The following is a 262,300-nucleotide window of genomic DNA, read 5'->3' as shown; positions in this document are numbered from 1 at the left end:
CTAACCCCTTCCTAAACACAAGTCAGTTCAGTACGTACGTATATGTGTGATATAAGCAAGCGTTGTTGGAAAAGCAACAGCAGCAACATTTATGGCATGGTTCTTGTGCATTAGGCTAAATGACTCACATGCATGATTCCATTTCCTTCTCATCACTACACTGTGAGGCGGCAGCTGCCACTCCAGTTTCACAGACTAGAAACCCTAGACACAAACAGCAACTTGCCTGAGCGAAGTTCTGTAATTAGGAAGAGTGAAACCAGAATGCAAACTTGGTCAGTGTGGTCAAACCTGCACTTGGACATGAACGTGAGCAGTGCTTCCATAACCTTACAGCCAAGAGAAGGTAGAAGTCCAAGGACTGCCATACAGAAGACAAGAAGGCACTGACTAATGCAAAGACCACAACCGGGAGGGACAAGAAAGAAACCGAAGGCATGGATAGAAGGGAGTGAACAGGGAAGAAGGAAAGACATTTTGAGCCAAGGGATCAGCCTACGCAAGCCTCAGAGGTTAGAGAGAATGGGATCGGTCTTAGAAACGGCAGTGAAAAGATAGAGACGGGAAAGACGGTTGTGGGAAAGCCAGGGACACTATTGGCAGAGCACACTGGAGTCCCATCGTGGAGTCCCACCCTAGCCTGTTCCCAACAGGGAACCATCACAGATAAGAAACTGCCCAGAGCAGTCATAAGTGTGAAATCCATTTCTGAGCTCTCTGCCCAGGACTCAAAATGCTGGCTTATCTGTCCCTCTACTACCTTCGTCAGGATATTTGGTCTCCCCACAGCTCCATGCAGAGCAAGTACCTCTCAGTAGGGAATTCTGGACGCTCTACAAGTGGCCTGTCCATTGGAGTGGCACACTGAAGGCCACCCTGAGATCTCCAGGGTCATGCCCTAAAGATCAAGAGAGCAGTGAGTCATCTCGCCAGGACTGACGAGAACATCTGCTGACCTGCCCTAAACAACGCTTCATTCTGGCTTCCATTCTAGACCCCCAAATAGTCACAGCCTCTTCTTCAGGATAAATCTCAAGCTCTTCTTTCTCCTTAAAGCCACTTTACCATTCTTGATCCTACCATTCCAGTATTTTTTTTTTTTTCATCATTCACCAAAAAGCTTAGCCCACTGCTGTTTCTGCATATTTGGTGCAGATTCCACCAGAAATGTCTCTGTCCCCTGTCTTCCTACATGAACCTCTTTCATTGCAAAGCCAAGTTTAAACTCACTTCGCCATGAAATTTCTCTAACTCGATTCATGTGGATGCTTCCCCTTTTCTCAGCTACTAAAGCAACAATACTTTCAAGAAGATAGGGTTCCACTAGATGTATATACCCCAAAGAGTTCCGAGCAGTGCTAGCCACTCATCAGAGTCCCTGCTGGCTGACTTCCCTCAGAGGCTCCAGCAGAGCCAGACCCAGGTGAGGAGCTCAGAGGAGTTGGCTGAGCACCGGTGTGTGTCTCCACCCTCCTAGCACCAAACGCATTGTCAGATTTCCACTGATGGGAAGAAAATTCTATAGAACAGAAAATACACACCTGCTTGCATTTTACTGGCAGTAGACTAGGGGTGGATAAGATAACGCTGACAGTGTCCCTGTAGCTTACTACTCTGAAACAGTAGAAAACAATGTTGGAGAGTGAAATAAGTCAAGCCGAGAGTCAATTATCATATGGTTTCACTTATTTGTGGAGCATAACAAATAGCATGAAGGACAAGGGGAGATGGAGAGGAGAAGGGAGTTGAGGGAAATTGGAAGGGGAGGTGAATCATGAGAGACTATGGACTCTGAAAAACAATCTGAGGGTTTTGAAGGGGCGGGGGGGGTGGGGGGGTGGGGGTACCAGGTGATGGGTATTATAGAGGGCACGGATTGCATGGAGCACTGGGTGTGGTGAAAAAATAATGAATACTGCTTTTCTGAAAATAAATAAATTGAAAAAAAATTAAAATTAAAATTAAAAATAAAAAAATTAAAGAAAAAAAAGAAAAGTCATCTCTTGGAGATGTGTTTTCATGCGAAATCTTCAAACGGTGGTTTAATGACCCCCATCTGGTGTCACAGAAAGAGCATGAGGTTGGAATCCAACTAGCCTGTCCTTGAATATCAGAGTTTCTGCTTACTTGCTACAGACTTGGGCAGTCATTTAAACTTTCTCAACTTAGTTGCCTTTTCTATAAATTAAAGATGATGATGTGCACATCAGAATATTATTTTGAGCTTGAGCCACGATGATACATGACTGACATCCAGGGTCAGTTTTCCAGTCTCTCCCTAAGTGGTCTTTTCTGAAAATAAAGTCAAGTAAAATCCAGCAAGATTTTACTAATCCTAATAGAACTCTTCCTTCAGTTCATCAACCACCAGGAGGAGCCTCACGGGGCAGGGGGCGGAAGCAGTGGGCTCTCTCCTCCACGGACCACTGACAGACAACAGAGACCAGTGCACATCTGCCACACCAAACTGGTTCCCCAGACCAGTGGGGGAAAGCCAGTCCTGGCCCAGAGTTTTGTTCTGCAAGACGATCCCCTCCCCTGCACGCACACAAGCGCACACGCACTCTGAGGCACTCACACTCACAGGCGACATGCCATCTCCACGCTTCCTATCACAAATCACCTCTCGAGCTCACCACAACCCACAAACTTTAAGTTGTACCTCCTTCTTCTTACTGCAGCTGAGCTGGTTTTCCTTCTTTTGTTCCAAGTATAAGCTCTTGGAGAGGCTACCTGGAAAGGAGAAAGAGGAGTTGTGTGGGGTAGGAGTAATTTCTCTGCCCAGAAGGGTTCAGAGGAAAGGTGGTGGGGAGTACGGGCAACCCGTACTGAGCATTACAGCATTTCCTTCCCTTGGGAAATACCTATTAGTCAGCAGTCTGGTCCCGGCTGGCGTCCCTACCTACCTCTTACCCCTGCAGACAGAAACACGTGCACACACAGGTGTGAGTCCGGGAGAGCGCTGTCAAGAATAATACATTACCTAGTGTTCACGTGTCAGTCCTCAAGCATCAATTGTACCATCCTTGTAGCTCCCAGAGCACTTTAACCTGTGCTATTTCTTTAATTGCATGTCATAAAGCAGGTATTTTATCCCCATGTAAAAATGAGGAAACAAACCAAGAAGGATGACTTGCGAAAGGTCCCTTGAATTGTGGCAGCCTGGAGCTCACAGACATTTCAATAGAGCATTCTGGATGTTCACGGAGTCTGAAGTCGGTAAATAATTCAGTAAATACAGAGTTTCTCTTCCAGCCGAAATAGTCACTCATTCAGTCAGCCAATTCCAAATTCACTCTCTACCACATCTCCCGAAGTGGACACTCCCAGACCCCATCCGTTACCGACCTCTGCCACTCCCCCCTCACAGCTAGCCCCTTCTCTTTCAGCCCACGACTGAACTAGAGAGTCCCATGGGCTCCCCCACAGCTTTCCTGCCCGTGCCTGGAGAACCCCTGCCCACTCCTATAAGGGAGTCCGGCATAGCCCTGACCGACGGGTCCCAGCCGACTGAGCCAATCTCATTCCCTCTGATTCTCTCTCCCAGAGATTAGGATTTGAGACACCGAGTCTGAATCACATTGCACTGGCCGCTATGTCTGTGTGGTCATGTCATGTTCCTGGGAGAGAAAAATTAAAGTTTTGCTGAACATACTTGTTTACTGAAATGAGGAGGGAAAAGGCACGTAGGAAGTAGCAGAAATGAGAGACTGCTCAGATCCAAAGAAGGAACAGCAGAGACTCGCTGCCAGTATTTTTCCTCTTTCTGTGAAGACCAAGGTGCAACTGAATGTCATCTGATCCTCTGGCACCTCCACCAAGATACTCTCCCTATTATTACCACCACTGTTATGCTGAAAAAATAAAAAATAAAAAAATTAAAGAAAAAAAAAGAAAAGTCATCTCTTGGAGATGGGTTTTCATGCGAAATCTTCAGACGGTGGTTTAATGACCCCCATCTGGTGTCACAGAAAGAGCATGAGGTTGGAATCCAACTAGCCTGTCCTTGAATATCAGAGTTTCTGCTTACTTGCTACAGACTTGGGCAGTCATTTAAACTTTCTCAACTTAGTTGCCTTTTCTATAAATTAAAGATGATGATGTGCACATCAGAATATTATTTTGATCTTGAGCCACGATGGTAAATGACTGACATCCAGGATTTAATATCTTCTCTAAGTGGTCTTTTCTGAAAATAAAGTCAAGTAAAACCATGCAATCCGTGCATGGTTTTCTTCTCTTCTACGACTAACCAGCGCGGCCGCGGCCGCCACCATCATCCTTTCTTCCAGATAGTTTCTGTGCATGTCCATGCCTGGCAACCGGTCTCTGCTACCACAGGCTCTTAGTTTTCTCCCTTTGTTCAAAGTAAATATCTTCACCAAAAATCTCTCGACACTCCCCTCGAACATATCCTCCTGCTGTGTTTTGCTGGTTTTTACAACCACTTGTAATAATCGTGGGACCTTCAAATCCCCACAGAGTCCCTCTGGATCGTTTGGCATTCCCAGAGAAGTGTACTTTTAAGATCGGGATATATATAACCCAGGGTTATGTGGTGACCTGCTGAGAGGAACACCACACATTTTCTGGGAAATTCCATTTTGGTCTAAGATCATTGGAGAAGGAGTACTTGGGATCAATATTTTGAATGATGAAAAATGTGACGGCATAAAGTAATAGCGTGCAAATGTACACGCTACTTTTCAACATGAAATACTAAGTTTTACAGAAATTTTCACCTGTGATGAGATGCTAGTGAGTGTGCTTCCCCCTTGGCCCCCATCCCAGGGCAAAAACAAGTGAAAAGAATGCCACAGAAAACATAACAAATAGCATGGAGGACACGGGGAGTTCGGGAGGAGAAGGGAGTTGGGGGACATTGGAAGGGGAGGTGAACCATGAGAGACTACGGACTCTGAAAAACAATCTGAGGGTTTTGAAGGGGCGGGGGGTGGGAGGTCGGGGTACCAGGTGGTGGGTATCAGAGAGGGCACGCATTGCATGGAGCATTGGGTGTGGTGCAAAAATAATGAATACTGTTATGCTGAAAATAAAAAATAAATTAAAAAAAAAAAAAAAAGAAAGGCACTGACAATGCCTTAGAGCCATGCATAGACTCTCTCTCTCACCGCTGCCCTCTGTCTGGCGCAGCCTCTCTCCCTACGTGCTTCCCTCTCCATTCCGCTCTCTGGGAATCAGCATGTCCACGGGATCTCCCTGTCTCGGCTGGATACGAATCCTCACAGTGCCAAGGCTGCCCAGTGTTCTCCTACTTTATTGTGTCAGAGAAACAGAACAGGACTGGTTCTCATCTAATGTCTTACAGCTCTATCGGCTTTTACTGAAAACCTCCTCTTTCTTAATTCATTTTAGTGGACAAAATGAAGCCTAAGAAGGGGCCCAGAGATCCCTCTAAAGGAATCCCTTTCCACAGCTCCCTGCTGAAGGAAGTGATCTTATCCTTGAGTCGCCGGATCCCATGCCTTCACCAGGGATGAGCCCCTAACCCCAAGACAGCAAGTCCTTACTTCGACCAGCCTCTCACGAAGTAGCTTGCTGTGTGTTCACAAGACAACTTAGATTCTCTGAGTGTGAGACACAGAGAGAATTTGCAGCAGGGTCAGTTAGTAGAAAGAGTAAAATGTACAGAGAGAGAATCAGAAATAAGAGCTGTCGTTAGACAATCTTGAACTTCCTCTCTCCATACCAGTACCGCTCTTCCCACATCCTTTTGACAGTCGTGAGTGGACAAAATAGGCTTTAAAACGCAGGAAGTGGAGACACCCTTCCTTTGATCTCTTCTCTTGCACTTCCTGTTTTCTGCCTCTCTGTGACAAGCACACCTAGACAGAGGCCAGGCGGTCCTTGCCTCCGTTCCACTTCCGTGCTTAGACAAAATAGATTCCCAGGGCCCTTCTTGTGGGCAAGAGTAATGGTGGCCCACGCCTTTTGACTTAAAACCATAAGGAGACGACCGTTCTCACGGAAGGAGAAGCCTGGAGCAGAGTAATTGCTGGTGTGGCTTTAAGTACTCAAAAAATTCAGGGTGAGGCCTTTGCAATTCTCTTGGCTTTCCCCTCATGCTCAGAGCTCCACCTGTAACATGAACCTGCCAGCACAGAAGGAATAAAAGGTAACAAGCATCTCTAAAATAGTCTACTTAATAACGTCTTCATGTGTTCCAAATGCTGCTCCTATCTATATGAAAGATAGGAATGCAGTTTACTTTTAGATGGAATATTGACAACCCAATATCACAGGAGTTCTGCTGGTAATGAAGAGTGTAGGTAATTAGCAATATCCACCATGAGCAGAGCAGTAAGTTGGATATGCAGACGTTGCCTATGTCAACTGTGTGCTCCAAATCAACTTGTACTATACAAAGCTCTGCCCTCAGACTCTTCAGGTGCTGGTCTAGCTTTTAATAAACCAATATATACCCTACACCCCCATTCTACTGCTGTTCTCATGTAATAGGGGTGACTGGCAGAGCTGGGATTGGGAGCTCTTGGCTATGTGCCATCTGAAAGTATTAACAAGTCTTATCTTCTTTTTTCGGGGGGGGTGTATTTTATTTTTTTTTTATTAAGTTCTGTTAGTCACCACACAGTACATCATTAATTTTTGATGTAGTGTTCCATGATTCATTGTTTGTGTATAACAGCCAGTGATCCATGCCATACATCCCCTCCTTAATACTTCTTCTTTTTTTTTTAATATTTTATTTTTACTTATTTGTCAAAGAGCACACAGGCAGGCAGAGTGGCAGGCAAAGGCAGAGGGAGAAGCGGGCTCTCTGCTGTGCAGGGAGCCCAATGTGGGACTCGATCCCAGGACACCAGGATCATGACCCGAGCCAAAGGCAGCCGCCCAACTGACTGAGCCACCCAGGGGCCCCCATACTTGTAATGACAGTCTGAATCTCACTATGTATGAGCCATCAAGTGAATGGCAATTAAGTCTTCCTGCTAAGATGATGTGGATTCTGAGTCGAGTTCAGTTCATTCCCCGGACTGAGGTGTTGTTACTGCTGGGATCCTGGAAATCCCTAATGCCCTTTTATCTCGGGGGTTAAATGTTAGTGTACATTGGCATTTTGAATGGCTTTGTCAAAACACAGACCACTGGGCTCCACCTTCAAAGATTTTGGTTCAATGGTTCTAAGGGAGGCCCAAGAGTTTGCATCTCCCACAAGTTCTCTGCTGAGACTGATCTCCCTGATCTCGTCTAACTTATAATAAACTTGCATTATTGGAGATCTCCCAAATAACTCTTCACTCCTTGCAGCCAAAAGAAGCTGCTTAATATATCCTTTGGACTCAGACAGAAGCCCATTGGACCAGATCGAGAACAAGATCTAATGACAAACACCGTATCTATCAGAACCCTGTCTATGCTCTGGTGGCTCCAGTTGTTACCAGGTCAAATTTCACTGCCTAATTCTTTCTACCTTTAAGATGTGTGCTTTCCTAAATGGCTACCCGGCGGGTAATGAGATACTTACAGCCTTTAATCTTTAGCACGGAAAACACATGTGAATTCATCTACATTCAAGTGGGGCCTATGTACTTCATTCATAAGAAAGCCCAAGGGATCATATCACTGCCTTGGATTTAAAGCGAATGACTAAATAAATGAACAAAAATCTAGTAGTATGTCATATACCATGAGGAGCAAAGAATGAATAATATATAATCGCTGCTTTTGAGTAACTCAGTGTAAGTGGGGATACGCACTTGTAAACCAATACGTATTTTGATCGATATGGTAAGTGCCTCGATAGTGTTATGGACAAAATCACCATTTTGTAGCAAAGAAGATGAGGGAAGTCTATGGGAAGGAATCAAAGAAGGCCTCAACCCAGATCTACTCAAACAAATTCTGAGGAATTTCACTTATATTTATTCAGTGCTAATCGCTATGTTAACCTCCTGGGTAGATAGACATTTTCTTTCAGTCTTCTTAACCAAGCCTACAGAGATCCCTCCACCTCTTTCCCTGCCAGAATAGTGGTTTCCTGAGATATGAACCCACCAGATCCAACTTTTCTACCTTTCCTGAGAATGGGATGATCGTTCATCCCTCCCTCAACCTCTACCTCTACCCTGAGGTAGTTCACAAGGACTCAACTGCCATTCCCCAAAATAAACCCATTCAAATAGGAATCAGGTTGGAAACAATGTCACCAGGCCTTTTGCCCAAATAAGGATATCCATTTCGCCCCAGTCTAGATCCGTAGCTAGACTTAGAGGAAAGAACATCAAACATGAAGTCAGAATATTAGAATTAGAATTTGAATTAGAAACGCAACTTCTCACTTAGCCCTTCAGTTCCTCTGGCAGAGATACTGAACTATCTCACCTTCTTGAAACTCCTCTCTGTCAATGAAATGGAAGTAGCATTCTGGTCTTTAGAGGGCAACTGTGAGCTTAAGGGATACTCATCCTACTCTAAAGTAGTGAGTGGAATCTACAATTTCAATTCTGTAGAATATGGGGCCACATTTTCCTGAGATTAAGTAAATGACTGGGCTGAACCTGCTGGGTAAATGGACCAGGAATTCCAGGTCTCACAGTGATCTGGCGCCCTCTGGTGGGGGCTATTGAGTAATGATAGGAGGATTCTGGGTCCTAAACTGGTTTGAACATTTGGGAAAATGCCAATGATTATAGGACTTTCCCAGTTTGTTGGGCCCCATTTCTTTGTCCAATTATCCGGGGACACTGGAGACATGGGGACTCATCCTCAGCCTCCACGCTTCCTGAGAGTAAGTTACCCCCTGACCAGCACCTCCCCATCACCCCCTCCACCACACACCTAATAACCACCGTTCGACTCTCAGCTTCCATGAATTCAACTCTTCCAGATTCCGTATATAAGTGGGATCATGAAGTATTTTTCTTGCTGTGACTGGTTTCTTTCACTTCACATAATGTCCTCCAGTTTCATCCATATTGTTGCAAATGGCAGGATCTCATTTTTTAAGGCTGAATGATACTCCATTGTATCTATATGTCACAATTTCTTTATCCATTCATCCGTGACAAAGGCTTGGGTTGTCTCCATATCTCAGCTATTGGGAATAATGCCGCCATGATATGGGAGCACAGATACCTCCTCGAGGTACTGGCTTCATTTCCATTGGCTACATATCTAGAAGAGAGAGTGCTAAGATGATGCAGTGGTCCTATAATTCACATTCAGATGTCATGCACCAAGCACAACACCGATCATGCTGTATGTGTCAGTTCGGGTGAGCTTCCCAATCCTTCAAAGTAGGAGTTATTTTGATGGTCATCTCCATTTCATATGAGATAAATATAGAAGATTCAATCATTTGCCAAGGTCACACAGAGAAGTGGCGGAGCCAGGCCTCAACCCTAGAGACCCTGGTTCCAAAGGCTCCTGATTCCAGAGACTCTCAACGCAGAGCACCCTTCCTCTAGGTGCTTTAGGGAACTGAGAACTCGCTCCCTGGGCATACTGCCCAAAGAAAGACTGTGAAACATTAGCAAAAATGGCCAATGAGGCAGGAGGCTGAGCAAGCAGAGGTGCAGAGGTGGAAAGCTCCACGTCTTAGAGGAAATGTTACCATATGACAGATTGCAAACCAACCACTCAACTTCTCCTTTCCTTTTCCCCATCGTTCACCCCACAGAATGAGTGAGTGGCTGGATGAAGCATGAAGGACAACAATAAAAAAACTGGAAAAGTTTAAACATTTTTAAGAGTGGGGGAAAAAAAGCATCAGGCAGAAATGTTATAAAACAACATCTGGTCTCTAAATGATCGACTCTCCAAATCTCCATTGAGTAGCTAGCCTGAATTTTTACAAAGCTTGGAGAAGGGATTCTAAAATCAGCTCAAACTCCTTTAGAGATGAAGGAGAATTAGAGATGCCAAGAAGCCCAAGCACATCAGATATTCGGAACTGTTTAAGAGAGAGCTAGACTTCAAAATTACAGCCTAGTATGTTAGAGTATGTCATGTTTAGGATATAATCCCTTATACCAGATCATCATCATGCTCTGGTCAGGCAGGAACACAGAATGGGGTAACCGTGCTCACTAGCATCTGAGATGTGGATATGGGGTACCATTCTTAGCATGATCAGGAAGATCCCTCTGATAAAGTGACTTTGGAGAAGAAAGTGAGATACCAGGGTATGTGTGGGAAAAGCAATTTGGGCAATGGGAAGGGCAAGCACAGCAGCCCTGAGGTGGGACTATGCGTGGGAAGTTCACAGAACATGAAAGAGGCCCATATGGCTGGTATGGAACGAAGGAGGAAGCAAGTATCACGGACGATATCTGAGAAGGGACAGACGACCTGATTAGGCATGCAGGACCCATACACAGGCCACCATAAGGACTTTGTTTTTATGGTGAGAGAAATAAGAGGCCCTGAAAGCCCTGAACAGAGCAATGACATGACCTTAGTTGTATTTTAGCAGGATCACTACCGTTGCTTTGTAGGAAAATGGGGTAAGGAAGTGGGGAGTGGAAAGCAGAGTGAGCAGTTAAAAGGCCTCTGCAATAATCTGGGCCAGACCACCCCCTACCCACTCCCTTCGTGGCAGGTGCTGGCCTCATTCATAGTAATGCTTCTCATTCCAGCACAGTGCTTGGCATAACGATGATGCTTGAATGAAATCTTTAGCAACGGCAGTCTTAACTAATGTGTGCTGATGCCAGGAGAGGAACTATACATTCATCGACACGAAAAACAAAGTCTATGATAAGAGTCATGCCTCAGAGGTGATAGAAGAAGGCAGGTCAATGGAAAGAGGCACCATTTCAAACCTTAGCTCATTAAGAAGATGTGTTTTGCCTGTTGCCAGTTCCCTTCAAACCCATAAGCAAATCCCGCTCCCTTCTCCCATGCAGGTCCCGATGGGCATGCAAAACCAGACTTGGAAAACTGAGACCCTGTCTTGTTTGCATCCCTGATGCTGTGCCAGAGCCCTGTGAGAAGACTGTTGTGTGAACACACCCAGGTTTATTAAAAGCTTCTGCATCACCCAAAAGAAAGAACCATCAGTCCTCTGCTCTTACAATGAGCCCTTGTGTGTGTCCAAGAGAAATTCCAAAACAGCGATATATCCCTCTTCTAAGTTTGCTGTCAGAAATGTTTATGTCCTCACTTTGGGAAAGATCCAGGGCAAGAGCCTGATGCCTTGTGAAGGAGAGGCCCTGGCTTATAACGTACACTGACGCTTCTCTGCCGGGTGGTATGTTGAGCCTTAGATTAACCAAGTAAGAAGAGGCATCATGTTGACTCTGACTCCTGTCATAACTGTGTCCTATGAAGTCAAGAGTGCATTTCTATTCCTTTCAGCCCTGGAGTTTGCAGTGGGGATTCTGACCAATACCTTCATTTTCTCGGTGAATTTTTGGGACGTGGTGAGGAGGCAGCCACTGAGCAACTGTGATCTTATCCTTCTGAGTCTCAGCCTCACCCGGCTTTTCCTGCATGCGCTGCTGTTCCTGGATGCCATCCAGCTTATATACTTCCAGCGCATGAAGGACCCACTGAGCCTCAGCTACCAGATCATCGTCATGCTCTGGATGGTCACAAACCAAGCTGGTCTGTGGCTCACTACCTGTCTCAGCCTTCTCTACTGCTCCAAGATTGCCCGTTTCTCTCACACCCTCCTGCTCTGCTTGGCAAGCTGGGTCTCCAGGAAGGTCCCCCAGATGCTCCTGGGCGCCATGGTTTTCTCTTCCATCTGCACTCTCATCTGTTTGGGGGATTTTTTTAGTAGATCAGGCTTCGGGTTCACAACTATGCTCTTCATGAATAATACAGAACTCAATTTGCAAATTACAAAACTCAATTTCTATCATTCCTTCATCTTCTGCACCTTGGGGTCCATCCCTCCTTTCTTGCTTTTTCTGGTTTCTTCTGGGGTGCTGATTGTCTCTCTGGGGAGGCACATGAGGACAATGAAGGCCAAAACTAAGGACTCCCATGACCCCAGCCTGGAGGCCCATATCAAAGCACTCAGATCTCTCGTCTCCTTTCTCTGCCTCTACGTGGTGTCCTTCTGTGCGGCCCTCATTTCAGTGCCTTTACTGATGCTGTGGCGCAACAAGATCGGGGTAATGATATGTGTGGGGATCCTAGCAGCCTGTCCCTCGATACATGCAGCAATCCTAATCTCGGGCAATGCCAAGCTAAGGAGAGCTGTGGAAACCATTCTACTCTGGATTCAGAGCAGCCTAAAGGTAAGGGCAGACCACAGGGCAGATCCCAGGACTCCAGATCTATGCTGAGAGCAGGCACGAAATGGGCTCTTCATGCATATGCTTTTGATTGTTCATAAAACCTTCAGAAACCTATTCCAGTTTCTTCTGTAGGCATAAGTGAGAGTCTCTCCAGTTTATGTCAATGAACCCATCCATAGTAGAATAAAATAATTAAAGCTCTATCTGTGGCCTAGGCAAGAATGACGTGCATGGGTTCTTCAAGTTTGTTTTGAAAAAGAATGAAATAGAGAGGTGAGGTACTCAGTGTAAATGCTTCGTATACTACAGATTATTTGTGCTTGGTATGAACCAAACCATGACAAATCACCTCTTACCAAATACTATATAAACCCCAGGACAACATGATTGGCTTTCCACATGATTTCTAAACCTGTTTCTTAAAACAGGCATTAGCTTAATATTAGAAAATATTCACTACTATGACAATCACATAACCCTCTTCAAGCTCCACAATTTTCATGGAAATGTAAGATATGAAAAGACAGTCTTGAAAGATCAAGTGTCATCACTTCAACTTCAAGAGGTACTCCATTAAAACTCCTACACAAGCCAGAGACTAGAGGTCATCCTGTCTGAAAATACACGGATTCAGAAATGTACACTCAACCTGCTTTGCAATAGGAGGAAAGAGAGGTAGACATTTGCTCAGTGGGTACTCAGCATACCGGCGCTGGTGTGTGCCTTCTGGCTCTGCTCTATTTGCCCTTGAACACCACGGTTTGCCCGGTATCAAGCATTGGAACCTGCCAAAATAGCCTCACTGAAAAGCCTGTTTGTAGTGATTTGGTATTCTCGACCTGCCAGGAAGGCTCTTCTCAAATCAGATCCGACAACACTCTGGAAAGGAAAAGATATACAAGACATATAAATCTTGACAGACTTCAAATCACGGCAGGGCATGCACAGAGGCTCGTAGCTTGGCCAGCTGTGGGAACCGCTCAACAACTGCTTCCTGCTCTCCGGCAGAGTTGTCCAAAACTTATCCCCAGTTGTCCAAAACCAGCTAACCTTCTGTCACCTCTGAACTGGCTACACAATTCGTAACTTCATATGGTTTCCTTTCTTGGTGGCCACTAAAGTCGCCCTAGGTTTCCCTCCAAGGCAGGGGTCCCCACTCTTGTCTGCACACTGAAATCATCTGGGTAGCTTTTAAAAATCTCAGGGCCCAGGCCACATAGCAGGCCACTTCTATCAGATCTCTAGAGGTAGAACCCAGGAATCATTTTAAAGCTCCCCAGGTGATTCCAGGGTACAGTCAGTGTTGAGAAACACTGTTCCAGATGCCCTTTTTCTTGAGCTGGATGATGTCAGACCCTCCTGTGGAACTGTATTGTGCCCTTAAAATATATATATATATATATATTTTATATATATATATTTGTGCATATATATATATATATTTATTTACTTGTTTAAGAGATAGAGAGAGAGGGGTGCCTGGGTGGCTCAGTCGTTGAGCCTCTGCCTTCAACTCAGGTCATGATCCCAGAGTCGTGGGATCAAGCCCCGCATCAGGCTCCCCTACCCACTGGGAAGCCTGCTTCTCCCTCTCCCGCTCCCCCTGCTTGCATTCCCTCTCTCACTGTGTCTCTCTCTGTCAAAGAGATAAATAAAATCTTTGAAATAAAATTAAAAAGAGAGATAGAGCTTGCGTGAGCAGGAAGAGGGAGGAAGGGGGAGGGAAAGGGACAAGCCAACGCCTAACTAACAAGGAGCCCAACATGGGGGTCGATCTCATGACCCTGAGATCATGGCCTGAGCCAAAATCAAGAAGCTTAACCTACTGAGCCACCCAGGCACCCTGTATTGTGCCCTTTTTTCCACTTTCTCCTAGAGTACTTGGAGGAATATGACCATAAGAAAGCATTTTGCTGGGGTGCCTGGGTGGCTCAGTGGATTAAGTCTCTGCCTTCAGCTCAGGTCATGATCCCAGGGTCCTGGGATCGAGCCCCACATCGGGCTCTCTGCTCAGCAGGGAGCCTGCTTCCCTTCCTCTCTCTTCCTGCCTCTCTATTTGTGATCTCTCTCTGTCAAATAAATAAATAAAAATCTTATTTAAAAAAAAAAAGAAAGGAAAAAAAAGCGCATTTTGCTTTCTTTCTTTTTGCATAAATTCTCTATGAACTAGTCTTCATTACCTCTTGCTTCTCTCCATGGCTTTGTTTTAAACAAATTTGTTTTTAACAAATTTATCAAATTATATTTTGATAAAATTTCAAATTTATAGTTGCCAGAATTCCCATATATCTTTACTAACACTCACTCATTATTTATGTTTTGCCCCATTTCTCTCTCCACTCCCCCACACAGATACCTCCAGTTCCAATCCAAAAATAAACGGTTCACTTTAGTTTTCCTTTTTACACATTTGTAACTCCCTTGTAACCATGAGAAATATATTCCACTTACGCTTAATATATTTGCTCATTTGCTGACACCTAGTATACAGAGAATGTGGTTTTGAAATTGCCATCCTACAGCACTGCAAAAGGCAAAAAAAGGACTAACTAGAATTCACTATTTGTTCATAGTATTACTTGTGTTTAGGTAAAATTTACATACAGCAAAACACACAGATGCTAAATGTACAACAATGCACAATGTGAAGTTTGATAAATGTACACTTGTGTGTAACCAACACCCCAAATAAGACGTACAATATTTCATCAGCACAGAAAGACCAAGTACTCTCTTCCAGTCAATCCCCATCCCCTACGGGCAACCACTATACTAATTTCTTCCCATAGATTTTTTTTTTTACCTGTTCTTGTATAAATTCTGTAAATACTCTTTTGTTTCTGTTACTTCTGCTCAACATGATGTCTTTGAGATCCATCCTTAACAGTGTATGAGCCACAGCTTCTTTTTCCACTCACCATTGATGAACATGTGCATTGGTCATAGTTTGGGGCTATAATGAATTTTTTTAAAGATTTATTTATTTATTTTAGAGAGAGAAAGAGAGCATGAGTGGGGGAGGGGACAGAGGGAGACTGAAAGAGAGAGAGAGAAACTCCAGAGGATTCCCTGGGCAGGGGTGGAGCCGGTCACCTGTGGGATCGGTCACTCAATCATGGGATCGGTCACTTGATCCCATGACATTGAGATCTTGACCCAGGCTGAAACTAAGAGTCAGAGAGATGACTTAGCCAACTGAGCCACTCAGGTGCCCCACGAATGAAGTTTTTAATCAATGTTCTTAAATCCATCTTTTCATTTCTTTTAGATAAACACCTAGGAGTAGAAATACTTGTCATTAAGTTGATGTATATTTAACTTCATAAGAAAACTACAAAGAGGTTTTCCAAAGCTATTCTAGCATTTTATGCTCCCAACAAAAATGTAAGAGTTGTTCCATATTCTTACCAGCATTTGGCATTTCCAGTCTTTAGAAATTTTGGCTGTTTTAATGGAGTGAATGTTGTCTCGTTATGGTTTTACCTTGCATTTCCCTCATAACTAGTGATATGGAGCACATGTGCTCTTGGCCATTTGTATATCTTCTATTGTAAAGTAACTTTGATTTGTGACTGACTGTGAACAATCAAAAAATGTATCATTTAAGTATATTTGATGCCCTTCTTATATTGAGTTGTTTTTTATTAATTTCTAGGAGCTTGGTAGCATTTGAGTGTGAGTGAGTGTGTGTGTGTGTGTGTGTGTATAAATTATATATATATATATATGGCTTTATATATATAGCTTTTGATTTTTTGTATACAGGTCCTTTGTCTGATACATGTATTGTGACTATTTTAACCCAGACTATGGTTTCCCTTTCATTTTCTTAATGGTATCTTTTGATGATCAGAAATTTTGGATTTTGGAAAAATCAAATTTATATTTTTTCCTTTAACACTTAGTGCTTTTTGTGTCCTCTATAAGAAATATGTGCCTGCCTCTAAAATGCAAAATTGGTCTACTATGCTTTCCTCTATTATTTCACTTCTATATTTAGAGCTATAATTCATCCTGAATTAACTTTTGTATCTAATGTTAAGCAGGGATGAACTTTATTTTTCCCATATGTCTATTCAGGTACTCCATTACTATTTGTTGAAGTCTTCCCTCCCTTCATTGGATTAACGTCTTTGTCAGAAAACATAGGACTATATATTCATGGATCTCTTTCTGGTTTTCTGGTTTTATTGTATCCCATTGATCTATCTGTCTATCCTTTCATCAAAACCTCACTTCTTTATTATAGATATTCTTTATTATAGATATATTATATATATATATTCTTCTTTATTATAGATATTCTTTATTATAGATATATTATATATATTATAGATATTCTTTATTATAGATTAATAGTAAATTCTGAAACCAAATATTGTGATTCTTTAGAGTTCATTTTTCTTTTGCAGATTTGTTTAAGCTAATCTAAAATGACACATTTGGGGCTTATTCATTTATTTCTAAAAATGAAAAAGAAAAGCCTCTTTGAATTCTAATTATGTTAAATCTAGACATCAATTTGGGGAGAAATGTCTCTTAAAAATACTGTCTGATAATCTATGAATATGATATATACATTTATCTTTAATTTATCTCAGCAATGTTTTATAGCATTTAGTACAGAGGTCTTGCATATCTATTGATACAATTATCCCTAAGTACTTAACATTTTATAACCTTATAATATACAGAATTTATTTTAAAGTTTCATTTTATAATTATTTGCTGCTAGTATATAAAAATATAATTGATTCTTGTGTACTAACCATGTATCTTGAGACTCTCCTTAATTATTAGTTCTAGTAGTTGTAAACTATTTGAAATTTTATACTTAAACAATCACGTCATGAGAGGCGCCTGGGTGGCTCAGTCATTAAGCATCTGTCTTCGGCTCAGGTCACCATCTCAGGGTCCAAGGATCCAGCCCCACATCAGGCTCTCTGCTCAGCAGACCCTGCTTCTCCTTCTCCCACTCCCGCTGCTTGTGTTTTCTCTCTCACTGCCCCTCGTTCTCTCTCTGTCAAATAAATAAATAAAATCTAAACAAAAAATCATGTCATGAGAAAAAAGAGACAGTTTTACTTCTTCCTTCACAATCTTTATGTCCTTTATATTATTTATTACCTTTATTATATTATGTATTACCTTATTTCATTGGCTGAGATCTTTAGTCAATATTGATTGGTACTGATGTGAATATACGAACTGACTTATTACTGATCTTAGGGAGGAAACATTCAGTAATTTTGTCATTAAGTACAATGTTAGTTATAGATCTCTTATAGATCTGTTTTATTAGATTAAGAAAAGCTGTTTTTATTCCTAGTGCAGTAGGAATTTTTATTACCAATGGGGGCTGAATTTTATCAGAAGATTTCTCTGTATTTATTGAGATGATTATGTAATTTCTTTCCTCTATTTTGTTAACATAAAAATGTACATTGAAAATTTTTAAATGTTAAATCAATCTTATATCCCTGGGGTAAGCACTCACTTACTCGTGATGTATCATTATTTTATATATTGCTCTATTTGATGTCCTAATACACTGCTAAGAATTTTTGCATCTATGTTCATGAAGAATACTAACCTCTCTGTATATTTGTAATACCTTTTTCAAATTTGGTACCAGGGTTATTCTGACATAACACAAGTTGGGAAATGTTTCTTCCATCTTAATTTTATTTAAGACTTTGTATAAAATTGGTATTATCTTTCCCTAAATATTTGATAACATTAATCAGAAATCTTATGGGACTGGGGAGCCTGGGTGGCTCAGTGGGTTAAGCCTCTGCCTTCGGCTTGGGTCGTGATCTCAGGGTCCTGGGATTGAGCCCCGCATCAGGCTCTCTGCTCAGCAAGGAGCCTGCTTCCCCCTCTCTCTCTGCCTGCCTCTCTTCCTATTTGTGATCTCTGTCCAATAAATAAAATCTTAAAAAAAAAAAAAAAGAAATCTTATGGGACTGAAATTTCCTATTCAGGGAGGTTTTCAAATTATTATAGTTACAATTTACTTAATAGATATAGTATTATCAAGTTATTTTAGTGACTAGCTATCCCAATCCTTTATTTATTTATTTATTTTAAAAATTCAATTAGCCAAGGTAAAGTAGTACATTATTAGTTTTTTATATAGTGCCCAATGATTCATTAGTCCAGTATACTTTCTTCTTGTATCTATTTTGGTAAGTTGTATTTTTCAAAGAATTTTTCTATTTTATCTAAGTTTTTAATGTATTGACATAAATTTGATCATAATATTCCTTTATTATTATTTTAATGTCTATAGCACTTGTCTTGCTATCTTTCATTCCCAAGTTTGATAAATTCTGTTCTCTTTTTAATTCATCTAGGTAGAGATTTATCAATTTACTGATATATCCAAGAAATAAACTTCTTGTTTCATTTGATTTTTCTCTACTTCTTGTATTTTTATTGATTATTTTCTATTATTTATTATTTCCTTTCTTCTACTTTTGTAGGTTTAATCTCACAAAGAAATCTGATTTAGTTTCTTAAGGCAGAGAATTAGATCATTGATTTTAAATCTTTTTTTTCTGCTTTAACACAAATATTAAAAGTTTTAAGCTTTCCACTAAACATGTTTTTGTCATATCTCACAAATTTCATTCCCTCCCAGCTTTATTGATATAACTGACATAACATTTATAATAATAAGGTGTACAATGTGATGATTTGATATGCATACATATTGCAAAATGTTTACTGAAATAAAGTTTGTTAACACATGCTCCATCTCACATAATTACTATTTTGTTGCTGTTCCTGGTTATGGTGAAAATATTCAATTATTACTGCCTTGAAACTTTCAAGTATATTATGTAGCACTGTTAACTATAGTCACCATGTTGTACTTTAGATATCCAGAATTTATTTATCTTATAACTGAAAGTCTATAGCCTTTGGCCAACACTTTCCCCATTTCTCTCCCCCCAACCCAGCCCTTGGCAACCACCATTGTCCTCTGTTTCTATGAGTCCAGTTATTTTAGATCTTAAAAAGAAGTGAGATCATACAACATTTGTCTTCGTCGGACTCATTTTACTTAGTATAAGGCCCTGAAGATCCAACCATTTTGTGACAAATTGCAAGGTTTCCTTTTTTTATGGCTGAATAAACACATCACATTTTCTTTGTCCATTCATCCATCAATAGATACTTGGGTTGTTTCCATGCCTTGGTTATTGTGAATAATGCTACAATAAACATGGGAAGGTAGATATCTCTTTGATATTCTGTTTTTATTTTCTTTAAACGTATACCCAGAAATGGGATTGCTGGATCATACGATAGTTCTACTTTTGACTTTTGGAGGATCCCCCATACTATTTTCCACAGTGGCTGTACCAATTTACATTGCCACCAACAGTGCACAAATTTTCCACATCTTCACCAGTATTTGTTAGCTCTTGCCTTTTTGATAGTAGTTATCCTGACAGGTGTGAACTGGTATTTGACTATGGTTTTGATTTGCATTTCCTGATGATTAGTGATACTAGGAAACTTTTCATGTACTTGTTAACTAGTTGTATGTCTTCTTTGGAAAAATGTCTATTCAAGTCCTCCTGCCCATTTTTAATCATTTTGCTTTTGAGTTGTATGAGCTCCTTTGTTATATTTTGGATATTGAACCCTTATCACACATTTAATTTATAAATATCTTCTCACAGACTCAAAAGTTGAGACTTGTTCATGTTAATGGTTATGAAAGAAACTTAAATAAGGAAGTGATATGATTAGAGCAGTAGTTTTATAAAGATTTGTCTAATATTGGTTTGAAGAGGAGGAGGAAAGGGGTTTCAACCATTTAAACTTCAACTGCAGTGAAAGATTTGGACTAGAATTAGGTAGTAGGAATGAAGAAGATGGAATAAATATGAGAAAGATTTGAAAATCATCAACTAGCATCTTGATAGGTGCTTGACAGGAAGAATTGAGGAGGTTTCCAGCATGTGAGTATGTTGTAACATGATGTAATAACTAACAAAAATAAAGAAGTTGAGAAGAGAAGTGGGGGTGAGTTTAAGGAAAATGGTATGTGTGGTTTGGAATTTCCTGCAACTGGGTTGGTTTCAGGTTATCTATTTGGAAAACACCAGCATATTTTTGGAAATGAGGAAGTGAAATTCAGATTAGAAGACAGAACCATAGACTTGAGGCCATCAAAAGAGAAGCTATCCTGAAAAATGCAAATCTTCACTTGGGTCATATAGGTAGAGAAAAAAATACTGGCAAGTTTGGAGGACATAAAGTTATGGGAGGAGCAAGCTGATAAAAAGTAGTGAGGATGATTTGAATGGACCGTATTTTTATTTATTGCCTTCCTAGCACCTTCTTTCCTCCCTCCACCTAATGGACTAATGGCTTGGATACTTCTTTGCTGGGACATTCATGTGTAGATACACAATTGTAGAAATCAGATTCACTCTTGCTTACACAAAGCCTGATTTCGGGAAGCATATTTAATACTAAATAATATAGCCTATTTTCTTTCTTTTCTATTTTCTATGCCAAAATTTTTCAGAAGTGAAACACATGACATGGAATAAATTTCTAAATTTAAAAAAGATTATTTTCCAATATATATCCTCTGATTTCAAAATTGTTTGGCAAACATTCTATTCATATTTGTAAAAATCTGTACTTGAGAACAACTACTTTTCATTATGAAGCAGAATGCAATTAAATATTGCTTCTAGTCAAAATCTCAATGCACAATATTATATCTCAATGCACAATATTACATCTCAATGCACAATACTAATCTAAAACTGTAATGTGCAAAAGGAGAAGTATTAGGTCTAGTTCCAAATCAAAAACATTATAAAATTATGAGAATATAATCTAAAAATTAACATTTCTAATTCTCAATTTGTATTTTCAATTTGTCTCTGATATCCTACATCTGCGTTTTTGTTTTTTTGTTTTTTGGGTTTTTTTAAAGATTTTATTTATTTATTTATTTATTTGACAGGCAGAGATTACAAGTAGGCTGAGAGGCAGACAGAGAGAGAGAAAGAGGAAACAGGCTCCCCGCTGAGCAGAGAGCCCGATGCGGGGCTCGATCCCAGGACCCTGGGATCATGACTTGAGCTGAAGGCAGAGGCGGTGGCTCAGTGGGTTAAAGCACCCCAAAGATTTATTTATTCATTTATTTGTTTGACAGACAGAGATCACAAGCAGGCAGAGAGAGGGAAAGCAGGCTCCCTGCTGAGCAAAGAGCCTGATGTGGGGCTCCATCCCAGGACCCTGGGACCATGACCTGAGCCGAAGGCAGAGGCTTTAACCCACTCAGCCACCCAGACGCCTCCTACATCTGCATTTTATGTTTGGTTTATTACAAAAGCTTTTTTTCAGTGCCACAGATAAATATAGCTATTGCTTGGAATTATTTTGAATATGTTTGCTTTTATCAGCTACAATTATGAAATATCACACGTAGAGAACAAACTGAGGGTTGACGGATGGAAGGCTGGGCTAGATGGGTGACGGACATTAAGGAGGATGCTTGTTGGGATGAGCACTGGTGTTACATGGAAGTGAGGAATCACTAAATTCTACTCCCAAAACCAATACTGCACTATATATTAACTAACTTGAATTTAAACTTTAAAAAAATCTAAAACCCGAAACCACATTTAGCCTTTTGAACATGTCCAATTAGAATGATGTCTGATGGCAGTTGAATGACTTCGAAAGTAAATTGCTTATAGTAGCTTAAAAATAATAAAATAAAATATCATAGATTCTTTCATTCTTCTCTAGAAAATTCTCTGCCATCTTCAGTATTCTGAACACCACAGTATTTTTAGCTATCATGCATTCATGAGGTTTGATTCTGTTGAAGTCATATAAATTCTCCTTCACTCCACAGACAGTCTTTCAGAAATGCACTGTAAAAGATGTTACGCCTGGGTGGCTCAGTGGGTTGGGCCGCTGCGTTTGGCTCGGGTCGTGATCTCGGGGTCCTGGGATCGAGTCCCGCATCGGGCTCTCTGCTCAGCAGGGAGCCTGCTTCCTCCTCTCTCTCTCTGCCTGCCTCTCTGCCTACTTGTGATCTCTGTCTGTCAAATAAATAAATAAAATCTTTAAAAAAAAAAAAAAAAAAAGATGTTATGGCCCCTTTTTATCAAAAGCATTACCTATTCTATTTGCATTCAGAAATTAATCCTATGGAAATTCTGGTTCTTTCTTTCAGTTAACTAAATTTTCATCAGATATCTTTTCCATATAGCAATTGTTCTAATTTGTTTTATACTGGCATCTTAAAAATTTTTTTAAAGATTCTATTTATTTATTTCACACAGAGAGAGATCACAAGTAGGCAGAGAGGCAGCCAGAGAGGGGGGGAAGCAGGCTCCCCGCTGAGCAGAGAGCCCGATGTGGGGCTCGATCCCAGGACCCTGAGGTCATGACCTGAGCCGAAGGCAGAGGCTTAACCCACTGAGCCACCCAGGCGCCACTTAAATTTTATTTCTTGGCTAAGACATACTTTGAATTTTAAGTACATAAAATATTGTTTACTTTTCACATAGAAATGCACTCTCTCACATTTTTCTGGAAGCATATGGCCTCATTCTGTTTTTCCTCTTTCAGTAGAGGCCTGACTTTAAACTCTTGCTCTATTCTAAGGGGGGAAAAAACCAGCCTCGCAAGCATGACACTAGCTACCAACTGGGTTCCTTCCACCGAGGAGTCACTGGAGATAGACCTGGTGACTCCTGCCCCCTGCTCTAGCTTCCAGCCCACACTGTTCCTTGTGGGACTGTGTTTTCAGCAGTGTTAGAACTTCTAGATAACTTGACATCTGTTAAAAGCTCCAAAATTTCAAAATGTTGACTCAAATTTCTTAAAACACTGAACAGATCAAACAAAATATAGCTGCATGCTGGATGCAAGTTCAAATTAAACTCTGTCGTATATTTTACTTATTAGTTCCTCCACGTCTCCATCAAAACTCTAGACATTGACTTGTCTTCTGGGACTTACAATTTCTAAACAAAAATCTGAAACAAACCTAGTATTTACTTTCATCATAGATTTTTCTACCCAGAGCCCTCTAGAATATGTTTTCTTTTTATTCTTTTTTAAATTTTTATTTATTTTTTTTAATTTCTTTTCAGTGTTCCAGAGTTCATTGTGTATGCACCACACCCAGTGCTCCATGCGATACTTTTTATTCTTTTTTAAACAAATCACCAGTTTATGTAGGTTTGGACCTTTTTCATTGATTTTGCCTAAACTTCAGCTTTTTTTCACATATACTTTTACTTATAATTTATTTGACTATTGCAGCTCTTATATTTATTCAGTTTTGTGTTCTCTCCTCTGCAAAGTGCAGTGTATGTAAAAGTTCTGCTGGATCTAGCATCATATTCCCTTCTACCTCTTTCTTTTGTCCTTTTTCTGTGAATTATGAATTGACATTTTAGTGATATCTTCAAATATTCTCGTTCTTTTTCTGCGGTATCTTATCTGCTATTCAGAACCCTTCATGTCACAAACTGTCTCAAACATCAGCAGCTACATCTCAAAGCATTTGTTTGTCCATTTCATGATATGAGGACACATTCTTCTTACAGGGTCAGTCAGTGTTCTCTAAAATCTCAGTGAAAATAAAATTTTCTAGCACCTTCTGTGTCTGATAGTGATTTTATGTCACAAACATGGCCTGCTTTATTCACAATGTTCACCTTATTTTGAGTGATTGCATTCTCACATGTCCACTGATCTCTTTTCCTCTGTGTTAAACCTAGAAGTGGGAGATTAGGGAGTCTCCCCCACATTCAAGGTCACAAGGGACCATTAGATTTTAAAAGTGTCAGATCTTCTAGGATATGGTGAAAGAACATGGGGAGAGTTTTTCCATCCTCTGGTTCTGTTTTGCCCAACCAGAGACAACCTGAGCAGGAAGTCTGACTACTGACCATAGTGGGGTTTTTTTGCCCTGATGCTGCAGCAGCTGCTACAAATACAGTAATGTCCTCATTACCCAAGTGGATGACTGTCCCCCGCAGCATGACGTCTCATTTATTCAGTGAGTCACTGCATGAAGTGGAAGCCAACTGTGTGTTTCCATGCTGCTTCTGGTAGGTAGGCTCCAGAACCTGACACCCTAAATCCAGAAACTGACACTCTAAATCTTCCCCTCTCCAGGCTCCACAGCCATGCCTCACCTCATCTCCTGACTTTTCAGGTTAGGATATTCATCATACAGTTCTAATGGAGGGTTCTCCTAGTTGCTCCCAAAGCAGGTTTATTCTGCACATTCTATGAATTCTGGATTGTCACCTTGCCTGAGTGGCAGTTTACTTTAACATGACACAGTATTAGTATCATATATATGAACATAAATTAACTCTATATAAACTAGGAGGTGGTTAGGTATCATCTGAAGTACTGTAGCCACAGTCCATACTTCAGGGTGGTTATTTAAGAAAGATATGAAGATATTCCTAATCAGGAATCAACACCTTTAGAGATGCTCTAGCTCTTAAATTATCCTTATTGAAAACTACTTAATTCACACAAAGCATAATACACAAATTTTTAATTAATTGGAAGTATTTTGAAGGCCTTTCCACACTCTCATGAGTAAATTATAAAAATCCAACAAGCCTAGAAGCCTAATGCCATTGTGCAGTGTTGCAAACACGGTTGATGGGCCTTCATGATGACATAGCATCTAGCAGGGGAAGTAAACAAGTACATTATCACACATTTCCCTTAGCCCTCAGAGAAAAAGCACATGATATCATGAGCCCACAGATAAAGGGTGCCTAATCCCAATTGGAGTAAAGAACGAGAATCAGGAAAGTTTTCCTGAAAGAAGTGACATTTAACCTGAGACTCAAAGAATGAGTCAAAATTATATAGTTAAAGAGAGTATATAGGGATCTATAGATACATGCCTGGGAGAAAGGAGGTAGATTACTGCTTTATACATATCATGTGCTCAATAAGTATATGTCAGGACTTGGATCAAAAAGACTGTATAAAGAGCTAAAAGTTTAATGTTCCTGGCAGAACACAGGTAGATGTGGTATCCTGAGATATACAGAAAAACCAGAACATATATCCCAACTGCCTAGAAGAGTATCTGGCACATGGCAAGCACTCAGCAACATTTGCTAAAGGAATGAACGTGTAAAGACTCATAGACCACACTGAGGAATCCAAACCTTATTGTAATAGCAATGAAAAGTTACTCAAATATTTCATCACAGGAATGATGCAATCAAGTCTGCATTTTAGAAAGATCATTCTGACTACAGAGTGAAGCAAGATTATAGCAAGAACAGTTTCTTTGGAAACTGTTGAGAAGATGGAGGAGAGAGTCAGTGAGAGAGCAAGAGGTAAATGTGAGAAAGGGGAAAAGAACCCAGATTGGACAGACTTGAGGAGACAGAATCATCATGGCATGGCGTCTGATTGGAAGAGAAGACAAGAGGAAAGGAAAGGAAAGGAGAGGAGAGGAATAGAGAGGAGACTAAGGGAGGGGAGGGAAAGTGGAAGGGGAGGAAAGGGAAGGGAGAAGGAAAAGGGGAAGGGAAGGGAGAAGGGAAGGGAAGGAAAGGGAAGGAAAAGACCCACATTTTATGATTTGGGCAACTGAAGAGGTAGTCTTCACATTCTGAAAGAGAGAGCATAAGAGGATGAACATGTTTTAGCAGAGGATAGTAATTAATACATTTAGGAACATGTTGACTCCAGGTTGTCTGTAGAGCATCTCAGTGAAAAGTGAAACAGTCAGAAAATATACAGATCTAAAACTCAGAGTAAAGATTTAAGAATCATCTTCTTGAGCATGGTCTTGAAACCACGAGACTCAGAAGAGAAGAGGGATAAGTATACAATCTGAGGAATAGGCAGAGGAGAAGAAAGCAAAAGGAGAGACTAGAAAGAAAGATGAGAAACCAGCAGAACGTAGACTTATGGAGGCCAAGAAAAAGTATACACCATAAAATGATGTGGGCCCTTGTTCAAGATCAGTAAATATGAAGACTAAACTGTACGCATTTAATTACTGAGTTGGAGTCATTATCTCATGATGTAGTCATGGTGGGATTCCCATCAGAGAGAGCTGAGGAGAAAGTGGGAGGGGAGGGAGAGGAGGCAGTAAAACTGACAATCCTTTCAAGAACTGTGACTGTAAAGATGAGAGGAAACATCAGATTTCTTTCAATTGCCAAGTTTTCTCATTAGGCTACTTGAAAGAATTCCTGCAATATATAGTGAAGGAAGTACTTCCTATATACTATATAGTACTTCCTATATACACTATATATATATATATACATTTAAATGTACATGTGCCTAATAATAATTCTCAAGAGATAGTATTTTTCTCTGTGTGAAGTATAAAGTATAGTCATTTTGGTAGACTGATACCACTCCAAAACACCAAGCAATGGGTTATAGCTCAGGGGTAGAGCATTTGACTGTAAAACACCAAGCAATGAATCATAGGAGCCCTTTCTTCTAGATCTCCTTCCCAGATACCCCCCGCCCCCGCCTATGATACCCATGGCTGCTTATCAATCCAAAGGCAACAATCACACAGTTCCTACTGTCACTGGTATTTTTTGCTGCCATTGTCACCACAGGGTATAGATTCTGAAAACAGGCAGCCCATCTCTTTGGTGCCATAGTTTGCCAGCTTTAATAGTTGATCCTGGAAGCTGAGGGAAGGGAAACTCCATGGCCCCTATTATTGCTCTTCCTTGGAAGAGTTCTTAATGACCATCCATTTCAATTCGATCAGTCTCTCTCTCTCTCTTTCTCTCTCTCTCTCTCTCACACACACACACACACACACACACACACACACACATGCTGTTTTCTCCCAAAACAAATCCACAGTACACCCAGGAGACTTGTTTAGCTATATATTGTGTCCCCTTCAAATTTCTTCCCAGAACAGGTATGGGCATGGTTTTCTATCTCCCTAAATCCTTTGCTAATTACAATTTAGAGCAGATTCCATTGTCTTAGTAAGATAATTGTTATATTGCAAAATACACTTGCTAAAGACTGTATTTACATCTTAATATCATGTGAGGATTACCAAAGTTAAATCTCAGTTTTTCTCTCTTTTTTTTTTCAATTTTTTTATTGTGGTAGAATATACATAAAATTTTCCATCCTGACCATTTGTAAATGCAGAATCTATATTCTAACATGGAAGGATATTTATATAGCGCTAGCTTAATCTATAGTGTATATACTACAAAACAATATATACAATATGATCCCATTTTTCTAAGTAAACCAGTATCTAGCATCTAGCTAGCTATCACCTATCTATCTATCATCTAACCTTTTACTACCTAGTCATCTAAAAAGGATATATACCCAGAGATGTTAACAGTGACTATAGCTAAATATGTGAACTTATATGGACTTTTTTTGTTTTTCCAATTTTCCCTGCAAATATTTTCTAGCCATTTTTTGTAATGAGCACACGTAGCTTTTATATTAGGGGAAATATAATAAAAGGAAAACTTCAAATTAAATATGTAGTACAAATTCCTTGATAATAAGACTTTAGTTATTCACCCTCACTACACTTCCTGTATTGAGCGGAGGCCATGCTCAAGAAATACTGAATGGTCCCTAGTCTCACATGGCACATGATCTGGAAGGTAAGCTGTTGGAGTCAGGGAGGAGTAGTCCATGACAAAGGGTACTGTGCAGAGCTGTATGACAGTGAATGGAGCAGATGGGGTACAGGAGGACCTGCTCACTAACACTAGTGACTTCAGGTGGATTTCTTTTGTTAAAATTTCTATTTTGACATAATTTCAGATATGCAGAAATGTTGCAAGGGAAGTACAAATAATTTCCAGATATCCTACACCCAAATTCTCTATTTGTTAACATTTTACTACCTTTCCTTCCCACTGTATTTCATGGAGACTTAGACACATAGAAAGGGTCAGTCTGTAGCAAGGTGGTTTTCCAAATTCTCCTAAAAAGGTTCCCCTGCAGGGGTACCTGGGTAGGTTAGTGGTTAAGCATTGAATCCTTGATTTTGGTTCAGGTCATGATCTCAGGGTCCTGGAATGGAGCCCCGTAGTGGGCTCCATGCTTAGCAGAGAGTCTCCTTGAAGATTCTCTCTCTTCCTCTGCTTACACACACACACACACACACTTTCTCTCTCTCTCTCTCTCGCTTTCTCTCTCTCTGTCACTCTCTAAAATAAATAAATAAATCTTAAAAAAAAAAAAAAAGTCCCACTGTATTAGAAACCCTCTGGCAGGAAGCTTCCTCTTGCAAAAGCTATAAACTCCCTTCCCTTCCTTGCCCCACCCACTCCCATTGCCAAGAACAGGAAGTGTTTGCTCAGGGATGCTGTGAAGATAGAAAGACCAAGTAAAGAAGGAAGGAGGGTGCTTGAGCAGAAGAAGCATATTCTCTGAAGGTGCCTCTGCCCACCACACCAAGCATAAGGCCACAAGGAAGATCCCCACCTGCCTACCAGGCCAGCCTTCCCCAGAGAGAGCAGGTGAGTCTGTCTGTTAGCCCTCTCTGCACAGATTGTTGGTCCTTCCCCAATGCCAAGAGCTTCGGGGACACTGTCTTGTCTGTCAGAGTCCTGGCATAGTCTTTTGAGAGTGAGACTTCTGACAGTTGAAATCAGTATGGCCAAGACCACAGAGAAGGTTCCAGAGCTAAGAGTTCTCAAAGTCTAGGAGATTTATTTCATTAGATGGAGTTTAGGAGGCAACTGATAAACAGAGCTAAAGTCTAGAGCTAAGGTATGGGTGAAGGAGAGGCACCATGCCAACTTCCAAGGCTCCCAATCACTACAAGATTCTATGCATTTTCTGGACATGGGCTGTATCTTATTCTTGTACCTAGCTGTCATTGGCACACCTACCTTTCAAGCCCCCCAAGGTTGCTCTGAGAAAGAAGCATGTGTCCTGCTGGAAAGAAGCCGTGCTCCCAGATGTTTAAAGTGATCCTGTGCTCTAATTCCCACAGGTCTCCTCATTGCCTTCAACATGAACTGGCACATGGTCATCTCCGTGCTTTTCATAGTGGTGCTTAAAATTGTTGGAATGACCTTATTTCTGCTTTATTGTGAGTATCTGAGCAACCTCCTACTCCCACCTCATACTGTCTTTTTCTCTGACTTTCCTCTCAGAACACAAAGTTGAATATAAAGGCTGCACACCTAAGTCTTTTCACCTGAGGGCAATGACCAGTGTAGGGGCAACTGACAATGCTGACTCGCTCCCCAGCACACACAATGAGCCAGGTCCCTCGGTCTGCCTTGCAGATACAGAACTGACTAGTGTCTGACAGTTAGAAGACCACACAAATCTTTTCCCACTACAGTGGTAGATGGACAGTCTGAAGTGAAATACTTACTAGCGCTTGTTATTGTTCCTCAGACTTGAAAATTGGCGCCAGTTCAACTCAGTGATGAGGCTGAGATAAGAGCTCCAAAATGAGATAATGGGATTTTACTGGGGGTGAAATTTCCCTCTATGTTCACAGAAGCTTTCATCCAGATGCTTAGAAGAAGCCTGGTATCAAAGGGTTTCACTGCCACTGTGAGAATCTACTCCAGCCCCAGAAACCAGTAGGGAATGTAAATGAGGAAGGAGACATGAGTAAAAGCCAGCAATTGGGTAAGCGTTGTCTTCCCTTTGAGCCAAACTGAAGGTGCAGTTCCTATCATGTAAGAGAGCAGGAAGAAAATACGAATAAGTAAACACATTCACAAAAACAACCTACACATCCTCATTGACCTGAGTCCGAGAACTCCGGATCTCACAGTAATAATCAAGGTCCCCAGCAGCCCCAGATGATGTTGGTTTGTTATATTCATGCTGCAGCTCCCTGTGGGGCTGCGCCAACAGCTGCTTTTCTTTGTAGTCCCACAGATTTTGGGCGGAAATCAAGTCAACTTCCTTCCCACAGAGAGCTATGGAACAGGTAAGGTACACGGCAGTGATTTCCTCCCAGCCTCCAGGTTTTTGTGTGTTGACTTCTTATAGTCCTTTCTCCAGGCCTCCTCTCCTAAGAAATTCTTTCCAGGGAGGATCCACAAAGATATGCTAATTGTACAGGAGGAATAAGTTCTGGGGATTTAATGCACAGCGTGGTGACTATAGTTAACAATACCATGTTAGGGGTGCCTAGATGGCTCAGTCAGTTGGGTGTCTGCCTTCGGCTCGGGGAGCCCACATCAGCTTCCTGCTCAGCAGGGAGTCTGCTTCTCCTTCTCCCGACTGGCTGTGCTCTCACTCTCTCTCACAAATACATAAAATCTTAAAAAAAAACAAAAACAAACAAACAAAAAAAAACTACTGTATTATACACTACTAGAAAGTTGCTAAGAGAGTAGATCTTAAATGTTCTCTCTCAAAAAAAAAAAAAGGTAATTATGTGAGGTGTTGGAGGTGTTAACGAACCTTACTGTGGTAAATAATATTGCAACATATACATGAATCAAATCATCACCTTGTATGCTTAAATAATGTCAATTGTATCTCAATAAAGTGGGAAAAATAAATGCAACACACCCAGGAAATAAAGATCTTTTTTAAAATTTATTTTGAGAGAGAGAGAATTAACAAGAGAGTATGAACAAAGGGGAGGGGTCAAGGGAGAGAGAGAGAGGGGAAGAAGCAGACTCCCTGCTGAGCAGGGAACCCACCACAGGGTTTAGTCCTAGGACCCTGGGATCCTAACCTGAGCCAGAGGCAGACACTTAACCAACTGAGCCACCCAGATGCCCCCAAAAAAGATATTCTAATTCACTCCCTGTTTTTATAGATGGGAAACCCAGACTATAAGCTGATCAAAATTTGTGATCCTCAGTTTTCCTCCTGAGTATGAGGATAATTTGTATATAATCGCTGTAATGTTGTGGGAAAGGACTTTATAAACTCTGACATGTTGTACACCTAAAGGAATTGTTATACAAAAAAATAGTCAAAACCTACATCAGTACTTTCTGTTTGCCAATCACTCTGCTAGACCAACAACAGAAGAAGAAGAAGAGGGGCGCCTGGGTGGCTCAGTGGGTTAAGCCTCTGCCTTCGACTCGGGTCATGATCTCATGGTCCTGGGATGGAGTCTCACAACAGGCTCTCTGCTGGGTGGGGAGCCTGTTTCCCCCTCTCTGCCTGCTTGTGATCTCTCTGTCAAATAAATAGTAAAAAAATAATAAATAATTAAATAATTAAAAATTTTAAAAAAGAAGAAGAAGAAGAATAGGAGCTATTGGCCAGCTCTTCTCGATAAAGCAAAAGGCCCCATGTTAGAAGCTAAGGGGCATAAAGAGATGAATGAGACATGACCGTCCTGATCAAACCCTTCCACGCTTAAAGCTTTTCAAAGGACCTCCTTCTCACTTCCTCTTAAAACATCTATTACTACACACATCTTGAGGAGAAAGTTAATTGTTTGTTCATATTTGTATCAACTGCTGTTATTAGTACAGTGAGCTGTATGGAAGCAACATGCATCAACTATTTATGGAGTTCTGTGAAGTTATAATCCCCAAACAGTTTCTCCTGAAAACCAGGTTATTTTATAATACAAAGAGCCTTTGAACTGGGAACTGAAATAAAAAGTGAATACTAACTGATATCATTCATTCATATCATTGGAAGTAGCCGATGTGTTGTCTGGGTAAACTACAGGGGTCTTGAGCCACACAGAACAAGTAACTGGGCAGATGCAGAGAGGTTTGACCAGCCTCCAAAGCCACTACACTGTCTGCTTGGCAAGCCAGGGTTCCCAGGAAGAAATGAGGCTTCTTAGAGGCCTACCAATTCCCCTATTTATACTTAAAGAAATAAATGGACTCTTCTCTACCTACAGGAAATCTCTGGAATGTTCACCTGACTCCACGTCTGCCAATATCCCTGGTCCTGAAACTATTTTCCATTAGCCTCAATTCTTAGATCCTGCAGGTGCTGATGAGAGGGGAGCCAAGAGCCGCCCATGGGAGAAGAGTGGGGCTAGGGACACCAGAGATGGGGAGAACAGCACAGATGCTGTGCGCAGCCAGGAAGGGAAGCGCTCCAAACAGCACTGGGTGGGAGAGGAGGGGGCAACACCATCAGAAGCATATATGGAAAGGAATGAGAGATTTCCTTTCTGGTACTAAATTCACCCGTTCCTCTTCCTTTCTCCTCTTCTATTTCTCAACATTTCACTCCGACTCCCCCCTTCAAAAAGGATATGAAGTACAACATGGGGTGTGGGGCATGACTAAGGAAGGTAGTAGTTAGATGGAAAGTTCAAAGAAAGAAAATGAAAACTTCTAGCCAAGGGTGGCCAAGGGTGCCTTGTCATCGCCACTGTCCAGACACAAAGAGTTGCCGGGACCAAACAGCTGATCTGATGTTTGTGTTGTACTCATAACACGGTTAAACCTTCAGGTTTTCTTTTTATTTCAGTTCCACAAACTATGGGGAACAGTAATGTCACCTTAGTTCCCACAGAGAGCCCCGGAACAGGTACAGTGTGTCACAATAATCTCTCCTCTATCCCAGCTTCTTATGTGATGATTTCTTACACACTTTTCCCATTGCCTCCTTGCTTGTGGAAATTTCTTGCTCAAAGGAGCCATAAAGAGCTTCTAATCCACCTTCTTCATGTTGTCCACAGGGAAATTCAGACTAGACTGCAAGAGATTTCTTCAGGGTTTGAGGATGATTTGCAATGATATAACTGCTATAAAGAAACTTATGCCCCACTATGTTCTGACTCAGTTCCAGGGTTCACACTCCAAACCACTAATCCTATATTCTTTTCTTGGATTTCTTTAGTCTGCCCCAGAAGGTGGTATTTTTATCAAAGAAGATGCTTTTTGTTGTCCCCTTTTGAACTGTCCTGGAACAAAAGCAAGGACTTTTGCAAGACAGAAGGATCCACTTTGACCATTGTTGACACACCAGAGAAATTGGTGAGAATATTAGGATGGTACAGTAAATGGCTCACCCTACAGCTGCCTCGGGAAGTGGAGATGAGGGGGCAATTTGGTTGGTGCAACATGGGCTGGGTGGAGGAGAGGAAGGGAGAGGTGGCTGGCTGAGACCCCAAGCCCCTTGCTCTGAATCTGGAGGTGAGAGACTCTTCTCAGTAGCAATGGGGTGTTCTCCTTGGATCATTTGAGCTACAGAAATCCACACTCTATGATCTCTCCCATGAGGCTTAGCAGTGCACTGGTATCCTGGGGATGGGCCAGGATATTTAAAGTGCAGGGAATGACCAAATGTGTTTAAAAGTTGTTTAAAAACTATAGAATACTTCATATATGTGAGCTCTTAATGTATCACCCAAGTCGGCCTCAAAAATAAGGAAGATGCAACTTAACAAAATTAGCCATATGAAAAACAAAGGATCAGGTCATAGAATTGGGTTGCAGTGTATAATTATGACAATAAAGATGGCTAACACAATGCAAAAATCTTTATTTTACTATCTCTCTTTATCCTCCTAACAATTCCAAGGAGGTATTATCATTATCCATGTCTCAAATATAAGGAGGCTAGGGCACAGAAAAATAATTTGACCTAGGTCATACACCTCCTAAGTGATAGGACAGGATTGGATTGAGATCTCACTAACTCTAAAACCCACACTCTATATCAATTTTAGATCATAAGTATTTTAGTTTATAGTTGCCTCTCCTTCAAATCCTAAGAACCTGCTGGGTGCTAGGCATGTGAGAGATATTATATGCCTGCTTCTCTGCCCTTCACCTTTCAACCTTCCTCTATAAAGTCCTCCTGTGGTTGAGGAGAATTCATAAGAGGGCCCTCTCTGAATTTTGGTAACAGGTGCCCAACAAAGAGCAGGGGTCAGGATGCTAGCTCTGAGGCTAAGTGTACAGGTGGAAAGGGAAAATGTCTTATGGAAGAAAGCCAGGAGTAGTATAGGGTGGGGGTGGGGGCAGGAGAAAAAAAGAGAAGAGAAGAATAGGGATTGAGAGAGGAAGTTTACATCCTCTTCCTCTACTCAACCCTCAAATTCCGGTGCAACTCAATTATCATCCTTGGCATTCCCCAGAAAAAGCTCATCACGCCAAAGATTTGCTAGTGATCTCAAGTCTGTATCCCCAGCTAGTTGTCTCTGGACCAGACAGTATATCGAAATCCACGCTGATGTTTTAAACACACCACAAATGCACCATGTCCAAAACTGAGTCAAATTATATTTTGCCTCACCTGGTTTCTCTTTTTGTGTTTCAAGTATTGGCAAGCAGTCATGTATTCCAACATTGAATGCTGATGGTTTTCTGAGACTTCACCTCTTCTCTTCTCCCCTTATTTACAAAAGCCGGCTAACCTGCTGGTTGTACTTTGCCAACCCTTGTCTTAGATCATAATTTCTTTAAGGAGAAACCAATTTGTTTCCATATTCCTCAGCCTTGTTCAATGGTTCACTGGACACTCAAGAAATCTTTGTTAAATGAGGAAGTATGGTAACTAATTTTAAAGAATAATGAAATGAGATATTTCAGGGAAGGAGAATAAAGAAAAGGAGGAATAAAGTTAATAGCCCTGGGGATGGAGGGAATATCCAAGTGAACTTGGATATCCACTGATTACAGGAGGTATGTGAAGAGTACAGGAAAGAGCCCAGGGACTCCCCAACTTCTAACTGGGGTGATTTGTGATTCATTAGCTTAATAAAGAAACTATTATATCATGGATTGATATCAATTTAGCAAATACTTAAAAAAAAAAACACATTTTTTTCTCAACACACTTTTTTTTAAAGTAGTTAGGGAGATTTTTTTAAATCTCCCTAACTATATTCCCTTGCTGTGTACTCAAGAGATTCACTTGATCCAACGTCATTTGGAATGTAAAATTTCTGGCAATGAAATAAGCCTATGCAGAGAGGCATTCCAAATTTAAAAAAAAAAAAAAGAAGAAGTATTCAAAAACACGCTCTTTTAGATCATATAGTACCCTTCCTCTTCATTTTCAAAGTGTGATCCCTGAAAAGCAGCATCCGCCTTACCTGGAGATTTGTTGGGAATGTAAATTCTTAGTCCCCTACGCCAGACCTACTGAACCAGAAGCCCAGTAAACTGTTTTAACAAGCCCTCCCAGTGATCCTGATGCTCTGTGCCTACTGAAAACTACTCTAGGGGTTATGGTGAGTGCCAGCTATAGCCAGCCCCAGAGTCCTTTACCAGCCTTCCATGTTCCCAGAATCAGATATAATCAGGGCCTGCTATCAAAGGGAGACAGCAGCAAAAAAACAAAAAAACAAAAACAAAAAAAAACCTTTTTGTTGAACTACTTTTTTAAACTTCTAGAAATTTCTCCAGGACAAAACTGGTGCTGAGAAGTATTTTATTGGCTTATACCAGCAAGCAAAGAACAGATGGCATTGGATTGACAACTCCATATTTAATGGCAAGTATGTGAATATTTCACATTTTTCTAAGGATCTTAGTTCACCTTAAGAAACCTGACCTGAGATTCAGTGGGTTTGTCCTGGAATAGCACAAAGGTTGAGACTTGGTTTTTTGTTTTATTCCTCTCCTTTCTTCCAACTCATCTATTTCCAGAGACACGTTTTTTTGGTAAACTTATAAAGAAAGACGTCAAACATTTTTAAGTAGAGAAAAGAGTATTCACATGAGTTATTTTGATCAAATCAAGATCTAAACAAATCCATATACATGCTATTTGTTTGATATATCTCTGAAGTGTCTTTTAACCCACAGACCATACTTTATCATTAAGTTTTTATAAATTCCCCAGAAGAGGCTTCTTTATGTAAAACACTGGTGGTGAACATGACATTCCTGGTGTACATATGAAGGTGTTGAGTCAGACAGAAAGCAAGTCCGTTCCCCAGCCTAAACCTGGGCTTCTCACAGGAAGAAGGAAATTAAGATTCATTCAAAGTCTACTAAATGCCAGGCACTTGCTAAGCACTTAACTCACGTCATTTCGTACAGTGCTCACAAAGATGTTGTACAAAAGATTTTACTGATCCTCATTTAGTAGTCGAATTGAGGCTTAAAAATGGACTGAATATGAATGCTGTTTTTCTGAAAATAAATGAATTGAAAAAAAAAAATGGACTGAATATCACCCAGCTGGGAAACAGTAGAGCCACAATCTAATCACACATCCACTTGACTCCAAAACTCATGACCTTTTCATGAAACCAAACTCTTTCCAGTAAGATTCATTGACAGAAAAAGAGGTGGGAGAAGGTCAACACACTTTGTCCTAAAGCCAGTCGGGGCCTACGAAAGGAGGAGCAACTTCTTTTCTCTGCCTCTCAGTCCTCCTGCTGTGAACTTAGCCTATGCAGTATTAAAACATTATTTCTTTTTTTTTTTATTATGTTATGTTAGTCACCATACAATACATCATTAGTTTCGATGTAGTGTTCCAGGATTCATTGTTTATGTATAACACTATTTCTGAGAGGAGAAGACAGATGAGATGTTTCTAACCAACCACAAGAATGAGTTAATCCAAGACTGTGAGTCCACAAATGCTCACAGGAGAGCTCACAGGAAAGGGCGGGTGTGGAGCTGGGATGGGGGTGGGGGAGACTGGAATCAGTAAAAGGCATGGCTGAAACGATGCGCCTTTACCACACTTTCTCTCCCATTCAGCATTAGCAATCAGCATGAGAATTTCAACTGTGTGACTATAGGTCTAACAAAGACATACGATGCTGCACCGTGTGACATCAACTTCCGCTGGATCTGTGAGAAGGAAGCCAAATGATTGCCATTCTCTGTGGCCTCTGATAGTAATGACAAATACACTTTTGGAAAAAGCAAAAAGAATATAATGGGGATTGATTCAGGAAATGCAGAATATCAAATTATTCTATCAGTCTTCCACAGGTCACTGACAGAGGTCCTAACAAATCCTCAGGGCTTGGGCTCCGCAACCCCTCCATAATTACATAATTACACTTGCAAAGGCACAAGAGAGCTAAACTCCTCATTCTGGGCCCGCAACATCCCCAAGACTCCACTTCCTGTGGGTGTCACACCGTTGACTCTTTTTAGATCTGCACCAGGCATCTAGTCAGTGATCCCCTACTCCATCTATCTATCTGAGAGGTCTCTGCCTATGTAGGGAAATGATCTTCTGGTTTGGGGGACTGGGTGAAAGCCATCTCGAGAAGATGGGGTCATTTTATGGAAACAACTTAGCTGATATAGTGACAAAGTCTATTTCCACAGAACTGAGCATTTCTGACTGATCAACAGGCTGTTCTGACTGTTGCCAGGCTCTGTTTTATCCTCAGAACACATGCCCGTACGACCAAGGAGAAACTGCAGACTGAGCAGGTGAAGACACTATTTAGAGAGTAGCAAGGGTGGAAGAGAAGATTAGAAGAAAAAGAAACTCGGATTCCTGACCTCTGTTCCCAAGAGACCCTCATTCTCATGGGTCAAGAGTCCCATGTTCCCCCTAAACCCCAGGTGGGATAGCAGAGGCCCTCCTCAGTCTGAATTGAGGCCAGGCCTAGGGAAGGGTTCCTGGAACCAACCTTGGAGCAAAGAAAGCATTGTTCACAGGAATGGACAGTGGTCTGGCCAGGGCAGGAATTTCCCAGGGAATCCTTTTGAAAATAACCAGACAGCCAAGATGACCAACCAAACTAATCAATGTTTTCAACAAAGCCCTGAAGAGACACTCAGGCTTAAATTCTCCTGGTCTTGACCTGAATCTCCATTTTAGTTTATCTTTATTACCTGACCATGCTTTTTGAGTATATTCTAAGAATTATAATAGTCTCCTGGTCTCCGGTGGTCATAGCATCTCCGGTGTCTGCCATTTAGAGAAACCCTGCTACCAGGTACAACCTCATGACCCAAAGATGTCACACCCTTAAACTAATTGGCATCACACCAACCTAGAACTGGTTGAGCAAGGAGTAAAAAACAGGGGGACTATTCAAGGAAACATAGTGTATAGGCAAGAAGTAGGCATATAGTAGAGAGGGAACACCAGGGACAAATGGAAATCATATGCAGGAGAAATGGAGTTAATTTAGCCATACTGGAATAAAGGCAAGATAAAGACAACAAAGTCTTCAGGCATCCTGACTATTCTCTGCATTTGCAACAAAACATCAGCCACATACTCTCCTCAGTAAATGGAAAGGAAAAAAGAGACACCTGTGTGTTTGGAGTAATAAGAATTAAGCCATAAGGGAAGACTGTATTAAACTAATCGAAATTACAGTCACCTAAGTAAATTGTTCATCATTTGTTTCTCATAACAACATACCAAAATTACTGTGTATATCATCAGATGTATGTCAAAGAAAATTATTGTTTTATTGTTTATTACAAAACTAAGTTCTGTTCTTATATTCCTGGGCCTCATAATTTTTGTCCAATTATCATGGCCACTTATAATTTTTAAAAAATGAGAAAATACATTTAAGTGTTAGAAGTTCCTTGAAGTAATTAAAAATAGAGCTTCCCTATGACCCTGCAATTGCACTACTGGGTATTTACCCCAAAGATACAGATGGAGTGAAAAGAAGGGCCAATCTGTACCCCAATAGTTATAGCAGCAATGGCCACGGTCGCCAAACTGTGGAAAGAACCAAGATGCCCTTCAATGGACGAATGGATAAGGAAGATGTGGTCCATATACACTATGGAGTATTATGCCTCCATCAGAAAGGATGAATACCCAACTTTTGTGGCAACATGGACGGGACTGGAAGAGATTATGCTGAGTGAAATAAGTCAAGCAGAGAGAGTCAATTATCATATGGTTTCACTTATTTGTGGAGCATAACATATAACATGGAGGACATGGGAAGATGAGAGGAGAAGGGAGTTGAGGGAAATTGGAAGGGGAAGTGAACCATGAGAGACTATGGACTCTGAAAAACAACCTGAGGGTTCTGAAGGGGCAGGGGGTGGGAGGTTGGGGGAGCCAGGTGGTGGGTATCAAGGGGGGCACATACTGCATGGAGCACTCGGTGTGGTACAAAAACAATGAATACTGTTACGCTGAAAAGAAATAAAAATAAATAAATAAATAAAATTAAAAAAAAAAAAAAAAAAGAAGAAGTTGCTTGAAGGAGGTTACCAGAAATAATTTGTGTTTGGGGTAGAGTGGATGTGGTGTTAGCAAAGAATAAATGTTGCAGTTGAGGTGAGTATTAGGGGGAGAGGCTGAGTCTACGGTAGATAAAGAAAACAGAATTCTACAACAAAGGAAGCCCCAGAATCCAAACAACAGAAAGAAAACCACAAACCTTCTGTTTTGAGAAGGGAGAAGTGTGTTGCCACACTTCCTGTTTTATGACAGAATACAATTCAGACTTCCATAGTCAGGAAATGTAGATATCTAGTAATTCCCCTAGTAGCCTAAATTTCCTCCAAGATGAAGACACACTTCTGTGAAAGTTCTAAAAGAGGCCCAGTGGGCTGGGGTGGGAGTAGGGAGCGTATAGGGAATATGGACCCTTTGGTTTTAAATTCATTATTGGGGGCTACAAGGGTTGCTGGATCCTTAAGAGGGTAGATAAATGTGATCTTATTGGACAGCAGTGGTATGTATGAGGGCTTTTTTAAAGCAATGGAAATTTAGTAAACCCCTTGATTAGAGGTTTTTGGTTTTTTTTTAAAGGTTTTATTTATTTATTTGACAGAGAGAGATCACAAGCAGGCAGAGAGGCAGGCAGAGTGAGAGGATAGAAGCAGGCTCCCCGCTGAGCAGAGAGCCTGATGTGGGGCTCGATCCCAGGACCCTGGGATCATAACCTGAGCCGAAGGCAGAGGCTTTAACCCATTGAGCCACCCAGGCGCCCCTTGATTAGAGTTTTTGACTTTGCTTCCAATATGCAATGTGAATCTGTATAGATTTCTTACTCTTTCTGTCCCTTCCTTTTTTTATTTATAAAATGAGGCAGTAATACTCATAAAATTCATGTGTATATTAAATAAAATGCCCACTATGTACTTCAATGGCAATAAACATAGGGGAAGTACTTTGTGGAAGATTTGAAGCTGAGATTTTTTTCCAAGAAGTACTCTTCCATTTCCTAAAAGCTGAATGTAGGAGAGCCACTTAATTTCTCAGAATTTCTCTTCACGCATTTATAATATCTGAATAAAACTGTGTCCAAGTCAGGAAAAGGTGCATCAAAAATTCTGTGACTGTCAAGACCATACTTTCCATGTCTCTGGCTTACATTCACATAACCCATCCTGTCTGTGTGAGCTGCTATTCCCATGCCAAAGTCATTGACCCCCATCCTCAGATGTTGACAGATCAGGACCGATTCATGACTAAAAACATCAGGTAGAGGTAACCTTTGCCTATTCTCCCTGCTATTGCCAACTCCCACCCTCAGAAGCCATATCCTTTGGTGACCCTTGCCCTCTGAATAGTCCTGCTTTACTTCCTGAGTCTCCCTTACCACAGGTTGAGCAATAATGCAGTAAAAGTCTTACCCTCCACTCTTACCTACTGTATACTCTCATAGGGACTATAACTCCTGCAGGGGGTCCTCACTAGTGGCCAGTGAGTCTTGTAGCAGAGGTATTTGAGTATCTCTCAAGCCACAATCTTAATCAAAACCCTTCATTCGTAGGACATTCCCATAATTGACACATGCCAATGGGTCTTTTTTATGCATTTGTTTTGTGATATATATATATATATGAATAGTTATATATATACACACATATGCATACATACTTATGTATATACATACATATACATACATATACATATATAAAAAACACCCATAGATAACCATACATATTACATACAGGTAATAATACCCATGAAACTGTGCAACATGAAAACTAGAATCTTGTTTTTTTTCTTTTCTTTTTTTTTTTTTTAAAGAACACATGTGAGCAGGGTTGAGGAAGGGGAAGAGGGGGAGAAAGAATCTTAAGTAGACACAGAGCTCAATCTCACAACCCTGAGATCATGACCTGAACCAAAACCAGGAGTCAGACACTTTATATAAACTATATTTGCTTCACGCAAATATCTTGGATAATTCCATCTGGTGGAAAGAGCATACAAGGTCCTGGAACAAGAATGCACTTAGTGTGTTCAAGAACTACCAGGAGGCTAGTATGTTTGTAACAGAATGAAGGAGAAATAGAGTGGTAGGTGAAGGCAACCAGCATTAGCTAACAGTAGAAGTATAGAAAATGATGGTGATCTAGATACAAAATCTTCAAAAAAATTAGTTAAAATGGTCCAAAGGTTTGCAGATAACTGCAACAAGCCAAAAACAAAACAAAACAAAACAAAACAAAACAAAACAAAAAAAAAAAAAACCAAATAAATAAGTGGGTAGAGCAACAGTTTCAAAGCTAGACCAAACTTAAAGCAGGGAAGCGGGGGAATGCATAATGGTTATGAGCAAGTAATAACAAATAAGAAAGACATCTAACCCACATTCAGTGAAAAAAAGTCATGACATCAGAGGTTCTGTGAGGCCCTTAGGGGATGTATGTTTCAAATAAAGCATGAGGATCAGCAAAACATTCAGAAGTTGAGGATATAAAAGATTTGGACAATGTTCCCTGAGTTCCAGACTGACAGAAAAAGTGTTTCACACAAGAATTTCTCTTGTGAGGTCATTGCATTGTTAATCCAAGTCATCAATAACCTACAAAGAGCTAAATCCATGGGTCAATTATTAGGTGTACCTTAGGTTGATCAGCAGGGTGAGCACACTGAGCTACTCCTGAGCCTGAAAAAGATGCAGGAAAAGAATTTGCCATTATAAGTGTTCTAAAGTAAATAATCTAAGAAAAGGGATATCAAGGTCTAGACTCAAGAAGAAGCCTGCTGAAAATTCAGACAGCAAAGGGAAGTCTGTCTTGGTCAATCCTTTCTTTCCCCCATGTCCTCAAGTACAGTACTTCTCCATACATTGATTCTGGATTCTTCCATGTAACTGACTTTGACAAATAGAATGAGACTAAAACTTCAGTGTGCTAGTTCTGAGCCCAGACCTTAGGAGGTCTTTGGTGTTTCCATCTGTGTTTTCCGTGTTCTGCCACTGTCATAGCAAGAAGGGCTCAGGCAAACCTGCTGGTGCCAGGAAGAGGAGAGATATCCCACTTGAGACATCAGTGTGAGCCCAACCTAGGTCAACCAATTGCCATCCAATCCTAGACTTGGACACAAGCCCACCTTAGATTAGCAGAGCCTCCAGCTGAGCCTAGCCTAGATAAAAAGAAATCATAATGCATTAAAAATAAAAGTTCATTGTTGTATAGCCCTGGAGTTTATGCTTGGCTCTTCTATGGCAGAAGCTAACTGATATAACCTCCTAAGTGGTCTCCTTCCTTCTCTCTTACTGTTCTCTAATCAACTGTCTTATGTAGCACTCAGAATAATCTTGTTAATACATTAGACAGATTCTGTCACTCTTTTCAACATCCTGCAATAGTTTCCAACTCACTCTTGGAATAGGCGAAGTCTATAAAAAGTTTACAAGGCTTTACAGGATCTAAATCCTGATTACCTCTCTGATTTCATTTTCTCTTACACTCCCCTTCACTCACTCCATTCCAGCATCTTTGCTTATGCCTTCCCTGGGACCTCTCCATTTGTTGTTCGCTATGCCTGGAATGTTCTGCAAAAGGTAGTCAAATGCCTCAGAGCTACAATCTCTCAAGCTTTCCCTGACAAACTTACTTGAAATTTCAGGACTCCCTCAACAGATGGTCTTGTACACTCCTAGTTCACTTTTCTTCAAAGAACTTTTTCACCATCTCACATACTATTTTTTAACAACTTTTTCAAGACATAATTCACATACCACAAAATTCCTCCATTTAAAGTTCACAATTCAACAGTTTTGGGTATATTCACATATATTTGCAACCATCACCTGAAAAAGAAAGCCTGCACCCTTTAGCTATCACCGACCTATCGCTGCATCCCCCCAGCCCAAGCAACCACTAGTCTATTGTCTGTCTCTCTATAGTTTTCTATTCTGGACTTTCATATGAATGAATCATATAATATTGGTCTTTTGTGACTGGATTCTTATACTTAACATGCTTGTAAGGTTCATCCCTGTTGTAGCATTGTATCAGTTATTCTTTCGTATGGCTGAAAAAAATTCCATTATTTATTTATTTATTCATTCATCAGCTAATAGGCATGTAGGTTGTTGCCATTTTGGGGCTATTATGAATAATGCTACTATAAACATTCATGAACAACTTTTTGTGTGGATGCATGTTTTTACTTCTCTTGGGTATACACCTAGGAGTGCAACTGTTGGATCATAAGATAACTCTATGTTTAATCGTTTGAGGAACCTTAAGTTTTTCCAAAGTGGCTGTACTACAACACCTTCCCAAAAGTAATGTATATGGGATTCTCACTAACACTGGTTATTTTCCAAACTTTTGTTGCCAGCAATCCTACTGTGTGTGCAATGGTATCTCATGGAGGTTTTGATTTGTATTTCTGTAATCATAAATGATGTGAAGCACCTTTTCATGTGGTTATTCATCATTTGTATATCTTCCCTGAAGAAATGTCTATTCAGATTATTTCCCCACTTTTAAATTGGATTGCTTGTCTTTTATTGTTGAGTTGTAAGTGTTCTTTATGTATCCTGGACTCAAGTCCTCTATCAGATATATAATTTGCAAACATTTTCTCCCATCTGTAGGCTGCCTTTTCACTCTCTTGATAGTATCCTTTGATGCACAAAAGATTTTAATTTTCATGAGGTCCAATTTCTCAAATTTTCCTCTTGTTGCCTGTGCTTTTGGTGTCATATCCATGAAGTCAGTGCCAAATCCAATGTCAGGAAAATTTTCCCTGTGTTTTCTCCTCTAAGAGTTTTATACTTTTAGCTGTTACGTGTAGGTCTTTGTTCTATTTTGAGTTAATTTTTGTATGTGCTGTGAGGTAAGAGATCAAAATCATTCTTTTGCATGTAGATGTCCAGATCCCCCTGAGTGGTGCGTTTTTAAACATTTAGGATCGAAAATAATGTTCTGTGAGATTTTTTTCCCTTCTTTAAACTACTTATAAGTATATATCTAGATTATGGAGGAAAAAGACTATAATAAAGAAAATAACAACATATAATGCTACGTTTTTCAGATATATATAATTTTATAGTTCTGGATTGAAATTAGGCATTCCTGGAGCACCTGGGTGGCTTGGTGGGTTAAACCTCTGCCTTTGGCTCAGGTCATGATCTCAGGGTCCTGGGATTGAGCCCCACCTCAGGCTCTCTGCTCAGCGGAGAGCCTGCTTCCCCCTCTCTCTGCCTGCCTCTCTGCCTACTTGTGATCCCTTTCTCTGTGTCAAATAAATAAAAATTTTAAAAATCTAAAAAAAAAAAAAAGCAATTAGGCATTCCTACTGACAGCAGGCTTGGCCTTCTAACTTACTTAGGTGAGTGAAATCTGACCATGACTTACCATAATCTTTCCCCACTATCTCAGGACCAGCCAAATCCCAGTTAGAGACTATCCCATTAGTCTAAACTATAATAAATATGATAAGGAGCAGAGGAGCAACTGACCCATAGCAGACAAATAATTAGAACAAAAATAAACATTTGTTGTTATGGGATACAACGATTTTGAGATTACTTCTTATCATGATGTAACTTAAACTATCCTGATTGATACAAGAATAATTAACAAGTAGGTCAGATAAAGATACACATAGCATTTCGTAATTCAGCAGTGTAGTCTATCCAGCAGAGTGGTTAAGAGAAGAAACAGAAGCCAGACCACCCAGGTTTAGATCCTGGGCCTTCACAATGTGGCCTTGGATGAGTCACTTACTATCTCTGTGCCAGAGTTCCTTGGGTCATAATAGTAGTTACCATAGGGAGTTCTTTTATGATTTAAATGAGTTCTTCTTTGTTTAGTTATAAGAATTAAGTGCCAGAGTTAAGCAGTATTTCTTAGCTTGGGTTCCTCAGGAGGCCGAGGACTTATGAGTTTTTCACTGGGGAATACAGTCCTTCAGGACAGGTATGACTGACAAAAGATATAAAAAATGGAAGGCTGTGGGGCGCCTGGGTGGCTCAGTGGGTTAAAGCCTCTGCCTTCGGCCCAGGTCATGATCCCGGGGTTCTGGGATCGAGCCCCACATCAGGCTCTCTGCTCCGCGGGGAGCCTGCTTCCTCCTCTCTCTCTGCCTGCCTCTCTGCCTACTTGTGATCTCTGTCTGTCCAATAAATAAAATCTTAAAAAAAAATGGAAGGCTATAAAACCAATAAAAGAATGTTTTATCAAGTTTGCTACCATTAAGTGCAATGAATTGCTTGATCTTTGGAACAACTCATCTTAGAAGGTGTATAAACTGTATCTCATGAAAGTAGAAACTGGTAGATAATTTTTCCTCTTTTTCCGTCTGATGGACCCGTTTCCTCTTGCATCGGTCAGTTGCACTCAATCGGGACCAACTCCTCAGAACCTCTGGGTTGTCCACGTATGGACTTGGATGCCACATAGGTCCGTCTGGTGAAATCAACAGGGAGCCCCTAAGGCTAGATGTGAAAGGTGCTCCTGACATCCATAATGTGAAATACTGGCTATCATAAGGTAAATTTTTAGTAACAACCGAACATGTTAAAAACCACGGCCATAATTTAAAAGGCTTTTGTTGCACACACATTATTTGATGGTGACTAAGATGCAGCTAAAAGATAAGTAAGTACTTATCAGAGCATTCTAGAATTCATAGCAATACTTAAGACAAGATTAGATACTAAATTGTTGACAGCATCTTTTCACTCCATCCCGAAGGGCTTCTATTACTTTGTCATTTCGGAGGGTGAAGATGAAAGGGTTGAGGAAAGGAGTAACCACCGAAACCATCAACGAAACTACCCTATTGTAATCCGCAGCCTGTGTTTGCTTGGGTTTCACATAGAGGAACAAGCAACTGCCATAGCCAATAATGACACAAGTGAAGTGAGATGCACAAGTAGAGAAGGCCTTCCTCCGCCCAGAGGCTGAGGGGATCTTGAGGATGGTGGAGATGATGTACGTGTAGGAGATGATTGTAGGGATCAAAGAACCAAAAAGAACAAAAATAGCCATTAAGAATAGGATAAACTCTATGAAAAGGGTATTATTGCAGGATAGTTTCAGCAATTGCCCTCGGTCACAGAAGAAATTGTTCACCACATGTGATTTGCAGAAGGTGAGCTGAAATGTGGCATACACTGGCCAGATTTGAAAAAGGAACCCAAACACCCATGACACAATGACCACCCAGATGCAGGTTCGGTTGTTCATAATGATGTTGTATCTCAAAGGGTTACAGACAGCCACATAACGGTCCACAGCCATTGCTCCCAGCAATGCAAACTCTGTGGTTCCCACAGCAAGATACAGGAAGAGCTGGGTGACACATGCAGCCAGAGAGATTGTCTGCAATCCAGGGAGAAGCAATCCCCAAAGCATCACAGGCACGATAATAGTAGTAACCAAGATCTCCAAGGCAGAGAGATGACCAAGGAAGAAATACATGGGGGACTGCAGACGTTTATCAACACACACCATCACAATAATGACGGTGTTTCCCATTAATGTCACTAAGTAGAAGAAGAAGAAGGTAGCAAAGAGAAGATGGTGTAGTTCTCTGGAGCCAGGGAAGCCAAGGAGATAAAATTCAGTGGCACTAGAATGATTCACCAACATGTAGTTCTGAGCTCTTGTTCCTTGTGAAATCTAAAGAGCAAAGGAGAGAAAACAGGCTTTTGATTGCAAAAAGATAAAGGATGACTCCAATTGAGGAAATATCAGCCACACCTAGACTCTACAACATACTACTACTACTTTCTATACAAACTTGGTGTTAAATGTTTTATGTAGGACATGAATAAATTTGAAAGTAAATTAAAAGCCCAAGAAGATGAGCAATAGCCACCAACATCACACCCTAGGCATGAAAACACACCCACCCCTGTCTACCCTTGTACACCTTGTCTACCCTAACCACACCCACCCTCTACCCTTATCTCTCAGTTCACTGGCCATCTTCCCTTGAACTCTGGTCTGATATGCCACCCTGTCCTTTCCTGATCACAATTATACCACCAACACTACCATCTCAAATTCCCTAAAGTGTTTTTCCTGACTCCTTTATCTATTTCTGCAAAATCCTGCTAATTTCAACAGTTATTAGAATAGCAAATCCCACTATTAGCCAATCACATGCAGATGTGGTTATTTTGTATCTTCTAACATAGAGGATGCTGCATTACATTCATGCTAAGTTCTGCCTCGATTATATTATAAACTTTGCTGTGTTGTGAGGAAGTGGGAACTCTCTAGAATATTGTCATAAGAAAAAACTATTTTGAGACAAAACATTGAGTCTTTCCCTGACTTCTGGAGAGCTGGCTCCCTGGAGGGGATTATCCACTTCTTCCTCCTTATTCTCATGATAAAAGCCTTCCTCCATTTCTCATTTCAGTGAATGTATATCCTCCAAGCAGAAAAAGCCTCCCCAGCTCTCCATTAGTGACCTCTAACTCATATCTTGATTCCCCTGGTCAGTAATTGACACCAGGGAGGGAAGGGTCCTTAAGTAACTTCTATCAGTACTCCAATATCCAACCTAGAACCAGAAGACAAGAAAACACCTGTGATATAGAGGCAAAATCCTCCTTATTCTCCAGGTCTCAAATCTCTACTTCCAGCAGGGACACAAGAACTCAAATGGGCAGCCCATCCCTCTAACCAAACTGCCATGGGGTCAGTCCCTTTGAGCAACTTGGAAAATTCCAAAGAGCACATCTACTTATATGACCTTCCATATTCTCCAGAGCCCTAGGGTATGCAAAAATGATAGAAGACACTGATATAGATTATACACATTTCCTCAGGAGAACTGGGCTTTTTCCCTCTCCACATGCAGATTTTTGCTCAAAAATATCCTCTCCACAGACGCTTCCCCCCCATACTCTCCAAAACAACACATGCATAGTTTTACTCTCTAAACTTTTTAGGCTGTATTTTTCTTTCTGTTGGCTTGCATCAATACCTCAAATCATAGTATGCATTTGTTTCTTACTTTATCATCACAACCCCACATTAGAATGAAGTACCTTGAAGCAACTTCTTTGCATTTCTTGTGTTACCACCTGTGACAAGAACAGACTCTGACAAAGTATATATTCTATAAATATTTTTGAATAAATATATCAATTACTAAATCGAAGAAGAAACAAAAAGTATCCAATTTATCTTTCCCTCCATTCGCTCCATTCACTCTTCTCCAAAGCACCACCCAGTCAGTCTGCATTCTGTCTTCCAGGAGATCCCCAACAAGATGGCAAGCAGATATAAGGAAGACAGAATGAAAAATGAAAGAACACAGACTTGGGTGATGCCACAGAGTATGCCCATTGCCAGTACTGGGTACCATCAACCTGCCCTTTACTACAGAGCGATGATCTGATGGAGAGTCATCTACTCTGCAGCTCCCTTACTCCACTCTTCAGACTCTAGGTGTCCTTGTTCTTTCTGTATGGCAACAGAGCCTAGACCCTCTCATGATAATGCTCTTCTACTCTGTCCTTCACTGAAGGGAATACCTGGAAGACACTCACCTCCAGAGATGGGGACTGGACTGGAAAGTTCTACTGCTCTTCAGGCATCAACCCAGACTACCATGGCTAGTAAAGAGCCGTGCTTAGGAGGCAGACACAGCTCCTGCTGTCTCCACTCATGGCAAAGAACACCATCCACACAGAGGAGCTTAGGAAAAGTCCAGAAGTCGTGCTGAGAGGAATCCACCTATCTTCCCCTCCCTCATTCTCTCTGCCTCTTTCTTTCTCTACCTTTTCTGTCCCCAAGGATAGTTATACACTAAGGAATCATTTGCACAGGCTTAGAAACACACTAGGGGATGCAGTCAAGGAAAAGCTGAAGAAACTTTCACTCTTCCCTCTGAGGATAATCAAGTTTTACTTTTTTTTTTAAGATTTTATTTACTTATTTATTTGAGAGAGAGAAAGCATGAGCAGGGAGGAGGAGTGGAGGGAAAGGAAGAAGCAGACTCCCCACTGAGCAGGGAGCCCAATGTGGGACTCGATCCCAGGACCCTGGGATCATGACCTGAGCCAAAGGCAGCCAGTTAACTGACTGATCTGGTGCCCAGATAGTCAAGTTTTACCTTCTGAAAAAAATATGTGCATTGAGCAAACTTAAAAACTGCCTGTCAGAAATTTCTCAATGTCCAGGCTGCCTTCCTCCCAGACCCTTACTCATCACAACAACCAAGCTGTGACTGGTCAGCCCCCTGATCTGTTCTGTGCTTCTCCCTGATTCCATTTATCCCTGCAGAGCCTAAGCTACCCCCAAGCTGATGAGTCCCCTAATCCCTTAAAAGACACACACCAAAACCTAGGGGTCACTAAATCTTCTTCATCACCAAGGTTTCATGAAGCACGTCTTTCCCTGAGGATCTCTGCACGCTCTCTACCACATACCCTCTGCCTGGTAAGAGCCTGGGAAGAGAAAGAAGACTTGTCACCTACACCAAATTCACATTCTGTTAAGTCCACAGCCCATTCTAGGCCCTCCAACATTTATCCAGTTATGGTTGTTCAGCCATACATTTCCCTTCTCAATTGTCAGATGCTCTCAGGTCACTTCCTGTGTTGCTTGAATTGAGGGGTGAAAGTGAAGAAACAATATTCAGAATCAACAGCAACAACAACAAAATACTACATAAAAACGAGGATGGCTGGGATGCTGAATAAATCAGCAAAAGCACATTTAAAATATTCACTTTTACAATTTAAGAAATATGGCATTTTTCATAAAAGTAGCACAGGGCATAATTTAAAAATCAAATGGAAGGATATAAGGTAAAGCGTAAATATCTCTCTCCCCATTTGTTTGACTCTCCTGGCCCATCTCCTTGAACTAAATATGATAATAAATTATTATTATAAATTTCTAATGCATTCATACAGTACTTTACTCTGTGTTTACAAGAGTATCTGTATATATTCTTTTAAAGTAAATGATATTTTAATAAATATGACTATGGACTCTGAAAAACAGTCTGAGGGGTTTGAAGTGGCGGGGGGGTGGGAGGTTGGGGTACCAGGTGGTGGGTATTATAGAGGGCACGGCTTGCATGGAGCACTGGGTGTGGTGAAAAAACAATGAATACTGTTTTTCTGAAAATAAATAAATTGGAAAAAAAAAAGAAATATGGCATTTTTCATAAAAGTAGCACAGGGCATAATTTAAAAATCAAATGGAAGGATATAAGGTAAAGTGTAAATATCTCTCTCCCCATTTGTTTGACTCTCCTGGCCCATCTCCTTGAACTAAATATGATAATAAATTATTATTATAAATTTCTAATGCATTCATACAGTATTTTACTCTGTGTTTACAAGAGTATCTGTATATATTCTTTTAAAGTAAATGATATTTTAATAAATATACTGTCCTGCTACCTTCTTCTTCTTATGTGCATGCGTGCGTGTGTGTGTGTGTGTGTATGAATGCTTGTGCAGCTATTAAACTTTTCCACATTAGCAATGATCTGTTGGGTACCTGGGTGGCTCATTTGGTTGAGCGACTGCCTTCAGCTCAGGTCATGATCCTGGACTCCCAGGATGGAGACCTGCATCAGACTTCCAGCTCCATGGAGAGTCTGCTTCTCCCTCTGACCTTCTGCCCTCTCATGCTCTCACACTCTCTCTCTCAAATAATTAAAAATCTTTTTTAAAAAAATGATCTGTCAATCACATTTTAAGTGATGGCTTACTATTCACTTATGAAAATACTGATCAATATTTAATGAACATGCTGATGAATGTCTCATTTTCTCCAATTTTTCAGGTCTACATTGCTTTTGCAATAAATATTCTCATATCTGAAAAGTTGTCCAACTTTTTAAAATTTTTTAATTTTTTTAAATTCCTTTTCAGTGTTCCAGAATTCATTGTTTATGTACCACACCCAGTGAACACCCAGTGTTCTATGCAATACGTGCCCTCCATAATACCCATCACCAGGCTCATCCAAACTCACCCAACCACCAAACCTACCCAACCACCAACCCCACCCTCAGATTGTTTTTCAGAGTCCATAGGCTCTCATGGTTCATCTCCCCCTTCAATTTCTCTTAATTGTATTAAATTCTTAGCTGTTATCAAATCACTCTCAAAAAGTTGCATTAATTTATAATCTCTTGTTTTTGAGTTTTTATTTAATTACCACTTACTTAACATAGAGTGTAATACTGGTTTCAGGTGTGCAATATAGTGACTCAACACTTCCATACATCACCCAGTGATCGTCACAACATCACAACTCCTTAATCCCCATAACCAACTTCACCCATACCCCCCCACAGACCAATCTAGCTGTTGAGTTCAGGTGTTTTGACAGTCTGTTCTCATAGTTAAGCATCTGTTTCTTGGTTTGCCTCTCTCTCTCTCTCTCTTTTATCTGCCCTCATTATCTATAGAAAGTTTTCAGTCATTATTCTAATTGTTTGTTCATCCTCATATCCCCATGACACATAAGATATGACTTTTGTAATTATTCCAAAACTCTTAGATACTCTGTTTTATTTTTTTCATTCATTCTTCCCTTTACATTTTAATTCTGGAAGTTTCTAATGACATATCGTAAAGCTCACTAATTTTTTCCTCAACTATGTACCTGTTTGCTGAGTTCATTAAAACCATTTTTAATTTTTCTTTACATTTTTTTAGCACTTCATTTTTATTCTTTCTCATAGATTCCATTGCTCTGCAGATATTACCCATTGGCTCCTACATTTTGTCTGCTCTTCTACTAGAGTCCTTAGTTTCTTAAACATACAGTTATTTTATTTATTAATTATTTATTTTTATTAAGTGCATTAGCCAACATATAGTACATCATTAGTTTTTATGTACTATTCAAATATACACTTATTTTAGAATCCCAGTCTGATCATTTCAACACTTCTACCATATATGAGTCTGGTTCTCACATGTGCCCTGTCTCTTCATGCTCTGTGTTCTTCCGTTTGTTTGTTTGTTTTACTATGCTTTGTAATGTTTCAGTGGAAGCTGGACATTACAGAATGGACAAAAAGAACTGAGGAAAACAGGTCTTCTATGTGAGGTTTTATTTTTATCTGCAAATGAATTCGACTGTGTTTACTGTTTACTATAGCTATAGGTGTCACAGATGAATTAAATCTCTTGTTCTTATTTTTGTCTCACCTGTTGTCTTTGAGTTTCCCTAGAACCTCCATCCTTTTTTTGTTTTTGTTTTTATTAAATTCCACCTAGTTAACATATAGTATAATATTAGTTTCAGTTCTACAACTCAGTGATTCAGTACTTACATACAACACCCCATGTCCATCACAACAACTGCATCCTTAAAACCCATCACCTATTTAACCCATTCCCCCCATCCACATCCCATCTGATAGCAAACAGTTTTTTCTCTATAATTAAGAGTCCGTTTCTTGGTTTATCCTTCTTTTTGTCCAATATAATTGTTAATTTTGTTAGAATCTCCTTGTTAAATAAAGTCTTAGACTCACAGTTCTTTCTGTTATAAACCTCTATTATTATAAGGGAGCCCCACCAAAGTGGTGGTAAGGAGTAGATGGAGTGAATCATTTAGCATTCTACAATCTTATGATTCAGTCTCAGTCTTTTAGTGAGCCTGTGCCCCTGGCTTGTACCTTTGGAGAGACATCCCTGTACCTTTGGTCAGACAAAAAGGCAAAGAGGCTGGACTTGGGTATTTCCTATCCCCTAGATCTACCTGCCCCACTGCAGTCACTGTCTTTGCAATAATCACTTCACTGCATTTCTCAATGGTTTTATCACTTAAATTTATATACAGTGCTATGCCTTAGTCTTGCCCATTTCTTAAAATTTCATGTATTATTTTAGTCCTTTTAATCTGCAGATGCCTTCAGCATCCCTTTCTTTTCCTTACAATCTATCTGTTGAATTCATAAGGTGTTTTGACAGTAGCTTCCCATAATCTGGATTTTGGCGATTGTATCCTCACATTATAGTTAAATGTATCTTTCTGTTCTTCACATATTTTCCTATAAATTGGCAGTTGAATTCAGAGGCTTGATCAGACTAAGCTCCACCAGTTTTCATAAAATGAAGGAATTTTAAGGATACCTGAGGGGCTCAGGGAGTTAACTGTCCAATTCTTGATTTTGGCTCAGCACATGATCTCAGGGTTATGAGATTGAGCTCCTTCAAGGCCTCTGCATTGAGTGTGGAGCCTGCTTAAGATTTTGTTTCTCCCTCTCCCTCCACCTTTCCCCACCCTTTCTTAGCAAAGAAAGGAAAAAAAAAAGGAGGAAAAAAAAAAAGAAGAAAAAGAAGAAAGAAAAAAATTGAAGGATTGTTACAGTTTTTCACCAAAAGACACATAAGATCTAGTTTTCTCTTATCCATGATATTAGAAACAGTTGATGCATGACTTCTAAACCTAGTATTTCATTGAGGGTAGCTGAATGGTGATATTCTAATTCTAACATTTTTTATAAGTATCTAGAATGCTTTGATATTTTCATTTACTATACATTTACTCAAAATAATTACTTGGATATTTCCATTTATCAGATCTCAAAATAATGCATAAGGTTCCTTAATCACTTTTGAAAGTTAACAACTTGTAAGTATCATTATGAACCCATAAATCTTACTATCTTCAATGGGTTTAAAATGATTGTAATTAATGTATTTTTAAACTACATCTTGTCTTATACTGGATAGAGAAAGCCCCTTTAGTTTGGATGCTGAATTCTTTTTTTTTTAATAAACATATAATATATTTTTTTGTTTTGTTTTGTTTTTTTAAATTATTATTTATTTATTTATTTTCAGAAAAACAGTATTCATTATTTTTTCACCACACCCAGTGCTCCATGCAAGCCGTGCCCTCTATAATACCCACCACCTGGTACCCCAACCTCCCACCCCCCCCGCCACTTCAAACCCCTCAGACTGTTTTTCAGAGTCCATAGTCTCTCATGGCTCACCTCCCCTTCCAATATATTTTTATCCCCAGGGGTACAGGTCTGTGAATCGCCAGGTTTACACACTTCACAGCACTCACTAAAGCACATACCCTCCCCAATGTCCATAACCCCACCCCCCTTCTCCCAACCCGCCTCCCCCCCAGCAACCCTCAGTTTGTTTTGTGAGATTAAGAGTCACTTATGGTTTGTCTCCCTCCCAATCCCATCTTGTTTCATTCCATTTGTGACAACATGAATGGAACTAGAGCGTATCATGCTTAGTGAAATAAGTCAAGCGGAGAAAGACAACTATCATATGATCTCCCTGATATGAGGAAGAATGAATGCTGAATCTTTTTTAAATGTCCCTAGAGGAACCCTCCTATACTGTTGGTGGGAATGCAGGCTGGTGCAGCCACTCTAGAAAACAGTATGGGGGTTCCTCAGAAAGTTGAAAATAGAGTTACCCTACAACCCAGCAATCACACTACTGGGTATTTACCCTAAAGAACAACTGTAGTGATCCAAAGAGGCACATGCATCAAAATGTTTATAGCAGCAATGTCCACAATAGCCAAACTATGGAAAGAACCTAGATGTCCATCAACAGATGAACAGATAAAGAAGATGTGATATATATATATATATCATATATTCCACCGCATGCATATATATGCATGTGGTGGAATATAATGCAGCCGTCAAAAAAACCCCAAAATCTTGCCATTTGCAATAACATGAATGGAACTGGAGGGTATTTATGCTAGGTGAAATAAGTCAACCAGAGAAAGACAATTATCATATGATCTCTCTGATATGAGGAATTTGAGAGGCAGGGCAGGGGGTTATGGGGGTTAGGGAGGGAATAAATGAAACAAGATGGGACCAGGGAGGGAGACAAACATTAAGAGACTCTTCATCTCAGGAAACTATCTGAGGGTTGCTGGGGGATGGAGGGGGATGGGGTGGGCTGGTTATGGACATTGGGGAGGGTATCGCTATGGTGAGTGCTGTGAATTGCTATGGTGGTGTGTGTGTAAGACTGATGATTCACAAACCTGTACTCCTAAAAGAAAATAATATATTATATGCTAATAAATAAATGAATAAAGTCCCTAGTAATCTTTGTTATCGGGTATGACAAAACTTTTCAAGCTCACCCAATTGATTTCCTTCCTCAGACCTGGAATCAGACATTTCTTCAAAAACATTTGTTTCTTATGGTTTAATAACTTAGGATCATGATCTCGGCCCAAAGGGCATGCTCATTGTTATGGGTTGGTTACTGAACTAGCACACTGAAAAACACATAGAAAATACATACACACACACACACGGAGTGGGATGGGAGAGAGTCAAGGGGAGAGATTCATAATGATAAATCTAATTCAAATTTAGCAATAAAGAGATTTGGATAACCACACACACTAATCTGACTACACCGCAGCAGTGAGAAGGTGAGAAGGGGGCAAACACCTAGTCTGACTGCAGGCCACACATACCAACAAAAGTTTCTCAAGGAACAAAAGAGGGAAAGTCCCTTGCAGTTTGGTGTTACCACTATTTGGGCAAATGAGTGATCTCACTCAACTTAAGCTCAAGAGAGCCCCAGATTGGCCCAGTAACTAAAAAGGGATCAAACCCTCCTGCAAATGACTCTCCAAAGAGAGTAGATGAACAGACTGAAGGCAAAAGCAGCTCAGCCACAACAGTAAGGTGTACCTAATACCATAGAAGACACCCCTGAAGTGCCGGGTTCTGATGAAGAAGACACATTGCCATACAGGGCAGTACAGGACCTCTTCTTCATAAGGCCAGAACTTCAAGAACAGGAGATATAGAATAAATAAATAAATCTTAAAACAAACAAAATAGAACAGGAAACTTAGTGGACCCTCCTAATACAAGGAAAGGCAGAAGAGTTAGACAAAGGAAACAGGAATGTGTCCCAAATGAAAGGACAGGAGAAAATCACAGCAAGAGAGCTAAATGAAACACAGGTAAGTAATATGTATGATAGAGAATTTGAAGTGAAAGTCATAAAGATCCTCACTGAACTTGAGTAAAGAGTAGAGGACCTCCATGAGACTCTTAACAAAGAGATGAAAAATATAAAAATAACTGATCAGTGATGAAGAACTCAATAGTTGAAAGAATATATGGATGCAATAAAAAGCAGACCAGGGGAAGCAGAAAGACAGACCAGTGACCTGGAGGACAAAGTAATGGAAAACAATCAAGCTGAACTGAAGAAAATAATAATAATAATAAATAAATACAGACTGAGGGAACTCAGCAACATGATGAAGTATAATAAGATTCTCATTATAGGGATCACAAAAGAAGAAGAGAGAGAAAAAGAATAAAAAATTTCTTTGAATAAATAATAGCTGAAAACTTCCTGAATCTGGGAAGGAAACAGAAACCTAGACTGAGTAGGCACACGAGCCCCCAACATAATCATCCCAAAGAGGTCCACACCCATACATGTGGTGTTTAAAATGGCAAAAAGTAGTGATAAAGAGAGAATTTTAAAAGCAGCAAGTGAAAAGAAAACAATTACATAAAGGGGAAACCCCACAAGGCTATCTGCTGATTTTTCAACAGAAACATTGAAGACCTGAAAGAAATGTCATGATATATTCAAAATGCTGAAAGAAAAAAGCCTGCAACCAAGAATACTCGATCCAGCAAGGCTATCATTCAGAATAATAGAAGGGATAAAGTGTTTCCCAGATAAACAAAAGTTAAAGGAATTCATGACCACTAAACCAGACCTACAAGAAATGTGAAAGGGAACTCTTTGATTAGGAAAGAAAGACCATAAACAGGAGTTAAAAGGTAGGAAGCACAAAAGCAGTAAAATTAAGTATATCTACAAAAAGTAGTCAAGGGATTCTCAAAATAAAAAGATGTAAAATATGACACCATATACCTAAAATGGAGGGGAATGGGGATAAGAATAAAGCATGGGTTCAAACTTAAGCAACCACAACTTACCACAGGTTGCTATATGTCTAATAGGTTATATATAAACCTAATGGTAATGACAATTCAATAATCAGTAATAGATATGCAAAAAATAAAGAGAAAGGAATCCAAGCATATCATTATGGAAAGCCAGTAAACCATATGTGAAGACAGCAAGAGAAGAAAGAAACAGAGAAAACTGCAAACACAAAACAAGTAACAAAATGGCAGTAAGTACATACCCATCAATAATTAGTCCATTTAGAATGTAAATGGACTAAATGCTCTAATCCAAAGACATAGGATGATGGAATGGATAAAAAAAGCAAGACTCATCTGTATGCTGCTTCAAGAAACTTATTTCAGACCCAAAGACACATGCAGGTAGAAAATGAACGATAGAAAAGCACTGCTCATGCAAAATGAAGTGAAACGAAACCAGAGTAGTAATAATTTTATCAGACACAATAGACTTTATATTTTTAGAAAACCCTCCTTTTTTATTTAAATTCAATTAGCCAAGTTATAGTACATCATTAGTTTTTGATATAATGTTCAATGAATCATAGTTCATAGTTCATATCAAATCAAAATGGACTTTAAAACAAAGACTGTAACAAGAGACAAAGGAGGACAATATATAATCATTAAGGGAACAATCCAACAAGAAGATATAACAGTTGTAAACATTTATGCATCCAACATAGGAGCACCCAATATAATCAGCAGCTATTAACAAAAATACAGGAAGCATTTGATAATAATACAATAATAGTAGGGAACTTTAACATCTCACTTACATCAATGGATAGAACATCCAAACAGAAAATCAACAAGGAAATAGTGACTTTGAATGACACATTAGACACATTAGAAAATCAACAAGGAAATAGTGACTTTGAATGACACATTAGACTAGATAAATTAGATAGATAAACAGATATATTCAGAACATTCCATCCAAAAACAGCAAAATACACATTCGTTTAAAGCTCATATAGAGGGGTACCTGGATTGCTCAGTTAGTTAAGCATCTGACTCTTGATTTCACCTCAGATCATAATCTTAGGGTCATGAAATTGAGCCCTGCTTTGGGCTCCATGCTCAACGGGGGGTCTGCTTGAGATTCTCTCTGTTCCTCTCCATCTCCATCTGCCTCTCCCTTGTTCTCCCTCTCTCTCTCTCATCTATCTATCAAATACATTTTTAAAAACCTTGAAATGCATATGGAACATTCTCCAGAATGGATCACATGAGGCCACACAACAAGTCTCAAAAGAATGAAGTCATACCATGCATCTTTTCTGACCACAATACTATGAAACTAGTAATCAATCACAAGAAAAAATCAGAAAGGGCACAAATACATGGGGTTAAATAAATGGGTCAAGAAAAGAATCAAAGAACAAATTAAAAAATACATGGACACAAATGAAAATAAAAACACAACAGTCCAACTTTTGTAGCAACATGGACGGGACTGGAAGAGATTATGCTGAGTGAAATAAGTCAAGCAGAGAGAGTGAATTATCATATGGTTTCACTTATTTGTGGAGCATAACAAATAGCATGGAGGACAAGGGGCGTTAGAGAGGAGTAGGGAATTTGGGTAAATTGGAAGGGGAGGTGAACCATGAGAGACTATGGACTCTGAAAAACAGTCTGAGGGGTTTGAAGTGGCGGGGGTGTGGGAGGTTGGGGTACCAGGTGGTGGGTATTATAGAGGGCACGGCTTGCATGGAGCACTGGGTGTGGTGAAAAAACAATGAATACTGTTTTTCTGAAAATAAATAAATTGGAAAAAAAAAAACAAAAAAAAAAAAACACAACAGTCCAAAAATCTCTGGGAAGCAGCAAAGACTATTCTAAGAACCCAGTTAGTAGCAATACAGTTTTACCTCAAAAAGCAAGAAAAATCTCAAACAACCTAACTTTACACCTAAAAGAGCTAGAAAATGAAGACCAAATAAAGTAAAAATCGGGAGGAAGAAAGGAAGGAAGGAAGGAAGGGAGGGAGGAAGGAAGGGAGGAAGAGGGAAGAAGGAAGGAAAAGAAAGAAAGATTAGAATAGAAATAAATGAAATATAAACTAAACAATCATAGAACAGATCAATGAAACCACAAGCTGATCCTTTGACTAGATCAACAAAATTGATAAATCTTTACCAAGACCAATTGAAAAAGAGAAAGAGTGGGAAGGAGGAACAGGTGGAGAGAAAGAGAGAGAGAGAACTCAAATAAAATCAAAAATGAAAGAAGAGAAATAACCAACAGCACAGAAATACAAAGCATTAGAAGAGAATATTATGAAAATTATATGTCGACAAATTGGACCCCCTAGAAGAAATGATAAATACCTAGAACATAACCACCCAAAACTGAATTAAGAAGAAATAGAAAATTTGAACAGACTGATTACCAGCAATGAAATTGAATCAGCAATCAAAAAAGTCCCAACAAACAAAAACCCAGGACCAGAGAGTTTCACAAGTGAATTTTAACAAACATTTAAAGCAAGATAAGAATCTATGCTTCTCAAAATATTCTAAAAAATTGAAGCCAAAGGAAACCTTCAAAATGCATTCTATGAGGCCAGCATTTCCATGATACCAAAACAGACAAAGACACTACAAAAAAAGAGAGAACTACAGGCCAATATCTCTGATGAACATAGGCTCAAAAATCCTCAGCAAAATATTAGCAAATGAAATCTCACATTATCTTAAAAACAAAACTCACCATGATCAAGTGGGATTTACTCCTAGGATCCAAAGTGGTTGAATCTTTGCAAATCCATCAACGTAATACATCACTTCTACATGAGAAAAGACAAAAACTATACAGTCATTTCAAAAGATACAGAAAAGGCATTTGACAAAGTACAACTACCATTCATGATAAAAACCCTCAATACAGTAGGTTTAGAGAGAATGTATCTCCATATAATAAAGGCCATATGTGAAAGAACCACAACTCACATCAGACTTAATGGTGGAAAACTGAGAATTTACTCCAAAGGTCAGGAACAAGACAACAACGTCCACACTCACCACCTTTATTCAACATAGTACTGAAAGTTCTAGCTACAGCAATCAGATAAGAAAAGAAATAAAAAGCATCCAAACTGGTCAGAAAGAAGTTAAACTTTCACTATTTGCAGATGACATGATACTAAATATACAAACCCCTAAAGACCCCCCCAAAACTAGCAACTGATAAACGAATTCAGTAAGATTGCAAGATACATCGATATACAGAAATTCATTGCATTTCTAGACATCATAATCAAGTAGAAGAGACAAATTAAGAAAACAATTCCATTTACATTTGCACCAAAAATATTAATACCTGGGAAAAAACTTAACCCAGGAGGTCAAAGGCCTGTACTCTGAAAACTCTAAAACATTGATGAAAGTAATTGATGAGGACATAAACAAATGGAATGATATTCCATGCTCATGGGTTGAAAGAACAAATATTAGAATGTCCATACTACCCAAAGCCATCTACAGATTGACTGCAATCCCAGTTAAAAAAACAAACAACAACAACAAAAAAAACCAGTATGTTTCAGAGAACTAAAACAAATAATCCAGATTTTGTATGGAACCACAAAAGACCCTGAACAGGCAAAGCAATCTTGAAAAAGAAGAACAAAAGTAGGAGAATCACAATCCCAGGTTTCAAGGGATACTATAAAGCTATAGTAATCAAAACAGTACAGTACTGGTACAAAACTAGACTCATAGATGAAAAGAACAGAATAAGGACCTAATAAACCCACACTTACTATGCAAAGGGAGAGACACTATCTTCAACAAATGGTGTTGGGAAAACTGGACAGCAACATGTGAAAGAATGTAGGAAACTGGACCACTTTCATACACCATATATTAAAATAAACTCAAAATGGGTTAAAGACACAAATGCAAAACCTAAAACCATAAAAATCCTAGAAGAAAGCATAGACAGTCATTTCTCTGACATCAACTGTAACAACAGTTTTCTAGATATGTCTCCTGAGGCAAGGGAAACAAAAACAAAAATACACTACTGGAACAACAACAAAATAAAAAGTGTCTGCACAGCAAAGGAAACAGGCAATAAAACTAAAAGTTAACATACTCAATGGGAGACTATATTAGCAAGTTACATATCCTACAAAGTGTGGGTTTCCAATATGTACAAAGAATTTTAAAACTAAATAAATTGGGAAAAAAAAAAAAAAGAATTTTAAAACTCAACACCCAAAGAACAAATAATCCAATTAAAAATGGGCAGAAGAATTAACAAGATAGGAAACAACAAATGTTGGCGAGGGTATGGAGAAAGTGGAAACCTCTTACACTGCTGGTGGGAATGCAAGCTGGTACAGCAACCCTGGAAAACAGTATGGAGGTTCCTCAAAAAGTTAAAAATAGAGTTACCCTACTACCCAGCAATTGCACTGCCAGGTATTTACCCCCAAAGATACAGATATAGTGAAAAGAAGGGGCACAGGCCTCCCAGTGTTCATAGCAGAAATGTCCACAATAGCCAAACCATGCAATGAGCCAAGAAGTGCCTCAACAGATGAATGGATAAAGAAGATGTGGTTCATATATATAATGGAATATTACCAGCCATCAGAAGGGATGAATACCTATCCATTGCCTTGACACGGATGGAACTGGAGGGGATTATGTTAAGTGAAATAAACCAAAGAAAGAAAGACAACTATAATATGGTTTCACTCATATGTGAAACATAAGGAATAGTGTGGAGGACCATATGGGAAGGGAGAGAAAAATGGGAAGAAATCAGAGAGGAACACAAACCATGAGAGACTCTGGATTCTGGGAAACAAACCAAGGGTTACACAAGGGAGGTGGGTGGTGGGATGGGGTAGCCAGTTGATGGGTATTAAGGAGGGTAGGTGTTGTGATATAACACCCAGATGAGCGCTGGGTGTTATAGGCAATTAATGAATCATTGAGTACTACATCAAAGACTAATGATGTATTATAGGTTGGCTAATTGAACAGAATAATAAAAAAGTAAAAAATAAAAAATGGACAGAAGACTTGAACAGACATTTCTCCAAAGAAAATATACAGATGGTCAACAGACATATGAAAAGATGTTCAGCATCACTCATATCAGGGAAATAGAAATCAATCTACAAGGAGATATCACCTCACACTTGTCAGAATGGCTAAAATAAGAAACAAGAAAAAACAAGTGTTGGTGAGGATGTGGAGGAAAAGGAAACTTCTGGCAATGTTGGTGGGAATGCAAACTGATGCAGCCACTGTGGAAAATAGTATGGAGGTTCCTCAAAAAAATTAAAGATAAAATTACCATATGACCCAGTAATTTCACTACTATGTATTAACCTAAAGAAAACTAAAACACTAATTCAAAAAGATATATGCACACCTACATTTATTATAGTATTATTTACAACAGCCAAATTTTGGAAGCAGCCTATGTGTCTATCCATAAATGAAGAGATAAAAAAGAAGCATATATACATTATAGAGAGAGGGAGATAAAGATATCTGTATACAAAGAAGCATATATGCACATACATCTATATATACTTATATAGATATATATGTGCAGAAGCATATATATATATACATATATAATGGAATATACTGTCATAAAAAGAATGAAATCTTGCCATGTGCATGAGCATGTATGGATCTAGAGAGTAAAATGCTGCATGAAATAAGTCAAGTAAAGAATAATACCATATGATTTCACTTATATTTGGAATTTAAGAAAGAAAACAAAGAAAAAATACAAACCAACAAGTGGACTCTTAACTAGAGAAAGAAAACTGGTAGGGGGATGAGTGAAATAGGTGGAGGGGATCGTGAGTACACTTGTGATGAGCCCTGAGAAATGTACAGAAGCACTGAATCACTATATTGTACACCTGAAACTAATATAGCACTGTGTGTTAACTATACTGGAATTAAAATTTTTAAAAGCCTTTTAAAAAAATAAAAAACAAAACTAGACTGATAAAAGATATTTCCAACATGCATATAAGATTGGATAAGTCCTCTCAATATCTAAAGAATCCCTGTATGTCATCAGAAAGGAACCGAAGACACAGGTAGAAAAATGTGAAACTCCATAACCCCTCCCCTATTTTTATCCCATTTTCTACATTCACCTAAACAGAAATTTTATAGAGTATTTGGAATTAAGTAAATACTCATCTGCTAAAAATAATGAGATATTTGCATAGGCAATCAAACCTTCCAGGCACTTAAAAGGAGGAGTTTAGTTAACCCTAAGACACTGGGAAAATAGAGTATTTTTACTTCCTTTATTTTTAAATTGATAATACATAATTTCATTCCCAATACATTCTCAAGAAGCACATACCAAAACAATAGAAAACACTATGCAATAGGGGAGCCTGAGTGGCTCAGTCACTTAAGCACCCAACTCCTGGTTTTGGCTCAGGTAGTCCTGAGATGAGCTCCACATCTGGCTCCATGCTCAGTACAGAGTCCACTTTTCCCTCTCCCTCTGCTCCGTCCCTGGCTCGCTCGCTCTTTCTCTCTCTCTCTCTTTCATACATAAACAAATCCTTGGGGGGGAAAAAACCCTATGCAATAAAAAATACTTCTCCCACTCCTACTCCTAACAACCCGGTTAGCAATGTTACCTACATTGCCTTCCAGATTTTTCTCTGTGCAATTATGAAAACATGAATAATTTGATGCACATGTACCCTGTGAATTGATTTCCATAATAAAATAGTTAACACATCCAAGTCCTCACGTAATTACTTTTTATTTTGTAATGAGAATATTTAAGATCTATTCTATTAGCAACTTTCAAGTATACAATGCCATGTAGTTTACCATAGTCGCCAAGCTGTACATTGGATCCCAGTCTTCAAGCATCTTGGAACAAGGGATTTGTACCCTTTGACCATCATCTCCAAATTTCCCCATTCCCCAGCCCCTGACTACTACCAGTCTATTCTATATTCCATGAGTTTGGCTTTTTAAATTCCAAGTGTAGGTGAGATTGTACAGTATTTGTCTTTCTCTGTCTGACTCATTTCACTTGGAATAATGTCCTCAAGGTTTATCCATGTCACTATCTTGTTATTTATGTTGCTGAAAAACGATGAGATTCCCTTTTTTATGGTGGAATAATATTTCATTTCTCACTCATGGATTAATGGATTAGATAAATGACTGACTGACATCAGGAAAAAAAGACCTTCTAGCAGCCCAGCTAGTGATTCCAAGTGATTCTAGTGATTCAGAGGCTTTTCAGAACTTGTATGGATACACTTTCTTCTTGAGTCCTCTTTGGCCAAATGCTTAAGCTTGTTTGTCTTCTAAACTATGCACTGCACCACACAAGGTGCTAACAACCTCCCTTTTGCTTTCCCAAAGGAAGAAACTGATGCCCAAGTTTGTGGATTCTCTTTGGCCTGCAGCTTTGGGCTGAGTCTCCATTCATGTTCACTAGCCTTCGGCCACAGCTCAGTCAAACTGCACTGATTCTGGAGACCAGGGTAAGATATACTGAGTACTGGGGGGTCCCCGTGGGATAGTTATGGAGACCTGCAGGAAAAGCAACCCCAGAGGCTGGTGTGGAGGTGTTTTTATCTGGCCAAAGTGACAATAAAGTGTGATGTTGGAATAAAAACATCCAAAATAGCATACCTCAGATGAGTTCTCTGTTAAAGGGATGCTGAAGAGTTTGCCTCATCCAAACTTGGAAGCAAACCAAGTAAGAAGGCCTACAGAGCATAAAAAACAAGGAATAATTTATTGTTAGGTTTATGATATCAGTAAAGACATACAAGCAGGAAAAAAGGAGAGACCACTGAAGCAGATTTCAAAATAAGGCAATTATTAACTAAAGGAAAAACTACTTGATAAGCCAAGAAATAGCTGTATTTGTTGTTGTTGTTTATAATGCAACTGGAAGAAGATAATTACTGAATTTTAACGTAAAGATTCTAACTGTTCCAGTGGTTTGAAGAATGGAGAGGCAGATGCAACTGAACATGCAGCAATGGCCTGAGACCCAGAAGGCTGCAAAGAAGCGTCAGATCTAGTCTTTGGACTCAGAAAGCCAACAGTGTAATTAGTCAGACAGGACATATTTTTTCCCCCATTATTATTTTTTTAATTTAAATTCAATTAATTAACATATGATGTATTATTGGTTTCAGAGGTAGAGTCAGTCATTCATGAGTCTTGTATAATACTCAGTGTTCATTACATCATGTCCTCTCCTTAATGTCAATCACCCAGTTACTCCATCCCCCGTTCCCCTCCAGCAAGCCTCAGTTTGTTTCCTATGACTAAGAGTCTCTTGTGGTTTGTCTCCCTAATTTCATCTGTTCTATTTTTTCCTCTCTTCCTCTATGACCTTCTGTTTTGATTCTTAAATTCCATTTATGAGTGAGATCATATAATTAATTGCCTTTCTCTGATTGACTTATTTCGAGTAGCATAATCCACTCCAGTTCCATCCACATCATTGCAAATAGTAAGATTTCATTCTTTTGATGCCTGAATAATATATATGTACACCACATATTCTTTATCCATTCATCTGTTGAAGGACCTCTTGGCACTTTCCATAGTTTGGCTACTGTGGACATTGCTGCTATAAACATTGGGTGCAGGTGCCCCTTTGGATCACTACATTTGTATATTTGGCATAAATACCTAGTAGTGCAATTGCTGAGTCATAGTGTAACTCTATTGTTAACATCCTGAGGAACTTCCATGCTGTTTCCCAGGGTGGCTAGACAAGCTTGCATTTCTACCAACAATGTAATAGAGTTCCTCTTTCTCTACATCCTCACCAACAATTGTTTCCTGCATTGTTAATTTTTGCTATTCCAACTGGCGTTAATTTTTGCATTCCAACTGGTGTAAGGTGATATCTCACTGTGGTTTTGATTTGTATTTCCCTGACAGCTAGTGGTACATATATACAATGGAATATTATTCAGCCATCAGAAAGGATGAATACCCATTTGCATTAACATGGATGCAGCTGGGGGGAATTATGCTAAGTGAAATAAGTCAAAAAGAGAAAACCAATTATCATATGGTTTCACTCTTATATGGAACATAAGGAACAGAATGGGGGACCATCAGGGAAGGGAGGGAAAACTGAAGGGGAAGAAATCAGAGGGGGAGACAAATGATGAGAGACTCAGGACTCCGGGAAACAAACTGAGGATTACAGAAGGGAGGGGAGGTGGGGGGATACAATCACCAGTTGATGGGTATTAAGGAGGGTATATGTTTTGATGAGCACAGGGTATTATACACAACTAAAAATCGTTGAACACTACCTCAAAACCTAATGATGTACTATTTGTTGGCTAACTGAACATGAAATTTTATATATATATATATATATATATAATATGTGTAATTTTATAGGAGATATATATGTGTGTGTATATATAAAATATATATATTATAAAAAAATATATATAATAGATAGATAGATAGATAGATATAATCCCCTGTAATGCTCATTTGGTGATCACAAATTCTTTTAGTTTCTGTTTGTCCTGGAAGATTTTTATCTCTCCTCTGTTTTGAATGACATCCTAGCTGGAAACAATATTCTTGGCAGCGTATTTTTTCTTTTAGCACCCTGAAGATATCATGCCAGGTCTCTGTAGACCTGATAGGTCTACTGTCAGTCTAATGTTTCTACCCTTGTAGGTTATGGACCTCTCATCCTGAGCTGCTTTCAGGATTTTCTCTTTGTCTCTGAGATTTGAAAGTTTCATTATTTATATTTAGGTGTTGACTTATTTTTATTGATTTTGAAGGGGTTTCTCTGTGCCTCCTAGACTTGGATACCTGTTTTCTCCCCCCAGATTAGGGAAGCTCTCTACTATAATTTGCTTCAACATACCTTCTTCCCCTCTCTCCCTTTCCTCCTCCTCTGGGATCCCAATCATTCTAATATTGTTTCACTTTATGGTATCACTTATCTCTCATATTCTCCCCTCGTGATCCAGTAGTTGATTATCTTTTTCTCAGCTTCTTTATTCTCCTTCATTTTGTCTTCTATATCACTAACTCTCTCTTTTGCATCTTTTATCCTAGCAGGTAGAGCCTCAATTTTTTATTGCATCTCATTAATAGCTTTTTAAATTTTGACTTGATTAGATTTTAGTTCTTTTATTTCCCCATAAAGGGGTTTTCTAGGTTTTTTCAAGACCAGCGAGTATGTTTTTAATCGTTATTCTGAACTCCAGTTCCCACATCTTACTTATGTCCATATTGGTTAGTTCCCTAGCAGTCAGTACTGCCTCTTGTTTTCTTTTTTGAGGTCAGATTTTTCCATCTTGTCATTCCATCCAGAGAAGAATAGATGAACAAGAGAACAAAATGGCAACAATGACCCCAGAGAAATGTACACTAAAAAAACAGGAGAGACCCAAACCCAGAAAAAAAATTAAAAAATAGTTGCTGTTGTTTTTTAAAAGAGCGAGAACATATAATCAGACAAGTGAACAGAATAGAGCAATACACTGGATCATGAGTGTATTTAGGTCTGTTTGTTAGAAAACCAGATCCCAAAATTGCAAAGAAAGAAAATCTTATATATGTACAAAAATAAAATTGAATACAATGAAAGGGTAGAATATAATTGCAAAAATCAAATTTAATATTAAAAGATAAAAAGAGAGAGAGAGAAAAAAGGAGATATAAACAAACAGGTGAACAGAATAGAGCATTACACTATATCCTGATTGTATTTTGATTAGTGTCTTAGAAGAAACAACATCTCAAATTTGTTAAGAAAAAAATATATACATACCAAAACAAAATTAAATACATTGAAGGGATACAATATGGGGTGCCTCAGTGGCTCAGTGGGTTAAGTCTCTGCCTTCAGCTCAGGTCATGATCTCAGGGTCTTGGGATTGAGCCCTGATTTGGGCTCTCCATTTAGCAGAGAGCTTGTTTCCCCCTCTATCTTTGCCTGCCTCTCTGCCTACTTGTGATCTCTCTTTCTGTGTCAAATAAATAAATAAAATCATCTTTTAAAAAAGGATACAGTGTAACTGTAAAGATAAAAACTTTAAATAATGTTAACAAAAAAATATAGAGAGAGAATATGATCAGACAGGTGAAGAGAACAAAGCTATACAATAGATTCTGGTGTATTCTGGTCAGTTAGAAGAAACTCCATCCCACAACTATAAAGAAAGAAAAACTTATATATATACAAAAATAAAATTAAATACAATGAAAGGATAGAGTATAACTGTAAAAATAAATATTAGAAAAGATTTTTTAAAAGAGTTGATAAAATAAGAAATTGGTTGAAAATGGAAAGAGAAAAAAAATTAAAATTGAAAGACTAAAGAATCATCGGGGGGGTGAATTTTATTTACTGTTTGCCCCTAGCGTTTGAGTTTTATAGTTCTCAGTGAACAGTAAACTTCGTCTTGGGTGGATGTTCTTGCTGATTTTCTGGGGGAGAGGTTCTGTCACTTTGATTCTCAAGTGTATTTGCCTCAAGCAGAATTGCACCACCCTTGGGCACCTGGGTGGCTCAGTCATTAAGCATCTGCCTTTGGCTCCAGTCATGATCCCAGAGTCCCGGGATTGAGTCCTGCATCGGGCTCCCTGCTCAGCAGGGAGCCTGCTTCTCCCTCTCCCTCTCTCCCTGCTTGTGTTCCCTCTCTCACTGTCTGTTAATACAAATAAAAAATCTTAAAAAAAAGAAAAAGAATTGCACTGCCCTTGCCATAGGGCCAGGCTAACTCAGTGGCTCCAGATTGCTCTTTGTAGCTTTTGTTCGCTGAAGGCTTTATGTGTAGAAACTTTAGAGGAAGAGAATGACAATGGCAGCCTCCCCAACTGCAGCCCCAGAGCAGAGAGCTCAGGGCCCCACTCCTCAGTGCACCCTCAGGGAAAAGCAGTCATTCACTCCTGTCTCCTCCTTACTCCATGCTAACCCAGCCTGTGACTGAGCATTTCTATCTCAGGCATGTGACTCTGTTTCAAATCTCCAAACCCTGCAGAACCCTCTGGTGTGCTCCAGTGCTGCTCCTCCTAGGGGAGGAAGAGAGGTCTCCCCAGTTCTGCCATTTGTTGGGCCCCAGCTCAGAGAACAGTCACCCTACTGTGCCACAATTCATGGTTTATGCCAATCACAAGCTAAGCATCTGCTCCTGGGCTTCCTGATTGCAGCCAGCTTCTCCACTCCCATGCCTGGGAACTGTCATACTCAGGTACCCTGGTCTTCCTGTGACCCCAAGGATACTGAGACCACACTGTCCCAGCTAGGATTCTGCCCCCATTTTACCCCCTGAGCACCTTTCAGGCAGGGACTTCCTTCACTGGAGCAGTCGTCTACATTCCAATTTTGCACTCTGCTACTATATAGCTTTCCAGTAGCCGGCTTACAGAGGTTCCCTCCCTGCTGTGGTTTATCTTCCCACAGGTTGCCTCAGATTCACTTCTCCAAACCTTGTAACTTGCAGAAAGTGGTCGCTTCTCCATCTGTAGAGTTGCAAACATTCTTTTCTTAGATCTCCAGTTGAGTTCCCAGCTATTCAGAATGGTCTGATAGCTACCTAGCTGAATTCGTGAGACCAGAGGAAATTAAGGTCTCCTATTCCTCTGCCATCCCGGACTCTCCAGCCTTGTTTTTAAATGTATAGTAGCAGAAGAAACAGTTAAACAGAGTTATCCCTGAAGAGTATGAAGAGCACCATGGATCAGAAGGGGAAGAGCAACAGTCTGATGATTCACTATACAAATCATTTAAAATTATTTGATAGTTTTTCTTCTTTGTTGTGGTAAAAAATACACAACACATATTTACCACTTTTAACCATTTTAAATATGCAATTCAGTAGCATTAGGTACATTCACGTTGTTGTGCCACTGTCACCACTATTGGTCTCCAGAACATTTTACCATCCTAAGCTGAAACTCAGTACCCATTAATTACTTCCTCCTATTTTCCCCCTCCCCAAGCTCCTGCTACTCACTATTCTACTTTCTGTCTCTATCAACTTCACTATTCTGGGTATCTTGCATAAATGGAACCACCCTATATTTGTTCTCTTTTTTCTGGCTTATTTCACTTGGCAATGTTTTCAAGGATCATGTATGTTAAAGCATGTGCCTATGAAATTCTTTTCATTGCTTTTTCTGTCTGAATAAACTTCCTTTGTATGTCTACACCATTTTTTTTATGTATTCATCTGTTCATACACTCAGAGTCATTTCTCCTTCTTTATAACTATGAATAATGCTGCTATGATTATCAATAAAGTTTCTGTCCCTTTTTTTAATTCTTAAGAGTTATTAATAGTGAATTATATGAATATTTTGGTATAAGAGTAACTGTTCAGATATGGCATGTGAATAGGGAAATCTCCAGGGTTGGGTCAACTCCTCTGATTCACAGCCAATAATATACAGCACACAGTTGCTAACTACTGCTGATGTACCCGAGAGCAACACATGACATCAGGCACAGTGTCCAAACACAGTATTGGCAATCATATTGGAAGGGTTGAGGAATGCAAGAAAAATGGATGAGGACTCTAAAACACTAGAATGGCCTGATAAAAGTATATGGCATCTGAGGGATTGTAAAGTTCTATACAATGGTATCATGATAATATAAAGGTATAAAATGTGAAGGAAAACCCACTGGTGCATGTAGATGGAAGACTCAGGAGCAAGCCTAGTGCCACAGAGGAAAGACAAATATGCCTACATTTGAAATGAGACCTAAAGAAAGAGTATCAAAGACAGAAGAAAGAACAGGGATTGACCTCCTATCTTCAAAGAATCCCTACCTACCTCATGGTGAGGCAGAAAATTTATAATCATGCATAAATGTAGGGAGTCTTACATTGTAGAGCTTTAATAACTTAAGTATACATTCAACACAGTCTCAATCAATATCCCAGCAAGCTTTCTTGAGTTTTGGACAAACTGACTCTAAAATTTATATGGAAAGAGAATGGTAATAGACAAGCCAAAATATTTTTGAAAAAGAAGAGTCACTTCTTTTTTTTTTTCATATTTCTTTTTTTTTTAATTTTTTATAAACATATATTTTTATCCCCAGGGGTACAGGTCTGTGAATCGCCAGGTTTACACACTTCACAGCACTCACCAAAGCACATACCCTCCCCAATGTCCATAACCCCACCCCCCTTCGCCCAACCCCCCTCCCCCCAGCAACCCTCAGTTTGTTTTGTGAGATTAAGAGTCACTTATGGTTTGTCTCCTTCCCAATCCCATCTTGTTTCATTTATTCTTCTCCTACCCACTTAAGCCCCCATGTTGCATCACCACTTCCTCATATCAGGGAGATCATATGATAGTTGTCTTTCTCCGCTTGACTTATTTCACTGAGCATGATACGCTCTAGTTCCATCCATGTTGTCGCAAATGGCAAGATTTCATTTCTTTTGATGGAGCCATCAGAAGAGTCACTTCTTATACCATTTATTTATATCACACATTAATTGATCCACATTTATATCTATATATATTTATCTAAATATGCATACATACAGATGCTCCAACATGAATCCAGTACCATATGCCCGATTTGCCTTCTCTTGCTTCTCTGTAACTCACCTATCCACAGTGACAGACCCAGTTCCCACTACTTGTTTTACTTCATTCATTCCTCTGTACTACACATGTACAGATTTCAGAAATGTTAACTCATACCCCCAGTTGGAAACATTATTAGCAATACAACTACGATTGTGCATGGTTCCCTTGGTTAACATAGTCTTACACATTCCAGCCAAAACATTATTTCTCAGTTATGTAGATCACATCTCTTTTTCCCCAACCTCTTCGGTGAGGTCGTGACATACATGTATTGGGAAGGTAATCTCATGTGCACAGTCTTTTGACCCCTGCTTGGCCACATGAGGGTGGAAAACATTTTGACAATCATGGTGTAACAGGAAAGGGCCGAGAGGAGACAATATACGAACTGAGATGTGGATTAGGAAGCTCCACATAAAGCTGCAATACAGCTTGGTAAACTTGGTCGCTGTGGGGCAGGGAAGGGAAGGGAAAACAGAAATGTAGCTGAGGAGAACTGAAATCAAATGCCCTGCGTCAGGATTGAAGATGAGGACTGCGGGGAGAAGGGCCAGGGACTGCCACTTTTCTACCCTCCCTGCACTCCTGCCTCAGCCCAGGGACACAGCAAGACCAGCTTGCCCTTGTCAGTTCAGGTCCCAGAACTCAGCCCATTGCCCTCCCACATTTGGAGCTGGCGTGATAATGGGAGTCATGCCAGATAAGAAAATGCCTCTTTCCAAGACCCTCGCTCCTCACCCCGAGAAAGTCTACCAATGAGAGACATGTCTGGATTAACACACATCTGGCCCTGAGGCTGAGAAGGAGGCAAAGTTGTGGAGTTTGTTCTCACAACTGCCAGTCAGGAAGATCTACAGGGAGATAGTATCCCTGTAGGACCTGGGGACAGGAATCTCAAGTAAAGGTTGGAATCTGAGGCAGGACGTGGGGTCACTCACAAAAGAAATAGATGGTGCTTTAAGCATTGAAAAAATCATGAATGCACAGGACAGCATATGGGAAGATGACTCAGCACCTAGAAACAAAACATAGGTCAACCACAGAATGAATTACAGTTTTCCTGATTTCCCACTCAAAAAGCTGAGTGTTCTGGAAAAAAAAATCACACATATTTTGTATATCTACACCTACAAAATTTATACTGTAAGATGTAAGATTATATTGTAAGATGTAAGATTATAACTACAGAAGAGTGTATAGACATATATATCCAGTTAAAAATAGTGAGATCTCCCATGTAGGAAATCATCTGATTATAAATTGGAACACTGCCAGTGTTTTAAAATTCCCTTGAAGAATTTTGTAGAATTCCCTTGTATATTACAAACCACTTGGTGATGAAATGGATCACTTCAGTTTGAATTAGTGTTTTCAGATTACTCAGGTGCATGATAATGAGTCCATGATTATCCTCAGGACACAGCTATCCCTTGAGGAGTTGACAGCAGCGTTTCATGACATCTCGAAAGGCCTCCATGAATTTATCATTCCGGAGGGTGAAGATGAATGGGTTCAGAAAAGGGGTCACCACTAAAACCATCAGTGATGCTACCCTGTTGTAATCAGCTGCCTGTGTTTGCTTGGGTTTCACATACAGGAATAAGCAGGTGCCATAGCCGATCACAACACAAGTAAAGTGGGATGCACAGGTAGAGAAGGCTTTCCTCCGACCAGAGGCTGAAGGGATCCTGAGGATGGTGGAGATGATGTAGGTGTAGGAGATGATTGTAGGGATCAAAGAACCAAAAAGAACAAAAATAGCCATTAAGAATAGGATAAACTCTATGAAAAGGGTATTATTGCAGGATAGTTTCAGCAATTGCCCTCGGTCACAGAAGAAATTGTTCACCACATGTGATTTACAGAAGGTGAGCTGAAATGTGGCATACACTGGCCAGATTTCAAAAAGGAACCCAAACACCCATGACACAACGACCACCCAGATGCAGGTTCGGTTGTTCATAATGATGTTGTATCTCAAAGGGTTACAGACAGCTACATAACGGTCCACAGCCATCGCTCCCAGCAATGCAAACTCTGAGGTCCCCAGAGAAAGGTACAGGAAGAGCTGGGTGACACATGCAGCCAGAGAGATTGTCTGCAATCCAGGGAGAAGCAATCCCCAAAGCATCATAGGCACGATGATACTAGTAACCAAGATCTCCAAGGCAGAGAGATGACCAAGGAAGAAATACATGGGGGACTGCAGACGTTTATCAACACACACCATCACAATAATGACCGTGTTTCCCATTAATGTCACTAAGTAGAAGAAAAAGAAGGTAGCAAAGAGAAGATGGTGTAGTTCTCTGGAACCAGGGAAGCCAAGGAGATAAAATTCAGTGGCACTAGAGTGATTCATCAACATTTAGTTCTGAGCTCTTGTTCCTTATGAAATCTAAAGAGCAAAGGAGAGAAAACAGGCTTTTGATTGCAAAAAGATTAAGGACAATTCCAACTTGAGCAAGTATATCCTATTCCTAGAATCCACAACACACTGGTATTATTTTCAATACAAGATCGGTGCTTCAGCGGATGAATGGATAAAGAAGATGTGGTTCATATATATAATGGAATGTTACTCAGCCATCAGAAAGACGAGTAGCTACCATTTACACCAACATGGATAGAAATGGAGGGTATTATGCTAAGTGAAATAAGTCAATCAAAGAAACACAATTATCATATGGTTTCATTCATATGTGGAACATAAGGAATAGTGCAGAGGGCCACAGGGGTCAGGAGATAACTGAATGGGAAGAAATCAGAGAGGGAGACAAACCATATGAGACTATTGGCTCTGGGAAACAAACTGAGGGTTGAGGGAAGAGAGGTGGGTGAGGGGATGGAGTAACTGGGTGGGCATTAAGGAGGTCATCTGATTTGATGAGCGACAGGTATCATAATGAGCTGATGAATCATTGTACATTATATCTAAAAACCAATGTATACCTTGGATAATTGAATCTAAATTTATAAAAAAAGATCAGTGCTAAATGTTTTATGAGGGACATGTATAATGTATGAGTGTAAATATATATGCCAAAGTAAATCAGCAATACCTACCAACGCCACACCCTACGCATGAAAACTCATGCACCTCTGTCTCTACCCTTGTCTCTCAATTCACCAGGCATCCTGCCTCCAACTATGCTCTCACCTATCACCAGGTCTACTTCCCTGGCCACAGCGTGTTCATTTATAACACCAACTCTTCCATCTTGAATGCCCTATAGTGTCTTCTCTGCCTCTTATATCGGTGTCCTGAAAAAATCCTGCTACACTTCAACATTATAAATGTAGCTGATCCTAATCTTGGCGAATCACAGCCAGACAGGTTAACTCCTCCATATCCTCTAAACATAGGCTCCATTTGCATATATTCAGGTTAAGTTTCCCCCTCAATTATACTGTCAACTTTGTGGTATTGTTAGCAAGTGGGAACTCTCTAGGACATTGTAATAAGAAAGAACTATTTTGAGACAAAATATTGAGTCTTTCCCTGACTTCTGGAGAGCTGGCTCCCTGGAGGGGATTATCCACTTCTTCCTCCTTATTCTCATGATAAAAGCCTTCCTCCATTTCTCATTTCAGTGAATGTATATCCTCCAAGCAGAAAAAGCCTCCCCAGCTCTCCATTAGTGACCTCTAATATCTTGACCTCTTATATCTTGATTCCCCTGGTTAGTAATTGACATCAGGGAGGGAAGGGTCTTGAAATATCTCCTATCTGTACTCCAGTATCCAATCTAGAACCAGAAGACAAGAAAACAACTGTGATATAGACGCAAAATCCTCCTTATTCTCCAGGTCTCAAATCTCTACTTCCAGCAGGGACACAAGAACTCAAAATGGGCAGCCCACCCCTCTAACCAAACTGCCATGGGGTCAGTCCCTTTGAGCAACTTGGAAAATTCCAAAGAACACATCCACTTATCTAGGACCTTCCGTTTTCTCCAGAGCCCTAGGGTCTGCAAAAATGATAGAAGTCACCGATATAGATCATACTCAGTTCCTCAGGAGAACTGGGCTCCTTCCCTCTCCACATGCAGATTTTTGCCTAAAGATATCCACAGACCCTTCCCCCCTATCCTCTCCAAACAACACATGCACAGTTTCACTCTTGAACCTGTTTAGGCTGTATTTTTCTTTCTGTTGGCTCGCATCAATACCTCAAATATAGGATGCACTTGCTTCTTACTTTATCATCAAAACCCCACATAAAAATAAAGTACCTTGAAGCAACCTCTTTGCATTTCTTGTATTACCACCTGTGACAAGAACAGACTCTGACAAAGTATAAGTATATATTCTATAAATATTTTTGAATAAATATATCAATTAATAGATCGAAGAAGAAACAAAAAGTATCCAATCTATCTTTCCCTCCATTTGCTCTTCTCCAAAGCACCACCCAGTCAGTCTGCATTCTGTCTTCCAGGAGATCCCCAACAAGATGGCAAGCAGATATAAGGAAGACAGAATGAAAAATGAAAGAACACAGACTTGGATGATGCCACAGAGTATGCCCATTGCCAGTACTGGGTACCATCAACCTGCCCTTTACTACAGAGCAATGATCTGATGGAGAGTCATCTACTCTGCAGCTCCCTTACTCCACTCTTCAGACTCTAGGTGTCCTTGTTCTTTCTGTATGGCAACAGAGCCTAGACCCTCTCATGATAATGCTCTTCTACTCTGTCCTTCATTGAAGGGAATACCTGGAAGACACTCACCTCCAGAGATGGGGACTGGACTGGAAAGTTCTACTGCTCTTCAGGCATCAACCTAGACTACCCATGGTTAGTAAAGAGCCGTGCTTAGGAGGCAGACACATCCCCTGCTGTCTCCACTCATGGCAAAGAACACCGTCCACACAGAGGAGCTTAGGAAAAGTCCAGAAGTAGTGCTCAGAGGAACCCACCTATCTTCACCTCCCTCATTCTCTTTGCCTCTTTCTTTCTCTAACTTTTCTGTCCCCAAGGATAATTATACACTGAGGAATCATTTGCACAGGCTCAGATACACACTAGGGATGTAGTCAAGGAAAAGCTGAAGAAACTTTCACTCTTCCCTCTGAGGATAATCAAGTTTTACTTTTTTTTTTCTTAAGATTTTATTTATTTATTTGGGGGAGAGAGAGAGAGAGAGCACAAGCAGGGAGGAGGAGAAGAGGGAAAGAGAGAAGCAGGCTCTCACTGAGCAGGGAGCCTGATGTGGGACTCGATCCCAGGACCCTGGGATCATGACCTGAGCCAAAGGCAGCCAGTTAACTGACTGAGACACCCAGGTGCCCAGATAATCAAGTTTTACCCCCTGGAAAAGTTATGTGCATCGAGCAAACTTAAAAACTGCTTGTCGGAAATTTCTCAATGTCCAAGCTGCCTTCCTCCTAGACCCTTACTCATCACAAAAACCAAGCTCTGACTGGTCAGCCCCCTCATCAGCTCTGTGCTTCTCCCTGACTCCATTTATCCCTGCAGAGCCTAAGCTACCCCCAAGTTGATGAGTCCCCTAATCCCTACAAAAGACACACATAAAAACCCAGAGTCCACTTAATCTTCTTCATCATCTCCAAGTTTTCATGAAACATGTATTTCCCAGAGGATCTGCACACTCTCCACCACATACCCTTTGTCCAGTTATGACAGCATGTGAGAGAGAGAGAGGACCTGCCACCTACTCCAAATTTACATTCTGTTAAGTCTACAGCCCATTCCAGGCCCTCCAACATTTATCCAACTGTGGTTGTTCAGCCATACATGTCCCTTCTCAATCTTCAAATGCTCTCAGGTCACCTCCCTATGCTACTTGAATTGAGGGGTGAAAGTGAAGATATTCAGAATCAACAACAACAAAATACTAAGTGAGGATGGCTTGGATTTAGGTAAAGTAGCAAAATCACATTTAAAATATCTCTTCTTAAACTTTGTAAAACAAATTTCATTTTTCATAAAATTAGTCAGATCTTAATTTTAAGTTCAAATGAAAGGATATAATGTAAACTGCAAATATCCATCTCCCTATCTGCTTGATTATCTTGAGAATCCATCTGCTAGAGATAAATATTATAAATTATTATTATACATTTCTACTGTATTCACAGATAAGTATTCTGTGTGTTTATAAGAACATTTGTACGTACCATTTTAAAGTAAATGATATTTTAATAAATATACTGTCTGTGCTGGAGGGGAAGGGGTTGAGAGGGTGAGAAGGTGGCTGGGTGATAGACATTGGGGAGTGCTGTGAATTGTGTAAGACTGACAAATTACAGACCTGTACCCCTGAAACAAATAATACATTATATGTTAAAACAAAATAAAAGTTAAAAAATAAATAAATAAATACACTGTCTGGCTACTTTTTCATATATATGTGTGTGCATGTATGCTTGTCTTGTATTAAACTTTTCCTAACAATGAATCTTGGAACATTGAAAAAATAAAATTATATTAAAAAATATTAAAAAATAAAAATATAAAATATAAAAAATAAATAATAAATGATATATAAATAAATATATAATATATAAATAATATATATTATATATAATATATAAATAATATATAAAATATATTATATATAATATATAAATAATATATAATAATATAAATAAATAATATAAGATATAAAAAATAAATTAAATAATAAATAAATAAATTTTCCTTACTAACGATGATATGTGAATCACATTTTAAGTGAGAGCTTTACAAATATTCACTTACAAAAACACTGATGGTTACTTAATATGCTGATGAATATTTCATTTTCTACAATTTTTCATGTCTATATTGCTGTTGCAATAAATATTATCATGTCTGAAAGGTCGTACAAGCAAACCTTTTTTTAAAGATTCCTTTATTTATTTTACACAGAGAGAGAGCGCATGAGTAGGAGAGGCAGAGGGAGAGAGAGAGAATGTGAAGCAGACTCCACAGAGAGAGAGAGAGAGAGAGAGCAGAGCCTGATGCAGGGCTCAATCTCTAAACCCAGAGATCACAATCTGAGCCAAAACTAAAAGTCAGACATTTATCTGCCCAGGCACTCCTATAACTTTGTAATTGTATTAAATTATTAGCTGTTATCAAGTCACCATCAAAAAGTTACATTAACTTATAATCTCTTTTTAATTTTTTATTTAAATTCCAATGAGTTAACATGCAGTGTAATATTAGTTTCTGGTGTACAATATAGTGATTCCACACTTCCATACATGATGCAGTGCTCAACACGACAAGGGCACTACTTAATCCCCATCACCTAGTTCACCCATCCCCCCACCACCTCACCTCTGGAAACCATCAGTTTTTCTCTGCAGTTGAGTATGATTCTTGGTTTGCCTCTCTCTCTCCTTTTTTCCCCCTTTGCTCATTTGTTTTGTTTCTTAAATGAGATTGTATTGGGCCTATGCCCAGATCCTCTGGTCAGAGTATTTCTATTTTAGTGTTGTTACCCCATGCAGATTCTAGAATGCCACTAACAAAACAGGAACCACCAATCATACTGTGAAGTAGAGACCCATCCCCTCAGGGCCTCACCCCCACGGGAACTGTGCTGACAGCTGCCTGTGACACCTCTGTCCCACTATGTGCCTGTCAGCCTCTGAGTGGCCATGTGGGGTCATGTGATGACTGCTGGGGAACAGTGAAGGAGGGCTGCTGCCAAATGAGGAAATCTGAGGAGGATGGAGGGTACGCTCTGTGTCAGAACCTTCATTAAACAATCAACTTTCTTAATTCCAGGCAAGGTTCCATTTCTCTAGATATCTTTCCAGTATGATCAACTAGACATTGGCAGAGTAGAAATGGAGAAGGAGAAAGGAATATAAAGGAATAAAACTCCTTTGGAAAAAGTTTCATTTCTTATAAACTTAAATATATATATATCTCCCTATGGTCTATCAATTCTCTTTGTAGGTAGTTGCTGAAAATAAATCAAAATGTATGTCTTCTCCAATACTTCAGTTACAGTGTTCATCATGCCGTTAATCATTATAACTAATTGTGTGACAGAAAACAAATATCCATCAACAAGGGACTGTTATAGTCATACAAGGAAATACTACTCAGCAATGAAAAGTAACAAAATGCTGATAGGACACAATGTGGATGAATTCATGTACTTTATAATAAATGAAAAATTTAGATATGAAAAAAATTGCATATGGTGAGATGCCATACATTCTAGAATAGATAAAAAATAATCTGTAGTTAAAGAAACCCCACCACCTGGTACCCCAACTTCCCACCCCCCCCACCACTTCAATAGTGACTGCCTCAGTGCCGAAGAGAAAGATTAGGAGGGAATACTGAGGTATGTGGGCTATACTTTTTAAGTTATTGGGTTACATTGATTAGCTTTTTAATTCAGGATTTTGGCCTCTCTATTAATGAGAGATATTGACCTATAATTTTCTTTTAGGTAAGGTCCATGTCAGGTTTTGGCATCAAAGTAATTTTGGTTATCATAAAATGAGTTGGAAAATAAGCCCTCCTTTCCTATTTTATGGGGAAATGTTTGTATTATTTCCTCCTAAATTGTTTGGAAAAATCCATCAATGAGGAAATCTAAGCCAGGAGTTTTCTTTGTGAGGAAGTACTTATTTATAGGTAAAATCCCTTTAGGAGCTATAGGACTATTCAAAACTGCTTCAGTTTGTGTTTTCCAGGTTTGCTTAATTCATTTAAGTGGTCAAGTTTATCAAAATAAAGTTGTTCGTGATATCCATTTTTATACATTTACAGTTTGTAGCACTATTATGACATCCCTTGTTTCCATTTCTAATATTAGTGATTTGTGTTTCTATTTTTTACTTGCTCATTCTTGTGAGGGATTTATCGATCATATTATTCTTTTCCATTTGGCTTTATTGATACTTCTCTATTGCTATCTGGTTTATATTCCACCTTCTCAAGTCATTCTCTCTCCATGTCTTGTCACACAGTGTTCTCTTTATAAGGACACCAATCTAGGATTAGGGACCACACTACTCCAGTATGACTTCATCTTTACTAAGTACAACTGCAACCCCATTTCCACTCAAGTTCACATTCTGATATACTGGGAGGTTAGAATTTCAACATAAGAATTTTGATGGATATAATACAACCCATAATAGATGTCTTGGTTGCTTCTAATTTTTGGCAATTATGAATAGAGCTACAAAGAGCATTCATGTGCAAGGTTGTACAGACATGCTATCAACTCATTTGTGTATATATTAAGGGATATAATTCCTGGGTTGTATTGCAAGAGTATACTTAGATTTGTAAGAAACTGCCAAAGTGTCTTTCACAGTGGCTGTACTATTTTGCATTCCCACCAGCAATAATGAGAGTTCCTGTTGCTCCACATTCTCACCAACATTTGGTGTTTTGGATTTTACCCACTCTACTAGGTGTGGGGTGGTTCTTCATTATTGTATTAATTTGTAATTTCCTAATGACATAGAATGTTGATCATCTTTTTATATGCTTATTTACTATCTGCATATGTCTTTTAGTGAGGCAACTGTTCAGATCTTTTGCTCATTTTAATTGAGTTATTTGTTCTTATTGTTGAGTTTTAAAAGCTCTTTGTATGTTTTGTGTACATGTCCAATATTTCATATGTCATTTGCCAAGTACTTTCTCCCAAACTGTGGCTTGTCTTTTCTTTCTCATAGCAGTCCTTCCTAGAGCAGAAGTTCACCTTTTCAATTTTTTTTCATGGATCATCCTTTTGGTGTCATATCTAAAAACTATTCATCAAACTCAAGGTCACCTACTTTTCTCCTGTTAGGTTCTGATGTTTTGTACTTTTGCATTTTACATTTAGGTCTCTGATTCAATTTGAGTTTATTTTAATGAAAGGTGTAAAATCTGCATCCAGATTTTTCCACCCCTGTGGATCCAATCATTCCAACAGCTTTTGTTGAAAAAACTATCCTTTCTCCACTGAATTTCCTTTGTTCTTGGTTAAAAATCAGTTGATGATGTTTGTGTGGGTCTATTTCTGAGCTTTCTATTCTATTCTATTCTACTAATATATTTTTCTGTTATTTCTCCAATAAAACAATGTCTTAATAACTACAGTTATATTATAATAAATTTTGAAGTTGAGTAGAGTTAGTAGCTTCAATTCTGTTCTTCTTCAGAATAGTGTTGACTATTCTAAGCCTTTCACCTTTCCATATAAATACTAGTATCACTTTGTCATTATCTACAAAATAACTTACTCGGATTTTGGTTGAGATTGCATTGAATCTATAAGTCAAGTTGAGAAGAATTGACAACTTAATAATACTGTTTTTCTGTGCAGGAATATGGGGTATTTCTCCATTTATTTATATCTTCTTTATTTTTCATCCAAGCTTTTAAGTTTTTGTAGTTTTTCTCAGATCATGCACAAATTTTGTTAGGTTTACACCTAAATATTTTTTGGTGCTCAAATAAATGGTGTTGTGTTTTTAATTCCAAATCCCAGTTTTTAATTGTTGATATATATTAAAGCAAGTACATAGGAAAGTGATTGACTTGTATACTAACTTTATATCCTGTGACCTTGCTATAATCACTTCTCAGTAACATTATAGCCCTTCATGGGTAGTGCAAGTATCTTATAACAGAATATCCCCAACTCCTCTCTCACATCCCTTAAACATTGCTGTCATTCATTTCACTTATTCATAAGCTAGAATCATCCAATATGTTGCTGCTCTGTCATTCTGACAAACTATTATCTGTGAGATCAGGTAAGAATAAGAAAAATTAAATATTTTACCTAAATTTATTCCTTCTATAAGCTCTTCCTTTCTTTCTGTAGATTCAATTTCTAAACAATATTATTTCCTTTTCTGTAAACAACTATTTTTATTTAGTTTTTTTTTTATTATTATTTGACAGAGATCACAAGTAGGCAGAGAGGCAGGCAGAGAAGCAGGCTCCCTGCTGAATAGAGAGCCTGAAGCGGGGTTCGATCCTAGGACCTTCGGATCATGACCTGAGCCGAAGGCAGAGGCTTTAATCTAGAGCCACCCAGGTGCCCCTATAAACAACTTCTTTTAACATCTCTTACAAGGGTGGTCTACTGGTGACAAACAAAATGTTATTTGTCTGAGAAAGTATTTCTTCACTTTTTAAGAATAATTTCCCAAGATACAGAATTCTAGAATGGTGGATTTTTTTCATCAACACATTAAGTACTTTACTCTGCTTTCCTTTTGGCTTGCATGTTTTCTGAAGAGGACTCTAATGTAATTCCCATTCTTATTCCCATTCTTATTCCTCTGTAGGTTAAGTGTTTTCTCCCTTTTGGCTTCTTTCAATATGTTGTCTTTGTCTTTGATTTTCTGCACTTCAAATATGACAGGCTTACATGTAAATTGTTTGCTATTTATCCTGTTCACATTCTCTGAGCTTCCTGGATCTGTGGTTTGATGTCTGTCATTAATTTTAGGAATTTATCAGTTATTATTACTTCTAATATTCCTATATTTTGCACATTTACACCTGTTAAATTTATACTATAAGATGTATTATAACTACAGAAGTATGTACGAGAATATATATCCAATTAAAAAATAATAATGAGATCTCCCATTGTAGGAATCATCTGATTATAAATTGGAGCACTGTCAGTGTCTTAAAATTCTCTTGAAGAATTTTGTGGAATTTCCGTGTAGATCACAAACAATTTAGTGTTGAAAATGATCATTTCAGATTGCATTATTGCTTTCAGACTACTCAGGTCCATGACGATGTGTCTTTGATTGTCCTTAGGACACAGCTAATCCTTGAGGAGTTGATAGCAGCGTTTCATAAAATCTCGAAAGGCCTCTATAAATTTATCATTCCGGAGGGTGAAGATGAATGGGTTCAGAAAAGGGGTCACCACTAAAACCATCAGTGATGCTACCCTGTTGTACTCAGCTGCCTGTGTTTGCTTGGGTTTCACATACAGGAACAAGCAGGTGCCATAGCCAATCACAACAAAGGTGAAGTGGGATGCGCAGGTAGAGAAGGCTTTCCTCCGACCAGAGGCTGAGGAGATCTTGAGGATGGTGGAGACGATGTAGGTGTAGGAGATGATTGTAGGGATCAAAGAACCAACAATAATGAATACAGCCATTAAAAAAAGAATAAACTCTGTGAAAAGGCTGTCATCACAGGATAATTTGAGTAGTTGCCCTCGGTCACATAAAAAATGATCTACCACATTTGATTTGCAGAAGGTAAGCTGAAATGTGGCATAGACAGGCCAGATTTGAAATAGGAACCCAAACACCCATGACACAATGACCACCCAGATGCAGGTGTGGCTGTTCATAATGATGTTGTACCTCAGGGGGTTACAGATAGCCACATAACGGTCCACAGCCATCGCTCCCATTAATACCAACTCTGACGTACCCAAAGAAAGGTACAAATATAATTGTGCACTACATGCTGTCAAAGATATTGCCTGCATCCCAGGAAGCAGTAACCCCCAGAGCATCAAGGGGACAGCAACTGATGTGATCAGGATCTCTAGGACAGAGAGGTGGCCAAGGAAGAAATACATGGGGGACTGCAGGCGTTTATCAACACAGACAATCACAATGATGATCATGTTCCCCATGACTGTCACTGAGTAGAGAAAGAAGAATGTGGCAAAAAGAATATTGTGTAGTTCTTTGGAGCCACGAAAGCCAAGTAGATAAAATTCAATGGCACTAGAATAATTCTTCAACATTTAGTCCTGTGTCTTGCCCTTTATGAAATCTAGAGAACAAAGGCGAGCTTACATGCTTCTGCCATCCAAGTACTAACCAGGACCGACCCTGCTTAGCTTCCGAGATCAGACGAGATCGGGCGCGTTCAGGGTGGTATGGCCGTAGACTACATGCTTCTGATTCAAAGGACTGAAGCTATTCCCAAGTCAAGGAAATATTATCTCTGCTCTTGGGCTCCACATCATGACAATGGGCTCATCTTCTAGTATTCTCTGTACAAGGTTGATGTGAAATGTTTTATGAAGAAAATACATATTAGAATAAATATACCTATGCAAGAAGGTGAGCATTAGTCACAACAACCCCCCCCATTTGCACCCTCATCTTTCAACCCACTGGTCCTTCTGCCTTTAACTCTGCTCTGAGCTGCCACCCTGTCCACTTCCCTAACTACAATGAGCTCATTTATAACACCAATGCTTCCCTCCTGAATGCCCTAAACCATATTCTCTGACCCTTATGTCCATGTCCTAAAGAATCCTGTCAATCCCACCCAGATATGGTAACTTCTTCCCTTCATCTCCACTGAATGTGAGCTCTATTTTCCTTATGTTCACTTGAAGTTCTCACTTCAGTTATCTTAATCATTACTTCAGTCTGTTGTTAGAGCCAGCTGGCAGAGAGGCAGGGTCTACCTGGGAAACTATCATAAGATAAGAGCTATATTGAGACAAACTATTGAGTCTTTCCCTGTATCCTGGGGAGCTGGCTAGAGCTGGAGTAGAGTATTCTACTTTGTTTCTCCTTATTCTTATCACGAAAGACATCTCTATCTCTCATTTCAATGACTGTGCCTCCTCCTCGTAGGAAGAACCTCATTTGTTTCCAGTTGGTAACCCCTAGTTCTGAAATCATTCCTTTTGTCACCAGATGACAGCAGGGAGTAGAAGTCCAGAGCAGTGAAAAGGAGGCTGGAACTTTCATCCCCATCTCCCACCTGTCCTATACAATCTCCACCCTGGCACCAGGAGACAAGAAACCAGGAAACATTCTCTGCCATCCTTATGTCTCAAATCTCTAGTCTCAGTGAAGAAATAAGACCTCCAAATGGGCAGTCTGTCTCTATTTCCAACCAGCTATGGTCTGCATCTCATTGAGAAGCTTGGAAAAGTCCCCAGGTATCTGCTATGTCCTCCCATTTTCTCCAGAGTCCTGACAAAAAGAAAAAGTGTCAAAGACACCAAAATGAATCACACTGATCCACTTAGTAAATCTGGGCTCCTTCCCTCACCACATGCAGGTCTTTGCTCAGAAGTCGCCAACCATGGGTCTTCCCCAGTCACCCTCTCTAAAATAGTACAAGTATGTCTTCACATTCTATCCTCTTAGAGGCAGCATTTTCTTCTTATTGGTTCTCATCAATAGCTTAAATTGAAGCACCGTGGTCTTTCTTATTCACTGTCACATCTCCAGTGCCTAGAACTGACACAGGGTAAGCACATATGTACTCTTTCAGTATTTATTCAATGCATTTCTCCAAACAAGTCAGTGAATGAGTAAAGAGTATCCATCCTGACCTGCTTTTCCTCCTATTACAAAATAGAACCTTCTCTTCACTGTTCACTAAGGCATTGTCTGGTCAATCTGTGGGCTCTCCTCCTGGAGATCCCCTACAAAATGGCAAGCTTACATAAACACGGAATAAGGACAAATGAGAGAGCAGGGTCTTGGGTCATGGCAGAGAGCTATGTCTACCACCAGCACTGAGAAGAGCTAAATCTTCTCTCTGCTGTGGAGGGAGGATTTCATTTGGGTTCCTCCATTGCATAGCTCTCCTAGCCCACTCTGCACACTCTACTGAAGATGTCTTCATTTTAGACAGCAATCAAGCCCAGAACTTCCCATCCTGATCTTCTCTTACTCTCTCCTTCATAGGTGGGAGCCCTGGCACTCACCTCCAGAAAAAGAGCCTGAGTGGGAATGTCTACGGCTGTCCAGGGATCAGCCCAGGCTACTCTTGCCTGATTAGTACAGAGCACACTCTGTGGCCCAGAGCATGCTGCTGCTGTCCTTGCTCTCAGTGCAAGAGAAAACAGTCTTCATACAATTTCTCAGGGAAAAGCCCAGTAGTAATAATGCTGTGGAAGTCCAGTTGTCTTCCTCTGTCTCTCCCCCTTCTTTTCTTCTTCTGTCTGTCCCTATGGGGAGTTATTCACTGAGAAACTAAATTTGACAAGTTCAGAGAAACCCTAGGGATGTAGTCAAGGAAAAGCCAGAGAAAGTTTCACCTTTCCCTCCTGAGGCTAATCAAGTTTTAGAACATGGTGAAGTTTTATGTCATGGGCAAACTTGAAGTCTCCTCATCAGGGGTTTCTCAATGCCCAGGCTGCCTTCAACCCAGTCACCAAGTCCTGATGATCACCAAACAGTCTGTGTTGTAAGCAGCCAGCCCCCCTGCTCTCTTCTGTGCCTCTGTTTCCAATTAATCCTGCAAGAGCCCTAGCAACCCATAAGGAGAAGACACCACAAATGGCTCCAAGACACTTACCAAAAATCAGAAACCCAGTGGCCAACAGGGGTGCCTGGGTGGCTCAGTCAGTTAAGCATCTGCCTTCAGCTCAGGTGATGATCTCGGGGTCCTGGGATCAAGCCCCAAGTTGGCCTCCCCGCTCAGCTAAGAGCCTGCCTCTCCTTCTGCCCCTCCGCCTGCTGGTGCTCCTTCCCTCCAACCCCCAGCCCTGTGCTGCTCCCCACTGGTGCTCTCTTGCACATTCTCTCCCATTCTCAAATAAATCAATAAAATCTTTAACAAAACAAAAAAATCAGAGGCCAACAAATAGCCTCTGTCAAAAAGTTCTTCATCTCAAAGCCCTAAGAATCCCATATTATTCAGATGATTTCTGCACTCCCTCTCTATAAGATACTCTGCTATCATAGTTATGGGAACTCATAAACAATGAATCTTGGAAAAATTAAATTTTAAAAAAGAGAGAGAGACATAGGATATGCCCTGCAAACCAGTCTCAGGTTCTGCTAATGCCACAACCTGTTCCCATCTCTGTAACATGCATGCATTCCAGCTGTGGCTCTTCATCCACATTTTCCTTTCTAGGTCTTCAAATGCTACCAGGGCACCTTCCTGAGCTACTTGAAGTGAGAGGCAAGGGCTTAGGAACCAACACAGGGAACTGACAGAAAAAGTAGTGTATAAAAGTGAGGATGGCTGGGGTGCTGAATAAAATAGCAAAGTAACATTGAAATATTTATGTTTACATTAATAAAACACTTTCCATTTATCATAAAGTTAGCACAACTCAAGGTAAAAATAAAATTTTATACAGGGATATAAAATGGATGCGAATGTCTCTCTCACAATGCCTGATTTTCCTGATCTATCTCCTAGAGTAAACAGTACTATTAGTTTCTGTTGTGTCCGTACAGGAATTTTCTATGCATATACAAGTTTATCTATACATGGTCTTTATTTGCTATTTTAGTAAGTCTATTGTCATGCTACTTTTTTTGTTATATGCATGTGTGTGCATACATTAAGTCTTTGCATATTAGCAATAATATACTCTCACATTTTAAGCGGCTGACTCTTCCAGTTCTTTACCAGTAAAGAAAAAAGCTGCTACTATAAAAATCTTCACATGTAATCCTATACATTTATACAGCTATAACTTCCTAAATTACTATATAAAATTTAATAGCTGTTATCAAATCATCCTCCAAAAAAATCTATCAGTCAAAATCTCTTGAAATGAGGCCCAGGGGTGACTCAGTCAGTTGAGCGTCCCACTATTGGTTTTGGCTCAAGTCATGATCTCGGGGTCATGAGATAGAGCACCATGTTGGGCTCTACGTTCAGGAGGGAGTCTACTTAAGATTCTCTCCCTCTGCTCCCCACCTGGGCATACTCTCTCTCTCTTTCTCAAATACGTTCTCTCTCTCTCAAATAAATAAATCTTAAGAAAAATGAGGCCCACTGAAATTTTCACTTCCATGTTAACCCTGTGCAGATCCCAGAAATGCACTGACATATCAGAAGTCAGTAATGACACTGTTAGCTTCTGAGAAGCTGTGTGGGCTCATGTACGGACTGTTGGGGAACAGTGAGGGAAGGTCACTGGATGAGGAAATCTGAGGAGAGTGGACTCTTTCCCTCAAAACCTGTAGAGCCCAACCAGCTTCTCTACTTGGGTTACTCTAAGATATCCTCCCAATGTTGTTTAAAGCCACAGTAGCTCAGTAGGCATGGGGAAAAAATGAAAACTAGTAAAACCCATTGGAAAAAAATGTCAGTTTTAAATTTTTTTTTTTAGTATAGTTGACACATCATGTTACATTAACTTTAGGTGTACTGATTCAACTTCTCTACTCATCATGCTGTGCTCACCACAAGTGAAACTTCAAAGCTAAGTATACACTTCCCCTCCACTGTAGCAATTACACTCCCAGGTATGCACCCAAGAAAAATGGCAACATGTGTCCTCGCTAAGACTCCCATTAGAATGTTCAGTGGTTTAGTTCATTATAGAAACCGATACAAAACAAAAATCCATCAATAAGAGAATAATAGTTCTTTCTTGATCTTGTTTTTAATCTGTAAAAGGAAAAATTGGAAAAGAAGTAAACGTCCACTCTTAGTGGAAGTTGAATAAACCACATTAGACAACTACTTGATGACATATTATTCAATCTGTAGCTTTCACATTAGTGCCTATCATATAGTATGTATTTATTAAAAGAATACCTTATGAAAATGAAGAGTAGGGAAAAACTTATGGTTTGTTGTGATAATGTTAAATAATGTGTAATTTTGTATATATGGTTGCAGTGATGAAAGGAAAGAATACATGGGTCCCTGGCCTCTAAATAAACTCAAAATTCAAAATAAAAATTTAAAAAAGAGAATGATACAGTCATTCATCCCTATTCAGATTCTGTATTTATAAATTCATCTGTTTGCAAAATTTTATTTGTAACTTCAAAATCATTATCTGCAGCACTTGCAAGGTCATTTATTTTAAGCTATAAACGTTATATCTATAGTTCTAAAATCTAGGACTTTCCAAGTTTAATTCTTTTTAATGAGAATAAAGTCTTGTCTCTTCCAGGTGTTGTGGTGGGTGGGTGAAATGTCGACAGCATGAACAAGTGCCCTGGCTGGACGGTGGACAGAGGGAGTTTCCAGGATGTGGGACTTTCTGTTTTTTAAAACTGAGACCGACCTTGGCAAAGTGAGATAACCAGCACCCTACTTGTGAAACAGATTATTTCCTTGGTGACTCAGAAAATACAAGGGACTCTCAGTGCCCAATTGCTGTGTATGCCAACTTTTAACGACTGCTCCCATTTTAAGCCCTAAACCTTCCCTTCACCTTCCAATGGTAGCTGATGCCTCCATGTGCTGAAGCTTTTAAGAGCTCTGTTGAGTAAATGCAATTACTGGGTTGTTTGGGTTTTTTTTTTGTTTTGTTTTTTCATTTTTCCCTTAGCAGAAATTTCATTTGCATTGCATCATCTTATTATTATCTTGGAGACTCTGCTTTCCTACATCAAAAATAAACTTCAAAATATCATCTGTTGTACCATTTTCCCCATTCTCTTTGTCCTTGCTATTTAACTCCTTTTGTATTCTTTTTTTTTAAAAAGATTTTATTTATTTATTTATTTATTTATTTATTTATTTATTTATTTAAAGAGATCACAAGTAGGCAGAGAGGCAGGCAGAGAGAGAGGGGGGAAGAAGACTCCTTGCTGAGCAGAGAGCCCGATGTGGGGCTCAATCCCAGGACCCTAAGACCATGACCTGAGCCAGAGGCAGAGGTTTAACCCACTGAGCCACCCAGGCACCCTCCTTTTGTATTCTTATAGTGCCTCTTAGTATGGCTGGGGGAGCAAGTGGAAATTAATAATCAGTTGATCATAAATAGAAAGTCAGACTGCTTATTTCTTCTTGTCCCTGGAACTCAACTGTAGCATGTTAGGGGAAGAGACAGCTGTCTGCTTGTCAGGAATCTTGATCCTCCCTGATGCTTTATCCGTATCTTTTGGCCCATCTCGGGGCCCGTAAGAGTTTCTAGGGCAATCATATAGAGTGAATGCACTCCATTCTCGACCAGAAGGAGAGAATGAATTAGTTTTGGTGATTAGGGAAGGGGGAAGAGCTAAAGAAAGGGCAGATTTAAGAGAGATGCTTTCTCTGGGGCACCTGGGTGGCTCAGTTGCTTGAGAACCCAACTCCTGATTTTAGCTCAGGTCATGATCTCAGGCTGGTGCCCCGCACTGGGCTCTGCACTCAGCAGAGATGCTTGAGATTCTCTCTCTCTGCCCCTCCCCTTACTTGCTCCCTTCCTCTCTCTGAAATAAGTAAATAATTCTTTCTTAAAAAGTGAGAGAGGTGCCTTCTCTGAGCTCTCTCTTACACTTAGGGAATCATAGGGAGGACTGTTGTATGAATAGTTCAGGTCACAGAGCCTTGAAAAACATCATGTTTCCTTGGTCTAGATGGCAAAAAGGTCGGGATTAGAAAAATAGAAAAAGGAATAGTTATGAATGGACCCTAAATAGCACAAGGAAGCAAGTTAGATCACTTCTGACGTCAATGCCACTGACACTGTAATTGGAGAAGAAGCATCCCTCACAATCTGTAACACAGACCTACAGTACAGGGTTACCTTCTGATCAAGGCTGCTGGTGTTGTGCTGGAGGTGGAGAGATGGGTTACACTGAGGTGTGTGAACACACTTGCATGAATGCATACACATGAGTACATCACAGAAACACGAGTTATGGATGTCAATGTCTAGTTAACATATTGTTTAATCCCTAATTAAGGGTCTTCTCCAAATGCCACTGGACACTAGGTAGAAAGCTCTCCATCTTTGAGCAACTGTGAGTGTGTTAAGTCATCTTTAAACTAGGAAGAACATTTTTCTCCACCTGAAAAGTTTCTTTGCACTGACTCACAAGGGACTAATTATTTCCTCTCTTGAAAACTTTGTAAGGAAGCAATTATCTCCTTGCTAGATGGCATTCACCTTCACTCAACTCCTAGTAATATATCAGGGCACACAATCACTCAGAATTTTCTCTTCAGAGACTCCCTGCTGTAACTCTCCAACCTCTTAATAATGCCCCTCCTCCCATCACAAATCAAGCACAAAAACATCCTTTTTTTCTTACTCTCCCCTTCTGAAGTGAGGAAGTTGTTGACTTCTGAGTTTCGGGAACTTGGTTTAGGATAAAGTACCCCATCCTTAGCAGCAGAGGACCAACTCTGTCTTGGGTTTCATTATATCAAAAACTAATGATGTACTATATGTTGGCTAATTAAATTTAAATTAGAAAATCAGATTATTTATAAAACAAAACTTAGCAGGGCATTATTAGGCAAGTAATTTCCTAATCTTAAGGATGAAGGATCCTCTAAAGGATATTTAATGAAGTATTTGCCATTAATTTCTGAAAGCCTTTTTCCTTGGTCACTATTCTTTCAGATCCCATTTTGGGAGATGGAGTCTGAGAGTTAGAACCTCAGGAATCTTAACCTGAGTTTTGTATTAACTTGTTAGGTAAGCTATACCAAATCATTCAGCTTCCATAATCTCATAAATAAGAAGAAAGGGGGTCTTGAAAACTGGGAGAACATCTATCTTGTTGAGATGACCCTTAGATTCTCCGGTCCTCTTACACTAGCTCTTGATTTGTCGGGGACCATGGGTGTAGGTAACGTACCATGAGAAACTCTGGAACGGGGTTTGTGATGAGGCATCTAGCAGATGGCAAATGGAGTCCTTAGGTTAATTTTACGGTGTATCTTGAAATCCAAAGATCTGAGTTAATTTTTCAGTTCTTTATCTGACTGACTGACGGTGAGCACAGTGCAGAGACTAATTATGGGATCTATTCACTACTCCTCCGCAAAAGTCACCTAACATGGCTTTCAGGGGGTTAGTCCTGTGGATCACCATGCTTCCCATATTCATTCATCCGCATCCTGATTAGTAAAGATATCTACCACGTTCCAGGTACGGAGATGACACTTTGAGTAAGGACATCCTCCCATGTAACAAGAATAGCATTATCACACATGAGAAAACTAACATTACTCCAGTAATATGAAATGTATAGTCCATATTAAAATTATCTAAAATTTTTCCCAAATACATTTATAGCTTTTTTAAAAATCAAAGATCTGTCAAGGTTCATGCATTGTCTTTGGTTATTTTGTGCTTTAATTTCTTTTAATTATCACATTTCCTCTGGTCCTTTCTAGCTTTTCATTTTAGGGTTTTTTGGCTGTTTTCATTCTCTTCTCAATGTCACTTATTAAATTTTCACAAAATATAGTCCTCCTTAAGGACCCTGTAATATGGCCCTTGCTTGAGATTATTTTGACTGTTTTTTCAATTTACTGGATTTACTTAACATTTTTTTCACACCGGTTTCCCTGAACACTTGTATTCTGAGGTTTTTTTAAGTTTTCTGATTTCCAGTGTTGTTTCATATTTGTAAAAGAGTCTTAATTATGGTTAATTCATGTGGAGATTTATTTTACAAAAGCAACTTTGCCAATTAGAGTACAGTGATTATACATAGCTCTTTTGTCTTTAGCCTTTCATTTTTTAGGCAAAATACTGTTTTCCAAAATTGCACAGGACTTGCTGAGAACTATGCTGATATCCAGTTTCTTAGGTCCTTTTTGACCAACCTCTCCAGGGAGCCGGTATCATACATTCATCACACAGTAAGTTCTTTTGTCTCTATCTTATCCTGGGATTCCCCCAAACTCCTGGTTGATTTTTTTTTCAATTTGTATACTTTAAGCTTCAATTTTTATATTGCAAAGTCCTATGAGTTTAGCAAATACATAATGTATCCACCATTATAGTGCCAAACAGATTAGTTCCATTGCCCCCAAACACCCTGTACTTCCCTAGTCAAACATTGTCCCCTTACTTATCCTAAAGAGATAGGTATCCACTTACCTGTTTTCCATCCCTATTAGTTTTTTGGGTTTTTTTAATTGCAAAATATCATTAGAATTGAATCATACAGTATGTAGCCTTTTGTTCTGGCCTCTTTCACTTGGCAAAATGCATTTGAGATTTTTTTCATGTAATTATGTGAGTTATTAGCTCATCTCTTTTTATTGCTGAGCAGTATTCACATTCTATGTATAGATTGTAGTTTCTTCACCCATTCACCTACCAAAGACTATTTTGGATATTTCCAATTATGAATAAAGTTTCTATAAACATTTTCATGCCTGTTTTTATATGGTAGTAAATTTTCCATTCATTTAGGAAGCACAGTTTCTGGGCTGTATGCTAAGTCTATATTTAACTTTATAAGAAATTGCTAAGCTGCCTTCCAAAGTGGTTATAATATTCTGCATTCCAAGCAGCAACGAAAAACATTTCTGATGATCTATAGCCTTTCCAGGATGTGATAATGTCAGTCTTTATAATTTTAGCTATTCTAGTAGGTATATAGTGGTATCCGATTGCTGTGGGTTTTTTTAAGATTTTATTTATTTGAGAGAGACAGCAAGAAAGAGCATGAGTAGGGGCGAAGGAGAGGGAGAAGCAGACTCCCCACTGAGCAGGGAGCCTGATGTGGGGCTCCATCCCAGGACCCTGAGATCACGACCCAAGCCAAAGGCAAAGGCTCAACCAGAACCAAAGGCAGAGACTCAGCCAACCAAGCCACTCAGGCACTGCCTGATTGTTGTTTTAATTTACATTTACCTAATAACAAATGTTAGCATTCTACATCTTTTTATCTGATATGTTTTTAAGTCTACTTTAATCTACATATTCTCCCTACAGCTCATTAATTTTCTTCCAGTTTATTTGTTGAATAATCAGGTTTTCTTACCGTAGAGTTTCCCACCATCTACATTATGATTCCATCCACATGGCACAGTTAAACATGTCTTTCTGGTCTTTCTGTTCTCTGCATATCTTTCTGCAACTTAGTAGGTGGTCACAGAGCCTTGATCAGACTTGGGTCTGATAAATAATGAATTTATCTTTTGAAGGTGGCTGCTTTTTAAATACCATTATGAACTCATGGATTTAAATATATTTGATGGATTTCCAATGGTTACAATTATTATATATTTTTGAAGTATTCCTTCTCTCATCCTTGGCCAGTATAAGTCTCCTCCAGTCAGCTCCTGACACCTTTTACCATAAGAGATTATAAGTAATCTCTTATATCCAGTATGTTAAGATATTCCAAGCTCATCTTATAGATTTCTTGCCCCAGACCAGGAAGGAGCTCTTTCTCCAAGAAGTCCTAGTTACTCATATTGGGAAACAGTATTTCAAAACCATAATCTCAGCATATGGACATATAAAACTGCCTATTTATATAAAATGAGTCTACCTTGATATGTACAATTTAAATTAAAAGACACTGGAAGCTTTACCTAACCTTTTCTATATTATTTTTTGGAACTAGAATATTGCATAATTATTCATCGCCTTTATCTTACTTATATTACACATACAACAGTCCTAGAATGATTCTGCTAATACTTTCTCCACCAGTATGATTACTGAAAACTGTTCAAAAAAAAACCAGACAAAAAAATCTTTGAGGGAAACCTCAAAGTTGATTAAGTGTCTGCCTTCAGCTCAGGTCATGATCCTAGGGTCCTGAGATCAAGTCCCACATTGGGCTCTCTGCTCAGCAGGGAGCCTGCTTCCCCCTCTCTCTGTGTCTGCCTTTCTGCCTACTTGTGATCTCTCTCTCTCTCTGTCAAACAAATAAATAAAATCTTTAAAAAAAAAATTTGCATATGCTCTTCCCATTTCTTATTTTATTTTTTAAAAGATTTTATTTATGTATTTGACAGACAGAGATCATAAGTAGGCAGAGAGGCAGGCGGGGAGTGGAGAGCAGGCTCCCTGCTGAGCAGAGAGCCCGACGTGGGACTCGATCCCAGAACCCTTGGGATCACGACCTGAGCTGAAAGCAGAGGCTTTAACCCATTGAGCCACCCAAGCACCCCCCCATTTCTTATTTTAAAAATAGTTGTACTATATCTACATTGTCAGAGTCTGTAGCTGTGACTATTAAGTCCTTTGAATGGAAAGGGACTCTTAAAGCAATATATAGAAATATAAATTACAGAAAAAAATTAAATTTGACAACAGCAAAATTAACACTTTTGCATGAGAGAAGATTTCAGAGACTATGGACTCTAAAAAACAATCTGAGGGGTTTGAATTGGTGGGTAGGTGGGAGGTTGGGGTACCAGGTGGTGGGTATTATAGAGGGCATGGATTGCATGGAGCACTGGGTGTTGTGAAAAAATAATGAATACTGTTATGTTGAAAATAAATAAAAAATAAATTTTAAAAAAAGAGAAATAACCAAAAAAAAAATAAGTCAAAAGATAAAACCCAGATTGACAAAAGGTATTTCCAACATACCCATCAGATAATAAAAGATGGATATCTACAATATTTAGATGATCTCTACATCCCTACAAAAGTAGGCAAGGTCTCGGGATAAGAAATGTGAAGCTCTGTTGCTGCACCCCAATTATTCCCCCATTTGCTCTACTCAGCTCTAAGGAAACCTTACAGACTGTCCAGACTTATAGAAGATTATTCTGTTAAAATATCTCCCCTGCTACAGAGAGATATTTGTAGGAACAAGCAACTGGTTTTGGCAATTAGAAACAGGACGATTTCTTTTATTTTTGACTCAGTAAGGCAGAGTATGAAGTAGAATTCATAACCATGTAAAGACCTGGCTGACAGAACCTCACTCCCAACACTATTCCTTAGTGACCCTCTTGCTGTCACCTCACCAGAAATGTAGTTGAGAAGGAAAATAGAATGCCTTGTGTCAGGATTAAACAACGTGAGGAATATGGAGAAAAGTAATCAGGATCTACCTCTTTTCTGCCCTCCCTGCACTCCTGCCTCAGCCCAGGAGCACAGTAAGGTCAGCTCACCCTCATCAGTTCAGGTCCTAGAACTCAGCTCATTGCCCTCCCACATTTGGGGCTGGCATGGTAACGGGAGACATGCCACATAAGAAAATGCCTCTTTCCAAGACCCTCCCTCCTCACCCTGAGAAAGTCCACCAATTAGAGACATCCCTGGATTAACACACATCTGGCCCTGAGGTTGGGAAGGAGGCAAGGTAGTGGAGTGAGTTTGTTTTCACAACTACCAGTCGAGAAGACCTACAGGGAGGTAGTGTCCCTGTTGGAACTGGGGGGCATGAACCTCAAGAAAAGATTGAAGGCTGAGCTGGATGTGGGGTCACTCACAGAAGAAATAAAGGGTGCCTTAGTGAGTGAGAAAAATCATGAAATCACAGAACAACATATGGGAAGATGACTCAGGACCTAGAAACAATCACAGAGGTCAACTGCCAGAGAATGAATTATACTCTTCCTTGCTTTTCCCATTGAAAGAGCTGAGTGTTCTACACTTATGAAAGAAACTGAAGTGGACACAAAGAAATGGAAAAACATTCCATGCTCACAGATTAGAAGAACAAATACTGTTAAAATGTCTATACTACCCAGAGCAATCTATATACATTTAAAGCAATCTTTATCAAAATACCACCAGCATTTCTTCAGAGCTAGAAAAAACAATCCTAAAACTTGTATAGAACCACAAAAGACCCTGAATAGCTAACACAATCCTGAAAAAGAAAAATGAAAATGGAGGTATCATAATTCTGGACTTTAAGCTGTTATAAAGCTATTACAAAGCTGTAATCATCAAGACAGTATGCTACTGGCACAAAAACAGACACATAGATCAATGGAACAGAAAAGAGAACCTAGAAATGGACCCTCAGCTTTACAGTCAACTAATCTTTGACAAAGCAGAAAAGAATATCCAATGGAAAAAAGACAGTCTCTTCAACAAGTGGTATTGGGAAAACGGGAGTAACATACAGAAGTATAAAATATGACCACTTTCTTACACCATACACAAAAATAAATTCAAAATGAATGAAAGACCTAAATGTGTTGAGTTTGAGGAGTTCATTATAGATCCTGGATATCAACCTTTTGTCTGTACTGTCATTTGCAATTATCTTCTCCCATTCCATGGGTTGCCTCTTTGTTTTTTTGACTGTTTCCTTTGCTGTGCAGAAGCTTTTGATTTTGATGAAGTCCCAAAAGTTTATTTTCGCTTTTGTTTCCTTTGCCTTTGGAGACATATCTTGAAAGAAGTTGCTGTGGCTGATATCAAGATTACTGCCTATGTTCTCCTCTAGGATTTTGATGGATTCCTGTCTCACATTGAGGTCTTTTATCCATTTTGAGTTTATCTTTGTGTACAGTGTAAGAGAATGGTCGAGTTTCATTCTTCTACCTATAGCTGTTCAGTTTTCCCAGTACCATTTATTGAAGAGACTGTCTTTTTTCCACCTTATATTTTTTCCTGTTTTGTCGAAGATTAATTAAACTCCTCAAACTCAACCCACATGAAACAGGCAAACATATCAAAAAATGGCCAGAAGATATGAACAGACACTTCTCCAATCAAGACATACAAATGGCTATCAGACACATGAAAAAATGTTCATCATCATTAGCCCTCAGGGAGATTCAAATTAAAACCACATTGAGATATCACCTTACACCAGTTAGAATAGCCAAAATTCACAAAACAGGAAACAACATGTGTTGGAGAGGATGTGGAGAAAGGGGAACCCTCTTACACTGTTGGTGGGAATGCAAGTTGGTGCAGCCTCTTTGGAGAACAGTGTGGAGATTCCTCAAGAAATTAAAAATAGAACTTCCCTATGACCCTGCAATTGTACTCCTGGGTATTTACCCCAAAGATACAGATGTCGTGAAAAGAAGGGCCATCTGTACCCCAATGTTTATAGCAGCAATGGCCACAGTCACCAAACTATGGAAAGAACCAAGATGCCCTTCAACGGACGAATGGATAAGGAAGATGTGGTCCATATACACTATGGAGTATTATGCCTCCATCAGAAAGGATGAATACCCAACTTTTGTAGCAATATGGACGGGACTGGAAGAGATTATGCTGAATGAAATAAGTCAAGCAGAGAGAGTCAATTATCATATGGTTTCACTTATTTGTGGAGCATAACAAATAGCATGGAGGACAAGGGGTGTTAGAGAGGAGAAGGGAGTTGGGATAAATTGGAAGGGGAGGTGAATCATGAGAGACTATGGACTCTGAAAAACAATCTGAGGGGTTTGAATTGGCGGGGGTGTGGGAGGTTGGGGTACCAGGTGGTGGGTATTATAGAGGGCATGGATTGCATGGAGCACTGGGTGTGGTGAAAAAATAATGAATACTGTTTTTCTGAAAATAAATAAATTGAAAAAATTTAAAAAAAAACATTAAAAAAAAAAGACCTAAATGTGGGATAGAAAACCATCAAAATCCTAGAGGAGAACACAGGCAGGAACCTTTTTGACCTCAGCCATTGCTTCTTACTAGACATATTGCCAGAGGCAAAGGAAACAAAAGCAAAAATGAACTACTGGATACTCATCAATATAAAAAGCTTCTGCATAGCAAAGGAAAAGATCAACAAAACTAAAAGCAGCCTACAAAATGGGAGAAGATACTTGCAAGTGACATATGTGATAAAGGGTACTACCCAAAATCTATGAAGAACTTATCAAACTCAACACCCCAAAAAATAAATAATCCAGTTAAGAAATGGGCAGAAGACATGAACAGATATTTTTTCAAAAAAGACATCCAGATGGCTAACAGTCACATGAAAAAATGCTCAACATCATTCATCATCAGGGAAATACAAATCAAAACCATAATAAGATACCACCTCACACCTGTCAGAGTGGCTCAAATTAACAACACAGGAAACAACAGATGTTGGTGAGGATGTGGAGAAAAAGGAACACTTTGGCACTGTTGGTGGGAATGCAAACTGGTACAGCCACTGTTGAAAACAGTACAGAGATTCCTCAGGAAGTTAAAAATAGAATTACCCTATGATCCAGCAATTGCATTACTAGGTATTTACCCAGATGATACAAATATACTGATTTGAAGAGACACATGTACCCCAATGTTTATAGCAGCATTATCAAAATAGCCAAACTATGGAAAGAACCCAAATGTCCGCTGACTGATGAACGAATAAAGAAGATTTGGTGTGTATATAGGTTTCATGTGGATTCTGCCACATTTTTAGAAGAGGTTAAAAATCTCATGGTGTGCACAAGAAGCAGGCAAAGGAGTTCTGAGGGAGCTAATCAGGGAGGTAGAACAAACCATCTGGTCTCCTCTTGGCCAGGAAATCTGGGAGAGACACAGGAGCTAGGGGGCCTCGAGGAAGGTATATATACAGATATATATATATACACACACACATATATACAGAAGGAATACACATATGTGTATATATACATAAAATGGAATATTACTTAGTTATCAAAAAGAATGAAATCTTACCATTTGTGCTGATGTGGCTGGAGCTAGAGTGTATTATGCTAAACAAAGTATGTCAGCTACAGAAAGACAAAGACCATATGATTTCACTCATATGTGGAATTTAAGGAAAGAAACCGATGAACATAAGGTACGGAGGCAAAAAAGAGAGAGGGAAGCAAACTGTAAGAGATTCTTAACTATAGAGAACAAACGGAGGGTTAAAGGAGGGAGGTGGGCAGGGGATGAGCTAAATGGGTGATGGGCATTAAGGAAGGCACTTGTGATGAGCACTGGGTGTTGTAGGTAAGTGATGAATCACGAAATTCTACCCCTGAAACCAATATTACAATGTATGTTAACTAATTAGAATTTAAATAAAAATTTGAAATAAATAAATAAATAAATAAAAATAAAACCATTAGAAACCATAGATTTTAAAATAGACTATAAAAATAAAGATTGCATAGAATGTCAAAAAAGAAGAGTGTTCTAAAAAAGAAAAAAATCACATATTTTATATATTTTTATTTTTAAATTTATATGGTAAGATGTATTATAACTACGGAAGAGTGTATAAACAAATATATCTGATTGAAAAATAATAATGAGATCTCCCATGCAGGAAATCATCTGATTATAAGTTAGAGCACAATCAGTGTCTTAAAATTTCCTTGTACATCACAAACCACTTGGTGTTGAAAATGATCATTTCAGATTGCATTATTGCTTTCAGATTACTCCAGTTCATGATGATGAGTCCATGATTGTCCTTAGGACATAGCTACCCCTTGAAGAGTTGACAGCAGCGTTTCATGACATCTCGAAAGGCCTTTATAAATTTGTCATTCCGGAGGGTGAAGATGAATGGGTTCAGAAAAGGGGTCACCACTAAAACCATCAGTGATACTACCCTGTTGTACTCAGCTGCCTGTGTTTGCTTGGGTTTCACATAGAGGAACAAGCAGGTGCCATAGCCAATCACAACAAAGGTGAAGTGGGATGCGCAGGTAGAGAAGGCTTTCCTTCGGCCAGAGGCTGAAGGGATCTTGAGGATGGTGGAGATGATGTAGGTGTAGGAGATGATTGTAGGGATCAAAGGACCAATGATAACAAAAACAGCCATTAAAAAAAGAACAAACTGTGTGAAACGGCTGTCATCACAGGATAATTTAAACAATTGCCCTCGGTCACATAAAAAATGATCTACCACATTTAATTTGCAGAAGGTAAGCTGAAATGTGGCACAGACGGGCCAGATTTGAAATAGGAACCCAAACACCCATGACACAATGACCACCCAGATGCAGGTGTGGCTGTTCATAATGATGTTGTACCTCAGGGGGTTACAGACAGCCACATAATGGTCCACAGCCATCACTCCCATTAATATAAATTCTGATGTGCCCAAAGAAAGGTACAAATATAATTGTGCACTACATGCTGTCAAAGATATTGCCTGCATCCCAGGAAGCAGTAACCCCCAGAGCATCAAGGGGACAGCAACTGATGTGATCAGGATCTCTAGGACAGAGAGGTGGCAGAAGAAATACATGGGGGACTGCAGGCGTTTATCAACACAGACAATCACAATGATGATCATGTTCCCCATGACTGTCACTGAGTAGAAGAGGAAGAAGGTAGCAAATAAGGTATGGTGTAATTCTGGGGAGCCTAAGAGATAGAATTCAGTGGCACTAGAGTGATTCCCCAACATTTAGTTCTGAGCAGTTGTTCCTTGTGAAATCTAAAGAGTAAAAAAGAGATCACAGTGCTTCTGATCCAAAATAAAAACAGACTCAGGCAGAGAAAATATTCCCCTCCTGTTCACAGAGTCCAGAACATGACTAGGAAGGGTTCAGGTTCTATTTTCCCCTTTACATGATCACTGCTAAACTTTTTTTTTTTTTAAGATTTATTTATTTATTTGTTTGTTTATTTTAATTTTCAGCATAACAGTATTCATTGTTTTTAGAATAATCATTATATAAGAAGAAAATTAAATCTAGCCAAGAAGATGAGCCCAGCTGCTAATGGCATATAGGCACATAGGCAAGACAGATAGCCCCCTGCCCAGTATACCACCTGCATCTCTCAATCCACAGGTCTTCCCGCCTTCCACTGTGCTGTGACTAGCCACCCTGTCACCTTCCTGACCAGTGCATTCCTTTTTACCACTAACTCCCTTCCATCTTGAATGTCCTAAACTATGTAGTCCACCAAATATATTCTGTCTGTGAGTCCTGCTCCAGAATCACACACTGTAGAAAAGACTTCCTGCCCAATCCTGCCCAGAGCTGGCACGTGTTTTACTTTGTTTCTTCATGACATAGGGTCCATTTGCATTACAAACATTTGAAAACTTCTCTTTTCCTTCTGTCATCATTTGTGTTACAGCTAGGCATGGGTATGGACAACTCTTTGAGGACTTTCGGTAAGATCTTGAGGGCAAGGACTGAGTATTTCAGGTCTGCTAGCCGCTGGAGTGAATTACCACTTTCTTCCTCCCTATTTTTGGGAGGGGATGTGTGCCCTGCTTTTCTCCCTCATAAATGTGACTTCTCATAGGCGACAGACTAACCAGCACCTGGGCTTAATCAGTCAGGGGCCTCACTCTTCTAACCCTAATACCAAAAATCCACCAGACTGACAGAGGAGGGACTAGAGGAGGGCACAGGTGGAACTGCCATCCTAAACCTCCACTTGTCCCACACTGTCATGTTGCGACTGGCAGACAAGAGGCTAAAGGTCCAATTTCAACATCACCCTTTTGTGAGGCTCAAAACCCTGGATCCAGCAGAGTGTCAAAGCCACCAAATGTGATCCCTGGACTCGGCCCAAGACCTACATATAAGTGTAGGGCTCTATCTAACAGAAAGTAAGGAGAGTCTCCAACAAATAGAGAGCCAACAAATAGATTTTTCCTCCAAAATCATATGGAAAAGATTTAGCTGTCACTAAAATAAAATAGACCGAAGGACCTAAGCTCCTTAGGGTTTCTGGGATCCATCCTTCACTTCCTTCCGGTCTTTGCTCAAAGGTTTAAATTCAGGGAGTTTTTCCACATGATCCTTTCTAAAAGAATACAGTCCAGCTTTTACTCTCCATCAGCTCACCAGGATCTATTCATCTTTGCTCTCCTTACTAAAATTGTGTTTTTACTTTTTTTTTATTTTCTGTCTCCTACTTTACAATGTAAGCAACCATGAAAGCAGAAACTTTGTTAAGCCTACTGTTTGACACTCGGTTAATATTTTTAAATGAATAAATTAATTAGTCAATCAATTAAGGGATAAATCTGTGAACAAAGCTTATCCAATCTTGGCTATGGCCAATTTTTGAAGGAAATTCTGCTTCTTCTCCCTTCAGTCTTCACTAAAATGCTGCCCTATTGATATGCAGCCCTCTCTGCAGATCAGAGAGGAGATGACCAGTGGGTAGCCAGGATCAAGAACAGACTGACTAGGAGAGAGGTACTCTCACTCCCCAACCTCATGCTCCCACTCTCATATGCTCATTCCCTCCCTCAGTAGTCTCCTTTCATCGTGTTTGTTTAGCCGGGACCAGATGCAAGGAAAGGATACAGGAGTGTCCTGACAAGAGCAAGGGTCTGTGCCCATGCCCAGCATTGAGTCAGGGAAGAGTTGAATTTGCTCTCTGCTGTTCAGGGCAGATTTGAAGATGAGCCCAACCGCTCTGCTGTCCCCTTCACCACTCTTCAGGCTGTAGGTGTCCTTATTCTAGAGAGCAGCCAGGCCCAGAACTTCCTGTGCAAATCCCCTTTTATCCTCTCCTTCATAAAGGGGAACCCTGACAGACACTCACCTCCAAAGAAAGAGACTAAACTTGAATGTTCTACAGCTCTCTAGGGATCAGCCCAGGCTATTTCCTGCCTGACTAGTGCTGAGCACGCTCTGTGGGCCAGAGCAAGCTACTGCTGTCCTCACTCTCAATGCAACAGAAAACTGTTTTCATATGAGTACATAGGGGAAAGTCCAGTAATAACAGTGTTGTGGAAGCCCAATTATCTCTCCCTCTGACTTTTTTATCCCTCTTTTCTTCTCTTCATTGTCCCCAAGGAGACTTTTACACTGAGGAACTAAATCTGTTCAACTTCAGAGAAACCCTCGGGATGCAGTCAACGGAGAGCCAGAAAAACTTTCAGCCCTTCTCCCCTGAGGCTAATTCAATTTTAGAACTTTTGAAACTTTATTTTTTCTTTAATGGCCAAACTTGAAATCTCCCTGTCAGGAGTTTCTCAGCCCCTTGGCAGCCTTCCTCCCCAGTCCCAAGTCCTTGTTACCACAAAACAGTTGAAACCAGCCCCTGATCTCTTCCTGTGTATCTCCCTGATTTGGTCCTACAGAGCATAGGTACCCCCAAGTGGAAGACACCACAAACAGTTCCAAGACATATATCAAAAACCAACACACCAGAGATGAGCAATGATGTGAGCAAAATGGCAAAGTCAGTCCTTATCAGCTACTTTAAATGTAAATGGTTCAAACTCTTCAGTCAAAATGCAGACATTGGCAGAATGAGTTGTTGTTTTTTTTTTTTTTAAATGAGCCAACTATTCATGCTGTCTACATGAAAGCCATTTTACATCAAAAGACACAAATAGGGGACGCCTGGGTGGCTCAGTTGGTTAAGCAGCTGCCTTCAGCTCAGGTCATGATCCCAGGGTCCTGGGATCAAGTCCCACATCGGGCTCCTTGCTCGGCAGGGAGCCTGCTTCTCCCTCTGCCTCTGCCTGCCTCTTTGTCTGCCTGTGCTCGCTCGCTTTCTCTCCCTCTGTCTCTGACAAATAAATAAATAAAATCTTTAAAAAAAAAAAAAAAAAGACACAAATAGGTTGGGAATGAACAGATAGAAGATATTCCATACAAGTACCAACAAAAGAGAGCCAAAGTGACTATAGTAATATCAGACAATATAGACTTTGAGTCAAAAACTGTTAAAAGAGACAAAAGACATTATATATTAATAAAAAGATCAATTCATCAAAAAACATAATGATTATAATATATGTTCCAAACAATAAAGCCCCACAATATATGTAAGAAATATTAACAGAACTGAAGGAAGAACTTCAATACCCCACTTTCAATAAAACATCTAAACAGAAGATAGTAAGGAAATAACTTGAAAAACAGAATAAACTTACTAGGTCTAACAGTTCACACCACCCAATAAAAGAATAGTATATATTCTTCTCAAATGCACATAGAAAATTTTCCAAGATAAGTCATATGTTAGACCAGAAGTCTCAATAGGGTTACAAAGACTGTAATCATACAAAGCATTTTTTTCTGACTATAATCAACAAAAATCAAAACAGAAAGAAAACCATTAAATTCATAAATATATGTAAATTAAACAGCATACTGTTAACCAATGAGTCAAAGAAGAAATTAGACTATACTAAGAGATAAATGAAAATAAAAATACAACATACTAAAGTATATGGGATGCAGCAAAGCTAGTGCTAAGAGGGAACTTGATATCTGTAAATACCTACTTTTAAAAAAGCAGTAAGGTCTCAAATGAGTATTTTACACATTATGGCATTAGGAAAAGAAGAGAAACCAAAACCAAAACTAGAATAAGGAAATAAAAATTCAAGAAAAGATAAATAGAATAAGGGATAGAAAAGCAATAACACAAATCAATAAGATCAGATGTTGGTCATTGACTAAGAATGACAAAATTGACAAACTTTAGCTAGATTGACCAAAATAAAGAGAGAGAGAGAGGGAGAGGGAAGACTCAAATTACTAGAACCAGAAAAGAGAAGACTTCATTATCTTTTTCACAGAAATAAAAATGAGTATAAGAGAATACTATGAAAAACTGTATATAACATACTAGATAATCTGGATGAAATAGATAAATTCCTAGAAACACACAACCTACTAAGACTGATTCATTATGAAACAGAAAACCTGAAAAGACCTAAAACAAGTAAAGAGATTACATTGGTAACTAAAAACCATCCCCAAAATGTTCAGAACCAGATGGTTTATTGGTAGATTCTACCAAACACTTCAGAAGAATTAACACCAACCCTCCTCAAACACCTCCAACAAATAGAAACTTTCTAACTCACTGTATGAGACCAGTATTATCCTAATACCAAAGTCATATAAAGACAACACAAGAAAATAAGAGACCAATATGAATATAGATGCAAAAATCTTCAACACAACACTAGCCAACTGAATCCAAAAGCATATTAAAGGATTATATAGTATGACCATATATGCTTTATCCCAGGAATGAAACAGCAATTCAACATAAGAAAATCAAGGAATGTAATGCAGCACATTAATAAAATGAAGAATTAATAGAAATAAAAATCAGAATAGAAATAGAGTGAATAGAATGAAGGAGGGAAATCACACTATCATCTCAACAGACACAGAAAAGGCATTTAACAGGGAGAAGTCAAGATGGCGGAGAAGTAGCAGGCTGAGACTACATCAGGTAGCAGGAGATCAGCTAGAGAGCTTATCAAACCTACATTTGATAAGCTATTTGAACACCTACAAATCCAACGGGAGATCAAAGAGAAGAAGAGCAACAATTCTAGAAACAGAAAATCGACCACTTTCTGAAAGGTAGGACCGGCGGAAAAGTGAATCCAAAGCGACAGGAAGATAGACTGCAGGGAGAGGGACTGGCTCCCGGCAAGCAGCGGAGCAACGGAGCACAAAATTGGGACTTTTAAAAGTCTGTTCCACAGAGGGACACCACTCCAGAGGCTAAACCGGGTGAAGCCCACACGGGGTCAGCGTGGCCCCAGGTCCCACAGGGTCACAGAAGGATCGGGGGTGTCTGAGTGTCGCAGAGCTTGCAGGTATTAGAATGGGGAAGCCGGCTACAGAGACAGAACCAAGGAGTGAGCTCTCATCTCGGGGTTACCTTGAACTGGTCACAGCCTGGGTGAGCTCCAAGCACGGCCGTAGGCCAGGGAGACGGGAGTTATTGGGCGCTGTTCTCAGAGGGTGCACTGAGGAGTGGGACCCCGAGCTCTCGGCTCCTCCGGGCCGGAGACTGCGAGGCCGCCATTTTCCTTCCCGTCCTCCGGAACTCTACGGAAAGCGTTCAGAGGACAAAAGCTCCCGAAAGCGAACCTGAGCAGATTACTTAGCCCGGCCCCTGGTAAGGGCGGTACAATTCCGCCTCGGGCAAAGACACTTGAGAATCACTACAACAGGTCCCTCCCCCAGAAGATCAACAAGAAATCCAGCCACGCCCAAGTTCACTTACCCAGGAGAACAGTGGAATTCCAGAGGAGGAGAAAGCAAAGCATGGAATTCATGGCTTTCTCCCCATGATTCTTTAGTCTCGCAGTTAATTTTTTAATTTTATTTTTTTTCTTCTGCTAAATCTTTTTTTTTAACTTTTACCCTTTCCTCTTTTAACGTTTTTAAACTAGTTTTGTCTTAACTATACCTTTCATAAATAATAATAATAATAATGTTTTTTGAAACTTCATTATTATAGTCATATTTTATCCTTCATTGTATCTAACTTTATTTTTGGTATACACATAGGGTTTTTTTCTTCTAAAAAATTTGGGGTACAACTTCTTCTAATAGACCAAAATATACCCTAAATCTAGCTCCAGGCTTATTCTAGTCTCCAGCTGGAGCAAATTCTCTCCACTTTCTCTTTATTTTCCCAACCAACTTACTTTATCAACTCCTTTTTTAGAAATTTGAAAAAAAAAATTTTTTCACCTTTTAGGCATATTCCATACCTTCATCATGTTTATCCTTATATATGTTTTTCATTCTTTAAAATTTTGGAAGGTAGTTTCTTCTAAAAGACAAAAATACTCCCAAAATTAAGTGGGTGACCCTGTTCTCATCACTAATATATTTTTTTCCTTTTTTCTTTTTTATATTTTTATTTGTTTTCTTTTTTTCTTTAATTTTTTTTCTGAACTTCTTTTTATCCCCTTTCTCCCTCCCACAATTTGGGGTCTCTTCTGATTTGGTTAAAGCACATTTTCCTGAGGTCTTTGCCACCCTTTTAGTATTTTATTTGTTCCTTCATATATTCTTATCTGGACAAAATAAAAAGATGGAAAAACTCATTACAATAATAAAAACAAAAGGCGGTACCAAAGGCTAGGGACATAATCAATACGGACATTGGTAATATGTCAGATCAAGCGTTCAGAATGACAATTCTCAAGGTTCTAGCCAGGCTCAAAAAAGGCATGGAAGATATTAGAGAAACCCTCTCTGGAAAGATAAAAGCCCTTTCTGGAGAAATAAAAGAATTAAAATCTAACCAAGTTGAAATCAAAAAAGCTATTAATGAGGTGCAATAAAAAATGGAGTTTCTAACTGCTAGGATAAAAGAGGCAGAAGAAAGAATTAGTGATATAGAAGACCAAATGACAGAGAATAAAGAAGCTGAACAAAAGAGAGACAAACAAATACTGGACCATGTGCCGAGAATTTGAGAGATAAGTGACACCATAAGATGAAACAACATTAGAATAGAGAGCCCAGGAATAGACCCTCAACTCTATGGTCAACTAATCTTCGACAAAGCAGGAAAGAATGTTGAATGGAAAAAAGACAGCCCCTTCAACAAATGGGATGGGAAAATTGGACAGCCACATGCAGAAAAATGAAATTGGACCATTTCCTTACACCACACATGAAAACAGACTCAAAATGGATGAAGGACCTCAATGTGAGAAAGGAAATCATCGTGGTGGGGGGATGGGAGGTTGGGGTACCAGGTGGTGGGTATTATAGAGGGCACGGCTTGCATGGAGCACTGGGTGTGGTGAAAAAATAATGAATAATGTTTTTCTGAAAATAAATAAATTGGAAAAAAAAAATCCTTGAGGAGAACAGAGGCAGCAACCTCTTTGACCTCAGCCTCAGCAACTTCTTCCTAGGAACATCGCCAAAGGCAAGGGAAGCAAAGGCAAAAATAAACTATTGGAATTTCATGAAGATCAAAAGCTTTTGCACAGCAAAGGAAATAGTTAACAAAACCAAAAGACAAATGACAAAATGGGAGAAGATATTTGCAAATGAGGTATCAGATAAAGAGCTAGTATCCAAAATCCATAAAGAGCTTATCAAACTCAACACCCAAAGAACAAATAATCCAATCAAGAAATGGGCAGAGGACATGAACAGACATTTCTGCAAAGAAGACATCCAGATGGCTAACAGACACATAAAAAAGTGCTCTACATCACTCGGCATCAGGGAAATACAAATCAAAACCACGATGAGATACCACCTCACACCACTTAGAATGGCTGGAAATGACAGATGCTGGCAAGGATGCAGAGAAAGAGGAACTCTCCTACACTGTTGGTGGGAATGCAAGCTAGTGCAACCACTCTGGAAAACAGCATGGAGGTTCCTCAGAAAGTTGAAAATAGAGCTACCCTATGACCCAGGAATTGCATTACTGGGTATTTATCCTAAAGATACAAATGTAGTGATCTGAAGGGGCACATGCACCCGAATGTTTATAGCAGCAATGTCCATAATAGCCAAACTATGGAAAGAACATAGATGTCCATCAACAGGTGAATGGATAAAGAAGAGGTGGTATATATACACAACGGAATACTATGCAGCCATCAAAAGAAATGAAATATTGCCATTTGCGATGACATGCTCCAATATGGGAGCAGCCAATTACTTAAGAAAACTGTTCATCAAGATAAAGAGTCATATTGATATGAATACACTAATCATAGGAGATCTTAACACGCCTCTCTCAGAAATAGACAGATCATCAAAGCAGAAAATCAATAAAGAAACAAGAGCATTGAACGACACATTGGACCAGATGGACCTCATAGATATATACAGAACATTACACCCTAAAACAACAGAATACTCATTCTTCTCAAGTGCACACGGAACCTTCTCAAGAATAGACCACATACTGGGTCACAAATCAGGACTCAACCGATACCAAAAGACTGAGATGATTCCCTGCATATTCTCAGATCACAATGCTTTGAAACTGGAGCTCAATCACAAGGAAAAGTTCCGAAGGAACTCAAACACCTGGAAGCTAAAGACCACCTTGCTTAAGAATGCTTGGATCAACCAGGAGATCAAAGGAGAACTGAAACAATTCATGGAAACCAATGAGAATGAAGACACTTCTGTCCAAAACCTATGGGATACAGCAAAGGCGGTTCTAAGGGGGAAATACATAGCCATCCAAGCCTTCCTCAAAAAAATTGAAAAATCCACAATACACCAGCTGTCTCTATACCTTAAAGAACTGGAGAATCAACAACAAATCAAACCAACTCCACACATAAGAAGGGAAATCATCAAGATTAGAGCTAAGATCAATGAGGTAGAAACCAGATACAGTAGAACATATCAATGAAACTAGAAGCTAAATAAGAAGCTGGTTTTTTGAAAGAATCAATAAGATCGATAAACCATTGGCCACACTAATCCAAAAGAAAAGAGAGAAAGCCCAAATTCATAAAATTATGAATGAAAAGGGAGAGATCACAACTAACACCAAGGAAGTAGAAACAATCATCAGAAGTTATTATCAATAGTTATATGCCAATAAGTTTAGCAACCTAGATGAAATGGATGCATTCCTGGAAAACTATAAACTACCAAAATTGAACCAGGAAGAAATCGACAACCTGAATAGACCAATATCTAATAACGAGATTGAATCAGTGATCAAAAACCTCCCAAAAAACAAGAGCCCAGGACCTGACGGATCCCCTGGGGAATTCTACCAAACTTTCAAAGAAGAAATAACACCTATTCTCCTGAAGCTGTTTCAAAAAATTGAAGCAGAAGGAAAACTTCCAGACTCTTTCTATGAAGCCAGCATTACCCTATCCCCAAACCAGGCAAAGACCCTACCAAAAAGGAGAATTTTAGACTAATATCACTGATGAATATGGATGCTAAGATTCTCAACAAGATCCTAGCCAACAGGATCCAATAGCACATTAAAAAGATTATCCACCATGATCAGGTGGGATTCATCCCTGGGCTACAAGGATGGTTCCACATTCACAAATCAATCAATGTGATACAACAAATTAATAGGAGAAGAGAGAAGAACCACATGGTCCTCTCAATTGATGCAGAAAAAGCATTTGACAAAATCCAGCATCCGTTCCTGATTAAAACGCTTCAAACTATAGGGATAGAGGGAACATTCCGGAACCTCATCAAATCTATCTATGAAAGACCCACAGCAAATATCATCCTCAATGGGAAAAAGCTTGCAGCCTTCCCACTGAGATCAGGAACAAGACAAGGATGCCCACTTTCACCACTCTTGTTCAACATAGTATTAGAAGTCCTAGCAACAGCAATCAGACAACAGAGAGAAATAAAAGGTATCCAAATTGGTAATGAAGAAGTCAAACTCTCTCTCTTCGCAGATGACATGATTCTTTATATGGAAAACCCAAAAGACTCCACCCCCAAGCTACTAGAACTCATACAGCAATTCAGCAACATGGCAGGATACAAAGTCAATGTGCAGAAATCAGTGGCTTTCTTATACACTAACAATGAAAATACAGAAAGGGAAATTAGAGAATTGATTCCATTTACTATAGCACCAAGAACCATAAGATACCTGGGAATAAACCTAACCAAAGAGGTAAAGGATCTGTACTTGAGGAACTACAGAACACTCATGAAAGAAATTGAAGAAGACACAGAAAGATGGAAGACCATTCCATGCTCTTGGATCAGAAGAATAAACATTGTTAAAATGTCTATACTGCCTAGAGCAATCTATACTTTTAATGCCATTCTGATCAAAATTCCACCAGTATTCTTCAAAGAGCTGGAGCAAATAATCCAAAAATTTGTATGGAATCAGAAGAGACCCCGAATTGCTATGGAAATGTTGAAAAACAAAAATAAAGCATCGCGTTACCTGATTTCAAACTTTATTACAAAGCTGTGATCACCAAGACAGCATGGTACTGGCATAAAAACAGATACATAGACCAGTGGAACAGAGTAGAGAGCCCAGATATGGACCCTCAACTCTATGGTCAATTAATCTTTGACAAAACAGGAAAAAATATAAGGTGGAAAAAAGTCTCTTCAATAAATGGTGCTGGGAAAACTAGACAGCTATAAGTAGAAGAATGAAACTCGACCATTCTCTTACACCGTACACAAAGATAAACTCAAAATGGATAAAAGACCTCAACATGAGACAGGAATCCATCAAAATCCTAGAGGAGAACATAGGCAGTAATCTCTTCGATATCAGTCACAGCAACTTCTTTCAAGATATGTCTCCAAAGGCAAAGGAAACAAAAGCGAAAATAAACTTTTGGGACTTCATCAAAATCAAAATCTTCTGCACAGCAAAGGAAACAGTCAAAAAAACAAAGAGGCAACCCATGGAATGGGAGAAGATATTTGCAAATGAGAGTACAGACAAAAGGTTGATATCCAGGATCTATAATGAACTCCTCAAACTCAACACACATGAAACAGACAATCATATCAAAAAATGGGCAGAAGATACAGACACTTCTCCAATCAAGACATACAAATGGCTATCAGACACATGAAAAAATGTTCATCATCATTAGCCCTCAGGGAGATTCAAATTAAAACCACATTGAGATATCACCTTACACCAGTTAGAATGGCCAAAATTCACAAAACAGGAAACAACATGTGTTGGAGAGGATGTGGAGAAAGGGGAACCCTCTTACACTGTTGGTGGGAATGCAAGTTGGTGCAGCCTCTTTGGAGAACAGTGTGGAGATTCCTCAAGAAATTAAAAATAGAACTTCCCTATGACCCTGCAATTGTACTCCTGGGTATTTACACCAAAGATACAGATGTAGTGAAAAGAAGGGCCATCTGTACCCCAATGTTTATAGCAGCAATGGCCACAGTCGCCAAACTATGGAAAGAACCAAGATGCCCTTCAACGGATGAATGGATAAGGAAGATGTGGTCCATATACACTATGGAGTATTACGCCTCCATCAGAAAGGATGAATACCCAACTTTTGTAGCAACATGGATGGGACTGGAAGAGATTATGCTGAGTGAAATAAGTCAAGCAGAGAGAGTCAATTATCATCTGGTTTCACTTATTTGTGGAGCATAACAAATAGCATGGAGAACAAGGGGTGTTAGAGAGGAGAAGGGGGTTGGGGTAAATTGGAAGGGGAGGTGAATCATGAGAGACTATGGACTCTGAAAAACAATCTGAGGGGTTTGAAGTGGCGGGGGGGTGGGATGTTGGGGTACCAAGTGGTGGGTATTATAGAGGGCACGGATTGCATGGAGCACTGGGTGTGATGAAAAAAATGAATAATGTTTTTCTGAAAATAAATAAATTAAAAAAAAAAGAACCTAGATGTCCATCAACAGGTGAATGGATAAAGAAGAGGTAGTATATATATACAACGGAATACTATGCAGCCATCAAAAGAAATGAAATCTTGCCATTTGCGATGACATGGATGGAACTAGAGGGTACCATGCCTAGCGAAATAAGTCAGAGAAAGACAACTATCATATGATCTCCCTGATATGAGGAGGTGAAGAAGCAATGTGGGGGTTTGGGGGGTGTAGGAAAAGAATAAATGAAACAAGATGGGATCAGGAGGGAGACAAACCTTAAGAGACTCTTAATCTAACAAAACAAAAACTGACGGTTTCTGGGGGGAGGCGGTGTCGGAAGAGGGTGGTGGGGTTATAGACATTGAGGAGAGTATGTGCTATGGTGAGTGCTGTGAAGTGTGTAAACCTGGCGATTCACAGACCTGTATCCCTGGGGCTAAAAATACATTATATGTTTATAAAAAATAAAATTTTAATTAAAAAAAAGAAATAAATAAAATCTTTAAAAAATTTAAAAAAAAAGAAAAGGCATTTAACAAACTCAACATCCTTTGATGATCAAAAGATTCAGAAAAGTAGGAACAGAGGGAACTTCCTCAACATGATAAAAGGTATTCATGAAAAACTCAAAACTAATATACTCAATGGTGAAAAATTGAAAGTCTTCCCACTAATATCAGGAATATCTGGTCAAAAATGATCACTTCCACTACTGCTAGCCAATATTATACTAGAAATTCTGGCCACAGCAATTAGGAGAAAAAGAAAAAGGAAGGAAGGAAAGAAAGAGGGGATGGAAGGGTAGAGGGAAGGAAGGAAGGGAGGGAGGGAGGAAATTAAAAGCATTCAAATCAGAAAGGAGGAAGTAAATCTATATTCATAGATGACATAATCCTATATATGGAAAATCCCAAAGACTCTCACAAGAAAGCTCCTATAGCTAATAAATGAATTCCACATAGTTAAAGCGTTCATTGCTTTTCTATACAACAGCAAGGAACAATCAGAAAAGAAAATTAAGAAAACAATTCCTTTTACAATAACACCCAAAGAATGAAATACCTATTACCTAAAATACAACTTAACAAAGTAGGTGAAAGACTTGGACACTGAAAACTAAAACATTGCTGAAAGAAATTAATGCAGGCGATTACATGAATGACCAAAAGATGGCTTCTGTGTATTGGTCCCTAGATTGTTGACTTCTTCACTGCAGACTGAGACCTGACCTGTAGTGTAACAGCCCACCAGCATCAAACTTGAACTTTTATATATCTAATTACTTTTTAATATTGTATTTATTTATTTATTTGACAGAGAGAGAGAGATCGATCACAGGTAGACAGAGAAAGAGGGGGAAGCAGGCTCCCCGCTGAGCAGAGAGCCCGATGTGGGGCTTGATCCCAGGACCCTGAGATCATGACCTGAGCTGAAGACAGAGGCTTAACCCACTGAGCCACCCAGGTGCCCTCTAATTATTTTTAAATAGCCCAAAATAAGCAAATTTTTAGCCATTTTGAGCTTGCCTGCTTTGCGTATGTCCTTCAGGGTTGTATGGTAATATGGCCTTGTCCACTTTGTGTTATACTCTCCCTTTTTTGCTGTCTTTCCTGCAGATACCCTGATATTCTCTCTGCTCATTGAACAAGTTTTGTTCTCTCCTCCTGCCTCAGGGCCTTTGAACATAATATTCTTCTCTTTTCAAAAATGTTTTTCCCCTTTCCACCCACCTTTCCCAGTTAACCTTTAGTCATCCTTCAGCCCCTACTCAAAGGTGACTTATTCAGGAATGCTTTCCCTGAAACATGTGAAATACTCTCATTGCACACATTTCCTTTTTTTTCATGGCATTTTTCACAATTTGTAATTGTGTGTGTGTGTTCAGTTTGTTGCTATTATTTTTCAGCACCAGTTCTCAACAGGGAAGAAATCATTTTCTTTTTTCTCACTGTTAAAGTGGCATGCATTAAGGGCACCATTAAATAGGGGTGCCTGGCTGACCTGGTTTGTAGAGCATGTGACTCTTGATCTTGGGGCTGTGAGTTCAAGTCCCACATTGGGTGTAGAACCAGCTTAAATAAAAATAAATATTTATATCTATGTATTTTTGCTTCTCTTTAATTGTAAATGAAGTTGAGTATATTTTCACAGTTTTTAAAGTCTTTTGTATTTGTTTCTCAGAAAACTCCCTCCTCATATACTTGCTATTTTTCTATTGGCTTGTTGGCTTTTCCCTTGTGATTTTTAACACATTTTCATATACAAAGAAGTAAATATACTGTTTTACTCTCATACATATTAGGAATATCTTTACTAATTTGCTCTTTGCCTTCTGCCTTTGATTATGCTTTGCCATGAAATATTTCTTTTAATTTTTTAAATTCAATTAGCCAACATATAGTATTTCTTTTATGCACAGCTCTCGAGTTTTGTGCTATTTGCAAAGTCCTGCTCCAGGGTTACTTTCTTCTGCTCTTGTGAAATGTTTCCTCTTGCATTGTTTTTTATGCTATGGGTGATCTTTGCTGTTTCTTTTCATTAATTTTTCAGGTGTTTTTTTTTTTTTTCAATAAACTTTGCTACTTTTATAAACAGAGATAAGCAATTTTAAACTTTCTTATGTAAAGGAGATCCTTCAAAGTTTACTGCCAAAATGTATGACTTTTGTTCAATATAATATACATTCAACTACTTTATTTCTTGCCCAATTGAGTTACTATATCATAACAAATTCTAAAAATGTGTTAACTTTTCCTGAAGGAGTACTTTAATTTTGACCAATATAAATTAAGAAAATCTTTGAAACGTAGGGTAGACAATACTTAATATTAGTGAATATGAGGCTGAATGACTTACTCAAGGTCACATAGAGGGACGCCTGGGTGGCTCAGTTGGTTAAGCTCAAGGTCACATAGAAATTTACTAGCAAAACAGTTTTAGTGACCAGAGTCTCCTGATTCCTAGTGTTCATTATGAATACAAAATACTGTTTTTGTAGAAGGTTTCTTGGGAATAAGGAATTTTCCTGGATGGTCTGTTAAAACCTACAAACCGAAATTATAAGACTCAAACATAAAAGGATATATTTGATTTTTGGCACATAGTAGATACTCAGTAAATTTTATCTATATATCTTATTCTAGAGTAAACTCTACAGAAGGGAATAAAATATAAATCTGAAAATGGGAATATTGGTTGGGGTCCCTGGGTGGCTCAAGTGGGTTGAGACTCTGCCTTCAGCCCAAGTCATGATCTCAGGGCCCTGGGATCTCTGCTCAGTGGGGAACCTGCTGCCCCCTCTCTCTCTGCCTGCCTCTCTGCCTACTTGTGATCTCTCTGTGTCAAAAAAAAATTTTTTTAAATAAAAATTAAAAATAAAGAAACTGGGAACATTAGGGAAGGTATGTGCTATGGTGAGGAAAAAATAAATTAAAAAAAAGAAAATGGGAAAAAAGAAAAATAGGTAAATTTCCTTTATAATTTGAACATATGGAAAGACTCACTGTGATACAAAATCAAGAAACAAAATAAATGATAGATAAATTTGACCACATAAATATTTTTTATTGTTTAACTTTTGCGTTTCAAAATGACTCTAACCTAAGTCAAACGCAACAGACAGATCTGGAGAAAATATTGGTAAATTATAGCACAGATTAAAAGCTAATCTCCTTAACATATAAAGACCTCTTAGAATCAAGAAAATAGATTAAAACCTAATAGAAAAAAGTAAAAAATAGAAATAAATTGTCCTCAAAGATACACTAATGCCCCTTTAAAAATAATTTTAATCTTCACTTATTATAAGAGAAATCCACATTAAAATTACAATAAGATATCAGTTCTCACCTATAAGATGGGCAAAAGATGATTTGCTGGGAAGACTGAGGCAGAACAGAGAAAACTGCTTTTTCGGATGACCAGCTCCTCTAATGGCAGGTTCAAGGACACTCTCAGAGAGAAGGGGGGTGGGTGTGTCCACCTACTACACTGTGGCATTGGAAATAAGTTTTAAGGTACATTCTGCTGTACTAATAGGATATTGATTCTTTTGGGTTATGTCTTGTTATAGCATTTCCAAGAACACACAAAAAAGGAAGAAAGATTGATGGTGATATGCATGTAAATATAATATTTAGAAGCCTATCACTGACAAACAGGCTTAGATAGGTAGGATCACTGCATCCCAAATAGGGATGAAAAGAAACATGGGCTTTCCCCTCTACCCTCATCCTTTTTCTGGCTCTGCCTCTGCAAAACCCACCACATGGAGTTGCTGGGTTTCTTGTGGGTCTCTGTGTCTCAGAGACTAACCAGAAGGAAAAAAAGCAGCGGGGCTTGGTATCTGCCCCTGAACTCAACAAGCAGAAAGATCCCTCCACCTTCCACTGGGAGTAGGGGAGGGACTAGGGCAACAGGTCAGGAGTGTGTAGGGACAGTCTCTCCTCCTAGAAACCAGTGAGACAAGGAATAAGGGTAAGCACTGTACTCATAATGTATCACACTTGATCCATGACCCACCCTTCCAGTTATATGTAGCCAATCTTCTGTATACACTCCCCCTGTGTTATCCCCACTCTGGACTACTTACTGTTTGCCAAAGGCTTACTTACCAAATGTTGTCCCTATCTCCCTGAATTCAGACTTCTGTTCATGCTGATTCTGACTACTGAAATGCTCTCTTTTCCCATCTATGTCTATGAACATCCAATTAATACTTTAAGGACTGGCTCAAGTGATTACTCTCTCAATTGATCGGTTCCTCCTCCTAGATGTGATCTGCTTCTTGTTGGGATTTCCTAAGCACTCCAAATGCCTCCTCTAGAACCCAGCAGTTCAGCGTTGCACAGTTTTTTGTGGATATGTCCTATCCCAATTATGCAGCTTTGAGTTCACAGTGCTTAATTCTGAGACAGGGTCTACCTTTAGAGTCTTCACAGAGTTGGCTGCAGTATCTAACACATTGCATGTATTCAGTTAGTTTTTGTTAAAAGGGGAATAAATGTGTGTGTAAATCAATATGAATTCCCTAGGTTTTCTTTTCCAAAAAAGTTTTGCCAATTGAGAATCCAAATGTTCTTTGACACATGTATACATGTGCATGACCTTCAAAAAGACGTGATGTGAGAAACCAAACTGGTGGTTGCTGGAGGGGAAGTGGGCAAGGGATAGGTGAAACAGATAAAGGTAAAGGAGATTGAGGTAAAAACTTCCAATTATAAAATAAAAAGTCATGGAGATTAAAAGTACAGCATAGGAAATGCAGTGAATAATCCTGTGATAATATTGTACAATAATAGTGACTACACTTATCATGGTGAGCACTGAGTAATGTATAGAATTGTTGAATCAATATGTTGTATACCTGAAACTAATGTAACATTGTATGTTAATTACACCTCAAAAAATTAAGTTACATCAAAAGTTTTATAAATAGGGGCTCCTGGGTTGCTCAGAGGGTTAAATCCTCTGCCTTCAGCTCAGGTCATGATCCCAGGGTCCTGGGATCGAGCCCCACATCAGGCTCTCTCCTTGGCAGGAAGCCTGTTTCCTCCTCTCTCTCTCTGCCTGCCTCTCTGTCTACTTGTGATCTGTGTCGAAAAAATAAATAAAATATTTTTAAAAAGTTTTACAAATAAAATACAGTTGAGATAGAAATTGATTTCCATAATTTGGGTAGCAAAAAAAAAATGGTGATGTGCTTCTTAGGGATTTAATATCAAGTAATAATTTCAATTTATTGTATACTTATCATGTGTCAGATGTTTTACATTGGTTATCTCATTCAACCACTATAACAATCCTATTCCTAAAATAGTATCTAATAGTATCTAACATTTATGCCATCTTTTAAGAACTAGATGTGTAACAGGTAATATACAATCTGCAACTAGTTTGTGTGGGAACAGTAGAATTATCTGGATTTTAATAAATAAGGAAAGTGAAATAGAGGTTATATAACATAACCAAGATTCTCATAAGTTGTAAGTAATAAATCCAGGATGCAAATGCCGGCAGCCTAACTCCATAGCCTGAGCCCTTAGTCACTATTTATTATTATCCCTCTTTTTGGAATGACAAAACTGAGGTTTAGAGGGTTTAAATAATTTACCCCAGCAAACGGTTAATTATTTCTTTCTTTTTCTTTTCTTTTTGTCTTTTTTTTAATGTTCAGTTATCCAGCGTATAGTACATCACAAGCTTTTGATGTATTGTTCAACAATCCAACCACAATGAGATACCACCTTACACCAGTTAGAATGACTGAAATTAACAAGGCAGGAAACAAGTGTTGGCAAGGATGTGGAAAAAGGGGAACCCTCTTACACTGTTAGTGGGAATGCAAGCTGGTATAGCCACTCTGGAAAAGAGTATGAAGGTTCCTCAAGAAGTTAAAAATAGAGCTACACTATGACCCAGTGACTGTACTTCTAGGCATTTACCCCAAAGGTACAGATGTAGTGAAAAGAAGGGGCACATGCAGCCCAATGTTCATAGCAGCAATGTCCACCATAGCCGAACTGTGGAAGTAGATGAGATGCCCTTCAACAGAAAAATGGATAAAGAAGATGTGGTGCATATACACAATGGAATATTACTCCGCCATCAGAAAGGATGAATACCTACCATTTGCATCAACATGGATGGAACTGGAGGGGATTATGCTAAGTGAAATAAGTCAAGCAGAGAAAGACAATTATCATATGGGTTTTTTTTTTTTTCAGCATAACAGTATTCCTCACCACACCGAGTGCTCCATGCAATCCGTGCCCTCTCCAATACCCACCACCTGGTTCCCCTAACCTCCCACCCCCCGCCCCTTCAAAACCCTCAGATTGTTTTTCAGAGTCCACAGTCTCTCATGGTTCACCTCCCCTTCCAATTTCCCTCAACACCCTTCTCCTCTCCATTTCCCCTTGTCCTCCATGCTATTTGTTATGCTCCACAAATAAGTGAAACCGTATGATAATTGACTCTCTCTGCTTGACTTATTTCACTCAGCATAATCTCTTCCAGTCCCGTCCATGTTGCTACAAAAGTTGGATATTCATTCTTTCTGATGGAGGCATAATACTCCATAGTGTATATGGACCACATCTTCCTTATCCATTCGTCCGTCGAAGGGCATCTTGGTTCTTTCCACAGATTGGCGACTGCGGCCATTGCTGCTATAAACATTGGGGTACAGATGGCCCTTCTTTTCACGACATCTGTATCTTTGGGGTAAATACCCAGTAGTGCAATATGGTTTTACTCATATGTGGAACATAAGGAATGGAGGGAAGGACCACAGGAGAAGGAAAGGAAAACTGAATGGGAAGAAATTGGAGAGGGAGAAAAACCATGAGAGACTCTAGGCTCTAGGAATCCAACTGTGGACTACAGAAGGAGGGAGGTGGGGGGATGAGGTGACCAGGTGATGAGTATTAAGGAGGGCACATGTTGGGATGAGCACAGGGTATCATATGCAACTAATGAATCACTGAACACTACAACAAAACTTACACTGTACTATAAGCTCGCTAACTGAATGTAATTTTAAAAACTTAAAAAATAATTCCATCTCTAAGTAAAGAAACTATGAAGTATAAATTACTTAATACATAAATAGATAAATTAGAAGTCCCTTTGACATCTTCCCAACCACTCAGATCCACCAGCAATGAGTGTTGTGGGAAGAAGACATGGGGTAGAGGTGGCAAAAAGAATATAACTCAAGACTCCCAGGCCTCTGTAGTGCTAGTATTATCGACAGTGATAGTCCCTGGACCAGAGCTGGTTACTGAACTGTTTGTTACTGTTCTGTGAAAAGAACATTACAAACCTGAAAGTAGATATTTAGAAACATTTACAGCAATCTGGCTTGGTATGAGATCCAGATGCAAATCCAAGGGCTGCTGCTGACTGATTTTGAACAAACCCATCCCTGAACTTCAGATGCCTTATTAGAATAAACATGGTCCTTTCAAGGAAGAGGCAAGGATTAAAGACCTGCCATGATTTGGAAGTTACAAAACCAGGGCAGTGAGGGTGTGAAGTAGAAGCGAGGCAAGGAGAGACAGGAAGCAAAGCTATAGGAAGAGGTGTGAGACAAACCCACACGTCAGAGCAGCCTACAGGAGAGTGAGAACAGTGGGAGTTTATCTGGGTGGCTCCCGCTTCTCATTTCTCTTTGGTCAAGGCTCATGCCCCAGCTTACAACCACTCAGAATTCATGATACCATCTTCCTCTCAACAGTCACTCAGAAAGCCCAAACTAAGGCCTGAAAGCGTGCCTTTGTATACAAGTTTTAAAGTAGTGTGGCAGCATGGCGTGGATAGGCTCAGTTTATGGACGTGAGAGCTATTCATGCTCTTCAGCCCGGCCCCCAGCCAGTTTGCAGAGCTCTGTGAAGGTGGTAGGAGTATGACTAAGGAGACAGGCAAAGTCTTTGAAAACAAAGGAGCAGTTGAGAAGATCTGAGGAGATGCAGAATGTTTATGTCTGATAAAAATGACTCCACACATATTCCATGAAAATTAATAAGAATGAATATATGAAACACTTAGCACACATTGGTCTAGATTGATGACAGAGACAGAAGGAACTTTGGAAACTGTTATCAACTGAGATATTTTTAACTATAGCAATGGAAAGCCCAATTCAAGTTGTCTTAAACACTGAAAGGAATTACGTAGTGGATCATAGAACTAAAAATATCCAGAGAGAAGACTTAAATTCTGGAATGGTTTTATCAGGACTTCAGTTACATTTCTGGGCAATTCTCTTATTTTGACCACCTCTGGGGATGCACTTCATCCTCAGGCAGCTTCCCTGATGGCTGCCAAGTGACACCAGCAACTCTGATCAGTCTCATTCACCTGCCACACTGCCCAAAACAAGGCTTCAACAATAGCTCATTACGTTATCTCAACACCGAATTTGGGGGACTGTTATTTAATAAGCCAAACTGCCTCATGTATCCATCCCCAAACCAAACTCAGGGAATTCACTGATAAGTTTAAATCAGTGCAGACCATACCCCAGAGAATGATGTGACCTTACAGAGGAGGGGTGGAGTGGATGCTGGGAGGGCAGTCACAGTGTCCACCACCAAGATTATCAAGTCTAACTCTTTTGTTTTATAGATAAAGCAAATCTAAAAACCAAAGCTCATTGATTTTCCAAATTTACAGTTTGTCAATCCTACGCTAAGAATTGAAGCACAGTCTATGGAAACTGAGTATGAACCCCCTACATATTTCCAAAGAAGGACGTGGCCTGAGGAAGAAAAGCTGAGATGTCAGAAGCATATAAATCATTGGCAAGTAAGTGGTTATAAATATGGTGGGCTACAAGAGCTTACCCAGGGAACCAATGGAAATGAAGACCCATAATCACACTGAGGGGTAAATAAAAGCCAAATATGTAACATAGACACATGAGTCTAGAAGAGACCTTTGAAGTACTATATAAAAAAAATTATGTACCCAAGAGGTGATCCCTATCCTCCTGATCTGAAGGTGAGACATGACTGAAACACAAGGTTGGAGACAGGACAGGGAACCAGAGTACAGAGAAAAGCCATCCACTTGACCAAATAGGGCAAGCATTCCTGTTCCCATAGTTGTGTTCTGCAATTACGATACTGAAATTTGAAGCTTGGTTGTAGGGATCCATTTAAATGAAAAGTACTTAAACTATAGAGAAAGTCATGAAACATTAGCCCTAGCCCATGTAAACAGAAAAAGGAAACAAAATAAAAGTGAGCAGTTGTTGGTGGGCATATCAGAATAGGAAGGTGGATGTGATACCTGAAATTCTTAGTAGACTAACTTAAAATGGAGAATAGTTTAAAAAAAAAAGAAAGAAAAGAAAAAACAGAAAAGAAAGAAGAAAAAGAGAAAACTTTGGAATCAATCATACACAGGATTAGAGTTTAGGTTAGGTGAAATTGATAGGATAATTATCAAAATATTCACACAATCCAAAAATTAGTAGTATGATAAACAGTCCTGGCTCAGTTAGATACACAGATGGTGATGAGATAATGATTAGATAGATAGATAGATAGATAGAAGATAAGATGGACAACTGGATAGACAGACTTACCTTTTCTTTTTCAAATTGAGGAATGAGATGAGAAAGACAGAAGGAAATTCATACATAAAAAACTCAAGTCCAGAAGATATAAAGTAAACAGTCCTTAAAATTGAAGAGTTTATGACCCAATCAGTAAGGAAAGGCTTTTATTTTTTTTTTTTAGAGATTTTATTTATTTATTTGACAGACAGAGATCACAAGTAGGCAGAGAGGCAGACAGAGAGAGAGAGGAGGAAGCAGGCTCCCTGCTGAGCAGAGAGCCCCATGTGGGACTCGATCCCAGGACCCTGAGATCATGACCTGAGCTGAAGGCAGCGGCTTAACCCACTGAGCCACCCAGGCGCCCCAGGAAAGGCTTTTATTAAAACACCTGACTCAGCCTAGAACAATGGCGGTGGAATGGAGAAAGTGAGGTCTGTAAGCCTGAGGCCTCAGGGTAGGTTGTTAGGAAGGACTCAGGACTCAGGGCAGGTTGTTAGGAAGATCATCCCAGTAAAAAGTTTACCTGCAACTAGTTCAATTGGCTGATGACAATACACAACCTGGCATATGACAAGGATGAAAAGGATTGTTAGCAACCAGAAATTAGTCGGAATTAACTAGGCAATAAAAGGGCGAAAGAGGTGGAAACGGTCAAAATCAGTAATGGCTGCTAATTCCTACACTGTTCCTCTGCATACTACGCACTTCCCACATTATCTCTGAGCCCCATGAGAGTCTTGAAAAGAAAAATGTTTTGGTTTTGTGGCCCTGTAAACACAGGTGACTTAATCAACTGGGAAGCAATTTGAATTATCATAAATCCCAGTATTTCATAGCATGGGGTAAAAGGTAAAAAAAAAAAAATGCATTTCACATTTCAGAGATAAATTTCTTGGATGTTGAATATTTTATATGAAAATGGATAGGCTTTAGTTTAAAATCAGTTTAATCTCTCACAGATTAATGAAAAACAGCATATGGAAAACAGATTTTTGGAATGACAAGCATCTTGTGAGTATGCTTGTGGATGAAAGTGTGCGCTCGTAAGTGTGTGCACTGTACAGAACGTGTATTCAGAGGCATGTACGAATGGCAGGATCCTCATGAACTCCACCACTTTGTACCCCTCTAAGCAAGTATGTGTGATTTTAAATAAAAAGCAGTAAACCAGAACGAAAATGTATTGGAAAAAAAAAATTCTTATGAATATGCATTGCAGCTTTTGTTCAAAATACAGAAATCCTTATTTAACCCAAATATTACAAGGACCTTTGGGTGGTCTCAGTAAACCTAAGAAATTCTATAGATCCTTTAAGTAACTAATGGGAACTAACTACAACCACCCATACACATGCACACAAAAACACACACATACTTACATAGGAGACACTCTGTCTTTAGAAAAATTGCTAATTATCTGACCAACTTTTGGCAATTGCTCAGCTATATGGTTACACTTTCCCCAAATCGACTCCTGGTAGCTATTATCCCTCATTCCACTTGTTTTTTGTGTTCTTAAGATAAGGCAGAGAGTATTTTAATGGAAATATCTGAGTTGGTAGAATCCAAAAAGATTCCTGGAGGATATCTACTTCCTGAGACCAGCACTCAGGTTTTCCATGTTATAAACATTTAGTCATGAGTTAGGAATAAGCAAAGAAACAGTTAAAGAGATGAGAGTCATGCCAACACCCAAGAGTCATCAACGATCTCTTTTGGAACTCCAATCAAGCCTAGACCCTAGGAGAGACTGAGACTGAGATCCCGAATGTGGTTGCTGTGGATCAGCTGGGAGGTAAGGGTGTCAGTGGAGCTCTAGATCAGCTTATTTTGTAGACATAACGTTCTTGATCCATGGAATGTAGTTGTGTAGGTCCGTGAAGACAACTGCATATCCTGTTAGAATACATCCAGTTTCCCAAGACAAAATTCCTTGTAATTCACCGCCACAGATGGCTGGTGCCGCTGTGACCACCTGCCAGATAAGAGTAGAGGGATCAGAAACTCCTTCCCACCTGAGATTTCCTCAACACCTGAACAAAAATGAAAGCTACTACATTTGCCATGCGAAGGGGTCCAAGACAGAAGAATACAGTATGAAAGCTTCTTTCCATTGCTTTAATGACCCCACACCTCCCAGTCATCCCTACACAAATATTTTCAGGCAGTAGCTGAAAGATAGCTTTCCACCCCCAAAATCTATTTCTTTCATCTCTATCACAGGGTGGAGAAGAAAGAGTCATTATTCATCAGCCCCTTCCTCTCTGAGCTCCTAGCCTGACTAAAAAATCCAGCCCCTCCAAGAATGAGAGACACAAAGAGTAGAGACTGAGCTTAGGGGCAAACGAGGTAAGAAGACTTACCTGGCAGGGCTCTTGGGTTCCTAGCATGGGTCCTATGCAGAACATGTTTTCAAGGAGTTTTTCACCCAGTAATTTTTTGCAGTTTTTATTAGAGCTCAGTTGAATCTTGACTCTTTGCAGCTTATGCTTTGAATTTCCTAAGCACAAAAAATAAGGAGACTTTGATTCCTATCTGCCTTGTCATAAGGCATCCTGCCTCCCCCTACTTCAGGGCTTCCTCTCAGTAAAAATAAATGATCATGAATCAAACACATCCTCCTGCTCAATTTATCATCTCTGACAGATGATCAGCAGCAAAGGGTCGTTGCTAAGAAGACAATCCATACGTGAAACAAGATCTGAATCCAAGCTCTGTCATTACCAAGTTCATTACCTTGGAAAATTAATTTCCCTGAATCTTAGTTTCCTGTCTTATAAGATATAAATCCCAAGGAAACTTATCTACATGATATGTGATGATGACTATATAATATGTATAGGATGCTTTGTCCCTGGTACGTAATTAGTGATTGACAAATGGTAGTTACTACCATTGTTGTAATCGATAACAATATCACTCCTGCTAAGTAAAGGGAAAATATGATTCTTACCAATTCACAAATTAAGATTCAAAGAAGTGAAAGAATTTGTTCATAAGCCTATAAAGAATCTTATAATCAATACTCAAACATAGACTTCAAATTCTAATCCCTGTGGTGTGTGCCAATGTGATACATTCGTGTAACACCTTGATTTAGAATTTGATTCCCAAAACTCTAAAGATCACTTCTTCCGTTCTAGAGAGCCAATACTGTTGTTCCAATTCTAGCTTTATACATGTGCCTAGAAATCTGGCATTAGTACTATAAGTTTCAATGCCTTCCCTTAAATCCTTAGAGATCCTAAAGATATGAATATATCCAAGAACTAACTCTTCTTTTTATAGTCACTCACCAATAAAGTTTTTGTTGTCTAACCAAGTGTGAATCAAACAATCTTTAATTGCATTCTTGCGAGTAGGCAACTGAAAAATCATGGTGGAGAAGGTAAAAGGTAGAGGTAGCTTTATCAGCATGAGGTCATCTTTTGGAGAGGTAACAGTAAAATTTGGGTGAATAATGATCCTGTCATAAGGTACAAACTCCCCAGTAAAGTCTTGAATATTTGTGGAACTGCCATAAAAGATGATCTGAAGATCTCTGAAAAATGAAAAAGGGAAAAAAATTAATGCTCCCAGATCCCAAGGCTAATCACACACACACACACACACACACACACACACACACTCCTTCTATGGTAGCCCATTAAATCTTTTCCTCTCATTTTTGTCCACTTAATTCTTTATGTGTAGCTGCCACATGTGGTCACACAGATTATGCATTATACAAGCCAATGGGTTGCATTCACATAGACTATAATGTAAATGGTCCTGCCAGGAGTTAAGCAATGCAATGGCTTGGCTCTGTTCTTAGCATAATTCTAGAGAGAAGCTCCAGTTTAAGACCTGGAAAGGGTAGAAAGAAGAATGCAAATGGATAGTCAAGGCTTTTATGAAACAGTAGGTTCTGTTAGGGAGGCTCCTTTGGGAATTGAGGGAAATAGGAAATGTGAAATTGTATAGAGGAAGTAAGTAACAGCTTTGAGAGTTTAAATGTTCTAAAGCTAGGGAGGATTGTCTGAATATACTATGGTCTGCTCACATCTATCAAAACTGCTGGCTTAACAGGGTTTTTCTGGTGGTCCTTTGGAAAAACAAGCCTCAAAAATCCTGGATGTTCCACTGAGATCCAGTTGAGATCCACTCACAAGTATGGCTCAAGACTCTAAATTCAGAACAGGGCACTCCAATGAGGCCCCTGAGTCTCCCACTCAGGCATTTCTCCAACCACAAGAGTGAGATAAGTACCACACTGGTACTAAGTACCAAATTTTTTTGTTGAGCTCCCAAATGCTAAGATTATATTGTCTCCTAACAACAGTATCATTTGTCTCTCAGTCTGTCTTTGATACCTTATGAAGAGTTGTAAAGTTTAAAGAGATAGGACAGGGTGGGGGGTGCCCTGGGTGTCTCAGTTGGTTAAACAGCTGACTCTTGATTTTGGCTCAAGTCATGATCTCAGGGTTGTGAGACTGAACCCCGTGTGGGGCTCTGCATGCAGAGCAGAGTTGGCTTGTCCCTCTCCCTTCAGCCTCCTCCCCCCGCTCACACCTCTGTTCTCCCTTTCTCTCTCTCTCTCCAAAATAAATAAATAAATATATATATTTTTTTTACAGGAGTAGGCCTGATAAATTCATCCTTGAGCTAAGCCCAAGGACTGACAAGTTTAAAGGGTCTCATCAGAGCAATATCCTTTAGGCAAATTTTGCTTTCAGTCACTTTTATAAGACATTAGATATAATAAGTACTTTCCTTAGTTTTGCTGTGTTCCTGAGAACTTTGTTTCATACTTTGTTTGTCATACGTTGTTTCATCTGCTTGTAGTGAAGGATTTTGCTGGACCCCCAGGTAGGGATGACTGGTCTTTGGCCAAGTTGTTTTTTACTGACCGCTATGCTTCTCATTAGATCATCTCAGTCTATTTGGTTCTCTATACCAAACACATGCTCCCTTTGTGTTAAAATTCATATGATATCTCTCCAGTTGGCATAATTCCTCCAGAAAAATATGAAATTGCAGTGGCCACTGGGAGGAATTTTGACAAGAGCAAGACTGTTCATTGGACTCTTACATTAGAACAGAAAAGGAAGAAACCGTGATACTAAGTTTCTTTCTCTCTTGCCTTTCTAAATGAGAGATCACTTAATGACCCTCACCAATCCATTTCCATACCTTGGGAATTAACGAGCACTGGGGTTTTAGCTATAGAACTTGTTAGAATTGTTAGGCCCAACTTATTGTTTAAATCAGTTGTAATAACTCTTGTGCATCTGTGGTTGTCAAATTGCTTTTTTCTGTTGTAAAGATTACTCTCCTGTCTTGCTAAAGGGAAGTCATTAGTTCTTCCAGTGTTAATTTAATAACTATCTAAAACTGGTGCCCTCTAATATTTTCTCTTACCCTTCCTCTATTTCTCGTTTTTCCTTCCCCTAATTTTATGACTTAATTTATCATAAAATATGCTTATAAGTAAATAGAGAGGTTTATATTGAAAAAAGTCTTCATGATAAATAGATGATTCAGGCAAGTTAGAGTGAGTGAATTTCAGCTTAAGATAACTCTATAGTATGCAAAACTGAACTGTGGTAGAAAAACAAGAGAATAATGGTTCCCTCTGAGAGATATGGATAGAATACAAGTAAGAATGCCTATGAGAACCGAACCTTACACCTAAAGGAGCTAAAAGAGGAACACCAAATAAAGCCTAAAGTCAGTAGAAGAAGGGAAATAATAAAGACTAGAGCAGAAATAATACAGAAACAAGACAGTAGAACAAATCAACAAAACTAAGAGCTGGTTCTTTCAACGAATTAATAAAATTAATAATCCCCTACCAAACTTATCAAAAAGAAAAGAGAAAGGACTCAAATAAATAAAACCATGAATTAGAGGAGAGATCACAACCAACACCACATAAATACAAGCAATTATAAGAGAATACTATGAAAAAGTATATGCCAATGAACTGGGCAATCTGGAAGAAATGGATAAATTCCTAGAAACATACAAACTACTAAAACTGAAACAAGAAGAAATAGAAAATTTGAACAGACCTATAACCATCAAAGAAATTGAATCAGTAGTCAAAAATCTCCCAAAAAACAAAAGTCCAGGGACAGATAGCTTCCCATGGGAATTCTACCAGACATTTGAAGAAGAGTTAATACCATGATGCCTGGGTGACTCAGTCAGTTAAGCAACTGACTCTTTTTTTCTTTAATATTTTTATTTTTTTCAGTGTTCCAAGATTCATTGTCTAGGTATCACTCCCAGTGCTCCATGCAATACATGCCCTCCTTAATGCCCACCACCAGGCTTACCCATCTCCCTCCCCCCTCCCTTCCAAAACTCTCAGTTTGTTTCTCTGAGTCCACAGTCTTTCATGGTTCATCTCCCCCTCTGATTTCCCCCAAAGCAACTGACTCTTGATTTTGGCTGAGGTTATGATCACAGAGTCTTGAGACTGAGCCCCACATCAGGCTCTGTGTTCAATGCAGAGTCTGCTTGAGATTCTCTCTTTTCTTCTGTACCCCCCCCCACACTCACATGCTCTTTCTTTCTAAAATAAATAAAAATAAAGCTAATAAAGAAAAATATCTATTTAAAACTTCCAAATTCATTCTACAAAGCCAGCATTACTTTGATTCTAAAACTAGACAAAAACCCCACTAAAAAGGAGAATTGTAGGCCAATACCCCTGATGAATGTGAATGCAAAAATTCTCAACATAATAGCAAATCTAATCCAACACTACATTAAGAGAATTATTTACCACAATCAAGTAGGATTTATTCCTGGGCTGCAGGGGTGGTTCAAGATTCCCAAATCAATCAATGTGATACATCACATTAATAAAAGAATGGATAAGAACCATATGATCCTCTCAAGAGATGCAGAAAAAGCATTTAACAAAATACAGCATCTAATCCTGATAAATATGCTCACGAAATCAGGGATAGAAGGAATATTCCTCAATATCATAAGGCCATATATGAAAGAACCACAGCTAATATCATCCTCAGTGGGGGAAAAACTAAGCGCTTTTCCTCTACAGTCAGAAACAAGCCAGAAATGACCACTCTCATCACTGTTATCTAACATACTACTGGAAGTACCAACCACAGAAATCACACAACAAAAAGAAATAAAAGGCATCCAAACTGGCAAGGAAGAAGTCAAACTTTCACTATTCATGGACAACATGATACTCTGCGTAGAACACCCAAAAGACTCCACCAAAATATTACTAGAACTGATACATGAATTCAGCAAAGTCACAAGCCATAAAATAACCATACAGAAATCTGTTGCTTTTCTATACACAAATAATGAAGCAGTAGAAAGAGAAATCAAATAATTGGTCCCATTTAACTATAAGATACCTAATAATCAACTTAACCAAAGAGGTAAAAGATCTGTACTCTGAACACTAGAAAACACTTATGAAAGAAACTGAAGAGAACACAAAGAAACAGAAAGACATTCCATACTTAAGGATTAGAAGAACAAATATTGGTAAAATATATGTATTATCCAAAGCAATCTACACATTTAATGCAAATCCTATCAAATTATCACCATTTTTCACAGAACTAGAACAAACAATCCTAAATTTTTTTAAGATTTTATTTATTTATTTGACAAGCCAGAGATCACAAGTAGGCAGAGAGGCAGGCAGAAAGAAAGGAGGAAGCAGGCTCCCCGCTGAGCAGAAAGCCCGATGCAGGGTTTGATCCCAGGACCCTGGGATCATGACCTGAGCCGAAGGCAGAGGCTTTAACCCACTGAGCCACCCAGGCGCCCCCAATCCTAAAATTTGTATAGAACCATAAAAGACCCTAAATAGGCAGAGCAGTCTTGAAAAACAAAAGCAAAGCTAGAGGCATCCAGCTTTATTACAAAGCTGTTGTCAACAAGCTAGTATGGTACTGGTGCAAAAACAGACACGCAGGTCAATGGAACAGAATAGAAAAGCCCAAAATGGACCCACAACTATATGATCAACTAGTCTTTGACAAAAAGGGAAAGAATATCCAATGGAAAAAAGACAGTCACTTCAATAAACTGTATTAGGGTAACTAGACAGCCACATGCAGAAGAATGAAACTGGACCACTTTCTTATACCAAACACAAAAATAAATTCAAAATACATGTTGGACAACAGTGGCGAGAGTGGGCATCCTTGTCGTATTCCTGATCTCAACACTCCAGAAAACAGATAATTACATCAAAAAAATGGGCAGAAGACAGGAACAGACACTTCTCCAAAGAATATATACAAATGGCTAACAGACACATGAAAAAAATGTTCATCATCATTAGCCATCAGGGAAATTCAAATCAAAACCACATTGAGATACCACCTTACACCAGTTAGAATGGCCAAAATTAACAAGACAAGAAGCAACAAGTGTTGGAGAGGCTGTGGAGAAAGGGGAACACCCATACTGTTGGTGGGAAGAATGCAAGTTGGTGCAGACACTTTGGAAAACAGTATGGAGACTCCTTAAGAAATTAAAAATAGAGCTTCCCTATGACCCTGCAATTGCACTACTGGGTATTTTTTTTTCCAATTTATTTATTTTCAGAAAAACAGTATTCATTATTTTTTCACCACACCCAGTGCTCCGTGCAAGCTGTGCCCTCTATAATACCCACCACCTGGTACCCCAACCTCCCACCCCCCCGCCACTTCAAACCCCTCAGACTGTTTTTCAGAGTCCATAGTCTCTCATGGTTCATCTCCCCTTCCAATTTACCCAAAAGCACATACCCTCCCCAATGTCCATAACCTTCCCCCCTTCTCCCAACCCCCCTCCCCCCAGCAACCCACAGTTTGTTTCGTGAGATTAAGAGTCACTTATGGTTTGTCTCCCTCCCTATCCCATCTTGTTTCATGGATTCTTCTCCTACCCACTTAAGCCCCCATGTTGCATCACCACTCCCTCATATCAGGGAGATCATATGATAGTTGTCTTTCTCCGCTTGACTTATTTCGCTAAGCATGATACGCTCTAGTTCCATCCATGTTGTTGCAAATGGCAAGATTTCGTTTCTTTTGATGGCTGCATAGTATTCCATTGTGTATATATACCACATCTTCTTGATCCATTCATCTGTTGATGGACATCTAGGTTCTTTCCATAGTTTGGCTATTGTGGACATTGCTGCTATAAACATTTGGGTGCACGTGCCCCTTTGGATCACTACGTTTGTATCTTTAGGGTAAATTCCCAGTGCACTACTGGGTATTTACCCCAAAGATACAGATGTAGTGAAAAGAAGGGCCATCTGTACCCCAATGTTCATAGCAGCAATGGCCACAATTGCCCAACTGTGGAAAAAGCCAAGATGCCCTTCAACAGACGAATGGATAAAGAAGATATGGTCCATATATATAATAGAATATTACACCTGCATCAGAAAGGATGAATACCCAATTTTGTATCAACATGGATGGGTCTGGAAGAGATTATGCTGAGTGAAATAAGTCAAGCAGAGAAAATCAATTATCTTATTGTTTCACTTACTTGTGGAGCATAAGGAATAACATGGAGGATGTTAGGAGAAGGAAAGGAAAAGTGAATTGGGGGAAATCAGAGGGGTAGATAAAGCATGGGAGACTGTGGATTCTGAGAAACAAACTGAGGGTTTTGGAAGGGAAGAGGGGTGGAGGGATAGGTGAGCCTGGTGGTGGGTATTATGGAGGGCACGTATTGCATGGAGCACAGGGTGTGGCACATAAACAATGACTTTTGGAACACTGAAAACAATTAAAATATAAAAGAAATGCAAATCAATACCATGATGAGATAACACCTCACACCTGTCAGAATGACTATAATTAACAACACAGGAAACAACAGATGTTGGCAGGATGCAAAGAAAGGGGAACCCTCATACACGGTGGGAATTCAAAATGGTGCCACTCTAAAAACAGTATGGATGTTCCTCAAAAAATTAAAAACAGAATTAACCTATGATCCAGCAATTTATGACTAGGGATTTGGCCAAAGGATACAAATATATAATTCAAAGGGATATATGCACCCTGACGTTCACAGCAGCATTATCTGTAATAGCCAAACTGTGGAAGCAGTCTAAATATCCATTGACTGATGAATAGATAAAGAAGAGGTGGTGTACATATACACAATGGAATATTACTCAGCCATCAAAAATGATGAAATCTTGCCATTTGCAACAAACTGACAGAGCTAGACAGTATTATGCTAAGTGAAACAAGTCAGAGAAAGATAAATACCATATGATTTCACTCATATGTGGAATTTAAGAAACAAAACAGATGAACATGGGGAAGGAGGGTAAAAAGAGATAGGGAAGCAAACCATTAGAGAACCCTAACTATAGAGAACAAACTGAGGGAGTTGGGCAGGGAATGGGCTAAATGGGCTTTGGATATTAAGGAGGGCACTTGTTGTGATGAGCACTGAGTGCTATATTTAACTGATGAATCACTAAACTCTATATCTGACACAAATTTTACCATAAATATTAACTAACTAGGAATTAAAATAAAAACTTGAAATCAAAAAAGGGAATTTGAATATTATATAACTTTAGACTCTTGTTACATTAAATTCCATATTAAAATTTATAAAGCAATGGCTAAAAGAATAGAAAGTGTGTATACTTCACAACAAAAATGAAAGAAGAATTAAAAGGTATCTAAAATTTGAATCAAATAATAGAGCAAGAACATTTTTAGACAAATATAAAAAGAGTAGGAATTCAAAATAGGTAGAAACAAGACTGAGTATAGTAATAATCAATATAAACAAAATGGCTTAAACTCACCAGTTAAAAGATAGAAATTGTAAATTGTATTTTTTTAATCTTACTATATGTAAATCAATAGATATATTTAAATCAAAAAGATACAGAAAGGTAGAAAAGATATAAAATGATATAGCAGAACAATACCAACCAACCAAAAAAAAAAGCAGAATTGGCATATTAATATCTGAAAAATGGACTATAAAACCAAAATATTAAATATATGAGAGAAAGTAATGATATATAGTAATAGCTTTGATTTATTAGGAATGCACAAAGCACCTACATTTATAAATGTACCTGAACTTGCATATACTTAATAAAATAGTCTAAAAAAACATTTTTAAAAAACAAAAAGTAATAAATGTATAGGACTATTTTGATCAATCTAAATATAGAAGAATACTTCAATGCAAATCTCTAAATTATTCATATTAAGCAAAAAAAAAATAGTAAGGATACCAAAGACTTGAACTACACAATTAAAGTATGATAGACATAGAAAGTTCTATCCTAAAATGACAGCATGTACATTCTTTCAAACACATGAGGAGTTATAAAAATTGACTTTATACTGGTCTAAAAAGCAAGTCTCAATTCTCATCAAAGAATCAATATCACATAGATCACATTCTCTGACCACAAAACAATTAAATTAGAACTCAAAGATTTTCTTTTAATTTGGAAAGTTATCCTCCAAAATTTACCCGACCAAATTCTAAACTTAGGCATGAAAGGTTTAATCATGTGGAAATTTATAAAAATTATTTATAATTAAAATAATAATGAAAATGGCCCTTTTCAAAGATGGTTAGTGGAAAATACAAAGGAACATATGCATAAATTACTAGAAATAGTAAGAGAATATAACAAGAGAACAAGCCATTAGATAAATTTATGATACAAGCTTATTATAATAACTGCATTTCCATCATTACTAATAGACAGAAAATATGATTTTCTGAAAGTACATCAATTAAAAATATAATAGAAAAACATAAAGCACTTTAAGAATAAATTTTTAATAAGATATGTACTAGATATGTATGTAGATAAAACTCTTGAAATTCATCAAAGGGAAACCAAAATAAGTAAAGAGATATACCAGATCCATGGCTATGAATAATCATTATCAGAAAAATATTAATTCGTCCCAACTGATACAAGAGTCAAAGTAATTCCAAATAAATCCCAACAGAGTTTTTCATAGAACTTAACAAAATGTATTTTAAAAAATACCTAAGTGTTCCTGATAAAGAAAAACATGGCTGGCCTACCCTATCAGACATCACAAATTATGAGAAAGTCATAATTATTAAGGCATTGTGGTATTGGTCTATAATAAATAAACCAATGGAGCAGTATAGAGAGTCCAAAAACATGTACAGATAGAAGAACTTTCACAGATGACGGAAGTGGTGTTGCAGTCACTGGAGAAAGAAGGAACCATTAGATAAATGATATTTGGATGTTTAGCTTACTATAATTAAAAAAAATGAAACTGGATCCCTACTTCACATCATTCACAAACATCAAATCTAAATGATATAAATATTTAAATATAAAATCAAACCTTTAAAGACTCTAGAAATGAAGAAATATCTTTCTGATCTTGAATCATAAAGTTAATCTCAACTAGGCACAAAACCCAATTAATCAGAAATAAAGATGATAATTTAAGCGTTAAATTGAATTATACACAAGTTAAGAGCTCTTATATCAAAATACACCATAAAGAGAAGATGATACCATGAACTGGAAGAATGTATTTTCAACATACGTAATTGACAAAAGAGTAATAACTAGAGCTTTATAGAAGTCCTACAAAGTAATTTTTTTAAATTCACGAAATGTTCATAAAACATGAAAGAGAATTTCCCTGAAGAAACACTATTAGCAGAAGGAAAAGGATGAAGAGGAAAAAGGAGAAAAATTATGCTAATAATCATCACTACTAATAAAGATTAAAAAATTAAGAGCATAACAAGAAATTTGACACAATCAGCAAAAGAGAGAAATGTCTGACAATACCCAATGTGGGAAATGCTTATAAATTGCTGGAAGACGTACAAAAGTGAACATCTGCATCCTCTATTACCCAGAAATTCCACTCCTAATTATATACTCTAGAGTTATATACCAAGAGGTATAGTTGCAGGTACACACCAACATGTACACACACTAACACATACATGTGTATTTGGGGAGCCTTGGAGCCTTAGAACAGAGTGGACAGATCCCCGTCACTTACGGTAAGAAGCAGTGCGCCGCTGTCAATACCCACTGAGGGGCAATCAAAGTCCCCACACAGGACTGATAATTGGAATTCAGGTAAAATAGGTAGTGAAGATGATTTAACCTTTCCATGTCTTCACCAACATATGAAACAACACCTGGAACAAAGAGAGAAGAGAATCAAGGGAAATAACCTAGCTGACTAAAGAGAACTCAGGGTGCTTATGGGGATTTCGGGATGCCAGTATCAGATAATGTCAATATTTGCCACTCATTAATCATTTCGCTAACTGATACCCTAACTCTATTGTACTAGAGAACCATACTGTACAAACACTGTACTAAAATACTTGGTGTACTTATTTAGATTTTTTATTCTTCACAGAAAAAAAAACTATGGGATGGATAAATTTTATATCATTTTACAGATTAAGAATTTATTAGAGAGACTGTGTTTCCCACATTGTATATTCTAGTCTCCCTTGTCATAGACTAATGGACCATATAACTGTGGGTTTATCTGTGGGTCCTCTACTCTGTTCCATTGATGTATGTGTATGTTTTTGTGCCAGTACTGCGCTGTTTTGATTACTACAGCTTTGGAGGACATCTTGAAACCCAGAACCCAGAAACTCAGAACTGTGAGGCTTTGTTTTTCAGTTTTTCAGCTTTGTCTCAAGAGAGACAATACAATGGATATTATGCAGCCATAATAAAGGATATTATAGTGCCATTTGCAATAATATGGATGGACCTAGAGGATATTATACTAAGTGAAATAAGTGAGACTGAAAAAGACAAATACCATATGCTCTCAGTCATATATAAAATATTATAAAAAAAGGAATAAATAAACAAAAAGCAGAAACAGACCTAAAAATACAGAGAACAACCTAATGGTTACCAGAGGGCAGGGCGATGAAGGGATGGGAAAATGAATGAAGTGGAGTGGGAGATACAGTCTTCCAGTCATGGAATGAGTAAGTCATGGGGATAAGAGGCATGGCATAGGAAATACAGTCAGTAATATTCTAATAGCATTGTATGGTGACAGATAGTAGCTACATTTACAGTGAACATAGTATAATATATAAACTTACCAAGTTACTACATTGTACACCTGATATTAATGTAACATTGTATGTCAACTATACTGAAATTCTTTTTGTTTATAGTTTTACTTTTTACACCTATCTTATGACTTTTGTTTTTCTTTATTATGTTATGTTAGTCACCATACAGCACACCATTAGTTTTTGATGTAGTGTTCCATAATTCACTGTTTGCATATAACACCCAATGCTCCATGCAATACATGCCCTCCTCAATACCCATCACCAGGCTAAACTATCCCCTGCCCCCTCCCCTCTAAAATCCCCAGTTTGTTTCCCAGAGTCCATAGTCTTATGGTTCGTCTCCTCCTTTGATTCCCCCCACTTCATTTCTCCCTTCCTTCTCCTAATGTCCTCCATGCTATTCCTTATGCTCCACAATTAAGTGAAACCATATGATAATTGACTTTCTCTGCTTATTTCACTTAGAATAATCTCCTCCAGTCCCATCCATGTTGATGCAAAAGTTGGGTATTCCTCCTTTTTGATGGCTGAGTAATACTCCATTGTGTATAAATATACCACCTCTTCTTTATCCACTGATCAGTCAATGGACACTGGGCTGCTTCCATAGTTTGGTTATTGCAGATAATGCTGCTGTAAACATGGGGATGCATGTATCCCTTTGGATTAGTATATTTGTATTCTTTGGGTAAATACCTAGTGCTTACCTAGTATTTACCTAGTATTACTGGATCGTAGGGTAGTTCTGTTTTTAACTTCTTGAGGAAACTCTATACTGTTTTTTACAGTGGCTGCACCAGTTTTCATTTCCAGCAACAGTGCAAGAGGGCTCCTTTTGCTCCACATCCTCTCTAACACTTGTTGTTTCTGATTTTGGCCATTCTGACAGGTATGAGGTGATGTTATATTGTAGTTTTGATTTGCATTTCCCTGATAAGTGATATTGAGCATGTTTTCCTAAGTCTATTGGCCATCTGTATGTCTTTTTTGGAAAAATGTCTGTTCATGTCTTCTGCCCATATTTTATTTTTTAAAAAGCGATATATATTTATTGTGAAAATTTATAAAAGACATGAAATAAAAATAATCAGTAAAAAAAAATCATCAGTAATTCCCAAACCAAAAGGTAATCATTAATAATGTTTTGGGATATTTTCTTTCAGTATTTTTTCTGTACGGATGGCTAGTTTCAAGGGCATAGGACCTGTGTACTCACACAGAACTTGTGTTCAGAACGGCCCTACATTCGGTTTAAGGCTCTACTACTGCTATCTTGGAATTATAATTTTTGAACACGAGATCTTGCGTATTCATTTTATACTAGGCTCTGCAAATTATGTAGGCAGTTCTGTCTACAGACATTCATGGACACAAATATACAGATTATATATAAATATATATTTATAACCTATGTCATTAAAATTCCTTGTAAATGTTCTTTTTAATACTTGCATAATATTTCATCATATGGAAATAGTCATGTATTTAGTTATGTTTTTATTTTTGTACCTAGTTTGATAACATTTTATATTGTTATGATGAGGAACGTGTTTTCATATTATTTTTTAAATGTAGTTCTAATTATTTCCTTAAATAACATCTGAGAAGTAAAATTAAAGGGAGGAAGGGATTTGAACATTTTGGAAGTTTGAATTTATATTGCCAAATAGCTTTTCAGAAAGATCACTATTACCAGCAGAATGTAAGAAACTTTCTCTCCATACCCTTGGCAGCAGAGAATATTATGATTAAAAAGTATTTGGTAATTGAATAAGTTAAAATATTATCCACTTAATTTCCATTTCTTTGACTACCAGTAAAGGAAGTTTTTAAAAATTATATTAGCCATTTTTATTTCTTTGTGGAATTGCCCAAGAATGCAAACCTCTCTGTATATTTTTTAAGGCTCTTTGAGTCCTACTACTCTAGCTTTATCTTCCCCATATTTTAATTGGATTATTCCTTTTTTGCGTGTTGAGTTTTATAAGTTCTCTATATATTTTGGATACTAACCCTTTATCAGGTATGTCATCTACAAATATCTTCTCCCATTCCATAGGTTGCCTTTTAGTTTTGTTGATTGTTTCCTTTGCTGTGTAGAAGCCTTTTATTTCGATGTAGTCCCAATAGTTGTTTTTTTTTTTTTCTTTTTGTTTCCCTTGCCTCAGGTGTAGTTGCTACAGCTGATGTCAAAGATGTTATTGCCTGTGTTCTCCTCTAGGATTTTTATGGCTTCAGGTCTCACATTTACGCCTTAAGTCCATTTTAAATTTATTCTTGTGCATGGTGTAAGGAAGTGGTCCAGTTTCATTCTTCAGCATGTGGCTGTCCAATTTTCCCAACACCATTTGTTAAAGAGACTGTCTTTTTCCCATTAGACATTCTTTCCTGCTTTGTCAAAATTTAACCCACCATATAGCTGTGAGTTCATTTCTGGGTTGCTATACTGTTCTATTGATCTATGTCGATTTTTGTGCTGGTACCATATTGTTTTGGTTACTATAGTTTTGTAATATAACTCAAAGTCTGGAGTTGTGATGTCTCCAGCTTTGCTTCCTGCCCCCCTCACTCCAAGGCTGCTTTGGCTATTCAGGGTCTTTTCTGATTCCATGCAAATTTTTTTCTTTCATCTAGTTCTATGAAAAATGTTGGAAATTGGATAGGAATTTCATTAAACATGTAGATAGCTTTGGGCAGTACAGACATTTCGACAATATTTGTTCTTCCAAACCCTGAGCATGGAGTATCTTTCCATTTCTTCATGTCCTTTTCAACTTCTGTCATCAGTGTTCCATAGTTTTCAGAGTACAGGTCTTTCACTTCTTTGGTTAGTGTTATCTTAGGTATCTTATGGTTTTTGGTGAAATTGTAAATGGGATCAATTCCTTGATTTCTCTTTCTGCTGCTTTATTATTGGTGTATAGAAATGCAACAGGTTTCTGTATGGTGATTTATAGCCTGTGACTTTGCTAAATTAATGTATCAGTTCTAGTAATTTTCTGGTGAGTCTTTCAGGTTTTCTACATAGAGCATCATGTCATCTGCAAATAGTAAAAGTCTGACTTCTTCCTTGCCAATATGGATGCCCTTTATTTCTTTTTGTTGTCTGACTGCTATAATTAGGATAATGCTAGCCTCATCTAATGAGTTTGGAAGTTTTCCTTCCATTTCTAGATTTTGGAATAGTTTGAGAAGAATAGGTATTAACTCTTCTTTAACTGTTTGGTAGGATTTGCCTTTCATGAAGCCATTTGTCCCTGGACCTCTGTTCTTTGGGAGTTTTTTTTTTTTTATTACTGATTCAATTTCTTTGCTAGTTATCAGTCTGTTCAAGTTTCCTATTTTTTTCTGTTTCAGTTTTGGTAGTTTATATGTTTCTAGGAATTTATCCATTTCTTCTAGGTTATCTAATTTGTTCACATAATAGTTTTTCAAATTTTTTTAATAATTATTTGTATTTCTGTAGTACTAGCTGTTATTTCCCCTTTCTCATTAGTGATTTTATTGATTTGGGTCCTTTCTCTTTTCTTCTTGATAAGTCTGGCTAGAGGTTAATCAATTTTCCTAATTTTTTCAAAGAACCAGCTCCTGGCTTCATTGATCTGTTTTATTATTTGTTTGTTTTTTAGTTTCTATATAATTTATTTCTGCTGTAATCTTTATTATTTTCTTTCTTCTGTTGGCTTTAGGCTTCATTTGTTGCTCTTTTTGTAGTTCCTTTAGGTGTAAGGTTAGAGTGCTTGAGATTTTTTTCTTATTGCTTGGGGTGGTCCTATATTGCTATATACTTCCCTCTTAGGACTGCTTTTGCTGCATCCCATAGGTTTTGGACTGTTGTGTTTTCATTTTTATTTGTTTCCATGTATTTTTTTATTTCTTCTTTGATTTCCTGGTGGCCACTTATTTTTTAGTAGCATGTTGTTTTACCTCTATGTATTCGTGGTCTTTCCAAATTTTTTCTTGTAGCTAACTTCTAGTTAGCTTCTGAACTGAAAACTAACTACAAGTTAGAAAAGGTGCATAGTATGATTTCAACCTTTTTGTATTTGTTGAGACTTGTTTTGTGACCTAAAATGCAACCTATTCTGGAGAATGTTCCATGTGTACTTGAAAAGAATGTGTACTCTGTTTTAGGATGGAATGTTCTGCATATATCTGTTAAGTCCATCTGGTCCAATGTGTCACTCAAAGCCACTCTTCCATGTTTATTTTCTGTTTAGATGATCTTCCCATTAATTTAAGTGGGATATTAAAGTCCCCTACTATTATTGTGTTATTGTCAATTCATTCCTTTCTGTTTGTTAATAATTATTTTATATATCTGGGTGCTCCCATGTTGGGTGTATAAATATTTATAATTGTTATATTATCTTGTTGGATTGTCACTTTTGTTATTATATAGTGCCCTTCTTCATCTCTTGCTATAGTTTAGGATAAAATCTACTTTGTCTGATATAAGTATTGCTACTCCAGCTTTCTTTTGACATTCACTTGTGTGATAAATGTTTCTCTACTGCCTCACTCTCAGTCTGCATGTGACTTTAATCTAAAATGAGTCTCTTGTAGGCAGCATATAGATACGTCTTGTTTTTTAATCCATTTCTGTATGGTGATTTATAGCCTGTGACTTTGTAAATGTTCTTTTTAATACTTGCATAATATTTCATCATATGGAAATAGTCATGTATTTAGTTATGTTTTTATTTTTGTACCTAGTTTGATAACATTTTATATTGTTATGATGAGGAACGTGTTTTCATATTATTTTTTAAATGTAGTTCTAATTATTTCCTTAAATAACATCTGAGAAGATGTTAAAGACACATCTGTGTCTTTTGACTAGAGTGTTTAGTCCATTCACTTTCAAAATAGTTATTGATATGTATTTATTGCCATTCTATTACTTGTTTTGTTGTTGTTTCTGGAGATTTTCTCTGACCCTTTCTTGTCATTGTCACTTTTTTCAATTTGGGCTTCTCTTGCTTTGTCAATTTATGTTTCTGGGTCTATGGGGTTTTCACCTGTAGATGATAAGTAGTGAAGGAACAATGACTTATACAATATCCCCCACTAACTCGGACAGTGTCTGGCAGGAACTCAATATGTATGAATTATACAAATGAAATAATGGGTTGGAGTAAAATACACCTTGTGTGCAGGGGTCCACTGGGAGGCTCTGAAATTAATGAAATGGTTTTCTGATCCATATGTGAAACAAGCATCATCAGAAGACTAAGAGTTAATGTTGTATTTATGTGTGTGTACTTTTTTCTCAAATTCATATATGTGTGCATTTATTTTTAAAAGTATTTCTTGAATACTTACTATGTGCCAGGCAACATATTGCATATTAAATATAAAAGGGTATCCAAGATAGAAGTAGACTTTGCCTCCAGGAAAGGAAGGGGATAGACAACAAGCAAATAAGTACATAAATGGACAGTTATAAATTGTGATGAGAAAGTGACAGTGTTCCATGAGAAAACATAATAAGAGTAAATGAAGAATCTAATTTGGGTGTGCAAAGAAGTATTTTCTGGGTAAATGACGGGTGATCTGAGACAGAAAGATGAGAAAAACCAGCTATGGGAAGAGCAGAAGAAAGATTTTTCAGGAGAGGAACTGCATGGACAAAAGTTCAAAGAGGAGAAAGGACTATGAGGGCTCAAGAATCTGAAGAGAGCCAAGGAGACTGAAGCACAGAAGCTGAGGAAAAGATTGCCCTAGGATGAGGCTTTAGAGGAGGCAGGGACCTCATCAAGCAGGGCTTGAAAGCCATGCTCAGGAGTCTGGATTTTACTCTGAGTGTAAAAAAATCTACTAAAGAATTTGAATATACAAAAGTTATGTGATCCAATTATTTTTTAAAAAATCACTGGATTTTGATTAAAAATGGACTAGAAGTGTGCCTGGGTGGCTCAGTCTGCCTTCAGCCCAGGTCATGATCTCAGGGTCCTGGGATCCAGCCCTGCCTTGCGCTCCCTGCTCAGCAGGGAGTCTGTTTCTTCCCTTTCCCTCTGCCCCTCCCCCTGCATATGCTTGCTCTCACACCTGCTCTCCTCTCTCTCTCTAATAAATAAATAATCTTTAAAAAAAAAAAAACAAGAAATGAATTGGAAAAGGGCAAGAGAAGAAACAGTTAGGCTTACTGTAGTAGTAGTCCTGGCACAAAGTGATGTGACTTGCACTCAACTGGCAGTGGTGGAGACGGAGAAGAGCATATAAGTGGGTGGATGGACACAAGACCTACCTCAAAAGTAAAGTTAACAGGAAATCCAGTAAACAGTATTTAATAAAATACACATTGCTTTAACAAAGATAGTTAAGTTACCTTTTTGCATTACGTAAGTATTCAATAAAGAATTATCATTCAAAGAGTCAAAATACTTTAAAAGAGGTTCTCATGCTCAAAAAAATTGAGAATGCAGATAATCTTCACATTCCTTCCTACTCTAAAATAATCCAATGCATAAATTCAGTCTTACTTAATTCCCACAATCTATTCCCGACTCCAGACCATCCCTCGTTAGCTTTAAGAAGTCTGCACTACTACTAGCTGCAGCAACAATACATTTCCTTCAAGCCACTGGTCCTTCCAAGGAAAGCTGTGGAATGGGTTCCTCCTAATCAAAACTGAGTTATATTCCAGGCTGAGCTGCCAACTAAATATTGGTATTTACTCTAAAAATGCTCAGATTTCTTCCCACCAAAGCCCTGATGTCCTAACTCACTCTTGACCAAGATTTATAGTCACTGATTCTAAGAACTCATTAGAAACTTATACCTTGTATCCTTACCCCTGCATTCCAGCTGGTCCTGCCTATTTTATCTTCCCTCTCTACCTGATTTAGATTCTTTTATTCACCATTTTATTTTTTTATTTTATTATTTTATGTTAGTCACCATACAGTACATCATTAGTTTTTGATGTAGTGTTCCATGATTCATTGTTTGCATATAATTTTTAATTATGTTCTTATTACTCTTCAGAGACCCTTGTCCTAATGTCTTTGAATAATACCTTAGGCAAATTTTAACTCCATATTAATGCAGCTATATGTCTTCACTGTGTCTGCACTTTAATTTTCTTAATTTGTCACAGGCATAGAACACATTAACTACTTCCTCCTCCTAGAAACAAACTCTTCTGACTGGTGTAAATTACATTTTTAATTTCTCCTGCCTCATAAGGTACTTTACCAGGCTCTCATCTTCTATCAGCCCCTCAAGCATTAGAGCTCAACTTTCCATTTGATCCAAGAAGGAGTAGCCCCATTCCCCGCTCCCAGTTTTTCCCTTTTACAACTAAAAACCCCACACAATAAACACAACAAACATAGATAGACTCTGAATAATGGAAAGATGAAAGTGGACTACCTAAGGAACCTGGGGACTTAAGGAACAACATAACACTAACTTCCCTCAGTATTCTTACATCTCATAGATCCAAGATAGAGCACTGGAGCAGAGTAGCCTATAATCCAGAACCGCCAAAAAGCAAAGCCAAAAAACAAAAACAAAACAAATTTTTTAAAAACTTCAAGAAAAACATGCTCCTCCGAGCCAGAGGAAAGGGAAAAGGATAGCTGAACACAAAAGAACTCTTTTTGACAACACCTACCCTACTCTAACTAAACAATGGGAAGTGGCAATGTTCCCAAACAATGGGAAAATGCCCGCCTGCCATGGGTTGCGCAAGGCTGACTGAGGGGCTAATATTCCACCCTCACTCCCAGTGGAAACAGGCAATACTCCAATTTCTCAAGCAGGGTTGTATGAATGGAGCTCAGGGGAAAGCTGAGCCTCTGCACAGTGGCCAGGAGGCTGACGGAGGAGTCTGAGGCAAAGTTAACAGTACTCTGCTTCCTTCCCTCCACCACACACGGCCCTATGTCCCCAAGACCCAGCAGGTTGCCAAGCCTTCATCATTTGACAACTATATTGAACAAGGCTATGTAAGGTAGAGCTACTCAGAACATTGCCTCCTCCATCTCCTGGTAAATGGAGCACAGTAGGGATGTGCATTTCAATTCTCACCCTTCAACATGGAAATGTGCTGGTAAATGCAAAACTTCAATTCACTTCACCCCCCGACAGTGTATTCAATGATATATGCTTACATGCATATACGCTCATATACAAGTAAAATGAATGACAGCAATGATGGAAGGGAAAGGAAAGAGAAGTCAGAATTATTTTATTATCATTAGGTACTCACACTACCCATGAAATGACACAGTGTTTTTGGAAGTGGACACGATTAATTGTAAATTTATATTGCAAAATCTAAGGCAACTATATAAAAAATATTTAAAAAAAAAGAAGTATAATGGATATGCTAAGAAAGGAGAGAGACTAAAGTAATATAAAATACTCCATTAAAATCACAAGTGGCAAACCAAAAGAAGTGAAAGGAAAAATAGAAGCATAAAACAAATAGAAAACAATAGCAATATGGTGGATAGTAATCCAACTATATCAATATTCACTATAAATACAGCAGTTTAAATGCACCAGTTAAAACACAGAGATTGTTAGAATGAATCAAAATATAAGATCCAAGTGTTTGTTGTCTACAATAAACCCACTTTAAATTTTTTTAAGTTTTATTTATTTAAGTAATCTCTATACCCAACACGGGGCTTCCCTAAGATCAAGAGTTGCGCGCTCCTCCGACTGAGCCAGCCAGGGCCCTCTAAACCCACTTTAAATATAAAGACATACACACCAAAAGTAAATGGATGGAGAAAGATAGACCCCACTAACACTACCCAAAAGAAAGCAGGGGTAGCTATATTAATTTCAAACATAACAGACTTTAAGGAAAGTTATTAGAGATAAAGGCAGGCATTATTATATTATAATAAAGGGATCAATGATCCAAGAAGACATAACAATCCTTAGTGTGCATGTGCATAATCATAGAGCATCAAACTATATAAGGTAAAAGCTGATAGAACTACAGAGAAGAATAGATAAACCCATTCTCCTACTTGGAGACTTCAACACGTTTCTCTATCAGGAATGGACAGTTCTAGAAAGCAGAAAAAACAGTCAGGATATCATTTAAGTCCACGGCACCTTCGGCCAACTGGATGTAGTTGATAAGTATAGGCTGCTTTTGTAAAACCAGCAGAACACACACATTTCACAGGCCCACATGGAACATTCACCAAGATAGACCACATTCACCTCTGTCAGAAACAACCTACACACCCCTCACCCCCCTTAACTTGGCTAACTCCACTCAGTCTAATACAAGTTTAGGAAGCACTGATGTCCTTAAGAGACAGACAGTTTTCTCATGTTGCACATTTGGAAACTGAGGCTCAGAGAGGTTAGGGTATTGTCCCTGGCCATATAACTAGGTAGAAGAGCATAATGCCTAATTACAGAGCCATACCAACTTCATTGCAGGCAAGTTACCTAATTACTCCATGCCTTCGTTCCTCATGGAAAAAAAAAGAGAGAGAGAGAGAGAGAGAGAGAGAGAGAACAATAATAATACTTTTCTCACAAAGTTGATATGAAGAGAGCAGTGTCTGTTATAAAACCACTATGTAGTTATGTGCTTTTATGGCAGTGGTGGTGATAGTTATTATTCTTATTGTTGTACATTACATTTTAAAGAACAAAATCAACCTTTTCCTTTCGACCCTTACAGCAGAACACCTGCTTTTTTGTTTCCTATGTCTTTTACACATTCCTATGCCCCCTTCCAGGCTCCAATCTCCATCATCCCTTCTGGTATACCCCCATGGTTTAGCCCACGAACTGCATAAGCATTGGGAGGAGATCTGAGCCCGTAATAGAAAGTTTTACTTGGGTCCTACCAATGATGGAGCCTGTACAGAAAATGAGTAATGTATCACCCATTTCCCAAACTTTCAGGCCCCTGATCCACCAGCTCTCCCTCCCCAACACAGCACCACAGCCTCACCCCCCAAGAGAGTCCTAATAAACTTGACAAAGAGTTACCTTGAGTCACTCACCAGTCACCATCAGCAAGGTTAATAGGATACAATTCATGTTGATGCCCGAATCCTGTGCTGAGGACAAGGATGTAGTGGAAATTAACAGGCACAAAGAAGGCACAGAATTTATATCCTGCCTGGGGAATCGAGACAGCAGAAGGTGCAGGTGGAGACCAGAGGATAAGGATTCTACAGAAGTCTGTCATCTAGAGGTTTCTCCTTCTACTCTTGATCCTCGGCATGAAAGCAGAGTCACCCGTCACAGCCGGAGATCTTCTCAGTCTAACTGAAGCCTGCCCTATGGGAAGATGAGGTCCATGGGTCTGAGCTTTATCTACTTCATCTAAAGAAAAGAATTCCAATGCAGGAGTCAAGTAACTAACCCTTCCGTGGAGTTAAAAGTCATCCCACGTTCCTCCCCCAAGCCTCTCCGTTCTTCTCAGCAGTCCCTTCCCCACAATGTGTGACCAGCCCCCCTCCCTCTACATGTCCCCATTGGCCCCTGTCTGTTCTGGGCCGCTCTGATGAAGCACAGCTGTGTCCCACCCTCCTGTGTGACACTGCCCTCCTCCCCTTCATGCAGGTAGTGCCTAGCCACCTCTCCTGAGAACGACTTCACTTGCACAGGTCATGTCTCACAACCGCAGATGCCATTTGGACAAAAGCTCCCAACCAACACCAACACGAGTGGCTCTTTTCAGAGCTCCAAATCTTTCTTACTACACTGCCCTCCTGTATGCAGGGATCTCTTGCCCTCTCATTCTATCCTTTTTCAAAAAGGCTTTGTCTTTCACTTTTTTTGGTTTGCCACTTGTGATTTAAATGGAGTATTTTATATTATTTTAGTCTCTCTCCTTTCTTAGCATATCCATTATACTTTTTTAAATTTATTTTTTATTTATTTTCAGCATAACAGTATTCATTATTTTTGCACCACACCCAGTGCTCCATGCAATCCGTGCCCTCTCTAATACCCACCACCTGGTACCCCCGACCTCCCACCCCCCGCCCCTTCAAAACCCTCAGATTGTTTCTCAGAGTCCATAGTCTCTCATGGTTCACCTCCCCTTCCAATTTGCCCCAACTCCCTTCTCCTCTCTAACACCCCTTGTCTTCCATGATATTTGTTTTGCTCCACAAATAAGTGAAACCATATGATAATTGACTCTCTCTGCTTGACTTACTTTTTTTTTTTTTAATGTTTTTTATCTGGTTGCCTTAGAGTTTGCAATATAAATTTACAATTAACCGTTGTCCACTTCCAAAAACACTGTGTCAGTTCATGGATAGTGTGAGTACCTAATGATAATAAAATAATTCTGACTTCTCTTTCCTTTCCCTTATATCATCGCTGTCATTCATTTTACTTGTATACGAGCATATATGCATGTATGCATATATCATTGAATACACTGTCGGGGGGTGAAGTGAATTGAAGTTTTCCAAAAGTTGCCTTTTTCAAAAGTTGACTTTTTCAAATTGATTTTTGGTGGTGGAATAGGACAGGAATATTATCTAAATAGAAAATCAGTTAGGTGGCAGAATGAAACAATAACAGAATTAGAGTCTCTGTAAACCTGATGGTTTGTGCAATGAGGCTAGAAGCAGATGCATCTCCAGTGCACAAGGAATTTGTAATAATACTAATATAGAACTTAATAACAAAAAATTACCAACATGAGGAAATGCTGAGTATCAAACATACACACACAAACACACACACACACATCCATCCACAGAATTCTAAAGTTATTTTTTCAAACAGCTTTAAGAATGATGTCCATATCAGATTATCAGTATCCTAAAACAAAAAAGAAAAAAGTGGGGGCACCAGGGTGGCTCAGTTGTTGAGTGGCTGACTCTTGATTTTAGCTCAGGTCATGGTCTCAGGGTCGTGGAATCCAGCCCTGAGATGGGCTCCTTGTACAGCAAGGGAGTCTGCTTAAGGGTTCTCTCTCTCTCTCTCTCTGCCCCTCCCCCTGCTCTCTCTCTTTCTCTCTCTTTCTTTCTCTTAAATAAATAAATCTTTCAGAAAAAAATAAATAGGATTGATAAACTAAAAGAAGCACTCAACAGCTAAAATAATATAAAAAGGTATTTGTATTGAAACAAGAAATCCCACACTTGAAAGTAGTTTGCTAAGCCTGTAAAAATTATGTGGGGCAGGGGGGCAGGGGCAGGGTGGGGGAAAGAAGCTAGGGAGAGAGGGTTATGAGGAGAAGATGGAAGAGGTTCAAGGGAGGCCGTTAAAGCATGCTAGGGGTTTACTCTACAGACAACAGGGAACTACTGAAGAGTTTTTAAAAGGAGACTGACATGATTTCATATGCATTCTAAAGGGGAAAAAAAAAACCAATTCTAAATAAAAAGGAGAATCTCAAGTTGAGCAACACCAGATGGGCACACATATTAGTTCAAACGTGGCAAGATTATGGCCTGCATTAGGATGACAGCTGTGAGAATGAAAAGATAAGGATGGATTTAAGAGACTTCTGGAAGTAGAACTGTTTAAGGTTGAGTGGTGAGAAAAAGGGAGAAATCAAACAAATGGTAGGTAATCTCCTACAATTAGAAAAACAGGCAAAGAATGCATTTGAAAAGCTAGAGGAAGAAAGGATAAAATTCTGACATGCTAAATTTCAGGAACCTCAAGCAGATGCAAAAAAAAAATGGTTTCAAGGAGGCAGTTCTATATGTGGGACAGGAGGTCTGGGCTAGAGATACTGATTTGAAACTCATAGACAGGTAGTAGTCCCCAGTACCAGCCTCCTCCAGAAAATCTGTTGTCTTTGGAAAGGCCTCAAACTCCCCTCCTGGTCCATAAGCTTTCCAAAAAAAATCTAGGCCCAACAACCTCAGAGTAAAGAATATCTCTCTCTCAAATTTCAACTCTGTTAACTAATCCTACCCTCCCCACAGAAAACTTTACACAGATCCATCCTGTCTTTGAACCTCAAGCACATTTCACAAACCAGCCCTATTCCCCAGTGGACCTCTGTGTCCACTGTGAGGGTCAGGAAAGTATGTGCCATGTCTCTTTTTCATTTTACACTTCAGGGAATTTGTGTGAGGAAATGTATCTTTTTCAAGATGTAGGAATGCCAGTTGATTAGCTGAAGCCTGGAGAATGCAGTTGAAAAGCTATGTGTCTCCAATAATAAGGCCTAGATTCTATTTCTAGTCTTTCTAATCATGTGTGATTTTGAGACACTGGTGTAAATTCTGTTTTAGTTCTGTTATCTACAGACCAAGAAAAAAAAAAATGGTACCAGCCTTGTTTCCTCTTTGAAGGCTTATTGTCCCATTGGCATGAGATTATGAGCTTATGAGACTTTAAAGGGCTAGAGTGATACAAAGAATAATTAATTTTACATCTCAGACTGCCCTGATATGAAATCACCACTGGCAGTGTCTATAAAGAATTTAGGGATTTAAGAGGTATTACTGAAAGTGTTCTTGTTAGAGTGTGCTCTGAATTCTCCAAAGATGACCCTAGCAGTTTATTATCGGCTGAGAAATCTTTTCATTAGGTAAAAAGCACTGACGGGTCCTGCCTTCTGAATTGTCACCAATACACAGTAGGTCCTCAATTTAATATAACCTAGAATACAGACCATTCCCCAGCTGTCAAACTAACTGCTCTATGAGTGCTTTTCATTCCCACATGTCCTTAGCTCAGAGCTGGGGACCAGGATAACAGACCAAGCTGGTGATGATGGCGGAGTGATGAAACAAACAGTGATCACAGGGAAAGAGGAAGGAAGGGTAATAAAGATGGGAGGGGCTGAGGAAAGGGATAAGTATTAGGTGTTTCAGAGCAAACCTGGGGACACCGCCTGAGCTAAGGTGGCGAATCTTGTCCCTCACAGCCCTGACCTCAGAAACTCCATGTGGAAGTTTCTAGAGCTCCCTTCCCCACAGACAGCTGATTTGAGGCAGATGGGCTTTTAGGGACAGTAAGGTCGAGGGACCTGGATCTGGAAGTCTAAGGAACTGGGCTTTTTTTTTTTTTTCCTTCCCTGAAAGACCCAAGAGAGAACAGTCCATCTTCCCTCGAGCAGAAGCCCATCTTCATTGTGTACCTGGAGCCCTCTTCCACCCCCCTCTTTATGCCCAGAGCTGTTTTCCCATCCCATTTCATGTCCCCTTACCTAGCCATATCCACTGATTCTACCAGGCATTCCTGAGGAGAACACTGTCCTGAGAGCTTCATACTCTGCTGATTGTCTGCATCTCACAGGGAAAGATCTGGACTGCTATGAAATTTATCTTCTATTTGGGTGTCCTTGCTGGTATGTATCCATGACCTTCTACTCCATCCTATAAGGCACAGGTTAATGTAAGTGGAGTGACTGGAGTGAGGCAGATTGGGCTGTGTGAAGGGTACAAAAGAAGAGCCTAAGAAAACCAGTCACGGACAGAACTAGGCATCTCCCTTCCGAGACCCCCACAAAGTCTCGCAGGACGCTGAGCCCACTGTTCCAGTGCTAAGCCACAGAGTGGGCGATGGTGCCCATTTGCCTAGGAGACTGCTCAACAATGAGTGTTCCCTGCGATGATTCCAAAATGTGGGTCTCGTCCCCCACAGAGCAGGTCCCAGTGTAGTCACAGGGACAAAGAACTCATTTCGAAGTCTGATTTCCTCCTGTTTCAAAAGTTAAGAGACTCAGAATGAGGGAATGAAGAAGTAGAAACAAGATCAAATGCAAGGTCCCTACCTCCTGCACCCCCTGACCTCCAAGAAGTCCTTCTGATGCCAGAATTTGCTGGTGAGGCATTCCCCACCACTCCGTGTTGCAACACTATTCGCTGTGTGGGCTTGGACAAATTACTTAATCCATCTGTGCCGCAGTCTCTTTTGTCGAAATGGGGATATTACTACCTGTATTATAGACATGTTGTGCAAATGTTAAATAAATCCATGTAAAGCACTTAGAACAAGAGCTGAGAGCCTCTTGTCCTTATTAATATGCCACGTTTTTCCCCCTTGGGATTTCTGTGTGATCAAAAAGCGTGTGGGGCAGTATAGGCTACGGCTCGGGGAGGATCATGGAAGAACCAAAGACAGCTGAGACAAGAATAGTATTTTATTTCTGACACTACAAACAGACTTCCTCCCTATCGTCTCAAGCGTTTTTTTTAATAATTCACTTTTTTAAGTTACATGTTCATATTAAAAATTTGGAAATATTAAAAAGTAGAAAAAAAGAAACATTGTTCATAATCCCACCTCTCGCTCAGCACATGCTAACACTTTAAATTTATTCTGAGGCTTTATTTTATTTACTTTTGCATTTAAATGGTTTTTGTTTTCCTTTGCTTGTTTTTAGATGATTGGATTACTGGATTGATGTACATGTTTCATATTATTAGCTTAATGAAAGTTTATCAGTATTTCCTTTGTTGTTTAATATTCTTTATAAATATAATTTTAATATGTATATAATGTTCCATATGTTGATGTACTTTTCCGTTTCAGTGCTTTAGATTACTATATTGGACATTAATATTTCTAATATTTAGCTATTATAAAGAGTCCTAAAATGAGCACACATTCATAATCTTTGTCTACACTTGAATATTTCTTTGGAATGGATCCTTGTGGTTGGAATTATTAGGTCATAGGTGATGCACTATTTACACTCTTGATGTCTAGCTCTAAATGTTTTTCAAACAGGCAGAATTAATTCATGTCCCTACCTACAGTGAAAGAGAGCCTCTTCCACTGTACTTTCTTAGATTTTAACAGTATCAACATTAAACCAAAAATTATTATTATAAACATTAGATAAAATAGTATGTGATTTTTACTAGAAGAAGGGGGTCAAACACTTTCACATCTCCTGGCCAATTCATTACTTCTTTAAAATTGCTCATATTGGGATGCCTGGGTGGCTCAATGGTTAAGCCTCTGCCTTCAGCTCATGTCATAATCTCAGGGTCCGGGATGGAGCCCCGCATCAGGCTCTCTGCTCGGCAGGGAGCCTGCTTCCCCCCATCTCTCTCTGACTGCCTCTCTGCCCACTTATGATCTCTGTCAAAGAAATAAATAAAATATTTAAAAATTTAAAAATTTAAAAATAAAATAAAATTGCTCATATTCCTTCCCAACTAGGAAACTGCTGATTAACACATGTTTTAAGACAAGTAAGACAGGTAAGACATGACTTACCTATTAAGAATGTTCTGTGTATTAAGAATACTGATTACTTTCCCAGGGACAGTTTTCTCTGCTCACTCGTCTGTGCAGAAAGAGGACCATGCTCCGTATCTGGTATACCTCAAGTCTCACTTCAACCCCTGCGTGGGTGTCCTCATCAAAAACAACTGGGTGCTGGCCCCAGCTCACTGCTACTTACCGTGAGTGCTGGGAACCCTCCCCCTCCCCACCCCCTGAAGCAGCCCCCCTCATTCTACCTCAGTGGTGCTCAAAGGGAGGCAACTTTCCCTTCCAGGGTGCATGTGGCAAAATCTGAAAATATTTTCGGTTTGTCACAATGCACTGAGAATGCGCTGTGTTCTTGGCACCCATCTAGCAAACAGAGGCCTTGGCCAGGAGGACCCTGATCATCCTAGAGTGCGCAGGCCAGCCCCCACAGGAATCACCCAGCCCCACATGTCAGTAGTGAGGAAATACCCGCCCCACAGGGCATGCCTCCTCAGTTTTTTCAAGTTTCTTAGTGACAATATGAATGTGTCTGAGTTAAGGGACCAGCAGGTTAACTGAGGGTGCACTCGAATTAGACATATTGAGAATAGTTCAGTACCGCTAGGATTAGTACTAGAAAGGTATTAAGGGGCAAGAGGAGAGAATGGTACAAGAAGGGCAGTGGGGAAGGCTGGGGAGGAGAGAGAGGAAGGAGGAAGCACCGTGTGGAGGGACGGCTCCATAGGAAGCACGGTTGACAGCCCTGGGAGAAGGTAGCTGGGAATAAGTACTCCCCCTCATTGTCCCTCCCAATACTCCCAACCAACACCTAATCAGAGACCAGAGGACAAGAGAATCCATCGATTTAATCTACATTTATCACCTTCCAGAGGTAGAGAGCAGGATGAAGTAGGCTCGTGAGTGGATCTGAGGAAGCAAACAGAGCGCCAGCACTCAGGGCATCCCATTCTCTTACGTCCACCAGAATGAAATGCCCGGTTGGATAGGCTGGAGCCAGAGTGGAGGGAAAGTAATATTTTTCTGCCCATACAAGTGGCAGAAAACACTACCACATTAAGGATGCCGCATGAAAACACAGCAGTTAAAGGCTCCCCCTTTTCCGTGTGACCGTAGGTGAATTACTACTGTATGTCTCCATTACTTCACATGCAAAATGGATTAAAAATAGAATCCACTTCCCAGTTTTGTGATGCGTCGTAAATGAGGTAATCCAGACTCCAGGTAAAGCAACTGATATGGTACCTGACACATTGTAACAGTCAGTATCGTCTTTGAGGACAATGATAACGATGACCGTGATCATGGTGACGGTGGTGACGGTGACACTGGTTACTTCCAACACCTTCTCCCTCCAGAAACCTGAAAGTGCTGCTGGGAAATTTCAGGATCAGAGTCAGAGATGGCACAGAACAGGCAATTAACCCCATCCAGATTATCCGCTACTGGAACTTCAGCCACAGCAACCCCCAGGATGACCTCATGCTCATTAAGCTGGAGAAACCTGCCAGACTCAACAACAAAGTCCAGCCCCTTCCCCTTGCCACCAGCAGTGTCCGGCCAGGCACCGTGTGCCTGCTCTCAGGTTTGGACTGGAGCCAAGACAACAACGGTGAGTGTACCCCCCACAGCAAATCAGAAGAGGAGCATTGTGTCCACACAGCTGGGAAGAGAGGAAAGGAGAATGGGAAGAGACCACGAGTGGTCTAGCAAAAAGAGACCCACCCTGAAGTCCAAAGCTCCTCCCTTCCCAGGATGGCGGCACACCACTACCTCCTTGAGGCTTCAGGTGTTGAAGCCACCAGGCCATCTGACTCTGCGCAGAGGCCACACCATTCCTGTCAGGCACAACTGCCACTGAAGGGGCTGGGCTCCTCCACTGCATATGGTTCATTCTGCATGTAGAGGAACATCAGAGAAGGGTAGTCAAGTCACCTCTTATTCCTCCAAAATGGGAAACAGAATAGAAAGGAAATTCTGTTTCTTAAAGCGACATAAAGCCCATTTTTAAATCCTCTGGATTAACTCTCATACTCATGCATGAGGTCATTCCCTTTTCTCATTCCTTTTTTCTTCAGACATACACACAAAACACCAGTGGAAATAGAGGGTAGTGGTTGGAGGGGCTCCATAATAAAGGCAACCAGGAAGGCTTCTTCTGTCCTGTCTTCCCTCAGGCAGACACCCTGATTTAAGGCAGAACCTGGAGGCCCCTGTGATGTCTGATAAAGAGTGCCAGAACACCGAACAAGGAAAAAGCCACCGGAACTCCTTATGTGTCAAATTTGTGAAAGTCTTCAGCCGAATTTTTGGGGTAATCTTTTTCTCTATATTCAGTTTATTTGCCTGTATGTATCTAGTTAACCAATCATGACATTAAAAAAATTAGAATGCCCTCATCCTCTCACTATTTTTTGAGAATTTGATAAGGCTGCGGCAAAGCCCCCATTGTTCCTTCAGCAATGGGCCCCCCTTATAGATGTCCTTATTCATTAAAGCATGTCATGCAAAACCTCCATTTTGCTAGATTTATTATTCTCATAGTTGCAGGTCAAAATGGGCTTTAAAAAAAAAATTCAAACTTCACCATGGAAACTGGCTTCACCAGTCCAGAGAAAAATGGGGTTTGATTCATTTTACAGTTCTAGAGAGTTACAGTTCTAGAGAGGTTTTCCTCTGACTTTCTCAAGAAGAAACAAGGCTAGAACTCAACTAGATCCAAAGCTTCCTGTCCCCTGATCTGGGGCTGTTTTCATGATCCAGCATGCTACCCCTGGGCAGAGCTCATCCATGTTGGGGACAAGAGGACTCCTGTGACAAGATCTGACCATCTCTCTCTGTCTCTCTCTCTGTACTATCTCTGGTAGGAGGTGGCCGTCGCTACCGTGATCTGCAAAAACAAACTCCAGGGGATCGAGGTAGGACACTTCATGGGAGGAGATGTCGGAATCTACACTAATGTTCACAAATACGTATCCTGGATTGAGAGCATCACTAAAGAAAAATGACACCCTACTATTCCCTCTGCATCCCACTGGCTTTGTCATTAACTCTACAAGCCGCTACTTCCCTCAAACTCAAAATAAAATTTCCAAGTGGAAATGCATCACACCACTAGCCTATTTTTTCTTGGTTGTGTCTCTGCCCATATCTCACCATGATGTGAAAAACCAAGAACAAAAAATGAAATGAGCGCTTATCACACTATACCAGGGTTATATCCATTATCTCATTTAATGCTCATAATAAACCCTTGAGGTTATCTTTCATCCCCCCCTTACAAATGAGAAAGTTGAGAATAAAAAGAGTACTTAACATTGTCTAAAGCCAACAGACATCACAGACTGAAACAGAACCCCCAAATTCAGATTCTCGGTCTTGTGCTCTAAGCCCCAAAATTATAGGGGGGGGTCCATGGAATCACAACAGATTGTGGCTTCTATTTTCCTGCTATTTCTCTTATTCAAAGAGTCTGAAGCTTTCACTTGTGGCTAAGATTGTGGGTTCTGGAATAATATCTCGTAAGAATGGCCAAGCTTTCTCTCACTGCTGTACTGAATGCAGTATGCTGCAGGAGAAGAGCTAGTAAATACGTAAGAAGTGAAAAACAGAACATCAGGACAGGGTCAACAACCATAAATCAAGTCCAACAGGAAGCTTTGCAGCTCCAGAACCAGGTGAAAAATTCATCTGGATCCAAAGAGAGTAAAACCTCAGAGCAGTAGAAGATTCCAGAGGCAGATATGGCTGAGAGGAGGTGAAGGAAGGGCAAATTGGGCTTAGTCACAGACCATGTAATTAAAAAAGTCAAGAAAGGGGGTACCAGTCCTCTGGTTGAGAACTTTGGTAAAGAACTTGAGAACTGAAATGAGAAGAAACCAGAGAGGGAGACAAACCATAGGAGACTCTAAATCTCAGGAAACAAACTGAGGGTTGCTGGACTGGAGGGGGGTGGGTGGGATGGAGTGGCTGGGTGATGGACATTGGGAAGGGTATGTGTTGTGGTGAGTGCTGCATATTGTATAAGACTGATGAATCACAGACCTGTACCCCTGAAACAAATAATACATTATATGTTAATTTAAAAAAAAAAAAGTGTTCAACCAATTGGTTGAACCAATGGTTGAACCATTGGTTGAACCAACCAATTGGTTCAAAACCAATGTTCAACCTACTGAGCTACCCACGTAAAAAATAAATTAAAAAAAGAATAAACAAAGAATAAAAAGAACTTGAGAACCGAGAACTCCCAAGTGTCTCAAATATGGAAATGATAGAGAAATTCTGGATATTCAAGACATTGGGGAATAAGGGACAAGGATGGGTAAAGTAATCTCCTCGCAGTGGTAGAATGAGGAAAGAACCACACACTATCCTTGGACTATATTTTCTATTTCCTAAGTTTAAAATACAATCTATACTTTTGTGTTAGGCAAAATAATGGTTCCCTAAACATATCTACACCCTAGTCCCCAGAACCCATAAATATGTTATTGTACATGAAAAAGGCAGCTTTACAGCTGTGATTATGTTATACACCTTGGGATAAGGAAATTATCCTGGATTATGTGGGTGGGAGCAATGTAATCACCTGGACCCTTAAAAGTAGAAGAGAAAGTATTTGCCCAGAGATGTGACAACAGAAGAGGTAGCAGAAATTCAAAGCATGAGAAGGATCTGACTGGTCACTGCAGCTTTTGCAGATGGAAGAAGGGGACTATAAGGAAAGGAATGTGAGTAGTGAGTAGCCTCTAGAACTGAGAATGAAACTCAGCTTCGAACTAGCAAAGAAATGGGAACTTTAGTGTTATAATTGCAAGGAACTGAATCCTGACAACAACCAAAATGTCCTCCCTCTACTCCTGGCTCCTACATCTAAGGTTGTACTCTGTTCTCTCCCTGAGGAAGGTGCCACCTCTCCTTGAGGAAGGTGCTAATGTTATTTCATTGATCGTAACCCCGAAAAACCCCAAAAAGGTTTTAGTTTACATTCTGCCTTAGACAGAGAGGCAAGTTTACTCCGAAATAAGAATACAGTTTTAGGGGTATCTGGGTGGCTTAGTGGGTTAAGCCACTGCCTTTGGCTCAGATCATGATCTCAGGGTCCTGGGATTGCATCGGGCTCTCTGCTCAGCAGGGAGCCTACTTCCCCCCTCCTCTCTCAGCCTACTTGCAATCTCTCTCTCTGTCAAATAAATAAATAAAATCTTTATTAAAATAATTTTTAAAAAGAATACAGTTTAAACAGAATGCAGTAAGGGTCATCCAATTTTCGTTTTTTTTTTCTTATATCTCTTCTCAAGCTATATTCCCCACTTACTTGAGGTTTCTGAGGAAAAAAAAAAGAAAAGATATCTAGTAACTTGTCCAAGACCATAGAGTTAATAAAAAGCAGACTAAGGATACAAATCTTGTCCAAATGACTCCAAAGCCTGTGCCATTTCCTTTATGTTCTTCCATAACTACATTTCTAAATACACAGATGTTTCCTAAATACTTAAACTTCCTTCTTTCCTCACATACAGCAAAAAAGCCCCTATTTAGATAACATAAGAAGTTTCATGGCTTCTCATGTAATCTCTGATTTTAGCTCCCACTGAAAAATTCTTCGAGGTCTGTATATAGTGAGTCATCACAATTCCTATTTAAATTTAAGGCCTCTTTGGAAACCACTTCACAATGTTCCAGTTCTATATTCCAGAAAATGATAGAAATAAGCCCAATACAGGTATAACAAGAATGACTAAACTATGATATCAATAGGTAATTGGCAATATCATTTCAGCTTATGTATTTTGGTAAATAGCTTTGAACGAGAAATCAAAGCCAAAACAACATTTTAAAAACAAATCATTGGGGCACCTGAGTGGCTTAGTCAGTTAAGCCTCCAACTCTTGATTTCAGCTCAAGTCATGATCTCAGCGGTGGTGAGATCAAGCGGTGGTGAGATATAGCTCTGTGCTGAGGGGGTAATCTGCTTGAGATTCTCTCCATCTCCCTCTGCCCCTCCACCAACTCACACATGCATGTTCTCTCTCTCTCAAACAAATAAATAAGTCTTTAAAAAATTGAGAAACAAAACCAAATAGTCATATTTTAGATCATGTATTTTTGGAGCATAACAAATAACATGGAGGACATAGGGAGATGGGAGAGAAAGGAGTTGAGGGAAATTGGAAGGGGAGGTGCACCATGAGAGACTATGGACTCTGAAAAACAATCTGAGGGTTTTGGGGCACCTGGGTGGCTCAGTGGGTTAAAGCCTCTGCCTTCGGCTCAGGTCATGATCCCAGGATCCTGGGATCGAGCCCCACATGGGGCTCTCTGCTCAGCAGGGAGCCTGCTTCCTCCTCTCTCTCTGCCTGCCTCTCTGCTTACTTGTGATCTCTCTCTGTCAAATAAATAAATAAAATCTTAAAAAAAAAAAAAAAGACAATCTGAGGGTTTTGAAGTGGTGGGGGGTGGGAGATTGGGGGAGCCAGGTGATGGGTATTATGGAGGGCATGTATTGCATGGAGCACTGGGTGTGGTGCATAAACAATAAATTCTGTTATGCAGGAAAGAAATTTAAAAAAAAAAGAAAGAAATTCACTCTCCTTTTACAAAAAATTTCAAAATCATAATGAGCCAGTAACTAATATTAGCAGAGATAAATTTAAGAAATCTGCAGATAAATGCCTGAAACATCAAGTTGAGGCTAAGAATGATTTGTTGAACAAATACTACATCAGCTTGGATGTGCTACTATTGTTATTAAAATAAACAATATATTATTTCTCAAAACAATTTAAGTCATAATCAAGGAAAACAGATTTTTAACCCTCTTCATTTTAGCCACTAATGCTTCTGACACAGATTTAGCTATAATTTATTCATCTTCAGAATATAGAAATTTCTATCAGTCGTGTGCTTCAAAAGAAAATTATTACCAAGAGTGAAAATATTTTCAATTCAGACTATTAACTATATGTAATAGAATTACCTTATGGACATAAATTTTTGTGCAAGAATTTAACTTGTAGACTGATATTAACTCTGACATGATTTTTTAAAATACTCATTCTAAAATCTAGCAACAAATTGCTGAAATAATCATTAAATCTTTAAGATTTTTGGATGAGTATCTACCAGCCTCCTCCTGCTGAGAATATTCTAACTGCATGTGCACATTAAGTAAAAAGAACAACTGTAGACATCAGTCATGTTCTGACTTAGGCCCATCCTAATCAGTGTCACATCACATTGTTGGCTAAAGTGAATGCTCAACTGAAAAAGAACAGCCAATGCAGAAGAGCTTTTGAAAAAGCATTTATGCATTTGTTTTAGTAACCTTTCGAAGGTTTCTAAAGATACTAGCTTCTGAAGATATGGGCAGTAACCTCTTTGACCTGAGCCACAGCAACTTCTTACTAGACACATCTCCAAAGGCAAGGGAGACAAAAGTAAAAATGAACCATTAGGACTTCATCAGGATTAAAAGCTTTTGCACAGCAAAGGAAGCAGCTAACAAACCCAAAAGGCAGCCTATAGAATGGGAGAGGCTATTTGAAAATTATTTATCAGATAAAGGATTAGGATCCAAAATCTATAAAGACCTTATTGAACTCAACACCCCCCCCAAAACACACACACACACACACAAAAATCCAGTCAGGAAATGGGCAGAAGACATGAACAGACATTTCTCCAAAGAAGACATACAAATGGCTAACAGACATGTGAAAAAATGCGCAACATCACTCCACATCAGGGAAGTACAAATCTAAACCACAAAAAACCACCTTGCATTGGTCAGAATATAAAGAATATAAAAAGAATATAAAGAATATAAAAATTACTAATAAATGACTCAGCTTTTGACAGAGGCTTTCTGATGATTTTTGTATGGATTTTAATAGCTTTTATCTAAAGCAAAGCCTCCACTATTCAGGAGATCTCATACTCTCTCTTCTAGTCAAGAAAATCACTCCAATATTTCCCCTCCCTACTCCCTTTCCCTCCACCTTTCTCCCTGTCCTTCCCTCCACGCCATTATTTCTTCTATTAACAGTAAGTATCTAGATCTCATGTCCTCTACCCCATGCTGCTCTTTCTCTCCAATTTACAACAAAACTCCTTGAAAAGGTTCTCACTTTCTCCAATTGCTTTCCAACCCAGTCTCCCTAAAATCTGACTTTCACAAAGTGTTCCCTTTAAAAGCTCCTCTTTTAAAGTCTTTGTTGGCTTGTATATTTCTACAAGGTCAAATCTTGGCTCTTATTTCACCTGACATTATCAGTATCATCTGACAGTCAGTCATTCCCTCTTCTTAGAAACAGTTTCCTGACTTAGCCCAGGGCAACATGATCTTTTTTCTACTGACCTCACCCGCTACTTCTTTTCAGTCTACTTTACTGATTCAACAACATCTCTCCAATCTCCTAACATCAGAGTGCCCAAGTTTCAGTCTTAGACTTCTTCCATTTATATACACCTACTTCCTTAGTGATCTATACCAGTCTTGAAATTTTAAATACCACACACGCTCTAAAAACTCCTGAATGTATATCTCAAGTTTGGACATCTCCCTTGACTTCCAATCTCGTAACTTCAGCTGTCTACTCAACAGCTACACTTTGATATCTAATCTATATCTCAAACTTAACATATCCAAATTGAACTCCAAGTTTTACCCAAAGATCAACCTCCTCCACCCACAGTCTTCCCCATATAATCTGAGGACCCTGTAATTTACTCAAGCCAAAAATTCTGGAATCACTTTTGATTCCTCTCTGCTGCCTCAAATCCAATCTACAGGTAAATTCTACCAGTTCTACTTCAAAACATTTCAGAAATCTTAACACTTCTCCCTGCCTCCGCTATTACCACTCTGGTAGGCCTGGATTATTACAAAATCCTCCTAACTCATCTCCCTTTTTCTACTTTTGCTGTATTAAACTCAACCTATTCTCAATACAACTAACTACCAAAGTGATCTTTTAAAATGTAAGTCAAGTTTTATCACTTGCCTCTGCTAAAAACCCTCCAATGGCTTCCCATCTCACTCAGAATAAAAGACAAAGTCTACACTATGGTCTATATGGGCCCTAAAAATTCTGCTGGCCCCTTTGACCTAATCTCCATCACACCCTCTACTCTAGCCACAGTGACCTTCTTGCTCTTCGTTGAACACATTAGACACTTTCCTGCCTCTAAATTTTGCACTTTCCCCAGATACATGCATGGCTTACTTCCTAAAAATCTTTGCTTAAATATTAGTTACTCAGTGAAGACTTATCTGACTACCCTGTTTAAAATTAGGACCCCCACTTCTGATGAAAGTATGTCTTAATCGTCTATGATATTGTGACAGGCATATGAGAAACCTTAAAATTATGTTTATTCACCACTTTTAGACTTAGGCTTTTAGGGTTTTTCAAGGATGTTTGCTGTGGCACTGAAAAAAGCAAAAAACGGGGGCAGATGGTAATAAAAATGTCCAGCCATAAACTGTTGTTTATTTTTTAAGAAAGCAGTACAATCATAAATAATAACATATATGGTCATGTAAAATGGTGTAGAAAAGGCAGAATCAGACCTATAAATACAAAGAGCAAAACGATGGTCGCCAGAGAGACAGGGAGTAGGGAGATGGTCAAAATGGGTGTAGGGGAGTGGGAAGTACAGCTTCCAGTTATGTAATAAATACATCATGGGGATAAAAGGCACAACAAAGGGAACAGCAATGACATTGTAATACTGCCCTATGGTGACAGGTGATTACTATGAGCATAGCATAACATGTAGAGAAGTTGAATTAGTATGTCATACATCTGAAAATAATGTAACAATGTGTGTCAACTCTACTCAAATACAGAATATTAATAAAAATTAAAAACTAAAATAATAAAGAGAAGAATGTGTAACGGCATCAAAACCGTAAGTATAAAACTCAGTTTATACAATAGTATATGTGTTATAGCTCCATGGTTTTTGTGCCCATGGCTATTCACGCAACAGTACCTAATAATCTAAACATTGAAGAACAAGAGGAAAACAAACAAAAAGATCCCTGTCCTCGTGGAGCATACATTCTAGCTTAAGGATAAAGGCAGTTAAATAAATTTAAAGATCTATTATACCACATAAGTGCTATGGGGGGAAAAGTGAAATGGAATTGGAAGTGCTGGGATAACCTGAGCAGGTTCTAAGAATCCTTGGGAATCCCAGGAAAGCAGTAAATGGAGTTGGAAGGTGGTTGTGGGAGGTGGCATCTGTGTTCCTTCAGATGTTATTATTAACATGACGTAGTGAGAATGCCATCATCAGGGTGCGAGTGAGTGTAGGGAATGTTTTTGGTAAGGTATAATAATAAAGTGTGACAAAAGGTGGCCTCCGTGTCTGAGTGTACCCATGTGATGCTGAGGACAAAAAAACAAAAGAAAGGAAAAGGATATGAGAGCTCTCTAGGGACATCTAGAATACGAATCTCAGAAGCAATGATTTGTGGTGCATAAACAATGAATTCTGGAACACTGAACAGAAATTTAAAAAAATAAATAAAAATTAAAAAAAAAAAAAAAAAGGAGAAGAAGCAATGATTCGGCCTGGCAAGTGCTCCTGTGGGAACAATGGGAAAACCCAAAGCCAGCTGCTACACAGCTAAGGGCTTTGGAGTTCATCAACTGCAATATCAGATGTTCCTCCAACCCTTTTTCTAGTTCCTCACAAATACCCAGACTGCTGAATTACAAAACCTTATTAAAAGAAAGAAAGCCTGAACTGTTCATACGTGTCTTCTTTTTAAGTTTTTATTTAAGTTCCAGTTAGTTAACATACAGTGTAATACTAGTTTCAGGTGTACAATAGAATGATTTGACACTTAACATACATCACCCGGTACTCATCACAACAAAAGCACTCCTTAATCCCCATCACCTATTTAACCCATCCCCCTTGGGGCCCCTTGGTTAACCCATCCCCCTACCCACCTCTCCTCTGGCAATCATCAGTTTGTTCTCTATAGTTAAGAGTCTTTCTTGTTTCATAGTCATCTTTTACCCTATATTCAATAAGTCCTCCTCAACATGATACTATGTTAATTAGATTGATTATACATTAGGAAAACTTCAGTGATTTTAATGGTCTACTCTTTCTAACCCTTGCTGCACAGTAGAATCAGCCAGGGAAGCTTTTTTTTATTATTATCATCATCATTATCATTATTATTGTATTATTTTCAGTTAGCAAACATACAGTACATCATTAGTTTTTGATGTAGTGTTCAACAATTCATTAGTTGCATATAACACTCAGTGCTCACCACAACACAGGCCCTCCTCAATTCCCATCACCCAGTTACCCCATTCCCCCACCCCCCTCCTTTCTCTAACCCTCAGTTTGTTTCCTGGAGTCCAGAGTCTCTCGTGGTTTTTCTCCCTCTCTGATTTCTTCCCATTCAGGGACGAATGGGAAGTCCCTCTCTTCCCCTGTGGTCCTCCCCTCCATTCCTTATGTTCTACATATGAGTGAAACCATATGATAATTGTCTTTCTCTGACTTATTTCACTTAGCGTAATCCCCTCCAGTTCCACCCATGTTGATGCAAATGGTGGGTATTCATCCTTTCTGATGGCGGAGTAATATCCCATTGTATATATAGATCACATCTTCATACATTTGTCTGTTGAAGGGCATCTTGGTTCTTTCCACAGTTTGGCAACTGTGGCCATTGCTGCTACAAACTTTGGGGTATATATGGCCCTTCCCATCTCCTCTGGGACTCCGCTTACACAATAACTACTCTGTTGTTTCTATGTGCCCTATAGCTGTTCTTTTCTTTTACATTTTCCATCTTTTTACAGATGCCTGTTGCCTTCTGAGAGTTCTTTGAGCTCAACTTCCAGTTTGTTAGTTTATTAAGTATTCATTAATTCACCATCAATTCTGCTGTTTAATTATTGAGTTACTTTATTTCATTTAAAAATACATATTTCAGAATGCAAAAAGAAATCAGACAGCAGGTGTGTGACCTAGAATCAGCCAACCAAGAGGCTCGCCAGCAGGACTGTGAACCTTGGAGCTAGGACCCAGGGACACACTCACAGAGGCAGTGGCCGTGTCAAAATGTTGAGAGGCACATTGTTGAAAGGCACAATGTTGACAGTCGAAATGTGTGTGGTGGTTCCAGCATCAGTCCCCAGAAAGAGACTTGGTCATGTTCTCAGTTGTTTAAACTCTCTTGGTTCCCATTCTGATCTTGACTGTCCAGTCTTCCCACTGATTCTGTGAGATAGCCAATTTCCTCCCAATAAATGTATTTTCTCCTTAAGTCATTTGAAGTTGAACATGAGATCGGATATCAGGAAAGTACCAAACAGATAAAGCACTAATTTCTTCCTTCTACATAACTCAGATTCCATTGATACTATCACAAGTTATGGTTAAAAATAGTAAAGTTAAAAACATATTACTTAAAGTTATACAATTAAGGACAAATAAAACTCATCAAATTTAGGGGAGGAGAAGAGTTTTGGGGGTAAGTGAGATAATCCCCAAACTGTGATGGGTAGGATTCAAAAGTTACAGTTCAAAGTTGATAAACCAAGTAAGAGAAGAGGCAAAATCTTAAGAGTTCTGAAAGCAATCTCTACAAGAACTAAGGCAAATGGCAAAATATGACTACATCTGGGCAGTGGGACTAATAATGGGGAGCAGGATGAAAACATGTTCATTTGAAACTTTTTAGTCCTCTCCTAGGCTGAATCATACTACATAACAGAAAGAAAGGCTAGTGATATCCACACACATAGAGGCACACACGGGCACATGCGATGGGCACATGGATCCAGCTGCAGCTCTGGGAATGCAAACTAGGAAAGATTTACATAAGAACCAGTGCAAGAGCACGGATTTGCCTCCAGATTTGTTTTCCGGGATAAAACACAAAGCAGCCTCACACCCATCCTGAGCTATATCACGTTTAGAAAAGGAAGGAAATCTAATCCCCCCAAGTGGGGAAAATGCAAGTGGTTTGTCCCCAAGAAGAGCCAGTCATAGATACTTCAGCTGTGACTGGGATCTTGGCTCCCAGGCAACCCACTTATAACCTTTCAAGTTGCAACAAATTTGAAAGATTGTTTATTTCATCTGTTGAAAAATACTCATAAAGTTGGAGTTTATGAGTATGAAGTATTCCATAGGCTCACCCCAGCATAGAGCCTTATAAGTATGAACAAGAGAAACTTAAAGTTTACTGGAAAATGTACAAGACCTGCAGTCCAAATCTCTGGGATTGTTTTACCTGCATCGTTTACCAGCTGATGATCTTGAGCAAATCACTGCTCTAGCCTGAGTTTTGTGATATATAAAATGAAGATAGAAATATTAACTACATAGAGTTGTTATTAAAATCAAGTGAGATGATGGGTGATATATAAGAATTCGTGATAAAATGTAAAGCCCAACCTAAATGGGAGGTACTATTACTATCATTCTTACAATTGTTCACAAAGGACACCTGTATAAAGATAGGCATGGCATAATGGAAAATTCATCCTACTACTAAAAATATAACCCAGGAGAAGCATCTCTCTACTTGAAATGGATGGATATTATCATTCCCAGAAGACAAAAGAAAGTCCTTGACTTCATACAATGCGCAGTGACATCAGAGGAGCCAGTTCTCTCCTTCGCGATGACTAAAAACTACACATGCCTAGCACGTACCTCAGTTGACAGCTTTAGGTAAGGAAAAGACACACATTGGAGAGAATAGATGCCAGAAAGTAGATGAGCATGGTTCCTAAGAAGTGAAAAAAAAAAAGTTAAGTATATCAAGTATTGTCCTTTGAATTCCAGATCCCCTAGAACTGAACCAAAACAAGTATGCTCAAACAAAGCTAAAAAGATGACTAAGAAAGCATATAAGAAGAGGGATGGGATTCAGAGAAGCCAAAGGCAAAACTAGATGTTTAGGAAGGTAGCATGATGTCCAAGGATAGAGCCTGGACCCCAGGGTCCGGAAACTGAGTTCTGGTCCCAGCATTTCCCTTGGCTCTCTATGAAACCGTGGGCAGGCCCTTGTCCTCTACGGGCCTCCATTTCTTTATAACATAAAAGAGGAATTGAAAGACTAATTAATGCAGCTAATTGATCATTTAGAAAATATTTACTGTTTATTATAAGCTAGGGACTGTTCCGGGCATCAGGAACCTAGGAGAAAACAGAAACAGACACAGTTCCTGCAGCCATGGATTTGACATAGGTAATCTCCATCCAGCTCAAAGGCATGATATGCTATACTCTGATTTCAGTCTGTGGAAAGACCAAAATGGACCAAAAAGGAGGAGGCTTCACCTCTTCAGGGAGCAGTGTTCTTTTTTTTTTTTTTTTTTTTTTTTAGATTTTGTTTATTTATTTGACAGACAGAAATCAGAAGTAGGCAGAGAGGCAGGCAGAGAGAGAGGAGGAAACAGGCTCCCTGCTGAGCAGAGAGCCTGATGTGGGGCTCGATCCCAGGACCCCAGGATCATGACCTGAGTCAAAGGCAGAGGCTTTAACCCACTGAGCCACCCAGGTGCCCCAGCAGTGTTCTTTTTGAGAGCAGAAGCAAGTGCCCACTATTCCCATCTTGTCCCTATCTAGGTCCTGGGCTTTGGAGCTTAATACAGAACACAACAGCCAACTGACTTTTATCATAAAAAGCAAGTCTAGGGCTCAAAGAAACTTCTAGAAATATAAAAATGTGTTGTTTCATTTTTCAGTTAGATAACTAGACCTACTACAGTAGAGAAATGGGAAAATTATTTGATACTTCTTTTTTTAAAAAGCTTATCTAAAATAACAAACGTTAATGGATAGGCAAAATATAATAAAAATTAACAATCTCTATATTAATTGTTCCTAACTTCCCCTATAATAGGAAAAACACAACTTATATATGTAATATTAAAAGAAATGAATTATTTAGTACATATAAACAGAATATAACACTTACTTTACCAAACATAAAGCCCCCGCCTCGATGTCTATAATACAATAAAATGGTTATACTTTACATTGCCAAAAGAGAAACAGCATTAGTTTTTATTCTGAATTTCCTGTAGCTCATTTGTTGATTTGGTGTCAAAAAAGAAAAATTTTTAAAGATATGAAAGTCAGCTCCTTTATAGAGAGCTACCAAAAAGTGTCTCAAAAGAGTATTCTGAGCATATGCTTTTCTAGGATCTCCAAGCGCACACTGTCTTCCAGAGAATTCTTTGACAAGTCTGCTTCACCCTGGGATTTCCCATGATCAATATGACAGAATGAAGAGAAGGATAGGCAGCCATGACTGTCTCAGAGATGAAGACAATGAGGAGATTAGCAGAAGACCTGTAGATGATGGAAAAAGGGCTGGCCAAGATGTAAACCACATGAAGGATAAGGAAGCAGCCCAAGGACTTCAGGACAGTGATGTGAGCCTTGGCCCGAGCATCTCTCCTACCAGCTGTATACACCTTCATCTTCTTGTGGTGTCTGTACAAAGAGACAATCAGCATCACAGAAGAAACAAGAAACACCATCAGAGGCAACCCACTTCCTGCATTAAGCTTTAATACATACAGGTAGTGCCAGCTTTCAAAGGGGTATAGAATGCTGCTGTTGCCTTGGGAAGGATCATGGGGCTTTAAGCCAATGTGGGCTACAAGTAACAAACTGATCACCAAGTACCCCAGAAGGCACCAGAGACTCAGGCAATAGGCCCTCTGCTTCAGCCACAAGCAGACAGGGTGCTCAAGGGTCATGATCTTCCTGCAGTAGAAAACACTGAGGAAAGCAGCAAACCACAGGCTGGCCTGGCTTACCAGGATCCAGAAGACACTGAGATACCGAAGCCAGTGACTACTGTGGAAAAGTGGAAACAGGCTTAAATCCATCATAATCAGCCACTGCAGGAGAATTCGGCAGACAGCCAGGCCCAGGACAATGAGGTTGTATGAGGACCCATTGAATTTTCGGACCCATTCTCCAAAGCTCCAAACCACAAGGACACCATTTCCAACCAGCCCAATGAGAAATTCGGCCACCGCCACCACCATCAGCAGTGCTAGGGCAGCACTCAGCATGGCTGGGGACAGGAAGGAGTCTGACTTCTGTCACAGAAGGTTTCCTGCTTCAGCAGGAATGTGTGTGCCTGTGGTTGAGTTTCAGCTCCCCGGAGGGTGAGACAACACCCAAGGTAAGTCTTCACACCACAGAATCTGGATTTGGCCTTGCCCTGCTGTTCAAGACTGAAGAGCTGCGACCAGGCACAGAGAGTTTAGAAATTATGATCCTCTCTGTATTTGCATCCACATGAATGCACTCTGTGCCTACACTCAGAGACTTAAAATAGCATCACAGATACTGGCTCCCCTTCTCAAGGGTCATGAGCTAGCATCTAGACACTAGCACATATTAAGACCCTTCAATAAGAAGATCAAATCAAAACATTCTCAGATTTTATACAGTTGCCAAATGTGAGCTCATTATTATTAAAAAAATCTTATTTTTATAAAAAGTACTCTGAACATAAAAATATGAAAGCTGAATAAACTCAAATATAAAGTATATTTCATTATCAAAAAATAATAATAAAGTAAAAATATATTTCACTATCAAAGAGAGAAGTAGAGAAAATTTGGGGGAAGAAAACAATCAGAGAACAAAAATAGCACATTTAAGTGCCAAATAATTAAAAAAAAAAAAAATGGAAGTCAGGGAGAGGAGCCATCACTGCTAATCTGAGTCTTTGAGGTCATCTGTCCTAATTTATGATCAAGTACTCACACACACATGACTCAGCATATATCTCAAACCAAGGTCATAGAGGAAGGAAATGAGCTCAAATAAGTGAAAAAAGACTAGCACAGTTATCAAGAAATATAGTAAAGTGTTTCATTTATTGTCCAGATTCCAACTTCCCTAGGACCAGTCTAATGTTTATGGAAGGTTGAATTCTAAGACAGCGTCAAAGAGATTTTGAATAATCCTTGGGCAGGATGGGACTGTAAATAAGACAGGTTGTCACTTCTGTAACTAGGTTAGGTTTTATGTCAAAGAGAAAGGGCTTTTGCAAATGTAATTGAACCATTTCAATTACATTTGAACTACTCAAAAAATTACCCTGTGGGTGTTTCACTTAACCAGTAAAAGTCTTGGAAGAGAAACTGGGCCCTCCTACTGACCTTGAAGAATCCAGCTACCAGGCTGTGAGAGAGACACATGACAAGAACTGTGAGGTGTTGAGATTGGCCCGCAGAAGGCAGCAGCAGGAAAACAGGGACCTTTGTCAAACAACTGCAAGGAACTGAATTCTGCAAACAACGAGTGATCCTGGAAAAGAACCTAAGCTCCAAAAACCTACAGCCCAGTCAACATCGGGCCTGCAGCTTTTAGGACTCTGTGCAGAGGGCCCACGTAGGCTGTGCCTGGACTCTTCACCCACAGAAACTGTGCAATAAATGTGTGTGTTGTTTTAAATTGCTAAGTATCTGCTGCTACCCCGCTAACAGAAGACCAATACAATGGTCAAACTAGGCCAGAAACTATGAGGAAACAAGGAGAAAGAGGAACTGAATTGGGAAGAAGGAGGAAGGTGAGGCTAGCTTTGGAGGAAGTCAGCATGGATGCAGAGGAAAGACCAAAGTATCTGGAAAGGTCCTAGAAGAAACCAAAAACCCCACCCCAGGCCCTTTGATTCAGCCACAAGCAGAGAGGGTTCAGAGGTCATGATCTTCCTGCAGTAGAAGACACTGAGCAGCCAGCACACCCAGGACAATGAGTTTGTTTGGGGAGCTCTTTACATTTTCGGATCCATTCTTCAAAACTTTGGACCACAAGGATCCTATTTCCAAGCAGACCAATGAGAAATTAAGCCACAGCCATGACCATCAGCAGCGCCAAGACAACAGTCAGCATGCCTGTTCCAGAAGGTGTCCTGCTTCAGCCGTGTGTGTGTGTGTGTGTGTGTGTGTGTGTGTGTGTGTGTTTGTGTGTGTCCTGGCTGAGCTTCAGATCCCGAGGGTGATACAGAATTAAGGTAGAACATTCCACTCCTCAGAGTTCAGATTCTGTCACTGTGCTTTTGAAATCCATTCTCTGACAAAGAAGACACAGCTGTGAACACAAGTAATGTTCTCAAAGGTAAGAGCCTCACTTCCATTTGCATCTGCATGAAGCTGGCCTAGCATCTGAGATGAAGAACAAGCCACAGCTACAGACTGTCCTTCCGAAGGAAGCAAGTCAAATCCACCAAGCTCCTGGACCCTGCTCCCACCCACCCTGACTCTGCAGAACCAAAATAAGACATTCTAAGAATCTCAACAGTGGCAAAAGCAAAGCACCTCATATTATAAACAGGTCAAGTACAACATTAATGAATAACTTGGCAAATATTTATTAAATGTCTATCGTGTGCCAGGCCCCTAATCTAGGCTCTGGGGATACAATCACCATACACACACACACAAAAAAAAACAAAGTCCCTACTATCCCAGAGCTGATATTCTGGTGGGAGAGGCAAGTAACTAATGCTGTTTTAACATGCTTGTAACTTGAATATATAAATCTAGAGTTGTATTTATATACACACAAAGACTTGTTTCACTACCAGGAAAACAAAGAAAAAAATAGGGTGAGAAAATGAGTAAAAACAACTATGAGACAAGATAAATATTTACTGCTGAATACTATGCGCTAGAGGAGGTCAAGATGGAGAGAAATCTGGGAACGACCGTGCTAGTTCACTAGCCCTAATATGGTGGGTCAGTACCATATTGGTGGGAGGTGTCTGGAAGGAGGAGGAGGGGTGCAGTCATAACCCATAAGTAACAAGGATCACAATCTTCGAGGAAGATTATGATAAGAATTGCTGTGCCCAAATTTCGAGAACCCCAAAGACGACCACCGGAGTCCAGAGTCAAAGCCAAACAGCAAGGGTCGTTTATTACGAGTTGGAACCCGGACCTCCATGCACTCGTTGCCAGTGACGCTAAGAGGTCCCGAGCTCAGGATCACAACACTTTTTATACACTATTTTTGGGGAAGCAGGGACTTAGCAAATCGCTAACATACTGTAACAAATCGCCACATACCGCGGGAAAATCAAAAAGGAACTCTATAATATGACTGGCGCGCTACAGAGCGGGAAAGGGCTGGGAACAGATTATTGGTTAGGTCAAAGGGCTGTCATTCTTCAAACTGCTGAGTTGGCGCCGCTAGGGTATGTGTCACCTCGGGATTGACCGGGGTCTTCCTGTCAAGCCGCGGGGTGCCAGAAGGTTGTTATCTCTCGGCCCAGAGCCGGATGGGGAGTCCGGAGCAGTCATTCTGTCACGTCCAATTCCGGGTGGGGGTTTCTCTGGCGTCAGATGACCGTTATCTCTTGGCCCAGAGCCGGGGGAGGGGTCCGGGAGCAGCCATTCTGTCAGGTTCAATTCTGGGTGGGGGATGTGTGATTACAGAGTGTCCAAGAAAGTCTGCTGGTATTTTTCCATCTCCTCATGGGTTAGCAAGCAAAGATACAGAAGCAGAAATAGCGGTAATGGTTATAATTTAGGCATCTCAGAATCACTAGCATGGCTGTGGGGAGGACAAGTAAAAACCCCAGGGCAGGGTAGGGGGTGACTTGGAAGATGAGAGGACAGAAGCTATTGTTGTCTGCTTCCATAAGCATGAAAACTTGGGGAGAGAGGTTAAGCACAGCAGACAAAAGTTGGAAGATGGTCTAGAACGCAAAGCTTAATTTCCCTTCTCCTGAGAGTGAGCTGGACTTTGAGACTTCTAAACAAGAGACTCTGGAAAGGGAAACAGAGTAACAAGGCAGTGGAGAAACCCAACAGACACTACCTTAACCAAGCAATCAAGGGTAATATGACCAGTGAGAAGTTCATGATGATATCTGGTATCCCCCAGTGTGACATGAGGAGAAGGGCACCTCATCTTTTTTGGACTCCCTCTCCCCACCCAACCTCCATTAACTCCTGTCACTTCCCAGTTGTTAATTTCCTTGCCAGGCAAATTCTCACAGGAGATCCCTTTCACACTTCATTCCTCAGGGAATAAAACTGACCATGGGCCAATTATGCAAATCCCTGGGGAGTTCTGTCAAACTACCCTTTCCCCCTCGACTCCTACCCCCCAGAGCAATGAGAGGCAGGGCACACAAAATTTGAAAAGAGTTCCCAATAGACCCTGCTTCTCACCTCTCCACCCTTCCTTGAGGAGCAATGGTGAGATCAGAGGCTCCAGCTCCAGCTCTAACTTACAAAAAAGGAAGAAAAAGTTATATTTTAAGTGCTTTCAGTAAGCTTTAGTATCACCTGAAGACTCCACCATTTAAGGCTATCTTAAGAGTTACATTCAATTCATGCTTTAAAAGACTAATATCTTCTTCCTCTAAACCCTTCTTCCCTTTGTTTGTTTTTCAAAACAACTGAAAATGGCTCATCAACAGAATGCTAGTAACAGCAGAAGCCCAAAGTCACATCTGTTTAGGTAAAATTTAGGCAATAAAAGAAACCTAAAATCCTTGAAATGACCCATAAATACTGTGAACAAACTGGTGGTTGGGGGATAGGTTCCAGCTTCAGAGTGAATGCGTCACAAGAATAAAAGGCACAGCCTTTTATGTGACTGGGGCACAGTCAGTGATATCATAATAGCTTGTACGGTGACAGTTGGTAGCTATATTCTTGGGATGTGCACAGCGTAATATTTATCAATCACTATGTTGTACACCTGAAACTAATGTAGCATTATCTGTCAACTGTACTCAAAATTTTTTAAAGTGGTTTTGAAATGAAAAAGTAAAAATCCTTAGAATGCATAAGAACTTCATTTAGTTCATCCATGAATTGTATATACTTTCTGTTGGGTCCACAGGCTCTGGGAATGCAGGAGGAACAATAGAAATGACCCCCAGCCCGCCATCTTCCAGCCTCCTCCCCACCCCTTTTCCTTAACCCTTGGCTCTCCCGCCAAAAGAATGTATACCCAGGTCACATCTCCATAGGTAACCCGATACCTATGCAGGAAACAGAAGTATCAGGAGCCCCCACCCCATACCCTCCAATCACCAAATACCCTACCATATATGGATGTGAGCCCATGCCCTGCCTTGGCCCGATAAAAGACCCCTGCAGTGGCAGATATCAAAGAGGTTACTGCCTATGTTCTCCTCTAAGATTCTGATGGATTCCTGTCCCATGTTGAGATCTTTTATCCATTTTGAGTTTATCTTTGTGTACGGTGTAAGAGAATGGTCAAGTTTCATTCTTCTGCATATAGCTGTCCAGTTTTCCCAGCACCATTTATTGAAGAGACTGTCTTTTTTCCACTGTATATTTTTTTCCTCTTTTGTCAAAGATTAATTGACCATAGAGTTGAGAGTCCATATCTGGGCTCTCTACTCTGTTCCACTGGTCTATGTGTCTGTTTTTATGCCAGTACCATGCTGTCTTAGTGATCATGGCTTTGTAGTAAAGCTTGAAATCAGGTAACATGATGCCCCCAGTTTTATTTTTGTTTTTCAACATTTCCTTAGTGATTCGGGGTCTCTTTTGAGACCATACAAATTTTAGGATTATTTGCTCCAGCTCTTTGAAAAATACCAGTGGAATTTTGATCGGAATGGCATTAAAAGTATAGATTTCTCTAGGCAGTATAGACATTTTAACAATGTTTATTCTTCCAATCCAAGAGCATGGAATGGTCTTCCATCTTTTTGTGTCTTCTTCGATTTCTTTCATGAGTGTTCTGTAGTTCCTCGAGTACAGATCCTTTACCTCTTTGGTTAGGTTTATTTCCAGGTATCTTATGGTTCTTGGTGCTATAGTAAATGAAATCGATTCTCTAATTTCCCTTTCTGTAATTTCATTGTTAGTGTATAAGAAAGCCACTGATTTTTTTTTTTAGAATGTTCAATAAAATCTTTTTTTTATTTTTATTTTTTTTCCAATTTATTTATTTTCAGAAAAACAGTATTCATTATTTTTTCACCACACCCAGTGCTCCATGCAATCCGTGCCCTCTTTAATACCCACCACCTGGTACCCCAACATCCCACTCCCCCGCCACTTCAAACCCCTCAGATTGTTTTTCAGAGTCCATAGTCTCTCGTGGTTCACCTCCCCTTCCAATTTACCCCAACTCCCTTCTCCTCTCTAGCACCCCTTGTCCTCCATGATATTTGTTATGCTCCACAAATAAGTGAAACCATATGATAATTGCTCTCTCTGCTTGACTTATTTCACTCAGCATAATCTCTTCCAGTCCCATCCATGTTGCTACAAAAGTTGGGTATTCATCCTTTCTGATGGAGGCGTAATACTCCATAGTGTATATGGACCACATCTTCCTTATCCATTCATCCATTGAAGGGCATCTTGGTTCTTTCCATAGTTTGGCAACCGTGGCCATTGCTGCTATAAACACTGGGGTACAGATGACCCTTCCTTTCACGACATCTGTATCTTTGGGGTAAATACCCAGGAGTGCAATGGCAGGGTCATAGGGAAGCTCTATTTTTAATTTCTTGAGGAATCTCCACACTGTTCTCCAAAGAGGCTGCACCAACTTGCATTCCCACCAACAGTGGAAGAGGGTTCCCCTTTCTCCACATCCTCTCCAACACATGTTGTTTCCTGTTTTGTGAATTTTGGCCATTCTAACTGGTGTAAGGTGATATCTCAATGTGGTTTTAATTTGAATCTCCCTGAGGGCTAATGATGATGAACATTTTTTCATGTGTCTGATAGCCATTTGTATGTCTTGATTGGAGGAGTGTCTGTATCTTCTGCCCATTTTTTGATATGATTGTCTGTTTCATGTGTGTTGAGTTTGAGGAGTTCATTATAGATCCTGGATATCAACCTTTTGTCTGTACTGTCATTTGCAAATATCTTCTTCCATTCCATGGGTTGCCTCTTTGTTTTTTTGACTATTTCCTTTGCTGTGCAGAAGCTTTTGATTTTGATGAAGTCCCAAAAGTTTGTTTTCGCTTTTGTTTCCTTTGCCTTTGGAGACATATCTTGAAAGAAGTTGCTGTGGCTGATATCGAAGAGATTACTGCCTATGTTCACCTCTAGGATTCTGATGGATTCCTGTCTCACGTTGAGGTCTTTTATCCATTTTGAGTTGATCTTTGTGTACGGTGTAAGAGAATGGTCGAGTTTCATTCTTCTACATATAGTTGTCCAGTTTTCCCAGCACCATTTATTGAAGAGACTGTCTTTTTTCCACTGTATATTTTTTCCTGTTTTGTCGAAAATTAATTGACCATAGAGTTGAGGGTCCATATCTGGGCTCTCTACTCTGTTCCACTGGTCTATGTGTCTGTTTTTATGCTAGTACCATGCTGTCTTGGTGATCACAGCTTTGTAATAAAGCTTGAAATCAGGTAACATGATACCCCCAGCTTTATATTTGTTTTTCAACATTTCCTTAGTGATTTGGGATCTCTTCTGATTCCATACAAATTTTTGGATTATTTGCTCCAGCTCTTTGAAGAATGCCAGTGGAATTTTGATCGGAATGGCATTAAAAGTATAGATTTCTCTAGGCAGTATAGACATTTTAACAATGTTTATTCTTCCAATCCAAGAGCATGGAATGGTCTTCCATCTTTTTGTGTCTTCTTCGATTTCTTTCATGAGTGTTCTGTAGTTCCTCGAGTACAGATCCTTTACCTCTTTGGTTAGGTTTATTCCCAGGTATCTTATGGTTCTTGGTGCTATAGTAAATGGAATCGATTCTCTAATTTCCCTTGTATTTTCATTGTTAGTGTATAAGAAAGCCACTGATTTCTGCACATTGACTTTGTATCCTGCCATGTTGCTGAATTGCTGTATGAGTTCTAGTAGTTTGGGGAAGCCACTGATTTTTGTACTTATTTCAAGATATGTCTCCAAAGGCACAGGAAACAAAAGCAAAGATGAACTTTTGAGACCTCATCAAGATCAAAAGCTTCTCACAGCAAAGGAAACAGTCAAAAGGGTAGAGGGGTGGGAGGTTGGGGGATCCAGGTGGTGGGTATTGGAGAGGGCACAGATTGCATGGAGCACTGGGTGTGGTGCAAAAATAATGAATACTGTTATGCTGAAAATAAATAAAAAATAAATAAAATAAATACTGTTATGCTGAAAAAATAGAAAATTTTAAAAAAAAACCTAAAAAAAAAAAAAAGACCCCTGCCGCCTCCCTCCCAGCGCAACTTCCCCCACTCCCCTTTCTGGCGTTGAGGAACCTTGCCCAAGGGTGCCCACCTCCTCCTGATGTGACTTTCCTGGCTCCCCTTCTCCTGAGCCCTGAAACTTCGCCAGAGAGTGCCTTTAATAAATCTTGCCTTGTGCCTACCTCGCCTGGTGTCGTGTTTATCTCGCCTATAAAATCTTACACTTTCCCAGCACCTTTCTATTGGCCTATTCCTTCCCATGTTGCAGCATTCAAAATAAATTAAAAATTTTTTTTTCTTTCATATTGCTACACTTTTGGTTTAAAAATATATCTCACCTAAAAGAAAAAGCTTCTGTAAGGAAGGAAACAGTCAACAAAGCTAAAAGGCAACCTACGGAGTGGGAGAATATATTTGCAAATAACATGTCTGATAAAGGGTTAGTATCCAAAATATGTAAAAAACTGATAAAACTCAACACCCCAAAAAGAAATAATCCAATTTAAAAATGGACAGAATATATGACATTTCTCCAAAGACATCCAGACGGCCAAAAGACACATAAAAAGATGCTAGGCATCACTCATCATCATCATGGAAATGCAAATCAAAATTACCATGAGATACCACCTCACACGTGACAGAATGGCTAAAATCAAAAGCACAAGAAACAACAAGCACTGGTGAGGATGTGGAGAAAAAGGAACCCTCTCACACTGTTGGTGGGAATGCAAACTGGTACAGCCACTGTGGAAAACAGTATGGAGGTCCCTCAAAAAATTAAAGATTGAATCACCATAGGACCCAGTAATTTCACTACGAGGTATTATCCAAAAAAAATACAAAAACACTAATTCAAGGGTACACATGCATCCCCACGTTTATTGTAGCATTGTTTACAGCAGCCAAACTATGAAAGCACCCCAGGTGTCCATCAATATATGAATGGATAAAGAAGATGTAGTGTGCACGCACACGCACACACACACACACACACACAAATACAATGGAATATTATTCAGCCATAAAAAATGAAGTTTTGCCATTTGCAACAACATGGATGGATCTAGAGGGTATAGTGCTAAGTGAAACAAATCAGGAAAAGGCAAATACCATATGATTTCACTATATGTGGAATTTAAGAAACAATACCGACGAGCAAAGGGGGAAAAAGAGAGAGAGACAAACCAATAGACTCTTAACTACAGAGAACAAACTGAAGGTTACCAGAGGGGAAGTGGGTAGGGGATGGGTAAAATAGGCAATGAAAGTTAAAGAGAACACTTGCCATGATGAAAACACAAAATAATAAAAAATTAAAAATTGATAAACACACACACACACACACACACACACATCTCACCTAAATTTCAAGCTTAAAAGCCCACTACCTCTCTGCATGATATCATGACATTTATTTCACCTAAGGAACTAAACACCTATAAAATTTTTATACATCCCCCTACATGGTATTATTATATTATACAACATTAATCTTATATTATGAAATATTAATTATACATACATGTACATATGTGCATGTGTGTGTGCGTCTATATATGTATATATTAGGAGCCCTGGGTGGGTTTTTCAGGCTGGACATACCATGCTTCTGACACCCTTTTGAATATTATCTTCTTTTTTTTTAAGATTTTATTTATTTTATGAGAGAGAAAAAGCACAAGCAGAGGAAAGTGTGAGGGAGAAGGAGAGGCAGGCTTCCTGCTCAGCAGGGAGCACGATATAGGGTTTGGTCCTAGTCCCTGAGATCATGACCTGAGCCAAAGGCAGAAGCTTAACTGACTGAGCTACTCAGGTGCCCCTTGAATATTTTCTTCGTGTCCCAGGAGACAAAGCTTTATAACTGGGCATGATTCTACACTGTTCCAGTCTTTCCATCCACCTGGTGATATCGTTAAAAAAGAAGGATAGAATCCGAAGACAAATTGGAGGCTTAGGTCTACCCCTTCTTAGTTAATGAGCCATTTATAATACCTGTTTGTGCCTCAATTTTTTCATCAGTATGACAGGCAATACTAACATTCTCTAAGAAGTTGTGAGGAAGCAACAAAATCACATGTGAAAATGTAGCTCAGACAATACTGGGCTTTAGCCATCCAAAGGTAAATGGCAACGTGCCGAGCTATAGCTCCACAGCGTTTCATGATGTCATACAGACGCTGCCCCGGCACCCACCCTTCATTTCCACCAGTGCCTCTTCTTAACAGGGAGTTTTAAACATCCCTCCCTTCCCTGGTTAGGCAGAGCATATAGGGAGGAGGAGGAGGAGATTGCTTATTAGAGAGCCTGTAAGGTATCATATCTTAAATAAACTCTAAAATTTTTAAAGTCCTGGTTAATAAGTATTTAGTGGCAGAGCATACTGGAAGCAGCAAAACTCCCAACCTATGACATCGTTAAAAACTCTACCCAAAGAGGACTACGGGCAAGTGTCCCAACAAAAGAATACAGCATAGTGAGGTTTGTCGAGTAAGGCAACAGAGACCCAAAACTACAGTGTCTGAAAGAATGGAGATGTTTATTTCCCATGAACAGTTGCTGAGTTAAGGTGTGAATAGTCCAGAGCTGAGGTAGTGTCGGGTGCCCCACGGTGTCGGGAACTGTGAAGCCAACTAGGATGGATGACTTCTCCACTATCCCCAGGCAGTCCCTTCAACTGCTGACCCAAGATGGCCAATCATTACACCCGCCATTCCAGAGCACAGGAAGAAGAGGGAAAAGGGGAAGGGAGGGCACACCTGTTCTAGGGGCACCACCTAGAAATTAAACACATCACTTTCTCCTCACACTCCGCTGGCAGAATGTGATCACGTGTGATGCCTACTTGTAAGAGAAAGCTGTAAAATGTAATTTGCTGCCAAAGCTCTAGGTAGCTAAAAATTCTGTAATTATAGAAGAGAAAGTAAAGAGAATGGATCTGGGGGGACCATGAGGCTTTCTGCTTCTGATTCAGAGTTCTTATGTCATTTTATATATTTAATCCTTTTATCTCCTAATCTTAAGATCCTAACATGATGAAAACCTTTCTTTTAGCATAAAATATTGGTTTGGGTAATCCTTACCGAATAATGCAGTCAAGATTCTGATGTCCAGAATGGGAAAAATTAGGTAATTTGTAAAAATTTGGAGATTTTTCATTTTTTTCTATTTTAATAAAGAGACTGTTATTTTAATAAGATCATTTACTTTGAGATGTATAAATGTCACATAAGTATTTTATAAATACAAAAAAACTATACAAATATAAATTATTATCCCCAATTCCCACTCCAAAACTGATCAATATTCCATCTTCAGATTTCTGTTCCTCCAGAGCCAGTCCTGCTGTCTCAACTACCCTCCCATCCAAATCCCATCCAAAAAAAAAAAACAGTGTTCCCCTGAAGAACCGTGCAGTGCTCATACAACTTAGTAGATAAATTCATAAGCAGATGACACATATTCACCAAAAGTCTGATGTTCCCACTACCAAGCTATTTAATAAACTCTTGGCTTTCCCCTGAATTCCATATTACATGACAGGGTATAATCTTTTGTAAAGTTGTACTCAGATTGTGTTAATTTCCCTATTTGGCACTCACCTTTTTTTTAAAGATTTTATTTATTTATTTGAGAGAGAGAGAGAAAGAACACAGAGGGAAAGGAAGTGGGAGAAGCAGACTCTCTGCTGAACAAGAAGCCCAATGCAGGGCTTGATCTCCGGACCCTAAGATCATGTTCTGAGCTGAAGGCAGACACTTAACCCACTGAGCCACCCAGGTGCCTCCTAGCACACACTTTTGAATTCAGGCTGACTCCCTGGATTTTGAGATCCTTGGAACTATCCTAGAGTGGGCTTCTGTCACACCAATCCCTTCCTTCTACCATTCCATTACCCTTCCCTTACCATTAAGGAAGAAGCCCTTTCCTTCTTTCCAAAACAAACCTAGAAATTCAGTCCTAGAGTTTCTTGATAATAATAGCTCAATGACTTTTCGTGTATATCTGCCACAATATACACCTGTTTTCTCTCTTCCTTCTCTTTCTTCCCTTTTCTCTCTACAACTTTCTTTTCTCCCATTGCTCTTTGCATCCTCTTGCTATGTTTTAAGCCAGTCTAGTGCCTGCTGATGACTCGTCCACTGCTAAGCCCTTACCCAGGGCTCCTCAGCTAAACCTCAAAAATTTAACTAATGGTGTGAACTGTAATGTATTGCTTAATTTGGGGGAACTCCCCCTTATACTCAGTAGCTCATGGAACAATGTGGTGACTTCCACCAGCCAGGGATGCAAACTACATGATAAATAATGTCTTAAACTTAGAAAAAAAAATGCCTAATATTTTAAATTTTTTAAATTGCAGAATAAACTAAGTACAGGCACTCAAAGGCCAAGGAGGTCAGCTCAGCAATTACGGAAATGGAGTCCACAGTCCATAGTCCGCTAACAGAGAAAGCCTTGCTCCCAAACCATGAGGTGACTCCAGCCACCATTCACTACTGAAATTCTACTCCTTGTTGAAACAAAGAATCGCCTTTGCTTTTGTTCTCAGTTTAGGATGTGTGAGAATAATGAGAACAGAATGTCCTGGAGGGTAAATGGTGGAAATTACCATGCAGATGGATCTGGCTCCCAAATCCATCCTGACAAAGGAGAAATAATGTAGCAGAGAAGCAAGCGAGTAGGGAATGTACAAGATGAGGAAACAGATCATGAGCTTCATAGCGCCCAGGTGAGCTTCAGTCTGGGGAGTCCAAAAAAGAGTGGTGTTTTTCTGCATCTTCTGTATATGTCTCCTCAAGGAATGAATTAACAAGGAAGCAGAAGTCACATTAATGATGAACTGGACAAACGAGCGCAAGACCAAAGAGATCACCAAAGACAAGACGCCCTCGTTGATGTCACATCCTGTACCATTCCTCCCAGGCACAAATTCGGGAAAGCACGATATTTGTCTGAGCGCCACACACAGGAGAGTGGTGAAGGCAGAAATCAGCGCACAGGCTAGCACGAGCCTGGGGATCTTTGGGGAGAGATTTCGTTTCAGCAGGAGAAATACCGCGTGTTGCATGTCCGTAATCTTCACACAGTACAAGGCATTGAGCAAGGTGACAAGCCAGAGACTATTTGAGTCCAAAAACATCCAACACAACAGGAAAAAAGTAGATAAGTGCACTGACCTTTCCACATTTGGAGAGATGAAGAAGTAACTGATGTTGAGTAGAAACAGTCCCAGCGTAAGAAATCTGGTGACGCCCAAGCTGAAGAGGATCCTATTTGAAGAGGAGATTCTGGGGCTTTTGAGCCAAGTCCGAAAACTGACCACTGCAATAAAGAGATTTACAATGAGTCCCGCAAAACTCAAAATTGCTGAGACAATAATGGCAAGAAAAAAGAATATCTGACGCATATTTCCTCATCGAGAGCTTAGCAGTGGTCTGGATGCTGGGAACAGGAGAAATAACTGAGATGCATAAGTAGGCACCAGGACCCAGTCAGGAAGGACATTGCTTCTCTAAGCAATTTGTCTCCAGTGTGACAAATGAGCCATTAATGGTCTAAAAGCCAGCTGCTTTTCCTGAGATGCAAATCTTCCCAGGATTGCATTACTATTTCTTCATTCATATCCTGTTTTCCTTAGAAATGCCTAATTAAAACAGCCCTAGTGAACTCTGAAAACAGAGTCCACTCTGCCAAGAGGATAGCTAGAGGGAGAAGCTATGGAAGGCTCCAAGATTTCAAATCCAAGGGACAAAACTCCAGTCCACCAATGTCTCTGCCCCTGTTTCACAGGGAATAAAGCTCTTCTTCATAGCAACCCCAGAAGATAGTGGGAAATCCCAGGCTTCACTCCCACTGACCCACTTTCTTCCATATATGGAAGAGAAGTCTTCCATGGATGACTGAAATCCAGCTTCTCTCCTCCCTATAATCTACTGATCTGCTGCAGCCCTATTTTCTCCATCTCTCATTCTGGTCAACATTACATTTTCATCCCTGAGCACATACAGTGATTCACAGTCACACACAGACCAAGTGCAAGGGCTTCACACTTTCTCAAGAGAGCCTTTTTGCAATTAATTCCATCTATCAGGATGATTCCTTTACTTTGCACTCCATCACCAGTCACACATATGTATGCCATAATCATTTGCTGTGATATGCTTTGCTTGGGGGAAAAAAAAATCAGCCATTTCATGTGTTTCTTTTACAGACGTGAGTTTATGCTTAGATCACATAGGACTATTTCGTCTTGGGCATTTAGCTGCAAATCAAAGTACTCTGATCCCAAATACACAGTAATGCTTTAGCTATAGTTTTACATCTCATTGCCTGATTCCTCTGTAATTTCTCAGACAGGAAAGGGCACAGTAAAAGGAAAATTATAGTATCAAAGACTATGAGTGAACGTGAGAATATGACATATCTTGTCTACTCTAGCAGTTGGGGGACCCAAGGTGTAAACTTTGATGCAGTCACATGTAGGTTACCAAACTAGCATCAAAATAAAGCATACAAAGTCCTGTTCCTTTGTATGGGAAACAGAAATACAAACAGATGGATAGAACAGAGGAACAGAAGAGCTAAGATATGCAGACCAGGTCCAGAAGAGGGAGTACATTCATGGGGCCCTTTAAGACAGGAAAGCAGCCTGGAGGGATTCCCCGAGCAGGAACCCAGTGGCTTACAGAAGCGTTTTTATAAAACTAAGAGGCACGTGACAAAAGCGTGCCCAGATCGGTTAACCAGGTAAACACAGGGTGAACGAGCAAGGCAAGGGAAGGGAAGTGTATATCATAGCACATATTTCCACTGAATTATTTATAAAATAGATCACTGTGTTAAAGTAATTAAGTTAAAATATTAAAAATATCACATTTAAATAGAATAAATAATATGGAGTAAGATATAAGAAGTAAGTGTTCCAAAAGGGGTGGGGGAACCGCATACTGGCAGCAAGAGACCCTATCCAAAATGCGACATAAATGTTGTTGGGCTCTCAGTAGCAGAAGGCCCTATAATTAAGATGTGATCATGTCGCCTAGGGTCATCAGTGAACACACTGGTTCTGGCAGATGTTATTTATGAAAAGGTCAGTATGGGGAAAGCATTAACAAAACCCATTCCCCTTCTGCATGAGAATTTACCTTCGGTTAAGTATAAAAGTCTTATGGATATTCCCTGCTTTGGGCCTCCTTGAGTGTGGTGACTCTTTTGATGTGTGTGCCTTTTTTTTTTTTTTTAAGATTTTTATTTATTTATTTGTAAGACACAGAGCATGATCAGGGGAGGGGGGAAGGGCAGAGAAAGAGGGAGAAGCAGGCTCCCTACTGAGCAGAGTCTGATGCAGGGCTCAATCCCAGGATCCTGAGATCATGACCTGAGCTGAAGGCAGACGCTTAACTGACCAAGCCACCCAGACATCCCTGATGTGTGTTTCCTTTGACTCAACCTTGGCAGCCATGTCTATGAAATTATTACAAGAGAAACTGGCACCTTTAGGACATGAATCTTTTTAGGCCAGCCCCACCCCTGCACAGCTGTGGATCTCTGCTCCTAGCACCTTGGCTCTATGGCCGCAGCAAGGACTCTGCAAAACAGGAAGGCCTGACACTCCCCTGCCCATAAGCTAGGTCGCTGAACATATCCACCTGAGTGGACCGGTGCCAGAGGCCTAAGACAGCTGTGTAAGTCTTACTACTTCCTGGAGCCCCAAAAGACCCAGTGGCGGCTGGTATACTGTAGTCAGGTGTCCAAGCTCTAGATTCATCTAGCAGATCTGTTGGGAAAACTTTAGGGCCAAGAGGTCAAGCAAAAGGACGACTTAGCTCATTTGATGAAGGCTTTGAATAAATGGGAATTACAGTCATGAATAAATGGGAATTACAAACTGTGAGCTGTTTCCGACAGGGTACTAATATTGCTCGGGAGGAAGAGAGAAGGAAACCTCCACTTCTTAGGCTGTTTTTAGTGCTTCCTCTGTTCCCGGCAGTGCAGCAGGTATCTTGAAACTCAGGTAACCCTTAAAACAGTTCTACAAGGAAGATATGGTTATCCCTGTTACAGATGAGGAGAATGAAGATGAGAGAAAGCAAGCGGCTGTGAGCCAGCAGAGGAGATCGGTGGCTAAGGGGTGAGGCATCTCTGAGACTGAGCTCTTGCCACTGCTGCCCTCGTTGCGTCATTCATTCAACAAACTGTTACCATAAGGCCAGGCACTGTGGTAGGTGCTGGGAAAACAGAAGAAACACCCACAGCCCAACCTGCCTTCAAAAAACACACAGAAACGGGGCACCTGGATGGCACAATCGGTTAAGGACCCAACTCTTGCTTTCGCCTCCGATGGTGATCTCAGGATTGTGAGATCAAGCCCCGCCTCTGGCTCTGAGCTCATCATGGAGTCTGCCTGGGATTCTCTCTCCCTTTCCTTCTGCCCCTCTCGCTCATGCTCGCTCTCTCTAATAAATTTTAAACACACACAGAACATGGAGAGACAGATGAAAAAGCAAACAAACAAACAAACAAAAACCAGAGCTCAGTGTTTCCGGTGCTATGTGAAGGGAAAACAAAGGGTGTAAGGGGGGTGTTCAGGAGGGGCCCTCGGGCCTCCTGTCTCAGAGGACTGGAGCTGTCTTGGCACTCCACAGGGCTCCAGCCCTGCTGAAAGCAGCCCCTACGAACTATGGCCACGCAGCGGTGGAGCCCAGCAGCAGAACAGAGCAGTGCACATTTGTGGCTGTCACAAAAGGAGTCTAGAGACAAAGATCAAGGGGGCCAGAACCCTTCATCGTATCTGAAGCATTTGTTTCAGCGACGCAGAGATGAAATACTTGTTTGTGTGTCTTTATTGCCCGCTTGGTGTGATCTTTTTGAGAAGAGCCATTGCTATCTAAAACAGTGCTTGGTACAAAGCGACGATCAGATAAATGCCTGCGGTATAAATGAATGAACTGGAATCAAGATGAGCCAGAATCAAAAATGGTATGAGAGGGATGCCTGGGTGGCTCAGTTGGTTAAGCCGCTGCCTTTGGCTCAGGTCATGATCCCGGGGTCCTGGGATCGAGTCCCACATCGGGCTCCTTGCTCTGCAGGGTGCCTGCTTCTCCCGTTGCCTCTGCCTGCTTATGTGTACTCGCTCTCTCTGTCTCTCTGGCAAATAAATAAAATCTTTAAAAAAAAAAAATGGTGTGAGAATTTATGTATGCCTAGAACACACAGCAGTATCCAGCCGCTAGCTGGAACCCATCCGTCTCTCAACGAGATCTGCTAGATGGGCTGTAAGGGTACAAACCTGAGCAACCACAAAAAGTTCAGAATTCTCCCTCCCCGGCCGTGAGTACCCTACTTAGCAACAGACGGGTACTGAGGCTAGACAGACCACACAGAGAAACTCCATTCATGGGTTTCTGAAAAAATAGTTTTCAGAGTTAACCCAGAAATACCGCTCTGGTCATCTGGCCAGCTCTACCAAGTCGCACTGACAATTTCATCACAGGGAAATCAACACAATGTGTTCATTGCTAAACTCGTAAGAGCAGGAAAAAAAGTTCTTCATTTTGTCTAAAGGTAATACAGTTCTTCTCCTGAGCCCCTGTCTGCTGGTTGGGGGTAAGTGTTTATTTAATCCAATGAGATAATGAATGTCTTCAGAAAAAATGTGAGTCTCTTTAGATTTAAAAATTAAAATCTGAGATATTATCCCCTTGAAATGTTTCTCCTCTTAGAGTCCGTGTGTACGGGGAGAGGGATGGAGATTAATGCTACCTCGTGATGTCATGTCCTCCCTCTCCCTCAGCATCCTAGTCTCGGGCATCCAGAGAGAGACATCCTTGTTCCTTGGTTTCTGCTTGCTCCGTATTCAGGGCTGAGTCGGTGCCTGTGTTTTGCTCCCACTGATCACAGCCTGGTGGCTCTGAGCCAGTCCTCAGAGAGGGGAGATCTGGGCTCTCACCTGCCGTCCCTGCAATCCCCCTTCTGTCTCCCTCTGCTTCCTCCCACCATCCCGTGGGGACCAGAAGGAGCAGGCTTTCACTTAGACCATGTCCTCTTATACCAGCAGCAACAGCAAATTCCATGGATACACTGTCATAAGACTAGAACTCCATGAGGCACAGTCTCTGGGCTCAACCCCTGATAAGCTAAAATGCTAGCAGCTGATACCTGTTGTACAGTTATTATGCTTTAGTTGCTAAAATAATTAACATATATTATCTTGCTTAATCTGCAGACCAATCCTGTGAGGTATTTTATAAAATTACCTCTTTATAGTGAAGGGAACTAAGTCTGAGGAGGTTTAGTAACTTGCCGAAGATCATGCATCTGAGAAGTGATGAGGTCAGGATTCAAACCCAGTGTGTTAGGTTCCAGAAAATAACACCCTTAGCCCCTACGCTATACATTCTTCTAGTCCTGCAAAATGTAGAAACACCAAAAAATAACATATGATTGTCATTAGCAGTTGTCAGAGTTTTTGAGGTCACTTTTGCTTTCTTTTTTTTTTTTCTTTTTCTTTTTAAAAAATATTTTATTTATTTATTTGACAGAGAGAGATCATAAGCAGGCAGAGAAGCAGGCAGAGAGGAGGAAGCAGGCTCCCCGCTGAGCAGAGAGCCCGACGCAGGGCTCAATCCCAGGACTCTGAGATCATGACCCAAGCTGAAGGCAGCGGCTTAACCCACTGAGTCACCCAGGTGCCCCCACTTTTGCTTTCTTTTTTTTTTTTTTTTTTTTAAAGATTTTATTTATTTATTTGAGAGAGAGAGAGACAGTGAGAGAGAGCACAAGCGAGGAGAAGGTCAGAGAGCGAAGCAGACTCCCCATGGAGCTGGGAGCCCGATGCGGGACTCGATCCCGGGACTCCAGGATCACGCCCTGAGCCGAAGGCAGTCGTCCAACCAACTGAGCCACCCAGGCGTCCCAGCCACTTTTGCTTTCTTAAAACAACAATTTCTTGCAGAATATCAACAGAATACCAGACTCTGTCTTCCACATATCCCAAGATCTAGACAGCTCTGTTCATCAACTGTTGGGAAATATCATGGACGTTATTTAAGGCAAAGGGCATTGGTGAACATGGAAACTGAGAAATGTTGGAACACATTTTGGGTTTTTGTTTTGGTTTTTTGGGTTTTGGTTTTTTTTTTAGTTTTGTTGTTTACTTATTTTTATGTATGATCCCTGTATACCCAAAGTACAGCTCGATCTCATTAAGGATCAGGATCTGTGAACTCAGCTCGAGTTCAGAGAACACTAAAAATGAGAAGTTAGCCTAAGGCACCAAGAACCAAAAAACAGCTAAGCCAAAATCTCCAGTAAAATGTTACATTCTGTTAAAAAAAAAAAGGGGGGGGGACCCATACCTAAACTAGAAAGCAGAATCAGGAATTCAGATTAAGGACGAAAGAAACAGAAGGTCAAAGCTCAGCAGACAAGTCCTGAATGTAATGAAAGTATGAGCAAGTCTTCAAGAGTGGGTAACAATAAATTCAACGGTGAGAATCAGGCTTAATGAAACAGAAACCAATCAAGACGGCATGGATTTCCATAGCTAAACTTCCCTGTGCTGGAAAGCAGCGCAGATTTTTATTAAGTACAAAAGTACCCATTTCATAATCCCTATATTTTAGAGAAGTATGAATGAATATTAAACAATTATTTTAAGTTTCAATAGATACCTTTCTGAAAGACAATTTTATGTCAAAACTAAGAATTTTCCTTTTTTTTATTGTGTTCAATTAGCCAACATATAGTAGTACATCATTGGTTTTTGACACAGCAGCTTCAAGAAGCAAGTATCAATCTGAAAACAAACAGTACAAACCAAAAGACATTTATTTCTGTAACTTTAAAAAGGAATACAGAAATCCCAGAACAAGCCCCAAATTAATTTCTGGTTACATACGACCAAATGCCAAGTAGCATGGTGATCCTTAATGATATGTCAAAGTATCACTCATTCCTCAAAATAATAAAAATAATAACAATAGCTATTGATTACTCTCCTTGGGACTGTAAGCACTTTTCATCTGGTAACTCACTCACTCCTTCCAGCAACCCCATCAACGACATACTATTACTAATCCCATTTTACAAATGAAGACAGTGAAACAGAAGTGAAGAAACTTCCCACAAGTCACCCAGTTCACGGGGACCGGGGCCAGGGCTAGAACCCAGGCCGTCTGCCTTCAGGGCCCAGATTCGTAGCCACAATGCTCTACACCTGACAGCCCCATTAGTGACAGAAAGCTGGATTCAGATTTGCCATGGGACCTAACTGTATATACCCATGAGTCTAAGAATTCTTCATGATCATAAGTAATAATCTTCTCATTGACTTCTTGATGCTGTTCAGTGATAGGAAATTAATCAGTGCCTGTGTAACTGTATTAAAAGATGATGTACTAAATTTATAAAAACTGTTTATGTTATTTTTTTTTTAAACTCTCAAGTTTTCAAAGCTCACATGCATCGTGGTTAGTTTAAAAAGGAAAAATTGCTTGGACTTTTGCCCTATCTAAAAAATTAAAAAAAAAAAAATTACTTGGCAATTTACTTAAGCCAAACAATAAAGGAACGCCAGGAGTCCTTAAGGGAAATCACCACCACCAGACTGGACTGGAGCCTATTGGCCAAGGGTCTTGATTCTCATTCCACTACTTTTGTTCTCGCACAGAGGATGTGTGGAAACTCATCTCCTACGGGAACTCCTCCTGCTGTACAATTCACTGTCAGATGCCCGCTTCACCGAGCGAGGGCTCTACACAGCAGGCTGGCCACGCTGCCTCCTGAATTGTGAAGTCTGTGTCACCGTCCACATTTTAAAATGACAGAAGAGAGGATCAGAAAGTAAATGAAAGTAACTCACCAACGGTCAAAAGTCTTGGAAATAGAACCAGAATTCAAACCCAAGTCTGTGGAAGTGCAAAGCCTCTTCTCTTCCCCGCAGATCCATTACACTGTTCTAGTTACATTAGCTCATGATTGTCCCTATAAACTTGAAGTTAAAGCTAGGAATCAGCTCATTAGGTTGATAGCTATTAAAGTACAACTCTACATCTATATAGTGAGTGTTCCTACTATACTGACATTTTCCAGAGACTGTTTCACCCTCTCCAAAACACCACACAAAGAGAAGCCAAGAGACATGTCCCCAGTGGGCCAGCACAATGTAGTCGCGTCTCTCTCTGCCTGGTGTCACAGAATTGGTGCCACGGAAGGATCAGGAGGAGCCCTTAGCCTTGAGCCAGACTAAAGGACTCCCAGGCTCTCGTCTGTGCCCTCGGTCACTCTAGGGGGCAAAAGGTCCCTTGAATCCAGGCTTCCGAAGGCCAGGCTCACACCACAGCATCTCCACGAACGTCTGCTTCAGCTTGTTGTTTCCCAGAATGAGAATGAATGAGTGGCCAGCAGGATAAAACATTGTAACTGCTTCTCCAATCATAACGACCGTCTCAGTTCCTGGTATGAAATAACTGCAGGATGTAATCAGAAAGGCCAAAAAGTAAAGCAGGAAGAGAAAGAGGAAGGAGACGATGATTTTGATGGCTCTCTGGTGGGCCTCGGTGCTTGGATCTCTGGAGCTGATGCCGCTTTGCTGCAGCTGCTGCATGTGTCTCCCCAGGGAGAGGATGAGCAGAAAGTACGAGGCCACAGACACAATTAGGGGAGGCAGGTTCCACAGAGTCCCAAGAACATGGAACACTTTGTATTCATTTCTTTTCTTTCTGAAGTGCTCGGTCACATTCCCTGTGCCATCGATCCCCCTGAGAACAGAATAGATCTTAAATTCCTGGACCAGAGATAGGGCACTGACACACGATAAGAACAGGGCACCCAAAATCATACATACGACCACCCTAGAAACTCTCCACTTGAGCCAGAGGAATGCAGGATGGGAGAAAGTGGCAATTTTCAGGCAGTAGAGGACACTGAGACATGTGGCGAGCCAAATGCTCAGGTGGTTTGTAAATGTCCAGAAAATATCAATAATTTGCATCACTATCCCTTCATCACGTACTTTGAAAGAGAACACCATTAAAACACCGTCAACCAAGAGAATCCACAGGAGACCGATCCTAGAGAGAGCAAGGTTAGTGATGATGAAGTCAGACAGAGACACTGTCTTGTTTTTGCACCAGCTGCTGCCATTGGCCAACACTATGAACCCATTCCCCAGCATCCCCAGAATGAACTCGGTGGCAGACAGAACCAGGAACATCCATTTCTCCAGCCCTGACATGTCAGCTAGACCTGACCTTGTTCTTTCTCTTGATGTACAATCTCCTCGCTGACTTGAAACTCCGCTCTGTGAACCTGTCACTTCTACCTGTTGCTTCACTGTACCTGTCTCTTATCTGTGCCCAATTTAGTCTGTTGTAGAGCACAATTTAGTGAACCCTTTCTGGATCTTTCCGATTAGTCTGTCCTCTTCACAGATGACAGCGACTGTCACATTTCACCTATGATCTAAACTCAGCAGCTCTTTGCCAAAATGCAAATGGAGTAGTATCCAATGTCACACGAAGAAGGAAGAGATCTCACTCACAAAGGCGAGGATTTGCACACACAGGGAGGGAGGTTCCAAGCCAGCCAGGACAGAAAGGAGCATGACCAGAAGTCATACAGAATCGCTCTGAAGAGTGAGAAGTCTTCTGCCTGGAAGGAGGACTCAGGGACACACAAGAAGGAGGGAGATCAGAATTCCACCAGAAGGCACTATCAAAGTCACCTGGAGGGAGGTTTAAGTGCATGAAACAAAGAAATTTCAATGCCAGAGGTCCTGGGTTAGAATTAAAAGGTGTGCCTCTTCGTGTATACCTTACATGAGGGGGCTCCAAGTTCTTCCCTAGAGAGCCATATCACCAGAAGTCTTACTTCCTGACTACTTAAATAACAATAATGAGTTATAGCATATAAGCTACTTAAAATGTAGATTTTCAGGGGCACCTGGGTGGCTCAGTGGGTTAAGCCTCTGCCTTCAGCTCAGGTCATGATCCCAGGGTCCTGGGATTGAGCCCCGCGTCGGGCTCTGCTCAGCAGGGAGCCTACTTCCCCCTAAGCCCCGCCTGCCTCTCTGCCTACTTGTGATCTCTCTCTCTGTCAAATAAAATAAATAAAATATTTAAAAATAAATAAAATGTAGATTTTCAGAGTGCGTGACCACTGTACCAATATGTCAACAGTAGTTCAAGTTGACAGAAATCACATGCAGTCTTTTCAACCAAAGAAGCCTGATTTATATAAAACAGTGCCTTACCAATTGGACCATGGCCAACAGTAATAATCTTTATAGGGCTTTATCTATATCTCACCATATATACATATTATACTGGGAACACAAAGGAGGTCACAAAACAATTATTTCCCCTTTCTAGATGTGTGGCAGTCTGATATTTTCTATCTTTTCTATTTCTTTCTTTGCTGCTTGCCTACCACAAACTTGATTTTACAATCTACGCATGAGTTGTAATAAATACGGTTTGAAAACACTGATCTGAAGGATGGAGAGGAAAATCAAGGCCACCGAGACACAAAGCAGAGAGTTTAGCAACACCATCCAAATAAGAGAAGGATAGACTTTCGGATCCCCTCAAAAGGACGTCCCACGGTAGCAGATGACAAATCTGCACAAACAACACGGAGTCTCTTCTGGCTACCCGCCACGCAGCCAGGTGAACCTCATCAGGCTTGGCATTCTGCAGCGTACGATATGGTTACAGAGCATTTCCGAGAATCCTCGGCCATGAGCACAGCCCTCCTTCATCACCCGCAGCCTTCTTGGGCTAACTCTGCAACCTGACCACATGCTCCTGAGCTCTGGGCTCCAGAATTACAGTAAGGCAGTTCCCAGCTGTCTCTGGCAGTCCTTTAACAGGACCTTAGCCCAGTTGTAGCGCTGGTCCCACAACCCACCACTGACGCTGCTCAGTTCTTTCTCATGGCCTCAGTTCTACAGATGCACATTTCTGTTCTCACAACACCTTCTACACCCTCTCCTAAGAAGCAATAAGCTATTAAGATTCCTCTACGCAGGGATTAGAATTATCCAGTGAGAAGAAACATTAGAATATGTAACATATCAGAATTCATTTCACGTACCTCGTATGGCTGATCATCCTGCTTTACAAGTATTATTTTTACCCCTTCCAAAATTATAACGTTTACCTTTTTAGAAGTCATTACTGAGCAATTTAGGGTTAATTATAATTTTTCTTTCTCAGTTTTGATTCTTTCCCAGGACAGTGTTCCCATGCACAATGGACTAGCGGGTGGCCAGAGTTCCATTTCAGAGTTTAAAAGACACTGTTGGAATCATGGAACACTACACCAAAAACTAATGATGTACTATATGGTGACTAACATAACATCATTTTTAAAATTTTAACAAACAAATAAATAAATATTTGTTAAATGAGAAAAAATAAAAAATAAAAGATCATTGGGGTAGAAAAGACATTGCTGGATACCAGCATTATCGTTGCTCCTACTCCATCAGGTACCACTGATGAGAATTATGAGCCCATAGTTATACCAGTCCCACTTTTTTTTAATTTTTTTAAGATTTTATTTATTTATTTGACAGACAGAGATCACAAGTAGGCAGCAAGGCAGGCGGGGGTGGGGGGGGGAAGCAGGCTCCCTGCTGAGCAGAGAGCCCGATGCAGTGCTCAGTCCCAGGACCCTGAGATCATGACCTGAGCCGAAGGCAGAGGCTCAACCCACTGAGCCACCCAGGTGCCCCCATTCCCACTTTTTAACATAAACACTACAACTATCATACAATAACTAATATCATCGCATTAATAATGTCTGCTTCCAAAAGGTACGTTCACCATCCTCCACTGAAACAGCCACAGATACTCAAGTCCAACTCTACAAAATGTGCATCTCTAAACCCGGTTTGTTAGGGATCCATGCCAGAGCCACGGTGCGGGATGCTTGCATCTTTCATCCCAGGCTGTGACATCTAGAACGACGACTGAGAGATCACGCTCTTGCTCTCAACCATCCTTCTGAGTAAAAGACCAAAGGAAGCGTGTCAGTCAGGGCATCCACGGGAAGCAACTGGCACAAACCGGGTAATTTCAGAAAGGTATTAAAGTGGAATTATTTACAAAAGTGTGAGCAGAGGATGGGGAAACCATAAACAGCTAGTGCAGTGCCCCAGGGCTCGGACCAGTGGGGCACCACATCGCCATACCACCCAGAAACAGAGGGCTACGTAGAGGGGACCTCTGACTGTCGCTGAGACTTCTCAGTTGGGAGACCCCAAAGAGAGTGCACTGAGAGAATAAGCCTCAAAACACGGGCCAGCAGACTAACAAGACAGTGCACTATCGTCTCCCTGCCCTTCATTATTCTGGCACTTTCTCTGCAGGGACTGAGGTATCACGGTCCAGGTCTTCGCCTCATTCCTGCTCTGACACTAGCATGACAACTGAGTTGATAAGCACCAGCGGGACACTCAGACTGACAGCAAGACAAGTCACAAATAATAGCCCTTTCCATCAACTGAGGCTCACTAATTTGCAGAATACAGAAGGAAACCAGCACAGCTGGGTGTATATAGTAGAGAGCCCACCTACAACGGGAAGTGGAGTGCGGGCTTCTGGATCCCTTAAAATCCTCACCTGGAGGTGAGGCACCTGTTTACTGTCTGAGTAAACAGGACTGGTCTGAAGGCCCTCCCTCACACCATGTGTGCACATGTACATTCTCTCTGTGCCTCATCTGGGAGAGCGCACCTTACCAACCTTGGTCTTACATTGCATACAGCCCTGCTACGGAACACTGCAGCGTATGGCCCACTCCAAATGAACACGGGCCTCATTTACACCTTCAGTTCCATCCCCCAAACTGATAAAACTTTGTTTTACAGAAACAGAACAAGAGTCTATTATCCAGATGCTTTCAATAACAAGCTACCATGCTAACACACCAGCTTGATGACCCATCCTGCCATAATGTTACCCAAAAATGTTCATCCAGTCTTTCCCTTCAGACACTGGGGACAGGGACATTCCTCCAGGATTTCTCAGCTCCTACACACACCTTGCTGGATGTGCTAAGTATACAAGGCCCTGGCCACCTTGACCGGGGCCATTTTGAGCAGTGAGCGACCAGAAAGGAGGAGGTAATGTGCCCCTCCAGGACAAGGAGCAGGCTTGTTTCCTGCTTGCTATAAAAGCTGCATGTTCTCCAGGCTCAGTGTCTCTCTCCATAATGAACTCCACCTGGGCCCTGGGCATTGCCCTTGGGGACTCTCGGGACAAAGGGAACTGAGAGAAACACGCTGGTGTTCACGCTGCTTCCTGCGCTGCCGATAATACGACACTTTTCTCTGATCCAGAGTTTTCATATCTTTTGCCAGCTTCCACGAAACAGTGACAGGCTAAGTTACTGGCCTGTCAATAGGGTAAAATCAAATCCCCAATCCAGAGCCAACCTCAATTTGACCACCACTGCTTTCCATAGCGTATTCTAGTTATTATTTTCCCCCTTAAACCCACAAACCCCACCTGTACTCTGCTCCATACAGTGGGATCTGGGATTCTACAAATCATTTCCCAGACGCCCTTTCCAGATGCTTTGCTGTTGGTTATCTGTCAGTATGAAAACTAGCACATGAGCAGGAAGGAAAAAGAAAAATCTGGCTTCTCACTCCAACAGGGTGTCCCTTGGTGGCAGTTCCTTTGACTAGGTTAAGAGTGATGACTGTAGACCCCATGAACCAGGATAAAATCATCTATACAGTGTTAGCCAGCCTGGCCAAGGCAAAGCCTCTTCAGTACACCAGAAACAACTGTAACCACACCCCCAGCAATGCAGCAACAGGTGCACGCTCAACGGTGCCAGCCCAGTGATGGTATCAGTTTCTGGCTCTGACACTACCCTTCCTTCTCTCTTTCCCTCTTCCCACATTTTTGTAAATAATGCCCTCCATTAAATCCCCTCTGTCTGAAATACCTGTACTGGCTTCCTCTTTCCTGACTGGACTCTGAACAATGCACGGTCCTTCCACGTATTTTTGAAGTTTTAGTTGTTACATTTCAAAAAAGATACACACACATCTCTGTTTTGCATTCTCCTTGGGGTTCTGGGGTTATTTCCAAAAGGAATAAGAAACTCATTTAACCTGTAAGACCATCTTCATACTGCAACTCCCACCGGTAAGTTTTTAATACAAATTATTTTCATTATTTTAAATCATCCTATGTTGGTAAGCCCCAAATGCACACCTTCATGTCATACCACTCTTCAGAGTTCTGTACTCCCATACCAACTTACCTGTCTAACTTCTTTACTTGGCTCTATCATGGACATTTCAAATTTAACATGTCCAAAACAAAACTCTCAATTTATTCTCATATTATTTTTTAAAGATCTTATTTATTTATTTGACAGAGAAAGATACAGTGAGAGAGGGAACACAAGCAGAGGGAGTGGGAGAGGGAGAAGCAGACTCCCTGCCAAGCAGAGAGCCCGATGCGGGGCTTGATCCCAGCACCCTGGGATCATGGCCTGAGCCAAAGGCAGACACTTAATGACTAAGCCACACAGGCACCCCTACTCTCACTTAAAAAGACCTCTTTCCCCCAATCTTCCCTATTTCAGCAAATGGCAACATCATCTGTGCAGGGGCTCAAATCAAGCACCACCTAAGAATTAACTTGATTCTGTCTTTCCTATAACCCCACATCAACTTATCAATGACTTCTCCATTTTTGTCACAAAACATATCCTGAACTTTCCATTTTCATTACCTTCATACTGGTCCAAGTTACCATGGTCTCTCATCTGAACTACTCAATAGCCCCCAAACTCATTCTCTACTTCTAATCTTCTTTTCTGTAATACATTTGCCATACAATCACAAGAAAGATCTTAAAATGTATTTTAGATCACTTAACCCCACTACTTAAAACACTTCAACAGCATTGTAGGGCAGCTACAAAATGTAAACTCCTTATACTATACGCTAAGAATCTCTTCTGCATGTACCAGGATTCAAGATAAATTTTACCGTATCATATAGTCTGAGTTAAGAACAGGCTTTATTGGAATAAGAGAAAACTCATATCAACAACAGGAATAAAAGCATGACTCTCCTTCATCCTCCTATGATTACACACAGAGGGGTTCGGCGAGCAGTGCAGTTCTGTAGGCCAATGGAAGTGCCTCACCCTCTTGTTTCTATTGTTCTCACTTTCTGTCATAAAAACATGAAAGCAACTTCGTCAGTAGTAGAACAGTCCTAGTGCCAGAAAACACGAATTTAGGAAGCCAGCTACTATAGGAGTTGTCTGAGAAGACCAGATGACCAAGACGTGGGGACCTTGGAACCCACAGGATGTTATAGTTCCCACTGATATTAAGAGTCAACAGTTCTGGGGTAACTGAGCTTATGTAAGCACTTACTGGTGGGGGAAGTGAAAGAAACCCTCTTTCTCCAGCTAGTGTTTTCTCCAGACAACTGAGTTTGAAGGAGGGTTATTTTCAGACAACTTTTCTCATTGCAATACAAATTTCCTACAAAAAGAAGGATCGGGGCGCCTGAGTGGCTTAGTCAGTTAAGCGTCTGTCTTCAGCTCAGGTCATGATCCCAGGGTCCTGGGATCGAGCCCCACATCAGGCTCCCTGCTCAGCCTGTCATGTCAACTAATTAATAATGCCCCTTTTGGATGTTTTACTCATTAAACACTAAGGTCCTAGGTTCAGACCTTAGCACACAGCAGAACCGCAATAAATATATACTGAATAAATAAGTTGTCGTTTTTAAAAAAAAGATTTATCTGAGAAAGTACACACATAGAGGTGGGGGAGGGGAGGGGAGAGGGAGAGAATCTCAAGCAGACTCCCTGCTGAGTGTGAAGCCCAAGGTCAGGTGGGGCTCCATCTCACAACCCGGGGATCAAGACCTGAGCCAAAATCAAGAGTCAGACATTTAGTGGACTGAGCTACTCAGATACCCTGAATAAAAAATTTTCTAAAGAAAGCTTGATTTTTGTTTTTGTTTTTGTTTTTAAATTTATTTTTTATTTATTTTCAGCACAACAGTATTCATTATTTTTGCACCACACCCAGTGCTCCATGCAATCCATGCCCTCTATAATACCCACCACTTGGTACCCCGACCTCCCACCCCCCCCACCCCTTCAAAACCTCAGATTGTTTTTCAGAGTCCATAGTCTCTCATGATTCACCTCCCCTTCCAATTTCCCCCAACTCCCTTCTCCTCTCTATCTCCCCATGTCCTTCATGATATTTGTTATGCTCCACAAATAAGTGAAACCATATGATAATTGACTCTCTCTGCTTGACTTATTTCACTCAGCATAATCTCTTCCAGTCCCGTCCATGTTGCCACAAAAGTTGGGTATTCATCCTTTCTGATGGAGGCATAATACTCCGTAGTGTATATGGACCACATCTTCCTTATCCATTTGTCCGTTGAAGGGCATCTTGGTTCTTTCCAGTTTGGCGACCGTGGCCATTGCTGCTATAAACATTGGCGTACAGATGGCCCTTCTTTTCACTGCATCTGTATCTTTGGGGTAAATACCCAGTAGTGCAATGGCAGGGTCATAGGGAAGTTCTATTTTTAATTTCTTGAGGAATCTCCACACTGTTCTCCAAAGAGGCTGCACCAACTTGGCATTCTTTTGTTTTTAACCCAAGTTTCAGATTCATTTTTTAACTGATATTGACTCAGTATTATGTTTCTAAAAATTACTGTTTCTGGAATGGTTGTAATACATTTACACAGCTGTATGCCACAGTGTGAACATTTATTTACCCATTGTCTGCTGATGAACATTTAGGTAGTTTCCTTGGGTTGTTGGTTGTGCTATTATGTACATTATTGCTAAGAACACTCTTGTACATGTTTCTTGGGCCACATGGGCAAAACTTCCTATAAGGGTGTACCTTCAAGATGGAATAACTAGATGAAATTTCAAAACCAGTTCATGCTGACATGTTTCTCAAAAGGAGGTGCCCATTTACACCCTCCCACCAGTGCCTAATTTCCACTGGTGTAAAGAATCCTCCTTCACACTTCGTTCTATCAAATGTGTCAGAACTTGCTAGTGTGGAGGGCTTAAAATGAAATCTCATTGCAGTTTTTGGTTTGCATTTCCTTGATTATTAATGAAGTCAACTACTTTTCCATAGATCATTTATATTTCAGTCTCTATGTCTTTCCCCATTTTTCTACTAAGCTGTTATCTCCTCTTTGCTTTGTAGGCCTTCATATATTCTAGATTGTATTTTTATTGCTTTGTAATCCTTTATTTACTCTAGCCTGTATTTCAGTTATACTACTGCAAATATCTTCTCTCCCAGCTTGTGACTTGTCATTTTGCTTTCTTTATGGTGACTTCTAATTTTAAAAAGGTTACTTTTAATAGTTAAATGTATCCCTCCTTTTTACATTTTATTTGACAGAGATGATAAGTAGGCAGAGGCAGGCAGAGAGAGAGGGGGAAGCAGGCTCCCCGCTGAGCAGACAGCCCAATGCGGGGCTCGATCACAGGACCCTGGGATCATGACCTGAGCTGAAGGCAGAGACTTTAACCCACTGAGCCGCCCAGGCACCCCTACATTTGTTTTAAAAAGAGACTTCCATGCCACCAGAGCATAAAGACACTGTCTCATATTTTCTTCCAAAATTTTTAATGTTTTGCCTTTCACAAGTCTTTAAATAACCAAGAATTGATCTTTGCGTAAGGTAGAGATCTGATTTCATTTTTTTTTCTGTATGAATAACAAATCTCCCTAGCACACTTTATTGAATAAAAATCTCTATTTTACCCACTGATCTATGCCACTTTTATCATTTATCATGTCCATCCATACATGGTCTGCTTCTGGGTTCTCTATTCTATACCACTGTTCTGTTTATTCCTGCATCCACAGTACAGTTCTTTTATCAGCACAGCTTTAATTAAAAGGAAAGTCTTCCCAACGGACAAAGCAAGTCCCCCATCTCATGCTTCCTCTTCAGGAGTATGTTGTCTGATCTTGGACCTTTGATTATCAATGCATTTTTAGAATCAACTTGTCCAGTTGCCCAAAACTCCTGGGAATTTTTATTTGATCTGTAACATCAATTTGGGGACAGTTGGTATCTTTACATTATTGATGCTTACAATAAACGTGGTTTACCGATACATTTAGTCTTTGAGTGTATTTCAGTAAGGTTTTAAGTCCTCCATAGAGACCACACACTTGAAAGACTCCTTTCATTTTCTGATGCTCTTGCATAAGGGCATCTTTGCTGTTGTTTGCAATTGACTTTTGTATACTGATCCTGTCTCCAGCAACTTCTCATTATTCATCTACAGATTCTTTTCTGGTTTCTATGTAATCCCAGCATGTGTAACTTTCTTCATTTCCATCTTAATACTTTTTTCTTTCCTTCCCAACTATGCTTGCTAAAGCCTCAGTACAAGTTGTTGAGGAGAGGGAGTGATAAGACATCACTGCCTGCTCATTTTAAGAGAAATGCTCTTCTAATTCCAAGGCCCCTTGAGCCACACCTTTGACACATACCCTTTGTTTTTATGTCCAAACCACAATGTCAAGATTAGCATGTCATCAGGGAACGCCCTTTCTTCAGTGCGTTGCCCACTTACTGCTCTAGTTTCAGCTTAGTTTAGAACTTGTCACTTGAGGAATTCCCTTTTGTCTTATAAGGCTGATGCTACAGACCGAACCGTATCCACTCAAAATGCACATATGGAAACCCTAATCCCCAATGTGACCACGTTTTGAGATAGGACCTTTAAGACAATAAAGTGAAATGAGGTCATAAGGGTGGGGCCCTGACCCAACAGGATTAGTGTCCTTAAGAGAGACACCAGAGAGCTCACTCACTCTCTGCCAGCAAAAATAGGTCATCACGTGAGCACACAGCGAGATGGTGGCCACTTACAATCCAGGAACACAGGCCTCACAAGCCTTACAAGATACCAACCATGCTGGCACCCTGATGATCTTGGAATTGCAACAAAACGTCTGCTGTTTAAATCACCCAGTCTCTGGTACTTTGTTAAGCCCAAATGAAGATTCCCAAGGATACGATAGAAACTACATCATACTTAGCATCTGGTGGGACAGCTCCTCACTCCAGATTATGTTGTCTGCTATACTGCCAGGAGAAGCATAAGGGTGATACTTCTGTTCTTAACTTAAGCACTACTTTATTTAATAAGGGACTGTTAAGGATCCTCGTTAGAGGCTTCAAGCCAAATTAGGGAATACTTATTTGCTGAAAAATTATGCTTATATTTACTCTTTTAAAGGCTAATTGCTAAGGTTTTGTGTACATAGTTATGTCCCAGTCCCTCTCCAAATTTAGAATGAGACATAGGATAAAGTCTGAAGGACTGTGGCAGTAGAGGTTTTTACTTCTGCTAGCAGGGGAAGGTCTTAGGAGAGACTTAAATAATGAATTCATTGTGTATATGAAGATAAAGAATGTGTGAATTAGTAAGAATGAGGTTTAACTGCAAAGCACAAAGAAATGGCTTAAACAAGGCAGAGATTTATTTGTGTCTTCCAAAGAAGTCCAGAGATAGACTGTCCAGGACTGGTATGGTGGTTCCATGGTCATCGCAGATCCCAGCTTCTTCTGTCTTCCATCCTGAAGCTTGTCTCATAGTCCAAGATGACTGCTGGAGATCCAGCCATCATGTCCACATTTCAGACCAGAAAAAGCCAGGTGAGGATCCAGAGAAGCACAAAGGATAAGCCTCCCAACAGAGTTAATCATTTAAGAAGCTTTCCTGGAAGCACCACCAAATGACTTCTGCTTACAGCCCCTTAGCAACTGTTAACTGCAAAGGAGAATAGAATGCAGTATTTCAGCTGTGCACACTCTCACCTCCAATAAAATGTGGGCTCTGTAAATTAATGGGTTCAATAGAAAGGATAATGGCTACTGGGTAGTGAATTAATCATGTTTCTTATTTTCCGTATTTTGATGTTTGACATCTTGAAGCCTCCCAGACCCTGGGAGTAACTAACCCCTCCCAACATTAGCTAATCCTAGAAATAGTAAACACTTGCCCATGAGCAAGTCTTTAAAACACAAACCAACCAATCCTGATTTCATACCCACCATTAGCCTCCTTCTATCCTGCAGTCCCGAACAGTATTCCTCTGCCCAAAATCACCAAGTACCTGACAACAAGGGACCACCCCTATTTCCCAAAGCCTGGTGAAAATTATTCTATCCCACAAAAACCACAATAAAAGGTCTGGTGCACACTTTCCCCTCATTCATTCTGCCTTTTGGCCTACACTGGTGCGTCCCCATGTGGTTCAAATGGTGTGGCATGAGACCTCCTCTTGCCAACTGTAACAAAGTCTTCTTTCAAGACAACTATCTTCATGTCCACCATCTTGCCACACCAGATTAACACAAGTCCCTAGAACACTGTAAAACTGGTAAGCAACTGGAAATCTTTCCCATAATATGGTTTCCACAACAGAAAGCTGTAATCCTGGCAACATTTGTTATGTTGTCTTACAAAATGTGCTTGAAAAGTGTTTGGCAAAAGAAAAAAATAGTCATTCTTGTCTTGACTGCTCTTCTGAGATATCTCATTGATATCAAATATAAGCTAAGGACTTTATGATTAAACTATGTTCAAAACTACTCCTGATCTTTCCTCTTCTCAAATCGGCTCCGACATTCACATTCCTTAGTCTCAGAAACAAAATTTCCACACACCTGCCCAAGCAGCTTCAGAATTCTCTCTTCACGGCCTTTTCTCTTACCGCCAGCACCTACTCGGTCCCTAGCACATTCTGGGCAAAGCTACGTGTTTTTATCCTACTCAGTATTCCTTACCCAGAGTCCATAACGGGATCTAGCATGTAACTGTTGCACAGTGAATGAATCGTGAAGACCACATTCCCCTCATGTCACCTATAGTCCCCACTCTGCGGACCTTTCTAGGCTCCTTCAGTAGCTTCCTAATTGCCGGCAGGCTTTCTCCCTTCTAGCCCTGTTCCATTTATCCCTGTATCTAGGCGTGTATACATGCATGGTACAAAGCAGGTGCCCAACTGACTTTTGAATTTAAAAACATACCCAGATTATCTGTAAATAGCCATGGAAGATTAAAAGCAAACCAAAAAACACTAACACAAACTATGTTCTTAGTAACCCACAGACATTAACAACAACAACAACAAAGGTTAGTAAGTATCCTATGAGACTTGGGGAGATGGGCATGGGGACCAAAAGAGATAATACCTTGTTTAAAATAACTACAGCCAGAATAACAATGGCCAATAGTATCGAGCAATTGATTCAGATAATATGGCCTATGTAAGTTATACACATTATTCGTTGCTCACAGCAAGCCTAGAACATAGGGCCACTATTTTCCCTGTTTTATTCACAGAAAAACAAAACGACAAAAAATCCAACACAGGCAAAAGTTAAGAAACTGAGCAGAGGCCCCTCAGCTGGTAAGTGCAGCAGATCCGGGCTGTCTGACTACACAGCCTTAACTAACTACCACGAGAAGCCACCTTTTATCCAAACAGCAGGTGGGGCAGGAAAGCTACAGAACTACAGTGTACGCCAGAACGGACAAACAACACCCCAAGGTCCCAAAGCATGGCAGAGAGCAAATGGATGAAGAATAAAGAGACAAAAGGAGAAATGTCATCATCGTGGCTGCGTGATTTGGACAGCCTCACCAGCTGCGCGCCGTCCCAGCCCAGGCTGTGCGAACAGCACAAAAGCAAAGTTAGCCGTGAGAAAGGACCGCGGTGCTGCTGAACCTGCCGAAGGTCTCGTCCTCTAAGACGTGGGCCTGTCAAATTCCGGAGCGATCGTGCTGACAGTTTCAACCCTCAGCAGGAAGGAAACAGCAGGAGGAGCAGACACCGTGAACCTATTTTAACCAGTCAAGAAAACTGCTGGGTAACAAGGAAGCAAGAAGAATAGGTGAAGATAACTTGGTAAAGAGACTAACTGCAACCTTCCCGTAGGACCATCAGACTGAAAAGTGAGAAAGAATGAAGAGCTGGAGGTATTCCTCCCTCATTCCCAATTCTATCCCAACCAAAACCGTTTCGGTACTGCAACTCCCGGTGTGACTTCGATGCACCCCGAATGGTCAAAAGTTATCTGTGGGGGGTTCTGAACAGCAGGGCCAATGGAAGAGGGAGACAATGGGAAGCAGAGTAGGCAGAAAGCAAAACGCGAGCTTCACATACCTAAACTCCCACTCCCAGTGCGCCTGCTAAGCTGCAGGAGTCCGACATGTTACTTAACCTCTCAGTTCCACGCTTCCTCACCTGTAAAATCAGGATAATACCACCTTCTTGGGGATAAGTTAAACGAGACAACAATAAAAAGCCCTGAGCTCAGGGTCTGGCATCTGTTGAGTACAGAATAAATGTCAGGCATTAATATGGCAATTATTACCTTGTAAGAGATGTCTCTATAACTCATTAACTTTTCTACAATGATTTGCTCGCTGCTGCTCCCACCAAGCTTCACAGCATATAATCCAAACCCTGACAGAAAAATAAGTGAAGTGATTCTGCCCTCATTTTCATGTCAGTGTTTCAGTGCGATCCAACGAACTGACATTTAGAAAGCCCTGCCACGGCACTGTGCTAGGCTGAGCTGGATGGGGATGAACAGGTAGTTTTGAGTAAAAGACAACCCTGCCTTCAAAAACTGGTCTGGTCTCTTTCGGGAATACAGAGAAACCACCAGTAATTTCTCCTGAATTGCAGAGGTTAGGCTGTAACCCAGCTGACAATGACAAGTAATCCCCAAAGCAGCCACAAAAACACATCTTTGGTGTTTTGGGATGTCTCTGGATTCATTGTCCAGTAATTTTTAAGAACTGAATGACTCTTTGAGAATTGTGTTGGCAGCAAATGGTGAATATCATATGGGTTGGTCTTTAAAGACCGTTATTCTGGGTTACATATGGGTATTAAGAAAAACACAAAAGAAAAAGGAGGGAAAAAGGTGAATGACGTATCTAAGCATGTAATACTAAGATGCAGAAGATGGGCGTCGACACACGAGAGGCTCTCCTGCTCCCCTGCTCACCTCCAGGACAAGCAGCAGTACTAGCTGAAGGTCGATCAGAAGTGTAAGCCTGGCCTGGAAATAATGGAAAGATTTTTTCCCCAAAGTGGAAACTTTTGTTTTTTCTTAATACAAAAATAATGTATGTTCAATGCTTTAAAAGAAATAAAATATATAAAAGTGCAAAAAAAAGTAAGGAAAAACCACACATAATCCCCCCACCGAGAGATCATCACGACCGTTTGAGGTTTCTCCTCCCAGACATTTCTAAACGTGTACTTTTATCAACTTCTTCTTTTTCAAAAGTAGGGTAACACCACATGCTGTTTGATACTTCTTCTCCCACGCTTCTACGTATCATACTCAACTTTCCCCCCGACAGAGAATCCCAGTATCAAAGTCGAAGGACAGTTTCCCACAGGTATATTCCCTGATACCATAACAACATGAAAAGGGACTATAAGGCACAAAACATGGCCTAGGAGACCCCACCAACTCTTCCCACCACCAACCTCCCACACGTCCTCCAAGACCAGCTTGGGAGGGGTGCAGTTTCCCAGCACAGGGGGCTGCTCAGATGGGAAGGGCACAGCTGTGCCCCTCAGGTCCGCAGCACCACGCACATGCGGAGGCTCCGCACTGAGGACACAACTCTGAAAGCCCCGCTGCCCAACCTCGGGGCCCGTCAGGTAAGCTCCAGCGGAGTGAGCAGAAGCCTGCGGCTCACGGGGGTCCTGCAGGCCGCGCCTTTCTGCCCCTGCGCCCTAGACGCAGAGTTGCTTTGGGCTGTTCACCATATTACCTGCCCAAGGCACACTACTAAACAGGAATACTAATCTGCATCACTTCTCACAACCTTTAAGGAGTAGAAAGGTAGCTTTTCCAAGAAAGAGTGGCCCAAAGATCAATTTTATCTACATTACATCTTGCTTGAGGAATGTGGCACAAAAGAGTGAGGACCACGTCACCAGTCTGAACGGAGAATGTCAGGGAGCAGAGTTAACGTACTGATTAATGGTCCCAGCGGCAGGGAAAAAGGGACAGCTGAGAGCAGGGAACTGAAACCACTGTTCTACTAGTCCTGGGCAGGAACAAGGTAAAGCTAAGGAACTCCACCTTTCCTTGACCAAACTGCACTGTAAGTACAAAACACTGCTCAGTGCGGGTCCGTAGTGCCGTATGTGAACTGGGAAACCACAGACAGTCCAGATCTCGGGCGGAGCGGACAAGGCACGCCGTCTGGGGCACACGTGCACAGGCTGGACCCGAGGCAGAGCCAGAGGCCAGGTGGCCTAGACAGAGTGAGGGACTTCTGTCATCGGACCCGGACACCAGGCTCAGCGGCAGCCGAGTCTGAACTGCGGCCAACCAGCAGGCAGACCCATGCAGATCTGCTGCAGACCTGAACAGTACAAGACACACTGAAAAACTCAAGTTCGTTTTATGTAGTATTTATTAGAAAATCACTCTTACTCTGTAATTTCCAGAATCTTATCATGAAAGTAACTGTGTGCACATGATGTGTATGTACACCACGGGCCCATGTGGAAAAATAAAAGGAAAATGTCCTTCCTGGGGCTCTAACCCAGGGAGGCAATGTGAAAGGTTGTTTGGGGAACCCCCAAGTTCTGGATGGGACTAAAGGATAACAATGGGGCTTAGAAAGATAGAAAATAGTGGAACCAGGGCCCCGGAGGCATCACCTGGAGATGAACTATTTCACCCCTCCTTATTATTTTAGGTTTTTACTGCTGATAAAATCTATTTGAATGCTACTAGTGAAATTTGCCCAAAAACAAAAGAGGAGAAGGTAGGTAGGTTAGTCTTGAAGCTCTCTAGGTGAGATACCAACCACTGTTCAGCAACCCCTTCCAGTTTGGGCTAAAGCTTACTATCCCATTGGGATCATTCATCTGTCACCATTTATCGAGTATACTGTGCCAAGTCCTGGTTAAGGGGCAGGTAAACAGAGAAGATACAGTCCCTGCCATCTAGTTTATAGGGCAAACAGTAAGAAAATCGTTGTTCACAACCATGGGATAAATGCCTGCCGCACAGTGAAGCTCAACAAATACTCAGTGGCTGAATCAACACTATAAAAGTGTGCGCAAAAACAAGGGACATCCCAAAGGACACTTAGCCCTTTGCTCTAACACAGATGAACCTGACAGCTCACTGTTTTGTACACTTGTACACAGAAACCATCCTTAAAAGAATAAATAATTAGCTACAATGGCCTATGAGACAAAAAGGGGAGGGGGAGTAAGAGTCATGAGAAGTCTTATCATTCATTTTATATAAAATAATATTTTAATTCTTGTCCTTAGGACCTATAAAGACTATACATGATTTGGAAATGAGACTGTACCAAACAATGGCCAAAGGAGACTCGTCCACTCTATGCCTTCTCTTTGGTCTGGTCACTCAGAAATATAATGTTATCTGTAAAGAAACCAAATCATAAGTATTATTTTCAGAACTCTTTCTCATTTAATCGCTCCCCTATAACACATACTTTAGTGCTATTATCTAACAGGATTTTAGAAAAATTCCCCAAATGTGAACTAAGTCCTGCTATGTTCACGAGAGGCATATATTCAAGAAGCACCAAAGGAGCTAAAAGTTGGGATTCAGCGACGTGACAACTGAGACCTTGCAGAGAAAGTGTGCTATTTCTCGTCTTCCCTGAAAATAATTACAACTGCTCAGCAATAACTTCCTGCAAAAGAACTAGTCGCAAATTTCAGTGCCTGCAGTGCTCAGATAGAAGCCATGAAAGCAGGCAGCACGTCCTCACACAGAAGAGGGACCAGGTATAACACTCCCCGCACTGGAGGTACAGAGAAAGGATGGGGTCCAACATATGGCCCTGTTAGCAAAGACAAACCGACCGATGTCTTTAAGTAGGCGGTAACATTCACACAGAAGACACTCTATTTTTAAATTTTAAAATAGATTGACTTTTTATACTCATTCTTGGGAAATTTTTTACTAATCAATATTACAGAGCAAGCATTTTCAAACAAGATCAGACACTGCATTTAAAATGTTGTCCCAGATGGAGTTAATTTAGGAGAAGCAAAGGAAAAGAAGTACTTTCTGTATAACTTAAAAAAAAATCCAGATTCTTGTAACTTTAGAATTATTTTAAAAAGTGGTTATTACAGTATCTACAAATACAGTTTTCTAAAAACAGAAAGGTTGACACAGAAAGGTTACTGCAGAAGCAATTATTACAACTGACACCACAGTGTAAAAAAGCAAGAGTGCCATCCACTGGTGGTTACTTTTACATTAAAGACATGGATCCTTAGGAGGAAAAAAATGACCAAGCACCGAATTTAAACTCTATTTCTGAGCACTGGGTGTTAACGTGTAACTAATGAATCACTGAACACTACATCAAAAACTAATGATGTACTGTATGTTGGTTGATTGAAGAAAAAAACAATAAAATCTATTTCTTTCAATTCAAACGTCACTAAAGACCTCTTCATTTTTACTACTGACCATAAATCTGTTAATGACTCAATTAACACACCCATGCTGTGAATACTAGGGACAAGAAGAAAACAAAATGACAGAGAAACTGAACTACTTCTACTTAGTGTTGGCTTGGCTCAGAACAACTCCTACAATCCAAAGTTTGCCCATACTTTTGGTTTATAGTGGAATATGAAAGTGTTAAATGCTTCAGAAATAGCTAATTGATAGAGATTTAGAAATGTCAATTTTTTAAGATTTTATTTATGTATTTGACAGACAGAGATCACAAGGAGGCAGAGAGGCAGGCAGAGAGGAGGAAGCAGGGTCCCCGATGAGCAGAGAGCCCGATACAGGGCCCAATCCCAGGACTGATCCCAGGACCGATCCCAGGACCATGACCTGAGCCGAAGGCAGAGGCTTTAACCCACTGAGTCCCCCAGGCACCCCAGAAATGCCAACTTTTTTATTAGAAAGTTTGACTTTCCACTGCTGAACTTATAGGTATAGTCCTATGCCCCACAAAGGTCTACAAAAAAATTTGTGAATAGGCAGAGATCTCTGGAGACATGGCCCAAGGAAGAAGAGCACGCAGAAATGAAATACTGTAAGACGCCCAAGAATTATGAAATCAAAATAGTCAGACAGGACCTCATCTAAGATCTGATAATAATGAGGGTGGAAAGATAACTATGTTGGTTTTCAAGATCAATATACCTCAGAGAAACCACAAGAAATAAATTTTTTATTATTTATAACAAATTATAGTTTATCAATAGGGTAGAGTGGTTAAGATATAAACTCTGGAGCAAGGTAAAAAAGAAAGCTAATAGGAAAATCTGTCAATTAAGAGACTTAAGTTCTCAGAGGTCTGGCCTCCAGAATTGTGAGGAAATAAATTTTCTCATAAGAATAAGAGACTTGGGAGCGCCTGGATGGTTCAGTGGGTTAAGCCTCTGTCTTCGGCTCAGGTCATGATCTCAGGGTCCTGGGATTGAACACCACATCAGGCTCTCTGCTCAGCAGGGAGCCTGCTTCCCCCCTCTCTGCCTGCCTCTCTGCCTGCTTGTGAGCTCTCTGTCAAATAAATAAGTAAGAACTTTAAAAAAAAAAAAAAGATTAAGAGACTTAAGATACATATAAACCATGTAAGATAACCTTATGGACTTGTATTTATGAAGCAATCAAAGAAATTTAAACATTGTGATATCTTGTGAAAAAAATAATTAATAATCTCCTAATATTAAGTGTGGTAATAGCACTGTAGTTACACTTTAAATAGGAATCCTTATCTTTCAGAAATACCTACTGAAAATATTTATGAATGAAATAATATAATGTCTGGGAATTCACTAGAAAATAATCCAAATGGAGGAAAAGTAGGCTGGGGAAACAGAAGAAATAATATTGGCCATCAGTTGATAATTGTTGAAGCTAAATGACAGAAGATTTTTTTCCACTTTTCTATGTTTGTGTGTGTTTGACATTTTCAATAATTAAAAAAAATAATTTTTAAAAGATACCCAATTTTGGCATATCTCAGAAGTACATAAACACTTGAGACATTACTTTCTTTCATTTCTATGTACTTACTCATACAAAAGGTTTCTTAGTGTTTATATCCATAAAAACTAATAATAGAATCAATGTTTAACCACTATTTTATTTTGGGGCACCTGGGTGGCTCAGTGCGTTAAGCATCTGCCTTCAGCTCTGGTCGTGATCCTAGGGTTCTGGGATCAAGCCCCACATTGGGCTCCCTGCTCAGCGGGAAGCCTGCTTCTCCCTCTCCCACTTGCCCTGCTTGTGTTCCCTCACATGCTCGCTTGCTCTCTCTCTCGCTCTCTCAAATAAATAAAATCTTTAACAGTTGTCTTTTTTTTTTTTTTTTAAGATTTTATTTATTTATTTGTCAGAGAGAGTGAGTACAGGCAGACAGAGTAGCAGGCAGAGGCAGGGGGAGAAGCAGGCTCCCTGCTGAGCAAGGACGCTGGGATCAGTTGTCTTATTTTAACAATTTATTGACGAGTTAAAAAAGGAGCACTTCTCTCATAAAAGATGCACTCCAATACAATTTCAGTTTTCAAATTTATATATTAAAATTGCTTTGGTATTTTATGTTTTAAAAACAACTGTAATGATAACTCAATCAAAAGAAAATGTAACATATATAGCCTTAATATCACAGAATTTTTAAAAATATTTTTAAATTTAAAAATAATCTTAATTTTAAATAAAATTTTATTCAAAATAAAATTTCAAATAAAATTTTTAAAAAACTTTGAATTTATGTATGTATTTATGTTATAAATATAACAGGATGAATAATAAAATATTCTTATTTATACAATATGTATTGTTACATTTCTTAGGAGAAAATGGAAAAACAAGTTCAGAGAAAAAGAAACAACATAAAACTTCCAAATGTTGAAGAGCTTGTTCATGTATTTTTTTCAAGGATGATGGTTATCAAACTGCTATGGTATTTACATCCATTAATACATTTCAGAGTAACAATCCCATATTGAAAAAAATTTTCATGTCAACTTAAGTATGTCCAAAGGGCTACATTGGTTTCAAAATTCTTGTAGAATTTTCACAGAAGTTTGAAAACTCAGCTCTGGGAGGTATCTCAGGGAGGTATCTTCCCGACCTTCCTTAAACTTTGTGTGTGTATGTTTTCTACATTGTTTCGCATTTTGTCTAAGGAGAACAGGAACTTAAAATCATCCTGGAAGGACCAACTGGATGGTGACTAAACCTGCACAAATGTCTAATGCCACTCACAGTAGAGTAACTCTATCTTGGCACAGGCTTCTGCACGTTTAGGCCATGTCCTTAAAGACGTTAAAGTTCTTCTCACTTCAAACAGCTAAGTACTGACAGACAGTCTACTCAAAAGTCACCTGTGAAATGAAACTGAGCACAGAGAGAACGTTCTGCATGACCAGAACTCAGACACTCAGAGCAAACCCACAAACCACACCCCCAGCGCTCACGGCGAGCTGCTTGACAATCACAGCATCAGTACTCAAAGCCTCGTTCAAGTTACTGACAACAAGCCAAGCTTTTAAAAAAGGGAAGGGGGAGCAGGGAATAGCTATTAGCACAAGCTTCTTACCAGCTATGATCGTTGTTGCTTGCCGCCTCACGTTATTTTTATCTGTGTATTCACCATAGTCTACTTTCCCTTCTACATAGATTCGGGACCTGATAAAAATAAAATTTACAGTTTTCAGCCTGGAGATTGTCATCTGTTTTACGAAACAGAGTCCGGTGAGAGGCAATAACAAGCACACATGAAGGATAAAACAGAGAATCAGGCATAATCTCATTTTTGCTACATCTCAAAGTTCAACATTAGGAGTACTAAGGGTACTAAAACAGAACATCCATACGGTCTTGACACATACGGCTCTCAGCCTTGAGCTGCCAGCAGGCCTCATGAAAGTTTAAAAAAAAAAAAAAAAAAAAGTGACTTTAAGACCACGAATTGGAAAAGCAATGTCGTGGGATCCTTTCAATCTCTAGGACTGATTTCCAACATTTCCCCCCACTTTGATTCTGGACTCCCTAAAAGACTTGCTGATTTTCACTTATTGTCCAATTCTTTCCCATAGGTTCATGAACTTATTCTCAAGGGACTTAGATTATTAAAATTCAAAAAAGGTATTCAGCTCAGTATTTCACTTAGCATTAATTACTAAGACTATTTCTGCACTGTTTAGAAGGCTGAACTACAAGACAACCATAGCTGATTTTAAAGGGTAGAAAAATGCACGCTGGCATCATTTTCAGAGTCTACCATCACCAAGAAACAGAAAGCAGACAAAGCTAATGAAATGATTGTAGGCCAAAGGGAGTACACACAAATTCATCAATCCATGGGTGAAACTGCATACAGATACTTTTCTTTTTTTTTTTTTTTTAATATTTTATTTATTTATCGGGGGCGGGGGGAGCAAGCACAGGCAGACAGAATGGCAGGCAGAGTCAGAGGGAGGAGCAGGTTCCCCGCGGAGCAAGGAGCCCGATGTGGGACTCGATCCCAGGATGCTGGGATCATGACCTGAGCCGAAGGCAGCTGTTTAACCAACTGAGCCACCCAGGCGTCCCTACAGATACTTTTCTTGAAATTTCCTGTATTTATGTGTGTGTAAATGCAAATTCATACAAACATACATACATACTGGACAATGGAAATACATATTTAAAAAAGGGCATGCAGGGGCACCTGGGTGGCTCAGTGGGTTAAAAAAGGGCAGGCAGTTATTAAAAAGAAACAAATTTTAGTTTTTCCTGAAATTGTTTTTCAGGAAATATACTTCATTTCTATAAAACAAGTACATTTCTAAATATACTAACTATGAATATAATTGTTGTTCAACACACCCTTTCGTCCTTCCGTAGGTTTGGAAAAGACAATTTTTATTTATAATTAATCCAAGCACCCCAAAAGGAAACTATTAAGCCGACATAAAATTATCAAACATAGCAGAAGTGCTGTGAACACTGCCATACCTCACTGAGTCAGACTTCAGACACTCCAGGCCCTGTGCTAAGGGTCCCATGCAGATGCCAAGAGGCGACATGGGAATTCCTAAAAGCATGTTACACTTGCTCACATGGCACTCAGTACACTCTGCCTTCTCTCTTGCCTCATCTGCTTCTATTTATGTACACTCCTTATCTGTCCCAAACTGTAAATTCTTAGAAAGCTAAACCATGTTCTACAGATCTCTGCATTAGTCATACGTGGCAACACCCCATGCATATAGTACTAAGCTGTGAATAAGTATCTCGAGTTAACAGAGTAATTAGTAGGATAAAGGAGGCAGGCATTCCCCGGAAACACTTCTGACCAGTTTTTTAAACCACTCAATCTATAAAATCCTTTCTTCCTCAACTTACCCCTTTTTCACATACTGGTAGGCCACATCTCTGAGGCCTGGGCGGAATACGGAGATTCTGTGCCATGTTGTCTTTTGACTGACATCACCTACATCACAGGAATAGGAAACATGGTTATAAATGCCAGCACACAAAGCAAACGCCAAAAGACAACATGCCCAGCAAAACCAACGTCACAATTTCTGAGAGAAAGGAATAGAACTAGAGAAGAAAGATTCTTTCTAAAAGTAGCTCATCTCTAGTCAACTAACTGAGAATAAAAATGTCTCTGTACTGCTGATACAACGAATACCCAAGGCTTTCATACTCACCCATCTGGTATGCTTCACTCTCCCCGGACCGCCACATCTCATTTGTCGCTAGAGAGAATATTGTGACTGGATTTTTCCCCTCCACCTGTCTCATGACGGGGTCCTGACCCACTCGTCCCAGCAGCTGCACACGGTTCAGAGCTGAAATGCAGTGTATAAATAAAATGAGATTTAGAGAAAGGTCCAGAAGGGGAATAGCTACGAATACTATTTCAACCTCGAGCTCAGCCTTAAACAGGTGCTAGAAGATCAGAGCTAAGTTGGGGCAAATAAGGGAAGGCTAGGAGGGAAAAGAAGGGAGAAAATAATCTTAAAGAAAGTACCCCAAGAAACAAACATTAAGCTCTTTATTTTACCTTAAAATCTTTAAAATACCTTTTTTTGAAAAGAAAAAAAAAAACCACATATGGTTGAAAGGACAAATCTGAGATTTGAAAATCTTTACAAATATGAGTGAATATTTCTGTGAAAGAACAGCTTGCCCAAACTTTCACTCCCCCAGCCAAATAGCAGATGACCTTGGAAGACCGAGACAACCAAACAGGACTCAAGGAAATTCTTACAAGGCCCCTCAGCCTGACGGAATGAGGCCAAGAGCAGACAGGCAAACATGGGCCAAGGGCGTGAGGATTAACAGATTACAGCCCAACTAGTGCACCTCTTCTACAACACACTTAAGAATACTTGTACGTTGCTATACATAACATACTTTAAACTAGGAAATTAGGAAAAACTAGGAAACTAGGAAATGTACTACTTACATCTTTCAAGAACCAAGCTGGTGGCTACTTCAGACTCACGTCTTACAAACTGATGAAATACCTAAAGTAGAACAAATGAGTAAAATGGCTTTAACTTGGGAGGAAAGGTAACCCCAATAGAAGACCTGCTCACACTCCATCACCATCAAGTCAGCGACTCCTACAGCACACACCCCCCGAGGACTAGCAGTGCATGTCCCATGTTCCCCCACACAGCACCACGAGGACCACACAAACGCTTGAGGGCCCTGAAGGCCGACTACTCCAGAAGCCCAAGGGTACCATGTCCTAGACGGCACACCTAAGAAGGTTAATTTAGAATCCTTGTTTCTTTTCTGGCAGCCCTCCTGATTGAGGTGCTTCTGTGGCTGCACACAAAGGGTAAAATCAAATGTATTTTGGAAAAATTCATGCTTTGGATAGACCAAAGGAAAAAGACTCAGACAAATCGGGTTCTCTGATAAAGTACAAAAATAGGACCATTCAAGTCCGTCTGTCAGTGGAAAGTAGTAAGTGACACAAAACAGCAGCAATGATACAAAAGCTATCATTACTGAACACCAGCTAAGTGCTTTACCTCTTACAGATTAGTCCTTGGAAGAAACCAATCAACTATGTAAAATTATCCCTACTTTGGAGACCAAAAAAAAAGAGTTTAGACAGATTAACCTGCCCAAAATCCTACAGAAATAACAGGCAAGTTGTGCCTAGAACCCAGGGCCATCTGACACCAAGGCTGCCACTTTTCCCACTGCCCTCTGCTGCCTCCAGCGTTCAGAGAACTACTCGGTACATCAGAGAAGCATGTGCCAAGTAAGTAGCACCGTTAATATGAAAAGCAGATGTCCACCAATCAAAGGAACACCCGTTCCTGGGGCAGTGCAGACTACGGAATCCTTTCCCTACATTTTGGGACACGAGGTGGCTAAGAAGTAAAGATGGAGTTGCCACACGGTAAAAAGACCCAAACAAACTACTACTGCTATCACATGCTTCTCGAAAGGTCCGACTTTAAATACTCAGATGAGCCAGAGCTCCCAAGTTGCAGAATAATGGGTCTCATTAGGGAGACAAAAAATTAAGACCCACTAGAAAAGGAGAAATAGGGAAAGATTTTAACTGGGATGATTGTTAAAATTAAAGTTTTAACTCTTGTATACATCTTCACGCTGTAGTATTAAGACAGCAGTAATTCTTCTGTGTTCCAAATTCCAACACCCAATACACCGAGAAAGGCTAGAACTATGTAGAGGTTAAAGTGTCCCCACTCCCAGAATACAGGGTCGATTCTACTGCAGACTGCGTGGGAGAGAACAGGTTTCTGAGAGGAACGGATTCTTCATCAGTCTTAACAGGCCGGGGAGTGAGAGAGGTGTTATAAAGAAAAAACTGCAAACTTGGTGACCAAATGTAAGTGAGGAAAATGGGTGGTCTAGTCTGGGTGAAGGTAGGCTAGAGTGTCCAGAGAAATAAGGAGTCAGACCGGTGGGAGTGAGAAGGAATTCAGGACATTGTACGTTTGTGGTGACACGGTGACTTCAGATGCACTCTTCAGGACAGGGAGAAGCGCGGTCGAAGTCTGACCACAGAGGACAGTCTGACCACATAGAAAAACTACTGGAAATGATTCTTAGAGTCTTTAGATCACTAAAGACATTCAATGCTAACTGATCTAAATGCAAGTAGCATGTTCTTTAAAACTAGGACTCCCCTTATACATGTCAGCTAGGAAATTATTTTCTGTTTTAGTGAACATCGCTTACGTAAAATCTGTCCCAAATCCTATCAAATGAGTACCCATAAAGTAGGTGCGCCCAAACGCCTTTGGCCTCTGCAGTCAAAAGCCGGAGGAGATGTGATCATTAGTTGAGCATAAGGCATCTCAACACTACTATGTCAAAGTGGTTACCTGTAATACAGGTCTTCGAAACATGGCTTCTATCTGCTTTTCCTACAATCTAGTCTTTGGTCTTCCCCTGGGGGGAAAAAAGAGAGAGAGAGAGAGAAAGCAAGATAAATAATGTTTCTTAGAGCAAAAGCACAAATTCACTGCCCCTAAATTCCTAACTCCATTCATAATTTTCACGCAGTCCGCCTTACGACCATGAACACCAACATTCCTGCGCATTTGACAAGGACTTCCCCCTCAAAGAAAAAAGTTTATCTTTTTTATTCCCCTTGGCTTCCTCTTCCCCTGCCACATGCAAAAAATACTCTTTCTGATTTATGCCCATTTGCATTCCAGTCTTCTCAAATTTTATTAAAATGCAAGCCCCCCTAGAGCTGGGGCTTTCGTCTGATTTATTCACAGCCACATTCAATACTTCTAAGTTCGTTCCTAATACATGGTGACGATTCGATTAAGTATTACAGCAGCACCAAGGGACTTAAATCTGAAACTGGCTGCTGCCAAAATTACTGCTTCCAACCCCGTGAGCAAAGACGATGGAGACCCCAGGACTCCTCGGCTTCACCGCCGGGATGGGCGGGCGCCCCTTCTCAAAGGTGGCGGTCCTAACCAGCAACGTAAAGGGACTGGGGAAGTGGAAGAAAACCCTGAAGTCCTCCGCACAGGTGAGAAGACAAGGACCAAGACAAACACAGCACCGCGTCCCGAGCCACTTAGAGCCGCACGCACACGCAGCGAGGAACTCCCGGCTCACTCCCTCCCTCGCCGAACGCTCGAGCCGGTTCAGGTTCGAGCTAGGCGAGCACTTCCGGATAAAGATCGGACGCAAGCCTCGCGAGAGGAATAAGAAAACGGAAAGTCCGCCGCGTGCGCCACAGAAATGCTCCGGCTAGTGCCGGGGGAAAGCAAGCACCCGTGATGGGATCGTTCCGGGAACTTTTTTTTTTTCCCCCGGAGGGAGCGGAGAAGGCAACGCCTCCGAGTGGTGAGTGCTGCTGGTTTCAGGTTTCTAATGAAATGAAATGATTTGACAAGCTTCCCAGCCTGGACCAGCAGGGGGCGAGGTAGACGAAACAAAGGATAGCGGGGCCTCTGGGGAAAGACTGGAAAGGTCCAGGCCTGTCTAAGCAGTAGGGTTCCCAGAAAAAAGTAAGGCTGAGAGCAAAGAATTCAGGGGTGCCAAAAGATTTGGCAATTAAAATAATATTTTAGGAAGAATCAGGATAATATTTTAAGAATATATTCATCAAAAACAATCTGTGAGGAACAAAAAAAATTAAAAATTTTACTAAGTGTAAGTTCTGAGCCGTAGTGAATCTTGAGGCACAAGGAAAAAATGAACTTTTTTACATACAGAAAAAGAAAAAAAAAATAATCCAGAACACTGAAATACTTGAATATCAAAAATTCGAAGAGAGGGTATATTAAAACTCACCACATTAAGTTTAAATATCTTATTTATACCAAAAACAAGTCACTGTAGTTTTACTTTCCTGGCTTTAATAGAAGTAAATTGATCGATAATTGCAAAAATCAAAACCTTTGCTTATTTCCAGTTGCAGGAATTGCCATTTCTGACCATTTTTTTCTTGACCAAGTTGCACTCTTACATAGTTTAAATTAACTTCAGCTTGTTGATCTTGTTTTATTTAAAATTCTGATATGTTCTTCCTTGTGGATCTTTTCTAATTTTAATATTTTTTAAATATTGCATTAAAGTGGCCCAGATCTTGATTGCTGTGTTTCTGGGCCCCCCTTACATTGCCTCATTCACCCTAATCTTGGCCCTGCTTAGCAAGAGAGTATTGGGGTCCCACAGGTTGCAGGATACAGGCCAGAGGCGGCCCCCCCCAGACCCCTCCTCTGCTGGTCTTTGTCCTGTCCAACGTCTAGAAAGGGAGAGTACCCTCTAGCACATTCCTTCTCCAAACCCTACTTACAGGGCTTCATTGGCCCATTTTTGCTGTTAAAAGAGAAAAATACAAACTACTTAACATGGTCTCCAGTGCACACTTTAACCTGCTCCTAAAAGCCTGGCTTTCTAGTTGGTACATTCTAGACGCTGATCTCCTGTTTTACCCCTGCCTTCACCATGTTTAGCTCCTGAAACAGCGTGTTATACTGCCTTCCAGCCTTGCACAGGTATCAATCATCCCACACCCCACCAGCTGTTATTACTGTCAGTGCCCTCCGGTGATTTCCTGTTTAAAAATCGCACTTCTAGGGGCTCACTCCGTTAAGCATCTGACTCTTGGTTTAGTTTCAGGTCGTAAGCTCAGTATCCTGAGATCCAGCCCCACCTCAAGCTCTGTGCTCAGCCCAGAGTCTGCTGGAGACTCTCTCCATTTCTCCCTCCCTCCTCCTCGGCTCCCTCCCTCTAAAATAAAATATTTTTTAAAAATTATGTTTAAAAAAATCTTCCTTCTACGAGCTGTTGACTCAAATGAAAAGCAAAATTCATCCTGTCCTCCAAAACCAATTTCCCCCTTTTAAGCTATTTGGTTTTTTTGTTTGTTTGTTTGTTTTGTTTTTAAAGATTTTATTTATTTATTTGACAGAGAGAGAGATCACAAGTAGGCAGAGAGGCAGGCAGAGAGAGAGGAGGAAGCAGGCTCCCCACCAAGCAGAGAGCCCAATGCGGGGCTTGATCCCAGGACCCTGAGATCATGACCAGAGCCGAAGGCAGTGGCTTAACCCACTGAGCCACCCAGGTGCCCCTATTTGTTTATTTTAATGGTACCAATATTATCCCAGACTTGAACTTTGGAATCATCTTTAAAACTTCTCCCTGATCACCTACATCCATTTGTCCACATGCAGTCAGCCCTCCAAGTTATTTCATTATGCCACTGACCTCTCCCTCTTTCTCTTTGCACATACTTCTGAGGGAGGAGTGTGGAAAGGATTGTTTAAAATTAAAAAGCAGGGGCACCTGGATGGCTCAGTCAATGAGTGTCTTCCTTCAGCTCAGGTCATGATCCCAGGGTTCTGGGATCGAGCCCCGCATCTGGCTCCCTGGTTGGCAGAAGCCTGCTTCTCCCTCTCACTCTACTTGTGTTCCCTCTCTCACTGTGTCTCTGTCAAATAAATAAAATCTTTAAAAATAAATAAATAAGCAGAAAGTACACCAATTGAAAACATCCTTGGACAAACTCATAACTTAATAACACCTTAATCTAAATAAATAGCATCTTAAACTAATCTCAATTCTCAGACAAGAATTACTAGTACACATGCTCCTTAGACTGTTGAAACAAATCACAAGTGCTACCTTACTTTTTCTTGACCAAAAAAAAAAAAATTAAAATATACAAAATACGTAAATGTATAATGTCGTGGAAGAGCGGAGCTGAAGCATTTTCTTATCACCTAGATCCTCCTTCCCCACAACAAATGCTCCAACATCGCTTTGCTCACTGTTCTCAGCATCTGAAATGCCCTTTTCCATATTTTCAGAATTCTCTACTCAAAAGTCCTTACTTTTTTCTCCAATTTCACTTTCTTTACTCACTCAGTTTATCTTGTATTATAATGTAGATGACCATGAAGTGCCTCATCTTCCCCATTGTCTGTGAGCTCTAGAGGACAGGGACCTTGTGAATTTGTGAATCAAAAATTATGCTCTAGAGCAAGGAGAGGCTTTAGAAGAGTTAAGGTCATAGGCTAGAACAAAAAAAAAAGAAAAGAAAAGAAAAAAAAAAAGGAAGAACCCGGAAGGGTACTCAAATAAGCCTGAAATTAGAAGACTAAAAACAACAAAGAATCAGAGAGCTGGAAGAGTGGCTGAAATGTATTTTTGTAATAGAGCTGCCTCTCTCTTTCAAGAATCTCCAGTTTGCGTAACTGTAGACTCTGTAGTTCGCCCATGGACCCAGAAAGGGCCTTCTCAATGCTGAGAAGTAGTGACAGATAACAATGTGACCTTAATCAGCTACCATTTCCCCTGGCACTGGTGGAATAATTCAGGGCTTTCATCCTTTGCAAAGCTAGCTGAGAAAGTGAAGTGCCTCTCATAGACGCCCAGTGCCTATTTTTTGTGCCAGTACCACGCTGTCTTGGTGATCACAACTTTGTAGTAAAGCTTGAAATCAGGCAATGTAATGCCCCCAGTTTTGTTTTTTTTCTTTTTCAACATTTCCTTAGCAATCCGGGGTCTCTTCTGGTTCCATACAGATTTTAGGATTGTTTGTTCCAGCTCTTTGAACAATGCCGGTGGAATTTTGATCAGAATAGCATTGAAAGTATAGATTGCAAAAAAAAAAAAAAAGAAAGTATAGATTGCTCCAAGTGGTAGAGACATTTTAACAATGTTTATTCTTCCAGTCCATGAGCATGGTCCAAATATATAATGGAATATTCCTGAGCCATCAGAAAGGATGAATACCCAACTTTTGCATCAACGTGGATGGAACTGGAGGAGATTATGCTGAGTGAAATAAGTCAAGCAGAGAAAGTCAATTATCATAGGGTTTCACTTACTTGTGGAACATAAGGAAGAGCATGGAGGACATTAGGAGAAGGAAGGGAAAAATGATGGAAGGCAATCAGAGGGGGGAGATGAATCATAAGAGACTATGGACTCCAGGAAACATGCTGACAGTTGTAGAGAGATGTGTGGTGGGAGGGTGGGTGAACCCTGTGATGGGGATTAAGGAAGACATGTGTTGCATGGAACACTGGGTGTTATATGCAAACAATGAATTATGGAACACTACGTCAAAAACTAATGATGTACTGTATGGTGACTAACATAATGAAAAATAGATGCCCAGAGCCACAAAGTTATCTTTGGCCTTGCCTTTTTTTACCTTCTAAATTAGAAAAAGTCTCACTTATAGGCATCAAGTGGTAGAGGCCAGGGATGGCGGTGCTTTATCACAGATAGGAAGCTTTGGACAATTTTGTTGTGGTAGAAAAACATTTGTTAGAAATTTCAATCAGATTTTCACTTTGGTTCTAAATCAGTTTTTCTCAAGCCTCGTAATAACAGTTGGAAAATTATAGCACTTACTATTTAAATGGATTACAGCATCTATTGTAAAGTGGCTCAAAAGCAATTTTAGCGGCACTTCAGTTATTAGTTATTATGGCTACTTTTTGTTAAGTTTCTTTTTTAAATCAGCCTGACAATTTTCATGTAATTCAGGACTAAAATTATGGTTCATACAGAGATTAAGAAAAAAATCTTAACCATTCAGGCTAAAATGGTGACCTTTATCTTTTAATGTTCATCTTTGTACAGCTTTAGGTAAGGGCATCTATAAACCAATACATATGTTATAGCTTAGTAAAGCACAATAGCATTCCTTTAAGCCTCAAGATTATCTGTTGGCAACTTAATGTCTGTGTTTAAGATACATCTATAGAAAAAGCAGCATATTTATATCCTAAAATATTTAAGTTCAACTTGTTTAATATTGTCAGTCCAGTGATGTTAATATTTGACAGTTTGACATTGGATAACTAGTTCCTGGGTTATCTTGTGATCTCTGTGCAGAAATAGAACTTCAGACTGAGGATGGAGCTTCTTACTGAGGCAAGGGGTCAACTTCAACCTCCAACTGAACTGGAAGGAATGAAGTCCCCAGCCCAGCAAAGACCCAGTCCCTCTCACACTCTATAGTGTCTATGCAGCTACCTGCTGGTGTAGTAACTGTGCTACTGTGGAGTCCCGCTGCCAGAAAGAAAGGGAGAGAAAGCAGTAGTCTGGCACTTGGGTGCCAACATGGGCTCTGAGAAGCAGGGTAGAGAAGAGGTCATAGACCTTAATAGTATTAGTTGTCAGTGCCTGAGAAGACAAATATAATCAAAGAATTCTGGTCTATACATTGCAAATGCTTAATAACATACCTGTTTCTAAATCACAGATTGTGGTTGGCCTCATATGCTACTTGAAAAGCTATGGCTGGGGTTGGGGAGGCAAGAGATAAATCAACTCCATTTTAAAACCTTGAATAAAGACTAGCTCTTTTAAAATGGCAAGGGACAATACAGAGCACTTTACACCACTTACCTGCATGGGAAGAATTGCTACTCCAAGACAGAACAAAGAATGGTATGATGGTTTATTCAATTTAAAAACACTTCTTAATTTGCTTTTTTAAATGGAGGGTAAAGATGACTATAAGGCAGCAAATAAGCCTACAGCATTAACGGGCTACCTTCATTAACATGGCACATCTAAGTTATCAAATGCTGTTATGACCATATGCTGTTATTATTTTCTGTATTAGAGCCTGACCATTATTAGCTTTTAGGCCCACAAAGCTGAGCCTTAGAGCCAAGACCTGGTACTACCAACCTACTGAATTTTCTCACGTATCTACTCATGAAATGGTTTCTAACAGAAATTTCTCACTCATTGTTACATATTACAAAGAAGAGTACTTTACCCATACTTGGCTTTGGACAAAATAAAAACCTTTATTTACAAATGTTCTATTCCCTTAAAATAGATACAGAGAAAATAATTTGGATTAAAATATCATAAAATCACAGGAAACAAATCCAAATTCTGATAAAAAAAATCAAGGAGAAATTGGTGACACCCACAAAATCAAAACCAGTCATAACAATTACAGGAGGGTCAGGACACATATTCTGAAGAACAACCACATTAAATTTTCCTTGAACTCCATTACCCAGTGTTTTGTTCCATAAGTTAATAGCTAGTTCAGAAATTATAAGTTATATATAGGCTATTGCTACCCACTTGACATAATGGTGAACTCATTTAATAAATATAATATCTGGTAAAGGGATTGTCTTCACTTAAAGAATATAGTAGGAAAACCACTTGCTTAGAGTGGCTGAGAATTCTTTTAGGAATACCATCATTCACCCCGAGAAACATTATTGAAATACATGCACAATTACTCAACTCAAAACAAAACTATATTCCTCTCTATTTGCAGGGAGAGTCCCTATTCCTTGGTAGGCAATCAGCTACAGCAGTCTCGTAGTCCATAGGCTATGCCTAGGGCGCTGCTTTCTCTTCTTTGAGTTCAGAGATACCTGCTTTCCCGTAGTACATCAGTGAGTGTGAGAAGTAAACAAACTGTTGATAGGTAGCCTTAAGACTATAACAAGAGAAGAGAAATGGCTGCCAGTAATTGCACCTGGGACCATTGCTAATACGCAGCCTTAATAGCTTGACTATCGTGGTTTTCAATGCTCAATTAGGAGTAGTTTTTGAATTCTTTGGGCACTCGTTGCTTAATCTTCCCCTTTACAAGAGGAAGGCTGACACAGTCAATATCTCTTTCTGGAAGCTATAAGGCAAAAAGGGGGTTGGTGTGAACGGAGTTCTTATGGGGAAGACTTCCCCCAGCCGAAGCATGAAGATTTTGCACTTTTTCCTCCCACCAGACGTTTGGTGCTTCTTGATCCTGTGGGAGTCCCAGAGACCCCAGCATCACCGTGCTCTTCCTGGGAAGACCAGGCCTGCTGAGCTTCTCTCAGTTCCCTGGCAGTTAAAGGGGAAGAAATACATTACTTGATCCTAAATTAAGGATGATATTTTTGATCGAAACTAACATAGATTTTTCTTTTTATTTCAGTATTTATAGAAATAAGCCTGAGCTATATACAGAATAGAAAATTAACTCCATGATTTTTTTTAAAAAAATGGCTGGCATACACATGCCATAACACATGGTAGATTAGGTTTCCTAAATCCTACTGATTGGGGCATAAATGATGTATGAAATTTTTAAAAGTAAAAACCTGATAAAGATATCACTAAAAAAGGACTACAGGCCAATACATCGGATGAACATAGATGCAGAAATTCTCAATGCTAGCAAACTGAATTCAACAATACATTTAAAAATCATTCACCACAATCATTCCCACAAGTGGGATTTATTCTTGGGTTGTAAGGGTGGTTCATTATTCATAAATCAATGTTATATACCACATCAATAAGAGAAAGGATAAAAACCATATAATTATTTCAATAGATACGGAAAAAGCTTTGACAAAGTATATTACCTGTTCATGATTTAAAAAAAAACACCTCAGCACAGTAAGTTTAGAGGAAACATACCTCCACATAATAAAGGCCATCTATTGAAAACCCACAGCTAACATTATCCTTAATGGGGGAAAATAGAGTTTTTCCCCTAAGATCAGGAACAAAACAAGGATGTCCACTCTCACCACTTTTACTTAACATAGTAGTGGAAGTCCTAGCCCACAGCAAGCATACAATAAAAAGAAATAAAAGGAATCCAAATCAGTAAGGAAGAGGTCAAACTTTCACTATTTGCAGATGACATGATACCGTATATAGAAAACCCTAAACACTCCACAAAAAAACTGTTAAAATTGATCGACGAATTCAGTAAAGTTGCAGGAAACGAAATCAGTCTGTAGAAATCTGTTTCACTTCTATGTACCTATAATGAAGCAGCAGAAAGAGAAATCAAGGAATTGATCCCATTTACAATTACACCAAAAACTATAAGATACTTGGGAATAAACCTAACCAAAGTGGTGAATGACCTGAACTCTGAAAACTGTAAAACACTGATGAAAGAAATTGAAGACATTACAAAGAAATGGAAAGACATTCCGCACTCATGGATTGGAAGAACAAATATTGTTAAAATGTCTGTACTACTCATAGAAATCTACATTTAATGCAATCCCTATCAAAATACAAATAACATTTAGAAGTAGAACAAAGAATCCTAAGATTTGTAAGGAACCACAAAAGAGCCTGAATAGCCACAGCAATCTTGAAAAAGAAAAGAAAAGCTGGAGGCATCACAATTCCAGACTTCAAGTTATACTACAAAGTTGTAGTAATTAAAGCAGTATGGTTCTGACACAAAAATAGACACAGGGATCAGTGGAACAGAATGGAAAATCCAGAAATAAACCCACAGTTATACAGTGTATTATTCTTCAACAAAGCAGGAAGAATATCCAATGGGGGAAAAGACAGTCTCTTCAACAAATGGTTCTGGGAAAAGTGGACAGCTACCTGCAAAAGAATGAAACTGGACCACTTTCTTAAACCATACACAAAAATAAACTCAAAATGGATTAAAGACCTAAATTTGAGACCTGAAACCATAAAAATCCTACAAGAGAACACAGGTAGTAACTTCTTCAACATTGGCTATAGCAAATTCTTACTAAATATGTCTCCTGGGGCAAGGGAAACAAAAGCAAAATGAACTTTTGGGACCTCAGGATGAAAAGCCTCTGCACAGTGAAGGAAATCATCAATGAAACTGAAAGGCAACCTATGGAATGGAGATGATATTGGACAAATATCGTATAAAGGTTTGTTTTCAAAATATATAAAGAACTAATACAACACAAGCCCCCCAAAATAATCCAATTGAAAATTTGCAGAAGACATGTACAAACATTTCTCCAAAGATGACATCCAGATAGCAAATAGATGCGTGAAACCTTGGTCATCATCACTTATCAGGGAAATGAAAACTACGATGAGACTCATCTCACACCTGACAAAATGGGAAAATCAACAACACAAGGCACCAGTGTTGAAGAGGATGAGGAGAAAAAGGAACCTTCTTGCACTTTTGGTGGGAATGCAAATTAGTACAGCCACTGTGGGAAACAGTTGTGGAGGTTCCTCAAAAAGTTAAAGAGAGAACTACCTTATAATCCAGCAATTGAGTATTTACCCAAAGAATACAAGAACACTAATTCAAAGGGATACATGCACCCCAATGTTTATAGCAGCATTATCTGCAATGACTAAATAATGGAAGCAGCCCAAGTATTCACAATATGTGAATAGGTAAAGAAGATGTGGTATACTAAAGATACAAATGAAGTGATCTGAAGGGGTACATGCACCCCAATGTTTATAGCAGCAATGTCTACAATAGCCAAACTATGGAAAGAGCCTAGATATCCATCAACAGATGAACGGATAAAGAAAATGTGATATATATATATATATATATCCAATTATATATCATACAATATATATTATTATTTTATGTATTTATATATTTAATATAATTATATGTTATATTTAATTATGTATAATTATATATAATACATATTCCATTATATATATAATTCCATATATATATAATTCCATTATGTATATAATAGAATATTGTGCAGCCATCAAGAAAACAAACTCTTGGTATTTGCAACAACATGGTTGGAACTAGAGGATATTATGCTAAGCGAAATAAGTCAATCAGAGAAAGACAATTATCATACAATCTCATGGATATGAAGAATTTAAGAAACAAGACAGAATCATAGGGGAAGGGAAAGAAAATGAAACAAGATTAAACCAGAAAAGGAGACAAACTATAGGAGACTCTTAATCTCAGGAAACAAACTGAGGTTGCTGGAGGGGAGGGAGGTGGGAGGGATGGGGTAGCTGGGTGATGGACACTGAAGAGAGTATGTGCTTTGGTGAGTGCTGTGAACTGTGTAAGAATCACAGTCCTGTACCCCTGAAACAAATAATACATTATTTGTTAATTTAGGGACACCTGGGTGGCTCAGTCGGTTAAGCCTGTGCCTTCTGCTCAGGTCATGATCTCAGGGTCCTGGGATCGATTCCCACATTGGGCTCTCTGCTCAGCAGGGAGTGTGCGTCCCCCTCTCTCCCTGCCTGCCTCTCTACCTACTTGTGATCTCTGCCAAATAAATAAATCTTTTAAAAAATAAAATAAAACAAAAATAAAAATAAATAAAGATGTGGTATATATTTTTAATGGAATATTATTCGGCCATAAAAAAGAATGAAATCTTTAAAAAAAAATGAAATCTTGCCATTTGCAAGGATATTGATCAAACTAGAGGGTCAGAGAAAAACAAATACCATATGATTTCACTCATAATGTGGAATTTAAGAAACAAAAAAAGCAAAAGGGAAAAATAAGAAGACCAAGAAACAGACTCTTAACTATAAAGAACAACCTGATGGTTTACCAGAAGGGAGGTGGAAGGGGATATGTTAAATAAGTGACTTGATCTTGGGGTTGTGAGTTCAAGCCCCACATTGGGCCTAGGACTTACTTTATTTATTTATTTTTTTTTTTAAAAAGCTCTTTTTTTTTTTTTTTAATAAAGATTTTATTTATTTATTTGAGAGAGAGAGAGTGTGAGAGAGAGCATGAGCGAGGAGAAGGTCAGAGAGCGAAGCAGACTCCCCATGGAGCTGGGAGCCTGATGTGGGACTCGATCCCGGGACTCCAGGATCACGCCCTGAGCCGAAGGCAGTCGTCCAACCAACTGAGCCACCCAGGCATCCCTAGGACTTACTTTAAAAAAAGAAAAAAAAAGAAAAATAAACTACCTTTCCAGTGTGGCTGTCTTGAACTTTTCCAAGTTAAGCTGCTGCTGGAGCTCTTCCGCTTTTCCAAGGGAGGGCCGGAGAACTCGACTTCTGGCCAGAGCTGCTGCAGAAGGTCTCTCCCCTGGGTCAGGGTGGACCATGCTCTATTGATGTTTGACCAAAGCAAAAGATACAGAAATTTCACTTCTGGGAAAATCTCCCCACCTAAACCAACTCCAACTCAGCTACTGCTGGTGAGTTTTGTCAAACTCTGCTTTTAAATTTGCAGGGGAAGAAATAAATGAAAACTTAGCTCCACCAGGGATGGGATTGTTATCTCTATACAGTGACATCTGTCATCTATAACTTTGACTTGTCTTTATCATATTTTAGAGCTATCTGTGTCATTAACTAGCCTAATGCCTTAATTTTAAATGGGGAGAAACTGAGGTCCTGAAATCAAAATTGACTTGCCCATCTTATTAATAGGACCAAGACTAAAACCCAAGTCAACCAACTCCTAGTTCCATTTGCTTTCTACTCCAACATGCTCCTTCCCACTTAAAACTAAGGGTACCCCCCCATGACAGCCTTCCTACAACACTCATCTTCAGGTAGAAAGTGCTTTAATTTAACAACTTAAATACAGTAAAAAGTAGCTAATTACTTACAGCAATGAGCAATGTCATAAAACGGAGATAACCCTGGACCTTCCATTTGAAGACCAATGTTCAGAACTGGCTCCACCATTCACTAAGTAGCTTGAGGAAGTGACTTAACTATGCTGAAACTTGCTTTCCCTTTCCTGATACTTGGAATAACAATATTCACCTTCTGGAGCATCGCAAGATTTAAATGAACTGACATATATGTGTAACTAGTGCACTGGACCAGCACTGAAGTACTCAGTGTGTATTAACTAAATCTAACAGTAATTTACACATAGAAATAAGTGATTAGGCCATGCATGAAAGTCTGCTGGAAGCAAGGGTTTACTTTATTCTTTCAGGAAAGCAGAAGCACAGAAGGACAAGTTTGTAACTAAATTTGAAGTTTTCAGGTGAACTATGAAACTCAAATTTAATCCCTAAGAGTAGATGTTTTTAAGACTATTGTAGGTGTCCTAACCAGTCTTGTTCCTTTTGAATTCTTAATATAATTCTAAGCTTCTCAACAGTGTCATTTTCTGGCACCTCTGTTTCAACAGAATCGCCTTCTTTCCTTGTCCCCACACATACTGAAATATCACAGAATACAAGTAACACACAAATTTCTAAACTAACATTATGCCTTTTTCCAATAGTATAGCTGATTGGTGGTATTGCCAGCTACCCATCTGTAAAATAGCTTATACGTTCTTCTATACACTCAGAATTTAAATTTCTTTCGTAATATCACCATTACCAATGACAATAGTTAAAACCCTGAAACACGAGCAAAAAACCAGGTTTGATTTTAGAGTTAATCAGGTGTCAAAGGTGAGAATACAAGTCCAGGAACTGCTCTGAGCCTTGGTTCCCTGAACTGCCCACCTGTTGGGAAGGGAAAAGGAAAAAATGTAGTAGGATTTTAAACTGGAACATAAAAGGTTCTATAATGTCCTCTAAGTTTCCTTGAAGCTTTCAGTCTGTCCTGTAACTTTTCTGGGCTTCAGGGTCATGATTCCTTTTTCTTCTGTAATTGGCACCACCAGCATCTCCTTTTCCCCTTCCCCACCTCCTTGCCATTGTATTTCTTTAAAAAAAGACATTTCTATCTTCTCTTCATCTCATAAGAGATACCACCTTGAGTAGATTGTAAAATTCTTCCGAGAGCTTCTGAGGAATGTCGGGAAGGTTTCCGTCACGAATATGATGCCATGCGGCGCCATTGGTGGGTAAGGACACTGCTCCCGCAGCCACTGCGATCGTTAATCCCAAGGCAAAGATGTCTGCTTTGGGAAGGTGCTGATAATCCTTCAAGACAGAAGAGAGGAAGGCCAGTTAGTTTGCCGAGTGAGAGGACAGTAAAGATCAACTGGTAAGAGAGGTTGTTTTGAGTCCGTATGAGCTTGGACAGTGGGCAAGGCGGCATCTGCCATGGCTGGTCGTTTACTTCTAGAGGAGATGGAGGATACAGCACAAATGCTCCTGATTCACATCGCTGTGCCCTGAAGCTTTTAAGGCAGAGTCTTAGTACTGTTTTACTCTATCAGGCTCAAAGAGGCTTCAAGCACAGACCGGCTGGGCACAGATACCATCATCCGAGACGGAGTTAAATCCTTCCTACCCTGACTCCACAGACATCCTAAAAGGTAGGCAATAAATGAAGGTCATTTCATCAAAGCTGATGGTACTACCAGAAGGATGATAAAGATGGGCTGAACCAATAAAGGATTCTTTTCTGCCAGGGAATCCATGAATTTCGGAATTCTAAGAAATACTAGAAACAGTAAAGGACCTTTATAAAAAACAGCAAAAACATTGATTAATCCATGACAGAGCCAGCTTTCCTCATGCTGTTTTCTTCTGTTTTGTTTTAAGTTTCTTATCTTTGACCTGCCTCCTTAGCACAGTAGGCAGCGCGTCAGTCTCATAAGTTTCTTATCTTTGGTCTCAATTCTGAATAGGAAAGTGGATAATATCAATTTAAATTATAAATATGAACTTTTGGGGCACATGGGTGGCTAGTTAACTATCTGACTCTTGATTTCAGCTCAGGTCATGATCTCAGGGTCATGAGATCAAGCCCTGCACTGGGCTCTGCACACAGCACAGTGTCTGCTTGAGATTCTCTCTTCCACCCTCTGTCCTTCCCCCTATTCATGCACTAGGGCTCTCTCTCTAAAATAAATACCATATGAAAAAAAAGAAAAAAAGAAGTGGTAGAGCGCTAAAAAAAAAATTAATTAATTAAATAAATACAGTCTTTTTAAAAAACTATAAACATCTCTTGCACTGTGAACCTTCATTTGAGAGTCAAAAAGTTCAAAGGGTTATAAAATATCCTCTGTTTCCCTAATCTTTACCTCTTGTAAAATCTCATTAGCCAGGAAGCGACTATCTCCCTCCTCCACTTTTGGTTTGCTTATCGATGTCACATGACCCAAGTCACCTGAAAAAAGAAAGAAAAAAATATAGAGCCTTTTAAAAGCACGTCTTTAAAACTAGAATAAATGGGGTCATCACTATAAATTTTATAAGATAATATACAGGTCAGAGCTTAAGGCACACTCACCAATTTTATTTTATTTTTTTAATTTTATTTATTTGAGAGGCAAGAATGAGAGAGAGTGAGCATAAAAGGGGGAGGGTCAAAGGGAGAATTAGACCCACTGCTGAGCAAGGAACCCAATTCGGGACTCCATCCCGAGACTCCAGGATCATGACCTGAGTTGAAGGCTGTCATTCAACCAACTGAGCCACCCAGGTGCCCCAAACTCACCAATTTTATACATCACATTGGCAGAGAGAAACCAATCAGCTTCATTTTCAATCTCTTCTGGGACTACAGGAGAGTCACTTTGCATCTTATGACAAATGAAGATGTTACCTGAAACAAAAACAAACCAACAATCAAAAAATACTGAATTGACAAAGTCATGATTCCTTAGCTTTTTCATGCCAAAGATTCTTTTCTGTGTCTGTCATTTCAGCCGCCCTCCTCTCCTCCTCTTCTGTGTACATATAACAACACTATCAATGTTTCTTTTCTTCCATGGAATCTCTCACACTACTTCTGAACAGCTCAGTGATTGAGAATGCCTATTTTAAGGGAAACTGATCTCAGACACCCCTCCTCCTCTGAAGAAGCTAGTGGCCTCAACACAAAGAAATAAGCCTAAAAAACATGGTAATGATGTTTCCTTGAGTTTCACAGTATTGAGTGCCAGAACCATTTCTGTTCACTTTAGTCAGTGCTGAATTAGAAAGAGCGTATACAGCACTAGTTGTCAGTACTTTCAGGAGGTAGCCAAAACGTGATCACTTAACTATGCAGTAAGTTAGAGACCCATTTTCATACTTTGGCTTCGTTATCCATGAAAGAGTCTTTTCTCTCTGTCCCCTAGTCCCAGAGGGGTTAATGGACAGAGCTGTTTAAATTTTTTAGGGAAACAAATGAAGGAGATTTCGCCAGCTAACAGCATCTTCAACACTTGGTAGACACACAGGCACCAATTCTGACATGGGGGAGTCTGGCCAGAGGAGCAGAACGGAGCCGTACTGACTGGGTTTGATGTCCAGGTGCACCATGCCAGAGTTGTGGATGTACTTAAGCCCAAGGGAAATCTGCAGAAGGATGTCCTTGAGTTTCGGCTCCTGGAAATGATTGCCAGACTTTGTGTTTTCAGATATAGCAGTCTGCAAGCTCCCACCTAGGAAGGAACAACAGACAGCAGCCCCACAGAATGGAGAAAAACTATGAATCTCAATAGGTAAAAGTGTAGTAAACAGTCAAGAAATTTCTTGTGAATGAGTTCAGTCCAACAAGTCTAGATTATTCAGTTTCAGTGTAAAACATAATATCTGCCACTGTCTATACCACAGACACATTGGAGAAGAGTTACAGGACTTTTAAAGAAGAAAATAAAATGTCATACCTCGGGTATCCAATATGTGGTTCTATTGCCTTGAGTATGCCCCAACTAACATTTTAGAAGTGTTATCTAATCATTAACCAGAAGCCAATCGGGCCTGGACAAATAGCTACTATTGACATTGATGATTAATTCAGTGTCAAGCTAGTAATTACAGGCTACTAGTAACTTTAATGTAATTGATTCTAAACTTAATTCCATTAAAATATATCACAAAATAAGAATATTTAATGACTGCTAACCCAAGGAACATATAAACCTTCAATATACATCTAAGTCCTATATGAGCCATAGTATTTGCACATCAGCTATGGATAGACTCTTGGTTTATCTTTATCAGTGAAAAATAAGGCCTGGATTCATCTGACCACCTGATCTGTCTGCCCCTGTCCTAAGGAATTAGAATGCTTCTGAGCTCTTTATTTCATTAATTTGCATTCATTGGCAGCCTCTTCAGTCAAATTATAGAGTCCGGGTCTCCCTGGCATTTAGGGATCCAGCCTTCAAGTATGTGTCCAGAACAATAGGGTCGGAGATGGTAATGATATTTTTTAGGAAATCCATTCTTTCAAGTATCCTCTGTAAAATTCAATATACAGATTGACCACTCATGTTAAAAATAATTAAATTCAGAAAGGAGAAGAGTTTTAGCCATTTTCAGAAAAAAAGAGGCCCAAAGTGAAGGGTGTGCCTTTTTTTTTCTGGGAATCTTCCTGCAAGGTATGTGTGGAAGAGGATATTAGGTAGAAAGGAAGAGTGAATTGAAACAAAGTCACCTAGAATCTAAGTTTGCAGATGAAGCTGTGAGGCGTGGCGAGGAGAAGGAAGCCTGCATTTAAGGCCCCCCACGTCCCCTGGAACTCCTCTCCCTACTAGGCTAGGTGCTCCTTCAAGACAGGGCCCCGTCCTATTCCTTTTCACTTTCTCAAGATCTTGCACATAATCTATGTATTCTGAACTGAATGTCTAGTCTCACAACAGAGGGAAAGGAAAGACTGGGACAGGGACCCCATAAAAGGTATGAAAAGAGAGAAACATCCTGAGGGTATGTAGGAACACTTTAAGATGGTCTTTTAGATAATAAGCAAAGATATATCGCCAATTCCCTGAAGAGCTACAGGTATTAAGGTAACGAGACCAGTGCTAGCAGCACTTTTCATTAGGTAATAGTAAAGGTAGCCAAGTAATAATAAACAACAGTAAAAGTTACTGAAAAGCATTTATGCAAAGGTGTTAGAAGGTCTTTATTTTGCCACAACTAAAGCTGATTGTCTTCCTCTTATTGGAGAGCATTCTTAACGGTTCTTTGCTAAAGAGTATTAAGGAAGTAGGTGTTCATAGAGCAATGCTGAATGAACTATAAACTTCATCCCTACTAATCTCAGCTACACTGGAGCCTTAACTCCACACCCCAACGTACCACCTGGAGATGGTACCGTAATTGCCATCATTACGCCCTAGGAGGAAACAGCCAGCTCCTAGACAGCTCTTCTCAAACCATCTTTATGAGATTGCTGGCTGAATTCTTTCCTTTAGATAAAATAAAAGTGCTTTCCCTACTTGGCAGGGAAGGAAAAAAAAAGAAACTTGAAGACAAATCTATGTTTTTCCATCTGTTTATGAGGACTGACAGATACTGAAATAGCAAATGCCTTCCAACAATGAAATGTAAACAGCAGAACAATAATTGAACAGGATATTTGTTGTTTTGTTGTTGATATTTTGTTGTATTCTCAAAATCTTGATTTTATGTTGCTATCTACAACACAAGCATCTTTTTCTGCAAGTAAAGTAATTCCTTGTTTGGTAGGGGGAAAAAAAAAACCATAACCACTATTCATAGTGTTCCACAGAGAATGCAGGCTTCTGGATGTCACATCACTAGAACAAATCCAAGAACCACCATCCTAGGGACGCAGGCCCTATAAAACCTCAGTGACAGAAGTCATCACAAGAAAATACCGCTGTTAGGGAGAGGTTAACCATCCCATCCTGAGTCGTTCGGAATCCTGGCGGCTGCATAATTGATCTGCTTGCTGGAAGACATTCAGGTTTCAGAGGCTGACCCCAAGGTGACACATAGGAGATCTTGGCAAGGTTGACAGTGGAAGAAGGAACATTTGATCGGTTCAGGGCTCACGAGGCACAGTTGGGAAAATCAGGTAACTGCTGGTCTATACTAATTATGATGTACGTTATCTAAGTCATGTCATTTATAATCTGAATAGAGCCGTACCTATAAATGTGCTAGCCTGACTGCTAGAACAGGCTGGGGGCACAAGGGTAAAGGTGGCAAGCAGGAGGAGGGAGAGAGGAGAAAGAGGGAGAGGATGGGGGCGGGAAGCATTAGAAGGAATCGGGCACTGGCTACTCTGCCACCTTACATATACTTGGACTTAACTCTCCTTGATTTAGAGCCGAAGGGCAATGTCTCAAAGTTATGGATAATCCATAACTATAAATAAGACAAATATAAGGGCACGCTTTATTTTCAATGATCAGTTCACGTTTGAAAGCAATGTATGTGAATTACATTTTGATAAATCAGAGTTACATTTTAATGGGCAAGTATGCGGTGAGGTTAGCAGACCACCATGGCAAACAGACAATGATTCCTCGTAAATCTGCTCTAAAATCAACTGCCCAGAAACATCCAAAAGCCCTCTGTAGTCTTCCCACACTTTACCGTGCTGATCTTATTTCCACTTATAGGGATCACCTCGGTCCTGTCAGTCCCCTATTTGTGGAGTCAGACACATTCCCAAAACCATGCCCTTTGTCTGCATGCTGTTCCTCTAATGAAGTCTTCCCTCTACTTCCTTAAACTCTGGTAATCTTTTGGCAAACCCTCTTTCAAGTCTTACTTCCTTTATGAGATTTTCTTGGGCTGCTCTAACAACAAGTATTGAGTTCTTATGATGTATCAGGTACTGGCCCTGTGCTGGCCTTTGACATACATTGCTGCTATTTCTCAAACTACTCCCTTAAGTAAATATTACAATCTCTTTACTCAGTGGGACTGACATCCCAGATATCATACAACTAGTGTGCCACACCCAGGTCGGCCTAGGTGTTGCTGAGCCCAGGCCCATTCTGCCACACTGTGCTGCCCCTTGCTCGTATGCATCTTCTCTGAATGCTTTTTATCCATAGTTGTACTACCTGGCTTTAAAGCAAATCGTCTCTTGTGTATTCATTGTAACAGAGCAAGTGGAGGGAAGCTCCTGGAAGGACTTCTTGGCTCAATCTATGGTGTATCTCACCCTAGAACTTAATACAATGTCACACCTGTAGAAGGGATTCAGATGTTGAAAAGAATTAGAAGAGGATTTGTAATAGGAATAATCACTCCTTCTTATTCTTTTTAAAATTTGAAATCTTTAAAATGCCCCAAATCAGATTAAATTAATTCTGCTTGTTTGACTTTCTTGGCTAAGTTTGTTCTCCGATACTATCTTTGGTAGTAGTAAAAGTCATGAAAATAAAACCAATGTTGGGGTGGGGAGGGAAAAGAATAGGGAATCTCAGGTTATGATAAGGAATTAGGAAGAGAGGATTAAGAAAAGTATCAACTTGTCTATCACAAGGGAAGGGTCCATTTTTTATCCTAAAGCGACTATTAGAAAAAGGGATTTAGCTGAACTTGCTAGAGGAAAAAAATCCAACAAAGTTCACAGTTAATACTGCAAGGAAACCAGACCCTAAGAAAACACCAAGTCATTATTTTTGCAGTATATGTGTGATATTTTCTATGTTTCTAGCATTTCATAATATTATCTACCTTACTTGTACATATAATGATGAAGCTTTCTCACTGACCGTTCTCCTCAAAAGTCAAGCCGCACATACATGCTCAGTGCTACCTGATGGTAACTAAAATTACTCCAAAACTGTACTATCAGAGAAACCTGAGGGTGGGAGTACATGTTGTTTTTAGGGGGAGGAAGTTTGGGAGGGATGCTATTATCTGATCTTAATCATGGCCAGGATATGGGTAGCTACTCCTAAATGCCAGCAAGCTTCTATTTAATTTGGTAGCACTTTCCTATTTTCCCAGGGAACATTTTGATGAGAAATATCTCTGCGAATAATCACGTGTAACTGTAGTGTGATGTCAACACCTTAATCACAAATTAAAATAGGTTAAAACCAAAAGACTATTTTTTTTTTTAATTTAAGTAGCCCAGAAAAAGTTCTACCAGTTTCTTGTGTATGTATAGTCCTGAAGGAATATGCCTGAAGTCCTTGCATTTCATTCCCAGCACCCACTCCACGCTCATACTCTGGTGAGAACAATGAAGCTTGGGGCGCCTGGGTGGCTCAGTCATTAAGCGTCTGCCTTTGGCTCAGGCCATGATCCCAGGGTCACAGGATGGAGCCCCACATCAGGCTCCCTGCTCAGCAGAGAGCCTGCTTCTCGCTCTCACACTCCCTGTGTTTGTGTTCCCTCTCTCACGGCCTCTCAGATAAATAAATAAAATCTTAAAAAAAAAAAAAAAAACTAAACTAAACCAAAGCTCAAAGGTAAGAAGCATCAAGATACATGAAATATGCCCCAATTCAGGAATCCACTTGAACATTAATCAAAAGTTGGCTGTGTGAGTTTACCACTCCCTCCTTGAAAATGATAGGGACTGTGGTTTTAGAATCTTTTAGAATACCTAGCAAACATAAGAGGAGGATTTACCATTCAAACCACTAGAGCAAAATTTTTCTATATATTGAGTAAAATGTGAAGGGGTTTCTAGCTTCTATGTGTCAACCACACATCAGCTCTGAGAGATATGCGACATGGCATAAAATGGAAATTCCTTTTCAACATAACTTGTGTCCCCAGCGCTCTGCTTCCAAACAAAACTATAGTACAAACTTTAGGTATGACTCAGCTATGCCTAGCATAAACTACAAGGAGGAGGCAAAGATTTTTTTCCTGGATGCAGATGTTCATCCCCTTCTCCATAGATACTAGTCTGCACACTTACCATTGCAGTATTCATTCTGAATGATCATGTGGTCATCTTCTGCCCATGCAGAGTAGTAACGTACCACATGCGGGTGATGCCCAAGGACTGCATGAGCATAAACTTCATGCAAAGCCAAATTCCTAGAAGACAGACAAGCATCAAGAAAAATGAGTCAAGGGGCGCCTGGGTGGCTCAGTGGGTTAAAGCCTCTGCCTTCGGCTCAGGTCATGGTCTTGGGGTCCTGGGTCGAGTCCCGCATCGGGCTCTCTGCTCAGCAGGGAGCCTGGTTCCCCCCCTCTCTCTGCCTGCATCTCTGCCTACTTGTGATCTCTGTCTGTCAAATAAATAAAATCTTTTAAAAAAAGAAAAATGAGCCAAGATAATATACATACAAATGTTTTTTTAAAAGACAAGATTCTGGACTCTGGGGAACAAACAGAGTTACAGAAGCTTGTGGGAGGGAATGGGGTAACCAGGTGATGGGTATTAAGGAGGACATAGTTGTGATGAGCACTGGGTGTTATAAGCAACTAATGAATTGTTGAACACTCATCGAAAACTAATGATGTGGGTGCCTGGGTGGCTCAGTGGGTTAAGCCTCTGCCTTCGGCTCAGGTCATGATCTCAGGGTCCTGGGATGGAGGCCCACATCGGGCTCTCTGCTCAGCGGGGAGCCTGCTTCTCTATGTCTGCCTCTCTGCATACTTGTGATCTCTCACTCTCTCTCTATTTCAAATAAATAAAAATAAAGTCTTTAAAAAAAAAAACTAATGATGTACTATATGTTAGCTAATTGAACATAATAAAAATACTGATAAAAAATATAAGACAATGTATGAGACATTATTAACAGTGGCAGAACATTTACCGAGTACTCACTGCTTACTTAGTATTTTAGTTCATTTAATTTTTGTAACTACTCAGTAAGATATAGTGGTAAGGATGAAGGCTTTAGAAAAGCTGTGACTGGACCAATGTCAAGCCAGTGATAGTAGACCTAAGACAAGAACACTGATCATCCTGGTACCAAAATCCATGTTATTTTTTATTGAATGTAGCATATGTAAAGAGGAGTATTAGGTTGTTACTATCTCAGTGGCAGACATGCTTTGAGTTTTAACTTCACTGTATCACAATTTAAAAAAAAAAACTTTGATGGGCTTAATAAGGCCACTATGGACTTGATAGCTGGATATTGTAATGGATCCTCTATCTTCTCTGTGAAGGCTGGACCGTCATTAGAATCAATATTACACTTAGCCAATATGACATGGTCATAGGGGCAGTCTTGGGGAGAGATATTCATTATGGAACAGGAAATCCAACACACAAAAAAAGTGAACTATAATACTCAGTGAATTTTGGTATAAAAATGAAGAATTCTGAGGTCCATAACTTCAGATTCAGCAAACTATTACATTCCTATAGTTAACTAAAGCATTGGCTGAATCTAAAAATAATTGTTTTCTTTGTAAAAGGAAGACTTCTGAACAATTAGCTCTGGGAATGAAAGTTAAATTTTGTTGCTTTTTCTTCACTTGTAGTCTTTGAAACATTGAACTCCTTATTGAATTCATTATTAATACAAAGTGGAAATAACCAGTGAGTTAACAGTAACTTCCTGCTTGGCAATATTTTTAATGAACTAACAGGCAGATCGTTCCATGTATCTATTCATTAAAGCAAAAGCAGGAATACCACTAGAAATAGCCTCAAGAACCATGCAAGAAAACAAACAAACAAAAACACTGTAACAGAACTGTATCCAAATAATTATGGTATAGTTTAAGGAAATAACTTATCTTTGGTTTGGAAAACTCAGAAAGATTATGAATATAAGACTACATACAATGGAAGGGATAGCAATGAGTATGTTTTTAATGACATCAGTACTATTATTTAAAATGTTTTGATGAGAAACAACTTTCCAAATCCAAGTTTGTTCTTCTAGTACATTTCAAAGGCACTTACTCATTTGATAATCCTGCAAAAGGTTTTGTGGAACGTTTTATTGCATAAATACATCCATCCAGCCTCTTAATACACTTGTAGACTGTACCAAATTCCCCAACTCCAATTTTTTCTACCTCCAAGAATTCTTTTTCATAGCGGGAAGCCATGTTGGTTTCTCGTAGAACACACCTCTGAAATATTTTATTAAAATGTTAAAATAATTCTAACATATTGTAGCAATAAATTTAAGGAATATTCCAAATTTTCTCAAAGTTTTCAAAAAGACTGTTGGATTCTGTGTCAGTAATTCATGGTACCAAGAACCTCCCCAGTTGCTGACTATCTTTCGTACTCTTCATAACCATCTATACAACTCTGTACTGGCATTTTTTCATATATTAAGTCTTTTTCTAGGTTATTTCTTCTTTCTGGGATATGCTTATTCTCAATATGTTTTTAGGGAGAAAACACCTGCTCACAGCAACAGCTACTGTCCTCAGTTGAAGGAATGGCCTGGATCCAAGTAGAACATGTTAAGGAGAAAAAAAAGACACCTCCCTTTGACTCTTGTCTATCTACCTCACACTCTGGCTGCTGGTGTTTCCATCTGAAATTGAATGAACTTATTGTTCAATTTGCTTCCTCAAAAATTTTAGTACAGAGAACAAGATTGTCAAATTGATTATTTCACCTTATGTGTTCAGGTACAGCGATCCTTCCACTACTGGCTAACTAGTAACTCTCTTTTTCAGCTGGTAGGTAGCCCTAGGCAAAAAAATAAAATAATGTAAAAAAAAAAAATCACTGAACTCCTTTATTAGTTTTCTCTTCTAAAGTAAAGTGAGCGTCCTAGCAACTACTCCTTGTGGTTCTTTTAAATATTACATGAGAAAGGTGTTTGTGTGTGTTTGTGTGTGTGTAACTTAGCTCAATGCCAAGCACACAGTAAATTCTCAGAAAAATCATAGCTAAGATGATAAAAATCTCCATGAATTTATATGAATCTCAATCCAAACCACTTTATCTCCATGAAGTCATTCTTTCCCAATGTCCCCGGTAGCAAGAATTTTTTTCGTCTAACTGGATTTTAAAGAATCCTGACTCTTACTAGCTCCTCATTTCAACAACTAATACCAACCAGTCTTCATTAGCAAGATCTAGAATTTTCTTTGCCCTTAGACAATCTCAAGTTCTGTTTCTCCCATGTCTGGGGCTACCATAGCTATAAGCCCTCTCTCCATCTCTTCTAATAATGAAAATTATTTTTGCGAAATGTTACCATAGAATAAGACACACCTAATTGTCTTCCCCAAGGAATCCAAACAGAAGTTTGGATTCAAAAACCTAAAGGTCTTTTACCAATTGCTCAGCCACTACCTTCCCATCCTCCTCTCAGACAGCAAATAAGCCAGCTTACCATCTACATTGTTCCCCAACCTTAAGCCCCTCCCCTCCACTTTCGTAAACGGAATATTGAGCATAAACATGTTTTCATGGTATTATAAGCTTCTTAATGGCAATTTAATATTCTACTGTAAATTCCAATTTATTTGGCCATTCTTTTGTTATTGGACATTTGGTATACCTTTCTTTTTTTTTTTTTTTTTTTCTTCTTGGCCATTACAGCTAAGGCTGCAATAAACATCTCTGGTGATAATATTTACAGCATTATTTTCTTAGGCTAGGTTATTGAATGAGGGATGCTACAAAGACTGTGAGCATTATATAAAAATCAATAGATAACTAATATATTTAAGAGCAAAAATTTTACATTTAAACTTATGGCTTTATGCCATTTTTCTCTCTTCTGCTCTTCCATTTTTGGACCTTTAATATCTTGAGTTTTCCCTTCACTTCTCTAACCCGATGAATAGAGAATTTTCCCTTAAATCCAAGATAGAAGCAGTAGCCATTAATTTAAAAACACTGCAAGGTAATGATTCGGTGACATATTGATCAGGCTCTGTCGGGTAAAGTAATAACTAGCTAAGAATACAGACTCTGTCGAGAGTCCAGATCAATTTAGCTGCAAAGCACATTTGCAAATCTACAAAGTGAGGCAGGGGTGGTAAGGAGAGAGAGAAGGAGAAGAGGAGAGAGAGAGACTGACAACAGGATGAGGTGACGAAGTTATGGCAGCTGGAACAAAGAACTGTGCTCACCTTGGCAGGTAGCCCTTGTTCTACATTGCCTTCCCCTGGACCAGCTTCCTCACTTAGGGGAAAAAAAAAAAAAAAAGTGATATCAATGTGTGACTGACACTATTGAGCTTCATACTCTACTGGGTTCTGAGGTTATAAGAGTAATTAAGACAATTCCTTCCCCCACGTCAGCCTGTATTTGGGAACAAGGATAAATAGAAAGTTTCAATGTAAGAAGCAAGAATAAGGGGGCACCTGGGTGGCTCAGTGGGTTAAAGCCTCTGCCTTCGGCTCGTGTTCAGCGGGGACCCTGCTTCCCTCTCTCTCTCTCTCTGCCTGCCTCTCTGCCTGCTTGTGCTCTCTCTCTCTGTCAGATAAATAAATAAAATCTTTAAAAATCTTTATAAAAAAGAATAAGAACAAGATATCAAGGGACACCATAGGCAGCACCCAAATCATGATTTCAAGAGTGTCAATTATCATATGGTTTCACTTATTTGTGGAGCATAACAAATAGCATGGAGGACAAGGGGCGTTAGAGAGGAGGGGGGAGTTGGGGGAAATTGGAAGGGGAGGTGAACCATGAGAGACTATGGACTCTGAAAAACAACCTGAGGGGTTTGAAGTGGCGGGGGTGTGGGAGGTTGGGGTACCAGGTAGTGGGTATTATAGAGGGCACGGCTTGCATGGAGCACTGGGTGTGGTGAAAAAATAATGAATAATGTTTTTCTGAAAATAAATAAATTGAGGAAAAAAAAAAGTCTTTTGGGAAAGAGGACAGGCAAGTTAAGTTTCCAGAATGAGTAGGAATTAGCTAAGGGGCCGGAATGGGGTTCTTGGCAAGCAGAGCAATGCTGAACCATGAAGGGGAGATCACACAGGACACAGGAAACTGAGTGCTGTCCCATCGCCACCTTCCCCTTCAAAACTCATCTCCCCACTTTGCCCTAGGTTCAGAGGAAGACCATCAGTACAGCAGAATACGCTCTAACACTGGCTAAGATATTTTCAGTTACTTTCCAAAAAGCTCCGACGAACATCCTCTTTGGAATGAGTAGTAGCATTCTGGATGTGTAAGCCAGATTTCAGGCTCTAGAACAGCCAGCTGTAGATTCTTCTTCTGGAGAAGCACAGGATAGAAAGTGCAAATAGAGGAAGACGTTACACTAGGGAGACAAACTGATGCTGGACACTTGTGACTTAAGTTTAACATGACATTCCAATACTTTCTAAAAGAACCACCCCACAAAAAAACAACAGCACGATAAGTAAGGGGGGAGGGAATTGCCCACTCAGAAGCACCAAGAGCTGTTACTAGTCATCACTTTCATTGCGGGAAATGCAAATTAATGGTCTCTTCTGGCTACTTTCCATGAGAGGCGAATCAATTAATTCTGATAGTTTACAAAGATTCGTGAAGAGCTAAAACCAATAGAATTCTTGGTTTAAAAAAAAGTGGACCTGTATACTTGGACTGAAGTTCTGTTAACTTAAGATCCAGGAGATAGCATTTGAGAAAACCTATTCTGGCCACAAAGCTGCTTACTACAGAGTCATTGGTTCCAAATGAAACAACTCAAACTAAAACATTAAATGCTCTGCATACCTCAGATTGTTAGCTGTGCATTTATTTTGCTCTTTATTTTCCTTTGTGTTAAAAAAAAAAGGCATTGAAGAGACATAGTAAAGAAATGTCCCTAAGTAATATGTACAGTCCTCATTTGGACAATTTCTACCATTGAGACCTTGTGGAGTTTTACAGTTTGGCTTTCTATTCTTAGTACCTCCAAAAGCAACACTATCTTTTTCCCTTCAGCCAATTTCCTGTCACCTGCAGAGAGGTTCGAATACTTGCATTATAGGTCTCAGTCACACGCAGTTTTACTGGAAACAGCAGTATACTCACCGAAGTGTGAGCTACATCTGCCCCTTCTGTTACCTAGGGGAGACTACTTGAATGCAATTCCATAGCTCTTGCAACTTGCTAATGGAAGTCAGATGTCTATTGCTTACTCTGCCCCATTCTTTTAGAGAAAAGACACCATACAGTACACTTCAGAATGGAGACATGCTAGAATCTCCATGACAAAGCAGACCAACATTAACATGTAGCAAAGAGCGATGTGAGAACAGGGTATCAGTTGCATTCAAATAGAGTTCTTTTTCCTAATCTTACTTTCCAGTCTCCCTTCTACTTGACCATACTAAGATCCGTTCTCAAAAGTTAGACGCAACAGTACACTTACAGATCTCCTCGGCTTTTCCTCTTGCCATTGGATTGAAGGAATTGTTTTCTATAGGATTCTGGGGTAAAGGGATTTATATTGACCAGAGCCGATGAGGTCATCTCATCCACTAAGGGAACAGGTGTGAGCCTCAAATGTTTAGAGCCTCTGGAGGGGAGCTTCTCTGTTGAAGAAATCACCGACTGGCTTAGGAGACCCTGAATGAAGATGACAAAAAGGGGAAACAGAATGGGGTTAGTCCAAAAAAAAGTTCCATATCAGCTAGTTAATATTTGAACCAAGGAATGTTACTGCTACGAAGGAATTAGAGGTTGCCTGGTTCCGTGCAAGCTAGTTGCATTTTAACTGGTCCTCTTATGAAAAATACAGATTCCTAGTCTTCCTCTGGATATCCTGATGAGAGGATCAACACAGGAATCTATACTTTTGTTAAGCTCCACTGCCTCCCCCTGGGCAATTCTGACGGCCAGCTATGAAAAACACCAACTCTACTACTACCTTTAGCTTCTTCTTCTTCTTCTTCTTCTTCTTCTTCTTCTTCTTCTTCTTTTTTTTTTAAGGATTTTTGTTTATTTATTTGACAGATAGAGATCACAAGCAGGCAGAGAGGGAGGGGAGCAGGCACCCTGCTGAGCAGAAAGCCTGATGCAGGGCTCAATCCCAGGACCCTGGGGTCATGACCTGAGCTGAAGACAGAGGCTTTAACCCACTGAGCCACCCAGGCACCCCTACCTTTAGCTTTTTAAAGACTATACTTCAGCTTTGACAAATGAAATCAACTCTAGAAGACCTGGTCCTTATGTTCTCAGTGTATACTTTAACTCCCCCTCAATTTTCATCCAGATATTTGTTTGGTGCCTAGTAAGTAGCAGATGCTGGGCTAGATACTAAGGTGTACAGAGGTGAATTCCAACTCTTAAGGGATGCACAGTCCATTAGTCAACAGCTCATCAATCTTTCAGAAATAATCACATTGTACAGGAAAAACTATCTAAACATTAAGAGAAGTTTCCAGTTCCAATTTAAATATAGCACCAAATGAGAAGAGTTCCATAAAGTAGGGTAAAGAATTTGAAAAATAATCCTCTGAGCCCTTAAGATTCAGGGCCTTGTAGTGGCTATAACCAGTATATCAATAAGGAGGAAAATGTACAGGACTTACCACTCCAAGCAGGTACAATAGGAGAACACATGCCTATGACCTAACCGGAACTAAACCAAAGGACAGAGGGGACAGGTAGAAGACAAAGAATTCTGTTGAGACATCAGAATGCCATTTTGACCTAAGTTGGGGGCCAGAGAGCTCTGTTATGGGTCTCCAAGAGTCCAGCAGTAGACACAGGGGCCATGATATAACCTCATAGTATAATCATTGTACTGGGAGGCTCTTCTAAAAGAATGCCCCTATTTGATAGTGTCTGCCATGGCTTTTCAGCGTAGAAGCAGAAGCTAGACTGTAACATGAGTCACTATATAAAAGTGTAATTTAAGAATGTGAAGATAAAAAGAATGAATATTGAAATTATAAATCCTAAATGATGAAAGCAGAAATGAAAGAAATTATAGAGTACACCCAGCAACCTAACCTTTTTTTTTTTTAAGATTTTATTTATTTATCTGACAGAGAGAGATCACAGGTAGGCAGAGAAGCAGGCAGGAGTGGGGAGCGAAGCAGGCTCCCTGCTGAGCAGAGACCCCCAATGTGGGGCTCAATCCCGGGACCCTGAGATCATGACCTGAGCTGAAAGCAGAGGCTTAACCCACTGAGCCACCCAGGCGCCCCAACCTACCCTTTTTTTTAAGTGAAGAAAAAGGTCATTGCTGGAGCCAAGTTTTTACAAAGGTTTTACATGTCTTAGAGTTGACAGGATGAACAATCCTGGGGCTATTGTCAGACAAAGCCATCAATGATAAACTCACAATTTTCCTGTAAGTGTATTACAGGGCTGAATATTTGTTCAAAGTACAACTATATAATATTTCTCAGTTGTCTATGTGACTCAAAGTGAACTTAGAATTACAATAAATCATTGCCTGAGAAATAGTTTTTGGTGCTGCTGATTATATGGAAAGTAAAATGTGTCGATCACATATGAAACATTGGGGCATCCACACCTGGAGTGATATACACACTGGTTGCCACCCTTCAAGGACCACAAAAAAAGACCTGGAAATTTTTCAGATAGAAGGTAGGAAAAGTATTCACATCAGGGCAGAAAGATCGGAATTCCTAGTCTGGAAATATGAAGGCTGATAGCTTTTGTGAGCTCCACTTACGATATGGGGAAAGATATTAATTATATTTAATATGGGTTGTATTGCTAGAATGCTGGAACTCTGAGTGATCCTTTTGGAAATCCAAAAGAACTTAGTTTGGAACACGACTTATGAAAAGGAAGTTCTGCCTAAAAGTAAAGCAGATTAAAAAGTTCTGGAAAGATGTCCAGGTTGAGAATATAAATATGTCCCAGGGAATGTAGCTAATTCTGTAAGAAACAGCTCTCTTACAGATGATCAAGAGAATGGAAAATTCAGGAATAGCTCCCTTGTTGTAAGATGGCGAGAGGAGAAGGCAACTTCCCACCTTCAAGACACAACATCATAGTGTCTCAGGATGTGCGAAGACTTTAAAGACCCAGCTGGTACAGTTAGTCCCCGGATGCTTGAATCCTTTTACAACATTCCTACCAAGTGGTCATCAACTAGTGCTCAATGCATTTAGCATGGGGACCCGCCTCCTCCTTGGGAAACTCTTCTAATCTAGCTCATTGTGCAAGGAAGTCTTTATGGTGACCTGAAGTCACTTCACAGAATTTCTTGTCCTCTCCCATGTGTAAGGCTGAACTAAGTCAGTCAGTCCTCCATTCCTCTGCATCCTTGTGTTTAGCATAACGTCACCACTGATCATTGCCCACTCTCTCTCTTCTAATCCAAACTGTACCAAACTGTATTCCTCATAAAGCATGCACTTTTTCAGTTGCCTTTCCAGTTTCCCTCCCAAGCTCTGTTCTTTTCCTGCCCCTCCAATCTTGGCACTTCCAGGATTCCTAATTTGGACCACTTCTCTTCTTACTCTGGCACTCAGGCTACTTGAGCTCATCTGCAACCAAGACTTCAGCAATCTCCAAAATGCTAATGATATCCAGATATAGATCTCCAATTTAGTTTGTTTTCCTGCACTCCAGACCCATTTATCTGGTGATTTATAGGACATCTCTGATCTCTCCAAACCTGTAAATGTCTTTAGCATCATCTTTCTTGATTCAAGTTACCATCTACTCAGTCAAGACAGAAGCCTCAAAGGCGGGGGAAAACAAATGATCAATTGATAAAGATCACAGTCATGTAAGACATGAAACTCCACTAGACTTTGTAACTGTCTTAATGATATACAAAAAAAAACATGATCTTAATAATAGACATCCAGGAACCTATAGACTCTATTTCCTGGAGCCCTAACATCACTTTCACTACCATATGCTTAAAAACCCTATATAATCAGTGTCTCCTCACAATCACAATGTAGCTCTTTCTGCCCTCAGGTCCTGTCCCCATGCTAGAATAAAAACACCTTTTTGAACTGCAAAACATCTCAAGAATTCTAGAATTCTTTCTTGACCATTGGGCTCAATGATCCTACATCATATTTTGGTGGCCCATACAGGAATTCTGCATCTTCCTTCATCTGGACTTTGAATGTCAGGGCAAACTTGGTGAGTTACTCTTTCTTCTGTTTTTACTTTCATTTTAGAGGCTCATCAAGGAGTATGGGCTTATTGGAATAATTTCATGTCAACAGCTCAGGCTGTAGTCCTCTAGCCCATGGCTACTCTATGGGGATAAGAGAGCCTGCCTTTTGACTGGAAGCTAGTACATTGGCTAGCTTATGGTTATAAGACCCAGAAACTCAATGCCCTCTCATCATTCCTATTCTTATACACAATTGTCTTTTTTTTGGGTGCAAGACCACCACCTAAGTCACTAGGATGGCTGCTGATCTTAAAAAATCTCATGTAAGGTTTCTTCCTCATTCATCTAATACAATCCCCTCCAAATCCCTGGCCCAGCCACTTCTGACCATGAGACCTCCACTCGGAGCTGGCTGAAGCCAGTACCAGACTGAATTAAAACCCAACCAGGGACTATCTAGTGAAGTAAGCTATAAAAGACTTACATGTGTTAGAATGTCACTTAGACTAGGATGGATTTCTATCTTTACTATTCTTCATCAATGTCCCCTACTGACTACTTAAGTTACAATAGTATATAATTTACCCTTTTCTGGTGTTTTCCATGGGTTAAGAATGACAGGTTCTCCATGGCATTTTGGTCCACTCACTGGCTCTCATTAGTCATCAAGAATGCAGTGGGGAAGCTGAGGGACATTAGCATCCCTCCAAGGTAAGGCAGCGTTCATTGCAGCTTCTTAGAAGGCCGCCTCTGGTCACTTTGACACTAGGAACCTCTGACATATCCTGCATAGAAGCCACCTCGGAGTCACAGGGGGATTTTTGGTAATAAACATTCTCTACTTTTCTAAGAGCATGGGATATCTTCAGTTCCCAAGGATTCTTCCTTGGGATGCCTTTTAACCCACTGGAATCAATTCAGATTGCAAGATCTAAGAAAGAAAAAAAATGATCTTCTGTAACATTGCATGGCCTCAGCACTCCTCAGGAATTGAGCGGAAAATGGCCCATTAATGGACATTAAACTTGAATACGACCTATCCAAACTCTTTTGCAGGAAACAGGGCAAATGCACTGGGGTACCCTATGTCAAGGCCTTGATGGCGCTAAATCAAGATCCTGATCCCAGGGCCTCTTAGAAAATGTGTCTAACCACCAATAAACCCACGCTGGACATACTTGATGATAATTGTGTAAATAGGCCCCTTTCTCCTAATAAACCTCGGCTACTGTAGAGATCACTGACTAATCCAAACAAGGATGACCCTGGCTCTGTTAGTATCTCTCCTGCTTGTAAACCTCAAGACCCCTCTGCTCCCAGCCCAGATGGACTCACCAGGAGCGGGACTCCCTATCTTCTAGGACTTCCGCCTCAATCTGGATTGCCTACTCTTAGGGAGGTTGCTACTAGAGAAATGAGCACAGTTAAAGTCATGTCCCATTCTCCATGGCAGACCTGGTTCTGATAAATAAGTAGGACAATGTTCCGAAAACCTTATTCCCAATTTATTGAGGAATTCCAACAATAACCTATTATATTTAATTTGACCTGCCAAGATATATACATCATATTGTTGCACCCCTGAAGAAAAGAACCGTCTTTGGGCAAGTGCTCAAGAATTTGCTGATGAAGTAACAGTCAGAGATAGACATCATTAACCAGTGGAGGGAACCACTCTTCCCAATACTGAACCTTACTAGAATTACCAAGATGATATGGAAGGGAAAGGCAAAGCCATATGATTACTTGTTTAATAGAAGAAATGAAAAAAGGATTCTCTCAAGGATTGATAAAATTCAGGAAGTTACGCAAAGATCTGATGAAATCCAACTTTACTTCGGGGCTGTCTGATAGACACCATCCTTAAATATACAAATCTGGACCCAACCTCCCCTGAAGGAACAACTGTACTAAAAATGCATTTTTTTTTTTTTTAGGTCAGTCAGTACCTGACATCCATTATAAATTGACTAAAACGGTTTTTGGCCCTCAAACCCCCATCCAGTACCCACTAGAGGTAGCTACTAGGGTCTTTAATAATAGAAATATGGCCTTAAGGCAAGAAAAGGACTGAAGAGCTAAAATGCGGGGTAAAATATTGACTGAGGCTATTGCAGATTCCCTATAACACCTGACTAACCAGGGGCCAAATATAAAGCCAGTATCAGACAAAGGAGCAGGTGAGACCCCATGCTATAGGTATGGCCAAATCAGACAGTGGAGCAATGAATGTCCACACACAGTCTCTCAAGCAGAGTCATGTCCTGTTTATAAGAAAGAAGGACATTGGAAGAGAGACTGTCCTCATCTCCAAAGAGGGGCAGACAGGGAAGCACTTCCCCACTGGAGAGCAAGAACCGGAGGCTCCAGCATGACAGGCCCGGAGGGTGTTCTGGCTCCCTCTGAAGTTGGGATGACCGAGCCCCAGGTTACCCCGGATGTTGGAAGGTAAGTGTATCAATATCCTTATTGATACAGGAGCCACTTACTCGTCTTCCTCAGCACTCCGGCCCTACTTGTCTTTCTAACCATAGAATTGTTGGCACAGAAGAGGGGACTTTAGCCTGTCCATACAAAAATCAGTTGGTTCCTCATGTTTTCCTAGTCCTTCCATCTTGTCCCACTCCAGGAGTGGGAGGAGATTTAACGTGTAAACTAGGAAGCCAGTTTGCTCTTACTGAAGAGGACAACTTGTTCTCTTCAACACCCGAAGAATTTAAACCTTGCTCTGATATCCCTTCTAGTATCTGGAAGGAAGTAAATCCACAGGTCTGCAGTTGGTAGGAGACTTAACATTTTTAATTGATATTGCTTATTAAAGTGACCTTAAAGGACCCACCCACTCACTATACCTCATAAAAAACAGTATTCCTTAAAACCTGAGGCAAAGGCTGGTTTTCAACCACTTGTTGATACATCTCTCAAACATGGTATTTTTCTTTTTTCAAACATGGTATTTTAAAACCTCAATCTCCTTATAACACTCCAGTTTTACCAGCAAAGAAACCAAATAGAGAATATCGGGCAGTACAAGACAAAAGAGCTATCAATGATGCGGTGATGCCTATTTAGCCCATAGTGACAAGTCCAAATACGATTCTCACCCAGGTCCCTGGTGATGCCCACTGGTTTACAGTATTTGACTTAAAGGACACCTTCTGCATCCCTCTAAGTGAAGAAACACAGCCACTAATTTGCTTTTGAATGGGCCTCACCCTTAAGCCCACAGTCTGTTCAGTGAACTTGGATTGTCTCGCCACAGGGATTTAGAGACCGTCCTCACTCTTTGGGGCTGCACTTAGCAAAGACCTCCCTGATATCTCCCTGCTTCAAGGAACTATAGTTCAATAAGTGGATAATATTTTAATCTGTAGTCCCACAAAAGAAACATCGGATAGTAATTCCATAACTTTGCTTAATTTCTTGGCAAATAGAAGGTATTATGTCTTCCCTAAAAAGGCACAAATATCAAAACAGAAAGTACAATATTTGGGGTATGAGCTAATACCAAGTCACTGAACCCCATCTACTGACAGAAATTTAAAAAAAAAAAAAAAAAGGCAGCATTAGGTCCTGGACTGCCAACTACAAAAAAAAAAAAAACAACTCTATACTTTCCTAGGCATGGCAGGATTTTGCCCGCTGTGGATTCCTGGATTTAGGTTCTTAGCCAAACCATCGTGTAATTCAGTCAAACAGATAAAGAACCTGTACCCTGGGTGGAAGGCCCAACAAACAGCGTTTCAAACATTTAAAGCTAAGCTTTCATCAACCCCAGCTTTGGCTTTACCAAATTTAGAAAAACCTTTCACTTTATGTGTAACAGAAAAACAGGGACAAGTCTGGGAGTTCTTACCCAGAAACTAGGAAATGAAACGAAGCAGGTGGGCTATTTTTCCAAAGTCCCTTGATAATGTGGATGGCTGGCTTGTCTTCAAGCAGAGGCTGCAACAGCCCTCCAGGTAGAAGCAGCTTCCGAACTTACTCTGGGACAATTCTTGACAGTGAGGACTCCACATCAGGTCCAAAGGGTCCTAGGGACCAAAGGCCACCAATGGATGACAGGATGCCGACTTACTAAATACCAGGCTATGCTTTCAGATGAACCTAAAATAACACTGTTATTTTAAAGCCTGTTATACTTTATGCCTATACCTGACCATCATACATCTATGCTAGAACATGACTGCTCAGAGATTACTGATCTTGGTTATTCTAGCAGATCTAGATTTAAAAGATTCCCCTATTGAAAATGCAGATGACAATTGCTTTACTGATGGTAGCAGCTTCATAGGTAAGGAAAAAAAGAAAAGCCAGATAAGCCATAGTTAGATAAGACCATGGAGGCAAAAGTCCTTCCAATTCCAATAAATTCTTCCACTCAAAAGACTGAATGAATAGCATTTACTCATGCTCTTCAATGGCAAAAGGCCTAAAAATGAATACTGACTCCAAATATGCTAGCCTGGTGCTACATGACCATGGGGAAATTTGGAAGGAAAGAGGATTGTGATTATTATCAAGCCATAACTCCCCAATCAAATGTGAGCCTGAATAATTACTCTTCTTGAGGTTGGACATCTACCTAAGAAGGTAGCTATAATTCATCTCAGAGGACATCAAAATTTAAATTTAGAATTAGAATTTAAAGGAGGGGCGCCTGGGTGGCTCAGTGGGTTAAGCCTCTGCTTTCAGCTCAGGTCATGATCTCAGGGTCCTGGGATCGATCCCCAAGTCGGGCTCTTGGCTCAGCGGGGAGCCTGCTTCCCCCTTTCTCTCTGCCTGCCTCTCTGCCTACTTGTGATCTCTCTGTCAAATAAATAAGTAAAATCTTTAAAAAAAAGAAAAGAAAAGAAAAGAATTTAGGGGTACCTGGGTGGCTCAGTTAAGCCTCTGCCTTCAGCACAGGGTCCCACAGGGTTCTGGGATCAAGCCCTGCATCAGGCTCTCTGCTCATCAGGGAGCCTGTTTCCTCCTCTCTCTCTGTCTGCCTCTCTGCCTACTTGTGATCTCTGTCTGTCAAATAAATAAATAAAATCTTAAGAAAAAAAAGAATTTAAAGGAAACAATTTGGTGTACCATGCAGCTGAGCAGGCAGCACAAAATAAACAAATATTAAGTCTCATACCAGTCTTAACTCCAATCAAGTTCATAACTTCAGTCTATTCAGACGAAGAAATTCACACGGCCCAGGAACAAGGAAATTCAAAAAAATGCATAGAACTGGCTTATTAATAACGAGGGAAAAATCTTTATACCCAAAAATAATTCGTGGAAAGCAATAAAAGGTTTACACCAGGCTACCCATTTGGGCAAAAATGCTTTGAAACACTTAAAGATATACTTGATGGAGTAAATTTAATAGCCATAATAAAACAGATTTGCCAATTATGTATTGTTTGGGCACAAGTAAATCCAGAAGGCGCAGTCCATACCCCCCACCGTACCACTTTTGAAACCAGTCCCAAGCCATGGAACATAGCCAGGAGGAGACTGGCAGCTTGATTTCACAGACGTGCTTCCTTACAAAGACTGCAGGCTCCTACTAGTGTCTGTTGATACTTTCACTGGATAGATCGAGGCCTTTCCATGTCAAACTGAAAGAACCACCAAAGTAGCCAGAGGTTTGTTGAAGACATTATTCCTAGACTGTGCCTCCGTGATCCCTTCAAAATGGCAGCCGTCCTTCTCTTCATCAGACTTTAAAATGACACCTTACTTGGTCTAGAGACCCAGAAAAACTGGGTTACTCTCTTACCAGGAGGACTTCTTAGAGCGACAACTGCTCCAAAACAACCTCTAGGACAAAGCCCGTTTGAGTTACTATATGGAAAACGATTTCTTACCATAGACCTGTTATTAGATGAAGATTATAATACCTTATTAAATTGTTCACTCAAGGCTGGTTCAGTTCATGTTGCTTAATAGGTATACTGATCACATGCTCCCCAAACCTGACTTAACTATGACTGAAAGTCAATCCCATGTAAGCCCCAGAAACATGGTTTGTTTAAAAGACTGGAAGCCAAATACAGCAAGGGGACCTCAGTCTGAAACAGAAAGGTCCATATTGGGTTGTATTATGTACTCCCACTGCAGTAATAGTAGAGGGACACTCTTCCTGGACTCATGCACCTCCTTCACAGGAAACCCCATGAACAAACTAATGAGCTTTCTTACTCCTGTGAACCTGTAGATCTCAAACTCTTCAAAAGAGGATTGAAAGGGTCTTACCACCCACAGAGTTACTTCTTTCTTTTATTTATTTTTTTTTTGAGATTTTATTTATTTATTTATTCAACAGAGAAAGCGAGCGAGGAAACAAGTAGAGGGAGCAGGAGGCAGAGGGTGAGAGAGAAACAGGCTCCCTGCTGAGCAGGGAGCCAGACCCAGGGCTCAGTCCCAGGACCTGGAACAGAAACCAGAGCCTAAGGCAGATGCTTAACCGACTGAGCCACCTGGGGGCCCACCCACAGAGTTATTATTTTATCCACATTGGACTCAGCTGCTTCCACCTTTTGTAACTCCCCTATAGGTTCCCTAGCTGGACGATGTTGACCCATAGGCAGGGACATCTCTATGCTCTTATTTGGCAGGAAGAAACTACAGAAGAGATCTTCTGCCTTCAACAATCTTAAAGATTTAAGGATCAGAATTGTTCAGGGTCGGAAATGATGAGAGAAAAAAAGGCAAGTTGAGGGCAAAACGTGACCTGACACCCCACTTAACCCCCTCCCCTTAAGGTAGGAGATGTATACACAACATTCCTTGGGCACTAGTAACTGCCTAGGAACAAAGGCAAGGGAATAACAAATGGTCAGTTGATAAAGATCACAGTCATGTAGGACATGAAACTCCACTAGACTTTGTAACTGTCGTAATGATTTACAGGAAAAACACAATCTTAATAATAGGCCTCCAGGAACCTATAGACCCTATTTCCCGGAGCCCTAAAGTCAATATTGGCTACACAAGCTAGAAAACCCTGTATACACAGTCATTCCGCACAATCACAACGCAGCTCTTTCTGCCCGCAGGCCTGTCCCCATATTAGAATAAAAATACCTTTTTGCACTGTAAAACATCTCTAGAATTCTTTCTTGACCATTGGGCTTGAGGATCCCACATCAAAGTCACTTAGCAAATCCCAAACAACTCTCAGTTTATCACTGTGCACCACTGACATAGTTCAGACCTTTCTCCTTTGTCAACAGATCTGCTGTCTCTGGATCGCTCCCACTCCATGCAGCCATCACATGAGGGCCAATTTTTCCAAAAGCCCTCTGATCAAAATCATTTAATGAAGGTCTCAAAGCTTTCAGAAGAAAATCTTGATCTAGCTCCTGCCCACCTACTCAGACCCTCGTGCCTGCATCCTCTTGCTTACAGGTCCCCATCACTAGCAACGTGCCACTTCTAGGTATGACATGATCTTCTTCCTCCTAGCCTGGTAGCTGCTTTTCCCTCGGCCTCGAGTTCTCATTCTCTTCTTCACCTGGCTCACTCTAGATCTTTCTTGAAGACCGCTCTCAGACGTGACTTTCTTGGAAACGGCATCCCTGATCTTGAGACATAATTCCCAATTCTTTTTTGGGAATTAAGTGCTGCAACACTCCCCTGGCACAGCTGATCTGAACTTTATTGTCTCAGTTGTTTATCTTCATTCATTTCATGGGCACTTTGGGACACAGTGAAGGATTTGCCAGAAGGTCTGATATCAAGGTGCTCAGTTTTAAATGAAAGTCTGAAACAGACCTACCGCGTCATGCTTCCTTGCCTGCCTACTCTGGCTCAGAGCCTCATTCCTTCAGCCCACTCTTCCTCAGAACCACTCTCAAAGCACCCATCACTGGGTCTAGAGACGCATCTCCTCTCTTCGCTCTGCTGATGGTAAGCGCTTTGAGGGCAGAGACCAGGTCTTCTGCTCCTTGTCCACACTGGGTTCTCAAAAAATAAATGGTTCTCAAAAAAATAAATGGATGATTGACTGGTCGGCGTTGGGACCATTGGAAAACCCAGAGGTGGACACATAAGCGTAGTAAAGTAGTTTGTCTTCAATACAGACAAGAAGCTTCGTTCTTCCTGGGGGGCGTGGTGTGCATACGCAGCAGGAACCAAAAAGGCCTGCTGACAGTGACTATGTCTGCAGTCAGAAGCACAAATGCTGTTATGACAGCCTTACGCACCAAGCTGAGCCAGCAGAAAGCAAAGCTCATACCAGTCCTGAGGCTCACAGACCATGGCACTAGGCTGTCAGAAGGAACTCTGCCCTTCCCTGGCTTTCGTAATGTGTAGCTATAGTAGGAGAATAACCACAGCAAGAATAAAGGACAAAGAAAACTACGTGGTACCTTTGCCTACTTGTCATCCTCAGCTTCTAAAGAAGCCTCGACAAGTCAGCTCTTCACCCACGTAGAGCAGAAGAGCCTGCCTCTCGCTAGACTGGGGAGGACTTCCTTCGGGGAGCAGTAGCGACCGATACGGGAATATGTTCCAACAGTGAATGTGAACATTCTTAGGAGGAAATACTAGTAAATCATCACATACACGTAGGGCCAGTTGGAGTAATGGAAAGAACTGCAGTAGACGAAGACCAAAAAGATCAGGTTTCTAGTCCTGCCTGTGCCATCAGCTGAACCAAAAGCCCATTTATCCGTGAAACTGGGTTTTCTCGCAGGCAGAATGCATAATAAGGATCTAGATCTCAGAATTCCTTCCAATTCCAATATTCTTTAACTAGGAATATTTTTTTCCCCACCAAGATTTATTTGTGGTCTACACCAAATAGAGGCTGACATCAATGATTTGGAGAAGATAGCAAGGGGTTTAGTTTTGTTTTCTGGCAACTTGAAACTCTTCTTCATTTTCACCAATAAATACGTAATTGAGGAGATGCATAGCCCGTGCGGCACACGCAGCCGTGTCCTGTTTCTCCGTCCCCTGAGCTGAAGGGACGCAGATCGTGGCGACCCGGGTCCCCTTGCCCCACAACTTACTTACTTTGGGAGTGAAGGGGCTCTCGCCATGCAGCAGCTTGCTCCCGCTGTCCAGCTGGGCGGGTGTCTCTGGACGTTGGCTAAAGCCTGACACCGGAGTCCTCAAAACCTGTCCTGGACTCATCTTGTCCTTTTCCTGAAATGTGCCAACTTCGCAGACGCCACTAAGTGGAGGCTCAGGAGGGGTGAACGTCGCCTCTGAGCGCTGCCCCTCAGCCCTGTCTGGGGCGTGGCCCTGGGCCTCCCCGCTCTCCTGGGCCTCCTCCTGTCCTTCACTCTCACTTTCTTCTTCGCAGGAGGAAAAGTTCAGCCTCTGCTTTAGCTCTTTGTGAACACTGCTGACATCCATGTGAGCCGGAGAGCTTCACGGCACAGTCAGGGCCTATCAAGAAGGGAGCACTCCGGAGCTGCAGAAGTGAAGAGGAAGAAAGACCGTGAATTGGCAGAGCCCCCAGCTGTAGCCTGCCTTTCCCTCTGCCCACTCACAGCTACCTGGAGGCGAGGCATTCGTTTGCCCACTTAAGTACCACATGTCTGTGAAACCTCAGCTTATCCTTATTTCCAGTCTGATTAAAGAAAGCTCTAGCGACTCTCAGAGCAATTAAGTCCAATTTACATGTAGAACTCTTCTGGATATCCCACATGGTCTCCTGAACCCATGCGCTAGGAGATACTGGCGAGATAGACGGACCCCTTTAATTTAGCACAGCTTTAAAAATACCCATTAGCCAATTCGGGGACAAGCTCATTATTGGAAAGAAATCATTTTCACCCTTTCTACCTACCGTTTAGAAATACCTCACTCGCCTGTCTCTGCCACCCACCTGGCGGCTAACAGCAGTTAATTAGAACTCAGCATCGCCGGGACATCATAATCATCCTTAAACCGCCCCTGACTTATCTTGGCTGGAATTCATCTCCCTCGCAGAGAGATACCTTAGATTCCCGCCAGGCACACCTGCCTGGCATCTCATGCCCTCCACCCACCCCCAGATACCAGCAGTTAAAACTTTTGGGGAACAGGACAAATTTCTAAACGGAAGAGAGAAAGCCCAGGAAGTTCAGCAACACACAGAAACAGGTTAGCATCACTTGAAAACAGCCATTACTTTGCCCTGAAATGCCTTATTTTGTAAAATAATACTAATAATAATAAATTTAAAAATTACTGTTTAAAATACAATATTTAGTACTTACAGTATTTAAATTATTTAATTTCTTTCTTGGAGGGGCCTCTTGAGAAGAAGAAAAAAACTCTGCGAATTAAAAAAAAAAAAAAAGCCACCAATATCACTTTATGGGAGAAACGACGTGAAAGTTATCCATGGAAAAGGAAAATGATACATGTGACCCCTCCTGTACCTTCAGAGGAGACCGTAGAGGTACTGGACCCATGGAATTATTTACATGGGCCGATGAGAGAGGTACGGAGGATAGTTTGATCCTGGCTGAAACGAAGTTAATGTCTCTTACAGTCTTTGGTTGCTTGTTGGCCATCACCCGTCTTGCATCTCCTCTCTCTTCCTTCATCGCTCCGTGCCTTTCTCCCCTCAGCCTTTCCCATCTCTGACCAGTACTCCTGAGGACATTAAGCCAAATGAAAAGTAACTAGGAGGATGTGAAAGCGTTTTTTCAGCTAAAGGCCTTCGCGCACTCCAGCTTTGTATGGGCGCGCACGCCACCAGATCCTTCCCTTGCCCTTCCCTGCCCATCCCGCGCACACTGACCTTCCCAAATCATTCCACGGGGACATCCTGTTGCCCACAGCAGGCGGCAGCTCACTGCCCACCTCTCTCAGGGTCTCCCCATCCCACAGGGGCCAGAGACAAGAACGCCATCCCCAGGGAAAGGAGGATTCAGGTTACAAGTAAAGAAATTGGTATGACCTGAGATTCTGGAGTTGGGAGGGAGTTCTTTGTTCACAACGATCACGGCAGGCCAGGTGATATTATTCCTTCGCTACAGCCTGGGTGTTGACCAGTGTCCCCGTCTCAGGCCATGGCTAGGTTGACTCTGTTCTCAAGCAGGGTGGGACTCACCTGAAGCTCTCTGAGCGTATCACTGGCCTGCAGGCAGGGCACAGGGTCTGGTTCATGTACGGTACCTAGATGGACCAAGTGGTTCTTTACCATCACCCCCCGCCCCACCAACTTCCCCCTTCCTCTCGGCCTTGCTAGAATTCTCAATCACCCTCATTTATGACTACACTGTTTACCTAGGGAGGCAGCTGTTCTGGGGTCCCTTGTCACCAGCATTGATTCTGTTAGAAACTGGCACCATTTACCTTTCACATATTGTCATTCAAAGGACAATAGTGCTAAGGCTTCAGAATAAGAAAGGCAGAATAACAAGTACAAAGAAGATACTCCCAATTTGGAAAGTAGAATAATGGGAACTGGCCAGTTCCTGACCTTGATGGCCCAAGGGGATCTCCAGAAGCATGCATTTTGCCTCTGGCCCACAGCCTCACTATTTGGAGTGCCACGCCTCACTCTTGTTCTTTGTTCTCAGTTTTCTGCACAGTATGAAGAATTCCCTGTTTGCTTCAGTGTGTGTTAATGCTGTAGGCAGCCATCCCAGGCCAACAGCTTCACATCATGAGACCAGAGGTCAGAGAGGAATGCAGATACTCTGTGGCAAGAAGAAAGAAAAGGGGATTTTTTCCCTTAATATCTGACCCGTAGTGGGTGTTCCCTAGGGTCTTTTTTAATGGACTTGGGAAAGTAAAATTAATATATCTCGGTTTTGTTTTAAATACTCAGTGTTTGGCATTTTAGAAATTTGAATATTTTTCTTATTGTTTCAGGGGTTGCTGCAGTGGAGAAAAGCGATGTTCCCAAGGAGTAAGATGTAGGAGGAGGAAGCCTGCTTTGCATCTCAGGGTTGAGATCCCTAAGCCCTGTGCTCGGGGGCAGCTGAGTGAAGAGAAAGCCAGACTCAGAGCCCAACTCTGAACCAAACTTGGTGTTGAGGCCTTTAAAACACCAGCGGGAAGAACGGAAGCAAGAGCGTCTATCCATTCAAATCGATTTAGGAGAGGTAGAAACTCACATTCAACTTTGGGATGGACCGTTCCTTTGTAAAAGTAAAGCGAACGCCACGGAAAATGAGCTCTTTGAGAGGCTGTGGCTCCACGGAAGGACATGCTGGCCTCAGTGTTCCCTCAGGAGGGAGAATTGTTAAAAAAAAAAAAAAGGCACAAACAAGCCAAAGCAAAGCTCTAACACATTATTTATTGAAGACTGAATGAGGACTGACTCATTGCAAACTCTGAAAGATACTGATGTTGGATGATGGTATAATTGATGGGACTGCCCACTGGGACCCATTGGGAGGTCTGGTTTCCCAAGCAAGAAAGGGACATTTTTCCTCTGGGGCTTTCTGGGAGGCTGGCAGGCTCCAAGAGAGGAAGCAAAGACTCGAAGAGGACTAGGGCTGCAAGCAACGTTCTGGGCCTCAGACTGCTGGGCCTGGACTCTGAAGACCAGAGACAAACCTGAGGGAACTCTAGGGTGGTGGAGAGGAACGCTGGCCTTCGTCACCAGAACATGTCCCTGGGGAGTGCGGCCAGCAGCATTCTCAGACTGGGGCCTGTGGGCCTTGCGGACTCATGGGGGAGTTCTCTCCAGCTCACTGAGGAAAGCAGAGGACTAGACAGTATCTCTGAGGTCCCTGCCCACCCCCGTCCCATATTCTTCCTTGTCCTTATCTCGTTCAGTGTCTCATCGTAACTGGAAGTGTTGCTTCATCCCCACAGAGGGAAGTTTGGAGTCACTTCGAGAAAAGCGGACTATGTTCATCAGTAACAGATATTCAGGAGCTCCCCGGAAAAATCCACCAGGAGCCGTGACAGCAGGTGGCTGCCCTGGGCTTAGGTCCACAGCAGCACGGCGTCTCAGGTGCTCCTGACTCCCCAGGGTGCTCAGCGAGGCCAAAAGCCTTGAAGGGGATCTACACTTGACCCCCTTCCTCCACCCCCCAAGAGAGAGCACACAGAAGCAGACACCTGTCACTCGCAGTGAATCTAGTGATAATTATATAAATCATTAACAATACTTTGTATCTGGCCACCACGTTTCTCATTTCCAAGGGCTTACACAGCTGTATGTACTAAGTAGCATTGACAGCAGAACAGAATTCCAAGGAAAGATTATGGGCTAAGTAAGATAAAGCCTGAGGGTCATTTTAAAGCCTCATTAATTCCTTTCTTCTTGTTTTGCTTTTTCTTGTGGAAATGTTCAATCATAGCAAACATAGAGAAAATACAGTATAACGAGTCTCCATGTACCAGTAACGTAGCTTCAAAAATTATGGGCAGCTGTAAAATCTTGTTTCATTTAAATCTGCAATTTTGTTGGAGGGGGTGGGTACTGGAGGGTTTTTTTTTTTTAAAGCAAATCACTGATAACATGTCTTTTCACTCACGAAGGCTTTAGTGCCTTTAGTAAAAATCCATCCTACTTGATGAAGAAATCAGATTCTAACAAACTGCTTCTTTTGCCAAGATGTCCCATTTGCTAAGACTAGAAGGTGTCTGTCAAAATAGTTCTTAGAGACACACTGCTTGTCCATTCACAAAGACGTGGTATTCTTCTTATAACAAGAACAGATTGCTAACGTGACATCCCAATAATTTAGAGACCATTGATGTACTGTCCATATTTTAAGGAGCAGATAGTTTGAAACTATGGTCTAGACTCATTAATCTGCTGATCTGATCTCTATTATCCACGGTCAGGAAAATTTATGTGGCACTTGGCCATTCCCAGATTCTCCAACATTAGAGCAGACTAGGTTGCCTACGTGACCTGGTCCAAGGCAGTCCCCAGCCACAGAGATGAGATCTCTGCTGCTAGGGCTGGGGCTCAAGAAGTCACTAGTAACTTGGTTGAACATCACCAGCCATTTCTTCAGATCCCCACACTGAAGTTTTACCTTCCTAAAATAAAGCAAAGCAAATGCTCAATGACTGGGGGGAAGTGTGATAAGGAAGAGTTACAGCTCTTCCACAGAGGGTAACCACCAGAATCTCTAAAGATAGAAACTTCAAAAGTGGGTGTCCCTGAGGTGGGAGAGGGGTCTTGGGCCAGGAATGGAGGAGAAGGAAATTGCTGCTCCCTGTATGTCCTAAGTGTCATTTGATTATTTTGCCATGGAGATCTACTTATTAAAA

The 262,300-nt window shown here is 40.1% G+C and overlaps 13 protein-coding genes across 19 annotated transcripts; 3 read left to right on the top strand and 10 right to left on the bottom strand.

Moving 5' to 3' along the window:
* The first annotated feature begins 11,273 nt into the window (after positions 1 to 11,273).
* On the top strand, positions 11,274 to 12,278 carry TAS2R38 (taste 2 receptor member 38). The gene has a single exon (XM_044246743.1). It carries the CDS (start codon positions 11,274 to 11,276, stop codon positions 12,276 to 12,278), a length of 1,005 nt encoding a protein of 334 aa, XP_044102678.1.
* A 16,175-nt stretch (positions 12,279 to 28,453) lies between these two features.
* CLEC5A (C-type lectin domain containing 5A) lies at positions 28,454 to 38,312 on the top strand. Of its 4 annotated transcripts, none has more exons than XM_044246745.1 (7): positions 28,462 to 28,762; positions 29,242 to 29,340; positions 30,142 to 30,201; positions 32,679 to 32,738; positions 33,051 to 33,187; positions 35,555 to 35,658; positions 36,878 to 38,312. In XM_044246745.1, the coding sequence occupies exons 2-7, from the start codon at positions 29,262 to 29,264 to the stop codon at positions 36,990 to 36,992; spliced, it is 555 nt and encodes a 184-aa protein (XP_044102680.1). In that variant the 5' UTR covers positions 28,462 to 28,762; positions 29,242 to 29,261; the 3' UTR covers positions 36,993 to 38,312. The 4 variants fall into 4 exon arrangements, with proteins under 4 accessions (XP_044102682.1, XP_044102680.1, XP_044102681.1 ...); XM_044246746.1 differs by having other exon boundaries at positions 28,463 to 28,762; positions 37,525 to 38,312; XM_044246748.1 differs by having other exon boundaries at positions 28,463 to 28,762; positions 35,555 to 35,654; positions 36,878 to 36,943.
* Positions 38,313 to 45,970: 7,658 nt separating this feature from the next.
* Positions 45,971 to 46,915, bottom strand: LOC122905454 (olfactory receptor 9A4). The gene has a single exon (XM_044247033.1). It carries the CDS (start codon positions 46,913 to 46,915, stop codon positions 45,971 to 45,973), a length of 945 nt encoding a protein of 314 aa, XP_044102968.1.
* A 26,332-nt stretch (positions 46,916 to 73,247) lies between these two features.
* On the bottom strand, positions 73,248 to 74,192 carry LOC122904141 (olfactory receptor 9A4-like). Its single transcript, XM_044244615.1, has one exon. It carries the CDS (start codon positions 74,190 to 74,192, stop codon positions 73,248 to 73,250), a length of 945 nt encoding a protein of 314 aa, XP_044100550.1.
* A 9,401-nt stretch (positions 74,193 to 83,593) lies between these two features.
* On the bottom strand, positions 83,594 to 84,538 carry LOC122904140 (putative olfactory receptor 9A1). Its single transcript, XM_044244614.1, has one exon. The coding sequence runs from the start codon at positions 84,536 to 84,538 to the stop codon at positions 83,594 to 83,596; it is 945 nt and encodes a 314-aa protein (XP_044100549.1).
* A 16,204-nt stretch (positions 84,539 to 100,742) lies between these two features.
* On the bottom strand, positions 100,743 to 101,826 carry LOC122904139 (olfactory receptor 9A4-like). The gene has a single exon (XM_044244613.1). The coding sequence runs from the start codon at positions 101,673 to 101,675 to the stop codon at positions 100,743 to 100,745; it is 933 nt and encodes a 310-aa protein (XP_044100548.1). The 5' UTR covers positions 101,676 to 101,826.
* A 23,402-nt stretch (positions 101,827 to 125,228) lies between these two features.
* Positions 125,229 to 183,058, bottom strand: LOC122904137 (probable inactive serine protease 58). Its single transcript, XM_044244611.1, has 6 exons — positions 183,008 to 183,058; positions 154,898 to 155,023; positions 136,453 to 136,594; positions 126,700 to 126,944; positions 125,767 to 125,903; positions 125,229 to 125,378 (listed from the first exon to the last, which is right to left on the bottom strand). Exons 1-6 carry the CDS (start codon positions 183,015 to 183,017, stop codon positions 125,229 to 125,231), a joined length of 810 nt encoding a protein of 269 aa, XP_044100546.1. The 5' UTR covers positions 183,018 to 183,058.
* Positions 151,745 to 156,660, top strand: PRSS37 (serine protease 37). Its single transcript, XM_044244612.1, has 5 exons — positions 151,745 to 151,778; positions 153,705 to 153,846; positions 155,011 to 155,264; positions 155,830 to 155,966; positions 156,520 to 156,660. Exons 1-5 carry the CDS (start codon positions 151,745 to 151,747, stop codon positions 156,658 to 156,660), a joined length of 708 nt encoding a protein of 235 aa, XP_044100547.1.
* TAS2R5 (taste 2 receptor member 5) lies at positions 168,853 to 169,740 on the bottom strand. Its single transcript, XM_044244608.1, has one exon. The coding sequence runs from the start codon at positions 169,738 to 169,740 to the stop codon at positions 168,853 to 168,855; it is 888 nt and encodes a 295-aa protein (XP_044100543.1).
* On the bottom strand, positions 182,335 to 183,237 carry TAS2R4 (taste 2 receptor member 4). The gene has a single exon (XM_044244607.1). The coding sequence runs from the start codon at positions 183,235 to 183,237 to the stop codon at positions 182,335 to 182,337; it is 903 nt and encodes a 300-aa protein (XP_044100542.1).
* A 6,089-nt stretch (positions 183,238 to 189,326) lies between these two features.
* Positions 189,327 to 192,066, bottom strand: TAS2R3 (taste 2 receptor member 3). Its single transcript, XM_044246735.1, has one exon. The coding sequence runs from the start codon at positions 192,064 to 192,066 to the stop codon at positions 191,116 to 191,118; it is 951 nt and encodes a 316-aa protein (XP_044102670.1). The 3' UTR covers positions 189,327 to 191,115.
* On the bottom strand, positions 191,572 to 218,080 carry SSBP1 (single stranded DNA binding protein 1). 4 transcript variants are annotated; one of them, XM_044246740.1, is made up of 8 exons: positions 218,004 to 218,069; positions 217,275 to 217,341; positions 215,366 to 215,426; positions 214,605 to 214,745; positions 214,294 to 214,381; positions 212,504 to 212,592; positions 208,268 to 208,341; positions 191,572 to 191,590 (listed from the first exon to the last, which is right to left on the bottom strand). In XM_044246740.1, exons 2-7 carry the CDS (start codon positions 217,296 to 217,298, stop codon positions 208,298 to 208,300), a joined length of 447 nt encoding a protein of 148 aa, XP_044102675.1. In that variant the 5' UTR covers positions 217,299 to 217,341; positions 218,004 to 218,069; the 3' UTR covers positions 191,572 to 191,590; positions 208,268 to 208,297. The 4 variants fall into 4 exon arrangements, with proteins under 4 accessions (XP_044102675.1, XP_044102674.1, XP_044102672.1 ...); XM_044246739.1 differs by lacking the exon at positions 191,572 to 191,590 and adding an exon at positions 202,355 to 202,666; XM_044246737.1 differs by lacking the exon at positions 191,572 to 191,590 and having other exon boundaries at positions 208,187 to 208,341; positions 218,004 to 218,080.
* Positions 218,081 to 224,445: 6,365 nt separating this feature from the next.
* On the bottom strand, positions 224,446 to 257,476 carry WEE2 (WEE2 oocyte meiosis inhibiting kinase). The gene is made up of 11 exons (XM_044244606.1): positions 257,132 to 257,476; positions 244,442 to 244,638; positions 242,217 to 242,268; positions 240,073 to 240,245; positions 238,120 to 238,241; positions 232,769 to 232,915; positions 231,985 to 232,092; positions 231,569 to 231,654; positions 230,346 to 230,516; positions 228,583 to 228,725; positions 224,446 to 224,739 (listed from the first exon to the last, which is right to left on the bottom strand). Exons 1-11 carry the CDS (start codon positions 257,474 to 257,476, stop codon positions 224,583 to 224,585), a joined length of 1,701 nt encoding a protein of 566 aa, XP_044100541.1. The 3' UTR covers positions 224,446 to 224,582.
* Positions 257,477 to 262,300: the final 4,824 nt, after the last annotated feature.

The sequence above is a fragment of the Neovison vison genome, chromosome 4 (assembly GCF_020171115.1).
Source record: "Neovison vison isolate M4711 chromosome 4, ASM_NN_V1, whole genome shotgun sequence".
NCBI classification, from domain to species: Eukaryota; Metazoa; Chordata; class Mammalia; order Carnivora; family Mustelidae; genus Neogale; species Neogale vison.
This window is presented reverse-complemented; position numbering and strand designations above follow the sequence as displayed.

Coding starts and splice junctions, on each gene's coding strand:
- TAS2R38 (XM_044246743.1), top strand. CDS start 11,274: ATGTTGACTCTGACTCCTGTCATAACTGTGTCCTATGAAGTCAAGAGT.
- CLEC5A (XM_044246745.1), top strand. CDS start 29,262: ATGAACTGGCACATGGTCATCTCCGTGCTTTTCATAGTGGTGCTTAAA. Junction 29,341..30,141: donor GACCTTATTTCTGCTTTATT/GTGAGTATCTGA, acceptor TTTTCTTTGTAG/TCCCACAGATTTTGGGCGGA. Junction 35,659..36,877: donor AACTCCATATTTAATGGCAA/GTATGTGAATAT, acceptor TCTCCCATTCAG/CATTAGCAATCAGCATGAGA.
- LOC122905454 (XM_044247033.1), bottom strand. CDS start 46,915: ATGTTGGTGAATCATTCTAGTGCCACTGAATTTTATCTCCTTGGCTTC.
- LOC122904141 (XM_044244615.1), bottom strand. CDS start 74,192: ATGTTGATGAATCACTCTAGTGCCACTGAATTTTATCTCCTTGGCTTC.
- LOC122904140 (XM_044244614.1), bottom strand. CDS start 84,538: ATGTTGAAGAATTATTCTAGTGCCATTGAATTTTATCTACTTGGCTTT.
- LOC122904139 (XM_044244613.1), bottom strand. CDS start 101,675: ATGTTGGGGAATCACTCTAGTGCCACTGAATTCTATCTCTTAGGCTCC.
- PRSS37 (XM_044244612.1), top strand. CDS start 151,745: ATGAAATTTATCTTCTATTTGGGTGTCCTTGCTG. Junction 151,779..153,704: donor CTATTTGGGTGTCCTTGCTG/GTATGTATCCAT, acceptor TTACTTTCCCAG/GGACAGTTTTCTCTGCTCAC. Junction 155,967..156,519: donor TCTTCAGCCGAATTTTTGGG/GTAATCTTTTTC, acceptor TATCTCTGGTAG/GAGGTGGCCGTCGCTACCGT.
- TAS2R5 (XM_044244608.1), bottom strand. CDS start 169,740: ATGCTGAGTGCTGCCCTAGCACTGCTGATGGTGGTGGCGGTGGCCGAA.
- LOC122904137 (XM_044244611.1), bottom strand. Junction 126,945..136,452: donor GCGGCGCACTGCTTCTTACC/GTAAGTGACGGG, acceptor TTCATTTTTCAG/AGATCTTCAGATCATCTTTT. Junction 125,379..125,766: donor GAACCCAAGAGCCCTGCCAG/GTAAGTCTTCTT, acceptor CTTATCTGGCAG/GTGGTCACAGCGGCACCAGC.
- TAS2R4 (XM_044244607.1), bottom strand. CDS start 183,237: ATGCGTCAGATATTCTTTTTTCTTGCCATTATTGTCTCAGCAATTTTG.
- TAS2R3 (XM_044246735.1), bottom strand. CDS start 192,066: ATGTCAGGGCTGGAGAAATGGATGTTCCTGGTTCTGTCTGCCACCGAG.
- SSBP1 (XM_044246737.1), bottom strand. CDS start 217,298: ATGTTTCGAAGACCTGTATTACAG. Junction 212,593..214,293: donor TACCAGTATGTGAAAAAGGG/GTAAGTTGAGGA, acceptor TATTTTTATCAG/GTCCCGAATCTATGTAGAAG. Junction 208,342..212,503: donor AGCAACAACGATCATAGCTG/GTAAGAAGCTTG, acceptor GTTTCTTTACAG/ATAACATTATATTTCTGAGT.
- WEE2 (XM_044244606.1), bottom strand. CDS start 257,476: ATGGATGTCAGCAGTGTTCACAAAGAGCTAAAGCAGAGGCTGAACTTT. Junction 242,269..244,441: donor AGGAAAAGCCGAGGAGATCT/GTAAGTGTACTG, acceptor TTTTCCCCTAAG/TGAGGAAGCTGGTCCAGGGG. Junction 240,246..242,216: donor AACAAGGGCTACCTGCCAAG/GTGAGCACAGTT, acceptor AAAATATTTCAG/AGGTGTGTTCTACGAGAAAC.